This window comes from Dama dama, chromosome 18 (assembly GCF_033118175.1).
Source record: "Dama dama isolate Ldn47 chromosome 18, ASM3311817v1, whole genome shotgun sequence".
NCBI classification, from domain to species: domain Eukaryota; kingdom Metazoa; phylum Chordata; class Mammalia; order Artiodactyla; family Cervidae; genus Dama; species Dama dama.
In genome coordinates this window covers 12,661,014-12,949,371 of record NC_083698.1, presented here as the reverse complement: position 1 = coordinate 12,949,371, position 288,358 = coordinate 12,661,014, and the positions used below count along the sequence as shown (strand labels likewise).

General features: G+C 42.3%; 1 protein-coding gene, 1 non-coding gene and 1 pseudogene across 4 annotated transcripts; 1 reads left to right on the top strand and 2 right to left on the bottom strand.

The window, feature by feature from the left end:
* The first annotated feature begins 58,815 nt into the window (after positions 1–58,815).
* On the top strand, positions 58,816–286,121 carry SLC25A13 (solute carrier family 25 member 13). 3 transcript variants are annotated; one of them, XM_061164932.1, is made up of 18 exons: positions 58,816–58,965; positions 89,298–89,351; positions 106,743–106,885; positions 142,171–142,286; positions 176,888–177,027; positions 193,350–193,496; positions 195,864–196,002; positions 197,009–197,102; positions 197,309–197,393; positions 200,751–200,835; positions 201,317–201,475; positions 216,598–216,650; positions 217,986–218,066; positions 245,413–245,553; positions 267,543–267,681; positions 284,361–284,519; positions 284,622–284,712; positions 284,976–286,121. In XM_061164932.1, exons 1-18 carry the CDS (start codon positions 58,951–58,953, stop codon positions 285,160–285,162), a joined length of 2,028 nt encoding a protein of 675 aa, XP_061020915.1. In that variant the 5' UTR covers positions 58,816–58,950; the 3' UTR covers positions 285,163–286,121. The 3 variants fall into 3 exon arrangements, with proteins under 3 accessions (XP_061020915.1, XP_061020914.1, XP_061020917.1); XM_061164931.1 differs by having other exon boundaries at positions 200,748–200,835; XM_061164934.1 differs by lacking the exons at positions 58,816–58,965; positions 89,298–89,351; positions 142,171–142,286 and having other exon boundaries at positions 106,747–106,885; positions 200,748–200,835.
* Positions 83,011–83,145, bottom strand: LOC133073182 (small nucleolar RNA SNORA70). The gene has a single exon (XR_009696889.1). It is a non-coding gene; the product is annotated as a small nucleolar RNA SNORA70 (small nucleolar RNA).
* Positions 105,125–105,938, bottom strand: LOC133072745 (RNA transcription, translation and transport factor protein-like; annotated as a pseudogene).
* Positions 286,122–288,358: the final 2,237 nt, after the last annotated feature.

Here is a 288,358-nt window from a genome sequence, read left to right as displayed (position 1 = left end):
CAAGAGTCACATTCTTTTTGGTTGCTCCAGAGGGCTTAGCTTAACTAAGTTAAGATTAGTTTAGCTTAACTGGGACCTTGAAAGAAGAGAGAATAAAGCAGAGTTGGGCTGTAGATAAGAAATAATCTTTTACCAAATACAATGGTCAACAAATGAAACAGTGAGTGCCACAAAGTAATATTGTAGCGTGGAAGCATATACAGCACCATATGTAAAACAGATAGCCAGTGGGCGTTCACTGTATGCCTCGGGGAGCTCAAATTGGGGCTTTGTGACAACCTAGAGGGGTGGGATGGGGTGAGAGGTGAGGGAGAGGACCAAGAAGGAGGGGACATATGTATACCTATGGCTGATGCATGTTGATGTATGGCAGAAACCAACACACTATTGTGAAGCAATTATCCTTCAATTAAAATAAATAAATTTTTAAAAAGAAAAGCAGATTACTTTTAGAGAAAAATATCACATGAAGTAATTCATTGAATTTTAAAAAGGATTCTATATTTTGAAGTCTCTTCCCTCTCTAAAACTGCCTGATTGTAATATAATTATATTTTATAATTATAATTATTGTCTGAAAGTAAAAACAAATAGTAGTAAACCACTATCAATCCACTAACCATCAAGCAGATCAATATGATACATGAAATATTAATTCAGTTGAGTTCCACAAGTTGATTGCTGCTTTTGTACTAAGCACTTTGTAGGAACTAATTTTTTTTAGTTGAATAAGACTTAGTGGTTTACCACAAGAAGCTTATAATCTTTTGGTGAAGAATGACCTAACAGATAACTTCAGTATGTTTCTTAGGCACTCGCATTAGTTTCCAATTGCTACTGTAACACGTTACCAAAACTTAGTAGCTTACAACATAAGTTTTATTATCTTACAGTTCTGGGAGTTAGCAGTCTGAAATGGGTGTCACAAAGTTAAAATCAAAGTGTTATCAGTTCCTTCAGGAGGCCTAAGGGAGACTCTGCTTCCTTGCCTTCCATAGGCCACCCATTTCCCTTGGCCTGTCACCCCATTCCTCCAATTTCAAAGCCAGAAATGTCAGGGATAGTCATTCTTACATTGCCATCTATCGGATTCTCTGTTTTCTGCCTACTTATTTATTTATTTCTGTCTGTGCTGGGTCCCCATTGCTACACACAGGCTTTCTCTAGCTGTGGCGAGCAGGGCCTGCTGTCCAGCTGGGGCGTGCAGGCTTCTGGTTGCAGAGCGTGGGCTCTAGGCACACGGGCTTGCGTAGCTGCAGTGCTTAGTCTCAGCAGCTGTGATGCGTGGCATGTGGGATCTTCCCCAGCCAGGGATCAAACGTGTGTCCCCTGCCTCGGCAGGCAGATTCTTTTCTTTCTATTTTTTTTTTCGAGGTCTGATTAAGAACTTTTATTTTCCTAGAGTTTATTAGGTAGATTACAATGCAGGTAGTAACCTGCTGAGAACTAATTTGAAAAACTGTGCAGCTCTTGTCATGAGACACTTGTGTTTCAGGTGTGAAAAGACTAGCTGGTTTATCCATCCTGATTAGTGAGAACTTGAAGAAAGGTTAAGAATGGACAAATCAGCTCAGTTTCTCATAGATCAGTACACTCATCAGAGAATGTAAAACCTTGTAAGGTCACCATGACTCTGAGGATATGAGATTGTGGCTGTACACTTGTTACATTAAAAGGCTAAAAGAAGCAGAAATAACATCAATAACAACGGCAGTAATAGTAACTATTACATACTGAGTGCTGTGAGTGAGTCTTTTTAATGTATTTATTTTAATTGGAAGATAATTACTTTTCAATGCTGTGATGGTTTTTGCCATATATCTACATGAATCGGCCACAGGTATACATGTGTCCCCCCATTCTAAACTCCCTCCCATGTCCCTCCCCACCCCATCCCTCTGAGTTGTCTCAGAACACCGGCTTTGGGTGCCCTGCTTCATGCACTGAATTCACCCTGGTCATCTGTTTCACGTATGATAATGTACATGTTTCAATGCTATTCTCTCAAATCATCCCACCCTTACCTTCTCCCACTGAGTCCAAAAGTCTCTTCTTTATATCTGTGTCTGCGTTGCTGTGCTGCATGTAGGATTGTCATTACCATCTTTCTAAATTCCACATGTATGTGTTAATATACAGTATTTGTCTTCCTCTTTCTGGCTTACTTCACTTTGTGTAATAAGCTCCAGTTTCATCCACCTCATTAAAACTGATTCAAATGCGTTCCTTTTTATAATTGAGTAATATTCCATGGTACATAAATATGTACCACAACTTTCTTATCTGTTCACCTGCTGATGGACATCGATGTTCTTTCCATGTCCTAGCTATGGTAAACAGCGGTCAGGCGGATTCTTGACCACTAGATCACCGGGGGAGAAGGAAATGGCAGCCCACTCCAGTATTCTTGCCTGAAGAATCCTGTGGACAGAGGAGCCTCGGGGGCTGCCGTCTGTGGAGTCTCAGAGTCGGACACAACTGAAGTGACTTAGCAGCAAGAGCAGATCACCAGGGAAGCCCTGTCTCCTTCTTTTACACTTAAGGACCCTTGTGATTATATTGGGCCCACCCAGATACTGCAGGTTAACCCCCTCCCCCCCCGCCCCCCGCCATCACACGGTCAACTGAATAGCCATGTAGCATTTAGTTCAGTATTGTCAGACACACTAGTTTTTCAAGGGAAGCTGCAGATCTGGATAGTTATATATAAAACACCAGAAAATTTAATATATATATTTAATAATATATTAATATTTAATAATATAATATATTATATATTATTAATATATTAACAATTATATTGTTAATATTTTAATTGTTTATTATTTTGTTATTTATTAATAATTAATATTAATTGATTATTAACATATTTATATAATATATTATATATTAATATAATGATATTTAATAATAATTTAATATAATATATAATTATATACAAATATATAATATATAAAAATAAAATATATCCAAGGACCAGATATGAACCAAAGGCTACTAGTTTGTAACTTTTGGTCTAAGATAAAGAAAGCACTTGACTGATTAATTAGCAGATCTTAACCTGGAGTCCAGGATAGAATTCAAGAGGCTATGAGCCTGAATGTGAAAAAAAACATATCTCCATTTTTATTTACATAGCACAAATTACATACCTTTTATATATCTATTTAAATCTCTTTATGTTAAATAATAGAAAATAAATTATATGCTCTATTTCTTACCCAGAAATCTAGCATCTCCTTATTTATGAATATCAGCAGCAAACCACAGTAGTGTAGAAAGACCTGTAACTATCACCCATGGAAATTACAAATACTTTCATATCACATTACAGTGTTGCAGCATTTCAAAATATCTTCTATGCTCACCACTACTTTGAAATTATGGCAATTTGTAGATCCATCCTAGATCTAGTTGTTTAATGTGTTAAAAAGAAGCACATACAATAGTTAACTTTTATTTAAATATTTTGATAACTGTGTTTCATATTTGGTTACCTTTACAATGGTGTTTTGTTTTATGAGTTTAGAAAGGTTATTCTTCATATGCTTCACCAGACTCAGCAAAGGAGTCCATGGTACATGCAACACACACACACACCTTGAACCAAATGAGGAAAATGAAGGGGAAAGACGAGGGAAATGTGACTCAAAGTCAGCACTCACAGCTCTGCACCTTGGTTCACTCTGATGACGTGTTAGCATGAGCCCTTGTCAGGTGGCACATGTCAGTCCCTGCACTGAAGCAATGACCGTGACTCTTCCAGGCCTGTCAGTTAAGTGTAACTTCAGCTACCAGAGTGACTGAGTCTTGGTGGAAACTGAAGGCTGCTGTTGTTAATCTCTGTTATTAAAGTGGGCTACCATAGGAAGCACATCTTGTTCAGTACGTAGGTCACACAGGAGCCTCAGCTGTGTAGTTAGATGTGAAGATTTTTTGTTTAGGGCTTGCTGGACCCAGGCTTTGCTTGCATCCCTTTTAACCAAAGCCTCTCTCTGCTGGTGGGTGATGGCTGGTTGCTTTTGCAGGTCTCAGAAAAGTGTTTGGCCTTCTCAAAGCTGGGCTGTCTGCTGTGCTTGCTGGGTTTTGCAAATCTGAGCTTAGCTGTGGGTTTATTTAGTTCCAGGAGACTGGCGTTGGCTTTTCACATTCCTAGGTCTCGTGTGTCTAAAGACCTTCAGTTTGGCTTTACAAATGATCCTATGGTGTAACACTAGCTCTTGAATGGTAACATAAGTTTGGTAATAATAATAAAACAGAAATAGGGAACTATCAGAGACTATTAGTACTGGCATATGAATTAAACCATATTGCAACAAATCTGTTTCAAGGGTAATAATCTTCGTTTGGACAGAATTGAATTCAAGACCTCAGCCTTGCTGGCATTTCCCACATCCACTTCCTCTCAATTTGAAGCTTTCCAGATCACTTAAATGGTGTGTACTCTCCACTAGTCTCCAGATAGTCCTCTAAAGGGAAGTCATTCCTACCAAGCTCCGTTTGAAAATGTCCTGACATTTTTTGAGTTCCAGGTAGCTGAATGCTTCCAAAGTTATAAACAATAGGTTCCTGATAGCTATCTATGGTTCCTAAAGACAGAGATATTTGTTTCTTTTGCTCATTGTGGTATCTCTAGCCTGGCACATTGATAGGCATTCAAAAAATATTAGTTTAGTAAATAAATGAATCAATGCAACACAAATACACATAATTACAATACTTTAAAGTTTATTGAACAGATTAGGACACCAGGTTAAAACATTCATAAACTCCTATACCCTATATAAGTAAGTAAACTGAATTCACTAGTGCCATAAACCATGGTTGACCTCACGCCCTCTCTTTATGTTATGTCCAACGAGAAATGCAGGAAACACATTTATACTAGCTTTTGATTATATAAGAGTCTTTTGGTTATATAGCGTGTCCCTAAGCAAAATTGTGTAGCTGGTATGCTGTCATTTCATTCTCCTTTTATCTATGCTACTCTAGTTTGAGAAGCCCCCAGTCCCCAGGTGTTCAGGGCCTGCCAAAATCTGTGCAGCTAACCTGGCAAAACTGTGGGAGAATATTGGCTCTTCAAGATCATTTAATGTTATACCACATTGGCAGCAACCTATTAATACTTTATCTGCGCATAATTTCAATTGGGTAACACACGCCAAGGCTTATTTTACCTCTGCTCTACCCTGGTCCACTGGGAGACTCGGACAAATCGCTCCCCTCCTCTCTCTCTGTCTTAGATTCTTTGTCTATAAATTGAAAAGAGAGGAGGGGAGTTCCCCAGATAACTATTGTTCTACTCTGAGGCAATAATTCTGGAGTTATCTGTACTATGCTTCAGATGGAATAAATCATGTTAAAAGAGAATTTTTTTCTCACCTTCACTTGGCATCGCACCCTTAATGACAATAGAGTAGCCAAAAAACACGAGAGATGTACATTATATATATAGTTGTTTAGTCACTGTCATGTCCGACTCTTTGCAACTCCATGGTCTCCCTCCAGGCTCCTCTGTCCATGGGATTTCATATATACATATACATAAAATTATTTTTTGATTATATTATATATTGTGGGGCTTCCCAGGTGGCACTAGTGGTAAAGAACCCACCTGCCAATGCAGGTAAAACATAAGAGACTCAGGTTTGATCCCTGGCTCGGGAAGATCCCCTGGAAGAAGGCACAGCAACCCACTCCAGTGTTCTTGCCTGGAGAATCCCATGGACAGAAGAGTCTGGAGAGTCGCAGTCCATAGCATCGCGCAGAGACATGACTGAAGCGACTCGGCACACAGGCATATTATATGTTATACTTAACTAATATATCTTTACATGATAAGAGGTAGTCTCTTAAGACAATAAGAAGGCAGAGTGATTTTTGAACAATGATCAAACTCACATTCTGCAAAGAGAACTGTATAAATTTACTGAACTGAGAAGTATATACTGCACCAGTGTGTTCTCATAACTGTCTTTACTTCCTCCACTTTCAGAATCTTTTGACACTTAAAAGGGTTCTTTGGGGCTTCCCTGATGGCTCAGCTGGTAAAGAATCTGCCTGCAATGTGGGAGACCTGGGTTCAGTCCCCAGGTTGGGAAGATCCCCTGGAGAAGGGAATGGCAACCTACTCCAGTATTCTGGCCTGGAAAATTCCATGGACTGTATAGTCCATGGGATCGCGAAGAGACAGACACGACTGAATGACTTTCAATTACTTTCTACTTGAGATTTTTTCAATATGCAAATGCATGGACATGACCATATTTCCAACTTAATAACATTAAATATGCCTGTCATATTTTATGCCTGACAAACTCAGAGTGCTATTATCCAATCACTTTGTGTTCTGCATAGTGTAGGCATATATACACATTTACATTGGTGAGAGTAAGGATAAATTGCTGCATTAAAGAGACATCCCCCGCCAAAAAAAGAAAAAGAATTAGTGGCTTAAAGAAACAAATCGCCTTCTTGATCATGTACCAGTCTGAAGTCAGTGTTGCTAGTTGGTGATTCCGCTGCATGGTGCTCATTCAGAAACCCAGGCTAAGGGTGCCTCAGCTATCTTCAATATCCGCCTCTAAGTAACAACCTAAATTTCATTCATGAGCTTAAAAATAGACCACAAACTGGTAATTTTATCACTTTGCAGTTTAAAATGTGACCCATAAATATACTTATCTCCTTAGCCTAAAATTTACCTCTTAAAAAAATAAATGGCATAGTGACTAACGTAAAACTTCATGTGTAGTAGGTGAACCATTGCGAAAACATAGAGAATTTTTATTTTTGTTAGCTCCATTGATAACCAAATAAATGAATCTGGAGGTTTATTTATTATATATATGATTCTTCTGTTCAATTTTAAAAAGTCACAGATTGATAAAATCTGTGTTTTAACATCTTTTTTTTTTGCAGTTATGTTAATATGCCAATATCAGGCTGTCCTTTTTGTAGAGGGAACTAAAGTTCAAAATATAAACAAAGGAATGAGTTCCTTTGTGTCCCATTTTTGTTGGCACTGAATTTTTCTTCTGAACAAAAGTAAAGCCCGTTTTTTCCCTCATAAGTAGTGACTTTAAATTGACCAAAAAGGAAAAACAAAAAGACTACAATGTGTTGGCAAATGCCAGGAGACAGTGGTGACCATTTGTCTTTTTACAGTGCATGGTAAATGACATTTAACCAAAAAAAAAGTTTGAAAGAATACTAAGACTAAAATACTTCTAAAGTCTCTGGCTCCTTTTTAAAGAATCACTTGAAGGATGGTGAGCATTCTATTCATAAATAGACAGTCACGATAAATTGGGATAAATAGAAAGTCAAGAAAATAAATCATGATATTTACCGAAACCCAGAAAAAAAAATTTTTTTTTCCAGAAAAATTTTAAAATGTATTCTATTCACACTGATAGAACACACATTCATTTACTGCCTTGGAGAGCCGAGGTCTTTCACTGGATAAAACTGTAACATGGTTTCTCCACTGGGCTGGATCTCCTGGGCAGGTGGACCCACAGCAGCTGAGCAAACACTTTGGCTCTCTGCAGCTCGGGACCACTGTGAGGGCTGCTGGAGGAGCAGAAGGCAGCCACCCCTCAGGATGTGAGCAAGTGGATTCTGAGAACGAGGTGGTCTCGGGACATCAGTAGCCCATTATGGACTGAATGCCGAGATGTTGAGACTCCCAGATCAGCAAGGTCCCGTTCTCACAGACCCCTGAGGTCAGACTCAGCCTGGGGACCCCTGCCCGCCTCTGTCAGACAGCCAACCAGGCTTGGTGCTGAGACCCGGCGAACAGTTCCTCGACCCTCCCACGGCTGCCCCACACTAGTTTTGGCCCAAATTGTTTCCTGCCACGTTTCCTTTCTCCACTGCCATGTAGAAAAGTGTGATGAGGCATGAAAAACAGGATTGTGAGCCAAATAACACACTCTCTTTGAAACAATTGGTCCGGTATCCTTAAATAAAAAAGAATTTTGCTTCTAACTTCAAATGCCAGTCTCCAAGCTTGAAAGAAACCCAAAAGGCCATAGGATGGGGTTCTATAGACTATAGTGAAGTAGAGAACAGAAAAGGGAGATATCATAAGAGCCTGGGGAAAATGTAGATAATTTGAAAGTATGGCTCCAATAGTGGGCTTTAGGGCATTCGCTGTAGCCAAGGTATTTCCATGTCACAAAAGCGTGAGACAAGATTAATTATAATCCCTGCTTCTATCAAGTTCATGAAAATTAATTATACCAGAGTGTAGATTTTGGTTAGTATTATTAAAGACAGTGATGATGCAGCCTGAAATCTTATATTTTATTCAATATGAACAGAAATAGTCACAAACTAAGGTTATCAAATACATGAAAGTATAATTAGTGCAAAATATTCTTGTCAGGTGATTTACTGGGAAAGCAGTCAGTCTCTTCTGTAGTCTGTGCCCGCATGTGCACAAGGAAGGACTGAAAAGAGAAAAATGACTATAGAAAAACAACTAAGGAAAATGTAGGGCAGAATTGGAAGTCAAAACAAACTTCCGTCTAAAATGATGTGATTAGGTAGCCAAAGACTGGCCCTCACACATCAAAGGAAGGCAAGATCAGGGGTGTTTCCCAAGCTCCTTGTTGAATAAGGGAATCATTTCATGTATGAATTACAACAATGCACGTGATACCAGGCCCCAGTCCTCCTTACTAGTCATAACAAAAATTACCTGAAACATATACAGTGTGAAGGAAAGAATTCTGGTTTTGAATACTGAGAATTTAAGAAGAGAGAAGTTATTTCTTCTAAAGGCTGAAAATGTACCCAGTTTATGTATATATGTTTGCATATATTCTGTGATTTTATAAGTAAATTTTTTTATACTTTCCCTGAGAGTCTGAAATAATTTGATCTTCTTGCAATTTTTTTAAGAAACTAGACTATAAACATTCACATTATTAACTATACGTTTAGTGGCCACAAAAGAACAAGGAAAAAAAAAATTCAACTGGGGAATTTCTGCCAATAAAAGATCAGATTGAATTTCATGACGCTTGGAAAAGCAGAGCAGGCTGTATTCTGTGTAGATTAATGCTCTTTGGAAAGTTATAGGCTACATTTTAAATCCGCTTGATAATAATGGTAAGTCACTTTAAATATTGTCATTATATGCTTTTAATTAAGTTAGATGTGTGTATGTCCATGCTCAGACACTCAAGTCATGTCCGACTCTTTGCAGCCCTATGGACTGCAGCCCACCAGACTGCTCTGTCCATGGGATTCTCTAGGCAGGAATACTGGAGTGGGGTGCCATTTCCTTCTCCAGAGGATCTTTCCAAACCAGGGATCAGACCTGCATCTCCTGCATTGCCAGGTGAATTCTTTACCACTGAACCATCTGGGTAGCCAATTAAGTTAAATATAATTGTTTAAATCAATTACTTAACTTCCCTTCTTTTAAAATAGAAAAATGTAGCAGTTACCACCTAACAAAATGATCAAATGTAGCACCCCTAGTAATGAAACGAATTACTTGATTCCATCTTGATGGAATGCTATAATACAACCTTTATAGTATTCTCACCATAATGTTTAATCTGAACATGCTCACAAGGAAACAATGAAATCTAGATTATAGAATATTCTCTAACATAGCGGTCCCCAACCTTTTTGGCACCAGGGACTGGTTTCATGGGAGACAATTTTTTCATGGACCGAGGGGCCAGAGAGGATGGTTTCAGGATGATTCAAGGGCATTACATTTATTGTGAATTTTATTTCTATTATTGTTACATCAGCTCCACCACAGATCATCGGGCATTAGATCCTGGAAGCTGGGGATCCCTGCTCTAAAAGAACTGGGTCTGACCCTTAGAAAATGGAATGCTACAAAAGACAAGCAGGAGATGGTATTATTCTAGATTAAAGGAAACTAAAGTGATAAGGTCATCATATGTAAAGCATAATCATTGATCGGGTCCTGGGTCAAAAATAACTGTAACAAAGGTTATTTTGTAAACAATTGAAGAAATTTGAATATAGACTCTATGTTAGGTATTACTGGATCATTATTAAATATCTTGGGTGGCTTTGTAGAAGACTATCTTCATTTATAAGAAATACATGTTGAAGTATTTGGGGTAAAGGGTCATATCTGAAAGTTGCTTTCAAGTGTACATACAGATGTGTGGGTGTATGTGTGTGTGTAGAGAGAGAGAAAAAGAGAAAAGCTAATGTTGCAAAATATTAAGAGCTAGTGAATCCAGGTGAAAAACATATTGTACTATTATTTCAGGTTTTAGTGGATTTGAAATTGTTTATAAAGACACTGGGTTACTGAATAGTAGATAAAGGCTTAGAAAGCTTTCAGGTAATAAATGAAGAAGGAATGATAGAATTAGACTGGCCCCATTTTGTAATCTTTAATATACTCATAGATCTAAGCACTGAGCATCAATGGTCATAGAAGGAAAAACAATCAGGTACTATATGCCTTTTATAAGAACACACCACTATTATAAAGTGACTTTGACAAAAAATATCAAGCCTGAAACTGTCCAATCCTCTAGGTCAGCTTGTTTCAAACATCACCAGAATCAAAATCACCTGGAAGGCTTGTTAACCACGGATGGTGGGACTGATTTCCAGGGTTTCTCATTCTGTGAGCCTGGGGTAAAGTTCAATAATTTGCATTTCTGAAAGCTCCCCAGGTAAACCTGAGGCTGCGGTCCAAGCCCACCCTTTGAAAAGAACCTCTCTAGATCAACATACTAATTTACAGGAGCAACAAATTATAGAGGAACATGTCAAATAATACCATGGAGATGTTATCAACAATCCCAGACTGTGGGTAGGTAAAGGAAAAAACACTCCTAAATACATAAATCTCAATTTAAATAAAGATGAAGGGGAACATACAGGTTGAAAGATATACCAATCAATTGCGATATGTAAATTTTTACTTAGATACTTATTTAACTGCATTTTAAAGTATTTATTAATTTATATGATATTTAGAAATTTGACTATTGACTGAATGAATTATGGTTAATTTTTTAGGTGTGTTACTGGTATATTTTAAAGGAGTTCTTATTTCTCAGATGTACATATTAAAATATTTACAAATGGAAAGGGGGAAAGAGTTTAAAAACATAAATAAAGGCAACAGATCTATAATTTTCAGTAACTTCACTGATTTTTTTATTCTTCAGCAAGAATATTTTTATCCTGCTTGTTTCATCTTTAATATTCCTATTTAACTTTTTTCCATCTTCCTTTTCCCTGCTGATAACTCAGAATTCTGAGATAACCATCACAATTATTTTCACAGCTAAATCCTCTTTGCCTTAGTGGCAGCATGCATCATTTCTGAATCTAGGGTACATAGGTACTGTTTTCCTTAAAATTTTGGCATTCTTAAATGTCAAAAATATTAAAACAAGCATACCCATAATCAGTATGTTATATTTTAATTACAAGCAAAAATATTATGATGTTAAGTTTAGTTTTATTGTGAAAATACGAAATATAAAGAGTGTGTGATGAACATATTTCTTGAAAATAACAAGTGAAAAATTGTGCATTGACCACGCAGCATAGGAAATAGGATATTACCGGTACCCCTCAAAGATACCTGTGTGTCCCCAACTAAATCACCTCCCCTGAAAGTTACCATTTTGTTGAACTTTGTGCTAAATTTTCCTTTGCTGTATTACATAATTTTGCCACCTAACACTAAAGTTTTGTCTGTTTTGATATTTACATGAGCAGAATCATACCTTATTCATTCTCCTGTGTATTTGTTGTTATTTACAACATTATGTTTTTGAGACTCAGCCACAAAGGTATGTACAGCAGTAGTCCATTCGTTGTCCTGCTGGCTAGTATTTATTTGTACAGATACTCCAAGATTTTTTTATTCCTGCTTGTGTTGGTGGATATATTATCTTTCTCTTTCCAATTTACACTTCCTTATTTGATTGTACTGTTACCTCCATTACAAGGTTTACCCTGAAATGATGAGACAGAGCTGACTTTTTTTGTTTTTTTAAACCTTTGGTCGCTGCCTGCCGGCTTTCTCTAGTTGTGGCAAAGGAGGGCTAATTCTTTGCAGCAGGGCGCAGGCTTCTCTCATTCCCGAATGCAGGCTCTAGGCAAGTGAGCTTCAGGAGTTGCAGCAAGTGGGCTCAGGAGTTGTGGCGAACAGGCTTAGCTGCTCTGAGGTGTGTGGAACCTTCCCAGACGAGGCACTGAACCTGCAGTCCCTGCATTGGCAAAGCGGATTCTTAACCACTGTACCACCGGGGAAGTCCTGAGATGACTTTTTAAAGTCGGTTCTTCCTGACTGGAGTAGCATGGCTACAGTGTTTCCCCCTTAATTGTGATGCTGGCTCTGGGGCTCAAATATATATTTATATCATGTTAAGGAAATATTAATCTACTCTTATTTAATTGAATGTTTTTGTCAAAACTCATTGCTGGATTCTGTCAGTTGCCTGTTGAACATTCATGGAGATGATCATGTGATATTTCTAATTAGTTCTTTCAATTTAATAAATTTTAAAATATAAATATAATTGAGTCATGAAATAAACTCCTCTTGTTAATGATATTTTAATTTTAAATTTTGCTGCTAGAGTTTATTTTAGAGTTTAGCCATTCCAGTATTCTTGCCTGGAAAATCCTCAGGAGTCTGGTGGGTTACAGGCCATAGGGTTGCAAAGAGTTAGACACTATTTATGAACCAAACAATATTTATAAATGAGATTGGTCAATAGGCCTTTTAAAGTATAATCTGCCAGATTTTGAAATCAGTATATCACTTCGTAAAAATAGTTTGGAATAGTGTTTTTTTTTTTTTTTTCTTTTAAATGTTGTGGCTATCCAAATAGCACTAGTATTGTATTCCCTTTAAAGTTTTGGTAAAACTTTCCATAGACTCAAACAGCCCTGGAGTTTTACTGATTTTATTTCTTCTAAGGACATCATTTTGTTTAGGTTTTCCTATATCTTCTGATCAGTTTTGCTATTAGATTTTCTTAAATGAGAGGTATTCTACTCATCCAAATTTGCAAATGTATTTTCACAAAGCTGAGTGTTATCTTATTTTCCTTTTAATTTCTTCTGTTTCTGCCATGATTTCTCTATTACACTTTTTAATCTGTTTCTGTTCTTTTTTTTTTAATTAACTTACCTATTGTTTTACCTATTTTATTATTATTTAATAACTTTTTATATTTCTTTATTAGTACTATATTTTATGTGTTCTAAATCAGTATTGTATTACCTCATTTCATTTCTGTGCTTCATTTGTTTTCTTTTTCAGTCATGTGGTAAAACTTTATTAGTTATTTACTCTTTGAATTCTTCTAATAAAGTTATTTAAAGCTATTGAATTTCCTCTTAAGGTTGCTTTCGTTCTGTTCTTCACATCTGGATATCTAGTATTTTTGTTATTCTTTGGTAGAAATTCTAGGATTTTAGTTTAGATTTGTTGATGAGAAGTTGTTTAAAAGAGAACTTTTTAGATTCTAGGCAGAAGGGATTTTTTTTTCATAAACTTGTTTGTAATTTATAATTTTATGTCATTGTATCATATGCTGCTACTGCTGCTAAGTCGCTTCAGTCGTGTCCGACTCTGTGCGACCCCATAGACAACAGCCCACCAGGCTCCCCTGTCCCTGGGATTCTCCAGGCAAGAACACTGGAATGGGTTGCCATTTCCTTCTCCAATGCACGCAAGTGAAAAGTGAAAGTGAAGTCGCTCAGTCGTGTCCGAATCTTAGTGACCCCATGGACTGCAGCCCACCAGGCCCCTCTGTCCATGGGATTTTCCAGGCAAGAGTACTGGGGTGGGTTGCCATTGCCTTCTCCGATGTTGCCTATATTGTATCTGCATTTTGGAGTTTATTGAGCTTTTGTTTTAAATTTCCTAACAAGTAGTTAATTTCTGGTGTATATTCAGAAAGCAGCTGAAATTATTTTATATTTTTAGGATGCAGTTTTTGTTATATGTGTGTGTGTGTGTATCAGATTCACCCTATTAACTATCTCTATAGTTCTTAATATACTTACATATTTATTTTTTCCCATTTTGCCAGTCACTGTTTCTCCCCTTCCAAGCACAGTAGAAATGTTCCACCTACCCCTTTTAGGTTATGTTATTGTTTTGGATAATGAAACCTTTAAATGCTGTTGCACTATTTACCATATTCCTATTTGCTCACCACAGCACCCAGAAGGGAACATTCCAAATATGGGAAACTTGATTAACTTGCATCCTGGATGAAAAAGAGATTGAGGTCACTCCCTCTCAGACTCATGATGGACATACAATGTGAGCAAGAATTAATCTTTTTTAGTTTAAGCTACTGAAATTTGGGGATTGTTATTATTTACAACATAAGCATAACCCAGTTTTTCTGAATATAGAAGTAAGGGGTGCAGCAGATTTTAGCAGTAGATTGATTCCACAGCTCAATTATGTCATTAAAGACTCAGATTTTTCCATTTTTCACTCTTTGGAATCCATTGATACCAAAAGAGGTAGCAGTTTTAGGATTTATATTCAGATGTGAAATAGTAAGAGCAAGACGGAAAAGCATCTTTTCTCTACCCTTCTTTTAGGGGCAGGGGAACTTCCAGGAGAAGACCTTTATACCTCATTGACTAGAACTGTGTCACAAGCCCATTTTGAACCAATCACTGGCAATAGAGGTAGAATTTTCATGATTAATGTAGAGGAATGATCCGAGATGAAATAGATTGTGGCGTATCAACCACAGTGACTTCTGCTAATAGCAAATAAACTCTGTTAGCATGTAAACATATTGTAGGAACTATTATTTTTCAATATCTTAATACTTATAAGAAATATACTATAGAATTAGCTTGACAAATAGAAGATCTAATTTGTTTTTACATTCTGGAGTCATTGATTTCCCCCAGATCCTGAATTTTAAAATTTTAAGTTTCTTCGGTGATAGTTTTTATATTTTGACTTGAATTCAGATTTATTGAGATATAATCAACATACTATACGGTATAAATTTAAAGTATACAGCATAATGATTTGGCTCATATACATTGTGAAATGATGACCACAGTAAGTTTAGTGAACATCCATCACCTTATATAGATACAAAATTAGAGAAATAAAAACATTTTTTCCTGTGTTAGGATTTACTCTCTGAACAGTTTTCACATGTAACATACAGCAGTGTTGATTATTTTTATTTTGTTGTACGTCACATCCCTAGTACTGATTTATCTTATAACTGGAAGTTTGTACCATTTGACCACAACCCAATTAACCCTCCTCTCACCCTGCCACCTCTAGTAACCACTATGAATTGCTTTGCTTGTTTTGAGATATAACTGAGCTAAAATACAGTATTAGTTTCTAGCATATGGCATAGTGATGATATGTCTGTACATTTCAAAATGATCACCATGGTAAATCTAGCTATAATATGTCATCATATATCGTTACTGACCGTATTCCCTGCACTGTACATTTCATACCTCTGACTTGTTCAATTTACATTGGGAGTTTTGTACCTCTTAATCTTCCTCTCCTATTTCTCTTATCCCCCCACCCTTTCCTCTGGCAACCACCTGTTTGTTTTCTGTTATTTATAGCTCTGTTTCTGTTTTGTTATATTTGCTCATTTGTTTTGTTTTTTAGATTCTGCGTGTAAGTGAAATCATACAGTTTTTGTCTTTCTCTGTGAAATCTTACAGTATTTGTCTTTCTCTGTCTGCCTTATTTTATTTAGCAGAATACACTGTAGGTCTATCCATGAGGTCACAAAAGGCAAGATTCCATTCTTTTCATGGCTGAGTAATATTCCATTGTGTATGTATTCTAAGTCATCTCTATCCATTCATCTATTGGCGGGCACTTAGGTTGTGTCCACATTTTGACTATCATAAATAATGCTGCTAAAAGCATTGAGGTGCATGTGTCTTTCCTATATAGTGTTTTCATTTCATATCTTTCCTATATAGTGTAACTGCTGGATCATATGGTAGTTCTGGGTCTTCCCAGGTGACGCTAATGGCAAAGAGCCTGCCTACCAGTGAGGGGACATAAGAGGCATGGGTTCAATCCCTGGGTCAGGAAGATCCCCTGAAGGAGGGCTTGGCAACCCATTCCAGTATTCTTGCCTGGAGAATCCCATTGGCAGAGGAGCCTGGTGCGCTAAAGTCCATAGGAGAGCAAAGAGTTGGACACGCTGAGCCAGTAACCTAGCTCACATGCACACATGATGGTTCTATTTTTAATTTTTTGAGGAATTTCCATACTGTTTTCCTTAGTGTCTGCAACAATTTATGTTCCTACCAACAGAGTATGAGAATACCCTTTCCTCCACATCCTTGCCAAAATTTATTTGTTGTCTTTTGGATAATAGAAATTCTGACAGATATGAGGTGATATCTCATTGTGGTTTTATGTGTATTTCTCTGATGACTAATGATGTTGAACAAACTCTCATATGCCTACTGACCATCTGTATGTCTTCTTTGGAAAAATATATATTCAGGTCTTCTGCCCATTTTTTGTTTGGGTTGTTTGGGTTTTTTGATGTTAAGTTATAAAAGTTATTTGTGTATTTTCAGATATTAACCCCTTATTAGAGGGGCTTCCCTGATAGTTCAGTTGGTAAAGAATCCACCTGCAATGCAAGAGACCCTAGTTCAATTCCTGGGTCAGGAAGATCCCCTGGAGAAGGGCTACGCTACCCACTCCAGTATTCTTGGATTTCCCCCTTGTGGCTCAGCTGGTAAAGAATCTGCCTGCAATGTGGAAGACCTGGGTTTGATCCCTGGATTGGGAAGATCCCCTGGAAAAGGGAAAAGCTCCCCACTCCAGTATTCTGGCCTGGAGAATTCCATGGACTGTATAGCCCATGGGGTCGCAAAAAGTCAGACACAACTGAGTGACTTTCACTCTCACTTTCATTGCATACATCATTTTGCATTTCTGTACACTAACAAGGAGCTATCAGAAAGAGAGAGAGAGAGAGAAAAAAAGGAAACAATTCCATCGACAAACTCATCAAAAAGAATAAAACACCCAGGAGTAAATCTAACTAAGGAGTAAAAGACATGTGTTTGGAAAACTGTAAGACACTGGTGTAGGAAACTGAAGATGACACCAGCAGATGGAAAGGTATACCCTGTTCATAGATTAGAAGAACTAACATTGTTAAAATGATTCTACTACCCAAGGCAATCTACAGATACAGTGCAATCCCTATCAAAATACCAATGGCATTCTTCACTGAAGTGGAACAAATAATTCTAAAATTTGTATAGAAGCAAAAAATACCTTGAATAGCCAAAACAATCCTGAAAAAGAAGAAAAGAGCTGGAAGTATCAGGCTCTCCAATTTCAAACTATATTACAAAGCTGCAGCTATCAAAACAGTACTGCTATTGTTGTTCAGTCACCAAGTCATGTCCGACTCTTTGCAACCCAAGACTGCAACATGCCAGGCTCCTCTGTCTTTCACCATCTCCTGGAGTTTGCTCAAACTCATGTCCATTGAGTCAGTGATGCTATCTAACCATTTCATCCTCTGCTGCCCCCTTCTCCTTTTGTCTTCAATCTTTCCCAGCATCAGGGTCTTTTCCAGTGAGTCAGATCTTCACATTGGATAGTCAAAGTAATGGAGCTTCAGTTTCAGCATCAGTCCTTCCAATGAGTATTCAGGATTGATTTCCTTTAGGATTGACTGATTTGATCTCCTTGCTGTCCAAGGGACTCTCAAGAGTCTTCTCCAGCACCACAATTCTGACCTTTGTCATTAAAATGATGTCTCTACTTTTTAATATGCTGTCTAGGTTTGTCATAACTTTTCTTCCAAGGAGCAAGCGTCTTTTAATTTCACGGCAGCAGTGAACATCCACAGTGATTTTGGAGCCTGAGAAAATAAAATCAAAACAGTATAGTACTGACATAAAAACAGACACATAGATCCATAGAAGAGAATAGAGAGCCCAGAAATTAACCCTTACTTACATGAGCAATTAATCTATGACAAAGAAGGCAAGAATATACAATGGAGAAAAGACAGATTCTTCAATAAATGGTGTTGGGAAAATTGGACAGCCACATGCAAAAGAATGAAACTGGACAACTTTCTCATACCATGCACAAAAAAAAATTCAAAATGACTTGAAAAATTTGAAATGTTAAGACCTGAAGCCATAAAACCCCTAGAAGAAGACATAAGCAGTAATCTCTTTGACATCAGCCTTAGTAATATTTTTTTGGATCTGTCTCTGCAGACAAGGGAACAAAAGCAAAACTAAAACAAATGGGATTACATCAAACTCAAAAGCATTTGTGGGGCTTCCCTGGTGGCTCAGTGGTAAACAGTCCTCCTGCCAATGCAGGAGCCACAGGTTCGATCCCTGATTGAGGAAGATCTCACATGCTGTGGAGGGACAAAGTCCATGTGTCACGATTAATGAAGCTCCTGTGTCTGGAGTCCACGCTCCGCAACAAGAGAAGCCACCACAATTAGAAGCCTGCCTACCGCAACTAGAGAGGAGCCCTCACAGCAACCAAGACCCAGCACAGCTGAAAATAAACAAAAGCAAAATTATTTTTAAAAAGCATTTACATAGCAAAGGGAACTAGCAACCAAAAGGGCATCAACTGAACGGGACAAAATACATTCTTAGGCCATTTTTTTAAAATAAAAATGTCCACTTACATGTTCTCAGTAGAAACAGAGAAATGGTAAAAAAAAATATATATATATATATGTAAAATTTTAACCCAGAGCAAGCAGTGATATGACTGTAATTGTATATTGCCTAAGAAAGGCAACAAATCTCACTTTAAGCAAGTTTCTCATGGTTTTTGACAACTCAGCTAATTTTGGTCCTTTTATTTTACTTGGCTAACATATTTATTCTTATCCAGACATTCAGCAATTACCATGTATGTTATCTCCTTGTTAGATATTGCTCCTGCTAAATTTATTTATTTGTAACAATAGTAGATGATGTAATGATACTGAATATTTTCGTAACTTAATGATTCCAGATTTCAGTTTGCTTAAACATTGTTAGTTAAAAATTATTTAAATTTTAAGCAAATCAGTTAAAAATATGTGTTCTGTTATCTAAAGTATAGTGCGGTGTTAAAGCCACAATATCTGGTCTTCTGACTAAGGCTCAAGAAATACTTGATAATATGACGTAATGAGAAAAAATCAGTTTTTAAAATTAAGCACTTCTTTCCTATGAATGAAAACACTTTATTATCAATATATGGGTCACTCAGTCTGTCTGCCCTTTGCGAGCCCGTGGATCGTAGCCCACCAGGCCCCTCTGCCCATGGGACCCTCCAGGCAAGAGTCCTGGAGGGGGTAGCCACTCCCTCCTCCAGGGGACCTCCCGGCCCAGGGACCGAGCCCCCGTCTCCCACACCGCAGGCCCTGAGCCACCAAGAAGACGCTTTGCTGCAGCACACAAGTTTCTCAATTACGCGGCTTTGAGTGCCTGTAGTAGGTGGGGGTGACCTATGTTTCTAACTGCATCGTTAAGTACTGATGCTTTCTTCTAACTATCTTTGACAGACATTTTAAAACTACCTCATATGCTTTTCTGCCTTGATAAGCAGAATAATCCAGACTTTTCTGGATGCTTCAGGTTCACCATTATCACTTATTCTCCTGTACTCTAGATGTGGATTTTTGGCTGTGTCTACTGGAACATGTTCCCTTAAATAACTTGTGGATTAATTAAATTTTCCTCTTTTTTTTCTTTTATTTTTCAAATTAAAAGCAATGCTACTGGCGTATAGTTGATTTACAATGTTGTATTAGTTTCAGGTTACAGTAAAGTGAATCAGTTATACACATACATACGTGTGTGTGTGTGCTCATTCGCTCATTCATGTCTGACTCTGTGACCCCATGGACTGTAACCCGCCAGTTTCCTCTGCCAGGCAAGATACTGGAGTGGGTTGCCATGCCCTCCTCCAGGGGATCTTCCCGACCCAGGGATTTAACCTGCATCTCTTACGTCTCCTGCACTCGTAGGCGAGTTCTTTACATAAGTCTTTTTAATATCTGCATGGTATACTTTTATATTAATGGATCTTCATCTAACCTGTCCCCTCTCCTCCATTTATATGCATTGCAGTTATACTGTCTTCTGTTTGTGTAAACAGTGTTGTAATGAGCATTTTTTCTTTGCACTTTTATGTAAATGTATCTATAGGAGGAATTTCTAGAAGGAAGCTCCGTATTTTTTCCAATTTATATGCTGACAATATATGAGTCAGACTTAGCACTTGTAAGATATTATCCAGAGGATATATCTGCAGATGGATAACTCTGAAAACATTTAATTGATTAGCAGGAGGAGTTAAATGTTGAATGAACTCTGTCCTTGTGTGAAAATACATCTCTGTTTCACTATTCTTATTGATGAGTTGATGTTACCATAGAGTGATTTATGAACGATTTCCAAAGTAATTTCCTTAATTTGGTGGGTTACAGATATTTCACAGACTTTCAAATAAGAGAATAATGGCCACTGAAAATAACAGAATAAATACCACCAGCAGGAATTTGTGAGAAAAAAAGAGTAGTTTGAAAAAATGATGTTTTCTAAATGTTCTTCATATTCCGTCCAAGGCTCATCTGTCTTTCACAGTACCTTATTGTTTTAAAAAATGTTTTGTGCTTTTTGTGTGTGTGATATGCTGAAGGTTACTGGCATATGCCTTATTTTTGCAAATCAAATGTTTCTTTAAAATTCAACAAATTTTCAATGAGAGTTAATTAGGCTGAGAAATGGTTCAGAACTCATTTTAAAACATGCATGATAATTAGGGAACATCAAAGAGTATTGTTACATTCTAAACAGTAAACAACCTACTGTTAATGATTTAACAAATTCCAAACGCTAACCCACAGAACAGAGAACAGAAGCTTTGTTTTTTAAAGGCAAGTCTAGATTAAGCTAATGATTTACTCAATCCCGCTTCTCAAAAACGAGTTTTCACTGAAGACTGCATGTATCATTGTGCATGTATCATTGCAAGGGTCAAAGTTCATGAAACCTTGGAGCTGAGAGAGACCTTAGGTACCTCTCTATCTACCAGCAGATCTGCCAGCAATGAGGAAACTGACCTGACCCGTGTCATGTTTGGTTGCCAACAGGCTGAACTAGAACATAGCTTTTCTCACTCTCAACCTAGGTTACCGTCTGCTATATTTTGCTGTGTCTGTATTAAGATATGTAAAAGTACTCACAACACTAGCTAACAAGTTTACTGTGGTGTATTATTTTTTCTTATTTGATATTTAAAAAAATCTTTCATGTTGAGAATCACTGTGATAAATAACAGGGATTTACCAGTGAATGAGAAGGAAAGTTTCTCTCTTTCAGGAGTCCATGTTCTGGTGGGAAAAGCACACACCCTTGATTAGAAAAGCATCAGAACAAGAATGAGAAATCCAGCTAGGACTGATTAGCTTTCTATGCTGGGCTTGTTAGGAGTGGTAGAATGTCTGTCTCATTATATCATTTTTGCCCCAAGATCTGTGTGCATGTGTGCTCAGTTGCTCTGTGGTGTCTGACTCTTTGCGACCGCAAGGACTGTACCCTGCCAGTCTGTCCTGGAATTCTGTCCATGGAATTTTCCAGGCAGAAAAACTGGAGCAAGTTGCTGTTTCCTTCTCTGGCAGATCTTTCTGACCCAGGAGTTGAACCCAGGGCTCTTGCGCCTCCTGCGTTGACAGGCGTATTCTTTACCACTGAGCCACCTGGGAAGCCCTGATATCTATCACATTTTAATTACAATTATAATCCCTTATATTATTATAATATTTCAGGTTTAAAAACATGTCTCCATCACTGTATCTGACCCTACAGTAAAATGTGATACAGACATCATCTCCATTTTCTAATTAAAAAACCCAAAGCTAAGAGTGGGTGACTTACCCAAAGCCTCACAGCCAGGAAGTTGTAGAACTGGTTTTAGAACCCCCGGCTTCTGGCTTTTAGTCCAATGAGTTGGTCATAATATTAATCAACTTGAATTTCCAAAATTACAAACATTTAGTTTTCTGGGAATTCTGAGGTTACTTTAGAAGGGAGATCCTTCAGTGGAAGTTTGGGTAACCTAAATATCCAAATTATAGCATGCTTTCTTGGAAAAGGAAAATAGTAGCGCCCAAAAATTCCATGGAAGTGCTTGTGGCTGTTAGTGAACTGTGAGGATGGTGTTTTGCTAGAAGCATGAAACCACAGTCAGCGTTGAGTTCCTTGGTTTGTTTGTTCCATTTCTTGTCATGGGGATAAGGAAACTTGAAAATAAAATATCACTGAAATTAAATGTGTCTGGAAAGAAGTTTAACAAAATGTTACCAGTCTTGGGTGGTTGGGTTACAAGTTAACTTCATTTTCTTTTTCTGCATTTTCCACGTTTCCTACAATAATTGTTATTTTTATGATCAGAAGCTATATAATTCATCCACAGCTCTATATGGTTCCTGACCTATTTGAAAAGAGAAAGAAATTTAAACTTTCTTAAGCTGAATACTTGGATAGACAGATACTTGGAAGTTTTCCCAACAAATGAACACTCTTTAAAAAACGTCAGTCTGTGAGTAAGCTAAAGAATTCATCCAGGCGTTCATTCCATCTTCTAACAGTTATTAATTGAGCATCTACATGTGCCAAGCATACTTAGGCACTGGGAATATGGCACTGAAGGGCGTCCCAGGTGGTGCTGATGGTAAAGAACCCTCTGCCAATGCAGGAGACAGATTCCATCCCCGGGTCGGGAAGGTCCCCTGGAGGAGGGCATGGCAACCCACTCCAGTATTCTTGTCTGGAGAATCCCACAGTCAGAGGAGCCTGGCAGGCTACGGTCCATACAGTCAAAAAGAGATATGACTAAAGCCACTTAGCACACATGCATGTACGCAGTATAGCAATGAACAAAACAAATAAAAAGTCTTGCCTTAAAGGACCTTCCATTTTAGAGGAAGAGACAGACCAAAAGAGAAAAAAGATGAGTTTAATAGAATATGTTAAATAGTGCTTAATTTTAATTAATTAAGCAGGAAAGGAGAATGAAGTGCCTGGGGTAAAGGCATTTTGGATAAGGGTATTCATGGAAGGTGTCGCTGAGAAGATGAACTGAAAGACATGAGGTGGTGGGTCATCAGGTCTCTGGAGGAGAGAAAACCAGGTTGAGAGAGCAGCTAATACAAAGGCATGCACAGGACTGTGCTTGGCGTGTTCTAGAAGCAGCAAGGTAGCCAGAGCGTCCAGAAAGACCGCGAGTGTCAGGAAGAAGAGTAGGAGGCGCCGTCAGCAGGAGAGGAAGGCCATCTGACCTATGCTTTAGGATCACTTTGCTGTGGTAGGGACAGATTGAAGGCAGGCAAAAACAGAAACAGGGGGGAAAGGAAAACAGACTGGGAGACTGCTGCAAGACCTCCACCGTGGTGTTGGTGGGTTGAACCAGTATGGTAGGAATGAAGGTAGTGAGAAGTAGAAGATTTCTGGGTGTGTTTTGAAGGTGGGGCCAACGGGATCTGTTTATGGATTGAAAGAGAGTTGTAAGACAAAGAGTCAACAATGACTCAAAAGTTTCCAACTGAGCAAATAGAAAATCAGAGTTGTCATTTTCTAAAATAAGGAAGACTATGGGAAAAGGAGATTTGAGCTGGACAGAATTGGGAGCTCATTTTTCACCATCCTAAGTCTGAGTTGCCTATCCTTTGGCTTCCCAGGTGGCTCACGGGTAAAGAGTCTGCCAGCCAATGAAAGAGATGCCTATCCTCTATCAAAGTAGAAATGTTGATTTGACACTTGAATAGATCCGCCGGGAGTTCAAGGGAGTAATTCGAGCAAGAGATAAAAAGTTGAGGAGTTGGGAGCCCGGAGATGACAGATAAATCCAAGAGGTCAGGTAGGAGCAGCAAACAGCAAGTGACACGAGATAACAGCAGAGACCCGAGAATGGCCTTGGGTCCCTTCTGTATCCAGAGAGCAGGGAAATGGGGAAAACCAAGGACCAGCACACTCCTGGGAGCCAAGTGAGGAAAATATTTCAAGAGAGACGACATGATCAGTTGGTGGGAAGTCAAATGGAGCTGAGAAAGATTGTGCTTGATGTCCGTTATTTCTCAGGGGGAAAAAAAAAATGGATAGTGTCTATTCCGGGGATTAACAGCCCAAACAGCTATGCTGGAAGAAAAGTGTTTTAAAGACCATGGTATCCTTTCTTGGTCTTATGACTAAGATCAAGTATAGAGGCCATGGAAAAATGAAAGATGGAAACACAAATTTGAGAACCAACTGCACTACTTATTGGCCATGTGGTCTGGGAAATTCACCTAAACACTTCAATCCTAGGTTCCTGCAACTATAATATAATAGCAATACTAGCTATCTCATTCTGTTGCTGTGATACGTAATGGAGATCAACTCCTATCATTGTTCCTAACAAACAGTAGACACTCAATAAACACTAGTGTCCTCTTTGTTATTAAATGGCATAGTTGTTGAGGTCAGTGCAATGGATAGGAACATGAGCAGACCCTAATAATATATTTTGGGCTCTATGGAATTTGTCCTTGGTGATCCAGCTCCTCTTTCTAATTATTCAGGATCCAAATATGAGACCCTTGCTATACTTTTAACTTGGCTTCTAAAACTAAAAAATCCCAAACTGAGGGATATTCATAAAACAATTACCTAATAGTCTCCAAGTTCTTCATTTCATGAATGCAAAGAAAGGCTTAGGAGCTGTTCCAGATTAAGGAAGAATAAACTGACATGACAAGTAAATACAATATGTGACCCTGGACTGGATCCTGGACTGTTATTAGAGAAAAGGGGGGCTGCTCTGAAGGACATAATAAGGGCAAAATTGGAATAGAGACTATATATTTGAGTATGTACTGTTAATATGTTAATAACGTTAAATGCCCTGAATTTGATAAGTCTTTTACGGATGATACTATCTTTAGTTTAGGAAATGGCACTAAGGTATATTAGAGTAACAATCACGAAAAACAATTATATATAGAATAAACAAAGAGAAAATGAAAACAAAAGCGACAAAATGTTCAAAGTTGACTTCCCTGGTGGTCCAGTGGATAAGAATCCACCTGTCGATGCAGGGGACATGGTTCGATCCCTGGTCCGGGAAGATCCCACATGCTATGGGGCAACTAAGCCCCTGCACCACAGCTAGTGAGCCTGGACCCTGAGCCTGTGCTCTACAACAAGAGAAGTCAGCCAAACAGGACGCCTGAACACAGCGACTAGATAAAGCTTATGCGGCAAAAACCCACCACAGCCAAAAAAAGTTTTTTTAATGTTAAAGGTTGGTTAATCTGGATAAGGGATATAAAAAGTATTTCTGTATTATTTTCAAAACATTTTTGTAAGTTTGCAATGTTTTCAAAACGGAAAGTTAAAAAACATTCCTTGGAAGATGCTATTAATCATTGCTTACAAAAAGCTTCTTTCTCAGATCAGATTTGGGATAGTTTTTCTTTCACATACATTCTATATATTCTTTTATACGTATGGCAAATTTTACAACAACAAAAAATACTCAGAAATACATAAATATCTGTATTTATACGGGAATGTTGTTAGGTGACACAAAAAAATTGCAGGCCCTTGAATCTCAAACCCCTATGGCTAAAGAAACAACACAAAGAAACAGACAAAAAAGTTATGCTTAGTTAATGTCTGAAAAAATACCAAAGAAATTTGAACAATGATTACCTCTGAGGAGTCTTATTGAAAACGCCTAGTCAAACTTTTTTAAAACTAATGATTGCTTTTCTAGCTTAAAATTTGCTTAAAGGGGGATAATGATTGATACTGTTAAAATTTTAGAGCCAAATACCACTGTTAGTATTTGTGACCCAATAAGGAGGGAGATGGAGAAGGAAATGGCAACGCACTCCAGTATTCTTGCCTGAAAAATCCCATGGACAGAGGAGGCTAACAGGACACAATCCATGTGGTCACAAAGAGTCAGACATGATTGAGCAACTGAGAATGCACTCAAGGAGGGAGTATGGGCTTCCCAGGTGGCTCAGTGGTAAAGAATTCATCTGCCAACGCAGGGGATGTGGGTTCAATCCATGGGTTGGATAGATCCCCTGAAGAAGGCAATGGCAACTTATTCTGGTACTCTTGCCTGGGAAATCCCATGGACAGAGAATCCTGGCGGGCTACAGTCCAAGGGGCCACAGAGAGTTAGACACAACTGAGTGACTTAGCACACGAGGAGGGAGTGGTTTTGAAACAGAAGCAGAGCATTTCTCCTGCTGCAAATAAAAAAATACGAAAACACTAGAATCTGTCACTATTTGCCTTTTGTCTAGGATCTGACTATGGCAGGAAGCAGAATTATTACTAAGCATTGACAAAGGAGGGGCTTCCCTGGTAGCTCAGCTGGTAAAGAATCCGCCTGCAATGCAAGAGACCTGGGTTCAATCCCTGGGTTGGGAAGATCCGCTGGAGAAGGGCATGGCAACTCACTCCAGTATTCTTGCCTGGAGAATCCCCATGGACAGAGGAGCCTTGCAGGCTACAGTTCACGGGGTCACAAAGAATTGGACATGACTGAGCAACTAAAGCACACATTGACAAAGCAACTGTTATTTAAGACTTCAGATGTTTGGGTAAATTATTCTTCCAACAAAGGTTCATATAGTCAAAGCTATGGTTTTTCCAGTAGTCATGTACAGATATGAGCTGGATCATAAAGAAAGCTGAATTTCAAAGAACTGATGCTTTCAAATTGTGGTTCTGGAGAAGACTCTTGAGAGTCCCTTGCACAGCAAGGAGATCAAACCAGTCAATCTTAAGGGAAGTCAACCCTGAATATTCATTGGAAGGACTGATGCTTAAGATGATGCTCCAATACTTTGGCCACCTGGTGTGAAAAGACAACTCCTTGGGAAAGACCCTGATGCTCAGAAAGATTGAAGGCAAAAGGAGAAGGGGAAGACAGAGGATGAGATGTTTGGATGGCATCACCAACTCAATGGACATGAGTTTCAGCAAACTCTGGGAGACAGTGAAGGACAGGAAAGCCTGGCATGCTGCAGTCCATGGGGTCACAAAGAGTCAGACATGATTTAATGACTGAACAACAACAATCTTGTAACCACAGATTTCTGGCTTCTGAAAATCCAGGGCTCCCATGTGATTTCTACTAACTTCCAACCTTCAGATCCTGTTTTGTCTCTGCTTCTTCATCAAGAGCCACCTTGTTGTTGCCTAGAGCTGCTCTGCTGCCTTTTACAAGAAATCCCAGCATAGTCATGGTTTAGAATTGAGTAACTTGAGTTAAGGCTTGAAGAGTGGGGAGAGCACCTTCCTCAGCATTGCAAGATCTTCCACCATCTTCCTCTTTCACATTTCACTGACTTCCAAAAATGTGAGCCCCCAGTCTGTGACCCTGCAGCTGTGTGCCTACCCTCAGAAGTGCAGTCAAATTCTAGACTGCAATTGTGTCTGTCTAGTGGACCAGTCAGGCCCAGCCAACCCCCCAGCCTCAACTCTCCTTGGAATTCTGGTGAACACAGTGCTTGTCAATGAAAGTTTATGATTATGGTTTGTAAATGAGATATTCAATAAGGCACTTTATGGCAGGAAGTGGAACTGACTGATGGAAGCCAACAGGTCCTTCATTTATCTAAACACTCTTCCTGCAATGCTCTGTTATCCCCACTGCCCTTACCTCTTGCTTCTTTAGGAAACAAATCTGGGCTTACTTCCTGGTGGAAGTTTTTTGTAACTGTCTCCGCCTTCTTCAGGCACTTCATCTTTAGACACACATATTAGTTGTAATCATGCAATTAAGTGAGATTGTCCAAATGGTCCGTGAAATGCAAAACAACAACAACAACAATAATAAAAAATAAATAACTTCATGGGTAGAGCTGCTGGCTATAGAACTGAACTGCCAGAATTCAATCCTGGATCCCTTACTGAGTAGTTTCATCATTCAGACATTTGCTTGAAGAGGTGAAAGAATTGTACACATTCCTTTAAAGACTGTGGGGAGGATGTCCTGGGTGGCACCATGGATAAGAGTCTGCCTGCCAATGCAGGAGACATGGGTTCAGTCGCTGGTCTGGGAAGATTCCACGTGCCTAGGGGCAACTAAGCCCATATGCCCCAACTGCTGAGCCTGTGCTCCACGAGAGAAGCCACTGCAATAAGCCCACACATGGCAACTAGAGAATAGCCCCCACTCTCCGCAACTAGAGAAAAAGCCTGTGCAAAGCAACGAAGACCCAGTGCAGTCAAAAATAAAATAAAATTTACAAATAATAATAAAATATATACATATAAAGATTATGGGGGATTCACTTTATTACTATGAGAATTAGGAAATGTAGGGTGTTGGCAGACGTTTATAAGGATATGTGTTGACAAAGTTTAACAAGCCTTCCAATGAATCGCTGGCTTTGTTTCTCATCCTTAAGTATTCCATACTTATTCTTCATTCTTTTCACAGTTACAGTCATTGACCAAACTTGTCTCTCACCAAACTAGGAAAAAGGTCACGAAAGGTCTTTAAAGATGTCTTGGTAGGAGTCTTGTAGCTAATTGAAGCATCACATGACACCCTTTATATGTGGAATTTAAAAAGAGATTATATAAATGAGTTTACAAAGCAGAGAGAAACTCACAGACTTAGAAAATGCGCTTATGGTTGCTGGGGGGAGCGACAGGGAGTGTGGGAAGGCCGTGTAGACACTGTTACGTTCAAAACGGGTAACCAGCAAGGACCTCTTGCACAGCGCATGGGCCTCTACCTGGGGGGCAGGGGGGTCGGGGAGAACGGATGCGTGTATATGTGTGGCTGAGTCCCTTCACTCTTCACCTGAAACTACCACAACGTTGTTAATCAGCTATACCCCCAATACAAAATAGAAAGTTTTAAAGTTTGAAAAAACAAATCCAGACTAGAAGAGTAATATTTGCCTCCAAGTTTATGTCTGTCCTATCTGTCTGAACTATGAAGCTCCTCACCAAGGGTGGCAGGCAGAACAGAGGCTTCTCAAACACGTCCTTGTCCAAATCCCTGAAACCACCGTACACGACGGAAGGGATTTTGCTGATGTGATTAAGTTAAGGAGATGGCAAGATGAGCCTGGATTATACAGGTGTTTGCAATGTAATCAGAAAGTCTTAAGTGGAGGCAGGAGACCGGTGATCAGGGAAGAGATTTAAGCTGCTGTGCTGCTGGTTTTAAAGATAGAAAAAGGGACTGTGGGCCAAGGAACGCAGGCAGCCTCTAGATGCTGGAAAAAGCAAAGAAACAGATTCTCTGCTGGAGTCTCCAGAAGGAACACAGTCTTGCCAAGACCTTGATTTTGGCCCAGCGAGATCCAGTTTGGATTCTTCTGAACTCCAGACCTGAGTGATGAATCTTGGTTGTTTTATGATACTAAGCGTGTGATAATTTGTTAGAGCAGCAGTAAGAAACTCATACACCAAGTCACTGACAGTATTTCCTTTTCCGAGGTTATTTCCTTCTAGTACTTCTCTCTAGCTGAAACTTTGTTGTTCAGTTGACTTGCTTGTTATTCCTTTCTAGACCACTCCACTCCTTCAGGAATATTAACTTTTCAAGGTAAGGAGGGGTAGCCCTCAGATTGAGTCCATTGCCTGTCCCACTGAGTCAATGAATTACTAATAATGTTGAAATTGCTCGACATTACTCACTAACACCAGAGAGCAGGAATGTGGTATTCATTCTTAGGAATCTATCATGTTCAGGGACACAGGAAGCAATGGGATGGAGAGAGATATAAACAGCTCCTGATAGGAGATCACAATTCAGTCACATCGAATAACAAGGTAATAGTGATGTAAGATTGCTTTGAACAATTAAGATACCAATAGAATAGAAATGTTTTGGAAGCCTGTGGTGAAGAGCAGTGGCTTTAGACTCAATGTTTTTAGTTGAGCATCCTGTCACTTCTTTCCCCAGGGTGACCTGGGGTACTTAATTTCTCCAACTTGATATGTTCATTAATAAAACGTGGATGATGAGATCCATACCAGGGGTTGTTTGATAATTAAATGAGAACATGTATATAAGAGCCTTTAGTATAATGCCTGGCATAAAATAATAACTCAATGAATCAATAACTTAAAATTTTAGTTCATTCTTCAATATTCAGAAGCAATTTTTATGGAGCTAGATGGTTTCTCAACCTTTCCTCATCAGGATCCTCTAGAGCTGAGCTATCTTGTTTTGAAGAGCCCTCCTTCCTTCCCACATCTCCCCACTCCCAAATCTGTAATTTCTGCTCAGTGCCGAAATTAATTTGCCAAACCAGATTCTGTGATAGGGTTTCCCTTTGCCTATTTTCTTTCAAGAGATGAACTCCAGTCAGAAAAAAAGGGTTTTAGAGGTTAGTTAGGAGACTCTCTAACTAAAAACACAGATGTTTTTAGTTTGGGAAGTGTACCATAAAAAGGCAGAAATATATGGACACAGTATTTCTTTGTTTGTGTTAAGATGGATGAGCTACCTTTGTTAGGGCGATTTTGTTTACCTATGTTCTTTTTATAAATGCTGTATATCAGTATAAAATCCCTTACTGTTTATTTTCTACTGGACCTTTCTTCCTCTCTCTTTCTTTTTAAACTGTTTATTTATTTGACTGTGCTGGGTCTTAGTTATGGCACACTAGACCTTCAATCTTCATTGCAGCATGCGGGATCTTTGGTTGTGGCATGCAGACTCTTAGCTGTGGCATGTGGGATCTAGTTCCTTGACCAGGGATAGAACCTGGGCCCCCTGCATAGGGAGAGCAGTCTTAGCCACTTCAGGGAAGTTCCTGAACCTTTCTCAATGTAACTTTCACTGTTTTCTTTGCAACACCTTACTGCCAAGCTGATTAGAAATGCAGCAATTCTACCTCTCAAAAGTTAAACTGTGCAGTTAAACACATGCAAGATTTTTTCTCTAACACATAAAAATGCTTCATCTTATTTCTCTTCCACGTAACCCAATACACAAAAGTACCCCTCACATTCTGAATTCTTACCAGCTATATGCAGAGTACATCATGAGAAACGCTGGGCTGGAAGAAGCACAAGCTGGAATCAAGATTGCCGGGAGAAATATCAATAACCTCAGATATGCAGATGACACCACCCTTATGGCAGAAAGTGAAGAAGAACTAAAAAGCCTCTTGATCAAAGTGAAAGAGGAAAGTGAAAAAGTTGGCTTAAAGCTTAACATTCAGAAAACTAAGATCATGGCATCCAGTCCCATCACTTCATGGGAAATAGATGGGGAAACAGTGGAAACAGTGTCAAACTTTATTTTTGGGGGCTCCAAAATCACTGCAGATGGTGAGTGCAGCCATGAAATTAAAAGACACTTACTCCTTGGAAGGAAAGTTATGACCAACCTAGACAGCATATTAAAAAGCAGAGACATTACTTTGCCAACAAAGGTCCATCTAGTCAAGGCTATGGTTTTTCCAGTGGTCATGTATGGATGTGAGAGCTAGACTGTGAAGAAAGCTGAGTGCCGAAGAATTGATGCTTTTGAACTGTGGTGTTGGAGAAGACTCTTGAGAGTCCCTTGGACTGCAAGGAGATCCAACCAGTCTATCCTAAAGGAGGTCAGTCCTGGGTGTTCACTGGAAGGACTGATGCTGAAGCTGAAACTCCAATACTTTGGCCACCTCATGAAAAGGGTTGACTCATTGGGAAAGACCCTGATGCTGGGAGGGATTGGGGGCAGGAGGAGAAGGGGATGACAGAGGATGAGATGGCTGGATGGCATCACCAACTCGATGGACATGAGTTTGAGTAAACTCCGGGAGTTGGTGATGGACAGGGAGGCCCGGCGTGCTGCGATTCATGGGGTTGCAAAGAGCTGGACACGACTGAGTGACTGAACTGAACTGAACTGAAGTGAAAGGAGTAACTAGGAATGATCAACAGACAAGTAGACCTATGGAACAGAATCAAGAACCGAGAAATAAACCCAAGCATATATGGCCAACTAATAGTTGGCAGGGGAGCCAAGAACACTGAATGGGGAAAAGACATTCTCTTCAACTGATGCTTGGAAAATTGGATATTCACATGCAAAAGAATGAAACTTAACCCTTATCTTACACCACTCATGAAGATTAGTTCAAATGGATTAAAGACATAAATGTAAGACATGAAGCCATGAGACTCCTAGAAGAAAACAGGAAAAAAAACTCCTTGACATGGGAATTGGTAATGATTTTTTTTGGAAATCACACCTAAAGCACAAGCAACAAAATAAAAAATAAGCAGATATGACTACATCAAACTAAAAGGCTTCTGCACAGCAGAAGAAGCCATCGACAAATAGGAAAAAAAAAATCCATGAAATGGGAAAAATATTTGCCAATATTCAAAATATGTAAAGAACTCATACATCTCAATGGCAAAAAAAAAAAAAAAAATCAATAATACAATTTAAAATTGGGCAAAGGACTTGAATAGACGTTTCTGCAAAAGAGATATAAAAATGACCAACAAAAACATGAAAAGATGCTCAACATCACTTGTAATTAGGGAAATGCAAATTAAAACTACACTGAGATATTACCTTAAGCCTGTCAGAATAGCTGTCATCAAACGAAAAGGGGGAAAAAAGATAACACATGCTGGTGTGGATGTGGAGAAAAGGGAATCCTTGTGCACCTTGGTGGGATTGTACACTGGCATAGTCACTATGGAAAACAGTACAGAGTTTCCTCAAAAAATTAAATATAGATCTACCCCATGATCCAGCAATTCCAGCTCTGGAAACATAGTTATAGGAAATGAAAACACTAACATGAAAAGATATCTGTACCTTCGTACTCATAGCAGCATTATTTACAATAGCTAGGACATGGAAGCAACCTTAGTGTTCATCATCAGATGAATGAATAAAAAAATTGTGGTATATAAATATATAATAGATACAATGGAATATTATTCAACCATAAAAAGTGAGGAAATCCTACCATTTGTGACAACATAGATGGAATTCCAACTGAGCTATTTCAAATCTTAAAAGATGATGCTGTTAAAGTGCTACACTCATAATACCAGCAAATTTGGAAAACTCAGCTGTGGCCACAGGACTGGAAATGGTTAGTCTTCATTCCAGTCTCAAAGAAAGGCAATGGCAGGAATGTTCAGATTACTGTACAATTCCACTCATTTCCTATGCCAGCAAGATTATGCTAAAAATCCTTCAAACTAGAACTTCAGCAGGATGTGAACCAAGGACTTCCAGATGTACCAGGTGGATTTAGAAAAGGCAGAGAAACTAGAGATCAAATTGCCAACACATGCTGGATCATAGAAAAAGCAAGGGAATTCCAGAAAAACATCTACTTCTGCTTCATTGACTATGCTAAAGCCTTTGTGTGAATCGCAGGAAACTGTGGAAAATTTTTAATGAGATGGGAATACCAGACCACATTACCTGCCTCCTGAGAAACCTGTATGCAGGACAAGAAACAACAATTAGAACCAGACATGGAACAACAGACTGGTTCAAAATTGGGAAAGAAGTACGTCAAGGCTATATATTGTCACCCTGCTTATTTAACTTATATTCAGAGTACATCCGGAGAAGGCAATGGAACCCCACTCCAGTACTCTTGCCTGGAGAATCCCGGGGACGGGGGAGCCTGGCGGGCTCTATGGGGTCACACAGAGTCGGACACGACTGAAGTGACTTAGCAGCAGTAGCAGCAGCAGAGTACATCATGTGAAATGCCAGGCTGGATGAAGCACAAGCTGGAATCAAGATTACCAGGAGAAACATCAATAACCTTAGATATGCAGATGATACCACTTTAATGGCAGAAAGTGAAGAGGAGCTAGAGAGCCTCTTGATGAAGGTGAAAGAGGACAGTGAAAAAGCTGGCTTAAAGCTCAACCTTCAAAAAATTAAGATCATAGTATCCAGTTCTATCACTATATGGCAAATAGATGGGGAAAATGTGGAAATAGTGTCAGATTTTATTTTCTTGGGCTCTTCAATCAATGCAGATGGTGACTGCAGCCACAAATTACAAGATACTTGCTTCTTGGAAGAATAGCTATGACAAACCTAGACAGTGTATTAAAAAGCAGAGGAGACATCATTTTGCTGATAAAGGTCTGTACAGTCAAAGCTATGGTTTTTCCAGTAGTCACGTATGGATGTGAGAGTTGGGCCATGAAGAAAGCTGAGCACCAAAGAATTGATGCTTTTGAACTGTGGTGCTGGAGGAGACTCTTGAGAGTCCCTTGGACTGCAAGGAGATCAAACCAGTCCATCCTAAAGGAAATGAGTCCTGAATATTCATTGGAAGGACTGATGCTCAAGCTGAAGCTCCAATACTTTGGTCACCTGATGTGAAGAGCTGACTCATTGGAAAAGACACTGATGCTGGGAAAGATTGAGGGCAAGAGGAAAATGAGGTGACAAAGGATGAAACAGTTAGATGGCATCACTGACTCAATGGACATGAATTTGAGCAAACTCTGGGAGACAATGAAGGACAGGGAAGCCTGACATGCTGCAGGTCATGGGGTTGCAAAGAGCTGGACACGGCTTAGCAACTGAACAATAACAAAGATGGACCCTAAGGTCGTAATGATAAGTGAAATAAGTCAAACAGAGAAAGATAAGCACATTATGATCTCACTTATATGTGGAATCTAAATAAAACAACCCACAACAAATGAACAAACAAAAACCCACACCAAACTAAGGAAAAAGAAATCAGATTTGTGGTTACCGGGGGTGAGGGTCAGGGAGGGAGGACGGGAAGAAGGTGTCAAAAGGTACAAACTTCCAATTGTAAGATGAGTAAGTAACCCACTCCAGTATTCTTGCCTGGAGAATCCCAAGGACAGAGGAGCCTGGCAGGCTATACAGTCCATGGGGTTGCAGAGTCAGACAGGACTGAGCGAGTAAGCCCAGCACAGGGATATGATGTCTGAAAGTGATGGCTGTAGTTAATACTGCTGCGTGATCATAGGAAAGTTGTTGAGAGTAGATTTTAAGAGTTCTCATCACAAGATGAAAATTTTTTTCTTTTCTTTTTATTGTATGCATGAGATGATGGTGGTTAACCAAATCTGCTGTAATCATTTTACAGTATATGTAAATCAACCATGCTGTACACCTTAAATTTATACAGTGACGTACATCAGTTACTTCTTAATAACACTGGGGAAGAAAGAATGATCGAATACCTTGCTTCTTATATGATTTAAATAATGTTATTACATGTGGGAGCAGATGTGTCTTCTTTTCTTTGTTTCGCAAATATGAAGAAATCTGGTCACAGTCCCAGTCCTTAAAGCCAGAGCTGTGCAATGGGAGTTATCATCTGTAATCTCCTCATATGCTGGAGCCTTTCAGAAAATCCAACCTTCCCACTGAGTGAAAGGTCTCAGTAAATACGGCATCTCCCCACCGTTTATTTTGGCAGCTACCCAGGATTCTATAATAGGGTCATTTTCCTTTTGGAGAGGTGGGAAATTTGAGGAGAGTAGTCTGTAGACTCATGCATGGAAGGATAGACCCCGTGAAGAGCTCTTATAATTTATGATGGGCAGTGGCCTGGGGCGACTGTTAACTGCAGCGCAGCCTCCCCTGGAGAACACAGCTCTGGTTGGCCTTTCTGGCTCGCCGGCTGAGACCCACGTGGAACCTCAGTAGGCATAGTAGGTGGTATGTAATTCCTGGGCTCCCAGAAGGCAATAGAAACCAACTTCAAACACTGGCAAAAGAATTCAGGCTGTTTAACAGTGGGGATCTTCCAGTGGAGGCAAGTGAATAAATGTCAGTCTCTCTCCTTTAGAAATATAAACCACCGTATATGTTTTGCCAAGTGTATACGTGTGTGTGAAGACTGGACTCTGTTCCTATCTCAGGCTATTAAATTCAATTCAGTTCATCGTAACTATGTATTTAATGCTTTTTGTGTGTATATCTCTGCATTATTCTGTGGGAAACAGACATGAGTAATGAAGACAGAAGAAAAGGAAAGTCATATTTATAGACTCCATTCTATGTGCACGCATGCTTAGTTGCTCAGTCGTGTCCAATTCTTTGCAACATCATGGACTGTAGCCCACCAGGCTCCTCTCTCTGTCCATGGGATTTTTTTCAGGCAAGAACTCTGGAATGGGTTTCCATTTCCTTCTCCAGGGTATTTTCCCTACCCAAGGATCAAACCTGCCTCTCCTATGTCTCCTACATTGCAGACAGATTTTTCATCCTTTGAGTCACTGGGGAAGCCCATTCTATGTGTCTGCTTTAAATTTCTTTTAATTGTTACAGTGAGAGTCTGGGTAGTTTAGATTAAAGGTGCAGACTTGTGTGATGGAGGGTCAAAATAGAAGGAGTTAAATAAAGTAGAAATTTCTTTTCTTTTTTTTTTTCACACCAGAGTCCATACCAGGACTGGTATGACAGTTCTGTTCTGGAGATCCAGACACTTTGGATCTTGTTGCTCAGCCATCCTTAGGGTGTTATTCTCATCTACACAGTCCAAAATGGCTCTGCACCCCATCTACATTCCCTCCCCTTTGCATACATTAGTTCTGCTCACAGCCTGTTTGCCGAAGATTAGCCTCCTGGCCAAATCCACCTGTGTAATATAGGTTTTATTATGGGCAGTCTCAGGCCAGGCTAAAAAGCAGAAATTCATATACATGAGAGAAAAGGCAAAAGATATATTGTGGAACATGGCTAGTTAACAATGATTCCCACTTTACAGTTATGAAGTTGAGGTTCATATGAGTCAAACAACCTACCTAAGATCCGCCCCCACCAACTTCTCTATATATCCCCTCTCTGTGAGGTTGCACCATGGTTGCTTTAGGCTTTTGATTAAACTATTTCTGCCAGAACAGAGCCCTGGAATGCCAGAGTGATGCATGTCCACAATAAGTTTTATATCTTTTATGTAAAGGGAAATAAGGCCATGATGAAAATCACTTAAGGTAGAGATTTAAAGTGCTCAAGAGGTATCATTTAACAAGGGCAAATAAGGTTGAAGTAAGTAGAACTTTTTCTGAACTATATGAAGAAGTCCAGACCAACGAGCTGGGGAAGCAAGATGGGCAAGGCCTGCCTGGGAGAAGTCAAGGCAGGGCCTCCCTCTCTCTGGCCTTATACCCTCATGGTGACAGTGTGACCGTCATGAATGCTCAACTCTGCATTGTAACATGCAAGCAGCCATAAATTAGACAACACAAAAGCGAATGGGTGTGGCTGTGCTCCCATAAAACATTACTTATGAACACTGTATTTTGCCTTTCATATGATTTTCATGTCACAAAGTATTATACACCTTTTGATTTTTAAAGAGCCACTGAATATATAAAAATTATTTTAAGCTTGCGTCCATTTAAAAACAGATAATGGGTACATCCCTATCATGGACTGTAACTCAACAATAAAAAGAAATGAACTCTTGGTGCATGCCACAACTTGGATAGATCTCAAGGGAATTATGCTGAGTGAAACAGTCAGTCTTGAAGGTCACAGACTATGTAATTCCATTTATATAACTTTCTTAAAATGACAAAGTTAAAGAGATAGAGATACATTAGTGGTTAGGGGTTAGGAATTATTGGAGATGGGGCATGGTTGTGACTACAAAGAGGTGTCATGAGGAAGATTTCTCTGATAATGAAATAATTCTCTGTCTTTATTGAAGTGACAACTCCATGAATCTAGGTAGGCATGTGATATAATGGTGGAGACACACACACACAGTGCCAATATGAATTTCCTGACTTTGCTATTATTTTATAATTATGTAAAATGTAACCATTGGGGGAAACTGAGTGAAGGGTACTTGACATCTATATGTACTATCTTTGCAATTTCACAGTTATAATGAATCGTATTGCAAAATAAAAACTTAAATATAAAATTTCAAAACAAGCAGGGGTTGGATTTGGCTTATAGGCTATAGTTTGTACACTGGACTAGAAAGAAACATTTGAAGAATGTAACAGGAAAAACTAATATGCATAGACATAGAATATATATCAATGAGGAAATCACAAACAACCCTTTAAAAAAAAAACAAAGGATATAATGTGCTTAGTTGCTCAGTCATGTCTGACTTTTTGCTACCCCATGGTCTGTAGCCCACCAGGCTCCTCTGTCCATGGGGATTCTCCAGGCAAGAATACTGGATTGGGTTGCCATGCCCTCCTCCAGGGGATCTTCCCGTGGGGATCTTCCCTCAGGGATCATACCTGCATCTCTTACGTCTCCTGCATTGGCAGGCAGACTCTTTACCACTAGTGCCACGCAGGAAGCCCCAGTTTCAGGTTTAATGAGGATATAAAAATGGCTATAAGAGTCTAGTAATAAAAAAAAAAAGACAACATTCTGTTACAGTATCAAAAGCAAATAAGATTAATACTATCAAGTGCTAGCAACTTTGTGGAGAAGTCGATAATGTCATACACTGTTGGTAGGCAAGTAAATTGGTAAACTAACTTTGAAAGACAATTTGGTAGTTCCTATGAAAAATTTAAATAGGCATCCCTTTGGCCCACCAATTGCACATCTCCAAATTAGTTCTGTGAATATACTTACACGAGATCACAAAGACATGAGTATAAGGATGTTCAATATAATTTAGTTGGTTTTTTTAAAGGAAGCTTTACTGAGAGGAAAGCAATAGAATGGGAAATACTAGAGATCTCTTCAGGAATGGAGGTGTCAAGAGAACACTTCATGCAAAGATGAGCACAATAAAGGACAGAAATATCAAGGACCTAATAAAAGCAGAAGAGATTAAGAAGAGGTGTCAAGAATACACAGAAGAACTATTTTAAAAAAGGTCTTAATGACCCAGATAACCATGATGATGTGTTCACACACCTAGAGCCAGATATCCTGGAGTGTAAAGTCAAGTGGGCTGTAAGAAGCATCACTACGAACAAAGCTAGTGGAGGTGATGGAATTCCAGCTGAGCTGTTTCAAGTCCTAAAAGCTGATGCTGTTAAAATACTGCACTCAATACATCAGCAAATTTGGAAAACTCAGCAATGGCCACAGGACTGGAAAAGGTCAGTTTTCATTCCAATCCCAAAGAAGAGCAATGCCAAAGAATGTTCAAACTACCATATAATTGTGCTCATTTCACATGCTAACAAGGTAATGCTCAAAATCCTTCAAGCTAGGCTTCAGCAGCACTTGAATCGAGAACTTCCAGATGTAAAAGCTGGATTTAGAAAAGACAAAAGGAACCAGAGATCAAACTGTCAATATCCTTTGGACTATAGAAAAAGCAAGGGAATTTCAGAAAAACATCTATTTCTGCTTCAATGACTATGCTAAAGCCTTTGACTGTGTGGGATCACAACAAACTGTGGAAAATTCTTAAAGAGATGGGAATACCAGACCACCTGACCTGCCTCCTGCAAAGCCTGTATGGAGGTCAAGAAGCAACAGTTAGAACAGACATGGAACAACAGACTGGTTCAAAATTGGGAAAGGAGTATGTCAAGGCTGTATATTGTCACCCTGCTTATTTAACTTATATGCAGAGTGGCGTCATGCAAAAATGCCAAGCTGGATGAATCACAAGCTGGAATCAAGATTGGTGGGAGAAACATCAACAACCTCAGATACACAGATGATACCCACTCTAATGGCAGAAAGTGAAGAGGAACTAAAGAGCTCTTGATGAGAGTAAAAGAGGAGAGTGAAAAAGCTGGCCTAAAACTCAACATTTAAAAAATTAAGCTCATGGTATCTGGTGCTATCACTTCACAGCAAATAGGGGAAAAGTGGAAACAGTGACAGATTTTATTTTCTTGGGTTCCAGAATCACTGCAGATTCTGTGACTGCAGCCACAAAACTAAAAGACACTTCCTTCTTGGAAGAAAACCTATGACAAACCTAGACAGAGTATTAAAAATCAGAGACATCACTTTGCCAACAAAGGTCCATATGGTAAAAGTTGTGGTTTTTCCAGTAATTATGTACAGATGTGAGAGTTGGACCATAAAGAAGGCTGAGCATCAAAGAACTGATGCTTTCAAATTGTAATGCTGGAGAAGACTCTTGAGATTCCCTTGGACTACAAACCAGTCAATCTTAAAGGAAATCAAACATGAATATTCATTGGAAGGACTGATGCTGAAGCAGAAGCTCCAATACTTTCACCACCTGATGCAAACAGTCAACTCACTGGAAAAGATTCTGACGCTGGGAAAGATTGAGGGCAGGAGGAGAAGGGGATGACAGAGGATCAGATGGTTGGATGGCATTACCTACACAATAGACATGAGTTTGAGCAAACTTCAGGAGATAGTGAAGGACAGGAAAGCCTGGCATGCTTCAATCCAGGGGTCGCTAAGAGTTGAATACAACTTAATGACTGAACAACAATATCAACACTGAGCTATAATTAAATACCATAAAATTATCTCATTTAAAATATTCAAGTCAGTGATTTTTAGTAATTAGTCATAAAACCATTACTAAAATCCAATTTTAGAACATTCCCATTACCCCCTGAAAGACGCCTCCCACCCATTTGTAGTTGCTTCCTGTTTCTACCCTAGCCCAAAGTAACCACTAATGTTTCTTAGTCCTATATATCTGTCTTTCCTGGATATTTCATATAAATAACAAATTTTAGTTTTAATTGGAACATGCTCAATTCTCAGCAGCATAACATTTCTTTCACTAATACCAGTTATGGACATGATTTTAAATTGTGCTTAAATTTAGCAAGACATTAAGAATACAGCTTCAACAAGGAGGAGATTGAAGGATATTAAGTGCCATGTAAGAGAGATTGGTATGAACACATTTGCATGTATACTGTCTTCCTTTAGAATTTGATCAGTAAAATCAGTGACACTTTGTCATAGAGAAATCTCATGCAGCTATGATACTATTCCCCATTCAGAGGGGATGAAAAATTGATCTGTATATTTTCAATGCGGGAGGCATTGGTACTTTGACAGAGTTCTGTTAGAGTGACAGTGTTCTTATTATGCCAAATGTCTAATGTACACCTAAGATTGTGTTATACATGGAAAGCTGTTATGCACTGATTACCAACTGCTGTTTATAAGCTTTGAACGCATTTTCCTAACGCTGAAAAAGATGGGGAAAGTCACAAATAGGGAGAAAATGGAAAAGAAAGCGATCCTTAAACAATGGGGCTTCATATAGCTCCATGTGGCTGCATCAAGACTCATGATGTCTGAGAGTCTCTGACAAGTTTTAAGAGTGTGATAAATGTCTAGGTGTAATAGCAATAAAGCAAATAGTAGCCTCCAGATTAACATGTACATGGGTGTCAAGGATATGGTAACACTTGATATCATGAGGCCTCCTGGCAACTGCTGAGCCCACTACACCCCAGCCGTAAATCATCAGTCAACCTAATCAATCAGAGATCAATTTTTCCTGTGGGAAAACTGCTTATTTCCGTGCTCAGGGTTACTTTCTATGTTTGTTATGATCCAATTATATTTTCAAATGTTTGAGAGGTTCAATGGAGAGGGAAAATAAAGGACTTGGTTACTTTGGGCAGGGTTGTGTTCTGCTTAGTCACTCAGGCATGTCCAACTCCCTGGGACCACATGGACTGTAGCCTGCCAGGCTCCTCTGTCCATGGGATTTGCTAGGCAAGAATACCAGAGTGGGTTGCCATGCCCTTCTCTTGAGCAGGCTAGATGTTACCAATGTGCAAATTGAGCCATCATGTTAGAAAATCAGGAAGCATAGGGTATTCCCAAATGGGACTAGATCTGGAAACTCGACTGTGTCCTTTCCGTGTGGCATTAGAAGGCAATCATTTTAGGAGAAAAGTGAAAGAGTTGTAAGAAGAAAGAAGCATCTTCCCCGCAGTGTGACGACCAGAAGAACCACGACATGAGAGTGGGGGAAGAGTTTAAGAAACTGCAATTAGCTCAGCTTGACTAAAGCAGATGTTGCAGGGAGGAAATGGCAAAAAAATGAGGTGGAAGTGGCAGATAGGGCCAGTAAGCAATTTGAGGACATTGGGGAACTATCAGAAGATTCTGACTAAAGGAGTGGACTGATGAGGTTTGGATTCTTAAAGTTCACTATGGAGACAGGGCAGTGGACAGTGTGGAGGTGAGTGAAGCTGGAGGCAAGGAGCCCAGGGGAGAAATTATGTAGAAATTCCTTAGGAGGGGTGATCATGCTTGCGCTGCCACAGTGGTGCTATTGAGAGAAGAGATACTGACATGATGAATCTACAGCACTTGAACCGACAAGGGCTGAACAGATGCAGAGAGTCAGAGAAGGAGAGGAGTCATGGATGACGCCCATTTTTCTGTTTTGGGCAATAAGGTAGCTGATGGTGCCGTTCATTCAGGCAGAGGTCAGTAGGGGAGGATCAGGTTGGTGTGGTATCCAATTTGGACATATTACAGTATCAACGACCCCTAGGCAAATGCATAAATGTTATGAGTTTGAGGCTTAAGAAGAGAGATAAAGAGGTAAAGATAGAGATAAATGTGATGAGACAAGGCTATAGAGAAACAAAGACCTACAGAGGGTAAAAATGTCACAAAGATATTATTATTGGACCTGGACCACAGTCCAGGGTGTCTGACTCCCAGTTTAGTGGTCTTAGGGGCTTCCCAGATGGCGTTGGTGGTAAAAAACCTGCCTCAGATGTAAATTCAATCCTTGCATCGGGACGATCCCGGGGAGGAGGGCAGGGCAACCCACTCCAGCGTTCTTGCCTGGAGAATCCCATAGACAGAGGAGTCTGGTGGGCTGTGGTCCATGGGGTTGCAAAGAGTTGGGCAGGACTGAAGAGACTTAGCATCCATGCTCATAGTGGTCTTGCCGAAGAACCAACATGGCAGTCGAGAGCCCCAATTCAGGAAGCAGAGAGAGAGCAGTTTCAGTCTCTCTTTTATATGCAACCTGGCTGCATATAAACCATATGATATTAAGTGGCCTAGTATCTTATTTTCTTAAGTTATGATAAAGTAAAAGTGAAAGTGAAAAGTGAAAGTCACTCAGTATGTCCGACTCTTTATGACCCCATGAATTGTAGCCCACCAGGCTTCTCCATCCATGGAATTCTCCAGGCCAGGATAGTTGAGTGGGTAGCTGTTCCCTTTTCCAGGAGGTCTTCCCAATCGAGGGATGGAACCCAGGTCTCCAGGATGGCAGGTGGATTCTTCACCATCTGAGCCAGCAGGGAAGCCCAGGTTGTGATAAGGAGGTAATAATAATACCAGCCACAAGTGTGCTGGAGATGAAAGGAGAAGCACTAAAGCATCTCAGTCTTATAGCAGAGAATCAGCTGATAATGTTACTATCATGTTCCATAAATAGAAGGAAGAAGTTAGTACAAAAACAATAGGGTCCATATTTGAAGGGCAGCGTGCCAACCGCATGGCAGTACTACTTGATATATTTGGGGGAAGAACGAGCCCATCCAGAAAGAAGGTGATAAATATGCTAAATTCATACAATATGTGCTCAGCGATAAATATTCTAAGCATGCACTTCAGTAATTCTCTCATCAGAGCAGCTTTGTTCCCCCCCACCATCAGCAGATACTGATAATTAATCAACTGAAATGAATCTTTACAGAATAAACAAATCTGTTATACATGAACGATGATTATGTCTCTCTCAGTTGTGATGGCTTTTCATAACTTATTCATGCTAATGTTACGAAGAGTTTTCCCTTAGGGAACAAAAATCTTCTTTTGGGGGAGGCCTCTTTTTAGACTGTTTCTGGTGATCAGGGACATTTCAGCCGTATTCAAACGGAAGTAGCTAACTGTAAGGAGTCTATGGGAGTTCTGGGGTGTTAGCCCACTCTTCTCTCCAGGAGGGAGAGAGCGGGCCCCTTAACCTGTTTCACAGACACTTGTAGTCCTGATGGCAGAGCTGGGATGCTCTGTCCTGACTGCATTCATGGAAGTGGACTGACAGCTAGTGTATCCAGATGCAAACAGATGACTCTGATGAGAAATCTCCGCGCAGGCTGCAAAGGAATTGACTTCTGTGGCTAAGGAACATGGAAAGAAAGTGGACAGTGCCAGACAAAAAGAGACCTTGGCTTGGTTCTGCAGAAAATAACAGCCCCATGAATAAAATGTACATGTACACTCTATGAATAGACTCCAACTCCGTCTTCATGATTATGTTAAAGAAAATTCTCCATGCGTCTCTTGCATTTTTGCACATCTTAAGAGGCTCTGATGGCCTTGCTCCAAACGATTTTATCAGGACAGTGTATAACAAAGGGTCTTAGAAGCTTTTGGACACAGAACAGCACACTTAGAGTCCCTTATGAGAGAGTTGGTTTCCCTAAGTAGGGCTCCTCTTCTGTGATGCAGCCCTCTGCCTCTGCAGGCGTTGTGTGGCCTCTTTGTGTTGCCCTGTGGGAGTCTGGGCTTAGGGGAAACCAAAGCTGACATTCTGGCTGTTGCTTCTCTGGGAGTACTAAACTGTTCTTTGTCTCTAATCCAGGAGTCTCGCGTCTTCTGCGAGCATCCATGAAACTTGTCAGCTTGCAAGTAGACTAGCATCTTAGGCCCTTTATAGTGCTTAACACTAGGTTTCAACATGTCTAATACTTAATATGAGTCATTTTCAGTTTTAATGTACCTTAAAATTTTGCCTTTGTGATTCCATTCCTTCTAAAATGAGATTTAGCAAACAGAGAACTGATCTGCAGTCAGTAGAAAGGAAAGATATTTCTGAAAGAGATGTGGAAAGCCAAATAATAGTCAAAGTGTGTTCTAAATCATTCACAGTATAGAAAATTAGAAATACTTGCCTATATTGTCTTTGACCAAAAAAAAACAAAAACCAAAAAATACCAATGAATGAAAAAAGTAATGTTTTTCTAAAGAGTCAGCCATAAAATTTCAGAGTAGGAAAAGAACTTAAAGAGCTTGATTCACTGATTCTCTCCATTAAAAAGAGAAATAAAGACTAACTCTCATTTTCTTCATTTGCATTCTCCATAATGGCTTTTACAAATGCCTTCAATTTTCCTTAGAAACGTAGAACAAATTTGATGTACACAGGTATTCATCACGTTTTACTTATGATAGGTAAAAGGGATAAATGAGTTAAAGCACCCACCCATTAGAGAATGGTGGAGATATGGGTAAATTCTTATGATGTGATATCAGGAAACCATTAATAATTATGTTTTTCAAGATTATTTAATAACATGGTTAAGTTTTTATGGCATATTGTTTCTTTTTTTTCTTAATTGGAGGGTAATTGGTTTACAGTGTTGGGCTGGTGTCTGTGCAGCACCTTGAGTCAGCTCTCAGTATAGATATATCCCCCGTCTGAGGCTCCCCCTCACCGAGTCCTCCCCTCTAGGCCCTCACAGAGCACTGGGCTGGGCCCCCTCTGCTATCCAGCTCCTTCCCACGAGCCATCTATTTTACACATGGGAGTGTATACATGTATGACATGTTGCTAAGTAAGACCGTAAGATATACAAATTGTGTTATCCCAGTAATGGAACACATCATTATAACACACACTCAGGCATGCAAAAAAAAAAAAAAATAACTGGAAGAAAATTACTTTCAAATATTAAAACTTTCAAAATTACTTTCAAATAGTTAAAACTGGGTTAGGGGAATATGGATGATATTTTTTTCTCTGTTGTCTTCTATGTTGTCAAAAACCCCTTATAGTCTAATCAAATGTTTTTAAAAATTTCCCTGAGACAGTAAAATCAAAATCTTATTCCTAGATAACTAACTTACACTGAAGTTAAGTCTTTGTGTAATCCACCACCGAGCTCAAGCCCGCCTTTCTCCTTCCCATTTGTAACGCTCCTCACAGTGTGAAGTGCCTTGTCCAGCGCAGTTTTGAGGGGTGCAGTCCAGTGGGGTTAACACCAACTAGCTGATTTCTTGGCCTCCCACTTCACCCTGCCCCTCTCACCCAATTCAGCAGACCCCATCTTCATATCAAGCCACATGTGTGGAAAACCCCTAGAATTTCTACCCCCAGGAACTCCAGCCTGGACCCTGGCATTGCCAGATTTTTCTAAGCTTGCTGCCTAATGGTGCGAATCAGTGTAAACTGGAGCTATACTAGGAAAATGTCTCTGTGGCTCACTCCCATCTCCTCCATCAATCTTTGCTGCTTCAACTCCTCCACCTTCTGTCTCTCTCCACACACACACATAAGTCTAGCTCTAGAAAAGCACTATTCAAGAGCAATATAATACAAACCCCTAATTAAAATTTTTCTACTAGCCACATTAAAAATATTAAAAGAAACATATGAAATGAATTTTAAGAATATATTTTATGTAACCCAACTTGTCTAAATCATTGCCATTTCAACATGTCACAAATTTAAAAATTATTTATTGAGACATTTTGCATATACTTTTCCATACTAAAATCTCTGTGATCCAACGTGCTCTTTATCTTTTCAGCACATCTCAGTTCACACCAGCCACCTCTCAAGTGCCCGCTAGCCATGCAGAGCTTGTGGTTTTAGCATTAGACAGCAAAGGTCTGGAGAGATCTCTTCCCTCTATAACTTCTGTCCCATGTCCCTTAGCCTGGGACTTCCAAAAATGTAAATGCCTGGTGGTGACTTTGGGGACTGACTCCTCTAGGACAACTATCTACATTTCACCAGGGGCTTTAGAGGAACTTCCCTGTCACAGATGGTGGCACACATCCCAGAGGACATTGGGGCCTTTGGCGGTTCTGCCAGCCAGAGTAGGTAGTCATTCATCTGACTGATGAATCTTGCCAGGGTGGGGAATGACTCAAGTGGAGGTCTATTCCCGTACTAAAGGACACTCGCAACGTCAATACAGAGGTCATCACTATCCTTAATCAATACCACCCCTCCGATCATCACCAGAGTGAATAGCTTCCTCTTCTTCTGCCTTAGTCTGAGATTGACTACCTGCTGGCTGGCTGTCTGTCTAAATGAGTCAGGACAAGAATGTTAGTCCTTGACTGAGCCTCTTCAAAAATCAAGTGTGCCCATTTCATTGGTGAAGCAACTGGAGAGGACAAGTGACTTGCTCACAGTGACATGGCTGCTAAGTGGCAGACTTGGGTTGGGATCATGATCCAGACCTCCTGACTCTCATTCCATTATGTCAGGCCTCAGATCACTGATTTGGCGATGTTGATGGAGCTCACGTGTCAGGTCATTCACTAGTAGAAAGTTGCAGGATATGCCTTGGAACTACAGGCTGTTCACCTGCCCCAGCTCAGTCCAGCCTCCCTTTCCTAAGTCATCTCTTCATACCACAGGTAAGAGAACAAACAGAAATATTTATACTCATTGTGCTGTGTGCTAAATCACTCAGTCGTGTCCAACTCTTTGGGGTCCCATGGACTGTAGCCTGCCAGGCGCCTTTGTCCATGGGAATTCTGCAGGAGAGAATACTGGAGTGGGTTGCCATGCCCTCCCCCAGGGGATCTTCCCAACCCAGGGATCGAACCCACACCTCTTACATCTCCTACATTGGCAGGCAGCTCCTTTACTACCAGTCCTATCTGTGTAGCTTAATTACTCACTGTGACAGGTGCCAAAAGGGCCAGAAACAGGATGCAGAGACTGAGAACCACAGGGAGGTTCCCGCTTCAGATGGGAGGTCAGGGTAGGACCCCAGGGACCTGAGGGAGGAGAAAGAGGATCTGGGCAAAAGGGCTAGCAGAGCTCCAGGCAGAGGGAACAGCCAGTGCAGAGGCCCCAGGGCAAGACTCGCTTAGCTTGCAGAGGGAGCGACGGTAGCCAGAAAGGGATGGGAGGACCTAAGAGGCGGCAGGGGCCATGTTATTCGGAGTCTTACAGAGAAAACCTAGACATTCGGTTAGAGTTTGATTCTTCTGCCTCTTTTGATATATGATGAGCTTCATTTTAATTTTAAATGTTGATGTTTAAAGATCTTCTTCACTGCATTACAACCTTAAGAGAATTAGGTCTGCCACTTGCAAGAGTCCTTAGGCGTTGAATGTGAGGGCCTCTCTTTCGAGCAGTTTATCTCTCTCTAATGAATTCAGGCAGTTGTGGCAGGAGGGAAGATGATAAAGTGCCACAGAGGCTGACGGTCCCGAGGCTGGACTTGTGTGTCCAACTGACAAACAAGTTCAGACATGAAAGAGCTGGTCCAGTCTCTTCAAATTGGAAACAAACACTAATCGATTGTTCTTAAATACTCAACGTGCTTTCATGGTCTCTGCCTCACTAGAGTTTCAGCCTCCAGCTCTGAGAGTCGATTTTCCAATCTTTGTAAATTGATTGACCTTCCTCACTTCCCACACCTCTACACTTCCCTGCCTTTGGGAGATTCTGAGACAATAAGCCTAGGTGTAAATCATCTTCATTTGGGTGATAGGATGCTCTTAGGAGGAGAAACTCAAGAATAGAATCATAGACTGCCACAGCTAGAAGCAATCTCACAGGACAGCTGCTGACTCTCTCATTCTATTATTATTATTTGTAACATATTCTTATTTGCCATTTCTATACATTCAATTAAATATCTTGGCAAACTTGCAAAATGTTTTTTTTTTTTTCTCTTTTACAGATCAGGAGACAAAGGCTCAGAGAGGTTGATAACTGATCAAGGGTTATAGAGCCTTAAATGGCAGAGCTGGGATTCAAATAGTCTCTTTGATTTCCCTGGTGGCTCAGTTTGTAAAGAATCTGCCTACAATGCAGGAGACCTGAGTTCGATCCTGGTTCGGAAAGATTCCCTGGAGAAGGGAATGGTAACCCGCTCCAGTATTCCTGCCTGGGGAATTCCATGAACAGAGGAGCCCAGTGGGCTATAGTCCATTGGGTTGCAAAGAGTCAAAGATGATTGAGTGATTAACACTCACTCACTCATGCTAGCTGAAGCTAGTTAGACAGACAGATGGGTTGATGAGGAAATAATAATAAAAGCCAGTGGTAGAATATATTGGGTTGGCCAAAAGGTTCATTTGGGTTTTTTCCTAACGTCCAAATGAACTTTTGGACCAACCCAATACATGCTTCAACTTTTCTCCATTTGTGATTCGCTGTTAGGAAGAATGTGAGAGAGAAATAACATCTGTATAGAGTTTTGTTGTTATTGCTCTTGCTATGTTGTTGTTGTTTTTATAAAAACATAGGTCTCATTAAACCAGTTTTGGTAAGATTGTCTTACTGAGCATCAGATTTCTTTCAAAAATTGTAGAATTCTTGATAGTTTGGGGACTTCTTGCAAAAGAAACTGCTGCACTAGAAGCAATGCCACAGGTGGCCAGGCCCGGAGAGCTCACTGTATGAATCTCTAGCTGCTGCTCCTCCCTGCTGGTCAGACACTAGGGGGCTGGTGCATCTACCTCTTCTAATATGTCCAACAGAGTTTTGAGGGCCTCATTGGTGGCTCAGGTGGTAAAAGAATCTGCCTGCAATGCAGGAGACCTGGGTTCGATTCCTGGATCAGGAAGATCCCCTGCAGAAGGGAATGGCAACCCACTCCAGTATTCTTGCCTGGAGAATCCCCATGGACAGAGGAGCCTGGCGGGCTACAGTCCATGGGGTTGCAAGGAGCTAGACATGACGACTTTCGCTTTTTTCACTTTCCTGAGTACAGTGAAGGGCCAGGGCAGCCTAAGCTTGATTTGCCACTACTTTGAGTGGTTTGTTGAGCCCAGAGGACCTCAGGCAGATTCATGAACACAGGCTTGGACTTGAAGCAAGACCCTGAGGTTTTCTTGCCTCTGGGCCGTTGAAACTGGGCTCAGTCTCTTTAAGGTATTTTGATGTAATTCCCGCCAGCAGTCAGTTTTGCTTTACTGGGATTGCAAGGACTATGGTGACAGGTACCAAATATTCTACTCTAAGATCTCTTGTTTCTATAGATTTACTTTACCAGTGAGAGAATTTTCAGAACACGGTGTGGTAGGCAGAATAATAGCTCCCCAAAGATGTTCACAAATCTGTACTCAGAACCCGTGAATATGTTACATTCCATGGCAAAAGAGACTTAAGGTAGCAGGTGGAATTAAAGCTGCTAATTACTATGGGCTAAGTTGTCTCTCCCACAAAAGTCATATGTTGAAATACCAATCCTCAGTGCCTCTGAATGTGGCTGAATTTGGGAACATGGTATTTAAATTGGTGATTAACTTGAGAGAGGTAATTATGGTGGGCCCTAATCCAATATGACTGGTGCCTTTTAAGAAGAGAAGATTATGGGGAGGGAGGTGGCAGGGAAGTTCAAGAGGGAGGGGACATATGTATGCCTATGGTTGATTCATGTTGATGTATGGCAGAAATCATCACAATACTGTAAAGCAATTATCCTTCAATTAAAAATAAATAAATAAAACACATAAATGGATACATTAGAAAAAAAAAAACAGAGATTAGGACACGGATATGCTCACAGGGAAGGCCATGTGAACACACAGGCAGAAGATGGCCATCTACGACTAAGGAGAGAGGCCTCAGAAGAAATGAACCCTGCTGATTCCTTGATCTCAGACTTTCAGCCTCTGGAACTGTGAGAAAATAAGACATTGTTGTTTAAGCCACCCAATCGGTGGAACTTTTCTATGGCATCCTTAACAAACGAATCAATTGACCATGATTGTCCATCAGGATACTCTTGCCTGGAAAATCCCATGGACAGGGGAGCCTGGTAGGCTGCAGTCCATGGGGTCACTAGGAGTCGGACTCGACTAAGCAACTTCACTTTCACTTTTCACTTTCATGCATTGGGGAAGGAAATGGCAACCCACTCCAATGTTCTTGCCTGGAGAATCCCAGGGACGGGCGAGCCTGATGGGCTGCGTCTATGGAGTCGCACAGAGTCGGACACGACTGAAGTGACTTAGCAGCAGCAGCAGCAGCCCATCAGGATAATCACTGGGAGTTTATGCCGGATTATCCAGGTGAACCTGGTGTAATTATGTGTGCTAAGGTGCTCAGTCATGTCCAACTCTTTGCAACCCCAGGGACTGCAGCCCACCAGGCTCCTCTGTCCATGGGATTCTCCAGGCAAGAACCCTGGAGTAGGTTGCCATGCGCTTCTCCAAGGGATCTTCCCAACCCAGGGACAGAACCCACATCTCTTACATCTCCTGCATTGGCAGGCAGGTTCTTTACCACTATCGCTACCTGGGAGGCCCAGTGTAATCATAAGGGTCCTTAAGTGTAAAAGAGCAAAGAAGAGGAGATCAGAGTGATGTTGTAGGAGAAGAACTGGACTTGCTGTTGCTGGCTTTGAAGATGGAGAAGAAGGGTCATGAACTCGACTTCTAGAAGCTGTAACAGCAAGGATTCTCTCTGAGCCTCCAGAAAGCAACCCAGCCCTGCTGGTTCCTTGATTTTACCCATTTTTAGACTTCTGAACTGTAGAACTGCAAAATAATAAATTTATGTTGTTGTGGGCTTAAAAATTTTTTTTTATTGAGTTTTGTTTATTTACTCGTTGGAAAAGACCCTGATGCTTGGGACGATTGAAGGCAGGAGCAGAAGGGGATGACAGATGATGATATGGTTGGATGGCATCACCGAGTCAATGGACATGAGTTTGAGCAAACTCCGGGAGATGGTGAGGGACAGGGAAGCCTGGCGTGCTGCAGTCCATGGGGTCCCAAAGAGTCGGACATAACTTAGGACTGAACAACACAGCAACATCTGGGTGGGGGCTTTGGTTCCTGCAGAAGAACTCAAAGATATTATTATGTATATTCTTTTAGGAGGAACCAGGATTGTGCTCCAAGGCTGTACTATTGTTTCTTGGCTGTTCCTCCATTCTTTCTTCATTCCCTTCCTTCCCTGATTAGCAACTGTTTGACTCTGCTCTTTGGAACTCAGGGAAGATTGAAGAGGCTGAATGAAGCCTATTTCTTGTTTTTTTTTTTTTTTTTCCATTTATTTTTATTAGTTGGAGGCTAATTACTTTACAATATTGTAGTGGTTTTTGCCATACATTGATATGAATCAGCCATGGATTTACACGTATTCCCCATCCCGATCCCCCCTCCCACCTCCCTCTCCACCCGATCCCTCTGGTCTTCCCAGTGCACCAGCCCCGAGCACTTGTCTCATGCATCCAACCTGGGCTGGTGATCTGTTTCACCCTTGATAATATACATGTTTCGATGCTGTTCTCTCGAAACATCCCACCCTCGCCTTCTCCCACAAAGTCCAAAAGTCTGTTCTGTACATCTGTGTCTCTTTTTCTGTTTTGCATATAGGGCTATCGTTATCATCTTTCTAAATTCCATATATATGCGTTAGTAGACTGTATCGGTCTTTATCTTTCTGGCTTACTTCACTCTGTATAATGGGCTCCAGTTTCATCCATCTCAAATGGGCCAAAGAACTAAAGAGACATTTCTCCAAAGAAGACATACAGATGGCTAACAAACACATGAAAAGATGCTCACTCATTATCAGAGAAAAGCCTGTTTCTTATAAATGAGAATTGGGGGACACAGAAAGGCTTTGTGCCCATGAGAGCCCCACAGGTGTTGCAGCAAGGGGGTACCCTTTCCAGCGCCTGAAAGGGGGCTCTTGTCCAACACTCAGAAGTGAATTGTCTGAGGGCCCCCATGTGCTGCCAAAACAAGAAACTTTACTGGGAAGGGGCAACCACGTGGAGAGCAGGAGGGTAAGGGAACCCTAGGACTCACATAGGAAATTCAGAATATGCCCTACAATTGTGAACGAAACCAAATCATCAAAATGCCTTAATTTAAACTCCTACTCATTGCCTCTGTGGGATAACCTTCTTCAATTTTTATTGGTCTTGGTGCCCCAGGCATATGAGTTTCTATTTCCAATGCATGCATTAAACAAATATTTGAGTGCCTTGTATAATGCAAACAGTGTTATAATATCCTGGATATGAACTAATAGAGATGCAATCCCTGTTTTCATCCCAATATGGGGAGGCAGACAGTAAACTACGGCCAGGTGATAAGGGATAGATAGGATGAAATGCTAAACAGCAGGAGAGTGGAGGTGGGAGGCATCTCTGATATGGTGATATTCAACAAAGACTTGAATGACAGATCTGTGAGCTCTCTGAAGACCCAGGACTGTGTCTTTTTTCACTTTTGTTTCTGTGCCAGGGTCAAGTCCTTATAATGTAGGGCAGGGAAACTGTTTAACACTAGATTATAAGACTGTGCTGGCAGAGGCAGCGATGGTCACCGTGCAGCCCAGGGAGGTATGAATGATGTATATTATCCCATGGATGCTGGTGAGTGACAGCCATGTGCTCAGTCTTACTGAAGAGTTCACTGTGCTCTTGGGACATGGAGCAGTCATTTTACTCTCCGAGCTGAGAGCTTTTGAGGGTACTATGTGTCATCTGTCACCCCAATCTCAGTTTAAGATATTTCACCAATAAATCTTCAAGGCTAGGGAGTTGACTTGAAATTGGTCATGTGTATTCATCCCCAAATTTGTAGTGGCTGCATCAGATTTTAGAGGCTTTCTTTGCCTCTCACAAAGTTCTGTGTACCTTGAGTACTTGTGAATCTAATTATTTATCACTAAATCAGGGTATCTGGCTATCTGACTGGGACACTATGATGAATTATCTTGTAAAGTTAATACCTGTTATTCCCTTTCCCCAGCAGACCCTTGGTAGTTGCTAGTATGGCCCCTTATTCCCCTCTGGGGTAAACTTCAATGCTTACAACTTTCTATTTGGTGAAACTGAGGGTGCCCCTGTGCTCTGCTGAGGCGGGGGCAGGTGTCCCCGGGCTTGTACACTTGCTCTGCTCTCAGAACCTAGTTGTTCAAGGCCTTGTTCTGAGCATAGGATCTCAAAACTCCGGGATTTGTTTGCAAGCACTCTTACTCAAGGTGTCTTCTATCTCCTCATCCTTACTCTCTTCCTCCCTCCCCTACCTCTAACTCTAAAAATGTTGACACAGCTTTTCTCCTTTGGATCTACTAAGGAGCTAGATCATGTTCATTTCTGACCTACCTTCTGCCCATGCTCAGGAAAGGCTTAGCATGCTTGATTTGACACTCGGCAGGATCCCAAAGACAGATGACTGTAACAGAGGGACTCTGTGTCCTTGAGCTGGTGAGACTCAGCTGCAACCGCAGAACTTGGGAGCTCTTCATTTACCTATTTCATGGTGCTCCTTTCACTGTCACCCCTGTTCTTTACCATCCCTAGCATTACCTTTGCAACATGCCATCCACGCAAAAGATCATTATTATAATTCTCAGCTATATGCCCAAACTTGTTGGTAGATGAGGTGCTTTGCAAGCATTCTCACAGGATGCCCTTTCCTGCAGTCTGATCTAGGAACATGCTCATAGGGGGAGTGGAACCTTTTGTTGGCTTGTTTGCTTTTAGTGGAGCTGGGGAAAACCAGATGGTTTAAAGGGCATGGTCAAGGGGCCTGTGCAAAGCACCGCCACTCTGAGGAAGGTGAAAGCTCAGAACAGGACACACCACTCACTCTTCTGAACCCCAGGGCATGAGCTCATGTTGTCAACCCTCGAGTTTCACCATGGTTTGGGTTGGCTGCTTTCCCAACAGGCCATGTTGGCATCTGGTACAACACGTAGGTGGCTTTGGGCTCTGTATCCGTTTCCTTGAGCTCCCATAATAAAGTTCCACAAACTCAGGGGGCTTCAAACAACATAATTGTATTCTTTCTTGGTTTTGGAGGCTAGAGATCCCAAATTAAGGTGTTGGCAGGGCCATGTGCCCTCTTGAGACTCTGGTTAGCATCTCTTCTAGCCTCTTCTTAGCTTCTGGTGGTGGCTGTTGCCCGTTGGTGTCCCCTGGCTTGCAGCTGCATCACTCTAGTCACCGCCTTTATGTCATGTGGCTCCACCTGGGGTGTGTCTGTGGGTTAAGGGCCCACCGTACCCCAGTATGACCTCATCTTTACTAATTACATCTTCAGTTTCAAAAATAAGTCATTTTCTGAGGTCATGGTGATTAGGACTGGAGGGAGACACACCCATAACAGAGCCCCTTCAGTCAAGATTCAGTGCTAGCTACTTTTAAGTGGTAGGGAAGAGGGTGGTCTGGGGAGAGGGACAAGAATGGCCCGAATCACTTATCAGGAGATAAGTGTCACTTATCACTTGTCAGGACAAGACAAGAAAGCAGGTGCCTGGTCAATCCACACTTCATCCTCTCAGATGATGTTTCCCATTGTTGACAGGTCATGTGGAGGACAGGGAGCCTCCTTCAATATTTCAGGGCTTGTGATAGTTTAATTGTTCAAAAGTCTCATATTTTGAGGAGTTCTAGGAGGGAGAAATCTTAATTGACTGAGTCTGACTCCAACTGTAAATGGAAATACACTTTTATTCGTATGTGGTTATTTTTGCATCCAGAGTGTGGTAGGTTTGGTAGGCAGAGGAACGGTTTCCCCCAGATGTCACAGCCTAATCTCTGGAGCCTATGAATGTTACCTTATATGGCAGAGACTCTTTTTGCAGATGCTACTGTGTTAAAGATACGGAGGTAGATTATCCTGGCTTATCTGGGTGGATCCCAAATGCCATCATCAGCGTCCTTCCCTGGTGGCTCAGACGGGTAAAGCATCTGCCTGCAATGTGGGAGACCTGGGTTTGAGCCCTGGGCTGGGAAGATCCCCTGGAGGAGGGCATGGCAACCCACTCCAGTATTCTTGCCTGGAGAATCCCAAGGATGGAGGAGCCCGGCGGGCTACAGTCCATGGGGGCATCAAAGAGTCGGAGGCCGCTGAGCGGCTGAGTCCAGCAAGCACAGTGTCCTTATGAGAGGGAGGCAGAGGGAGATTACAGCAGAGGAGGAAAGCTGAGGGAAGCGGGGCTCAGAGGGAGTGAAGAAGGAATTCATTGGGCCTGGACTCCATCTCAGGCCTGTCCGTGCTGGTCATGCGCGGCCACCTCTCCAGTGGACTCTGATAAGGCCGCCCTCTGGGCAGGGGAATCTTGAAGAGGCCTATGGGAATGACAATGGAAGGATAAGACCCCCCTCTGGGCAGGGAAGACACTAATCACCCCTGCCTCCGGACAGTATCAGTATCTATCGGAATGTAACCATAGGGTTATTGATTAACTGGTTGGAATGTAACCTTGGGCTTATTGATTACATATAATACGTGAATGATGGGGTTATTGTGATTGTATTTACCCTTCCTTTGTAAGCCTCAAGGGATTTGGGTTGGTGGGTTTGGGCACGTACACATGGGGTATAAAAGATTTTCACAAATGCTGGTCGGGGCCCTTGGCTAAGAGGAGACTGCCTTGGGCCCGCCGGTGTAATAAACTGCATTCCACTATCTGCATTGTCCTTCTGAGTAAGTTTGCTTCCCGGAAAGCGTGGCTATAACAGGAGAAGATGTTGGTAAGCTGGCTTTGAAGACAGACGAAGGGACCATGGGCTCCCTGGAAAAGGCAAAGAAACAGATACTCCCTTAAACCTTCTGGAGGGAACACAGCCCCTCCACCTTGGTTTAGCCCCTGAAGACTCATTCTGGAATTCTGACCTCCGTAATGGGAAGAGAGTAAACTTGTTACTGTAAACCACCCAGTATGTGTTTGCTTTGTTAAAGCGGACATAAAAAAAATTACACAGGTTATGAGTCCTTGTATTTAAATTTAAAAAAATGACTCTCTACATGAACACATAAAGACATCGTCTTGAAGAAAATAACAGTAATATGGTAACACTGGCTAACACTGATACAAGAAATACGAGTGACTTTGTCATTACTATGATTTTCTGAATTTTCCAAGATCTCCAGAAAACACACATTTAAATTTTTTAAAAGTTCACTGTATTATAAACGGAGAGCTTCAGTGATGCCCCTTAAAACAGCATACAGTATACGATGTGACCTTGGTTACATGATGTTGTATTTTCTCTGCACATTTTAAAAACTCTTTACAGCAGCCAGGACCACCCCTGTGCGTGAGCTGTAGACTCATCCCCTACTATCCTTTTCTCTATCATTTCTCCTGGTTTTGCTTTTGTCTCTATTCTTTAACTCCTTGCCTGGGCTTTCTCTGTTGCCTACTGAACACATTCGAGTTGTTCCAGTCTTTGTTAAACCTCTTGAGAATCTCTTAATCAATCACTCCCTTTTGAAACGTTTCTTTGTCTTTTACAAAGTATAATTTGTGTATTTCACATACACTGTCCTTACAGACAACAGGCATATACTTCAAAACACTCCTGTATGACTGATGTATTACCTGTTATCTCTGGTGTCTTTCCAACATCTACACCAAGGCCCAATGTGCAAGACAGGGTGACTTCCTTTCTCTCTCCTACCCCCGTGTATTATCAGTCACCACACTAATTTCACCTCCTATTCCTTCCTCTAGCCCTATCCCATCCCTGGTTTCAAGTCCTCAGTCCGTCTTATCTGAATATCCCAACAGTGTGACCTTACCCCATCCTCCACGCCTCAAGCAGGACCCATCTATACTGTAATCCTGGCCATGCCACCGCCCTTGAAGCCCTTCAGTTAAGGTGCACACCCTTCACCATGGCACCCAGCACCCCCATGAATGGTCCCAACCCAGACTGTTCTTCCACCAGTTCCACAGCTCCTTACCCTTCATGACCCATCACTTTCATAACTTGTTCTGTTTCCTCAGTCATCTCTGGGCCTCTCTCTCCTCCTTATTTTCTCTGGCTGGAAAACCATCCCCCTCCACTTGACTGGGCTAATTCACAGCAACTTTGGTGCATTCATCTAGGCATCCTCTCCTCTAAGAGGTCTCCCCAGTACTCAGAGGTCCCGTAGTCATTGGGTAAAGGTTGCTGCCTTGACAGGTTATATGGACATTAACTGTTTATGTGCCAGCTTTCCCACTAGCCCTTAAGCTCTTTAAGGGTTGGGACCATCTCTCAAGTCATTTTGGTGTTCCTAGCACCTAACACAGTGCCTGGCAAGTAGCAGGCACTCAAATCAGTGTTAATTAATGAAAATGACTGGTAAAAAAACACTTTTGTTGCTAGGTTATATCCATAGTCTACAAAACATTTAAAGCCCTTTTCACTGACCTCCATTGCCTTAACTATAAATTTTGGTAGCAGAAGTAACTGAATGAAACTTTTATAAAGAGAAAGACCTCTGGGGGTTACACATTCTATTTTTACATTAAAATTTAACCTGTTTCTTTCAGTAGGGCCTATTTTGGCGGGGGGCGGGGGGGGGGGAGTCTTTGATCTCTGCCACCCTACTATCTACGGGGGAAATGATGTGGCCCTAGCACGTATAAGTTCTGTACTTATACATACAGCTGTTTGGTAGATCAACTTAGCTAGATTTAACCTAAAACTAGGCTTGCCAGAGACGTTACTTTTCTATTTCCCATCGACTAGTCAATGCTTCGGGATCTGGGATCTCTTAAATGACGCCCCCCGCCTCCCACCCCAGAGCGGAGCCCCTCTGAAAGGGAACCTACAGGGAACACTTGGATAAACCTGGGACCTAGGGTCGTTCTCAACTTCCCCAGCTGCGTGCCCCGCCTGTGGGTCTGAAGGCCCTGGAGCAGCCCCGGGAGCAGCCGAAGCCAACAGCTTCCCTCGCGAGGCCACCTGCTCCCAAAAGACGGTCGTGAACCCCGCCACCGCCTGCCGCCCCCGCTGCAGAGGTCAGCTGGACAGCGCAGCCGGGGTCACGTGCGCGGGGCCAGTCCACCGCCCCCAGACCCGGGCCCGCCCCGCAGCAGGGCAGAGGCCGTCCGGATCACGCGCGCCCCGGCGGCCCCGGCCAGGCCCAGCCAATGGGCTGGCGGCGCCCGCATGACCCGCGCCGGCAGGAGGGCGTGGGGAGGCAGGCCGGGCGCGCACGCTGCCGGGCTGTACCGCCGCCCTCGCCGCCGTCGGGACGGGAAGTGAGCTGCCCAGGTCCGCAGCGCCGGCGAGCAGTGAGAGCGTCCTGCAGCCCGCAGCTGCCGGCACCCAGGGCGAAGCATGGCGGCCGCCAAGGTAAGCGTCGGCCGGGGGCCGCGAGGGGCCCTGGTTCACGTGCTCGGTTGGTGCAACAGAGAAAGGAAACAGAAAGAGGCGCGCGGCGGCTGTTCCACCTTGCAGCAGCGGGAGGAGGGAGGTAGCCGTCCCTCCTGGGCCACACAAGCGGCGATTGCGGGGCCCAGGGCCCGGGGGCCCGACCTTGCAGCGGAAACTTTGCCGGCTGGACCCTCCCACTTGGCCGGGACTGGGAGTGGGTGCCCGGCGGGCGCGCGGCGGGCTGAGCCAAGGCCGGTGAAGAGGAGCGGGCGCGATGGCGTCCTGGGGTGGGAGAGGGCTCTGGGTCAGCAGGTCCCCTCGGCCACCCCAGCGCGCTCCTGCTCGTGACCCCGGTTGCTGTTGACCGGAGCTGCTTCCCGGGGCCACCGCCGGCGCCAAAGCCTGATCCTATTAGGTTTCAAAGGCTCCGCCCTCCCGCGGGTGGGGAAGTCACCTTGACTTCCGTTCTGGAGACTGTTGGAGCTGGCCAGCGCGCGTGTGCGTAAAAACTCCAGAGTACCTCCCCGCCCCACGCCCCCACTTCTCATCCTTCTCTCTGCTCTGAGCATCTGACAACACTTAACACACCGGCCTCTGAGCGTTTGAGAGGCTTCTTTATAGAAATGACAAAACAGATTGTCCTGGGAGCCTGTAACTCCTGTGAAGTTCTACTTAAAAGGAGTTCTGCGTAATGGGACTCATTCACTAGCCCAGAGGAAAGGCAGCTCCGACAGCTTGACCTTTCCTCTTTCACCGTTTCTTGAAACCTGGGCACCATTTCAGTCTCTTTGGACTCCATTTCAACTTTTTTTGGCAGAATACCATATTTAGTCCCAATCACTTGACTCATTGGAATTTATTGCTTTTAATTTTAAGTTCATGAAGGCAGCCCTTTAATCAAGCCTATACAACTTCCTAGCTCATTTTAAGTGTCGTGAACTTAAATATACCCAACATTTCAGACATTTGTCCTTAATCAAAACTCTGTGATAACCCTCAAGAGGAAAACATGGCCAACACATCATATTCCTATTTATTCGTGCAAACTAATCACATTTGCAATGGAAATTGTAAGCAGACAAATATATTTAAATGCTGTTCCATGACTTAAGTTTCTCCAGGCCTCCCAAAATCTGCAGGTTTTTCGGTGTTTCTAGAGTATGTGGCCTATGTGGCCCTTTTCTTTTCTGTAATTACTCCAGGTTCCATCCTAAGAAGGGCACTGTGAGTATACATGAGCAGACACATGTTCATATACAACTGTTTTAGGCAGATTCTCTGAGAATCACTGGAATTCATTTTTGGAGCCTACATTTACCCCTTTCCAACCTAACAACTTGTGACCTTTTCTTTGCATTAAATTTACATGCAATCAGAGTACAAGGGAACAATTATGTTCCCTTCAGGTGACTTCTTTCAGGAGAGTGGGTGGGAGTAGATACCCAAACTTTACTATTTTTACATCTGTAGATGAATTAAATAATTTTACTTAATTTGGAGATAGAGTGAGGAACTTAAATGGAGGAGTAGGCATGTAAGTGGAGTATAATACTGATTAACTAGTATGAAATTAAATAAATGACCTGGAAACAGGCTTAACTTTTGGGTTGTATTTTTATTAAACTGTCACATCATATCAATAAGGGCAGTTGAATTTTAGCCAAGTAGTGCGAGTCAGGGAAATGAGACATTTCATTTTTACTCTTTGGGAACTTGTGTTTTTATTTATTTATTCATCTAAACTTGCCTCTTTCCAGGATTTCTTATGGCTGACATCATATATACATATATTTATAAACCAACAAGACATGTCAAAATCAAGTCAGAGTAGATGAGAAAAACAGAAAGAAGGCAAAGTAAGATGAAGCAAGGACTAAGGTTAAGGGACAGTAAGGATGTAGGTACTTGCTAGAGGCGACTGAACCTTCTAGCAGCCAAAACAAAGAGGAAGTGAGGTCAGTTATTTGGGAGAGAGGTCCTCTTTTTCTGCTCTCTGAGGCAGTTTCTCCCCATCTCTTTTTATAAGCAGTGTGCAAACTGTGTTCATAACTACCTCATAACCACAGATGCAAGTGTGTGGATCCCATAAGGCCATTTCTTATAGTGTCTCTCATTCTAGCGCAAGGGCGGTGCAGTAAATGTAGTCTTTGTGTTGTGTGTGTGAGTCGCTCAGTCGTTTCTGACTCTGCAACGCCATGGACTGTAGCCTGCCAGGCTCCTCTGTCATGGGATTCTCCAGGCAAGAATACTGGAGTGGGTTGCCATTCCCTTCTCCAGGAGATCTTCCCAACCCAGGCATCGAACCTGGGTCTCGTGCATTGCAGGCAGACTCTTTACCATCTGAGCCACTAGGGAGGCCTAAATGAAGTCTTCAAAGGCCTCCAGATGAGCTGTGCTGGTCCACGATAGTCCAGGAATGCCCCTTACTTATTACCTTTGGACGCTCCCTGATTTTGTTCACTACTAGGCAGTGCTGTGAAGCCTGAGTTAAAGGCCATGCTCTTTGCTTTCTTGTGGAACACAGATACTCCATATTGAGCACAAATCCATAGACTCAGCAATCTTATCTAGGGATAGGGTTGACATCCCCTCTTAAAACTTGAGGAGCCTGACTAGGGAGAGAATCTCATCTCAATGGAGTGTCTAAGAAATTGGGCCCAGAATCTGAAACTCAATACTTGTAGGTGAATTCCAGCACTACTACGGTGGTGAATCATTTGAATATTTAAGCAAATTTGATATTTTCTGGGTGAATTTAGCCACACCTAGCAATTTGTTGATCTCCTTACCACTTACTTATTCTTAATTTTTTTGGTTATTGGCCCAAGTAAGAATAGTGCCATAACAAGAGTTAATAGGAGCATCATAGAAGGAGCCTGTTTCCCTCCAGGGTAGGGGGTGGAGAGGGGAGGTCTTCTCCAAGGTAGTGGTGGTTCAGAAGGAGTGGTTGGAGGAAGAGGGAAGATCACATCAGGGACGGGAAACAGCAGCTGAAAGAGAAGTGAGCGCACCTGCTGCATTTAGGGGATAACAGGTAATAAAATAAATAGAGTAGCTGACACCGTTTACTAGATGTGAGATTCAGTTCTTTAAAAAAAAAAAAATTCATTATTTATTTTTGTCTGTACAGGGTCTTTGTTGCTGCACTTGGGCTTTCTCTAGTTGCCGTGAACGGGGGCTCCTCTTCGAGGTGCATGGGCTTCTCACTGCACTGGCTTCTCTTGTTGCAGGGCATGGGCGCTAGGGCATGTTGGTTTTAGTTGTGGCGCGAGGGCTTAGTTGCTGTGAGATGTGTAAGATTTCTGCACCAGGGATGGTACCAGTGTCTCCTGCATTGGCAGGTTGGATTCTTAACCACAAGAGAAGCCCAAGATTCAGTATTAAGTGAGGTAATAATGAAAAGCATTATTAAGAAAAAAGTAAAAAAAAAAAAAAAAAAGTAGAAAAGCATTATTAAATGAGTCAATAAGACAATAACAAGCATTAACAAGACTGTTACTAATAAGCATTAATGGGCTTCTCTGGTAGCTCAGCTGGTAGAGAATCCGCCTGCAATGCAGGAGACCCCTGTTCAATTCCTTGGGAGGATCCCCTGGAGAAGAGATAGGCTACCAACTCCAATATTCTTGGGCTTCCCTGGTGTCTCAACTGGTAAAGAATCCGCCTGCAGTGCGGGAGAGCTGGGTTCAATCCCTGGGTTGGGAAGATCCCCTGGAGGAGGGCATGGCAACCCACTCCAGTATTCTTGCCTGGAGAATCCCTTGGACAGAGGAGCCAGGAGGGCTATAGTCCACGAGGTTGCAATGAGTCAGACACGACTGAGTGACTAAGCACAAGACCTATTATATAAGCATTAATAAAATGGTTAAAGACCTTTAATATTCTTATATGAGTTATAAACTATCATTTCTGGTTTATAGACGAACACTCTGGACACCAAGGGGTGATATAAGTGGCCTAAGACCTGAGAATTAAAAAGGAGCTGGGGTTCAGATCAGCCAGCCTGACTCCAGAGTCTGTGCTCTTAGCCTGTCCACCAGATTGTCTGCCTGGTAGTTTAGCATACTGGAGAGTAGAGTTTATGGGCAGCGGAGATGACTTGGGAGGGGAAATTAGATGCCTCTTTTTTCTTCAGACTTTTGTTTTGGTCTTGTAACTGTAAACCAGACTTTTAGTTTTGAGAACCACTTCCACAGTGCTTACTGTGTGCCAGGCACTTTCCCAAGCACTTTACAAATAATAATTCCATTATTCTTCATAATACCAAGCAGTAGCTGTGGTCTGCTTTTGTCCTCATTTTACAGGTGAGAAAACTGAGTTGCAGAGAGGTTAAGTAGTTTCCTCATGGTTGTAGAGAGAATAAGCACTGCAGCTTGGATTTGAAACCTTGCATTCTGTGCTCAGAGCCTCTGCCTCACCTTCTTAGGCCTTAAAAAGAGTTCCATTTGCATATGAGAATTCACATACTAACAATTATGGACTTATGTGTCTTCCCAATCCAGTGGTTTGTATCTATAGAATGCATTGGCACTCCGTATATGCTTGATGGGTTTCCCAGGTGGTGCTAGTGGTAAAGAACCCGCCTGCCAAGGCAGGAGACAAAAAAGATGGGGGTTCGATACCTGTGTTGGGAAGATCCCCGAGAGGAGGGCATGGAAACCCACTCCAGCATTCTTGCCTGGAGAATCCCATGGACAGAGGAGCCTGGCGGGCTACAGTCCAGTTGCAAAGAGTCGGACATGACTGAAATGAGTTAGCATGCATGCACACACATATGCTTGATTTTTAAGTGGCTTTTGAACAAGATTGCACAGGTCGGAAACTGTCATGTGCCTTTTTTAAAAACAGCTTTGCTGAGACATAGGTCATAGGCCGTACAATCACCCGTTTAAAGTGTACGTGTCAGTGGTGTTTTGCGTGTTCACGGAGTTGTGCGGCTATCACCTCTTCATTGACCAGGTAGAAATTTTAATCCATTGTTCACTAGTTAGGACTTGGGCTATATATTTGGCCTCCGTGTTTTTCATGCTTCTCATCAATAGTAACACCTTCTTCCAAGACTGGTTATTGAGGATAAACTGTGATTGAGTTTATTAAGGATATTCTTCAGGTTGAAGGTTTTCTTTTCCTTATGGTAAAAACTGCTCGGTATTTGGTGGTATGATACTGTTATGATAAAACAGACCAGTTTTTGTGCTGGGCAGGAAGGAAAGAATGTGTGAGTTGTTTTTATGCTGCCATGATGCTGGTAAGTTTCTGTCTGTGCTTCCACCGATGTTTGGATTTAGGGTTTTTTAAATTGATGGCGCTGGATTGGCCTTGGGTTTACATAACACAGCGTTCCTTACCCCTCCCTTCATTAATCCTGTTCCCTTTTGTAGAGAGAATAAGCACTGCAGCTTGGATTTGAAACCTTGCATTCTGTGTTCAGAGTCTCTGCCTCACCTTCTTAGGCCTTAAAAAGAGTTCCATTTGCATCTGAGAATTCACATACTAACAATTATGGACTTATGTATCTTCCCAATCCAGTGGTTTGTATCTATAGAATGCGTTCTCTCTACCAGATGAAGAAATGGAGTCCTAGGAAGGGCTGTGATTGGTCCTGTAATTGAAACTCCTTTGCTTTTTGCACTGTTGTAGACCGGGGTCCCAGTACATTGTCCCAGTACATTGTCGTCCTCTGTATGGGGATAACAGTGCTGGTCCCTGGGTCTCACCTAGAGGTTCTGATTCAGTTGGACTTAGGTGTGGCCTGAACCCCAAGGTTTTTGAATGCTCTCCAAGTGAATCAGATGTGCTTCTGAGGTTGCCAGCCACAGCTCTAGGCTGTTTTTCCTGCTCTTTGCTTCAGTCGATCCTCTGGTGGTTCCTTGGAATAAGGAAGGAATGCAGTGAGAAATGTAAATCCCTAATCCCTAGTATGTCATTTCAGAGGAGGGATATACGGGGATCCCTACAAGTTCTTTCTTGACAAGCTCTTTGCAGTCCTGCCCCATTTCACCTTCGTGCTTAGGCATCAAGTTTATATAGTTTGTAATTATCCTAGAATATAGGTTTTATCACCAAACTGGTGGAAAGCTTTTGTCTCTGCTGAAGTCTTGGTGGCTTGCTTTATCAGTGTAGCTGCTTGTAGGGGAAATGTCATAGAGGACTGTAAGGCTGGTCTTGCAGCCTTTTCTGTGGCTGACCTAGTTGGGTGCCCACGTGTTGTCCGTGTTGGGTCACAGGGCTTTACAAGTGTTGTTTAGCATATAGAGAGGGTGAGGAGAGGGGTGGGAAGTGTTGAAAGCCAGTGTGCAGGGTAAGAAAATCCAGCCGGTCTTCTTGGATATCGAGTTCTTTTGTTATGTTGCTGGAGGAACTCTTGACTCCTCCTGCCTCTTTGACCTTTTGTCCTGGGAGCAGCCTCTGCTTTTGTTGAGTTACATGGAAGCATTCCTTCCTGGGTTTCCCACTGTCCGTGAGGCTTATGTCTGCGGAGCATGGTCCAGTCCTACTCCCCCTGCTTGGCATTTGCTGCCTCATAAGCGCCTATCCTTCCCGCCGTGTTTTCTTGGATGCCTTTGGATGGGTCTCGGAACAGAGGCATGTGCGAACCTGCTGGTGTTCTTGCTTCTTGGGAGTAAGGAGGACATGCCCTCATCACAGTGATGTAATTCCCTTGGCACAGTACTGAATAGCAACTGAGCAAACCCTGTTTTTCATGCCCATTTTACCAGACCCTCTTGTTGGGTCAAGTCGACCCCATCAATGGTGGCTCTGGTCTCCTAGCTCAGAATTATCCCCAGTGACTAACTTGTAGAGTGGTGGTCTAGTTTGTTGTTTGGAAACGTTTAAAAGATAAGAGTACTCATGCTTACCATTTCCTTTGGAAGTTTGCTGTGTGGTTGCATGAGTGAAAATAGGCCTGGATGGTTCCCTTTGACTTTAGGTGCTGACAACATAGCAAAGTTGGCAGTGTTGAAATTCTTAGCAATTCAACCTAAATAAACCACTCTATTTAATGACTGCTATTAGGCTAGTAGCTTTGTCTTGATTTCCACATGTACTCACAGTTTCCACATGTTTTCCCTGAAACCTGTTGACTTGATATGAAAGTCAGATATTTCAAGATCCACTTACTGTTTTATGGTAAAATATCTTTTGCATAAGATGGTACAATTTGTAAGAAAATTGTCTAAGTAAGTCTAGGGGAAGAGAAAGTTTCCCTCCATTCTGTTAGGGTTCCTGGCTGGAACTAAAAATCAAAGTGACAAGGACAGATGAACCAAAAACAAAGCATACACATTTTGTTGAATTTTTGTGTGTACCTGAGAACCTGCACAAGAAGTGAAAGTGACCAGAGTAGGAAGCTTTAAAATCTTTTGGACAGGGAAAAATAAATTTGTAAAGAGGTGACAAGACAAAGGGGTTTGTGCTCGGGGTAGGAAATGGTGAAGAAGTAACTGGGAAGATAAGGGCGAGTTTAACAAGGGTTGTCTGTGTGCATTTCTCAGCCCTAACTTGCCCATCTTTGGTGAGGAGATTGTCTTCCCTCCTCCTGGCACGGGGATGGTCCTCTCTGCAGGGGAGTTTATGACCTGTTTCAGGAAAGAAGGTGGGGTTGGGAGGACGGTCAGAGCGACCTTCCCCTTTCTGCTGTTTTCTGAAACTCCTTCAGCTTGAGATACTGAATGCACCACATTTTGAGGACGCATATCCTGAACCTTGTCATAAGTCTGATTTGAACGGGGTTTTTAGACCTAAGTGCACATTTAGTAGTTTTTCTTGAGTCTGACATGATTTGTATCTGTCCGACCCCGGGCACGGTTGTAGTCTGAGATGCGGAGAAGCCCCAGCTGCTCAGTCAGCACCACTTTCTCATGTGGGAAAAGCATCAAGAACTTTTTTTAATCAGTAGCTCTGGTTGAGTGAGAGAGCTTTGGACTGGAAGGCAGGAAAACCTAGGTTACAAGTCCAGTGCTTCGACTGATGGTGAGAACATAAAGCCTGACTTCTCTGGGGTTCAGGGTCCCCCCTGTGGAAAACAGGGCCTGTGATGAGCAAATGAAATATAATGTGGGAAAGCATTTGAGGACTATGAGCTGCTGTAGAACTGCGAAGTAATATCTGCTGGAGACTGTGGGACATTTCCACCTAACTGAAAACTGGGGACGTATTCACAGATATTACTTGGGTCTTCCAAAGAATCCCCCTGCCAATGCAAGAGACCTGGGTTCAATCCCTGGGTTGGGAAGATACCCTGGAGAAGGAAATGGCAACCCTTTATAGTGTTCTTGCCTGGGAAATCCCATGGACAGAAGAGCCTGGTGGATTACAGCCCATGGGGTTGGAAAGAGTCAGACACAACTGACTGAGCACATGAACAGGTATATTTGACCTACTTGCACAGAAGATGGTGTGCTTCCTTAAGCTCATGGTTTACTAAGTAGTCATCTAGTAGTGGCTAGGCAGTCTGTCTGCTTCAATAACCAAATTCTCTTTAGTGGTCTTCCTGGAGCCTGGCAATTGGAAGTTTATGGTCCAAGGATGAGGAGCATTGGTTTTACGCAGGAGCGTGTTAGAATTGCAGCATCTACACACTCATCCCAGGGACAAAGACTCTGTGGCTTCAGGATCTGCATTTTAAATAGCTCCCAGGTCTGGAACTCTTGTCACTGTGTGATTAAACAGATTAAACTGAACTAAACAGATTAAACTGAACTAAGGGTACAGTGTCTTTCCATTTGGTTGTAAATCAATGCAATTTTTGCAGAATTAAATCCATAGTGATAAAACCCAGTATAAAATTTTGGGTTCTTTGGGCTAATTTTGATTCCACTGGTGCCAGTGTATTATTTTAGAACACGTCTCTGATTTATTATTTAAAGGTTATCAGCCAATCAGTCAGTAAAAGCCGCTCAGTGGTGTCCGACTCTTTGCAACCCCATGGACTGTAGGATTTCCCAGGCAAGCATACTGAAGTGGGTTGCCATTTCCTCCTCCAGGAGATCTTCCCAACCCAGGGATTGAAACCAGGTCTTCTACATTGAATTCTTGACCATCTGAGCCACCAGGGAAGCCTATTTAAGGGTTATAACCTTCTCCATTTCTTTGCTGCCTACTTGTACTTAAAGTCCTTGAAAAGAAATTTATGCCCATTCTATTTTTGACATTCTCTTCTAAGAGTCACCAGTGATCTCTGTTCTGAAACTGTTGGCATGTTCTCCTTTATTTGTGACCTCACAGGATCGTGACCTGCTCTTTCCTTCCTGGGACGCCTTCTGTCAGCTTTCATGACGTGCCCTCTCCTGGTTGGCCCCTTAGGTCCCTTCTCCTTGGCCAGCTTCTTTTTGTCCTTCTGCTCCCCTTGACTCCCCCACTCTGAAATGCTGGTGTCCCCCAGGCCTCCACCTGACAACTGATGTTCCACGGCAGCTCTCTCAAGCACCAGCCTTGCGTTTTTGGCTTTTTGTTGGAAATCTCAACTTGTCTGTCTCAGAGATATTCCAGACTCTGTTTATTAGAATTGAATTCATCTTCTTGATCACTCCTCACCTGTAGCTGCAGTTCAGCTTTCCTACTAGTTCAAGTTTCTGGTTGGTTCACTCAGTACCTTTGTGGGCAGCTGGGAGAGACTCCACTGGTGGGAACCTGGACACGGGCAAAGAGATGGGTCAGTTAGACCTTTCTGGGTCCCTGGAGCAGGTGTGTCTCATCTCCTCCATTTTTTAGCTTCAGATCCTCATTCCTTTTTAGCTCCAGCACTGCCTTAGCTCTAAGCTGATTTTGCCTTTGGTCTCTTCCCTGCATTTTCTCTCCACTCTGGAGTGCCTGAAACTGTCAAGGAAGTTTCTAAAATTGGCTCATGTATCCATGTTGAGAGCAGTCCTGTGTTCATGGGTACAGTGCTTGACAGTTTTTTTAAAATGCATTCAAGTGTGTTATTGATTGCAGCTATATGCCATCTCCTATACTGATTGCTGGGTTTCGCTAAACGAGTAAGCTATTGGACTTGTTTTCAGGACCTCACAGTCTACAGAGATTAAAATGACCAAATAATGTGAAGACCTAAGCTTCATTATTTGATCTTTATCATCTACAAGATGATAGGGAATAGGGAAGGTGTTACCTCATCTGAGAAAGGTTAGGTTCAGAAGGGTCGTGCAAATAGCAGTGACAACAGCAGCTGACCAAAGCCAAACACTGTTGTAGGCACTTCGTGTGTGAAGTCATGTAGTCTGCAGAGCAGTCCCCGGCATGGGAGTGCCATTATTGTCTCCATTGCCCCGTGGGGCAGCTCATCTGTGCAGAACGGTGAAGTCTCGAGGCACAGAGAGGTTCAGTGAGTTGCCCCAGGTCACACAGCTTTCAAGCTCAGAGCTGTGGCTTGCACACAGGCAGCCTGGCCTCTCAAGGCACATAGCGACTGCACTGCCTGGCCCTCTTGAGTTTACCTGGCTGCACAGGGTGGCTTCATTATGTCCTGAGAATAGAAACGCAGTCTCGTTAGCCAGATTCTGCCTCCTGGGTCTTGGCCCTTGTCTGACTTTTCCAGTGTTAGCTCATGCTCATTCCCTTCTCATACCCTTCACAGCGGTTTGTATTATAAATGGGACATGTCCAACCCCTGTTCAGATTCCCTGCCATAAAGCTGTGGCAACAGTGTAGCAGGAAAAAAAAGGGGGCGGGGGAGCCTGTTTGTTGGTTTAATTTAGAGCTCAGTCAGAAGCAGGAATGTTCCTTGTCCTCCTTCTACATTGGTGGGCAGATTTTGTTTTTTTTGTTTTTTTTTAGTTCTTTCCTTCAGTTTTAGGGAAAAGCGGTCTTAATTGTGTTTTCTCTTTCCTTGAAGTGTCTGTAAGGATGTTAAAACCCATGCTCTAGTTTTCACAGTTGGTTTGTCCCGACCAAGATTCAGACACAGCCTGCACATGGCATTTGGTTGATATGTCTTTTAACTCTTGTGAGTCTATAGGTTTGGCTCCCCATCTTTTTGTGTGCCTGCTTGCAGTTTATTTGATGAGTGACTTGGGTCATCTTTCCTATAGTTTCCCACAGTTTGGACTTTGCTGACCGAACCCTGCCCCGCCCTCCCCGCCCCAGTGTTCCTTTGTCCCCAGTGTTCCTGACAATTGATAGTTAGATGTGGACGCTTGATTGAATTTAAGGTTTTATTTATTTTTATTTTTTGCTTTTGGCTAGAATACTTCCTAGGTGGTTGCTGGCTGTCTCTCTCAGGTTACTGGACCCTTGGTATTGGATACACACATCAGGAGGCACATAATTCCTGGTTATTCCTCCGTTGTTATGTTTGGTGAGTGGGTTTGGATACTGCCTTCCTGATCCACCAGCATTTTGCATAATGGTTTCTTTTAGTTGGCTAGGTTTTAATATTCACACTTATTCTTTCTGGTGCATTGTGTTTTTTCATCTTCTAAACACACACACGTGTGCCTGTGTGTTTGTGTACACGTATATATATGTACACATCATGTATAGTACAATGAGTGTGTCTCACAGCTAAAACAAATGGTGGCTACTAAAATCAATTGGATATTAATTAAGGGGTATGGAGTTTGTGTTCGGGATGATGAAATGGATATGCTGACGATTGTACATTGTGAATGTACTCATTGCCACTGAATTGTACACCTAAAATGTTAATTTTTATGGATGTTTTATAACTATAAAAACAAATCAGTTGAAAATGGATTGTAGCATACTGACTTTTTAAAAAGGCCCATCATTCCATGACAATTATTCTTCCTCAAGAAGAGTCAAAGTGAGATGGAGGTGGGGAGGTGAAGTTCTTATTTTCTGAACAATGCCAACTAATAAAGTAGAAGTTATGATAGAACTAGAAAAAAAAATTGTTTGGCAACCTGCAGGTAATAATTGATTCAGGCAAGTGTCCTCAGTGGATGCTAAAATCTTCAGTAAAAGATTGTTGGAATCCTCTGTATCTCAGAGTGAAAGAGTTAGTCACTCAGTTGTGTCTGACCCCATGAACTGTGTAGCCCGCCAGGCTCCTCGGTCCATGGAATTCTCCAGGCCAGAATACTGGAGTGGTAGTCATTCCCTTTTCCAGGGGATCTTTCCAACCCAGGGATGGACCCTGGGTCTCCTGCATTATAGGCAGATTCTTTACCATCTGAACCACTAGGGAAGAGTATTTCCTTATAAATTACTTACCAACTACAAAGGGGAAAAGATACCTTTACAACAGAGGACTTGGCCTCCATCTGTGATCCAATTTAACATTACTGGGAAGAGGGAGAAGCTAGCGTGGAGCTACCCGCTGGTGTGATGTGATGGAAAATACACAACGTGACCTTTAGAGATTTCCTGCCAAAGTGTGGTGTGTGAATCTAATCATGAGGAAACAATTATACATACCCAGAAAGTAGGACATTTCGTAAGACCTCTGGTCTGACTTTAAAAATGCCAGTCTTATGAATGAAAAGGCTCGAATAAAGGAGGCTCCCAAACAGACATAACAACCAAATGCAGTGTTTGAAACTGGATCCAAAACAAATAAAAGAATGGCCCTGTTGGAGCCATTTGAATAAGGAGTTTACATTCAGTGATACTGTATTAGTTGGCTGGGGCTGCCATAACAAAGTACCGCAGGCTGAGTGGCCTAAACAACAGAAGTTTATTTTCCCACAAACCTACAGGCTGGGAGTCCAAGACCAAGGTGTAGGCAGGGCTGGTTTCTTCTGAGGCCCCCCTCCTTGGCTCATGGATGGCCTTTGTCTCCTTGTGTCTTGACGTGGTCTTTCCTCTGTGTCTGTGTCCTCATTTCTTCTTCTTGTAAGGACACCAGTCTTAATGGATTAAGGCCTACTTTAATGACCTCAGGTTACCTTAATTACTACTTTGAGTATCCTATCTCCAAATACAGGTATATTCTGAGGTCCTGGGGGTTAAGGCTTCAACATATGAATTTGGCGGTGGGGGGGCAGGGGGAACACAGTTCAGCCATAACAGATGATATTAAATTTTTAAATTGCCTTGGGAGAGAGAGTGATAATGATGTTCTGAAGGAAAATGGTCCTAGTTTTGTTTCTTATACTTTATGTTTTCCACTAGATTTTAAGCCGAGAGCTGGACCCTCACAGTACATGTTCCATAACATTCAGACACCGTTTGTTGAATTGCTCATCTACTTGGGGGTGCCACCCATGGCAAAATGAAAGGGGGCAGGAGATTCTTCTGTTGCATGTGTGTGGTTTGTCAGAAACTTTCCCTAATAAACCATTTTTCTCAAGCCATCCGTCACTGAACAAACAAACAAAAAATACTAACTTGGAATACTTGAGGATTGTGTGTGAGTCACCTCCAAGAGCGCACATGATGGGGAATGATAGCTGCTTAGTAAACCCCGGCAGGGATCTGGCCATTCAAGGTGGATGAATCTCCATGACTACAAAGTAGCTGCTTCGGAAGGAGGCTCCTGGAGAAATGTGCTTTCTTGTGACTAAGAAGGTCTGGCTGGATTAAAGGGAGACAGTTTCAGCAGGTCCAAACCAGATGTCCATTGCTGCTGTTTCAGACCAGCTGCTCCCAGTAGCATATTGGGTCCTGCAAGTGGTTTGACCAGGAAGGCTGGTGATGTGTCAGCTCTCTTATCTGACTCTGCCAGGCCCCCTGGCAAGGACTTTCATTCCTTGTGAATCTTCACACACTAATTTTTTTATGGTTGGCTCTGGGTCTTTGTTACTGCATGCGAGCTTTCTTTAGCTGAAGTGAGTGGGCCTCTCATTGACTTCTCTTGTTGTGGAGCATGGACTCTTGGGCGCATGGGCATCAGTAGTTGTGGCACACCTGCTTAGCTGCTCTATGGCTTGTGGGATCTTCCTGGACCAGGGATCAAACCCATGTCTCCTGCATTGGCAGGCTGAATCCCAACCACTGGACCACCAAGGAGATCCCACGCGCTTATGTTATTGCAGGTTGATTTGACTCTGCATTTCAGGATTCCACTTTCTTTCCATTGTGAACTGAGACAGGAATCCAGATCCAGAAATAAAAGGTAGTTAGCTCAGCCCCTGGTTTTCTAATGGTGGTTCTTGGAGCTTTCTGTTAGTCTATGTTTGGTGTCCACCTGCAGTTTAAGAAGATCCTGGTCTTGACCTTTGCCCACTTTTCCATTGGGTTATTTGCCTTCTCATATTGACTTGGTCCAAGAGCGCTTTTAAATTAAGAACTTTGGCCTTTTGTCCTATTACACATTATTTATATATTTATTTTTGCAATTGTTTGATGTTTAACTGGCTCATACACATTTTCAACTTTTACAACCTTGTATGTTACATGTTTGGGCTTCCCTGATGGCTCTGATGGTAAAGAATCTGCCTGCAATGCACGAGACCCAGGTTCGATCCTTGGGTTGGGAAGATCCCCTGGAGAAGGGAATGGCCAGCCACTCCAGAATTCTTGCCTGGAGAATTCCACGGACAGAGGAGCCATTAATCTTTTCCTGTATGGCTCTTGCATTCTGGGTCGTCTGTCATGTTTAAACACAGCTTTCCCTTTTAGTATTACACAAGAAACCACTCGTGTTTGATATCAGATGGAAGGTAGGGAGCCGGTATAATTTCTGTTGCTGTTCCATCCCACAAGGTCATGAACTCCCATTAGCGCCACATCATCAGCCAGTGTGACCTGCTGCCAGGTCAGCCCAGACACTCTGCTGGCTCAGACTCTGATTCGTTCCAAAAGCCAAGAGAGCCTTGCATTAGGGCTCAGCTGTCCACCGATGCCTCCGTCAGCGGGGCCGCTGTGAATACAGAAAGGTTGCACATAGCTGGGAAGCAGGGAACTGCTGGATTCTGTCCCAGGTTATGCTACTTTCATTCAGTCCTGATTCTCATTCTCTCTTGGTAACAGATGAGAAAAACAGTATGTCACATTGCTGGTTAGCAAGAGAATCAAAATTTAAACATTCATTTGCAAAGTCCATAAAATAGGGGCAAATAGCATTCTATGTGGGAAATCTGGTTAGAAAATCTTCCAGGAGGAACTGGCATTTGACTTAAAACTTAAAAAAAAAAAAAAATACCCTTTTTAAAAGCATGTCTCCTAATGGAAAATTTCCATAGGAAATTAGAACAGCGTAACAAACTCTTATGTCCCTTTCTAGCCACTTTCAGAAGTTATCAATTTATGGATGATGTTGTTAATTTATACCACACCCTCTCTTGTCTTCCCATCCTCCTGATTTTTTCAAAGCGAACCCCTGACATCATACCTGTAAATATTATGCTTTATCTCCAAAACAGATTTTTCTAAAGCACAACTGAAATATCATTGTCATGTCAAAAAAAAAAAAAAAAAAAAACAGTGCCTCTTCAGTATGATCAAATATCTATTCTGTATACATTTTACACATTTCCACTATCATCTTGGAGAAGGAAATGGCAACCCACTCCAGTATTCTGGCCTGGAGAATCCCATGGACAGGGGAGCCTGGCGGGCTACAGTCCATGGGATCACAAGGAGTCAGACACGACTGAGTGACTAAACCATCACTATCATCTCACAATTTTTAAAATTGTTTTACGAATGGTCATCTAAATGAGGCCCAGGATTGCAGTTGGTTGATGTGACCTAATTTTGTTTACCCTCCAGGTTCTCTGCTTAATCTCGTGTTCTCTCTTCCTTTTGAAAGTCTTTTTATTTTTTTTTATTTTTTAAAATTAAATAAACAGGTAGTTTATTAAAGTGCTTTTCTTTTTTTTTTTAATTATTATTTTTTTCCAGTGGGTTTTGTCATACATTGATATGAATCAGCCATGGATTTACATGTATTCCCAATCCCGATCCCCCCTCCCACCTCCCTCTCCACCCGATTCCTCCGGGTCTTCCCAGTGCACCAGGCCCGAGCACTTGTCTCGTGCATCCCTCCTGGGCTGGTGATCTGTTTCACCATAGATAGTATACATGCTGTTCTTTTGAAATATCCCACCCTCACATTCTCCCACAAAGTTCAGAAGTCTGTTCTGTATTTCTGTGTCTCTTTTTCTGTTCTGCATATAGGGTTATCGTTATCACCTTTCTAAATTCCATATACATGTGTCAGTATGCTGTAATGTTCTTTATCTTTCTGGCTTACTTCACTCTGTATAATGGGCTCCAGCTTCATCCATCTCATTAGGACTGGTTCAAATGAATTCTTTTTAATGGCTGAGTAATATTCCATGGTGTATATGTACCACAGCTTCCTTATCCATTCATCTGCTGATGGGCATCTAGGTTGCTTCCATGTCCTGGCTATTATAAACAGTGCTGCGATGAACATTGGGGTGCACGTGTCTCTTTCAGATCTGGTTTCCTCAGTGTGTATGCCCAGAAATGGGATTGCTGGGTCATATGGCAGTTCTATGTCCAGTTTTTTAAGGAATCTCCACACTGTTTTCCATAGCGGCTGTACTTGAAAGTCTTTTTAATGTAAAGATTGAAATTGTGAACTCAGTTCAAATTGTGGCTCTGGGCAAGTACCTCTGTGTACCTCAGTTTCCTCATCTATAAACGGACCAAGGTTGTTTTTCCTTCCTGGGTTATTGCAGGGGGCAGTTAATGCACTCATGTTTCTAAAGCTTAGAGCTGGACCTGGACATAGAAAGCTTTGCAGAAGTGTGAACTTCCAAGGGGGTTTGGAACCAGAGCACGTGCCCAGGGTCATGTTGGAAGTCGTGGGGCAGGGTGGAGGAGGACTTGCTTCAGTGAAATTGTGCACAGTCTTTGGGACGAGTATCCCAGCTATGCAGAGGGCTCCTGTTGGTTTTCTTTTAACTTCTTGCTGGATTCTTGACTATTCTTCAATTATATGATGCTGATATGCAGCAGAAATTTGAACAGGTAAGGTATTATTTAGTGAAAGCAACTTTCTATTGTCCTGTGATTTGCTGCTTTCTCTTCCTCTGCATTTATTAAGTTAGCTATTCTCTCCCAGAAGCCATTTTAACTTTCTGTGGCATTATCTGGGCTCCTGCAACCTGTGATCTCCTAAGTAGAACCTTTCAGCACTTTATAAATATGTCATATACTTTTTATATTCCTTTGTTCCCCATCAGAACATACATCCCAGTCTTCAGAACAGCACAATCAGTTTTATTCAGTTAAGGAGCAGTAGTCATTTGACACTTGCTAATATGTAACACATTATATTGGGAGTGGTAATTACAACTGCAGCTGGTTCCTAATTATACTGTAACCTTGATGCCTTAAAAAAAAATTGAGACTGAGTTCAGCATATAATACTGAGAATAACATTCTGCATTAGGTAAATCTGCCATCCACCTAACCATGGGTGTTTATGTATCATAATGCCAAATCAAAAAGACTTTATTTTAAATTGCTTTCAGCTACCGTGTTGTCCAGTAGCACCATTCATAAGGATAGCTTAAAGTCCCCCTCTTTGATTGCCAAATTCTTGGCACATCCTCCAGATATTAATAGTATAGTTAGTGTGAAAACGACCTGGGCTCTAGCGTCATTATTGCTCTGTGATTTGCTACCACTCATTTAAGACCAGGTGTCTTAAATGCCGCAGCTTTGTCATCTGGAGTCTGGGGATGTTTGTTTGTTTGTTTGAACTTTTTATTCTGTACTGAGGTATAGCTGACTAACAATGCTGTGATAGATTCAGGTGGAGAGCAGAGGGACTCAGCCACACGTACACATGTGTCCTTTCTCCCCCAAGCTCCCGTCCCATCCAGGCTGCCGCATGACATTGAACAGAGTTCCCTGCGCTGCACAATAGATCCTTGTTGGTGATCCATTTGAAATATACAAGTGTGTACATGTCCATCCCAAACCCCCTGACTGCCCCTTCCCCCAGACAACTGTCAGTTTGTTTTCTAAGTCTGTGAGCGAAGTCTGGGGCTATTAGTGGTTCTTCACTTTAGATAGTTTTGGTGATCTTTAAGTGAGATCAGGCATAAAGATCAGGCGTAAAGCCTTTAGGACATGCCTAGCCTAGAGTTAAGGGCCCAGTAAAAGTTAGCTGGTCAGTGTTAATGGCTGTAATCCAGTGATAAACAACCCAGTCCGAGACTTTACCTCTACCACCCCTGACCCCAGCAGAGTGATGGTCTTAGTTCTGCCGTCACTCTTAATTTGTGGTGGCAGGTATCATCACATGCTTTGTACCAGCCACTTGCTGATAAGTTTGTCGTCGCCCCCCTCCCCCCACTCCTGGAGGGGTGGGGTCTCCGGTTATTTGGCGTTGTCCCCTTCATTCCTGGCGCTGGGCCTGGTCCATGGTGGTCTTCCCAGAGGTGGCTGGGTTTTCTTGCATGAGCAAGTGAAGCAGCACCGTCTCAGGCAGTGCTTCTCCCGGGGGTGGAGTAGTTTTGCTCCCAGGGGAAAACCTGGTACCGTCTGGAGACTGTTGGTTGTCACGTCTGGGAGAAGGGGTTGCTACTGGCATCTGATGATTAGAGGCCAGGGATGTTGCTCAGCATCCTACGATGCACCAGACCCTCCTCCAAAGTGAAGAATGATCCAACCCAAAATGTCAGCAGGGCCAAGGTTGAGAAACCCTGGTTTAACCCTTGACTGCCTTAGGTTGTGGACCCGTGGGAAAGGCATGGGGCTTGGGGCCCATCAACTGTTTGTTTGCAGTTTTCTTAACTGTAAAATAAAAGAATCCAACCTACTTCAAGGAGACTTTGAAAAGAAAGGGGGATTATACAGATGTGTGCCTAGCGACTCTGCCTGATTCGTTTCACTTTGATAGGTCCTGGCCACCCGTGATCTTTTTAAAAAATAGACATTAGTATTATTACTGTTATTCTTGTTTTGGAGCGGTTTTAGGTTCATAGCAAAGTTTGAAGAAAGGTTCAGAGATTTTCTGTATACCTCCTGCCCCCACGCATGCATAATCTCTCCTCTATTAGCATCATCCCCCATCAGAGTGGTACATTTGTTACAGATGGTGAACCTACACTGACACATCCTTTTCCCTCGAAGTCTGTGGTGTACATTACAGTTGACTCTTGATGTTGAACAGTCCTTGAACAAATTTTGTAGTGATATGTATCCTTCATTAGCATCACACAGAGTCTTTTCATTGCTCTGAAAATCTGTGCTGTGCCTATTTTCCCTCCCTGTTTCTCAGCCCCTGGTGAGTAAACTGCTGATCTTTTTACCATCTCCATAGTTCGAGAATGTCGTATAGTTGGAATCATACATACGTAGCCTTTTAGGATTGGCTTCTTTCCCTTAGTAATGTGCATTTAAGTTTTGTGCACGTTCTGATAGCTCATTTTAAAGCGCTTAATAATATTCCATTGTCTGGATTATCCATTCACTGACCGAAAGACATCTTGGTTGCTTCCAACTTTTGACAGTTACAAATAGGGCTGCTCTAAACATCCATCCATTCAGGTATTTGTCTGGATATAGTTTTCAACACCTTTGGGTGAATACTAAGCAGCATGAACACTGGCTCATATGTTAAGAGTATGTTAGTTTTGTAAGAAACCTCCAATCTGGCTTCCAGAGTCGCTGTACCATTTTGCATTCTTGTTAGCAAACAGTGAGAGTTCCTTTTGCTGCACATCTTCACCAGTATTTGGTGTTGTCAAATATCCCGGATTTTGGCCATTCTAGTAGGTATACCAGAGAAGGCAATGGCACCCCACTCCAGTACTCTTGCCTGGAAAACCCCATGGATGGAGGAGCCTGATGGGCTGCAGTCCATGGGGTAGCTAAGAGTCGGACACGACTGAGCGACTTCACTTTCACTTTTCACTTTCATACATTGGAGAAGGAAATGGCAACCCACTCCAGTGTTCTTGCCTGGAGAATCCCAGGGACAGGGGAGCCTGGTGGGCTGCCGTCTATGGGGTCGCACAGAGTCGGACACGACTGAAGCGACTCAGCAGCAGCAGCAGTAGGTATACAGTGGTGTCTTCTTGTTTTAATTTGTATTTTCCTGATGACAGAAGATGTGGAGCATCTTTTCATATGCTTATTTGCTGTCTATATATCTTCTTTGGTAAGGTGTCTGTTAAGGTCTTTGACCCATATTTTGACCTTAATTGAGTTTGTTTTCTTGTTGTTGAGTTTTGAGAGTTCTTTGTGTATTTTGGGTAACAGTTCTTTATTAACTATTCTTGTGCAAATACTTTATCCCAGTGTTTGCTTATCTTTACATTCTCTTGACAGTGTCTTTCACAGAGCAGAAACATCTCTTTTAATGAAGTCCAGTTTATGGATAATGCCTTTGGTGTTATATCCAAAAAATCATCCTCAAATGCCAAGACCATCTAAGTTTTCTCCTATGTTATCTTCTAAGAATTTTACATTTAGGTCTGTGATCCATTTTGAGTTAATTTTTGTTAAGTGTGTAAGGTCCGTGTCTAGAATCATATTTTGCATGTGGATGTTGTTTTCGTTCAGTTGCTAAGTTGTGTCTGACTCTTTGCGACCCCATGAGCTGCAGCACGCCAGGCTCTCCTGTCCTCTACTATCTCCTGGAGTTTGCTCAAACTCATGTCTTTTGAGTCAGAGATGCTATCTAACCATCTAATCCTCAGCTGCCCTCTTCTTCTTTTGCTTTCTGTCTTTCTCAGCATCAGGGTCTTTTCCAATGAGTCAGCTCTTCGCATCAGGTGGCCAAAGTATTGGTGTTTCAGCTTCAGCATCAGTCCTTCCAAAGAATATTTAGGACTGATTTCCTTTAAGGTTGACTCAGGAGTCTTCTCCAGCATCAGTTCTTTGACACTCAGCCTTCTTTATGGCCAAACTCTCACATCCATACATGACTATTGGAAAAACCATATTTTTTGACTGTATGGACCTTTGTCAGCAAAGGGATGTCTCTGCTGTCTAGGCTTGTCATAGCTTTTCTTCTAAGGAGCAAATGTCTTATAATTTCATGAACGCATGTGGATGTACAGCACCATTTGTTAAAGAGACTATCTTTGATCCTTTGTAAAGATTAGTTGACTTTATTTGTGAAGGTCTACTTCTAGGTGGGCTTCTCTTGTGGCTCAGCTGCTAAAGAATCTTCCTGCAGTGTGGGAGACCTGGGTTTGATCTCTGGGTTGGAAGATCCCCTAGAGAAGGGATAGGCTACCCACTCCAGTATTCTGGCCTGGAGAATTCTATGGACTATATATAGTCCGTGGGGTCGAAAAGAGTCGGACACAACTGAGCGAGTTTCACTTTCACTTTTCTTTTTTACTTCTAGGCTTTCTGTCATGTTAGATTTAGAATTTTTGTGTCTTTTGGGAAAATTGACCCCGTTGTCATTATATATTGTCTCTCTTTATCCCTGTTAACTTTACTTGCTTTAAAGCGGGCTCTGCCTGAAAGTAATACAGCTACTCTGCTCTCTTTTGATTCGTGTGTTCATGGTATGTCTTTCTCTGTTCATTTACTGTTAATTTGTGTGTGTCTTTTTTGTTGTTGTAGATGGCATATAGCTGGGTCTTATTTTTTAATGCATTCTAACAGTCTCTGTCTTTCAATTAATTGGCCCACTGATGTTTAAAGTGATTTTGGTTGTCTTCCTTGGTGTCCTCTAATCTTTGTGTATCTGTGGTTTGGTGTTTGACTTTGATTGAGTGGAAATTCTGCATCATTGTTACTTCAAATATTCCTTCTGGTCCTCTCTTTTCCTCTGGTATTCCCATCACATGTATATGACACTTTTTTGTAGTTGTCCCACAGTCTTGGATATTTAGTTCTGTTTTTGTTTGTTTTCAGTCTTTTTTTCCCTTTGCTTTCCAGTTTCGGAGATTTCTATTGAAATATTATCGGAATATTCTTTCTTTCTTAGAATTCCCACTTTTCTGCTTGCATCACTGTTCTGTTCTTGCATGCCGTCTACCTTATCCATCAGAACCGTTAGCATGTTACTCATAGTTGTTTTAAATTCCTAGTCTGATCATCTCAGCATTCCTGCCGTATTTGCGTCTGGTTTTAATGCTCACTCTGTCTCTTCAGATGGTGCTGTTTTACCTTTTGGTATTTTTTGTGATTTTTTTTCTTGATATTCAGACATGATGTAGTGGATAAAAGGAATGGCTGTAACTGGTCCTTTGGTACTGTGAGGCTAGGGTGCAGAGGGAGAAGAAATGTCCTGTAGTCCTGTGACCAGGTCCCAGTTCAGTAGGGAGCCCACGTCCCTGGACACTGTACTTCACAAGTGATTCTCAGCTTCTCTTCCCCTCAGGTGGGAGAGGATGGCTGAAGGTGGCTGGTGTTGGGTATTGCCTTTCCTCTGGTTTACTGGCTCTGGTAATACTCCAGTGGGTTAGGTGCCTATGAAATAATTTCTTCTGAAGCAGAGCTTGTTGAAAAGAACAGGGTGCCCTTGTGCATTTCAGCTTGGTTCCTTCTCTTTTCCTCCTACTGAAAGTGCTGGGTAGTCTTTCTCTGATAGTCACTGAAAGCCAGCTTGAGTTCCAGGAGGTAAAACTCACAGAAGTGTGGCGAATCCACGATGTCTAGATCCATCTAGAGTTTTGTAAGGTCTTTTCTTGTCCACACTGAGCCTCCAGCGGCTGTCCATCTGCAGCTCAGAGTTACCTACTCTTGACATTGGTTCCTGCAGAGGTTTTAGCTGATGGGTTTCAGCTCTGGTAAGTTGTGATTTTCTGGTTCTGCCTTTCTGTCTCGATTTTGGGGGGCAGTGGTTTGCTGGGTGACCTTAACTCTGATACATCTAGGGAGGGTAGTTGATTTTTCAGCATTTAGACTTTTTACTTATTTTTATGACAGACTGACTATTTCTAAGCCTCTTGCATGCTGGACTGGAAACCAGAAATCTCCCCATCATCTTTTGACTACCTTTTCTATATTGGAGAAAATCCCCACATTACAAGGTCTGCCTGCCAGAACATGAGTCAGAACTCAGTTCCCATCTTTCCCTGCAGCCAGGGCACAAACACGTGATCTGGCTTTGCTGAGTGGATTCTCAGTGTGAGTTTGATTTGGAAGAGGGCAGGTAGCTCAAGGGGTAAAGAATCTGCCTGTCAGTGCAGGAGACATGGGTTTGATTCCTGGGTCAGGAACACCCTTTGGAGGAGGAAATGGCTACCCATTCAGTATTCTTGCCTGGAATATCCCATGGATAGAGGGGCCTAGAAAGCTATAGTCCATGGGGTCACAGAGAATCTGACATGGCTGAACACACACAAACCCACACAGAGCAGCTTGTGTGTGAAGCTGCCATTTCAGCTGACCTAACAGGCAGCCTAGGCAACCTGCTTTTGTTGTGGGTTCTGAGGAGGGTTTCTCATCTCAGATCCTGGGATAGTTTTAAGCATCATTGGTGGCCCTCTTAGCCTCAAGCTGATTGATTCTCCAGGCTTCCTAACAAGACTGTGATCATCCAATAGAATTTTAATTTTCTCCTTAGCCTTTCACCTTTTGTTGCTTATTTCTGAGTTGAATACACGTTGGACCTACTTCCCCATCTTCTGTTCTTATATGGGATTAGAAACAGATAGCTGTGTTTTTGACTTATATTTCTTAATAGTAGCTGTTAATCACTACCAGCCTTATGTATCACTCTAATTCACAGAGCACCTTTTCTTCATCCTAGTTAATCCTTAAGATAACTTCATGAAATAGACAAGTAAATGTTGTCATTTTGCCCTGTTATTGTTTTGACAGGGAAGTAGGATTTATTGGTAGGCATGAGTAAGGAGGGAACTGGCCAACACTCTCATGAGCGCAGGGCCCACCGTTTGTTCAGAGGGCCGTGGTTAGGGTTGTATCTGACCCCACAGCCGTCTAGGATGAGCCTCTTTTCTGCCCCCACGTTTTCAAATTCATCCGCATTAAATTTAGTAAATCCCCACTTCTTGGAGACGTGGATCTTCTGGTGGCCAGGGAACTTGAACTTGGTCCTGCAGACGGCCCCAGTCACAGGCTCCTTGTTCTGCACCTTGGTGCAGATGGACATTAAGACTTGGCCCGTGTGGACCCTGGCCACTGGGCTTTCCAAAGAAACCAGGCATACATGTCTGGAGCCTGCACTGGGGACAGCATGCCAATCCTGGAATGTGCACTGGGAAGGGTTGTCTCCAAGGTCCCTTAGGGCAGCCTCTGCAGGCAACAGGCTGTGTACACTGCTGTGGAGGCTGCTATTTGCAGCCATTGTACACTGGGCCCCTCTGGGGAAAAGAACATAGTTGACTTAATCGACTGCAAAGCATTTTGCCCTTTTTATAGATGAGGAAACTAAAACTTGGAGATGCTAACTGACTTGTCCAAGATCACCAAGTTAGCAACATACTGAAACCCCAAACCTGGTGATGTTTGCTTTTGACATGATGAGCAAGCAATGCTTTCTCCATAAGGAGCTGAAAATATAGAGAGACAAATGTCTACTTCAGAGAAGACTTATACTGTCTCTTGTCAAATTTTTAGTCTTGGGAACATTTACTGGAATGTTAGCTTTAGCTTAATAATAATAAAATCTAAAATTAGAGTGTTTAAAGTTATTTTGGCATAACGGCACCCACAGCTAAAACACTGCCATTCATTTCTTAATTGCTGTACTCTGCTGCTTCATACAGAAATTTCATGGTGATGGCTTTATCATTGTCTAATGTTTGTCTACAACCCATTTCATAAACTACTGACTCCTTCTGATAAAATATTTCCACATCCCTGAAATAACCCACTTGCATAGTTACCTAGTGGGTTAACATTTGTGGTGTCTGCTGCTTTATAAGTCAGCTGTTGAGTGACTTGAACATTTGAGGGTCGACTACACAGAAAGGTTGTGGTTTGAATACTGCTTAACATGATATCTTGTTTGTATATTAGTTCTGGTAACTTTTTATAGTTACTGCTCTTCATTTATTAGACCATGGGGAACCGTGGGATGAGGAATGAGTGATTCAGTGAAGTCAATGAAAACTTATTTTTCTTAAACATGATGAGACACTTCATTTTTATCCCTCCTGAGTGAATGGTAACTGTGGTTTTGGGGAATTTCAAACTTTCTTTTACAGCTACTGATTGTATCAGTTAAGGTTCACTTACAGAGAACAGAATCCACTCTAGCTGGTTTAAGCAGAGGGAAATTTATTACAGGGTGTTAAATGGCTTATGGAATTTGTTGGAAAAGTGAAGAAACAAACTTCAGGTTGAGCTCTTAGGAGTGACTTGCAGAGCCTCACTGCGGAGCAGGCCACCAGGGGAGCAATTGCCTTTTGTGCAGTCATGAAACTGCCCACCAAACTGGGAGTGTTTCAGAACCATGCTGCCGCTGACATGGCAGGGGGAAAACGAGAACTTCCTGATGGAAGATCAGCCAGTTCCAAGGATGATGCTTGCTGGCAGAAGGAGCAAAGGCATGGCCCCTACCTTCCAAATCTTCGCTTTCCAAAACTTGGCCTCCCACATCTCACTTAGCTTCCTCTGACTGACAGCACCTAGGTCACTTAGCTGCAAGGGATTCTGGGAAATGTAGTTTAACCTTCCAGTCTCTGTAGTGTAGGAAGATACAGTGGGAAGAAAGTGCAGTCCCAGCTTCTGAGTTATTAGGTCACACACAGTGGTGCTTTCCATGGGACTCAGGACCACCCACTCTGAAGGTTTCTCCCACCTCTCCGTTTTCTGCTTGTCAGCGCATGCAAACAAGCATGCATGTGCTTACACACAGAGAGAGAGTAGCTTTTGATGAGCTGCCTCTCTGGTTTTCTCTTCATATCTAAAGTAAACAATTACTTCATGACAGTAGAATTTTCAGTGTAAGTCTGAGCTTGTCTTGCCTGTCAGACCTTTCAGGTTTGGGAGGGTGGTGGAAGAACTGTTGCTGAGTGAGGTAGCAAGCTGAACGAGGTCTGGCGTCCTAGGTTCTAACCCAGTGGTTCTCAGCCTGGTCCGTCATCATCTTGTGGTGAAGCTTTAAAGGTACCCATTCCAGAGATTCTAATCCAGCTGGACTTTGCCATCTAATTTGATCAGCCTGGGGATTGATAAAACCCCAAAGCCCTGAGGCAATGCAAACATGCCGGCCGGGCAGTGGATCTCAAGCCCAGTCAGACAGGATTTTACATTAACCACAGATGTGGTTCTTACACTTTACAAGCATCAAGGTCACCTGGAGGACTTGTTAAACCATAGATTGCTTGATCCCGCCCTCAGAGTTTCTGATTTGGTAGATTTGGGGCGGAGTGTGAGAATTTGCACTTCCATTAGCCTAACAGGAGCTACCTGTTTTCCTTGTAAAGATTTGATTTCTACTCACCTGAAAGTTTTTCTTTAAGAATTTGTTCAGAGCGCCTACTTAGTTTCTGACCTTTACTGGAGCAGGGGACGTGGAGGAGTAAGGTGTCTGCTAGGAGACTGTGGTCTTACGTGGCTCGACCTTCCCAGTGTAAGAAGAGAACTTTTCTGCATGTTTTCTTCTTCAAATTAATATCCCTGATTTTTTTGTAGGTTATGTTTGTTCCCTCTCAACACCCCTGGTTAGACCTAGCAACTATTTTAAGTGCACAGTTCCGTACCTCTGCAGTTTGTTAAAGCAATGAGCCCTCAACTGAGTCTTGATTCCAGAGTAAGAAAGCCAGTTTAAATAATATTCCTACACATAGAAAAATCTTTTCCGGTGTCTTCCTCTGTTTGGCTGCTGTAACTCATATTAAAATGAAAGTGAATTTATTTGTCCTCAAAAATATCTTTCTGGGTTTCCTTGCCATGCGTCTTACTGCCGGCTTTTTAAAACCAGTGCTTCAAGTTATATTATTGTTGGCTGTTTTTTTTTCTTTCTTCTGTATTTGGAATGTACCTAGCCAGTATATGTTTTGCAAATGCTATTGATAACCTATTTAAACTGTTATTTATAATGTTTGTCTTCTCAAAAATGTTACATATTAAGTGATCCTCAAATTTTGCCCTGTGGAACATACTTTGGGGGGGATTGACCTGAAATTTCTATACTGTCATTAAACAAAGATAAAGGTCTCCCAGTTTACGGAAAAAGATAATGCGTAGTTTCCATTTTTAACAGCCTCCCCCCCCCACCTGCTTTCTTCCTTAACCTCCACTTGTTTGAATGTTATGTGCTTGTGTATAAATTTCTTTATTAAGTAGCAAATGGTGATATTTCATAGTCGTCTGCCAAGAATCCTTTTTCTTCTGGGTGATTTACTCCCTAACAATGTTTGAAAATTACTTTATTTAAAACTTTTGATATAAAAATGTTGTTTTAATGGTGGCATCTGTTCTCACAAACACAAATTCAGACAGTAATGGTAAAGCAAACCAGGCAACTAGGTAGTAAGAATAACAGCTGTAAATGCTGCTGCTGCTGCTAAGTCGCTTCCGTCGTGTCCGACTCTGTGCGACCCCTCTGATGGCAGCCCACCAGGCTCCTCTGTCCCTGGGATTCTCCAGGCAAGAACACTGGAGGGGGGTGCCATTTCCTTCTCCCAATAACTGTAAATATTTACATGCTATTAGTATTTGAGATGGAGAAGGCAGTGGCACCCCACTCCAGTACTCTTGCCTGGAAAATCCCACGGATGGAGGAGCCTGGTGGGCTGCAGTCCATGGGGTCGCTAAGAGTCAGACACGACTGAGCGACCTCACTTTCACTTTTCACTTTCACACATTGGAGAAGGAAATGGCAACCCACTCCAGTGTTCTTGCCTGGAGAATCCCAGAGACGGGGGAGCCTGGTGGGCTGCCGTCTATGGGGTCACACAGAGTCGGACACGACTGAAGTGACTTAGCAGCAGCAGCAGTATTTGAGAAATATATACTTGTATATAAAACAGTGAAAATTAGCCTTTGGAGAAAAAGCTGCAGTTTGAGAAACTTCTAAAGCCTGATGAACTAAGGCTTGTCAGGTGATGCCACGTGAGCTTGCCTGAACAGGTGTTCTGAGTTGGCTTAAAACGGGAGGGTCACATAGCTAGTGAGTTGAGAGCTCAGGTTCCCCCCCGCCCCCCACAATCCAGGGCAGTCTGATACTGGAGCATGTTCTTAATCGTAGCACTGGATGGACACTACAAACTGGTGGTACTAGGAGAAACTGGGAGAGTCTTGATTTTTAGGCAAGTGCTGTTTTATATTAGGGGTGACATAAGCTATGGTCAATTTAAAGCTGCCTGTGATGTGACTCAGTGAGCCAGCACAGTAAGGGGGTGAAAGATTTGGAACTTGACCTCTGCTCAGAAAACACTTAGAAATGTCAGCAAAAGTGTTGCTAAATCTGACTTTCAGGGAAATAAGTGACCCTTTCTGAGTCTTGGTTTCCCTTTCTGTCAAATGAGTGCAATAATATGCTCTGAGTCTCAGGTCTGCCACAGGGATCCAATGGCGTCAGAGTCCTGCTCTGAAAACTTCTAAGTGTTCTGTACACATTAGGTGACATGGCTTAGAAGCGCTGGGCCGCCATATGGATGGGTTTCTCCCGTGCCCTCCACCCTGGGAGAGTTACAGACTGAAAGCTTTCTTTCTCTCACAGAGGGGTAGTCCTGGCGGTGAGCGATGACTGTGCGTTCTGGGATCAGTAAGGAGAAGAATGCTGTGGGCGTTCAGGGCGGGGGAAGTTCACTCTGAAATAGCATTGCCCAGGGAAGGCTTTATGAAGTGTGTGTGGCAGAGTGAATTAATTTGATTTTAAAGGATGTGTTATTCAGATGGAGTAAGAATAGTTCACTTTGTGGAAACTTACCTTTGCTTTTAAAAGGAAACCCAATTAAGTGCTGAGGGTCACCATATGCCTTTTAAAAAAAAATGTTACTTATGGTCTTGAGATGTAGAACTTGGAGGGAATGTCTTCTCTCTCTCGAAGAGGATGGAAACTTCTCATGCTGTCCCATCTCCAATAGTGTTCATCCTCCCCACCTTTCTCAGAGTATAGACCCGAACGGAGGAGATCTTGTGAGACTCTCAACAGCACTATCATCAGTCTTAGGTTGGTTTTGCAGTCGATTTTTATATTTTTTTTCTCTTTAATTGAATAGCAGAGAACAGTCAGTGATTGAGGATTTTAAAAAGATTACAAATTCTTATGGATAAAAATAGCATTGGTGGTTACAAGTACTCAGCAGAAGTTAGGAGTTATCAGTCTTGGTTTGGGAAACAAGGTGACTAGCTAACTGGTTTCAGGAAAACTACCTCTCCTATTCCAATGATTAGTTAATAAAATTATTCCTGACAGTGGCGGGCCAAGGAGCTCAGGCAGTTACATATTTCAAGACAGAGAACCCATTGTCCAAAGATCTCAGGAGAGCCTTTGCAGACACCCCGAAGGGATTTAGAACAATTTGCATAAATCTCCCCATGGATGGCGACATGGCTCCAGTATTGGGGTGGTTCCAGGAACCCCTCCTTGGCTGTATCATGGAGTGATGCTGTGCTTGGGGAGAGTTCAGTCTCATGACGGTTTCTGCCAGCAGGACTGGGTGATGGGATGCTGAATAAGCCCACTGTTTGGTTCCACATAAGGACTCTTTTGTGTTGGCCTGGGGCAGCCATGTTCAAGTTTGTCTTCTCTTTCCCCAGTGATGTTTTTGGACTTTGTGGGCTGGAGAATTAAGCACAACACCTATTCTGAGCTAATCTGTCAAACTTTGCTCTTGAAAGGTAACCATAGCCCCTTGTATTCCAGAACGTGGTAAATAATAATCATACATTTGGAGACTTATGATTTCTTTTTTTTTTCTCGTTGAAATACAGTTGATTTATAATATTAGTTTCAGGTGTACAACATTGTTCAATATTTTTATGGATTATATTCCTTTTAAAGTTATTAGAAAACAATGGTTGTATGCTGTACAATTGGAGACTTCTGGATTTTTTTGATAAAGTTGGGGAGAGGAGGATACTGCTGGACAGGACCAGATTGCTGGGTGTTCATGCCTGTCCATTGTGGAACCATGGGAATTAATTGCCTTCTGTCTGTGAATATTATTTGCCTTACTCACTAACTTCTCTAAAAACTACATTTTCTTGCATACTTAACAAGTTGTACTTTAATATTTAATATTCCCCTGTGAAAGGGTTTGGGTCACTCTGGGTTGCAGTTTAAAATGCCAGGTGGTTGCAAGTCTGTTTTAACTTTTTTTTTCCTTATTCATTTTGGGAAAAAAAGATATATATTAAACACTGCATATTAGGAGCTTTTGTTTCTTGTATGGAATGTTATCATTCTAGAAGCCTCATAAGAAGTCTAATTTAAAATCCAGAGAGTAGTTTGAGCACTGGGTAAATTTAGTGCTTTAAGTGCAGAAATGAAATTCACTGATTTCTAACCTGGAGTTTATTTTTTTCTCTCAGTCTGCGAGCTTGATTTCTCAGCTTTGTTCTAATAATATAAACATTTTTATGTTTATTTATAGGTGGCTTTAACCAAGAGAGCGGATCCAGCTGAACTTAAGACAATATTTTTGAAGGTTGGTATAAAGGAGTCTGTTTGTTTCTCATTTGTGTTCTACAATTTTTAAAGATGATTTTCAAGCAGCTCTCTTTTTCATTCATTTTTAAAAACATCCCCAGAAGTACCTTTACTTAAGACTTGTAAAAGAGATCCTTTACAATTTTGCATCTGTCTTTTAAAATGTATCACATACTTGTAGGCAACTGGCTGTGATGGCTGCATGGTTTGTATTTCACTTTCTCTGGTCTCACATGATGTTCAGTACCGAAAAGGGGTTGTTGGGGAGTTTAGTCTCACAACCCATTTACCTTTCCAAGATTGTCCTGTGCAGCAGATGATACTAAAGCTTTCCGTCCTAAAAGGTTTAAAGCTCTTTGTAAACACCTTTCGTCATCCGTCATTCATCCAGAATGGACTACCCTGGTCTCTCCTGAGCAGAACATTGCTGTTGTTATTACCATCATGATACCATTTAACTTCAGCTGTGCTGCCCTTGAGGCAGCCTCAGTACAAGTAACAGTAGGTACTACATTACACTGTACAAATTTATTTCCTTCGTTTCTTATACTTTCACCTACTTTGTGATATTGGGCACTGAGTGACTAATACTCTAATAATAAAGTCTGCCTCAGGTCCCAAACACTGAATCATTTTTAAGGTTATTTAACTGGCAATAAAAGTACTCAAAAGAAGAAAGGCCATTTTTGTAAAGATAATTTTAAAAAGTACATATGTAGACCTTTTCTAAACATGGTGAGAAGGTAGGTGTGCTGTATTTAAAGAACCCAAGGCTTCAAGTGAGAAACTTGTTCTGCTGCTGTGTATATATGGCTTAGGAGGTTATTAATTCTCCTAGCATCACTTTCCTTATCAAAATGTGTTACTGTTAAAAATTGAGGAATCGGGGAATTTGAATACTGATAGGATTATTTGATATAAAGTAATTATTAATTGATTTTTAGGCTGGGTAATAATATTCTGAATATGGAAACTATAAAGAGTTTTTTAGAGATGTACACTGCAGTATTTATAGGTGAGATTATGATATCTGAGATTTGGTTTTAAATAACCCAGTTTTGGTGGTGTAGGAAAAATAGGCATTATGATAATTTTTGCAATTGGAAAATGGAGTATTGAGTTTACTGTTTACTCTGTGTATATTTGAACATGTACATAATGTTATAAAAAGTTGTAAAGATTCCGTTAAAAAAACTTACTTGAAAGTGCTGTGTATTAGACATGCACCTGATATGCAGTAGATATTGATTCAGTAAATGCTTGAAATTAAGTCATTCATAGAGACAGACTCCAAGAGAAAATGGGTAAAAAATACGAGAAAAAAAAGAATCAATTTGTAAAGTAGACTGGGTTATACATTGGGAGGCAGAGTTCTTCATAAGCTTGTGTTTTGCCCAGAAAAGATAAATACGGTCTCTCAGGTGGAAAAGGATTCCGGGTAGTGAAAGTCCAGCGAACAGAAACGCACGTTTCTCAGCTGATGTCTGCTGCTGTGCACGCCGGGCCCCCGGGACGGGGCTGAGGTGTATATGGGGGAGCCACAGACGTTTTTAGGCTGTGTATTTATGAGGTTTTTGTTGTAAAACTCTAATGATGTAATTCTGGAAGACCACTTGCAGAAGAGCCTGCGAGTGGGCTGCTAAAGAGCCTGGAGAGATGGACGAAGCTCATAAAATTGAGCCGGCAGAGTCACGATCATCCTCGGAATTCAGAATCTGTGACTTCTCTTTTCTAAGCCACCGGTAGCTGTGGGCATCGGGAAATGGGAACACCTTAGAGGGTCTCAGTAGATGGTGCATCTTGGATCCTTGTTGGTCTTCTTGATGTGATTCCGTGGAAAGGCTCCAGGTAGAAGCTGTGAACGCAGTTTGAGGCCATGTGGAAGCTGATGAGGCTGGGTTAAGACCCTGCTAATGGAAGGACGTATCTTTTCTGGTGGCTGCATCACAGTCGCAGGGGAGTTTTACTGGAGACAAGTGGGCTTGGCCAGGGAAACCCAGGGGAGGGTAGGAGTCCCTGCAGAGTTCTGGAGAGCCACCTGTGGGGCTTCTGTGTCAGTGGGCCCGAAGGCTGGGGTGGAATCTTTGGGACCAGAAAGGAAGTGCTGTCCTCCCTTGGTGAGGCTGGGACTGCGTGGCATCTGAGTGAGAATTCCAGATGACTTAGTCCAATGGGATGATGTGGGGGGAACTGTCCCTGAAGAAAAGAAGTGATCAGCAGTTTCTAGAAGGGATTGTGGATCTGGCAGAGGTTCGGGTGATCTCATCAGGCTTGGGTAGTGTGGTACCAACGCAAATCCACCTTGGCTCAGCAAGCTGAGGATCTCTTGTTTACTCTCTACCGCAGACGGTGCTGTGGGGGAAGAATAGGGAGCGAGGCGCCTTTGGGGGCTGTGCTAGGCACGTCTCCAGCGAGCCTGGGCTTTCTATTTTTTTTTTTTTTCTTGAGTAAATTGTGATTCATTTATTTATTTATTTTTTAAATTTATATTTTGTATTAGTGTATAGTTGTTTGAGGGACTTCCCTGGTGGCTCAGCTGTAAAAAAAAAAAAAAAAAAAAAAAGTCTGCTTGCAATGCAGGAGATGCAGGTTCAATCCCTGGGTGAGGAAGATCCCCTGGAAGAGGGCATGGCTACCCACTCCAGTATTCTTGCCTGGAGAATCCCTTGGACAGAGGATTTGGAAAGCTACAGTCCATGGGATCTCAAAGAGTCGGACTTAGCGTGCATAGTTGATTGACCATGAATCACTGAATCACTTTGCTGTCCACCAGGACTTGTTCTAAGAGTGGATCGGCAGCGAGCACTCTGTAAACCTATTTGCTGACTTTTTTCTGACATTTTTCCTGACTTTTCTTCCTTATAAATATCCCAAGCTCTCTGCAACACTAGTTAGGTGATTGTCCTGTAGCTTAGGGGAGGTGGAGGGAAGCTTCATTGTTTGAGACCAGATGTGCTGGTAATGGGGGAGTTGATAGCTATGGCGAGCAGAGAGACCTAGTGGAACCGAAACAAAGAAGGAAACATGGGTCCTGGAGGACGAAAATGAGCCCTGTTCTGGCTTATTCTATGTTTTTTTTTTTTTTTTTAAAGAGTTAAAATCAGTTCTTTTTCTGAAGTTGCTTACTGTCAGATGTTGGGGTTATAAAGATGAATTAATCATGGCTCCTGCCCTTAACTATCTCACTGTGTGTGTTAAAGTGTTTTAAAAAAAAATCCACAATATGGTTGATATATGTTATATAGTACATAATATGGTTGATATGCATTGTACAGCATTAATTAGCAAGCAGATAACGTGGGGCTAATTACATCTTCCTAGAGTGGGTCATTACAGTTGCTGGGCAGTGGTGGTATTTCAGCTGCTGTTTATCAAATGGAGAATGTGGAGGATTGTGGAGCAAAGAAAGAAGAAGGAAATAATAGTGTAAGCAAAAGCAAAGAACTCCAGGCATGGAGGTGGCCTGACACATAGAAGCTTGGGAAATGGTGCTAGAATGGCAGGCAGAGTGGAACTTGGCATAAAACATCTCCAGCCTAAGGCGTTTGAATTTTTTTATGCAGGCTGTTTTAGTGACATGTGGCAGTTAATGTTTTGTCTGGGTGTAGAAGTTGAAGCCTAGGTGTAGTCAGCTTTGTTTCCTACCTAAGTGTTGGGAACCTAAGTTTTTTTCTCTGCCTGACGCTTCCCGTGCTGCTTCATGTTAATAAATAGGTGTGTGTTTGAGTGCTTACAGTTTAAATGAAATGCCATGAAACTTTGCAGTGAGTGAGATGTGTAAAAAGGTATAAGCAGCATCCATGTCTTATTTAGAGATGTTCAGATTTTATACAGGAGACCAAATTTATAGGCATGCAGAAAGTTAAAAAAAAAAAAAGTAAGTCAGCACAGTCAAGGGTCACTTGTGTGGTTTAAGCAGACGCCACAGGAAATGGGAGGAGGGAGCAGTCCCTGTGGTGCGGAGAGGTGAGAGAAGGCTCCTTGGAGTGGGAACGTGAGGAGCCCGCGGATGCCTGGGAGCTGGGGGCGGGGGGAGGCACCCAGGGGGCAGCGGAGGCTTCTGGGGACCAGGACCACATCGGAGGGAAGGCCTCGAGGGGGTCTGGGAGCAAACCTCCTCCAGATAGAAGGATTTTTGCTCTTTCTTCAAATGTTTACTTAATTCAGCTCTGCACGAAGGAGTCTGCCAAATTTTACAGGGTGTGGGTGACAAAATTAGAAAGATAATTGGGAGTTTGGCATTTTTGCTAAACAATAGGAAGCCATTGAAGGTTTTCTGAGTTATCCAGTGACTTGGAGGATGGGTCCGAGATTGGATTGGTGCAGCAAGGCCATGGGTTAGGCAGCTGTGGGTGTAATCCCGGTGTGCTACCCTAATAACTTGATTAGGGTTGTGGTAGCAGGAGGAATGGAGAATGGGCAAGTTAACACATTTTGAAGGACTGTTGGATTGAAAATGCCTGATCTGGTGTCATGGATGATTGTGGTGGTGGTGTTCAGGCGCTCAGTCCTGTCTGACTCTGTGACGCCGTGGACTGCAGCAGGCCAGGCTTCCCTGTCCTTCACCATCTCCTGGAGCTTGCTCAAACTCATGTCCATTGAGTCGGTGATGTCATCCAACCACCTCATCCTCTGTTGTCCCCTTCTCTTTCTGCCTTCAACATTTCCCAGCATCAGCGTCTTTTCTAATGAAGTTGGCTCTTCACATCAGGTGGCCAAAGTATTGGAGCTTCAGCATCAGTCCTTCTAATGAATATGCAGGATGGATTGATTGCTCGTGAACAGGGGGTAAATATAACCACTGGATATATAGCCTGGGGGCAGGGAAGTACCAGTATTAAGATGCAGAAATTGAGGAGACAACCATTAGCTCAAGTGAGAGTGAAGGAGGTGATAGTTACTGTTTAGAAGTGTAGAGCTGGACTCAACCAAATGCCTTACTGTAGTGTAAGATGTGGAGGATGGGAAGACCAGACAAGGGAAGCAGGTCATATTACAACTTGGGATAGTAATATGTAGTGAATTGCACTTGGAATTTTATAATTCATCAACAAAAGCATAATATATATTTTTAGAAGACTTTGTAGGGAAAATTGGAAAAATAATTTCCTCTTTGAAAACTTTTTTTCTTATGACAGAACAGTTCATATTTTTTGAAAATTAAAAAAAAAAGATGTGTATAAGGAACTGAAACATGTGATCCCTATATATTTAAATCTATCTGTATATATACATATATCGATTTAAGTCTATTTATATATGCATATGTCTGTTTTCCTGTTTCTCTGCCTCTGTGTATAATTTTTTTCCTTAACAGGAGTAAAAATACTATTTGGTATTCATTTTTTCCCTCACCTGATACATTATGAATACCTTTTCCTATAACTGAAAGCATTTCTGCTGTTTCTATTGCTATGATATTCTTATCTATGGCTGTTTTACCATAATTTATCTAGCCACTCTCTGTTATCAGATGTTTAGTCATCTTCTCTGCTTTGCTATCATAACAACACTGTAATGAATAGCCCTGAAACTACATTTTTGCATATAGCTAGCATTTTCTTAGATACATTTATAGAAGTGGAATTGTTGAAGAATGGATTTACAACATTTTAAGGCTTTTGATTCTTGGCAGACTGCCTCTCAAGAAGGTTGCATCAAATACACATTTTTGGTGGGAGTATGGGAGTTTACATTTTTCCTCATTGTGACGTCAACTCAGATAATTAAAAAAAACTGAGCAACAACAATAAAAAGCCTTTCTGACAACTCGTTAAAAATTGTATCTTGTTTTAAATTTGTGGTTTTTATCATCAGCAACATATTTGTTGAATATTCATGATACCTAATGACTTAAACCTTTTCATTAAAATTTACAAATATACAGAATATAGAGTAGTAAATACCCACATAACCACCACCTAATTTAAATAAGTTTTTGTCACATTAGTTTCACATATAATATTTACTGATGTCTTTCGGTGTAAGTTAGCTATCTCTGTGATTCACCCTAAATAGTGTATCAGTTCGGTTCTGTTGCTCAGTCATGTCCGACTCTCTGCGACCCCATGAATCACAGCACGCCAGGCCTCCCTGTCCATCACCAACTCCCAGAGTTTACTCAAACCCATGTCCATCAAGTCGGTGATGCCATCCAGCCATCTCATCCTTTGTCGTCCCCTTCTCCTCCTTCCCCCAATCCTTCCCAGCATCAGGGTCTTTTCCAGTAAGTCAACTCTTCGCATGAGGTGGCCAAAGTGTTGGAGTTTCAGCTTCAACATCAGTCCTTCCAATGAACACCCAGGACTGATCTCCTTTAGGATGGACTGGTTGGATCTCCTTGCAGTCCAAGGGACTCTCAAGAGTCTTCTCCAACATCACAGTTCAAAAGCATCAATTCTTCAGCACTCAGCTTTCTTCACAGTCCAACACTCACATCCATACATGACCACTGGAAAAACCACAGCCTTGACTAGACGGACCTTTGTTGGCAAAGTAATGTCTCCGCTTTTAAATATGCTGTCTAGGTTGGTCATAATTTTCCTTCCAAGGAGTAAGTGTCTTTTAATTTCATGGCTGCAGTCACCATCTGCAGTGATTTTGGAGCCCAAAAAATGAAGTCTGACACTGTTTCCACTGTTTCCCCATATATTTCCCATGAAGTGATGGACCAGATGCCATGATCTTAGTTTTCTGAATGTTGAGCTTTAAGCCAACTTTTTCACTCTCCTCTTTCACTTTCATCAAGAGGCTTTTTAGTTCCTCTTCACTCTCTGCCATAAGGGTGGTGTCATCTGCATATCTGAGGTTATTGATATTTCTCCCAGCAATCTTGATTCCAGCTTGTGCTTCTTCCAGCCCAGCGTTTCTCATGATGTACTCTGCATATAAGTTAAATAAGCAGGGTGACAATATACAGCCTTGACGTACTCCTTTTCCTATTTGTAACCAGTCTGTTGTTCCATGTCCAGTTCTAACTGTTGCTTCCTGACCTGCATACAGGTTTCTCAAGAGGTAGGTCAGGTGGTCTGGTATTCCCATCTCTTTCAGAATTTTCCACAGTTTATTGTGATCCACACAGTCAAAGGCTTTGGCATAGTCAATAAAGCAGAAATAGAGGTTTTTCTGGAACTCTCTTGCTTTTTCGATGATCCAGCGGATGTTGGCAATTTGATCTCTGGTTCCTCTGCCTTTTCTAAAACCAGCTTGAACATCTGGAAGTTCACAGTTCCACGTATTGCTGAAGCCTGGCTTGGAGAATTTTGAGCATTACTTTACTAGCGTGTAAGATGAGTGCAATTGTGTGGTAGTTTGAGCATTCTTTGGGATTGCCTTTCTTTGGGATTGGAATGAAAAGTGACATTTTCCAGTCCTATGGCCACTGCTGAGTTTTCCAAATTTCTGACATATTGAGTGTAGCACTTTCACAGCATCATCTTTCAGGCTTTGAAATAGCTCAACTGGAATTCCATCACCACTAGCTTTGTTGGTAGTGATGCTTCCTAAGGCCCACTTGACTTCACATTCCAGGATGTCTGGCTCTAGGTGAGTGATCAAACCATCATGATTATCTGGGTAATGAAGATCTTTTTTGTACAGTTCTTCTGTGTATTCTTGCCGTGTATTCTTGCCATGTCGTCTTAATATCTTCTGCTTCTGTCAGGTCCATACCATTTCTGTCCTTTATAGAGCCCATCTTTGCATGAAACGTTCCCTTGGTATCTCTAATTTTCTTGAAGAGATCTCTAGTCTTTCCCTTTCTGTTGTTTTCCTCTGTTTCTTTGCATTGATCATACCTCCTAATAATTTTAAGATTCCCTATTGAGAAATGGCCATAATATATGTTAGTAAATATTATATATGGCCATAATGTATATCACTGTGCACTTAAAGGAAATTAATAGTAGTTCCTTAATAACATAAAGTATTTGATCCATTTTCAAATTCTCAAGTATAATACTTTATTCTACCCGTGTAACAGGGAAGCAGGGCAAGAATGGTCAAACACAGTGATCAGTTGTGGAACTGATTTCTCAGTGGCTAGAACACACTCAAGGAGAATTTGCCCTTCAGCCTCCAAACATGAATGGTTTGTGGCAAAAATGAGTGACTGCTGATTATGGTTCTGGCGTGTTCACAGTTGATAGACTATTTTGTTCCACCAGTTGGTGGGCAGGCCAGTTAGGCCCCCTGGCTTCTGAGGGTACAGGGTAGTGACATTGCTTTCCTTTGCCACCATATTCATTGGTTGTGGAGGTATGTCTTCCTGGTGACATTTGGTTTGTTAGTCAGGCTTCTTGAGAGAAACAGAACCAGTATGAGAGAGCTCCATCTCTAGGTACTTATCTAGTGAGGTTTATTATGAGGAATTGGCTCACACCATCCATTTTGGAGGCTGAGAAGTCCTAGGATGGTACTGTCTGCCGGCTGGAGACCCAGGAAAAGCTGTGTTGTAATTCAGTCCAAGTCCAAAGTCCTGAGAACAGGGCAGCTGATGATGTAAATCTCCATCTGAGGGTCGGAGAAGGAAGAGAGGACACAGCTTATGCAATGGGGCGGGGAAAAAAGGGATGAATTCTTTCCTCCATCTCTTATTCCATTCTCAATGGATTGGGTGAAGCCCACCCATATTGGGGAGGGAAATCCAGTTTACTGAGTCCATAGATTTAAATGCAGTCTCATCCAGAAACGCCCTCACAGACACACCCAGAAACAGTGTTTTATCTGCGCACCTGTTGGCCAGTCAAGTTGATGCATAAAATTAACCAGTTAGTATTTTACTAGGTTATGCAAGGAGTCCTAAAAGCCTTCCCATTTCATAAGTATATGTGTTTAATCATATTAAACTTCCAAAAATAGTAAAGGAGAGAAGCTTCAGGTCATTTATCAAATCTATTACTGAAGAAGGATTAAATAACATTTTAAAGGTGTAGCTGCAAGGTATAGTCCACTCCCTTGACAGGGACCCTCTGTCCATCAGTCTAAGGAAGAACCTTTGACATCTTTAATCAAAGTAGACTACCCAAGCCTTGGTGATGTGCTGTTTTTTAAAACTGAGGAAAACTGTGTTTCTTGTGTCCATATTAACGTGTCCTTGTATTGAAGAGATGTTTTATCACCTCTGAAAAAACAAGTCAGATGAAATACCTGAGATTTTTTATTTGTAAACTATATTGAGGAATAAATCAAGTGCATCAGTCAGAAATGTACAACCCCATGCATGTTCATAAAGCAAATTCATCCACGTAGCCAGCATCCTAGAAGCCCTCCAATGCCGTTTCTAGTCCATACCCACCCCTCCCAGGGGAACTAGTCATCTGACTTCTGTCACCATGTGTTAGCTTTGCCTGGTTTTCTACTTTATATAAAATGAATAATACAATATGTTTTCCTTTTTTTTTTTCTTTAACAATATGCATTGTGTCTAGCTTCTTTCACTGTTGCTTTATTGGTACGATTGTCACGTGTAGTCGGCGTTAGTTTATTCCACTCTGTGACTATGCCACAATTTGTTGAAACATTCTGCTGTGGACATTTGAGTTATTTTCCATTTTTTTTTGCTATCCAAAATAATGCTGCTGTGGGGTGGGGTCAGCTTAGGGCTGTGGCACAGCCTGCTCTGGCCCCAGTCCCGCCCAGCCTCTATCACACGTGGGGGAAAAGGTGAAACCCTCCCAGAAATGCAGCCCCAGACCAAAGTCGGGAGTGCTGTCATACCCAAGAGAAACCCAGCTCCCACCTCGAGGAGGGCAGCGATGGCCCCTGAGCAGAGGAGAAGCCCCCGCGTGCACCTGGTTGGGCCCCAGCCCCACCTCCTCCCAGGGCAGCAGCTGCCAGCACACCCGGGGAAAGACAAAGCTCATGCTCACTTTAGACCCATTTCTCCTACCAGGGCCGCCGGGAATGCTCCACGGACAGACCTTCAAGGGCAGGAGAGGTAGATTTTATCCTAGTTTCATAAAGACAGAGGGTGTTAAAATGAGAAGACAGGAATATGTTTCAAATGAAAGAACAAGGAAAAAAAAAAAACCCTGGGAAAAAACCCTAATGAAACACAGATAAGTAATTTACCTGATAAAAGAGTTCAAAGCATTAGTAATAAGAATCCTAATTGAACTGGGGAAAGAATAGATGAACACAAGGAGAATTTTTGTAAAGAGCTAGATAATATTAGAAAAGTGCATGGAAGAATACAATAACTGAGATGAAAAAAATACACTGGAGGATATTAACAAGAGATTAGGTGATATAGAATACATAAGTGATCTGGAAGATAAGAGGAATGCAAATTGCCCAGTAAGAACTACCCCCCCCCCCCAAAAAAAAAAAAATTCTAAAAATTGAGGATAGTGTAAGGGACTTATGGGACAACATCACAGGCACTAACATTTGCATTATAGTGGTCCCAGAAAAGAAAGATAGCGTTAGTGGTGAAGAACCCATCTGCCAGTGCAGGGTACGTAAGAGATGTGGGTTCAGTCCCTGGGTCAGGAGGATCCCCTGGAGGAGGGATGGCAACCGACTCCAGTATTCTTGCCTGGAGAATCCCGTGGACAGAGGAGCCTGGTAGGCTACAGTCCATGGGGTCAGAAAGAGTCAGACACGACTGAGCGACTAAGCACAGCACAGAAAGTGAAAAGAGTAGAAAATGTATTTGATGAAATTATGGCTGGAAACTTCCCAGACCTGGAGGAGGAGGAAACAGATATCCAGGTACAGGAGGCACAGAGGGTTCCAAACAAGATGAACCCAAAGAGACCCACGTCAAAATACATCATAATTAAAATAGAAAAAAAATAATTTTAAATGCAGCAAGAAAAAAACAAAGTCACATACAAGGGAACCCCCATAAAGTTTATCAGTTGGTTTTTCTGCAGAAACTTTGCAGGCTAGGAGAGAATGGCGCGATACTTTTAAAGTGCTCAAAGGGAGAAGCCTTACCACCCAGGATACTCTATCTAGCAAGATTGTCATTCAGAATTGAAGGACAAGCAAAGAGGTCAGACAGGCAGAAACTGAGTTGATCAATACTAAACTGACCTTACAAGAAGTGTTAAAGGGTCATCTGCAAGTGAAAAAGTAAAAGTTCCAACGAGAAATAATAAATTATGGAAAGGGAAAAGTCTCACTGGTGTAAAATTGCTGAGTTTGTCCTTACATGTATGTTCAGTAACAGTAGACATTGCCAAGCAGTTTTCTGAAGCAGTTTGCCAGTTGCATTTGCTCTATATTTTGCCAACATTGATTTTTTTCTTTTTAATTATCTTGATCTTGTATATGAGTAGTGGTATTATTGCACTGTAGTTTTATTTTGCCTTTTCAGTGGAAACTTTTTTTTTTTAGTGGTTGGGAGCTTGATAATGATTCTAAAGATCATTAGGGGAAAACTAAGAGAGTGATTAGAAGAAGACTTGTAAGAAAAAAATAATGAAATGCTTTATTATTTGGTTTATTCATTCATTCATTTACTTTTGGCTGCACTGGGTCTCTCTTGCTTTGCCAGAGCTTTCTCCAGTTGAGGCGAGCAGGGACTCCTCTTCATCGCGGCCCTCAGGCTTCTCACTGCAGTGGCTTCCCTTGTTGTGGAGCATGGACTTCAGTAGTTGCAGCACGGGGCCTCATGAGTTGCGGCTCTCGGGCCCTGAAGCACTGGTTCAGTAGTTGTGGCACATGGCTTAGATGTTCCAGGGCATGTGGGATCTTCCAGATCAGGAGTCAAACCCTGTATCGGCAGGCAGATTTTGAGCCACCAGGGAAGTCCAGTAATGTAGTGTTTTTTTTTTACTCCACATTCATTTGTCAGATGTTTATTGAACATGTTGCCTATCTGCCAGGTAATAGTCTAGAGCTCAAGGATACACAACAGTGAGAAAGGGGGGAAAAAATTCTGTCCTGGCAGAGCTTTCCCTCTACTTATAGCAATTAAGGTGCTTGTAATCTTGCAAGAGTAGATGGGTCAATTGCCAAGGTTAGTCCTGAAACATTGTCTGCTGTGGTGATGACGGGAGCTGTCTGCTCTTCTGGCATTCCTCCTATGGAGTTGGGTCTGAGGACATCTTTACCTTAGGAAGGCATTGCGCCCGATCAGAACTGTGTAGGAGATAGATTTCCTTGCCAAGCCTTTCCCTTGTGACCATATGATAATTTTTGAAAGTATTTGTGTATTTGCGTGCATGGGGGCTTAGTTGCCCAGCACCGAATCTTGGTTGCATCATGTGGGATGTCGTTTGCTGTGGTGCACGAGCTCTCTAGTTGTGACATGTGGGACCTTAGTTCCCCTACCAGGGATCGAACCTGCATCTCTTGCATTGCAAGGTGGATTCTTAACCACCGGACCCCCAGGGAAGTCCCAACCATATGATAATTTAGCCTGTGGTAGACATGGCATCCTAAAGGTGAGGGAAGGGAGAATGATTTGATGTGTAGGCTCCTAGGACAACCAAGAGTTGTGTAGTCACTCAGTCATGTCTGGCTCTTCATGGCCCCGTGGACTGTAGCCTTCCAGGCTCCTCTGTCCATGGGATTCTCCAGGCAAGAGTACTGGAGTGGGTTACCATGCCCTTCTCCAGGGGATCTTCCCTTCTGAAAGACAACCAAGAGAGTAAGTGGAAGAGACTCAAGTTGGAGGATCCTTACCTCAAACCACATCGAAAACAAAGTACCAATAATGTATTGAAACTTAAAGGGAAAAGATAAACCTATTCAAAACAGGCTAAGAGAAAACGTGGGTGAATATGTAGTCTTGTGATGAAGAATTATAATAGTTTCTAAACTTAGAGGTAATGGAAGAAACTGTAAAACAGATAAAAATCGACACTCAATTGTATAAAAATATAGAACTATTTGCAGCCAGTATGAGAGACAAAGGGGGAGAGGGCATGCTCTCATGCTACTGGTTGGGAGTGTAACTGGTATAGTCCTTTCTGGAGAGCAGTGTGATAATAAGTATCAAGAGCCTTAAAGATCCTCTCCTGTGACTCAACAGTTTCTCCTCTGGGAGTCTAGTCTTTGAAAATTGCCAGGAATTTGGACAGATGTTATATGCAAAGCTGGTTACTTTAGCTTTAAAAAAAATAAGAAAAACTGGAGATAATCCAGTAATAATAATGTCTATTGGTGAGAGAAGTGTTAAATTGTGTTTTTAAATAAATGAATTATTCACTACTATAAGCAAACATAGGTATAATTCTAAATCATAGGATTGCTGTAATTAACAGTGACATTTCCTTTATATTTCAGTCCTGTTTTGCCTCAGGAAAATAAATTATAATTCTTCCATGTTTGCCAAAAGCCAAATTCAGTACTAACTAAAGAATAGTATGATTATTGGGCCATCTTTGAGCTTTTCTTTTGTACTGTGCAAAAGATTGTTAAATAAAAACCAATAATCTAGCACATTTATAAGATGCCCATTGTGTGTATGGCATTGTGCCTAGTTTATTTCATGACTGTTCATTTATTTCTAGCATCATCTTAAGAGCAGGTAGTGTTCTTATCCCCATTTTACAGGTGAGGAGCCGGAGGCCCAGAAAGCTTTAGTTACTTACCTGAGGTCCTTTAGAGGCAGAAGCAGAGCTGCTTGCATCCCAGACCTGGGAGACTCCGAAGCCTGTACCTGAGTATCTGCTCAAGAGCCGGTCCTGCTTTGGAATGACTAAAATGTAGAAAGAACAAGTGCCTTTTTTTTTTTTTTTAAGATTTATTTATTGATGTATGGATGTGCAGGGTCTTCATCGCAGTGAGCAGAAGCTGCTCTCTGGCTGCGGTGCACGGGCTTCTCATTTGATGGCTTCTGTTGTCGGAGCGCAGGCTGCCGCTGTGTGGGCTTCAGTAACGGACGCTTCTGGGCCCAGTGGTTGGGCCTTGGGGGCTCCGCAGCGCTGGCTCCGTAGTTGTGGCGCATGGGCTTAGTTGCCCGCATCGTGGGGGCTCTTCCTGGAGCAGGGATCGAACCCACGTCCCCTGCATTGGCAGGCAGATTCTTTTTTTTAATATATTTATTTTTAATTGGAAGATAAGCACTTCTCAATATTTTACCGGTTTCTACCATACTTCTGCATGAATCAGCCATAGGTATACGTATGTCCCTCCCTCTTGAACCCCCCTCCCTTTCCTCCCTTTCGGTAGTCACAGAGCGCCGGATTTGAGCTCCCTGCACACAGCACATTCCCACTGGCCAGCTAAGTTTACACGTGGTAATGTATACGTGGCGATTCTACTCTCTGTTCATTCCACCCTGTCCCCTTCTTTGTCCACAAGTCTGTTCTCCTACTGTTCACGGCGTCCTCTCTGTCTGCATCTCCAGGAAGCCCACAAGTGACGTGCAAAAGCAGCTTTAATGGGGTTTGACTGTCACTGCACCCCGTTCACTGTGCTGTCCCATCACGGGGGTTTCTGTCACCCAGCCAGCCCTGTTCTTCTTGTAGCTTGAGGTCCTCATCTCCCCACCACAAATCACTGTTTGATCCCAAAGATCAAGAGGCCCTCTCCTGCTCTGTGAGTATATGTGTGACCCCCAAGCTGTTCCTCAGCATTTCTCACAGCCCCCCACCTCTACAGAGCAGTAATGTGCAGGTTCCGTGTTTGTGAACTGGGGGAAGGCTGTGAAAAAGCATCGCACACCACCTTTTTCTTACTCACTGTTTTTGTTCTGGAATGGAGAGGACCCTAACCATAGCAGCATTTCTTTTTTTTTTTTTCCCCTGAAACTCTCTCATTGTTTATTCACCAATCAATATCTCTTTAGGACTTACTGCGTTAGGCATTTTGAGGAGATGGAACTGAAATAAATACACGTTTTCCTCTTTCATGATACCCTTTGTCCCCATTTTCAGTGGAAAGGAACTTATAGCTCTTCCTTTATTCTCTGTAAGGACTTAACACAGAAGGATGATCCAAACATACATAGTAAAAGTATAAAGGACACAAATTGTTTTTTTTGTAATTTTGTTCTTTAGTTGCTCAGTCATGTCCGACTCTTTGTGACCCCATGGACTGCAGCACGCCTGGCTTCCCTGTCCTTCCCGGAACTTGCTCAAACCCATGCCCATTGAGTCGGTGATGCCATCCAACCATCTCATCCTCTGTCGTCCCCTTCTGCGCCTGCCCTCAAATCTTTCCCAGCATCAGGGTCTTTTCTAATGAGTCAGCTCTTTGCATCAGGTGGCCAAAGTACTGGAGTTTCAGCTTCAGCATCAGTCCTTCCAATGAACACCCAGGACTGATCTCCTTTAGGATGGACTGGTTGGATCTCCTTGCAGTCCAAGGAACTCTCAAGAGCCTTCTCCAAAACCACAGTTCAAAAGCATCAATTCTTTGGCACTTAGCCTTCTTAATGGTTATGGTCTTTTTTAAAACAGGGGCCAAATTTTTTCTTTGGCTCAAGTAAAAAAATAAAAAAAAGATGTAATCTTTAGGAGCTCTGGAGCAAAAGCAGAATGAAGACCTTGAAGTCAGATGTACTTGGATTTCAATATTGTTTCTACCCCTGCCTATGTAGGTGAATTAGTTTACCATTCAGGATTTAGCCACTGCATCTCTAAAATGTGCATGGGAACACCTACTTTATTGCATAATACTAATAGGATATTCATGTAAAAACCTAACACAGTGCCCCACACTTTCTATACAGACATAGCAGCATTTCTTACCAGCTTCCATGAAGTTTTTTTTTTTTTTTTTTTTTCACCTTCCCAACTTTATTAAAGAAAAAGCAATGATGGTAAATCTCTAGAACATAGTCAATTTTCTGGGATTCTTCCCTCGAAAACATGACATTTCCATGCACATGCCAAAGCTTACATGGTTCCCAATTGTGCTAAGTAGGTGAGAAGCTGAAATCCTAAAATGTTCATCTTCCAACTTTTCCCAGTCTGTGGTCTGTCTTTGGGTCAGCAATAATCGCCTGAACAGCTACTATGCCTTCATTAATTTTTGTCTGTAGCTCTCTGAGCTCTTCTATATGTAGCAATCGCAGAATTTGAGCAACTTCATTAAGAACTGCATCCCCGTGTCAAAACCAAGAATATGCTTGTCTAAGGCAACCTGCAAGCCCTCTTTCGTTTGATTTGCTTTAGCAGCTGCATCTTGTGTCAGGCGCTCCTGGACCAAAATGTGAATTGCCTTAAGCATTACCAGGTAATCATCATGACGCTGAATCTGAAGAAGGTTAGCCAAAGCCATTACACCAGCCTTAAAATCAGGATTATTTACATCCAAATTGATCAAAGGCTCTGCATTTTTATCTGCATTGTCAGCGTTTTTTGTATTATCAGTTATCAAGTCCTTGTTGTATTTTTCAGCATTATCTCCGTACTCAAGTCTAACAGCTAAGCCAAGAAGCCAGTTGATTGCTTCCTGTCGATCTTGAATCTTGAAAGGACAGTTAACATCTCTGAGATACTTTTCAAAGAACTTGGGCCAGTCACTGCTGTGGATGTTTCTTAAATTACCTGTCTTCAATTTTATAGTGTCTGATTTTCTGGTCTTCAAGCCAAACAATGAAGTTTCTAAATTCCGTTTCATCTTTGCAGTTGAAGCCGGCAGGGTTGTGGTAGTCAAGGGCCGTCAACTTGCGTCAGAACATGGTCCCGGCTGCTTGCTCCGGTCCCCTGGGATGCAGCCGGGAGAGAATGAAGTCTTACACAAGCCTTGCTGTTAACAGTTTGCTTTCCAGTTTCTCCTCTTTGTCATTCTTTTTTCTTTTTCTTTTCCCATCATTGATGCTTTCGAAACAGGAAAAGGGGCAAAAGAATGAGGTTGTTTTCATTCATGATTTCATAATATTTTTTTTAAAAGAAAACTATGTCTTTGCTAAAGAACAATATATAATTTGTCTTTCCAAATTTCTGTCAACATGGGTTTCTCACCCTCAGCACAATTGACATTTGGTCTGGATGACTCTGTAATTGGGTAGGGGGTAGGGGGTGGGGGGTGGGCATCCTGTGTATTGGGGATATTTAGAGGCATCCCTGGCCTGTCCCAAGTAGATACCAGTTTCTATTTCTGCCCTTATACCCCAATCAGAATTGTCCTCAGGCACTGCTGGATGTCCCCTGTGGGGAAAAATGGAAACAGACGGCTCAGAGCTGGAAAAGTCCATCTGAGAAAGCAGGCGTTATAACATGCGGAGCTGGCCTACTGGGGACGCTGGTGTCTGTAAGCTGGACAGTCAGGCAAGCTTCTCTCAGTTGATGACCTCTGATAAAAAGATAAAACTTGGCAAACTAATGTCTTTTTGCTTTTTACTTGAAGTGATGGGAAGTAATTGTCCTTGTAATAGTATATAGTCATATCAGATATTTTATCCATTGAATATTTTCAGCTTTTTTCACATATTGATCTGATTATATACATTTGAGAATAAAATGTATTTTCTTTTTTTAAACAGTATGCAAGCATTGAAAAGAATGGTGAATTTTTCATGTCTCCCAGTGACTTCGTCACCCGATACTTGAACATTTTTGGAGAAAGCCAGCCTAATCCAAAGACTGTGGAACTTTTAAGTGGTGTGGTGGATCAGACTAAAGATGGGTATGTTTGTTTTTGATTATCTCATTTAGTTTTTGTTTTGTTTGAAACAGCTTTCTGTTTCTTTAATGATTAGGAAGCCAATGTGCTACATTTTTTCTCCCTTTTACAATTAATACATTATTTTAGAAATGATGCCCTTAATATTTCCTTCAGTGTTCTTATCCCAGTTGGGGATTCTATATCTGAATTTCTTGACATAGTTTAAACAACTATTTGTAATTTCACAGCTATTGGAGTTGAGTGATGTGAAGATGTGCTTGAATGTGTGTAGTATATTTTAAGTTTTAAGGCAACTGTAAAAATTATAAATGTAAAACGCAGGTCTGTGAACATAACTTTTCTATAATCTTTCTGCTCAAGGAACTTTTAAATGTCCCATATGTTTAAATGCTATAAATCTGATAGACAGAAGAATGATTCGAAATCCCCAAGAAAGGCATTCTGCCCAAGTGGGAAGAGAAACATGGAACCACCTGAAACTAAATAGGACACTTTGCAAGATGCCTTTGGTGTTCTTTTTTCTTTTACCAATATTTTCTGTTTACATTTTAGAAAGTGAGTTATTCATAAGTTGTGTAAGAATGAAGTTGATTTTTACCGTAAGTGTAGAATTTGGGGCTCCAAAATATTGGTAATATGAGTACCAATATTCCCTAATAACCAAATATTATCTGCCTTTCTGGGGTATTCTTTTGTTCTGAACTTTCTCTTTTGGTCCCATGTCTGTTTTTCCTATATGCATGGGTTTGAGATAAAACCAAAGAAAACTCCCTTGATGTACTGTGAGTGCTCTCAGTTTTACCAGTACTTCTCTTTACTTGCTTATACATCTATTGTTCCATCCTACATGAAGGTAACTCCCTCTAAAGTGAAAGTGTTGCAGATGAGAAGCAAGTGGGGAGGAAATTGGCAATTATACTTCCTGTCATATGCTGGCAGATTGCTAGATTATACCTTCTCTGTTTCAGGGGTGGCTACTTGTGTTTTCTACAATTTGTGTAATCCCTCCCAAGGTGGGATTCTTTGCTTTGGAGGAAAATATCCTTTAGGAGCAGACATTTCTTCCCTCATAGGGCCTGTCTGTGGAGGTGCAGGGGGAGAGGTGGAGGTATATTTCACACTAGTTCATTCAGGCTAAACAACTGCACAGAACATTGCTTTATTCTAGCAAACACTTTGGAGGGGCGGTGCAGATTGGATTGCTTCCACATCCTCTGTGCTTATAAGGTGCAGAAGAAGTGTGACCAAGCTCACATGCAGTACGAATTAGCTAACTCAATGTTTAAGATCAATTTTTTTTTTTCTTACTTGATAGTTAAAAAAAATTTTTTAAGCTATAGAAAATGTAAAGAATTCAGTGGATGTCTAATAGATACCCTTCATCTGGATTGATTGTTAACACTTTTAAAACCTGTGTGCCTTTTTAAAATTTGTTTTAACACACATATACTTTTTACACATCACACACATAATTTCCTCTTTTGGCTAGACCAGTTAACTATAAATTGCAGACATCAAGATACTTCAATATTTATCTTTGAATAAGAGCATGCTTCTTAACCATTATCATACTTAGGAAGATTAACAATCATGTGACATATCTAATATCCAGTAGATTAGCAATCATGTGAAATATCTAATATCCAGTCTATTTCAAATATGCCAGATCTCTCCACTCACCTCTCCCCCACCTCAAATGCTTTATTGCCTTTTGTTTTTCAAATCCACCATCTAATCAGGTTTCCTGTATTACATTTAGTTGCTATATATCTTCTAATCTAGAACAGACTCTTGCCTTTTTTTTTTAACCACTGATCAAGTTTAGTGATTTTTTTACTTCAAAAAAATCAAACCACCGTAAAAAAAAAAAAAAAAAAGAGGCAAATAAAACTGATTTTCCAATCATTTGAAAAGCATAGTGCTTATTTGTCCAAAACAGACTCAAACTTAAATGCTGCCATTATCATCTCTAAACTTCTGCAATAAAATTAGCATTTATACATACATATATATATATGGGCTTTGTTTATAGAACTGTATCTTGCAGTCAACAGGAGAAAGACCACATCCTTGTTTTATTATTCTCTCATGACATTGACTTCGAACCCAGGCCCAGTTATTTTGTTGAAAGCCCCTCATTCTGGACTTGTCTGGTTGTCTCCTCATGACTTGGATTCAGATCAGTTTTGGGGTGCAGGTTGGGAGAGATCCTGCTGTCCTGTCCCAGCACTGATGATACCCAGTTTGATCACTTGGTTCAGATGGTGTCCGCCGGATATTTCCATTCTACAGAACCACTTTTGTTTTGTAATTAGGAAATAGGCACTTTCAGAACATGGGAATATCCTGTTTCACAGCAGCCTTTCAGCCAGTAGTTTCGGCATCCATGGTGATCCTCTTCTGGATTAGTTATTACATCCATAGTGATCCTTTTCTGGATTAGGCATTATATCCATAGTGATGCTTTTCTGGACCAGGCGTTACATCCATGGCAACCCTTTTGTGGACCAGGCATTACATCCATGGTGACCCTTTTCCGGATGAGGTATTACATTGGTGTTTGAAAAAACAGTGATTTTTTCTGACTCTTTCTCATTTATTATCTAGAATTCTTTGGTAAAGAAAAGCTTTCTTTCCTCCACTCCCTTTTCTTTCTCTGTTAATTTTTGTATCAGTGTAAACTCATGGATTTATTTACATTGAACTCAGTGTGTTAGAATCTTTTACTAAATTCTCTGAATTGTTCAGATTGTCCCAGGGTGGTCAGTAGGAGTCCCTTCAAGCTGGCTTTTTGTACCCTCAGCCTGTGAGTGTTCTTGCTTTTGGTAAATAAGGTGTACCCGGCTGGCTTTGGATTTGTCCTGCCCTTGTCCAGGAGATCTTTTCTCAAAGGCCCAGGTCCTCTTGGTTGGGACTGGTGCTTGGGAACATGAAGCTGGGCAGTAACTCATTGCTACTGGATTGTTCCTGCCTCTCTGACGTTTCAGTGGAAAGAGCTGGGAGATGTACTTAAAAAACAAAAAAAATCAAAAGTTCATAATGATAGTTCCTATTTAAATTTAACCTTACAGGAATTTCCTTTCTTTTCTGTTTGTATCTTTTTAAGTGAAGATTTTGATTCCTAGTTACACGAATATGTTTACAGTCATTACTTTTATGTGATTGTAGTATTTTCTAATGTACTTGGCTTCCTTTTCATCCCACCCCTATTAACACACTGGCTTTTCCTATTCCTTATACTCTTCAAAAAATATAACCTCGAATTCATTAGACGCCAACAATGTAACATGCATTTTACGTATATAATGTAACATAACGTATATTTTCTCATGCACTTATAGCAAATTCTTGGCTTTCCTTCCCTAGTTTCCCAGATGAGAACTAAGGGATCAAGTAATTTGCTGCGTAAAGGTACCCAGGCCTGTCAGGCTCTAGTCCTGGGCCTTTCCACTGCTCAGAGCTGCCTTCTCTCATCATCTCACAATTCTCTTTAACTTGACATTTTCTTTCTGATTTTGTTTTATCTTAAATGTTAGCATTTTACTGTGACAAGGAAAGTCTTCAATAGTCTCAATCCTTTACCCTATGACTAATTTTTTTCTTTTCTTCTCCTTTCTTTCTTTTCAGTGTTAATAGTGAATAGTTCAGTTTCAATAGGGAAAACAACCACCCATGACCATCTCAGCCTGCCACGGTATTTTGAATTTTTCAGTATATTCTATGACATACTGCATTAATATTTTTCAAAATTTGAATTCATTTTTGTTTTAATTCTTTTATAATCTTTCTGCCTTTATCAGTGTTCATATTTCGATATGCTGTTCATATGAACAGTGTTAGATAGCTTCATCATTTTTTATTAGATTAATAGACCATACTTTATGAAATCATGCCCTTACAGAGTTATTTCAGTTTCTACTTTTCTATAATAGATACTCTGGAGTGAATATATTCATGTATGTGGCATTTCCCCCTTCTGTTTAATTTGTTGCTGTTCAGTCACCAAGTCATGTTGGACCCTTTGCTGCTTCATGAACTACAACATGCCAGGCTTCCCTGTCCTTCATTATCTCCTGGAGTTTGCTCAAACTCATGTCCATTGAGTCAGGGATGCCATCCTACCATCTCATCCTCCATCACCCCCTTTTCCTCTTGCCCCCGATCTTTCACAGCATCAGGGTCTTTTCCAATGAGCAGTCTCTTCAGATTAGGTGGCCAAAGTATTGGAGCTTCAGCTTCAGCACCAGTCCTTCCAATGACGATTCATGGTTGATGTCCTTTAGGATTAACTGGTGATCTTGCTATCCAAGGCACTCTCCAACACCGTAGTTCAGAAGTATCAATTCTTCGGTGCTCAGCCTTCTTTATAGTCCAACTCTCACATCCGTACATGACTACTGGAAAAACCATAGCTTTGACTATACAGACCTTTGTGGGCAAAGTGATATCTCTGCTTTTTAATACACCATCTAGGTTTGTCATAGCTTTTCTTCCAAGGGGCAGGTGTCTTTTAATTTCGTGGCTGCAGTCACCATCTGCGTTGATTATGAAGTCCAAGAAAATGGAATCTGACACTGTTTCCATGTTTCCCCATCTGTTTGCCATGAAGTGATGGTACCAGACGCCGTGATCTTCGTTTGTTGAATGTTGAGTTTTAAGCCAGCTTTTTCACTCTCCTCTTTCACCTTTATCAAGAGGCTCTTTTAGTTCCTCTTTGCTTTCTGCCATTAATGTGGTATCTGTTTAATTACTTCCTTAGATCTAATAGAGACATTCCTGGGTCTAAGGGTAGGAATATTTTGTAGCTCACTGTGATATGTGTTGTTACAGTTCTTTCCACAAGGACTGAGCTGAACAAGCCCTTGTGTGGTGTTAAGCTGATTGAATCAGTGTTCAAGACCCATTCACATGTGCCTGTACCATCTTCCCTAACCCCAACCCCAGCACACAGCTAGCGCCACAGTATTTACTTCACAAACAGATCTAATCATAGATCTCTTCTCAGTGTAAAATGGTGAATGCCTGCAGTCCCCCTTCCTTTCCCTTTCTTTAGAAGCATAGCATTTGTCAGGTTCACAAGTCACACATCATCCTCGTAAATCAAGTACTATTCCGTGAAAAACTTACATGACAGAAGCTACACGGTGGCCCACAAAAGCAAAGCGCACACCCCGAACAGCAAGGAAGTGCTGAAGGGGGTGCCATTCATCTAGCCAGACGCTTCTGGGGTCTAATCACCGAGCTTGGCTGACCTGAGGGATTTTTAGTGCATAACTTTATTAACATTTAAAAAGCTACTTATAGATGGACAACTTTAGAATTTAAAAATAATGACAGCTGTTGTGGTCCAGATGTCATGATAACATAAAATGCTCCATTTTAGTTAATTATTGGTCCTCTAGCTGTGGTTTTTTAAGTCCAAGCACCAGGCCCTGCATATTTTACCACCTCCAGTGTCTAGTCCAATATCTGGCCTCCATTTCACATTGATTTGTTGACTCGACTTAGGTAAATCTACTAACATTTTTGCCCCCTCTTGTTACAAAAGACCAGGAGTGTTGGGAAATGGAAGATCTAGTTCAAATCCTAGGTTGCTCATTGTTGGAAGCTGACATACGGCCCCCTGAAGATATCAAGATAGCAATCCCTGAGTTTGGAAATGTGACCTTTTGGGAAAAGTGTCTTTGCAGATGTGGCTAAATTGGGGCTGTTGAGGAGCTGACCCTGGCTCACCTGTGCTTTAAATGCCATCATAAGCATCCACATGAGAGGCAGAGAGAGAGATGACGCAACACTCGCAGGGGCAGGTGGCATTGTGACCACTGAGGCTGAGATCGGAGCGATCGGGTCAGAGCCAGGGGACACCTGGGGCCACCGGAAGATGGTTCTTCCCCGTAGAATCTCCCTTTGAATGGAGAATGGCTTTGCTGACACCTTGACTTCAGATATCTGGTCTCCAGGACTGTGATAGAGATGAATTCCTGCTGTGCCAAGCCACCCCTTTGTGGTCATTGATGTAGCAGCCCTGGGAAATGAGTCCCCTTACAGAGCTATTTTCTTTGGGGAATTAGAAGGCCTATTGTTGTTATTCAGTCGCTAGGTTGTGTCCGACTCTTTGCAACCTGATGAACTGCAGCATGCCAGGCTTCTCTGTCCTTCATTATCTCTGTGAGTTCGCTCAGACTCATGTTCATTGAGACTGTGATGCCATCCAACCATCTCATCCTCTATTGCCCCCTTTTCCCCTTGCTCAGTCTTTCCCAGCATCAGGGTCTTTTCCAATGAGTCGGCTCTCCGCATCAGGTGGCTTGGAGCTTGGAGCTCCGCATCAAGTATTGGAGCTTCAATATCAGTCCTTCCAATGAATATTCAGGATCTCCTTTAGGATTGACTGGTTGGATCTCCTTGCAGTCCAAGAGACTCTCGAGTCTTCTCCAGCACCACAGTTCGAAAGCTTCAGTTCTTTGGCACTCAGCCTTCTTTATGGTCCAACTCTCACATCCATACATGACTACTAGAAAAACCATAGCTTTGACTAGACAGATCTTTGTCAGGAAGGTAATGTCTCTGCTTTTTAACACACTGTCTAGGTTCTTCATAGCTTTTCTTCCAAGGAGCAGGTGTCTTTTAAACTCATGGCTGTAATCACCATCTGCAGTGATTTTGGAGCCCAAGAAAATAAAGTCTGTCACTGTTGCCATTGTTTCCCCATCTATTTGCCATAAAGTGATGGGACCAGGTGCCATGATCTTCGTTTTTTATATGTTGAGTTTTAAGCCAATATTTTCACTCTTTCCTTTCACTTTCATCAAGAGGCTCTTTGGTTCCTCTTTGTTTTCTGCCATTAGAGTGACATCATCTCCATGTCTGAGGTTTTTGATATTTCTCCCAGCAATCTTGATTCCAGCTTGTGAGTCATCCAGCCTGGCATTTTGCATGATGTACTCTGCATGTAAATTAAATAAGCAGAGTGACAATATACAGCTTTGATATACTCCTTTCTCAATTACAAGGTCTGTAGTTGTAAAGAATTTTCAGGGAACAGAGACTAATCAGCCTAATATAGGAGGAAAGGTTTTTTTTTTGTAATTATTTATTTTTGGCTGTGCTGGGCCTTTTTTGCTGTGTGGGCTTTTCTCTAGTTGCAGAGAGTGATGATAACTACTCTCTAGATACAGTGCATGGGCTTTTAGTTGCAGTGGCTTCTCTTGTTGCGGAGCACAGGCTGGGTAGGTTCATGGGCTTCGGTAGTCGCAGCTCCCAGGCTCTAGAACTCAGACTGGGTAGTTGTGGCATGTGGACCTAGTTGCTCTGCGGCATGCTGGAATCTTCCTGGCGCAGGGATCAAACCCACGTCTCCTGCATTGGCAGGTGGGTTCTTTACCACTGAGCCACCAGGGAAGTGCTGACGGCGTTTTTTCAGTAGTAGCTTTTTGAAGGACCAGACATTTTCCAGGCGGGGCAGAGACCGCTGTTGTGGACTGTTTCCTGGAAGGCTTGGCCCCTTGCTGCAGGCTTCGGCTGCATTTGGGGCTGGGGGTACTTTAGCATGGAAGTTAAGCACTGTGCACTGCCTGGACGTAGAGGCCTTCTGGCAAAGGGACCTTATTCTTCCGGAGCCCTCTTGACACTAATTTAGTGATTCCTGAGGCTTCACCAGCCTCCCACACTGTGTGCCTGTTGTGGAGGGCTGTCCACTCAGTCATTCAGTAGCTATTTGGGACCCTCATCTCTGTGCCTGGCGCTGTTGTGTGTGTGCGGGATGCTGTGGTGAGTCGGGGGGAAGGAGTGCTTGCCTGTTGGGTGCTTCTTATTCAGTGGAACAGACAGCTGTTCATCAGAGAAGCACAAATAAATGTGAAGTGATGTTGTGATGGGTGTTATGTAGGAGAGACGTGGCGTGGGAGACAGCATGGAGGCTTCCTGCCGATGGGGAGATCAGGAAAGATTCTGAAGCCATGGGAATTGGAAAGGGTACTGGGCTGGGTGCGGGGGACAGCAGACAATCTTGTAGACAGAGGGAGCAGTGGCTTCAAAGTCACGTTCTGACATGCTGAGGCTGGCAGGCCCAGAGCAGGGCAAGTGTGGGGTATGGTGGGGGAGAGGTGGGCTACGCTAGACTGTGTGGGAACTTGTACTTGATATTAAGGTTGGGGGTCTTTGTTACAGGACCAATGGCGATTCATCAAAGGGTTCTGTGAGTTGAGGGGTTGGCATGACCTGCCTGTTAAACACGATCCTCCCTATTAATCTTCTTTGATTTCACCAGTCCTCACTTTCCCTTTAAACCTTTAGATTTCTCTGCATTCCATTGTTTTAATAGATTTAATGATGAGTTTAATCAGTTTGTGCGGTTCCTTGAGGGTGCACAAGCCTGGAAGTTCTTTGTCAAATGAGCCTCTAGTCTCTAGGGTTTTCGGAGCCTCTGAGGAGGGAGAGAAGGGGAGGGGGTTGGGTCTGTCAGCTCCTCCCACTTAGGCCCTCTTATCTTGACTCGACAGTGAGAATTTTCTCCTTGTTGTTGTGTTTGGATAATTTTCGGTGTATTTTTTCGGTCTGGTTGTCCTTGTTATGTTTTTGTTTGAAATGGGAATGAAGCTTTTACCTGCAGTCTTAGTACATTGTTTGCCTAGCTAGCTCCTACGAGCAAGGGGAAAAATAAATTGTGTTTATGTCCCTTTGAGCTTGGCAAACATGTTTCGAGTTGTGGTTTATGAACTGAAGTCTCATTAGAGAGGCCTGGGGCTTAAATGCTGTTGGAATGGTACCTGGTGTCACTTGGGATGATGAAGCATCACCCAAAGAAGCTGGAGGTGTGGGCTGCCTGGCCTCTTGGCTCAGGATGCTGTCGGCCTTACAGGTCTGACCCCGTCACTGTGCGGGGCGGGGGGGGGGGCTGGATACTGGACAGCACTGGTGTCTAACTGGTTTGCTAGGATCAAGCGTGAATTTACTGTGTAGTTTTCTGTTTCAGGTGGGGAGACTCTTTGTTCTCCATGAGAGAACAAAAGTTGGCTCTTTCTTTTGAAAACAGGAATGTCAGAAATCCTGATTTCTTTTTTCCCCCTCCTCGGACATTTTAATTATGAAAAATTTGAATCATACAGAAAAGTGAAATCCTGATTTCCTCATGACAAGCTGACGCGTCCAGCGTAACACCTTGTTATTCCCCCCCCGTTCTGTTGAAACAAAATGATAATATACTCGGCATCCACAAATAAGTCTTTTTTTCTTCAGAGTACAGTCAGTCAGTCCTGGGACAATTCCCATTTTGAGGCATGAGGAATAAGAGTGCCAAAGAAGAAAAGATAAAAAAGGAAATCTTGTGTTTTAAACCCTGTGGCTATATAAGTAAAGTGTGTTTTCTCTGTTTCCCATGTTTGCTGTCTATCCTGAGAAGGGGAAAAAAAGGCCTTTTAAATACTTCACAAGGTGAAGGAGGATATAATAATGTTGTTGATGATAAAATCATTTTTATATACCTGTTTTCACTTTGTGAGGCTGTTGCGATGAAATCCAGGCCCTGGCCACATGCTGAGAGTTAATGAGGTTGACAATTGGCAATGCTTAAAGAGTATTAGGGTAATGTATTTAAACATACAGCAGTTCACAGCCTGAAATGTTCATCGCCTGTCAAATAGAATCCACAATCAATAAAAGGAGGTCTTTCCATTTGCTAATGAGGAAAGTTGTCTGCACTACTCAGGTGGACACAGATTTTAGATAAATACCTGGAATTCATAAGCTGTAGAATTAAGCAAAGGCATCTCTTTAATTAAAAAAAAAAAAAAAAGAACGGTAATAATCAACAGCAGTCACCTGAGAAGCTTAAATTTTCTTCTTAGTCATCAGACTCCCAAATTAATCCACCAAAACAAAAAGCCTCATTAGCAGCTCTCGTTGAATCAGTGTTATTTTTTCTTTCTCTCAAGGTGTCTGATTAACCCCCTTTCTTTTTGCATTACTCACTTTGTGTTAATATTTGATGTCTGAAGTCATGGGGGGAGGTGCGTGCAATGTGGTGGCTAGACGCTGTCTGCGCAGAGTAAATTAGAAGGAATTCTTAAAAAGGTTTGTATTATGTCGCAGGTATATTAGCAAACCTTTAGGAGTGTCAGGTGCCTGGGTTGTTTTTCTTCTTAATTCCAGAAAGGATTGATTAAAGACGAGGTGCTGATTTCACTCCTCATTCATATGTAGGGTTAGCCCTCCTCCTCTTCCTCCTACTTACCAAGCCTGGCCCTCTTCTGCAGAGTTTTGCTGTCAAAGGAAGATGAGAAATGGGGCTATAGCTGGAGGGGGAAGGTGGGTGAAAGAGAGGGTCTTTTTAAAGTGGGTAGAGAATAGCATAATGCACGCTGATGGAAATGACTACTGTGAGTGGAATATTGACAATGTCAGAGAGAAAAGGGGGCGATTCTGGTACATTCTGAGAGAGCAGAGGCCTCTTTTGATAACATGGAAAGTTCATTTAGGATAGCTGTTCTCAGAGTGTGGTCAGTAGACCCCGGGGCGGGGGGGGTCTCTGAGGCCTTTATAAGGAGTCCATGAAGTCTGAACTGTTGACATAAAAGTGCTAAGACATCACCTGCCTTTTTTGTTGTGTTGTATTTTAACTGATGGTTTCTAAAGCCAGTTTATAGAACTGCTGGTTAGCACCAACTCAGCAGCCACCAGACCCAGCAGTATGAATGGTCATTGTATTGTTCAACACCAATCGTTCACAATAAGGTAGTGGCGATGATGCCAGTTTTGCTTCAGAGTGTCTTTGAAGAAGTCAAGTTACTGACTTTCTATGAAATCTCATCTTTGAATACATATCATTTACAAATTTGAGTAACTGAGGGGGAAGCGTGCGTAAAGACCGCTGGTCACTGGCCTGTGATGGTTGTCAGAGGAGAAGCAACTCAGGTGCTTGCTGAGCTAGTCATTTTTTTTCAAAGGAAAGCTTTTTGAGAGAAAATTTTCACCTGACAGGCTTCTGATACTTAAAGCCTTTTCTGATGTAGCTAGTGGTGATAGTAATAATGTGGTTTTTTAACATAGTGTAATGAAATGTGTCAACATTTGGAAGATCTGCCTGGCTTAGGGAAACATCTTTTCCTGTTAACCAGTACCTGGTTTTAGAAAATCCTGAGTCAAACTTCTCTTCAAAGTGCAGACAGACCCGTGGGTTTTAATGTAACAGAGTGGGAACAGGTCACTGATAACAGTTTCAAATTCCATATTGCAACTAATCTTTAAGAAACCACCCCTTGTTGGGATTTGGTCTATCACAGAATATCCACAAGTCTTGTTAACACAGGGAGCCCAGTCTGCTGCTCTGTGGTGACCTGGAGTGGGGATGAGGGGAAAGGAGGGAGGTTCAAGAAGGAGGGGGATGCATGTGTAATTATGGTTGATTTGACTTGTACGGCAGGAACCAACACAACACTGTAAAAAAATTTTAAATAATTTTTTTAAAAAGGCTGTTAAAATGCTCCTTCCTTTTCTAACTATGAATCTGTATAAAGCTGAAATCCTTTATATCCTTCAACCCAAACAACATATTACAGCATTTTGAATGCAGCTGTCTTCCATGAAATCTGATGTTTAAGAGATTTGCAAAGACCTAATACTACTTTTTTCTCAGTACGTTTTTTGTTTTATTTATTTTTCATATCAATCTGTTATTTCTCTTACCATGTAATAGGTTTATTCACCCTGCAATGAATTAATATTTTTAAAATGTATCAGTTTTAATTTCTCACACAGGAAATACGATAGGTACGCGATATGATAGGCACAGATAAACAAAAGCTCTTTGGAATCCTGAGTAATTCATAAGCACGTGAAGGGCTCCTGAGACTTGAAAGTGTGAAAAGTGCTGAGCTAGAAAAGTGGAAGGTAAGGTACCACAGTGGGGCAGATGTGTTGTGTCGATGTGGTGGGATTTCGGGGAAGTTTCCTTCTGATCTCCTTGGTTTTTCTCTGGGAGGTAGATAAGAGGAAGGATGCAGGTGAAGTATTGACAGTTTGAGGAGAGAGGAGAATATATTAATAGTAACTATTTATTCAGAACTGAATGTGTAAGCAAATGCAGCACGGCTGCTGCATTGGACTCACTTGAGGATCCACCCGTGGGCTTGCAGTCTTAACATTCACGGTGAGACCAGCTGGTGTGGCTGTTTGTTCTCTGGCTCCTGAGTTCAGCTGCACGGTGGCAGGCAGGGAGCCAGAGGTGTTGGTTGTAACCAAGGTTGCAGGCTTGGCCATTGAATAACTCAGTAGGCGATACTGCAGGGAGGTGAGGGGCATGCAGGGAAGTAATTATAATGATCGACCTTGGATTTAATCTGGATAAAGGGGCACAGGACACGGAATAGGAAGCAGTGAGAAAAGGGGGTAGGTTTAATGAATTGCTGACTTCAGTGTGGTTGACAGTTGTTGAAGTGGGGGTATAGGAGGGGTGAGCAGGAAACCGGGAAGATAGTGGCTGAAATGTGAGATGCCTGAAATTGAGAACGAGGAGGTGTTGCAGTTACGGGTCCTGGCAGAAGTCTGGAGTCTGACCATGGGACTGAGCGACTGAGAATAAGTGAAGAAAAGATCATCGGAAGAGGCAGGTTCAACTAATTGGGAGGCTTGGGTGTTTGAAATTATTGAGAATATTGAGAATTAAGGTGGGAGTAGGTTGCCAAGCCTATCAGGGAGGCAGGAGTTAAAACATGGTGGGGAGGGGGTGTGAGTCTGGGGTTACTAGGTGATGGAGACAAGGAGAGGTGCTGTGCCCTCGTCAGATGGTGTGCTTAAAATGGGGGCTAGGAAGGAAGGGCTGGGGGGATGGTGGGAGAGAGACGCGCACCTCCCCTGCTTACAAACCCGGTGAACCCGGGACTGCAGAGGGACGCGCCTCACTGCTTCAGAGGCGTGGACCTCGGGGAGGAACCAGGTGTTGGTGACAGTGAGTGGGTGAAGGGATACTTACCAGGTTCCTCAGAAAGAGATTCCCTTTCCAACTGAGGCTGAGCTCGTGCTCATCACAGGCTGTGAATTCTAGAGGGCACAGTTGGGGCGTTTCTGGGAGATGGGGAGGTGACAGAAGAGGGGATTCGGTGTGGGTGATGGGAGCCTGGGGCTGCTGGCGGAGGTCCATGGGCACAGCATAAAGGGTACAGTGAGATTTGCTGGTGGACTGCAGACTGCCTGCTGGGAGATAGGGGTCTTTGCAGAGAGGCAAGGAGACCTGGGGAAGGGCAGTCTTGTTACTTGCAGAACTTTGGTGGGGGGGCACGCCATGTGTTCGTGGGACCTTTCCCAACCAGGGATCGAACCCATGCCACCTGCATACCGGACACAGAGTCTTAACCACTGGACAACTGGGAAGTCCCTTGCAGAACTTTTAAAGCAAAAATATTTTGTGGGATTGGAGCTTTCTGCTGATGTTTTTATCATAGATGGTTAGATTAAAGGATGAAAGAAGCAAAGGTTCCAGATCGGGTGCTAATAATTTCCACCCTTTTTCTCGTTCAATCCTTACAACAAGTCCTTAAAATAGATACTTAATGCTCATTCGCACAAACTTAGGTGCAGAATCATAAAGTTTAAACCGTTTTTTTTTTTTTTTTTAATTTTGGTTTTTCATTGGGCTTACTTTTTAAATTTTTATTTATTTTTGGTTGTGCCAGGGCTTTTGTTGCTTGTGTGGCTACTCTCTAGCTCTGATGCATGGGCTTCTGTTGCACTGGCTTCTCGTGGTGTGGAGCGTGGGCTCTGGGGCACGCAAGCTTATCGTTGCGGCGCACAGGCTTGGTAGTTGAGACCTGAGGGCCCTAGAGGACAGGCTCAATAGTTGTGGCACACAGACTTGGTTGCCCTGAGGCATGTGAACTCTTCCCAGACCGCGGGATCGAACCCTTGCCCCCTGCATTGGCAGATGGGTTCTTTATCACTGAGCCACCAGGGAAGTCCAGTATAATTTTCTTGAAGTAATATATCTAGTGGCGGAATTAGAATTTGGACCCAGTTCTTTTTGGTTTGTGCCCAGTCTACGCTGCTATGGAGCTTTGTGTTTAGAGAAGAATATTAAAAATGGAGCCTTGAGTGAAAACTTTGCATACATCTTTGTTTAGAAGATTTGATGCCCTTTGCAGTACCCTTAGTCCCTAAGACTGATTATTTGACCAACTTAAGGTGGACCTGAAACCTTCATGAGAATTATCCCAACTATCTCATCCACACCCACAAACTTGGGGAAAATTGTCCTCACATTCCTCACTTTTTTTTTTTTTTTACGGCTAGGAATAGTTTTTGGAATACTCTTCCCCTTTTATTCCTCATAGACTCAACCTTCAGGTAAGATTGCACCCAATATTTTCAGGATGCTTGCCTTTTCTGGGCCAGCTGAAAATACCAACCCTTCTTCCATGTTCTTCCCAGCATGTCAGGGTGCTCAGAAAACGTTTGAAGAGCAAATGCTGTCCCTTCCCTCCCCGTTTCCTGGTTTGGTTGTCTGGCATTGCTTTATGTGCCCCATCGGTGTTTAAAACTCAGATCAAAGATTTTAAAGGAAAGGATCAAATGTAAGCTCTGCTTCATGGCCACTTGCACATTTATTTCTGTGATTAAGTGTCATTGGTACAGGATATGGCAGTTGCTTAAATTGAAAGTCTTGTGCTAAGTTGTGAGGAATTTCTGAAGTCAAATGTGAGGGGATCGTGCCGTTAACATTCCCATTGGTGGTGGCATAATTGTCATGAGTCACTTCCTAATGAACCAAGTGAGAGTCTCAGAATCAATGAAGGTTTGGGAGGGTAATGCTGCCTCAGCAATCTGATTTAAAGATTTGGGGATCTTCAGTCTGGAAAAGCAAGAGATGAAAGAAGATAACTGTAACTTTCACAGAAGTTACAGAGAAGCTTTATTTATTATAGAGTCTCTGTTGTTGTTTAGTTGCTAGTATGTTAGTTGCTTAGTCATGTCCGATTCTTTGCGACCCCACAGATTGTAGCCCACCGGGCAAGAATACTGGAGCGGGTTGCCATTTCCTTCTCCAGGGGAATCTTCCTAACCCAGGGGTCGAACTCAGGTCTCCTTCATTGCAGTCAGATACTTTACCAGCTGAGCCACCAGGGGGGTCTGTTTAGTTGCTAAGTTTGTGTCCAGCTCTTAGGACCCCATGGACTGTAGCCCGCCAGGCTCCTCTGTTCATGGGATCTCCCAGGCGAGAGTACTGGAGTGGGTTGCCATTTCCTTCTCCAGGGCAGCTCCCCACCCAGGGATCAAACCCCTCTCCTGCATCGGTAGGCTGGTTCTTTACCACTGAGCCACCTAAGAAGCCCCTGTAATAAACGGTATATAGAGTGGCCTTATGTTCTATCCCTGAGAGAACCTTGATACTTTAAACATCTGTGTCAATTTCAGATTTATTAATTTATTTAATGAATATTTATTGACACCAGCTATGTGTTAGGCTTCCCTGGTGTTTCAGATGGTAAAGAATCTGCCTGCAAGGCGGGAGACCTGGGTTCGATACCTGAGTTGGGAAGATTCCCCTGGAGGTGGGCATGGCAACCCACTCCAGTATTCTTGCCTGGAGAATCCCCAAGGACAGAGGAGACTGGCAGGCTACAGTCAAGGGGTCGCAAAGAGTCAGACACGATTGAGTGACTAAACAGCACAGCACATGTGCTAGGCACTGTTTTACACCAAACAGATAAATGTTGTGCAAGTAGACGGTGTAAACCAGTAGATACATGGGATTGAGAGGCAGGTGGCTGTACCTATTAAAGCAAGGGAAGGAGATGGTGCGTGACCATGGGCTCTGGGGTGCTACAGTTGATAGGGTGGTCAGGGAACACCTCTTTGAAAAGTGACGTGTAGGCAGAGACCTCAGTGAGAGTGAGCCATGTGTGAATCTATGAGTTGAGCTTTCCAGGTAAGGGAATAAAAGATGCAGAGAGCCTGAGATAAAGGTGTGCTTGACATCTTTGAGATGAAGCAAGGAAACCAGTTTGATTAGGGGCTGGTGATAAGCAGAAGTGTGGAGGAAGTCAGAAAGGTATCTGGGAGCCAGATTATAAAGATATTATAGTATTTTATTTCAGATATAGGTAGAAGTCATGAGTTTTGAGCACTAGACTGACATCATGAGAATCACAGATTGAAAGGCTCTCTCTAGCTGATTTACAGAGAGTGGAATAAAGTAGGCAGAGTGAAGGAAAGAAAAAAGATGGCAGGACTTGGAGGGCTAGTTGTGGAGATGATAAAAGTGATTGGATTTGGGATTTTCTTGATAGATTGGATATAGATATGAGAGAGAGCCATCTAAGGGACTCCAGGGTTTCTGAGGGAGGAATAGGTTTGGAAACATGGGTGTAATAGCATTCTGATGCCTATTAAACATGTAGTTGGAGAGAGAGGCAGATACTGTAAGGATTGGATTAATTTCAGGAGAAAGGTCTGGGTTAGAAATAGGAGTCAACCAAATTGCTTTCTTGATCTGAGCCAATTTTCAGCATAAGGAGTTGATGTAATAACTTCTGAAGGTTCAATGGGTTGGGTGTTGTTTCGTGGGAATGGGGGCATTTTTTTTTTTTTTTTAAATAATGAGTATTATGGACTCAGGTTGTTTATGTATTTGGCATGCTTTTTTAGAAATTGAGGTGTAGTTAATTTACAATGCTGTGTTAGTCTGAAGTGCACAGCAAAGTAGTTCAATTATACATACATACATAACATATGTATTTCAGATTCTTTTCCATTATAGTTATTATAAGATATTGAATAGTTTCCTGTGGTATACTCTAGGAATTTACTGTTTATGTTTAGTAGTGTGTATATGTTAATCATAAATTCCTGATTTATCTCTTCCTCCCCTGCCCCCTATTATTCCCATCAGTAACTGTAAGTTTGCTTTTTGTGTCTGTGAGTCTATTTTTGTTTTGTAAATAAGTTCATTTGTATCATTTTTTAAGATTCTGCAAATAAGTTATAGCTTTTCTTCAGAGGAGCGAGCATCTTTTAATTTCATGGCTGCAGTCACCATCTGCAGTGATTTTTTCTTTTGGAGCCCAAGAAAATAAAGTCTGTCACCGTTTACTTTTTTTCCCATCTGTTTGTTTTTTTTTTTTTTGGATTTCATATAATTTATTTATTTATTTATTTTTTTCAAGATGGTTTATTATTTTTATTTTTATTTTTTTTCCAGTGGGTTTTGTCATACATTGATATGAATCAGCCATGGATTTACATGTATTCCCAATCCCGATCCCCCCTCCCACCTCCCTCTCCACCCGATTCCTCTGGGTCTTCCCAGTGCACCAGGCCGGAGCACTTGTCTCGTGCATCCCACCTGGGCTGGTGATCTGTTTCACCATAGATAGGATACATGCTGTTCTTTTGAAATATCCCACCCTCACCTTCTCCCACAGAGTTCAAAAGTCTGTTCTGTATTTCTGTGTCTCTTTTTCTGTTTTGCATATAGGGTTATCGTTATCACCTTTCTAAATTCCATATACATGTGTCAGTATGCTGTAATGTTCTTTATCTTTCTGGCTTACTTCACTCTGTATAATGGGCTCCAGCTTCATCCATCTCATTAGGACTGGTTCAAATGAATTCTTTTTAACGGCTGAGTAATATTCCATGGTGTATATGTACCACAGCTTCCTTATCCATTCATCTGCTCATGGGCATCTAGGTTGCTTCCATGTCCTGGCTATTATAAACAGTGCTGCGATGAACATTGGGGTGGTGCACGTGTCTCTTTCAGATCTGGTTTCCTCAGTGTGTATGCCCAGAAGTGGGATTGCTGGGTCATATGGCAGTTCTATTTCCAGTTTTTTTCCCCATCTGTTTGCCATGAGGTGATGGGATATACTGTCTATATGCACCACATCTTCTTTATCTGTCCCTCTGTTGATGGGCATTTTGGGTGCTTCCATGACTTGGCTATTGTAAATAGCACTGCTGTGAATGTTGAGGTACATGTATCTTTTCAAATTAGAGCTTTCTCTGGATTTATGCCCAGGAATGAGATTGCTGGATCATATGATAACTCTATTTTCAGTTTTTTAAGGAGCCTCCATATCCTGCCAACAGTGTAGGAGGGTTCCCTTTCCTCCCCACCCTCTCTAGCATTTATTACTTGTAAATTTTTTAATGATGGCCATTCTGGCCAGTGTGAGGTGATACCTCATTATAGTTTTGATTTGCACTTTTAAAAATAATTAGTGATATTGAGTATCTTTTCATGTGCCTGTTGGCCATCTGTATGTTTTGTATGGAAAAATGTCTATTTAGGTCTTCTGCTTATTTTTTAATTAAAAAAATTAAACTATATGAGCTGTTTGTACATTTTGGAAATTAATCCCTTGTTGGTGGCATTGTTTGCAAATATTTTATCCCAGACCATAGGTTGTCAAGGACTTCCAAAATTACGTTGAATATAAGTGGTGAGAGTGGACATCCTTGAGTTGTTCCTGATCTTAGAGGAAATGCTTTTAGTTTTTCAATGCTGAGTATAATGTTAGCTGTAGGTTGATCACATATGTCTTTTATTGTGTTGAAGTATAGCCCCTCTCTGCCTACTTTATGAAGAGTTTTTATCATAAATGAATGTTGAATTTTATCAAAAATTTTTCCCCCATCAATTGAGATGATCGTGTGGTTTTTATTCTTCAGTTAGTGTGATATATCACATGATTGATATGTGGATATTGAAAAATCCTTATGTTCCTGAGATAAATCCCACTTGATCATGGTGTATGATACTTTTAATGTATTGTTGGAGTTGGTTTGCTAGGATTTTGTTGAGAATTTTTTCATCTATGTTCATCAGTGTCATTGACCTCTAATTTTCCTTTTTTGTGATGTCTTTGTCTGGTTTTGGTATCGGGGTGATGGTGGTCTCATAGAATGAGTCAGAAGCAGGATTCTCAGGCTGTCTTTCTGGTTCCGTACTGGGATTCAACGCACTAAGCTCCCTGGTTGTCATTTTCTCCTAGGAACTCTAATGACATCTTTTGCAGTCTGAATCTGTCTGTAACAGATACTGACACTTTTAGCTAATCTTTATTCTTATCATGTCTTCATTTTTGTGGGCTTAGTTCAGTCAGTAAAGAATCTGCCTGCAATGCAGGAGACTTGGGTTCGATTCCTGGGTTAGGAAGATCCCCTGGAGAAGGAAATGGGAACCCACTCCAGTATTCTTGCCTGGAGAATTCTATGGACAGAGGAGCCTGGTGGGCTGCAGTCCATGGGGTCGCAAGTGAAAGTCACGACTGAGTGACTTTCACTTTCACTTCACTTTTATCCTCTCCTTGAGGCTGGTACCACAGTAGTCTGGGGTCAGTCTTTGTTTTTGTAAAATTACTGTGAGTGGTTCTTTGTATTGAGAAGACCATCCATGTGATAGGTTATTGATCCTTTTTCGATTCCTTCCCATCCCTTTAAGCACCCTGTGCAGGCTGAGGAGTTGGCTAGCTGGGCACCATATGCCACTGCCTGTCTCTGCCCCTCTCTCCTCTGCTTATCAGGTGGTGAGCTACAGCCTTCTGTGGCAGAGTTGAACAAATGCAGCCACGTCGCTTCTAATAGATTTTAGTTCATATCATTTCTCCAATTATTAATTTTGAATATAATTTTTAAAATTCACTAACGGTATTCCATTTCCATCTACGGAAAGCCTCCCTTGAAGGTATCTGAGATTTGCTGAACATGTAAAGCTTCTTTCTATGGCTTTATAATTTCCTGAGTACTGCTTTCTTACAGAGGTTTTTTTTTTTTGTATTGGGGTATAATCTTACAGAGGTTTTTTTTTGGTTTTTGTTTTTTTTTTTGTATTGGGTTATGATCCATTAACAAACAATATTGTGGTAATTTCAGAAGGTTTTCTTTTTTAATTTTAGTCAGGATATGAAAGTCAATTTAAGGAAAAGGCATTAAAACACTGATGTTGTTGTTCCACAATTAGCTATAGTTGTACCTAGAAAAAGCAAGAATCTCAAAAGTCTTGTAGCTCAATTTGCTTTTGCAAAAGTATAAAAGCACTCCCAACAGTTTCTAATTTTGCTTTTTTTTTTTTTTTTACAATTGCTATTCTGTGTTCTAATTGCCTGCTTAAAAAAAAACCTTGATATTATTTAATATCTTTAGAAACAGGACTTGCTAATGAATGCAGAGACTGTGTGGGATAGGATGGGGAGATATATTCAACAGAAAAATTTTTCTTTTCTTACCATTTTTTTGAGAATTTATGTAGGTTCTTCCAGAGAGTAAAATAAACTATAAAGCTAAGTAGAGCAGGCTCATGTAGTTATAATAAATGCTCTTGGTTATTTTAATAAGACTCTATGTTCATGGGTAGCATGTGTTAATAGGTGAATTTATTGTGTTTTGTTAGTGATTATTTGTTTAGCAAAACACAATTAAATATGAAAAACTTACATTTTTCTTTATCAGATCTTGTGCTGGCTCTTAAGCAAATTATGTTCATGTGGTAAAATTTAAATTAATCTGTATGGAAGATAGAGGTGGAAAAAAGAATTTTGTTTATTGTAGATTTGGGGTGAAATCCAGAAATATTACCTAATCAGAATAATGTAAGCAGAAATCACTCTTTGTTTCAATTCTCATTAATAGTATTTCTTTTTAGGCTACTTTTCTCTGCAATAGTAGTTTATACAATCTAGTTTTAATTTTAAAGTTTTATTTTCAATCCTGGAGTATCTTAGATAATCATTCATGACACCAATTATAGAGGCTTCAAAGATGTGCCTGAATCTATACTGATCTCAGTAATATCTTGAACATGTTTTGCTTAAAGATTTATTGTCCTCTCAATTTGTTTCTCATGATTTACCTCACTTCGGAGTGTTGAAGCCAAAACAGAATATACATTTAATGTCAAATAATTTTCTCCTCGCCAGGCACGTCTCCGTGGCTGGGCTGAACATGGTGATTGAGGTTTTCCTTAGTTACGTGAGCATTTGTGTACCAGTGGGAGGTGGAAGAGGGGCACCTGAGGCTAAGCTATTCCATTCTGTGTGGCCATTTCTTCCTTATTTTGAAACAGACGTGGAAAAGAGAAAAAAGATCCCAGTTCGTCATCAGAGTTATTTCCGGTGTCTCAGTCCTCACCAGCAAGAACCTATTTGTTCTCGGCAGCTCTGTCTCTTTACTCTTAGGGTGACCGAGGACAGTGCTGGGGTTGCCTTTGGAACCTTGATCAGCACCCCTACCCCCACTTCCAGCACTTTGGAGAACCCGTTTTTCTCGGTGGCGCTAGTGGTAAAGAACCCACCTGCCAACGCAGGAAACGTAAGAGATGAGGGTTTGATCCCTGGGAAGACCCCATGGAGGAAGCAGTGGCAACCCACTCCAGTATTCTTGCCTGGAGAATCCCTTGGACAGAAGAGCCTGGGGGGCCACAGTCCGCAGGGTTGCAAAGAGGTCAGATACGAGTGAAGCAGCTAGCACACGCAGGTTTTTCTCCTTTACTGGGAAATGTGAGAAAGCATGTTGGAGACAGTCATTTGATGGTTCATTTTCTTTTTGTGTGTGTCCTTTAAAATAAACGTTGAAGATTTGGAGAACCTTTGTGACACAGGTGATAATGGACAAGTTGTAGTTGTTTACAGGCTGAGAGATCAGGCTTACATGGAGTTATGACGTATCTCAGAAAAATCATAATTCCGTGGTTTAGGAGCGGCAATCTGCTTGGGAATGTGGGTGGGGAGGGGGAAGGCTTCAAGTGTTGGGACTTTGTGGAGCAAGAACATAGTTTTGTTTTTTTTTTTCTTAGGGATGCTCATTTGGGGTGGCAGGGGATGGAGGGCTGATGGAGATTATTGAGGACAGCTGCTGTTCTTGATGCAGCCATTGCTCTGAAAATACCCTGTATAAACTGCACATTACCATTTCTGAGCTAGAGAACACTTCATTAAACTTTTAAATTTAAAATGTTTTAGATAATGCATAATTTATCCCATACTTTCTGTTTCTTACTGTATGCTTTGATTTTTAAGGACCTTATTCTTAATTTTGTTAACCGAACTCAAGTGCTTTCTCTTGCCTCGTTAGAAAAGAGAGTAAAAGTCTTTGATGGTCTGAGATGCGATTGATGGAGTTATTTTACAACTTTGAGTAAATTTAAAGTAAAATTTAAAACCCTAATCCTTCTTTGCTTACATTGAAATATTATGACCCTGTTGATGAGAAGTATTGCCTGTGAAACTTGGTCCGAGTTCTCTTATTAATATAAGAGAAATTTCTGCAAATTCAATTTGGAATCAACACGTGGGCACTTTTAAAATTTCTTTTTCATGGTCTTAAATACAGAAAATCATAATCTATTTTAAGCTTCTTATAAATGATGGAGCACTTGTTTACATGGGTAAAATGACTCTATCTAAGTAGTGTATTGAAGTTCATGTTAATGTTTGCTATTTAATGACACCTAATGATATTCAATGAATGGTTATGCTAAACCGAAGAGAAAATGTGTTACCCAGGCAACTGCCTCAGGCAGACTAGAGATTCAGGCATATGGCTCTATAGTACACATTATTTCAGCATCTTTAAGCATAAAGAACCACACATGTAATTGACTGTGAAAAATTACTGCTCAGTTACTGTATTGTACGGTCATAATAGAAGTAAATGAATACGTCATTGTTATTGGAACAAGTCTGTTGGGAACCACTTGTAGACTCTACTATTTAAGAAGCAAAAATACAATAAGAAGAAAATAGCTGGTTTAATTAACATGTAAAATTAGGTTAATTTGAATTCAGCTGGCACAGCAGATATTAATGTTGGCTTTTTTGTGTGTGCATGTGATATTCTGGCTCAAGCTTATGTACTTCTGTTTTGTCTTGCCCACACCATGAATAATTTTATTTAAAAAAATATGATAGAGGCCATTTCAGCCACTGAATTTTTTGCTGTGCTCAGGGCTTATGTTCTGATCACAACAAAAAAGCTTATTGTGTGTATCCATAATGTGAAATTCATAACTGAAAGAAAAATGTTACAATATTTCCTAGTAACTGATAAGGTTTTTCAAAGGGGAATCAGTAAAACTTGATTTCACACTTTTTTTTAAAAAATGTAGTTTTCTGCTGTTTGGTCACAGCGTGTCTGGCTGGGCACTTGCATTGGCAGATGCCAGCCAGCGGCACGTTCGCTCTGGTCACTTTTTGTGTATCAGTGCTTACTTAGATGCTCTTATTTGGTTCCAAATACCATTTTAATCGTCACCTCGCTCCAGAGATCAGAAAAACTCATTGAGAGAGGCGTTGTGTTGCAGTCACAGAATGATTTGCCTCAGTCAGCTTTTGGCACTTTAAAATGTTATCTGAACAAAAGACACCCGCAGGTAACATGTTGTTTCGTCACTAAGCCGTGTCTGACCCCTGTGAGCCCACGGGGAGCATGCCCTACACGCGTGCTCAGTCAGGTCTGACTCGGACACCACAGGCTGTAACTTCCCAGGCTGCTCTGTCCATGCCGTTCTCGGGCAGGAGCATTGGAGTGGGTTGCTGTGCCCTCCTTGAGGGAATGTTCCCAACCCAGGGATTGAACCCCAGTCTCTTTACGTCTCCCGCATTGGCAGGCGGGCTCTTCACCACTAGCGCCACCCAGGTAGCATGGATGTCTGCTAAAAGCATGCACGAGAAGCTTGTTCCCTGATCTGTCTGCTGTGCTGTAGGTGCTCACGGATTCTCTGGAGCGCAAGTTGCTTTTGTGCTTTTCGGCTCTCAACTGTACTAATCAAACTGAAGACGGAAGTCGGATATTCCAAAGGGTCTGGGGGCGTGTAGTCTACTGGAAGCATTTAAAGTACTGATTTCCACGGTGATCTGACAGCTGACCAGCTGCTTTATGCAGTGATAGAGGTCACTTTGCTAGTTAACAATGTATATGCCTGATGACTTTTCAGTTACTGATTTATCAGGCTTATCTGCATTTTATCTCCCCATTATCCTTCTTTATTTGCTATTTAATTAATTTATTTATTTATGGCCATGCTGCGTAGCATGTGGGATCTTAGTTCCCCAACCAGGGACTGAACCTTTGCCCCCTGCACTAGAAGCATGTAGTCTTAACCATTGGACTGCTAGGAAGTCCCTTTTTTAAAATTTTATTTTTAGGCGTTAACCATTTAAATAGCATTGAAAGCCTTCTTGTCCAGCCTTAAAAGAATTAGGGAAGATCTCAGAAACCTAGATTTTTAAAAAAATCTACTTTGGTGGTGGTGTTCAGTTGCTCTGTTGTGTCTGATGCTTTGTGACCCCATGGGCTGCAGCACACGTCCCCACCCTTCATTGTCTCCCAGAGTTTGCTCAAGCTTATGTCCATTGAGTCGATGATGCCATCCAACCATCTCATCCTCTGTTGCTCCCTTCTCGTCCTACACTCAGTGTTTCCCAGCATTGGTCTTTTCCAGTGAGGACTCTTCACATCAGATGCCATAGTATTGGAGCTTCAGCATCAGTCCTTCCTGTAAATATTCAGGGTTGATCTTCTTTCACCTTCATCAAGAGGCTTTTTAATTTCTCTTCACTTTCTGCCTTATATCTGAGGTTATTGATATTTCTCATGGCAATCTTGATTCCAGCTTATGATTCATCCAGCCTGACATTTTGCATGATGTACTCTACATGTAAATTAAATAAGCAGGGTGACAGTATACAGCTTTGACATACTCCTTTCCCAGTTTTGAACTAGTCCAATGTTCCATGTCTGGTTCTAATTATTACCTCTTGACCTGCATACGTGTTTTGAAGAAGGCAGGTAAAGTGGTTTGGTATTCCCTTCTCTTACTCAGATGGATTTTTTAGTATAGTTACAGCAACTACTTTTCCCTTCTTTCACCAATGGTCTTTCTGTCTTTCAACTTTTTTCCTCATTATAGGCAATCCCGTTTAAAATGAATTATTTATAGTGGTTTTTTTTTTTTTGTAACTTTGTACACTTTCTCTTTTATTTTCTTTTTCATCAATCTTTTAATAATTTAAATTTTTTTTAGTTATTTAAAAATAGTGGCTATGTTCCTTGTGTCACACAGTATACCTGTGTAGCTTAGTTTTTACATGATAATCTGTACCTCTTAATCCTCTCCTCCTATATTTCACCTCACCCCTTCTTTCTCCTAACACTGCTAACCACTGGTTTGTTTTGTGTCTGTGGGTCTGCTTCTTTTTTGTTATATTCATTAGTTTGTTGTATTCTTTAGGTCCACATATAAGTTATATCATACAATATTTGTGTTTCTCTATCTGACTTATTTCACTTAGAATAATATTCTCTCAAGTGCATCCATGTTGCTGCGGATGGCAAGCATTTTTATTCTTTTTTTATGGCTGAGTAGTTCATGCTTTGTGTATCAGTCACCTCTTCTTTATCCATTCATCTGTTCGTGTACGCTTAGGTTGCTTCCTTATCTTAGCTGTTGTAAACAGTGCTGCTGTGAACATTGGTAACTTTTTGAATTAGTGTTCTCGTTTTCTTGAGATATATACTCAGGAGTGAAATTGCTGGGTCATAATGGTTGTTCTATTTTTAATTTTTTGAGAAACCTCTGTACTGTTTTCCACAGTGGCTCCACCAATTTCTGTTCTCACAAACAGAGTATGCTTTTTATTTAAAGGAATAAAAGTCTTTGGCCAGAACTCAAAATGCCCTGTGATAAAATAAAGATGATTTGTGGTATACTGTATTGAAATCTCTCAATATAAGTAACTATTCAGAATAGATACAATGTAATATAATATAGCTTTTTAGGTTTTCTTTTTAAAATAATGATTTATTTATAAAAAACAGAATAGAATCTTATGGAGAGAGAGAATATGATTTGTCTCAGTTTAACAAAGTTTGCGGTGGTTCTTTTTCTTGACGTGGTATCACTCTTATAGGGATTGTCCATGATTAGAACATTTTTATAACTCAAAGGTTGAAAGATGGGAGGTGGCCAGACAGTTCTCTTGAGGTGCTTGGGCAGTATTATTTAACAAGGAAGGAAAGAAGCCATGGGGAGTAGAGGGTGTGTAGGTCATATAGGATGTGTAGGTTACATTTTTTTTCAGTATGTAACTGAGTGAACGGTTAGCAAAAGTAGAGTGGAACAGGGATTAATCATACTTGTTAAACATGTTTGATCGCTCTGATAAGGAAGAAAATGTTGGAGATACAAGAACACCCTCTCTTAAACCCAATACTTGGCACAGTCAGACTTGGGCAGCTCACATGCTGTTTGAAATGAACTGCAAGGCAGTGGCCAGACAGGTAGATCTGGAAGTATGGGCATATCACTTACCGAGTTAAGCTCACAGTTACGAGAGCCTATGTATTTATCTTCTTTTGGCAATATGGGGACTATGATATATGCAGAGTGATATTTATAGGCTAAATTCATGATAACAATACAGTAAAATTGCTAATAAAATCTTTAATAGGTTTTTGAAGCCAGACAGTAGCCTGCTTGTTTGAACAATATTCAATCCACCAGATTTCATTGCAGCCAATGAATTTAAATAGCCCCCTTGGCAAACGCTGCCGTGAGACTTCAACCTGAATGCATGGTGGAGCTGGGGACCCCAGTTGGCCTGAGAACAGATGCCCTCCTAGGGATGCCAAACTGGCGTTGGAGCCGGGTTCGCTGCCGATGGCTCCCTGTGCCTGAAGATGGAAGAAGATGGGATTGTAGGGCACCTGTGAAAGATGAGGAAAGGAGGTCTGTTCCAACCTGCCCAGCAGAACCATGCTGCGAGTTAGGCAAAGGGAAAACTAGAACTCCACTTTCTTTCTACCTTGTTACTGATTTAAAAAAATTTTTTTTAACTAGAGTATAATTTACAATGTTGTTTTACAACGTTATGTTGGTTTCTGCCCTACCACAAGATGCATCAGCTGTGAGTATGGTTCAGCCCCTCCGTCGGGAACCGCCTTCCCTCACCACCCCGCTCCATCCCACCCTCTGGGTCACCATGGAACACCAGGCTGAGCCCCCGTGCCCTGCAGCAGCGTCCCGCCAGCTGTCTGATTTACACACAGTAGCGTGTATGCGTCAATGCTGCTGTCTCAGTTCGGCCCACCCTCTTCTTCCTCCATCCCCCTGCGCCGTGTCCACAATCTGTTCTCTGCCTCTGTCCTCTGCGTCTCTTTTCCTGCCCTGCAAATAGGTTCATCAGTACCATTTTTCTAGATTCCCATGTATTACTGGTCTTTAGAATATAAAATGAGGTCATAACTCATCGTCCCTTTCTAGAGATTGTTAACAGTTGCCTTAAATTTATATGCTTAGGGCTATTGAAGCGTAGTTTGTGTACTTACTAACCATCTACTGGCGATTGAATAAAATCTTTGTGACCTCCATCATCTGCTCAAGTAGCAGATCTCATATCCTCAGTAACTTCAGGAGTCTGTGCTGCTCTAGTGGTTTCAGGCCACCGGGCGTCCACAGGGCACACCTGACTTGCTCCAGGGCTTTCACAGCTGTGTGCTTTGACTTCAGGGACAAGCCCGCCAGCTCTGTCTAGAGCACGTGTCCCGGATTTGACCACTTCTGTTCCTCACTCTCCTGCTATGGCCCTGGTCCCACCCACTTGAAACTGGACTCACTGCTTCACCTGCAGTCCTCGAGCCAAGGTGTCCTGAGTGTTCTTTCCAGGAGCTCACATTCACTCCCCCTGAAAAAGGCGCCCCAACATGACTGGAGGTCCTCGGCAGAGGGGAGTGATGTACCTGGAATGAAATCTAGGTGTGTGGACGAGATCCAATCTGTGTGCCCTGCACCCTCCTTCATCCCTATCTCTCTGCCTGCACACCACCCCCCCACCCCCACCCCTGGCGCTGGGAATTTGCCAAGATTGGCGGTAGGGCCAGACTTCACAGTGAGGCTTCTTCCACCAAAATACCCTTGCTGCAGTTCTTCCCCGGCTCCCTCCTCTTCATCACTCAGATCTTACTGCCGCCTCCCCAAGAGGCATTTGCTCACCACCTAGCCGCATTGTTCTCAAGCTCAGCTGCATGGGACGTTTAAAAAACAAACGCGTGTACACACTGCTGTATTTAAAATGGATAACTAGTGAAGACCTATGGTATACAGCACATGGAACTCTGTTCAGTGTTACGGGGCAGCCTGGATGGGAGGGGAGAGAATGGATACGTGTGTCTGTATGGCTGAGTCCCTTGCTGTTCTCCTGAAACCGTCACCACGTTGTTAATTGGCTATACCCCAATACAAAATAAAAAGTTTATAGGAAAACAAATAAAAAGATGACTGATCTGATCCCTCCTCATGTCCATTAAATAGGCTCGCCAGGACTAAGAAGCACTACTTTAATGCATTTTTCAGTTTTGTCTTACACACAACTGCTATCTGATCTAGAACCATCTCATCTTTATCTGTGTGTGTTTGTGCTCACTGCCTCCCTTCTCCAGTGGAGTGAAATTCCTTGAGGGCGTGGATTCTGTCCACCGTATTCGTTTTCATGGTATCCCCAGTGCCAAGAGCATTGCCTGGCATATAATAAGTGTAGGGTACAAATATTTTGGTGGCCTGAACAGTGTATATTTGCCAGGCATTCAGGAGGGAGATAAAAGATTGGAAAACCCCCAAAGCTATTAAAGATGTTCAAGTCATGGAGGCCGAAACTCTTCTGATAAACTGGCGATCACAGGAGAGCCTGGTTCTGTTTTTGTTTTTTTTTTCTTTTGACATTCACAGACACGTGAACCTGGGTGGTCCAGTGGTTGGAACCCAGTTTTTGGCATTAGATTTTACTTTTATCTCTGCCATTAATCCTGTGCAATTGTTTAGCTTCTGTTGTAACTACACAGAAGAGGGTCATAAGGAGAAGTTATTTTTGTGAAGCACTCTTGTGGTTAGGAACCTGAAGTAAAAGTGGTAATTGGATTTTGATATGGTGCATTGTCTACGACCAAACTTCCTGAAGTCTAAAGAGATCAGATCCTTATGTGTAGTTGCTTAAACTTTCATAGCCGCAGAGTTGGCCTGGAGATCGGAGAGATGAAAGGGACCACATGGGGTGCAAGCTCCTGCCAGCTAAGAATAAGCAGCAGCAGGCAGGAAGAGAACTGGAGGTTTTCCACCGTGGATGGCCAGTGGTGGTGTGAGCCTCTCCACAGTCATTTGCTGCTTTTTTCAGTTCTCCCCCCGTGCCCCATCTTATTCAGTCCTTCTGCCAGTACCCAAGTTTAGGTCCTCACTGTTTTGTTTCATAGAATTTTTTTTTCTTTTTCTTACTACACAAATAATTCAGTATGTGTGTATTGAAAAGATTAGAAAATATAGGCAAGCAAAAAGAAAACTTTGAATTTCTAATAATTTAATTTTAATTTCTAATATTTTAATATTTTAATTTAACTGTTAGAGGTATCTCTAACAGTTTTGTGTTCATTCTTGAAACTCTTTTTGTGTATCACTTTTTGTCCATTTTTAACAAAATGGGCTTGTTGTCTATATATAATTTGTGTAACCGATTTTCTATGTAATGACGAATTTGTTTATTGGAGTTTGTAGTGGTTGGACAGTTTTCTGTGTATGAATGGTCCTTTAATCAGTCATGCATTGTCGCATATTGAGGTGGTCTTCCCTCTCTTCACTGTTAACAGTACTGCTTGAACATTCCTGTAGGTTTAAGTTTGCACATGTCCATTGATTATTTTTTAGGGTAAAATCTGAGAAGTGGGATTGTGGTGTCAAAGAGTGTGGGCGTTGTTCAGACTCTTGCTGTGGCTAATGCGAATTCGCTGTATGATGCAGGGAGCTCAGCCTGGTGCTCTATGACGACCTAGAGGAGTGGGAGGGAGCTTTAGGAGGGAGGGGACGTAGGTACACTTAGAGCTGGTTCACGGAGATGTGCCCCAGAAAGCAACCCAACACTGGAAAGCAGTTACCCTCCGATTAAAAAAAAGGCCGGACTTGCTGTGCTGTTGGATTGCCCTCGGCAGAGCCAAGTGCCGTGTGCTTTGATCCTCGTGTCATCAGGAGCCGTTCTTTCTCCTTCCGGTCTTCAGGAGTTCTCCCTGGATTCAGCCAGCGGTCTCTGAGTAGCCAGGCTCTTCTCCCTCCAATTCACTTTGCACTCTTCTGCCAGATGGAATGGTCTGAAGCCCAAACCCATCACATCACTACACGCCCAGACTTGATCTGCTGTTACAAGCACCATGCCCGCCTTTGCACTTGCCGTTACTCTAACTTGCTTGCACTTCTTGTGGCTCTTCATCTGCAGTCTTCGTTCCTTGGTTCCTGACTCACCATCTGCCCCTCCCCTCCCCAACCTCAGACCTCCAGGTGCTTGGGGCAGAAATTGTACTTTCCCTCCGTGTGTTCATGGCACGGGCCTGCGCTCAGCACATAGACCCGCCAGCAGAGCCCCACTGGAGTCCGTGGTCTCTCCATCCCCTGCCTGCCCTCTCGACGTGATCATCTGCTCTCTCTCAGAAGACCAATATTACATGGCTGTGTGGTCACAGCTTGCCTCTGATGCCGTGTGTTCCTAATTTTACTTTCTCCATCTTCTCCTTTCTCTCAGTGTAACAGCACTCTTTCTGTCCTCTGAATTCATATAGCAGTTTCTCTCTACTTCTTTTATGTTGCTTATGACTTTTTCCGTAATATCATAATTTTCAGTATTTACAGTATTCTCTATTGTAAGTCTCTCCAGGCTGAGAGCGAGCCCTTGCAAGATGAGAAGGGCAGGAGAGGAGGCCTACAGTATGCTACTATAAAGAAGCCGTGCTCTGGGGGAAGGGGAGGGTGGGGCCAGCTGAGAGAGTAGCATTGACATGTATATTACTGGGTATAAAATAGACAGCTAGTGGGGAGCTGCAGTAAACACAGAGAGCCCAGCTTGGCACCATGTGAAGACCTAGAGGGGTGGGATGTCAGAACACACACACACATACACACACACACACACTTTAACACTTACGGCTGATTCCCATCGTCGTATGGCAGAAACCACCACCACATCATAAAGCAACTATCCCCCAATTAAAAATAAATAATAATAAAAAGAAGCACTACCATCACTTTGGTACACGTATCCTCTGCTGTCCTCCTCTGTCTGCAGTAGATGTGCAGTCTTGCATCATCCCAAGCGTAATGTCCGGAGGCGCTCCCCTTTTAATCCCCTCCTTCTCGGCTTGGTGTGTGAAAGCAGTGTGTAGTGCTTCAGCTGTTTTACCCAGACTTTAAAGGACTTGCAGGTGCTGTTATAAATGGCTTTCTGAAGAACAATAGCTCTGGTGGTTTGGAGGACAAAAATGATTTGCTTTAAAAAAAAAAAAAAAAAAACTCTCTGCTCATGTCAGAACCAGGAAATAGTGCAGTTGGAAACCTGCTCTCCCTGACTCTTGAGTGGTATAGGTGAAAATGTGACTTCTGTGTTTGCGTCCGTGTCAGCTGACCCGCACCCCACTGTCAGTCAGCTGCTGAAGGTGGGCATCAGTGTCCCAGTGGGACTCTCCCTTAGAGACCAGTCACAGAGCTTGTCAGAGCTGTGTGATTTGTCAGACAGGGCATCTACCACTGTCCAGGGCTTCCCTGGTGGCTCAGTGGCAAAGAAGCCAATCACAGGACAGAAGATGCAGGAGATGCTCGTTCGATCCCTGAGTCAGGAAGATCCCCTGGAGAAGGGCATGGCAACCCACCCCAGTATTCTTGCCTGGGAACCTCACGGACAGGGGGGCCTGGCAGGCTGCGGTTCACAGGGTCTCAAAGAGGCAGACACGGCTGAGGTCTCACACACCCCTGTCGCAGTTTGGGAAGTTGAGGCTAGAAAAGGAAGTGAGTGAGCTCACCAGCCAGTCTGAAATTGATTACGCTTGGATCCTCTGTTGTAATTTATGTTAATACCATTAAATCTGTGAGAGTGGAGTACAGTTTATACACAAAAATATATACATACACACAGTTTTAGATATCACGCTGTAAATAAATATAGTCCTCTATAATTATTCTGATGGCCTTCTAGTCAGATTACCTTGAAAATCCAAAACGATGCTGATGAACAGTAAAGCATTATTATTTCATGGTTCATCTGTATACCTCCTACGTAGATGCATCAGCATGATACTTGTATCTAACAGGATTAGCAAATTACATACCTTTTTGGTATCTGTAACATGCCTAAAATACCATTTTGCATTCTTTGGCCAGTTATGAAACCACTCTGATGTTGTCAGAGGAGGCTTTGTTCACCCCTATAGATGGTCTTCAGGTTTCCCATTCCATTCTAAGAGAGACGAGATTCTCTTTTTCTGGTTATTTAAGTCTTCCTTTATTCACATTAAAGAGATGTCCCATTTCTACTCACACTTTGTGATTTGTCTTAATTCACTACCCTCTGTGCAGGGGTGATTTTAGCCAACATGAATTTTTTTTTTTGCCTTGACAAACTGCCAGCAAGGTTAAGCTGGGGAGAGTGTGGCTGTGGGATTGTCGGTGCTGCTCGGAGGGGGTCCCAGGGTGGGATGAGAAGCAAGCAGCCAATCACAAGCACGTTTCCTCTGTGCTTCTGTGGTCTGGAGCTGGGCGTGCGTGCCTCTCTAGTGAATGCTTGTGGGCAGCTTTATTTACAGTGCATGCGTGCTAAGTCATTCCTGCAGCAGTTGTATTTACCTTCCTTTCCTCTTTCTCCTGTCCTAGTGTTCCAGCTCTGGTTTAGACCCTTGCTCTCTCTAGCTGTTAGGCTCTCTTCCCCCCATCTCATCTTTCCCCCCCATGTTTCATCTTTCCTCTGTTAAATTCATCTTGTACCCCAGTTCCTTTTCTAAAATGAATATCTGACCCTGATATTTTTTTAACCCCCAAACCTCCAGTGATTTCTTACTGCCTGCAAAAAAAAAAAACAAACCAGGATTCTCCAGCTGGTCTTTCTAGGCCTTCACAGGTGGCTGTCATGACAGATCAACCACCCTTTGACTCCGCAGGATCACTAGATGCAGGATGGGTAGTGCCTCTGCCCTCCTCCAAGCACAGCACACTCCGTTGATCATCACTTCCGTCTGGAGTTCTTTCCTCCGTGTGGATCGTCCTCCCCCTCCCCTTCTCTCGCCTCTCCATCCTCCCGCACCATTTGGAATGTGGTCACAGTCAAATGGGAACCAGGATACTTTGTTTTCAGGCCAAAATGTCAGAAGCCAATTGTTTCACCTCACACAAGCCATAACATCTTCTGGTTTTCTCAGAAATAAAAGGAGGAGGTGGAAGTTGATGATCCCTAAGATCTTTTCAGCTTGAAAATGTGCTCTTTAAAAGCCACAGCTTTGTGGAACCTTCCTACATTCTTACAGGCAGCCTAAATCACTGTGCCCCCGAATGCTTTATCTCTTCTTCATTTTACTTGACACGCAGCTTGTGTCCTGGGGAGACAGATGCATGTGGCCACCTCCCACCCCCAGCAGCTGTCAGCTACTCCAGGCCAGCAAGGACCTTCCACCCCATGTTTGCATTTCCCCGCCACCCCCATGCCCACCCACACCTGGTCCCGCTCACAGCCGGATCCTCAGTGCGGCAGACTGTACCGTTGAGGAGAAAATGTTCTGGGCGAGTGTTCTTCCATAGCACCTGCTGTTCCTGAATGTTCCCCTGCGTTGGGAAGGGTGTGTTTTTGGTGTGAGCAACATAGAGATGGGGTAATGAACACACCAGAGTTTTCCTCTCTTGGTGGCATTATCATTATAATCAGGTGACATTCTGGGAAATAGCAAAGTTAGCTTTGTAGCTCGTGCTCTGTATAATAATGTGTTTTCTCTGTTAAATGTTTAGAAGTAAGTGTTCAGTGAAGCAGAGGAAACCGCTCCTGTTCTCTTTCTCTATCTCCTCGAGACTTGGACTATCCCAATGTATCACTGAAATATTTGGATGTTTGTAATACAAAACAGGGCTTCCCATGTGGCTCAGTGGTGAAGAATCCGCTCTCCAAAGCAGGAGCTGCAGGTTTGATCCGTGGAATGGGAAGATCCCCTGGAGGAGGGCATGGCAACCCACTCCAGTACTCTTTCCTGGAGAATCCCATGGACAGAGGAGCCTGGCGGGCTACAGTCCATGGGGTCGCAAACAGCTGGACACGACTCAGTGACTAAACAACAGTACAAAACAGTGGCAAAGACCTTTCCTGAGACAGCCTCTGTGGGTTTGTTTACTCGTTGGAAGTCAAAGCCTCTGTGGCCTGTTTTGTTCTTCCTGATGGATAGATTTGATCAGATCACGACTTTGTTCAGAAACTTACCTCTCTCAACTTCAAGTCTCATTCCACAGTGTTTTCTGATGCACTTTCCTGTCCAGAGAACATTAGCTCCTCACTGTTTCCCTTACAAACTCCCGTACTTTTTTGCACCTGCCTTTCTGCAGCCATTTCCCTGAGGTGACCCCCCCACCCCCTGCCACTTCTACTGCACACCAGAACTTCACTAATTTTTGAGACCCGCTCCACAAAGCTTTCTTTGATTTCTGACCAAAATTCCGTTACTGTCATACTGGTGCCTGTCATATGACTCATCTGCCCTGCATAGTAGCCTAGATTAGGATTAATCTGTTTTACCAGACTACAGGTGCCTTGGTGTCACTTTTCATGTCTGAACATGAAAGCATCAGTCGCTTAGTTGTGTCCGAATCTTTGTGACCCCACGGACTGTAGCCCACCAGGCTCCTCTGTCCTTGGGATTCTCCAGGCAAGATACTGAAGTGGGTAGCCATTCCCTTTTCCAGGGGATCTTCCTGACTCCTGCATTGCAGTCAGATTCTTTATCGTCTGAGCCACTGGGGAAGCCCCATTTCAAGTCTAATTTATCTGGATTTTGTCCCTCACCCCAGTGTCATCCTTTAGTTTAATCTGCATGAGGTTAGCAGATGCCAGGAATGAGTGAATCTTTGTGAACCATGTTACATGGTGTAGAAAAGGTACGAATGAGTGACAGAGCTGGCTGTTTTGTTATCGTATTAATCTAAAGTGTCTAAGCTCTAATTTTAGAATCTTAACAACATGCCTGAAACAAAGGTAGTGTATGTTGGGTAAAACAGTTACATTTGAAATTATAATGCATTTAATGTGTCACCCTATCCTCAAATCTGTCGTGTCTTTTAGATTCTGTGTTGTTATTTCAGTCCACTATGTGTAAAAGGGAATGCTAAGTGTTTATATACATGTTGTTAGGTTTGAATTGTGGTGTTTGACAGTGATGTTTTATTTTTTCCCTTACTGTATATTTGTGTATGCTTTTATCTTTCACAAGCTACTGATTCTATGCTTTGTGCTTGTCTTATGTTGCAGATTAATATCCTTTCAAGAATTTGTGGCCTTTGAATCTGTCCTGTGTGCCCCGGATGCTCTGTTTATGGTGGCCTTCCAGCTGTTTGACAAAGCTGGCAAAGGAGAAGTTACTTTCGGTAAGCAGTGTGTGTGCACACCTAAGGACATGCAGACTTGTGCGACTAGTTGGAGTTTTCCCCCAAGAATGAAGTAGATGGAAATGCTTTTTAAGAAGCTAGGCTGTCCCTTTGAACAAGATATCCCAGTGTTTTCAGGCTCTAATGCTTCAAAAAATGTCTTCCTTCGTGAAAAGTTGAGTTTCTGGCTTATTATTATTATTTTTCAATTGTCTTTGGCTGTGCTGGGTCCTGGTTGCTGTGCCGCAAGCTCCCGCTCGTGGTGGCCAGCAGGGGCTACTCTCTAGTTGCTGAGAGTGGGCGTCTCGCTGCAGTGGCTTCTCTTGGCATGGAGTGCGGGCTCTAGCGCACAGGCTCAGCAGCTGTGGTGCCCAGGCTTCGTTGCTCTGCAGCATGTGGGGTCTCCCTGGAGCAGGGATCGAACCTGTGTGCCCTACATTGGCAGGCGGATTCTTAACCACTGGACCACCAGAGGAGTCCGGGCTCGGTAATTTTGACACGGTGTTTTAAGGTGAGGAAGGATGGAGCATAACTTGGTTACAGGGTTATAGAAGGGGAGAGGCAGACAGGATTTGACTGTCCAGCGCATTCCCTTCACAGTCAGTAGGGCCTCTCCAGATAGAAGGAAGACATTAATACAATGCCTAGGAACAGAGGGGGCTCCGTTCCCCAGTACCTTGTCTCCTTACCCTGGGCTCATGGAGTGGCTGAAATCCAGAGGTAGCATGTGAGATGGCAGTTCGGAATGGTATGTGGCAAACCTTGTTTTTCTAAATAACATGGTTCCCTCTGGCTGGACTGGGAGTGTCTGTTATCCCACCGCCACCTTCTTCTGGAAGGCGGGACCATCTTCACGGAGGTCAGCTGCTAAGCTGCAGACACCCCTGAAGTCTTTCAAGTATTAGAAGGAAGGGAAAGCCAGGACGTGGTGGGCAGTGGCAAGTTTTTTTTTTTTTTTTTAACACACTGGTTACTGAAGCTACATGAGGCAGAAGGTACCCCATTTCTCTTGGACTGTGCAGTATCTAGTGTATGTTGTCTGCCTGTGTGAACTTGGTGTAAACAGTTTTGCCATAAAGAATTTCAGAGCTCCTTTGCACAAATTGTGCATTCAGGGGAAATGGCTAATGCACCCATTTTAAACGTCTCTATTGTTTCTCATTGATTCTTGGGCTTGTCTTCCTTGTAAGGAATGTATAGATTGGGGAATACAGATGGTGTAATAGAGCACCATCTATTCTGGATGGTTCTAGAATTGGAGAGACTTAGCTCCTTCCAAAGGAACTATGGTCTTTCCAGTAGTCATGTGTGGAAATGGGAGTTGGACCAGAAGGAAGGCTGAGCACTGAAGAATTTTGAACTGTGGTGCTGAAGAAGACTCTTGAGAGTCTCTTGGACTACAAGGAGATCAAACGAGTCAATCCTAAAGGGAATCAAACCTGAGTACTCATCGGAGCAATTGATGCTGAAGCTGAAACTCCAGTACTTTGGCCACCTGATGTGAAGAACTGACTCATTGGAAAAGACCCTGATGCTGGGAACGAGTGAAGGCAGGAGGAGAAGAGGGCAGCAGAGGATGAGATGGTTGGATGGCATCACCAAGTCAATGGACATGAACTTGGATGAACCCGGGGAGATGGCGAGGAACAGGGAGGCCTGGTGTGCTGCAGATCACGGGGTCGCAGAGTCGGAGACGACTTGGCGACTGAACAAGAGCGACACTCCTTCCAGCTCTGCCACTTTTGTCTTGAGCCAAGCTAGTGATCCTTTCAGGTCTTGGTTTTCCTTTTGAGAAATGAAGGTAATAATTACATGAAGTCTAGGTAAAGCGCTGTGATAGATTTATCCTGTTAGCCCTTCCCCTCTCCACCCATTCCTCTGTGTACATTTAACCTGGCAGTTATTTGAGGCTAGGCCAGCCGGGATAGAGGTGAAAGACACATAGACTTACCTGATTTTGTTTCATATCATCTAGCAACTCAGATGCTTTCCATTAGCACTTCATGAAGATTATTTAATATTTAAAAATCCCAGGAATAATTTTAGGTTTTTCCCTTTCTGTCACCTAATTCCTCTTAGCATCACTGTAACCACAGCTTTTCAATGGAACCCCAATCAAAATGTCCCTGTTAAAATCCACAAATAATAAATGAGTGGCTAGCTCATGGTGGTGTTGATTTATCCAGTGAAAGTCAGTTTGGTGAGGATGTTATGATTGCATTTGCTTGGGATGAACAGGGAGAGCCTGTAAGCTTCAGTGAGTTCAGCATAGGTGCACGCTCTCTCTCTCTATTGCTTTCCTCCTTTCTGCTGCAGGTCTGGAGTAGGCGCTGGGAGAGAGCTGGGTTGGAGATGGAGGGCTGAGGAACAGACTTCAGACCATTTCCTTGACCCTAGTCAGTTTTCCCTTTGTGGGTGTGGAGTGGTGGGGGCTGCTGTTGGCACCAGCATGCTGCTGGCCTGGTGGAGGAAAGAAACAAAAGACTTTTGCCAGTGCTGGAAGGGGTGCTAGTGTGATTAGAAGAAAAGACCAGGTAAACAGCAGGAGGGAGGTACGTGGGAGCCGTCTTTGCTCTGTAGAAAGAACAGTGGCTTGAAAACTCTGTTTCTGCTTCTTACTGGCTGGCTGTTGATGGGGAAGTCATTTCTGCTTTCTGAGTCTTATTTTCCTTATCTGTTAAATGAGGGTAATAACCTGCCTTCCAGGACTATGTAAGGGTTAAAAGATCTACTGCACATAAACAGGCTATGTGGAAAACAAAAGCCTTTACAAAAATGATATTACTAAAAGGAACAAGGTGGCAGAAGGGTAGGTGGACGTGGAGTACATCTCTCTCCATGGATACATCAGGAATACACCTTCAGACACAGACGCGCATGCAGAACACCAGCTGAGCGCAGACAGGAGGACCTGACCAGTGGAAAAGAATATATAGACCCACACAAAACTTGGCAGGACAAAGGAACTAGGGGGAAGACCAGGAGTGTTAGTAGGACTGGGCCTGCCCTCAGGGGTGGGGGAACTGAAGCAGGGGTCTGATCCCCACACTGGGGCAACTGTCTGAGTCAGAGGAGAGGGAAACAGCTGATCTGTGGCGGCCTAAACGGAATGAGAGTCAGACAGTCCTTGCCGCAGCCATGCATACCCCGGACAGGACACGGGTCCCCTGGAAGGGGCAGCAGCTGGGAGCTGGAGTTTAGGGATTGTGGAGCAAACCCAGGGCAAAGGCTGCTGTTGACTGAGGAGAGATGGATTGAGGGGATGTGAGGGAGGAGATTGTGGTGGGAAGTGCCTGTGGAGGAAGGCGGGCAGCCCTGGAAGTAAGGCGATAACTGCTGAGTCACCCATGGTGGGTGGGGCCATCACCATAGCCTCTCTCACCCCACATGCCTGCTTTGGCAGCTGAGCAATAGACAGGCTGGCCCATCAAATGCCTGCGCTGAACTAGTGAGTAGGACCCCACCCAGGGTGCCCCTTTAAGTGCCTGACCTGCTGATCTACAGAGAAGGACCCCAGGCAAGGGAGCCCTCCAAGTGCCTGAGGGGGCGGAGCTATGCAGAAAGACTGGCCGAAAAGGCCTTCTGATCGCCAGCTAGGAGAGGCTCGAAAAAAGACTCCGAGAGGACCATAACTCCTGCAGAGGAGGCAGTCTGTGTCCCCGCACACTTGGCGCTGCCAGGGTCCCTGCGAGCCAAGCAGCTTTGCCACCTTCACGCCCAACTCTTACGGCGGCAGAGCTGCCAAGGCAAAAAAAAGTCTTGTGTCTGTGTGCGCAGGTTTGCTTTGGTTGTGTCCACCTCTTTGTGACCCTGCAGACTGTGGCCTGCCAGGTTTCTATGTCAGAGGGGTTCTCCAGGCAAGAACACTGGAGCCTATTGGCCAAGACTGGTTGCCATGCCCTTCTAGAGCACTATTTCCTGCTGCCCCAGCCGCCAGCTCCCCTGAGTACCCGGTGCTGCCAGAGCCCCTGTGACCCCAGCAGCTGCACCACCTCCACACCTGGCCCTCACAGGGGCAAACCCACGTCCTCCAGGGCAGCCTCAGGAGCAAACCCCAGTGGACGGCCCACAGGCAGAGGTGGAAATGAAGCCACAGTTGAAACCCAGGGGCAGTGTGGCTAAGGAAGAAGACCTGAACCTTCCCACCAGCTGTACAAGCAGCAGATTAAATCCACACGATAAACTGGGCAGACTCTGTCTATGGAATATATGAAAGATCACTGAGAGCTCCCACAAAAGAAAACACACTCGTTCTGATAGCTGTGGACTTGGAGGCGAGGACACACAGGAGCAGGACCAGATTAGAATCCGAGCTGCCCCCACAGCAGGTCCAGAGATCAGCCCAGAGTTGGAGGGCATCCTCGGGAGGTGAGGTGGACTGTGACTCACTGCGAGGGAAAGGACTGGGATGGCAGTGACTCAAGACAAACTTTTGTTATTTTTATGTTTTGACTTGTTCTGTAGATTCTTATGGATTTTTTTTCTTTCTTTCTTTTTTTTTTTTTTTGTCCTTTTTATCCCCCCTCTCTACAATCGACAATTGTAGTTGTCAATTTTATTGGCACTATGAAATCTAATTAAGCTTTTGAGCTTTTTTTTTTTCCTCAGTCACATTTTTTATTGTTGGTATAAATCTCTGCCTCTGTGTTGGGCTTTTGCAGTTCTGTGGAGTTCTCTCTTTTTTTTTTTCCTTCTTGTTTCTCTTTTGCTAAATTTTTTAAACCTATTATTATTTTTTCTACATTTATTCCTTTGCTTGCTTTTCCTACTGTTCTTTTCCCCTTGCAGTTAATCTTTAATGTATATAAATCTTCTTTAGCTACCTCTATTTAACTTTGCATATCTATTCTTTCTTTCTTTTCTTTCTTTCCTTTCCTCTCAATATACTTGTTAGTTTTATTTAAATTGCTTTATTCCCCAATTGGCACCTTGGCTTAGTTTTGTTTTCCAGTTTGTGGTTTAGTTAGTTTTGTTCTTAACTGGTAAATAAAGTTTTTGATTTCCTTTCTTCTCTGGGTCAATCTACTGTACTTTATTTTAGTTGGGCTGTTTTGACTTTGCTTATGGGTGTATATTCCATTATTTTAATTGTTATTTGCCTGATTTTATAACTGTCATTTGTCTGGGGATCGTCTTTGGTTTCTCATTTTTGGGTATTTATTTTAATCTCATTAATGCCATAACAAACCACTTGTGGAATCTTCATTCCTGATGAGAGATCAAGCCCTGAGCCTTTGGAGTGGGGGCACTGACTTTAAGACCCTAGACTACCAGAGAACTAACCCTCAGTTCAGTTCAGTTCAGTCGCTCAGTTCATGTCCGACTCTTTGAGACCCCATGAATCGCAGCACGCCGGGCCTCCCTGTCCATCACCAACTCCCGGAGTTTACTCAAACTCATGTCCATCGAGTCGGTGATGCCATCCAGCCATCTCATCCTCTGTCGTCCCCTCCTCCTCCTGCCCCCAATCCCTCCCAACATCAGGGTCTTTTCCAATGAGTCAACTCTCTGCATGAGGTGGCCAAAGTATTGGAGTTTCAGCTTCAGCATGAGTCCTTCCAATGAACACCCAGGACTGATCTCCTTTAGGATGGACTGGTTGGATCTCCTTGCAGTCCAAGGGACTCTCAAGAGTCTTCTCCAACACCACAGTTCAAAAGCATCAATTCTTCAGCACTCAGCTTTCTTCACAGTACAACTCTCACATCTGTACATGACCACTGGAAAATTCTCCAAGCCAGGCTTCAGCAATGCGTGAACCATGAACTTCCAGATGTTCAAGCTGGTTTTAGAAAAGGCAGAAGAACCAGAGATCAAATTGCCAACATCCACTGGATCATCGAAAAAGCAAGAGAGTTACAGGAAAACATCTATTTCTGCTTTATTGATTATGCCAAAGCCTTTGACTGTGTGGATCACAATAAATTGTGGAAAATTCTGAAGTAACCCTAGGAAGTATCAAATAGTGAGAACTCACACAAAGGAAACCACTTGAATGCAAGACCCGGCATCACCCAACCACCAATAGCACCCCGTGCAGGACGCCTCATCTAAACAACAAACAAGATACAAAACGAATCGCCAGCAGACAGGATTACCACCACACTCAGCCTTGCCCATCAGAGGAAGAACAAACCAAAAAAAGCTCAGCACAAATCTCATCAGTACAAAGCTTACACAAACCATGGGACCAACATTAGGATGGCAGAAACCAAAAGGAAGAAAGAATTCAACCTTGAAGCCTGAGAAAAGGAGACCTCAAACACAATAAGCTTAAAAAAAAAAAAAAGAAAAGAAAAGGCAGAGAAATACTACACAAATGAAGTAATGAATGAGAAACGGAAGTCCAAATAAATGAAGAAGAAATAGGCAAACTACCTGAAAAAGAATTCAGAATAATGAGAGTAAAGATGATCAAAAACCTTGAAAGCAAAATGGAGGAAATGTAAGAACCAATTAAGAAAGACCTAGAAGAATTAAAGAATAAACATACAGAGTCAAACAACACAGTTACTGAAATTAAGAAGACTCTGGAAGGAATCAATAGCAGAATATCAGAAGGAGAAGAACGAATCAGTGAGCTGGAAGATAAAATGATGGAAATATCTTCTGAAGTGCAGAATAAAAAGAATGAAAAGAACTGAGGATAGTCTCAGAGACCCCTGGGACAATATCAAATGCACCAACCAATTTGAATTATAGGGATCCCAGAAGAAGAAAAGGAAAATAAAGGGTATGAGAAAATTTTTGAAGAGATTATAGGTGAACATTTCCCCAACATGGAAAAGGAAATAATCAAGTCCAGGAGGCCCAAAGAGTCCCATATAGGATAAACCCAAGGAGAAACACAAGACACATACTTAAGACTGTTAACAAAGACTAAACACAGAGAAAGAATATTAAAAGTAGTGAGGGAAAAGCAACAAGTAACAAAGAAGGGAAATCTCATAAGCTGATCTTTCAGCAGAAACCCTGCAGGCCAGAAGGGAATGGCAGGATATATTTAAAGTACTGAAAGGGAAAAATCTACAACCAAGATTACTGTACCTGGCACGGATCTCATTCAAAATTGATGGAGAAAGAAAGAGCTTTTCAGACAAGCAAAAGTTAACAGAATTCAATACCACTAAACCAGCTTTACAATAAATGTTAAATGGACTTATATAGTCAAGAAATACAAGAGAAGAATAAGGATCTACAAAATCAACCCCTAACAATTAAGAAAATGACAATAGGAACATATATATCACCAATTATTTTAACTGTGAATGGATTTAAATGCTCCAACCAAAAGACACAGATTGGCTGAATGGATACAAAAACAAGACCCATGTATATGGTGTCTACAGGAAACGACTTCAGACTTCAAGACACATATAGACCAAAAGTGAGAGGATGGAAAAATATATTCCATGCAAATGGGAAGCAAAAGAAAGCTGGAGTATCTGTCCTCACATAAGACAAAGTAGACCTTAAAATAAGGAATTTTTTAAGAGATAAGGAAGAACAGTACATAATGATCAAGGGATCAATCCAAGAGGAAGACATAACAATTGTAAATACCTATGCACCCAACTTAGGAGCACCTCATTACATAAGACAAAAACAGGCATAAAAGGAGAAACTGACAATAACACAATAATAGTAGGAGACTTTAACACGCCACTCGCACCAATGGACAGATCATCAAAACACAAGTCTCAAATGATACATTAGATGAGATGGATCTCACTGATATCTTCAGGACATTCCATCCAAATGCAGAAGAATACACCTTCTTCTCAAGGGCACATGGAACATTCTCCAGGATAGACCACATCTTGGATCAGAAATCAAACCTCAGTAAATTTAAGAAAATTGAAATCATATGAAGCATTTTCTCCAACCACAATGCTATGAGACTATATATCAATTACAGGAAAAAAACTGTAAGAAACACAAATACATGAAGATTAAACAATACATCTCTAAATAACCAACAGGTTACTGAAGAAATCAAAAGGGAAATCAAAAAATTTCTAGAAACAAATGACAATGAAAACATGACAACTCCAGACCTATGGGATGCAACAAAAGCAATTCTAAGAGGGAAGTTTATAACAATACAGTTCTGCCTCAGGAAATAAGAAAAATATCGAATAGACAACCTAACTTTACACCTAAAACAACTGGAAAAAGAAGAACAAAACCCCCCCACAATTAGTAGAAGGATTGAAATCATAAAGATCTGAGCAGAAATAAATGAAAAAGAAATGAAAGAAACAATAGTAAAAATTAATAAAACTGAAAGCTGGTTCTTTTAGTCAAGATAAAGAAAACTGACAAACCTTTGGCCAGACGCATCAAGAAAAAAAGAGAGAAGCATCAAATCAACAAAATTAGAAATGAAAGAGGAGAGGTTACAACAGACAATGTGGAAATGCAAAGGATTATAAGCGACTGTTATGAACAACTATATGGCAATAAAATGGATAACCTGGAAGAAATGGACAGATTCTTAGAAATTATGAATGACCCAATTATAAGCACTGAAATTGAAGCTGTGATCAAAAACCTCCTTCCCCCCCCAAAAACAGCTCAGGACCAGATGGCTTCACAGGAGAATTCTATCAAACATTTGGAGAAGAACTAATGCCTATCCTTCTAAAACTCTTTTTTAAAAAATTTCAGAGGAAGGATCACTTCCAAACTCATTCTACGAGACCACCATCACCCTGATACCAAAATCAGACAAAGACAACACACAAAAAAGAAAACTACAGGCCAGTATCACTGATAAACATAGATGCAAAAATCCTTAACAAAATTTTAGCAAACAGAATTCAGCAACACATCCAAAAGCTCATACACCATGATCAAGTTGGGTTTTTTTCCAGGGATGCAAGGATTCTTCAATATATGCAAATCAATGTGATACACCATATTAACAAATTGAAAAATAAAAACCATATGTAATCTCAATAGATGCAGAAAAAAGCCTTTGACAAAATTCAGCACCCATTTACAATTAAAACTTTAAAAAAATGGGCCTAACTCACCATGGTACAGGCCATATATGATAAGCCTACAGTAAACATTATTCTCAGTATTGAAAAACTGAAAGCATTCCCCCTAAGATCAGGAACAAGACAAGTTTGTCCACTTTGACTGCTATTACTCAACATAGTTCTGGAAGTCCTAGCTACAGCAATCAGAGAAGAAAAAGAAATAAATCCAGATTAGAAAAGAAGAAGAAAAGCTCTCCCTGTTTGCAGATGACATGATATTGTAAATAGAAAACCCTAAAGATAGTATCAGAAAATTACTAGAGCTAATCAGTGAATTTAGCAGTTGTTGGATACAAAATCAATACACAGAAATCACTTTCATTTCTATATACTAACAATGAAAAATCAGAGATATTAAGGAATCAATCCCATTCACCATTGCAACAAAAAGAATTAAATATCTAGGAATAAACTTACCTAAGGAGATGAAAGAACTGTACACAGAAAATTATAAGACACTAATGAAAGAAATCAAAGGTGACATAAAAAGATAGATATTCCATGTTCCTGGGTAGAAAGAATCAATATTGTGAAAATGACTATACTACCAAATGCAATCTATAGATTCAGTGAAATCCCTATCAAATTACCAATGACATTTTTCACAGAACTAGATAAAAAAATTTCACAATTCATGTGGAAATGCAATAAAACCCTAGTAGCCAAAGCAGTCCTGAGAAAGAAGAATGGAGCTGGAGAAATCAACCTTCCTGACTTCAGATTATACCACAAAGCTACAGTCATCAAGACAGTATGTTACTGGCATAAAAACAGAAATACAAACCAATGGAACAAGATAGAAACGCCAGGAATAAACCTGTGCACCTATGGGTACCTTATTTTGACAAAGGAGGCAAGACTATACAATGGGGCAAAGACATCCTCTTCAATAAATGGTGCTGGGAAAACTGGACAGCTACATGTAAAATAATGAAATTAGAACACTTCCTAACACCATACACAAAGAAACTCAAAATGGATTAAAGACCTACATGTAATACCAGAAATGGTAAAACTCGTAGAGGAAAACATAGGCAGGATACTTGATGACATAAATCAAAGCAAGATCCTCTATGACCCACCTCCTAGAGTAACAGAAGTAAAAACAAAAGTAAACAAGTGGGACCTGATTAAACTTAAAAGCTTTTGCACAGCAAAGGAAACTATAAGCCAGGTGAAAAGAAAACCCTCAGAATGGGAGAAAATAATAGCAAATGAAACAACTGACAAAGGATTAATTTCCAAAATATACAAGCAGCTCATACAACTCAATACCGGGGGGTCGGTGGGGGGGAAACCCAATTGAAAAGTGGGGAAAAGACCTAAACAGAAATTTCCCTAAAGAAGACATACAGATGGCTAACAAATACATGAAAAATACTCAACATTGCTCATTATTAGAGAAATGCAAATCAAAACTGCAGTGAGGTATCACCTCACACTGGTCAGAATGGCCATCATCAGAAAGTCTACAGACAATAAATGCTAAGGAGGATGTGGAGAAAAGGCAATGCTCTTGCACTGTTGGTGGGGATGTAAATTGATTCAGCCACTATGGAAGATGGTATGGAGAGTCCTTAAAAAACTAGGAATAAAACCACCATAGGACCCAGCAATCCCACTCCTAGGCATATACCCTGAGGAAACCAAAATTGAAAAAGACACATGTATCCCATTGTTCACTGCAGCACTATTGACAATAGCTAGAACGTGGAACCAACCTAAATGTCCATCAACAGATGAATGGATACAGAAGTTGTGATATATATACACAATGGAATATTACTAAGCCATAAAAAGGAATGCATTTGAGTCAGTTCTAATGAGGTGGATGAACCTAGAACCTATTATACCAAGTGAAGTAAGTCAGAAGGAGAAAGATAAATACTGTATTCTAACACATATGTGGAATCTAGAAAAATGGTACTGAAGAATTTACTTACAGGGCAACAGTAGAGAAACAGAATAGACTTATGGACATGGGGAGAGGGGAGGAGAGGGTGAAATGTATGGAAAGAGTAACATGGAAACTTACATTCCCATCTGTAAAATAGATAGCCAATGGGAATTTGCTGTATGGCTCAGGAAACTCAAACAGGGGCTCTGTGTCAACAGACAGGTAGGATGGGGAGGGAGATGGGAGGGATGTTCAAAAGGGAGGGGATATATGTATACCTATGGCTGATTCATGTTGAGGTTTGACAGAAAACAACAACATTCTGTAAAGCAATTATTCTTCAATAAAAAATTTTTTTAAAATGGTATTACTAGTAGAAGTAATGTGAGAGAACAAGGAGGATTTTCTTTTTTTTTTTTCCCCTTTTTTTGTTTGAGAAACCCCTTTATTTTATTTTATTTTTATTACTTTACAATATTATAAAGTAATCTTCCATCTTTAATGGAGGCTATTATATATGGAGGCTAATTACTTTACAATATTATAGTGGGTTTTGTCATACATTGACATGAATCAGCCATGGAGTTACATGTATTCCCCATCCCGATCCCTCTCCCACCTCCCTCTCCACCCAATCCCTCTGGGTCTTCCCAGTGCACCAGGCCCGAGCACTTGTCTCATGCATCCAACCTGGGCTGGTGATCTGTTTCACTGTAGATAATATACATGTTTCAATGCTGTTCTCTCGAAACATCCCACCCTCGCCTTCTCCCACAGGGTCCAAAGGTCTGTTCTGTACATCTGTGTCTCTTTTTCTGTTTTGTATATAGGGTTATCATTACCATTATCTTTCTAAATTCCATATATATGTGTTAGTATGCTGTAATGTTCTTTATCTTTCTGGCTTACTTCACTCTGTATAATGGGCTCCAGTTTCATCCATCTCATTAGAACTGATTCAAATGAGTTCTTTTTAATGGCCGAGTAATATTCCGTGGTGTATATGTACCACAGCTTCCTTATCCATTCCTCTGCTGATGGGCATCTAGGTTGCTTCCACGTCCTGGCTATTATAAACAGTGCTGCGATGAACATTGGGGTGCACGTGTCTCTTTCAGATCTGGTTTCCTTGGTGTGTATGCCCAGAAGTGGGATTGCTGGGTCATATGGCAGTTCTAATTCCAGTTTTTTAAGAAATCTCCACACTGTTCTCCATAGTGGCTGTACTAGTTTGCATTCCCACCAACAGTGTAAGAGGGTTCCCTTTTCTCCACACCCTCTCCAGAATTTATTGCTTGTAGACTTTTGGATAGCAGCCATCCTGACTCGCGTGTAATGAGATACCATTGGTATCTCATTGTGGTTTTGATTTGCATTTCTCTGATAATGAGTGATGTTGAGCATCTTTTCATATGTGAGAAACCCCTTTATTTTAACTTGGGCTTCTTTGCTGGCTTAGACAGTAAAGATCTGCCTGCAGTGCAGGAGACCTGGGTTTGAACTTGCAGTTTAACCACTGACCAGGTAGCCAGTAATTTGCTTACTGTCATGTGTTGGGCAGATGTCTATTTCTGAAGACTTAATAAAAGAGTACATAAGAAATCAAGGCTTCTAGGCAGCTAACGGGCTTCCCAGGTGGAGCTAGAGGTAATAAGCCCACCAGCCAATGCCAGAGACACACGAGATGCAGGTTTGATTTCTGGGTGGAGAAGATTCCCTGGAGGAGAGATGGTAACCCACTCCAGTATTCTTAACTCGGAAATCCCATGGACAGAGGAGCCTGGCCGACTGCAGTCCATAGGGTTGCAGAGAGTTGGACAGGACTGAAGCAGCTCAGCCTGCTTGCACACAGGCAGCTAAAATTCTGCTTCTGTCCTCAGTTGCATGTGACTATTGTGGCAGAGTGTGTAGCTTATCTTCTGGAAGCCTGCCTCCTGCAGGTAATTTGTTCCAGAATCCACCGGCCTCACAGGACACCAGCAGCATGTGTCCTCTGTCTGTTGATGATGAGCCGATGGGGTCTTCACCCTGTGGGTGTCATAAAATGTAGCCTGGGCTTTTCTGAGCTGTTAACACCTATTTAGGATTAAATTGAAAGAGCCATGCATAGTACAAAGAAGATACTCCAATGACCATCAAATTGCAAAATAATAGCTGACAGCATTTTTCATTGAGTCAGGTAGAGTCCTTCAGTGGAGGTGAGTGCTCTGTACAACAGGCTTTTGCCAGGTAAACACAATCATATAAGAGGTGTGGCAACCTTAGGAGTGTTTTCTTAGCCTGTACCTTTAGAAGAAGCCAACAGATAGTAGGTTTTTCAGGAAACTCAGTGGGGTTAAAGAAATTTTTTAAAAGTGGAGTTGGGCAGAAAAGTGGACAGTACCCAGTCAGTTTCAGTCTCAGAACCCACAGTGTTATAAGAGAATTTGGATCTGTGCCCTGGCGCTCTGTCCATGAGGTTGTTTGAGAGACACACTCTTTCCTTGGGTTACTTCCTCAGCTCTCTGCAAATCCTTCTTTCAAGAGTGACCCTTTTGTACGTCAGAAGGTTTGCCAGCTGAGTATGCATCTTTGGGAGGGGTAACCGTGGACTGGCAAGAGAGGAAGGGATCTTAGTTTACCTCCCAGATGGGGACAGTCGGCTCTAGTCAGAAGGTGAGCATTGTTCTTACACTCAGCACGGGTCGTCTGTGGCCTCCCCAGGGCCTATGGGGAAGGCGGTGAGTGGCTTCAGACCCACCATGTGTCCTGGCCCTGTATTTCATCCAGAGGAGGGCAGTTGCATTCTTTATCTGTTTACATACTAGGTTTCCACGTAGGAGCTCATTTGGAGCAGGGCTTCCAGGGCTAAGCTCGGTAAGCAGCAGTGCTTGTCAACAAGCCGGCCGTGTCCACGCTCCCCACTAATGCTGACTGTGATGCACACTCAACAGAAACCTCACGGAGCGTTCCAGTGTCACATTTCAGTGAGGCCTGGCCCAGTGTTTGCCCAGACCTTGTTTATGTTTACCGTATTTTCATGTCTAGATCACTCCCTGTGTTTGCTACAGTGGAAAGATCTTGATTAGGCCTATTTTGTTCCTTTGATATCTACGTCATTATGTTCTCCCATTTCCTTTGAGGGAAAACATGTCTCCAACATTCTTGTTCTCACCATGTTTTCTTATTTTGATACCTGATACTTGTAAGTGTATTTTATGTCAACAGGTATGTTAACGTATCAGTGTAAGTAGAAGATTCTGCTTAACAATTTGCTGTTCTGTGTGATTGGAGGAAAAAAAGATTCTGTTCTAAATATTTGCATTTTTATCCTATTTTATGTGATAGTGATGATTTACTCTTGATTTTTAAGTATACTTTATTGAAGTATATACATGCAGAAGGATTCAGGTCATAAGTGTGCATTTTGATGACTTTGCACAGTAATTGTAACTTGTTTTTACCACCATACAGATCAGAAGCACCCAAAAGATCATCCCCCGGTTAGTACCCACCACCCCACTCTGGTCCCAGTGATGACAACTGACATTTATTTGCTTGCTTTTAAACGTAATAAAAATGAGCGATATAGAATGTACTCTTTCAGTCACTTCTTTTGTTAAATGTTATTTGTGAGGTTCATCCATGTTTTTGCTATATGTATTTTTACTTTGTTCTTTTTCTTTGATGTGTAATATTTCATAATATGACTATACCCTAATATTGTTAATCATTCTAGTGTTGATAGACATTTGCACGTTTCCAGTTTTGATTGCTGCAAATGTGCTCTGAACATTCTGGTTTTTTAAGCTTTTTATTTTATATTGGAGTGTATCTGATTAACGATGTTGTGATAGTTTTAGGTGGATAGCAAAGGGATTCAACCATACATATACATGTATCCATTCTCCTCCAAACTCTGCTCCCAGCCAGGCTGCCACATAGCACTGAGCAGAGTTCCCTGTGCTGCATATAGTAGGACCTTGCTGGTTATCCATTTTAAATATAGCAGTGTGTATATCTTCTCCCATTCTTCCCCCTGGCAACCATAAGTTCTGAATTTTGTTTTATATATTTGTGTGTGTGCATGGTGTGTGTGTAGGTATTGTAGGAGCAGAATTGCTGAGTCATAGAAAATGTATGTATTTAGCTTCAATAGATATTGCCAAACAGTTTTCCAAAGTGGTTGTACCAGTTTGCAATCATACCATCAGTGTGTGAGAGTTCTAGTTAGTCTGCTTCTCTGCAGACACTTGCTGTTATCAGTCACTTTCATTTTAGTGTTCAACCCGTGGCTTTAGTTTGCATTTTTCTGATTACTTATGGATTGCACAACTGTAGAAAAGTTTTTACTGACCATTTGAGTGTCCTCTTAGTATGTTTCTGTTTTCTAGGTAAAAGGCCTTTGTGAGTGTTTTTACTTTGGGACTTGTGCTTTTTTTCAATTCAAGGAATCCTGAGGAACTTAAGTTCTTAATTTTAATTTGTAAATGCTACAAATCACCAGTATTTTTTTCTTTTTTTTTTTTAATATCAGTAGTGCTTTTCTTAGACTTAAGAAATCACTGCTTACCCCACGGTCACGAGGATATTCCTGTATACTCCCCCCCCCCCCCTTTTTTTTTTATGTTTTGGCTCTACCTCACAGGATGTGGACTCTTAGATCCCCCACCAAGGATTGAACCTTCTCCCCCTGCAGTGGAAACACAGAGTCTTAACCACTGGATCACCAGGGAAGTCCTGTCTTCTGTATTTTTTTTTATTATATTTTGTTTTAATTTTTTTTGGTATTTATTTTTGTTTTTAGTTTTATTTATTATATTTTTATTTTTGGTTGCATTCGGTCTTCATTGCAGCAGCGGACTTTCTCTAACTGTGAGGGAAGAAGAGGGGCTACTCTCCAGTTGCAGTGTTCGGGTTCTAGGCACATGGGCTTCAGCAGTGTGGTGCATGGGCTCAGTTGCCACATGGCATGTGGGATCTTCCAGACCCAGGGACCAAACCCCCGTCCCCTGCATTGGCAGGCAGATTCTTGTTCAGTGTACCATCATGGAGGTCCTCCTATACTATCTTAACAGAAGTTTTGTTTTCCTTTCAGATTTAGATGTTAATCTTTTTAGGATTTACTGGCTTTTGGTTGTTTATTTTTGGGTATAGTAGGGTGTTGAGATCCCCGCCCCACTGTGGGCGTCTGGCTCACCCAGCACCACTTAGGGAGAGGATCACTCTTCTATCGCTCCACAGTGACACTGCTGTCCTGCATCAGATGTGGGTCTGTTTCTGAACTCTGTCCTCTCATAATTACCTGTTCTGCACCAGAGCTCTACTGCCTTAATTGCTAGATCAGAGACAGCAGCCTTTTTCTCTAAAGGGCCAGACAGTAAATATTTGGGGCTCTGAGGGTCATAGGATCATTCTCACAGCTACTTGGTTCTGCTGTTCCTATGGATGCATGTGGCTGTGTTCCAACAAACTCAGTTTGCAAAGACAGCTGGTGGCCAGTGGATCATAATTTGCTGACCCTTCCATCAGTGTATTAACAGGAACATACTCCAGTTGATGGTGTTAAGACTAGGGATTAAGACACTTGGTAGAATGGTTTGGTTGTGGTGACATTTGGGTGTCTGCCCTGAGCTGTGAAACAAAGAAGGGTCTCTTCTTTGTGCGTAATATGGTTTGATTGGCTTGAGAAAGTGACTTTTGAACACAAATTTGAAAGAGGTAAGGCAATTCATCATATGGAATAGGGGTGAAGGGAGGGGAGGAAGAATGACCTTTGCCCTGGTTGGAAGGCTGGTATGTTCTTGCACATTTAGGGAATAGCAAGGAGGACCCGTGTGAACTAAGGCAGGGGGTTCCTGGTGGAAGAGGAGCTCAGAGATGGATCTGATCAAGGAGGACCCTGTAGGCCAAGGTTAGGACTTGACTTTGATGGTGTCTGAACTGGGAAACCATTGCAGGTTGCTGGATTTATTTATGTATTGTTTAGCAGAGGAGTGTCATGGCCTGGTTTATATTTTAACAGTGTGACTCTGGCCATAATGTTGAGAATAGATCATAGAAGGGTGACAGTAGGAAGAGAGAATGGTTAGGAAGCTGTTCAGTTCAGTTCTGTCGCTCAGTCATGTACGACTCTGCCACCCCATGAACCGCAGCACGTCAGGCCTCCCTGTCCATCACCAACTCCCGGAGTCCACCCAAACCCATGTCCATTGTATCAGTGATGCCACCCAACCATCTCATCCTCTGTCATCCCCTTCTCCTCCTGCCCTCAATCTTTCCCAGCATGAAGGTCTTTTCAAATGAGTCAGCTCTTCGCCTCAGGTGGCCAAAGTATTGGAGTTTCAGCTTCAGCATCAGTCCTTCCAATGAACACCCAGGACTGATCTCCTTTAGGATGGACTTGCTGGATCTCCTTGCAGTCCAAGGGACTCTCGAGTCTTCTCCAACACCACAGTTCCAAAGCATCAATTCTTTGGCGCTTAGCTTTCTTTATAGTCCAACTCTCACATCTGTATGTGACTAGTGGAAAAACCATAGCCTTGATTAGATGGACTTTTGTTGGCAAAGTAATGTCTCTGCTTTTTAATATGCTGTCTAGGTTGGTCATAACTTTCCTTCCAAAGACCAAACATCTTTTAATTTCATGGCTGCAATAACCATCCGCAGTGATTTTGGAGCCCAGAAAAATGAAGTCGGCCACTGTTTCCACTCTTTCCCCATCTATTTGCCATGAAGTGATGGGACCAGATGCCATGATCTTAATTTTCTGAATGTTGAGCTTTAAGCCAACTTTTTCACTCTCCTCTTTCACTTTCATCAAGTTAGAAGTATCCAAACGAGGGGCCATGGTGGCTTGGACATGAGTGGGGTTAGGGATGTTTTGAAGAGAGAATCAACAAAGGGTCTGTGACAGGTTGGATGTGCGCTGTGAAAGAGATACAGGAAGCAAGAATAATTCCAGAGTCTTTGGCCAGATTAACTGGAAGAGTGGAGTATCAGCTGATAACTTGGAGGACTGCAGGCTTAGGGTCCTGGGGACAGAACAGGAGCCCACTGGTGAATGTGTTAGTTTAATGCATATGCCTGTGTATGTGTGAGTTGCTCAGTCATGTCTGACTCTTTGTGACCCCATGGACTGTAGCCTACCAAGTTCCTCTGTCCATGGAATTCTCCAGGCAAGAACGCTGGAGTGGGTTGCCATTCTCTTCTCCAAGGAATCTTCCTGACCCAAGGATCAAACCCAGGTCTCCTGCATTGCAGGCAGATTCTTTAGCATCTGAACCACCTGGGAAGCCCATTTTGATGCCTACTGGATATCAGAGTGAGGAGGTCAAATAGGCACTTAGGTATGAGTGTGGAATTTGGGAGATAGAAATTTAGTAGTTATCGACAAATAGGTAGTGTGTGAAGCCATTTAACTGAACAAGTGATATAAAAGATTAAGACAGGGGTGTCTATTGAATGCTTACTATGTTTTGGGCCTGGAGGTACAGCAATGACAAGACTGAAAAATCCTTCCATTCAGGCAGCTTACGTTTTAGGGGGAGAGACACAGGAAACAAATAGACTATAAAGTATGATGTCAACTTCTATCCATAAGGTGAAGCAGGCTCAGTGGGGAGGAGGGATGAAAGCTGGCCAGCCAGAGCTGGAAGAGTCTGTGTCCCAAAGTGACGTGATATGAATTATGTGGCTCAGATAGTAAAGAATCTGCCTGCAATGCAGAAGACCTGGGTTTGATCCCCGGCTGGGGAAGATTCCCCTGGAGAAGGAAATGGCAACCCTCTCCAGTATTCTTGCCTGGAGAATTCCATGGACAGAGAAGCCTGGTGGGCTACAGTCCATGGGGTCGCAAAGAGTCGGGCACACCTGAGCGACTTGGCTCACATTTCGGAAAGAGGTAGAGCTGTGGGGTCTGGAGGTTCTGGTCACTTGGGAGGTGCTGTGACAGTCCAGACAGGGGTGATGGAAGCCTGGACCGGGTACCAGTGGGGCCATTCCCGAGAATGAATCCTGTATGACTTGGCTTCTGATTGGCTCTGGGTAAAAGGGGATCAGAGGAAAGGAAGAGGGGGGACCTGGGAGTAGCTGCTGAACTTGTTCCCCTGCGATGACTTGTGGTTTCACATAATCTCTTGAGAGAAGGGAAAGTGAAAGTCACTCAGTCGGGTCTGACTCTGCGACCCCATGGACTATACAGTCCATGGAATTCACCAGGCCAGAAAACTAGAGTGGGTAGCCTTTCCCTTCTCCAGGGGATCTTCCCAACCCAGGGATCAAACCCAGGTCTCCCACATTGCAGATGGATTCTTTACCAACTGAGCCACAAGGAAAGCCCTGGTGAGAGAAGGGAAGTAACTGTCATTGTGATGTTGAAGTTTATTGACCACTTACTTCATACCAGCCCTGAGCTAAGTGCTTTACATGTAATTGACCATGTGTAACCCTCACAACCTTGGAGGCCCGTACGATTATAATTCTCATTATTCTGATGAGGAAATGGCTTTGGGGTGGTTGAGTAACTAGGCTGTGATCCTGGAGTTGCCTGTGGTGGAGCGCGGGGTAGCAGCCAGCCTCATTCATTGTGCCACACCGCCTCCCGCTGGCGGTGGCCAGGTTCTGTGAGGACCGCCTGCCTTTGTGATCCAGGTAGGCACCTGTTCACCCTTCACTCCTTCAGTCTCTATCAGACATTAGAGGGATTTAATGCAGTTTTTTTTTTTTTTTTGCAAAGAAGTAAAGAACAACAAGTAAATGCATTAAGTAAAGGTTTACCAGACTGGAAAGTAATTATAAGAAGGTTCCTGGATTAGAGTTCTCAGTACACGTAGAATTTCTTGGTTACAGACGTCCAAGTATTTTGTTGAAAGGCACTTGTGATGGGCTCTACCTTCCCAGGTGGCTTTATCTTTTGATGTGAGCAGATTTTGAGTGGAGGGGGAGTCATGGAGTTGTGGGAAGGGGAAGGGAGGTGGCCTTTGTGCAGATTGAGGATAGTAGAGGTAGGCCCTTGATTGAAATGTGGGTGCTGGGAGCCGGGGCGCCATGTGACGGCGCATCCACCATAGGCCTCTGAGCAGGAGGTTTTCTTTTGTTTGTTTGTTTAGGAGAGGCAGTTGGGCATCCTCCAGTGTTGCTGAGAGGACAGGGACAGAATCCGAGTGATGCTTGGAAAAGGTGGGCTTTGTTGTGCTGACTGGAGTGGGCAGAGCCAGAGGCAGGGTATGCCTGGGATCCTGGATTCCTGAAACAGAGAAGTGGATGACCGCTCCCATTTTGTGAGTGGAAGAACTGAAAGTCAGGGTTTGAAAGGGCTTACCCACCCTCTGAGCAAGTTGGTATAGGGTGGTTTTCCAAAGCTTTCGTTTCCCCAGGTTTCTTATTTGTTGATGCTGGGAAAGCAAAACATTTTCATTATGAATTTTAACAAAGAGGTGTGTGTGTGTTTAGTGAAGCTCTTAATCCGATATATTTAGGATACCTACCAGTGATCACTTTTCTCATGATGCTAATTTAACATTAACTACCCTATTGATCAGTGTTTCTTAGTTGTATCTGCAGTAGGCAAGAGTAATAGCCTAACTCAGTAGTAGTGGAGGACCTGAATCTTAACTCTGGCTAGCGTAAGTCCCAATCAACCTTCTGAAAATTCAGAGTATGTTGTATACCAGAGTACTTCCTTTAAGTTGAAATGTAACAATTTTATTTGCTTAATGCCATCACATCTTTCTTTTCCTTTGACTTTTTTTTTTCATTACTTGTAAACAAAATTTCATGAAATGTTTTATATGCAGTTTTAAAGTTCCCATTCTTAGTATATGAGCATAAGCACTCAGTTTCATTGTTGTGTTGGCGGTGTGTCTGTCCACAGCTCTTAATTGACCTTTAACAACAGGGATTCTCAACTCTGTAGTTTTAGATGCGCGTTAGAGTCCTTGAATGGCCACAGTTGTTAGTTAATGTTTTGTCAGAATGAGCGTTTGCTTTGAGCAAATCTCAAAGCAGTCAGTGATCTGCCAAACGACTGGAACTATTTACTTTTGTAAAGAGGGACAGTTGAATGAGTAGACATATGTTAGTTAAGATGTTTCCAGCATCGCTGTTTAAAAACTTCAGTTATAAAATTGCCTTTGCCCTGAGCCACACTGGGAGACTTGGCTGCCTTGCTGTTTCAGCTCTGTCAGTTAGCCTGGAATCCAAAAGAAACTAGACCAGTATTGATCTTTTATTGTAAACCGCAGTGGCCTCTTGTCCTTTAATCTTACCTATTGAGTGATAGTCTTAAGTTTGGTTACTTTAAAGTGGTATCTCCTGTTTATGTTACTGTTGTGTGAGACAGGATCCTCCGATTAGACAAATTTTTATTTTATGAAGACTCTGAGAAGTCCTGCAGAGAAAAATAAAGCAACTTTGTCCAACTATTTGAACAGAACCTACCTCCTTTGTGTGTGAGACGTAAACAGAATCCACAGAACTAACGAAGCGACCTCTAACATCCTTCTCTAGTTAATTCTCTGACGTGTATGTTGGTATTTGGAGGGGCCCTTCCTGGGTTCACAGTTGGATTTGTGTAGGAACACCTGCTGTGATGAAGCTGAATTGGAATGTTCTGGGGAAATGGACAGGTTAGATGACATGAGGAATTATGTGGAAACAACCTGCTTCAGTCATTCTGATTCCAGTTGCAGAAAATGATGAGAGCAAAAAGCTCGCAAATAAGTTTTGAAGATAGACACTCAAATTTAATAACAGATGTGAAAAGCTAGTGGAATGCAGGTATTGGACTAGAAGAGGACTTTTGCCATAATTTTTTTGAAGCCCACTGGAAAGAAGGTTCATTCATTATTACCTTTGTAAAGATACTCAGAATGATGACTGAGAGGGAAAATGGTTGAATCATAAGGGCCATTTTTTGAGCAAAGTTCACTGTTAATGTTAATTCTGATTTTGATATTTCACAAAAACATGTTATTTTGGTGAGAGGACATTATTACCCTGTAGTAGATTTTATTTCATATTTTAGGGAGGTCCCAAGTATATTTTCTTATGCACATTCCTATAGAGAATGGAAATATTGAGTAAGAGCTGTGTGAATTTTAAGACTAAATAACCTCAACATTGCTGAGAACTGGTGTGCCTGGGGACGGAGTGGCTTGTCTGAGATCCTAGAGACCATGCAGAAGCTGTTCCAGTTCACTGGGTCAAAAGTCCACTATTTGCGAAAAGCTAAATACGGATTTGCACGATTGACCATAATGGCTTCAATTTTGGAAGACAGTGGTATCAGAGAACACTTCCAGTTGGTGGGATAATTTGAGATTCGTCTATGCTCAGACGGCTAAAATATCGTGCTACTTTTGGTACTTCATCACCCCATTTTATAAATAGGGAGTTGGGGGCAGGGAGGCCTGTTGAGAAGGTGAAGGAATGTCAATTGGAGAGTAAATCACAGTAACCACGTGAAGCCACCCAGTTAACTACTGCCTGAAGGTTAACTGTTCTTTAGAAGACGGTCAGTGCAGAGAGGCCGGACTGGGGGTTTCTGGTGTGTGTGTGTGCATGCACACGTGTGTGTGCAAGATGAAGGAAGAGGAGAACTGGTGAACAGGAAAAAAGGTGTGGAAAACAGAAAGCTAGCGGTAAATCCTGAAACTTAGAGTACTGGGGGAGATTTGACTCTTTTAAACTGTACTGCTCACTTAAAAATGGTAAAATTATACCATTATTCTTTCAGTATAAAGAGGAGATAAAAATACAGTTTTTCTAAATTGGAAAATTTGCTGTAATCTTGCTGCTAATGACTGATTTCTTCCAACACTTGCAAGGCAGTTTTTGCTCCGATAGGTTGATAAAGGAAACAAAATCAAGAACATATTGGAAGTTCTCAGAGAAAATTACAGTTTAGGTATATGTTGGGGGTGGATAGTTAGACATTTTAATTGAAATAAAACAGTTTTATACTAATAAGGGATCACTGTGGGTGTACATTTGTAGTACATCTGCTCTTGAGCATTTAAGTAGGGTTAAATGTATGTTAATGCTTTTGCAAGAAAATTATTTTTTATAACATCCGTCTAAGGAAACTGGCTTAGGAAATTGGTGTTTTAAACAATAAAGATATTATACTTGCATTTAAGGCAAGAATTAGGATTGTTTGTACTGCTTTAAAAATTTCAAAGAGTTGAGAGTTTTTTGGTGTGTTCCTCTCCAGTGGTAAGGAAGGTTAACAAGAATTAACACAGCAGATGAATCAAGAAGAATTAATACAAGCTTACACATCTGGAGAGTGACCGCAGTCTACTGTGTATACCTCCACACACCATTTTTAATGGCCTACTTTTGATTTTATGGAAGACTGCTAATGATTTATTCTCTCCAATTGAAAATAACTTTTTCTTTCAGATAGGTTGGAAATATCTCAGTTGGCCTCTCTCACTGTTTGATTTAGATAGTGGGTATGGTGGAAGATTAGTGTCAAATGCTACATAGTTGCCAGCTCAGAACATTTTTCATTGTGAACCAGCACTCACTATGATGGCTTAAATAGTGTATTAATCTTGAGGATTAATAGAGCCATCACGTTTTAGAATAGGAAGGATTCTTATCAATAAGGCAGAGCACAGGCTCCCATTGTAGTAGTGGGGGTGTTCATCACAACTGTGGACTCTCTGGCACCATCGCAAATCTGCTGAATCAAAGTTTGTGGGTGTGGGGCTTGGGAATGTGTTTTGAACAAGCTCTCCCAGGGAACATGGTTCACCTTGAAGTCGAACAATGGCTGGAGTCGTTTATGGCTTTATTTTGTGGACATGGAGACAGGCACAGAGAGGGGAAGCTGACTGTTTTCATAGGAACTGCAACTTCGTCTTCTGACACTGACCGATGGATGATATTATTTTCTAGAATGCCCCGTGACCTCATATCAGGGTAGTCCCACCTATCTCTCTGCACAGAATTGCAAGTTGTTGTTGTTGTTTTAGTCGGTGTGGGGGGTTCTGAGCCCTTCATTTATTTATTTTTATTATTTTTTTGGCCACACCCCAAGGCGTGTGGGATCCTGGTTCCCCAAACACATATCTAACCTGTGCTCTCTTCATTGGAAGCTCAGAGTCTTAACCACTGGACCAACCGGGATGTCTTGCAAGAGGCTTAACTGAACCCTAATTTCTACATGCATCAACACCGTATGTGGCTTCAAAACTATATTCAGCTCAGCTCGACTGTGTGTGTGTACATGAGTCTGTGTGTGTACGCTTATTTTTTAAAAGATACTTATTACCACTGTACCTGCATGTTCAGAATAATAATAATAATACAAAGCTTATAGGGGCTTATAGAAAACTCAATTTAATGAGAAGAGTCGAGCGTGTGACGTGCTTATTCTGTACTCACTGTTTTAATGGCACCCATTTTCCCCCAGAAATTCCTTGAGCGAGTCTGAATTGTAGCCAGAACACTTCTTTCCTCTTCAGACCCTTAACTGTGATTAATAGGAAAAGGCACTTGTCAAAAGGGTTGGAAATGGCAAACCTTGATACTGGTCTGTGTGGCAGTAGAGATAGGTCTGCATCCACTTTACTCCATTATGTTATTTAACTTCCGAATTCAACAATTTGTCTTTTGCTCTCTACTTAAAGAAGATGATGGCCATATAAGCTGCTGTTAACCGTATCAGCAGGGTGGAATATTAAATCCCTTCAAGCGAAACCACAACTTTCTTTGAGGATTTAGCCACACAGTAGAAAAAGCACCCCAGTGAAGCTGTTGAGAAATAAAAGGCACTGTTCACAGCTCTCTTTGCCTCAGAGAGATGGATTACTTTTGGGTTTAACTGAAACATCCTTTTTGTGTTTATTGTATTAATGAAATTTTTAGGGTCCATGAGAGTGAGAGAGATTATGGTTCAGTGTTTGGAATAATGTAGCTTGATGAACCTTTTTTATTTTAATGGGAAACTCGTTTTCCTTGATTTGCAGCTTCAAAAAGTGAATCTTTTGGAAATGACAGTGCACTAATTTAGTTATACTGTATGGAAACAAAAATGTAGAAAGTTAGAATTTGCATAAGTGAAGACCTCGATGATTTCAGATTATAGTGTGGTGGTGGTGAAGGAATAAGAGGCCATAGAATTTGTAAAAACAAATTCAGTCTAACCACTTAATGGCATGTGCAAGTAATTTGCCAATTAAATATTTCTAGTATCTGAAAGATCTTCAAAGTAAAGAGTGGAGGTTCTTAATCTTTCTTAATTTCATACTTTCAGAAACATAATGGAAAATTACTTAGTTTTTGATCACTTTTCATTCAAAATTTTAATACGTGAGCTAAAAGAAAGATGAATTTAAGTGTTTGAGGAAAATTATTGCTTTTTCAGAAATATATAAACTATGATATTTCCAATCACACTATGCCTGATTTTTTTTTGTATAATTTGTAAATATTTGGTGCCCAGATAACAATCTTCATTATAATTAAGACTTTAGATTTTGAAACTTTACCATTTTAATGGTTACCTACTATGTATAGAATATTGTACTGGGCACACTTAGCTACAAAGCAACCCTTGAGGTATTTTATTTTGTTTATACATTGAGAGAATGGAGTTAGAGAAAGTAATTTGCCTAATATCACTCATTAGTGAGAAGCAGATTTGAGGGCTCCAGGTTTTTAAAAACGGCTTTTTTTTTTTTTTGCGATATAATGCACCCATTTAAAGTGTATTATTCTGTGTTTTTTAGTCTATACACATATTTGTGCAACCATAAGTTTTAGAATATCTTCATCACCCCAACAAGAAACACTGCTCCTTAGCAATCCTTATACCCCGTCCTGGACATTGCATATAAATAGAGTCATACATGTGGTCTTTTATGACTGGTTTTTATGTTTTCAGGGTCATCATGTTGTAGCTTGGAATAGAACTGTTTTCCTTTTTATTTATCACGCTGTTGCTGGATATACCACATTTTCTTCCTCCATCTTTCAGTTAGGAATATTCTGGTTGTTTCCACTTTCTGACAATTGTGAATAGTGCTGTTTTGGACACTGTGTACACATTTTTATGTGCACATGTGGTTTCACTACTCTTGGGTATATACCTAGGGGTGCGGTTGCTGGGTCACTTAGTAGTTAGTTACTCAGTCGTGTCTGACTCTTTGTGACCCCATGGACTGTAGCCCACCAGGCTCCTCTGTCCATGGGATTTCCCAGGCCAGAATACTGGAGTGGGCAGCCCTTTCCTTTTCCAGGGGATCTTCCCAGTCCAGGGATTGAACCTGGGTCCCCTGTGTTGCGGGCAGATTCTTTTACCCTCTGAGCCATCAGGGAGGCTCTGGGTCGCTTGGTTATTGTGTTTAACTTTCTGAAGGACTGCCAAACTCTTCCCTGAAGTGACTGTGCCATTTTGCATCCCCACTAGCAATGTGTGTTGATTTCAGGTTTCTTTACGTCTTCACCGACACTTGCTACTTGTGGGGGTGAAGTGGTATCTGCTTGTGATGGTGGTTTGGTGGTTTAGTCACTAAGTTATGTCCGACTCTTGTGACCCCATGGACTGTAGCCTGCCAGGCTCCTCTGCCCATGGGATTCTCCAGGCAAGGATACTGGAGTGGGTTGCTGTTCCCTTCTCCAATCTCATTGTGATGTCCCATTTTATTTGCATTTCCTTAATGGCTAATGATGTTGAACATCTTGTCACGTGCTTATTTGTGCTTATATGTGCTTACATGGCCATTTGTCTTTGGAAAAATGTCTACTCAAATCCTCTGCCCCCTTTAAAAATTGGATGAATCATTTTTTTATTATTTGAGTTGCAAGAGTTCTTTATGTTATTCCAGAATTCTTTATCAGATACATGATTTGCAAAATTTCTCTCCCATTCTGTATTCTGTTTTTTCACTTTGTTGATGGTATCCTTTGAAGTAGAAAAGTTTTAAATTTTGAAGAAGTCCAGTTTATATATTATTGTCTTTTGTTGCTTGTGTTTTTAATATTATATCTAAGAAACTGTTTTCTAATGCTGAGTCACAAAGATTTATGCCTATGTTTTCCTTTAAGAGCTTCACAGTTTTATGTTTAGGTCTTTGGGCTTCCCATGTGGTGCTAGTGGTAAAGAACCTGACTGCCGATGTAGGAGACATAAGAGATGCTGGTTCGATCCCTGGGTTGGGAAGATCCCCTGGAGAAGGGAATGGCAACCCACTCCATTATTCTTGCTTGGAGAATTCCATGGACAGAGGAGTCTGACTGGCTATACTCCATAGGGTTGCAGAGAGTCGGACATTACTGAAGTGACTTAGCATGCATGCATTTAGGTCTTTGCTCCATTTTTGAGTTAGTTTTTATATATGATCTGAGGTAGGTTCTTTTGCATGTGGATATCCAGTTGTCTTGGCAGCTTTTGTTGAAAAGACAAATCTTCCCCTATTGAATTGTCACCCTTGTTGGAAATTAATTAATTGACTATAAATGTAAGGGTTTATTTCTTGACTCTCAATTGTATTCCATTTGTCTTATGTTCTAAGTCGCTTCAGTTGTGTCCAGCTCTTCACGACCCCATAGGCCCACCAGGTTCCTCTGTCCATGGGATTCTCCAGATGAGAACACTGGAGTGAGTTGCCAGTTCCTTCTCCAGTTTGTCTTATATGTTTATCTTTATGCCAGTACCACATAGTCTTGATTACAGTAGTTTTGAGGTAAATTTGAAATATAACTTTGTTCTTCTTTCTTGAGATTGTTTTGGTTATTCTGGGCCCCTTAAATTTCTATGTGAATTTTAGGATTTGCTTGTCAGTTTCTAGAAAGACAGTAGCTGGGATTTTGATAAGGATTCCACTTAATCTGTCACTTTGGAGAGTGCTATCATCTGAAGAGTATTAAGTCCTCCTATCTATGAATATAGACTGTCTTTCCATTTATTTAGGTCTTTCATTTCTTTCACCTGTGTTTTATAGCTTTTAGAGTAGAGGTTTTGCATGTCTTTTGTTAATTTTTTTCCTAAGTATTTTATTCCTTTTAAGGCTATTGTAAATTGAATTGTTTTCCTAATTTCTTTTTGGGGTTGCTTACTTCCAATGCATAGAAGTACATTTAATTTTTGTACATTGATCTTGTATCCTTCAACATTGCTGGGCTTATTAGTTCAAATAGTTTTTTAGTGGATTCCTTAGGACCTTGAACATAAGGTCATGTCATCTATGACCCAGCTTTTAAAAATAACAGTTTTTTTTTTTTTTTTCACTACAAATCATACTGTGTATCCTGGGAAACTTACTGAGGGGAATCAGTTGAGTTTTTGAGATTATATTTAGGAAAGAAGCGATTATCACTTTGTAATTGTCTTTTTATGATCTTAAAAAAGATTGCAGCAGACTTTTAGGCTAGAAACATTTGTGTTGGAAGCAAATTCCCCCAAAATAAACTCAAAGACTCTTTGAGCTTATTTGGTAAAGTCTTGCTTTAAATAATATCATCATTATTTGGTGATATTATGGGAACTCTAGACCTTCCAAACATAGTTTGTTTGGCTCATATTGCAATAACAATGATTATACTTTAAGAGATAAGGATTCTAATTTGTTTATACTTTCAGAAGGAGTGACTGAGCTGAGATAACTATGACTTTAAATATCCAAAATATATATCTAGTATTTAGATATTTATATTTCAATTCTAATTCACTTCAGTTCTAATTTCATTTATATTTCACTTCTAATTCAGTTTTGCTTCTTTGCCTATATGGCCTCAACCTGGGGGATAAGATTTTTAAGACCTTGTACTTTGGGGAGAGACCATCTAATTTTGTTAAGTTAGTAATGAATCTGCCAAGTGATGCTTATTTGAAAGCCGTTAGCTGGTGTGTTATGAATTACTGTCATCTGTATGTATGTATTTATGTATTTATTTCACTGAACCAAATAAGAAACCAAAAAGCATAAAACATTTTCCCGTTTCCTTTCCAGGACTACACGTTAGGATGTTAGGTTTAGAAAGCTCAAATGGTAAAGGTTTAGTGATAGGAATGGTCCTAAGATGGCCTGCTAGAGTCTTTCATGGTAAAGCTCATGGAATTTTCCGTGAAAGCAAGAGTACAGAGCAGAATTTGAAAATCATTTTGGTTTTTAGTTTCTCATTTTCCAGCTATGTGATGGAAAGGGTACCATTACCTCTCAATGCTGCATCAAGGCATGGGGAGATTTTAATTAAATGTTAAATGAAAAAGTGATTTGGGTCTCCTAAAAGGAGAAAAGAATATTAACCAGGGATGATATTACAATGTCTTCCAAAGTGAGAAAGGAATTTCAGAACTCAATGTGACTCTTGGGCTTATCAGTATTCCTATTCACAAATGTGCAGGAAAATGTCAAGGCCAAGAAAACCAATACCCCAGAGTGACTTATTGGGACAGGGTGAAGAGTTCAAATACTTAGGTATCTGTAAAATATTTTCAGAGAAAAAGTGTGCGTTTTCCCAACTGACAAGATTTAATACTTTAATTTCTAAAGAGTTGATTAGCCTTGAAAATGACTACAGAAACCTTGCTACTTTTCCTTTGTCAACAGTCCTTCTTCCCTCTTGCACGTATCATTTGGTTTGTTTAACTAGAATTTGGTAATCTTATGATTTTTTAGTATACCAACCTCTGTTAGGTAAGTTTGGAGAGTGAAAAGGAAATTTTGTAGAGATTGTACCAAATAATAAAAAACTCCAGGTCTTTTTTTCTTTTTTTCCTGCAGAATTCCTTGACCAACTGTTCTTCCCATAGCAACCTTTTCTTCACCACAAATGTTGCGTTAGCTTCTTAGGATTCGAAAAATAACACCTGCTGCTGGCAAGTGATGCCAGCATCTGTTAAGTGCCTCGACCAGGATCTGTCCTGTCTGAGGGACAGCAGGTGGCTTTGATCCCCAGTGTTCCGATTGGACCCTTAATTCACCTCAGAAGAAAGGAACCCTTCATGCTGTTGCTTTTTACTGAAACACTCCCTCACAGTTTCATCTGAATGAATCCTCCACAACTTTCAGGACCCAGGTCGAGTTTTATCTTCTCCAGGAAGCCTTTTCTCTCCCACTTTGTAAATGCATCCATCCTTAAACCTGTGTTTCCTTTCTGCGAGGAGCCCTGGCCCTTCGGCCCTTGATCCAGCATGGTGTTTGGATGTGTTGTTTAGTTATTTCTCGTGGATTGGACTTGGAGTCAGCACTGTCTTCTCCAGCTCTTCTGCTTCCCGCAGGAAGTACAGTGCTCCCTCCTGGGCGGGCGGGCTGACGGCTGGCATTCTTAAAGTGGCCAGCATGTTAGAACAGATGAGAACTGAAGGTGGACTCCATTCTCAGGGCGTGTAGTCGGGACACTGTCCAGCTTCAGGCAACCCCGACCACACAGGCCAGGATGTGAATGTTGTTCACCGGGTTGTACGACCTGCCTGTCCTCTGGATCTCCAAGTGGTCAGTGTGTATGCTTACTGCCTTATATTAGCTCTTCTAGAAAATCTTGCTTCCTTCCTTCCTTTCATATCTTTGGTCTGTTTCAACCCGGTGTTTTAAACCCTTCTATAACCCATTAGGACAATGTTTTTCAAAATGAGGTTCTGGACCCTTAAATTAGAAAAACATGGTGATGGTTTAGTCACTAAGTTGTGTCTGACTCTGCAACCCCAGGGACTATAGCCCGCCAGGCTTCTCTGTCCATGGAATTTCCCAGGCAAGAATACTGGGTTGCCATTTCCTTCTCCAGGGGACCTTCCTGACCCAGGTATCAAACCCAGGGTCTGTATTATAGGCAGGTTCTTTACTGCTGAGCTACTAGGGAAGTCCTAGAAAAATGTAGGATGTTAATTATAATGCAGCTTCTTTAGTGCACTTGTATCAGCCTAGACAAGGGGCTGAAGACTTCTATAAGCAAGACTGACAATTCTCATGTGTGTGTGGAGGGGGGGTCAATCCCTAAGTCATGTCCAACTTATTACGACCCCATAGACTACAGCCCACCAGGCTGTTCTGTCCATAGGCTTATCCAGGCAAGAATACTGGAGTGGATTGCCATTTCCTTCTGTAGCAGATTTTCCTAGACCAGGGATTGAACCCACATCTCCTGCATTGGCAGGCAGATTCTTTACCACTGAGCCACCAGGGAAGCCCAGTTAATGATCCTTATGCACTTCACTAAAATCTTAGGAAATGATTGATGAAGTGACTTCAGTAGGGTGGAAACTGAAGTGCCTCAAAAGGTTAATACTGTCCTCAACCTGTTACACTGTTGTAAACCTTTTCTTCTTCAGTTAAATTCAGCCACAACTTAGTGAGTATTTATTTGCTCTATGCCTACCATTGTGCAGGCATGGGGTAGAACCAGATGGGAAAAGTATAGCCTTTGTTAATAATCTATGTAGAAAGGTGCTAATAATCTATGTAGAAAGAAAAGATATATGACAAAGGTATATTCACACAGACCTAACTGCATACTTATGCATACTCTATAGACCTATCTTTTTGAAAACACATCAGTAGTTCAGATATGTAGGATAGACATTTTGTAGAGATAACATGTCTCAGAGATCACATGTAGCTCTAAACTTCAGAGGGATGAGATTTCAATTCTTCAGGCAGACATTTTTCATAAGCGAGACAGACTCCGATGGAATAGTGGAGAAAGCTCTGTACTTGGGGTTCAAAGTTCACAGTTTAGAATTCAAGTCAGAACTCTAGTAAGCAGTAAATGATAGTTACTTATAGGAAAAACAAGATTGTTGATTAGAGTGAGATGCATTTTATTTATTTATTTTATTTTTTAATTGATGGATAATTTGCTTTACAGAATTTTGTTTTCTGTCAAACATCAACATGAATCAGCTGTAGGTGTACATGTGTATGGAGAGAGGAACATGGAAACTTACATTACCATATGTAAAATAGACAGCCAATGGGAATTTGCTGTAAGTCTCAGGGAACTCAAATAGGGGCTCTGGATCAGCCTAGAGGGGTGGGATGGGGAGGGAGATGGGAGGGAGGTTCAAAAGGGAGGAGACATAGGAGATGCATTTTAAATTCATTTACTAGGCTTTGAGTAACCTAAATTTATTATATTTTATACTTCCTATAGCATATGGAAAATTCTGAAAAAGATGGGAACACCAGACCACCTGATCTGCCTCTTGAGAAACCTGTATGCGGGTCAGGAAGCAACAGTTAGAACAGGACACGGAACAACAGACTGGTTCCAAATAGGAAAAGGAGTATATTGTCACCCTGCTTATTTAACTTCTATGCAGAGTACATCATGAGAAACGCTGGGCTGGAAGAAGCACAAGCTGGAATCAATGCCGGGAGAAATATCAATAACCTCAGATATGCAGATGACACCATCCTTATGGCAGAAAGTGAAGAGGAACTAAAAAGCCTCTTGATGAAAGTGAAAGAGGAGAGTGAAAAAGTTGGCTTAAAGCTCAACATTCAGAAAACTAAGATCATGGCATCTGGTCCCATCACTTCAAGGGAAATAGATGGGGAAACAGTGTCAGACTTTATTTTTGGGGGCTCCAAAATCACTGCAGATGGTAATTAGAGCCATGAAATTAAAAGACGCTTACTCCTTGGAAGGAAAGTTATGACCAACCTAGACAGCATATTAAAAAGCAGAGATATTACTTTGCCAACAAAGGTCCATCTAGTCAAGGCTGTGGTTTTCCAGTAGTCATGTATGGATGTGAGGGTTGGACTGTGAAGAAAGCTGAGCACCTTAGCATTTAATTTGCATATGTTTAACCTGAAACACGTTTTTGCTACATTTAACTGATTTGACTATCCAGCTGATAACACCCTTTTTAGAACATGCCGGCTTTTGTAAATGTCTCTCATCTTGCTGGTGCTGGCAGGAGATATGGAGGGTAATTTTCCTCGTCACTGCCGGGGAAGTTCCTGTTGTTCACTTGATGGACAGGGAAGCCTGGTGTGCTGCGGTCCATGGGGTCGCAAAGAGTCGGACACGATTGAGCAACTGAACTGACTGAATGGAGGGTCTTCCTCGACAAGGGATCATACCCATGTCTCTGCATTTGCAGGCAGATTCTTTACTACTGAGCCACCGGTGGCTCAATTCTTAAATCTCAATTCTAGTTTCACTTCATTTTCTTATGTCTTGGCTCTCTTTCTTTTCCTCTGTCTTTTTTTTTTTTTTTCCTTCCTAAAGTAGAGAAACGGAATAAATGCAGATAAATTGAGGGTTACACTTAAAAAGTTTTTATTTTATTGTCCTCATCAGGGCCAGCCTGAGGTTTTCTGCCATCTTTTATAAAATTTATGCCCGGCATAATTCTGATTTTTACTGCCGCCTCCATGCAAATACACACCCAATCTTATGCTGAGGGCAGCACTACTGTTTCTTCATGGCAAGACTTAAACACTCTCTGGAAATTTTAAAAGCATGGAATAAAAACTTGTGGGTGTAAGGGGGGTTGGAAGTAGGAAATTTGGGGGAATCAGTGGAAATACATGCCAAAGTTTTTGGCACCCTTTAGAGAACTAAAGAATTTACTTCGTTTTTTTTCTTTTTTAAAATAGTTGCAAAGGGGAAAAAAAACAAGGTCGCAGGCACAGTTTGCCAATAAAAGTGAGCAGGTTTGGTAGATATATTTAAAGATGTGAAGGCCAGGGCAAATCCAGTTATGTTGTTTGTGTCCCTGTACCCTCCAAGCATACACTCTTGTTGGAAGGCGGGGAGGCTCGTAAATAAAGACAGGAAGCTTTAGAAAAGTAGGGTTTTTGGGTATCATTTTTCTGTTCTCTGCCAGTCCTCTCACAGTTTTGTCTTTAAGTTTTTTTTTATAAGTGTTCGTTGCTCACTTTTGTCTAACTTTTTGCTACCCCATGGATTGTAGCCCGCCAGGCTCTTCTGTCCCTGGAATTCTCCAGGCAAAAATATTGGAGTAGGTTGCCATTTCCTTCTCCCAACCCAGGGATTGAACCTGGGTCTCCTGCATTGCAGGCAGATTTTTTACAGTCTGAGCTACTGGGAAAACCCCATAGTAGAGGCTAAGAAGAAGGGGGAGAATCAGTATGTGTCAAGCCAGAGAGTTCAGGATAAAGGTAAAGGATTGGACTGTTGGCTCTTTTTTCCCATTGCCTTTAACTGTGGCCTGGTGAGCAGTTTGAAAACTGCTTTAAGTCTTAGTGGAACGTTTGAAAACTCTTTAAGTCTTAGTGCTGTTGAATATATGCTTGAAGGTTTATATCTGATTTCCAAGTCCTCAAAAACATTTTAACAGCTTGATAAGGAGGGCTATATTTAAGAGTTGTACCATGTTCTCAGTGTTTCTTTGTGAATATGTGTGCTTCCTGCCATGGAAGACTGATTTATATTTTCTGTGCCTAGAAAATAATATTTGTTGAAACAAAACAGATGATGATACAAGATTTAGCTTATTAATGCTGGCCTGCTGCTGCCTTTAGGCCTTTTTGTGCTTGTGTGAGTCTTGATTTTTTCTGTTTTATTGGATGGGATTGTTTACTTCTACTTTGTTAGACTCCTACATCTATTTCTGCCATGACTTTAAAATCTGTGTTTTTAAAGCGGAGTTACTTTTTATATGAAGAACGTAGCAATATGCATTTGATAACAGGTTTTAGAAGGAAGTACCTGATTTGCTTTGTTTTAATCAACCTTTCTTTTTCTCTCTTCAGAGGATGTTAAGCAAGTTTTTGGACAGACTACAATTCATCAACATATTCCATTTAACTGGGATTCAGAATTTGTGCAACTACACTTTGGAAAAGAAAGAAAAAGACACCTGACCTATGCAGAGTTCACTCAGTTTTTACTGGTGAGTCTAGCTCTTGCAAAAATTTAGAAAGAGTGAATGAATAAATAAAACTAGGATCCCAATCCAAATTTGCTAACCCTGGCCAAACCATCCTATTTGGAAGTATTTCTTCGTTAGTATGTAGAAACTATAGGGTTAAACAGGCTCTGACGCACTGTGTAGAACCATTTCATGCTTAAATGGAATATACTCTGAGGACCCAGGGAATTAAGTGATGTGCTGAAAGGTTATATAAATCAGGAGGGGCGAATTAGAACCTGAACTCTGGGCTTATGGCTGGTTCCACTACTGTGTCCATGCTAAGTCACTCAGTTGTGTCTCTTTGTGACCCCATGGACTATAGCCTGCCAGGCTCCTCTGTCCGTGGAATTCTCCAGGCAAGAATACTGGAGTGGGTTGCTATTTCCTTCTCCAGGGGATCTTCCCCACCGAGGGATTGAACCCGCGTCTGTTACCTCTGTGTTGGCAGGCGAGTTTGACTTCTTGGCTTATGACTGGTTCCACTACTACTTACTAATAATTTTGTTATCCCTTGAGAAATGGACAGATGTCATCATCAGCATCAACTGTAGAATTATTTGCCTTTTATGGATGAGACATCGGATCTAAAACTTGACTGCATATTGGGATCACCTGGGGGGTGTTAAGAGCTATTACTGTTTTGGTCCCCCACCTCCAGAGGTTAGATTCTGTGTGTGAGGTGTGTGTGTGTGTCTGGTGAAGAGCAGAGAGGGCCTGCTTGGCCCTTGGAGTCTTCGGAGGCACTTCTGTTGTGCAGCCAAGTGTGAGAAGTGCTGATCCAGGGCACATGCTATCCATAGCTGGGCTTCAGCTCTGCGGGAGTTGTCTGCATCTCTGGTACGCCCCTCAGTCCAATCCCTCCTGCCTTGCTCTCTTCACTTCTCCCTTTGGGATAATTTCACTGGGCCACTGATGATGCTAACAGAAGACTCATAACAAAATATGATCACCATTTAGTTTTCCTCCCAAAGCGTAAGATGGTGTTAATTCTGATATTGTTTAGTCACTAGAGATCAATATCTGTATAATATATAGGTCTATGTGATGAACCAGTCTTTAAGATTTTTATGTTTGTTTTGTTTCGCTAATAATTTTATTTGTATATTATTAAATATTGACGTAACGTTTAAAAGACTTGTTTAAAAGAATTGGTTTGCTGTGTTTTAATTCTGGGTCCTCAGGAAAAATTTGCCAAGAAGATCATCTTTTTCTTTTTTTAATTGAAGTGTAGTTAATGTACAGTGTTAGGTTAGTTTTAGGTGTACTGTATAGTGGTTTGACATTTTCATACCTTATGAAATGGCCACCATGATACATCTAGTAACATGTAGTTACATGTAGTAACAGAGTTATTACAGTGTTGACCGTAACCCTCATGTTGCATGTGACATTGTCATGGCTTCTCGGTTTTTATAAGTGGAGGTTTACAGCTCTCTTACTTTCCACCACCTATTTCATCCCACTCACCCCCATCCACCTCCTCAGGCCACCTTCTCTTCTTTGTTATTAGTAACATCGGCAGTGGGGCTGGCAGTGGGTTTCTTGATACCTGGTTCCTTTGAGCCTGAGACCTTGCAGGAATCACCAGGCGTGGTTGGTGGAGGCCCCAGGGACCACGTATGCAGTGCCGTGTAACCGTTCAATCAGCATTCAGCCTCCATTCGTAGGCACCAGCACTTGTAACTGGCTGACTTTCATAGGTGCTTTCTCTTTCTGACTTTTACATGCATCGTTATGATGTATAGAATTTGTTACACTTTTTAGTTTGCTTTTATTTTCCCGGCCTCTGAAAATGTAAAACAAGATTTAGTAAACACAGCTTTGTATTTTTTTTAAAAAACATGTTAGTATCTATGAATTCCTGTTTGCAAACATGTTCTGTGTAAACATAAGCCTGCTTACGTAACTCAGGTGGAGATGGCCTGTGAGTTGTTAGGTTTGGGCTGTTGTTTACACAAGACATCATGCGCAGTAGGAGGTGGTATTCATTTTGATGAGGAATAATTGCGATAATGCTATTGAGACAAATGCTTCCAATTGACTTTATGGAATACAGCCTAATTAACTTTTAGGCTTAATGGGATGTTAGCAATAGTAAGGATGATCACCTTTCCCTTTAAGCAAGTATCAGTTATGTGGACTCATGAGTCAGCTATAAGCCACCCAGATTCTTCTGGGCCTTCCTCGAGATATGGACAAGCCAGAGGCAAAGATGAGATGATCAGGGGTTACTGACTACGTTTCCAGCTGCAGCTCACAGGCATTCACTCGTGTCTGACTCCGTTCTCTCTGTAATGGTGAATGCACTCATCCTCCGTGTCCTTCCTGGCATGATTTTGATTTCGTAGTGAGATTACAAGTGCTAAACTTTTGCTAGGTTAAGATGGTTTAGGTAGATAATTTGGGCCTTGCTTTTGTATTCCACTCTAGGCCCAGATTTCAAAGAATGAATGTGTGTGTCATGATAGACTTCATATAAATGCCAGTGCATTACCAGCTTTGATGCCTGCCGTTGTGTCTCTCTCCCACTGCCCCCACTCAGATGCTTCCTTTGAAGTCTTTTCTGAATGACCTCAACTTTAAATACTTTGTTCTTTTGGACTCTTTTCTGGCTTAAGGGAACTTCTTAAAGATGTAAGTGACCTTTAGGACTCTTGCTGTTAAGCTTGGTGCCTGCCTTTCTGCTCTGGGGCAGGTTATAGAAACACAGGCACCAGCTCCCTGGCTGGTGCCCGGGTCTTGAAAGAACTGCACCATGCATGCCCCTGCTTGTCACCTGAGGAGGAAGAGGAGCAACTGTGGGGTCAGCTGAGAGGTGCTTGTGGCTTCAAGGAGCCTGGAGGTCCTAGACAGTAGCTTGGATTGGTTTCAGCTAACTCAGCCTCGCGCTCTGATGTGTTACCTGTGCTCATATATGTGCTCGTGTTTGTGCCCAATGGACAGTGCTGTTCTTTGCAAGGTCAGTTATTTTCCCCCTTCATTTAAAAGATATTTTACCATGCAGAAGCAGGTGTGAGTTTGTTACTGAGGACCCCATGCGCTCGCATGCTCACCCGGGTGTTGTCTGAGGTGGTGCTGGTCACGGGCATGGATTGAATGCCGAGCTGGCATGTTGTTTTCCGTCATAAAGGGGTGAATCAGTTTGAGAAACTGTGAACTAAATTTGCCTTGTTTGTTCAGTTCCGTTGCTCAGTCGTGTCCAACTCTTTGCGACCCCATGGACTGCAGCACGCTAGGCTTCCCTGTCCATCACCAGCTCCCGGAGCCTGCTCAAACTCATGTGCATTGAATCAGTGATGCCATCCAACCATCTCATCCTCTGTCATCCCCTTCTCCCCCTGCCTTCAATCTTTTTTTGTATCATTTAGATACAAAGTACATAGCCTCATTTGTACTTTGTATCTAAGGATAGCATTGAAACAAGGAGCAGAGATGCAAAGCCTCCTCCCTAGTTTTGTTCCTCAAGACAGGGAAGGATTTCAGAAGGGCGTGGGGCTACAGACCTGTTACCCCGTCCTTGAGACTGTTGCCTCCACTGCTGCTGGTTTTGTGTGCCTGGTTCTATCATCTCTAGTTAACTGCATGAGTGATGGTGTGTGCGTGTGAATGTGAATATGGTTTTATTTATTTTTGGCTGCGCTGGGTCTTCGTTGCTGTGTGGGCTTTCTCTAGTTGCAGTGAGCAGGGACGTCTATCTAGTTGCAGAGTGCCGGCTTCTCATTGCTGTGGCTACTCTTTTTATGGAGCACCGGCTCAAGGTGTACAGGCTTCAGCAGACGCGGCACATGGGCTTAGTTGCTCCGTGGCATGTGGGATCTTCCTAGCCCAGGGATTGAACCTGTGTCCCCTGCATGATAAAGTGGATTCCTAACCACTGGAACACCAGGGAAGCCTGTGAATATAGTTTTACATATGGGTATGTATGTGTGGATTTTAGAATAGTCTATATGCATTTCCAACATCTCTTTCCTCTCAGCTCTTAGAGCAAAGATGTAATTTTATGATTATGAGTTGAAAAAAATGGATTTTTAATATACTGAAAGCAGTATATTTAGAAAACAGTTTAGAGGAATTTTTGTATCCTGTACCTGATGGAACTCCTGTTCATAAATGATTAGCATAGAATTCTCTAACTTGTTTGGAAGTATTTCTGTGATTGTTACTTGCATGGAGCAATCCATCCAATTCAGGAAATATTTGCTGGGGATGCAGGATTTGTCAAGAGGCTTTGTGCAGAAGACTCAGAGGCGCAGAGGGAATGACAACTTTTGAGACACAGTCTACAAGTCTGGGTGTCATTCCTGTGTTTTTCTGCCGGACAGCTCAAAAGACACAATTGCAAACAGATATACAATGTATACCCTATGAAGATGCTCTTTTATAACAAAAATCTTTGAAAGTTTGTAGCATAGACCCTTAAGGCAGGTGTCACTTCGAAACCAACAGTTTCAGAGTCTGGTTACAACAGCCTTCCAAAGTATATAATTAAAGGTCCGGATACCAGTATAAGGTAGTTAACAGCCTCGTTTTACAGATGAGGAGACTAAGGCCTTTACTTTAGAGTCTCCTAGCAGTATCTCACGTGTGATTGGGCATCTTTCCATGTGCCTGTTGCCACTTGTATATTTCCTTTGGAGATATATCTGCCGAAATCCATCACCGCCTTTCTTACTGCATGGGAGCTGTAGGCAACTGTGAGCGCAGGGTGCAAGGAAGGCCCTTAAGCTTCTCTGCCCAACAATCCTGTAGAGTCGGCAGTGAGAGTCACTCAAAAAAAAAGAATAATAGTAACAATCTTTGTAATTTATGAAATGCTTTAAAAAATATTCTATTTCTGATAATAGCATCCCCAATACCCTGAGAGGTAGCGATCATTATGCCCTGTTATATGCAAAAGAATAAACAGACTCTAGGGTAAAATTTTGCATTTTCAGGTAGTTTTATTGGGAAATGCTCATGGCTTTCATTTGGGTTCCCAGAGGAATATTCCCGAAGAGTGCAGAACAACTGTTCTGGAGCTTAACTTCTCCCATAAGATCACAGGCATGTGAGGAATTAAACAATATGGTGCCGTTACCACTTAGACTCCTCCGTACTGTCTCCAGGGCTGTGGCTATGAAGTTAGTTTCTGTTCCTGGAGCGACCGTGTGTCTTAATGGGGTTGTCCAGTCGTGCATTACTGGACATTTAGGATTCCTGATCCCTGCCCATTAATTGCCAGATATGATGATAAAGCCATAGCAGGGTGTGTGTTACTCTTGTTTCCAGTTACTTTTTTCTTTTCTTGGCCTCACCACACAGCTTGTGGGATCTTAGTTCCCTGACCAGGGATTGAACCTGGGCCCTGGCCGTGAAAGCACAAAGTCTTACCCAGTGGACCGCCATGGAATTCCCCTCCAATTACTTTTTGATAGTGTTTTATAATCATGTGTATATATTTAATATCAATAACCTCAGATATGCAGATGACACCACCCTTATGGCAGAAAGTGAAGAACAAAAGAGCCTCTTGATGAAAGTGAAACAGGAGAGTGAAAAAGTTGGCTTAAGGCTCAACATTCAGAAAACTAAGATCATGGCATGCATTCCCATCACTTCATGGCAAATGGATGGGGAAACAGTGGCTGACTTTATTTTTGGGGGCTCCAAAATCACTGCAGATGGTGATTGCAGCAATGAAATTAAAAGATTCTTACTTCTTGGGAGGAAAGTTATGACCAACCTAGACAGCATGTTAAAAAGCAGAGACATTACTTTGTCAACAAAGGTCCGTCGAGTCAAGGCTATGGTTTCTCCAGTGGTCATGTATGGACATGAGAGTTGAACTATAAAAAAAGCTGAGTGCCGAAGAATTGATGCTTTTGAGCTGTGGTGTTGGAGAAGACTCTTGAGAGTCCCTTGGACTGCCAGGAGATCCAACCAGTCCATCCTAAAGGATATCAGTCCTGAGTGCTCACTGGAAGGACTGATGTTGAATCTGAAACTCCAGTACTTTGGCCACCTGATGCGAAGAGTTGATTCATTTGAAAAGCCCCTGATGCTGGGAAAGATTGAGGGCAGGAGGAGAAGGGGACAACAGAGGGTGAGATGGCTGGATGGCATCACCAACTCGATGGACATGAGTTTGAGTAAACTCCAGGAGTTGGTGATGGACAGGGAGGCCTGGCGTGCTGTAGTTCATGGGGTTGCAGAGAGTCGGACATGACTGAGCAACTGAACTGAATTACAATTTAAAAATCATCTGCACATAGGAGTTTCTAGCAGCTCCTGTCTCCGAGTACCTTGGGTTGCTCCCCATTGTGAAATACTTGTTCACTAGAAAGCTGTTGCTTGTCAACCACTTCTGTAGTGTTTTCCAGCTTGGCGAGTGCTTTGGCTTTTGTTGGTCTTTACCGTCACTTTAGGTGTTGAGCAGTGGCTACTGTTTCTGCATGAAAGATGAGCACATAGAAGCAGGGAGGAGTTTCCTGAGTTTGTTCAAGATGAGAAAGGTGGAACACAAGTTGGTTTTAATTTTCCTAAATCTCTAGCAGTGTCTTCAAATTTTGTATAAATTTTCTTCTGAAGTGATTATCTTAAAAGGCTGCACCCTGGGCCTCTCTGTCCCCACAAGAGTTTGATTCAGTAGGTCTGTATAGGGCCTAAGAAGTTGCCTTTCAGACAAGCATCCTGAATTGTGATGTCCCAGATGGTCCGAGGGCTACACACTGAGAATCATTGATCTAGATGACAAAACCCTGACCGTTTAAAAGTGCAGAATCTGGTGTTCAGGTCTCACCCTAAGGTTGATGGGGAGCTCAGAGAGGCAGACATGATGAGGCTGGTGTTTCAGAAGGATCATTCTGGCTGTTGTGTGGAAGATCAAGGGGAGGGTCCTATGATGGAGAGAGGGAGACCAGCTGGCTACTTTCCAGTATAACAGTTGGTAACAGTGATGAGCCGAAGAAGATGGGTTTCAAGAAAAATTATAGGGATGGACCTGACCAGGTTTGGTGATTTGTTAGGATGGGGACAGGTAGGCATATGTGTAACTCATAGTTCTCTCCTGTAATTTAGACTTTGGGCAAGTGGAAGGATGGTGGTGATTTACTGAGGTTGGGGGCAAAGGGGGAAGGGATGGAGGGCATGTGGATGAAGGGCTGTTAGGAGCGCTTTGCACATAATCACCAGTGACTTGTGTGCGGTTGAGTTGTTTCCACCTCATCCTCAGTTCGTTGGAGTTAGGATCTCATAAGAACCCTACTGATGGCCCCACAGACCTGGGCATTTCCAAGAAAATTCTCTTTCTTTCATTTCACAGAGACAAGGCATTTCTTTGTTTCTAGAGGCCTTCCTCCTCTTGCTGTAGGAAGAGGACTCATTCAGAAATTAGCAGTGCTTTAAATTGGTAGAGAGACCAGATATTAGTGTCAGGATTCCATTCGTTAGCCAAGAAATGGGATAGCTGACTTGGGGGAGAGTGGGGCTAATAATTCTTTCTAATGTTGTCTCATCAAATAGAGTTTAGGAATGAAGTTCCCTGACCCAGCAGAAAGCCTTCATCATGAGGGTATGCGTGTTTCACCATAACTTTATTCAGGTCCTCCTTTTGTCAGAAGAATGACACCAGGAGAGGTGAATTATAGTTGGTGGAGCTAGGATTAGAAACTCAGATTCAGAGCTGTGTCCCAGATCAGCCATTCATATTCCTAAAAGCTATTATCTTCAGATCACGTGAGCCCCAAGATAACTTTGTTAGATGCCAAAGCATATTCATGCAAATAACACAACTGAACAATTTTGGTTCTTTGTTAAAGCAAATTGACCAGTATTTTGGCTTATGGGTCAACATGGCATACAGATCAACCCAAATCTTTTGTGTAAAATGGGCATTTTGGTCCTAGAGAGCAAAGTTCTGGAAGTCGGCAGCTCCCAAGTCCTTCTTGAGGCCAGAGTTTCACTGCTCCTAGTCAGATGTTTTTCATCATAGGCTTGCGACTGTGTATGTCAGTGTATACTAGTTTAAGGCAAAACTTTCAACACAATAGGCTATCTTGTTAAAAAAGAAATTGTTCCCCCTGCTGCTACTCTAACATCACCACCAAACAAAAGAAACATAACCTTCAACCATGGCAACATCAAATTCTCAAGCTTTGGAACTGAAAGAGCATTTCAGGTGTTAACAAAAAATAATCCTTTTTAAGTAGGACTTGCTGAAGCCACGATTGTTTCAACCCATTAGTGGACCACTAACCAAGTCGTTGCTTAGGACTGAGTAACCCAAGCCATTTGTTCCTCCTTGGCTCCCCCAGCTTGCCATCTGTATTAATTAAAATATCTAGACCATGGATCTTTAGTAGCCAGAGACCATGATTATATTTGCATTTTTAACACGCATGTGCTCTTTATGTTGATTTTAAGTTGGACCAGATGGGATCTGCCACATGGCTTTGGTGCTGCTTCATAAATACAGCACCCCTTGATGATCCAAGATGAAATAATGAGTAAAGGTGTAGCTAACGTCATTTTGCTCTCAGCTTTTCTAAAAGATGAGATCGTGTTTTGTGTCCAAATAGCAACCACCGCTGGTTTGGCAGTGGGTGACGAGAGATGTGGGAAGAGCCTGATCACTTGGAGATTTAGATGCAGGACTCCTTTCATTCACTCTGCACTTTCTGCTCTCTGGGCAGAGGAGATCGGAGTTCACTGTGCTGTTGTGTCTGTGGTGTTTGTCAGCTTGCTGTTCTGTGGGGTGGCCTGTTGTGCAGGCGTTTACAGTAAGGCCCTGGTGAAAATGAACACCCCACACGGCTGTTACCCACTGCTGAGTTTAACGTCGAATCAGAAGCGCCAGGACATTGAGGTGGGAGATGGAAAAGCTCTGTGTTTGGTCATTGCCAAGGTGTTGTGTGGGCGGTGCCACATGCCAAATAATTACTGCTTCTTAAGACCCTGTTTTTACTTTTATTTTTTTTTAAGGCACTTTTAAAATTAGAGGCCCCACCCAGTGAAATGGAGATAAAATTTCACCCCAAACTCTGGAAGTCTGACTGCATAGGGTGAATGTGGGCAGCACAGAAAAATGTTGCGAGTGGGAACAACTACTTTCTCTACCTGTTCCGTTGCCAGGTTCTCTTTTTTATTCAGTTTAAAAATATACGGATTTTTATTTTAACTAGAATTTTTTTCCTCTGAGTTAGCACAGGATTATGAAAATGATACTTACATATTAAATGCTACAGGTCCTGATACTTGATGTAATATAAAATTTACTTGAAATAGAGCAAAATATGATACCATATTTTGTAAGCAAACCTTCTTTACACCTTTTTATTCCTCATTTTCATAAATAATCACCTGCATTTTCCTCAGAATTCTTACACCACCACTTTCAAAAGGAGTTTTTTTTTTATCTTAGCAGTATAAATTTGATACAAATCCTTGTTGATACTCCCTGTTTTTATTAAAGTTTTAGATATTTATTTTTAATTTCAAAACTGTACAAAACACAAAAATGCAAAGGGGTCTTTTTTTTGCGCCCCCCCCCCCCCCCTTTGGTTCCTGACACATTGTTCAGGTTGAAGCACAAACTTATGTGTCTGAACAGAAGTAAAGAGAATTTCTGCATTCAAAATACACCCGATTGGAGACTGGAGGTTATTACGGAAATGACAGGCCTGAACTACTAGAAGCATGAAAGTTAAATTAAAAGTGCTGTAACCCCTGTATGTGTGTATTTCTGTACAGCTAGCTGTTTTGAGGATTTGTTTCATTTTTCCCCCTTCCTATAGCATTCTGAATGGTTGTGTTGAAGTTGTTGGAAGCTGCTCGAGTAGAAGGCGAGTCCATTAATCATTATGCCCCCGAAGAGAGGGAACAGAAAATAGCTCACTGGCAAATGTGAAGAAAAATGGAGACTCCTCTCATGTGCTGGAGTAGGACTGCCTCGGAGGCAGCGGTCCAGCTATGCGCTGCTGCGGCCTTCTGGCCCTAGATGAAGGAGCCCCCTTTCTCTGCACAGCCCCTCCTGGCTCCATCGGCGGCATTTAGGAAGCACCCCGAGGCCTGTTACTGAGAAGAGCCCTCTCTCCCCACAGAGCTGTCTTCACCTAAGCTCTCTGGGTTTTCCACAGGGTCTCAGGCCCTCAGATTTATCGTCGGCACTCATGTAGGTATCGTTTCTATTTCTGTCATCTGCCCACTCTTTCTGTGTATCCTAGGATGATCTCATCCATTGGTACAACTTTTTTTTTTTCTTTTCCTTCTGGTTTTTGGTAGGCCTTCTCCTAAAAGGAGCAGGAAGTCCGCGAAGGTTAAGAATATGGCTCTGGAGCCAGACCACTCAGCTGCACATCCAGTTTCACCCTTGGTGTCACGTGACCCCCAGCGGCCCTTTCCTTTGTTTTTCCAGCTGCAAAATGGAGATGATGGGCAGCCCCACCTTAAAGGATTATTGTGATGATGAAGTAGGAAAATGCAACTGTCCCTGAAGTATAACCTACGCTCAATAACAGTAAACATGGTCTCTTGGGGCATTTTTCCTCTAAAATTCTGTTGTCTGCACTTCCCAGATTTGTACTTCCACACGTGCCTCTGACATTTTTTGGTTTCTGCTTAACTTTTGTTTATAACTTAAGCTCATCTCACTCCAGGTTTCTCCCTCATAGTCAACGACCTCATCTCTTTCCCCTGAAGCATTTTCTTTTGTGGCAGATTCTTCCATTCTCCAAGGTGAGGATTCTTTTAGAAACTCGTGTTCCATTTTTACATATGAATCACCACCCAAACTTTTCTTAAAATCTCTTTTCCAGTTATCTGTCCACATCACTTATGATCCCCTTACTTAAGGTTTTGCCCAAGGCAGCGTAAGTTAGTGGTTAAAAATCTCAGTTTTGGAATCTGATAATACCTTGGTACAGAACGCGAAGCCTGGGTTCCTCCTCACGGTGTGCCTTTGGACTAGTAACTTAACCTCCACGAGCTTCAGGTACCTCTGGGAGACGAAGATGTTATTACTTTACAGGATTATTGTGAAACTTGAATGAAATACTGTCTCTGAAGTTCTTGGCAGAGCCCCCAGCCTGGAGGAAGTGTTCAGGCCTTCAGCTGTTTCTGTCACCCTCTGCCCTAACTGGTTTTCATCTCTCTGTCCCTCTTGATAGTTCAGAGTAATTTAGCAGAACCGCTGTTCCTTACTAGGGATTTTTTTTTTTTTTTTAAGACTCTGAAGTACTTATATTGGAAGGGATTGGAGAGGTTTTCAAACCCTTCACTTTGACCAGAATTAATGCTCCTTTTTATGAAGTGCCTATTGCACATGACGTCTAGTTTTTACCATCCTGAGCGGCACAGTGTTGCTGGGGCCCTAAGATACAAACACGGCTCCCTAGGCCCTGCCAACTTGGAGTGTCATGACTGAGACTTGAGCTCTGCCCCTTCCGGTCCCAGACTTAAGATTTTTATCATCATAACATCTTGCTTCCACAACCTCCTGTATTAAATAAAGCTAAATTAAAATAAATTCCTTGACGTGTGTTTCTCAGCCAGTAGTTGAACAGATATTTCCAGTGACTGGGAACCTGCTGTTTTGCGGGGTAGCCCATTTCATTGCTGAATAGTTGTGCAGGTTAAATACCTCTATGCTTTGTGCCAGAACCTGATCCCTCTATTTTTTCTCCACTGATTCTCTTTCTTTTTTTCTTTTATAAAAAACAGAGAGGCAGTCTAACTTCTTTTTACCTCGTAGTCCTTTAAACCATTAAATATTTGAATGTAACTATTGTTTCTCACATTGTTCTCCCCTCTTCCGCACACAGGACGAGTTGATCCATTCTGGCCCATTTCATTTGGAAATGACCAGTAGCTACCCGTGCACACCATGCATCCCAAAAGCTTTCCATCCCAGCCTTACCCTTCTGGATTCAGATATGTCCAGCCCTCACTGAACAGGACTAGGTTTTCCTTAATCAGCTGTAGAGGTGCCAGAGGAGAATTTAAGAAGTTCCTCTGCCACGAGTAGCAAGCCTGGCTTTGTTTCAAAGGTCATCCATTCTTGAATTCAGTATTTGTAGAGGCCCTGTGTTATAGCTCCCCCAGGCCTCCTTATTGATCTTTCTCCTCCTCAGCCTTCTGTTTGTGTGCAAGGCCGGGAGAAGGCCTTGTAGATGTGGTTTCTCTCTTCCGGGTTCTTCTCCGCTGTTGTTAGGAAGACAGTTGTGGCAATCACGAGCACATCAAAGACTTTTGCCTTAATGAAAAATTTTTGGAAATTCTCTTGTTTTCTCATGAAAGATGGCAACAGAAAAATCTAGAGCCTTAGAATAATTTAAAAGCAAATTGAAAGCTCATCCTCTCATAATTATGAAGATTCCTAAGTGTCAAAGAGCATTTTGTAATCAAGATCCTGAGAGCAGCACCATCCAGGCTCCCATGCAGTCTAGTGTGGTATGAGGAGCAAGGCCAGGGCAGTGGGACCGCCTGGGCTTGAAGTCCAGCTTTGCTGCTTCCTGTCAATGAGAGCTCCGTTTCCTCATCTGCTGCAGTAAGGTTAATAGTGGTTCCTAAATCGTAGGGTTGCTGTGAATGTTAAATGAGTCATTACTACAGAGTACTTTAGAACAATCTGGCAGGTAATGCATGCTCACGAAATGCTGTTACTGCCGCTGTTTTATTGTTTGAGGTAATAGTTTTCATTTCCTTACCTAGAACAAGAAACAGTCATGACATAAACAGATGTTCTTCAGAAGGCAGCCCCCATCTTCAGTAAGCTCCTTTTAAGTTTAGGGAAACACATAGCTAAACGTTTTTACTATTTCCTACTATTAATAGAGAACTGCATGATCTGCCTTCACGTTTTTCATGGAATTTATAGTGTTCCCATTCTCTTAAGAACTGTTGGAAATGCATTCTCAAGTTCTTCGTTAGGGTTAAAAGTGCTTTCTTCTCCAGGGATTGCGGGGTCCCTGCTGCTTACAGTTAATCGAGCACCAAAATGCATAGTGATGGTGTTCGTCTGCATCACCAGTGCACCCCCGTCCTGTGATGGGAGCATCAGCCCCCACATGGGTGTTTGTTTCCCGGTTCAGCATTCCGGACAGGTTGGTCTCAATGTGGTGGCTTCCTGCTCTCAGAGAAGGGGGTGTGGCCAGGGAAAGTGGTACTGTTTTGGGTATAATGGTCTGAAGATCCCCAAGACTCTCTTAGTTATAAACTAGGGGAAGTGGTAAATAAGTGGAAACACGTTCTGGTATTGTCGAGAGTAATCTTGGCTTACGATAGTTTTAGCAGTGGGTCTGGCAATTCAAAGACTCTGTTCATTTACTTTCAATTGAGTACATACTGTGGTCATTTTTCACGACAGGGTGTTTAACAGTTGGTTTCATCCTTCCTCATAAATTGGAGACACTTGTACAGAGGACCCCTTTTTGTTCAATACATTGTAATTTCTTCACTCAATTGGTTTTATACAATTTCATATCTCTGATGATATGTCTGTGGTTTATTGAGTGCCTACTATATCTAAAGCATTCTGCCCACGCCACAAGGAGGATGAGCAGTACACAGCAAGGTGGGGGAAAGACAGGAATGCAAGCACCTGATTATAATGTAGGATGGAATAAGACAAGTCTTATAGTTGAGGGCCATGCGGGAGACCACGTGATCATTTCAGTTATTTTCAGTTGGGAGGCCTGGTTATATTTACCTAGGTGGTGGCATTTGAGCTACCAAGTAGGTGGATTTCAGGAGCTAGAGAAGAAGGCTACGGTCCGTGCCAGGTGGGGGAAAGAGTGTGGACAAAGGCCTGGGCATGTGGAAGGTCTGGCTGGGCTGGGCGTGGGTACTGGAGACCAGGCTGAGAGTAACGCCTTGGAGCATCTCAAGAGTCTTGCTTTGGAGACAGATCTTTATGATGAAAGGTTTCGGGCAAGGGTGGTGGGAGTCAGGTTTGAGATGCTTGAAGACAGCTGTTGATGTGTGCAAGGGGCATGCAGAGATGAGAGAGAGCGCCCGGCTGAAAAGCTGGTCTCACAGTGGCCATTCAGCCATGTTCTGAGGAGGACTTGAACGCGTGGTGTCAGGAGTGAAAAGGTAAAGATGCATTCGAGTGACCTTTCAAAGGTCTAGGTGACTTAATTTAGTAACTGGTTTACTCTGAGGGAAAGAAGCTTGAAGAATTGAAAATGACAGGTTTCCATGGTAGATGACCAGGAAAACAAGATGCTAGTAATGAAGTTTGGAATACAGGAGAGAGACCAGACTTGAGGGTTGGGTGGGAGACAACCCAACAGCGTGTTGAGTGACATGGAATTTTATGGCCTTTACAAGATACCCCATGGGTAGATTTTCTAAGCTATCAGGAATTCTGGTGCAGAAGATAGGAGTGAGAGACCTGGATCTGGGAATCAAGACCCATGAGAGTTCTTTTAAGAAGACCTAGGGAGTGGAGTTCTTTGCAGAGCAGAGTTGATTCAGGACCCGAGGACAGAGGGCTGATTGGTGCCTCCCATTTAAGGAGTGAGTGGAAGAGGCACGAGAAAGGTTAGGTCCCAGGCGAGAGTTCCCGCAGGGACGGGCCTGGCCAACACTGGCAGATGGTATAACTGAAGAGAGGCTTTTCAATAGAATTAGAACTCTGATTCTTATTATTGTTTTGTCTTTAAGAAGGTTTTATTGTAGTCACTTTCAAACTGCACAAAAGTAAAGGTGAGGGTATAATGACCTACCATGTTCACACTCCAGCTTCTATCATTTTCAATATTTATTAATTCCTCAGTATCATCTAATAAAGCTTATTAAACTTCAAGCAATTTAAGGTCCTCAAAACCCTCATCCATGATGCCTTTTCATTTCGTCGAGATGAGATCTCACTCCAAGGGCCCATTTGGGAAATGGGCAGAGTGTTGTGAGGAAGAGTCTCTGCAGAAGGAATGCGCCTCCTACATGGCACACGCTGGGTTCTGATGGGAGGCTGTGTTTTATTGTGAGTATACACTTACCTCCAGGAATATCGAAAGAAATCTTAAGATCGGGCTCTCTATCCATAGATCATACGAATTAAAACATACATCCAGCAGCACTGACACAGTTTAGCCATCTCTGACCCACGTACCATCCAATTCCCAATTTTAGAGCATTGGTCCTCAACTGTGACATAAGGCCCTCTCTGAAGACATTCTTGATTGCCGTGGCCTTGGAAAGGGGCTGCAGTATCTGATGGAAAGAGAGTGGGAATGCACAGAAGAGCCCACGTAACAAAGGCTTCGCCCACCCCCAGACGCCAATAATGTAGAGGAGTAGCGTCTTCTGGAGCAGAACCACCCTTTTCAATCTGTTGTTACATCACGTGTTTGTGAACCAAGTTACCATTAAGAATTTTTCTCTCTTCTGTGGGGAGAGGTTAATGGCCTTTTAACTGGCTTTCCTTTGATTATTTGCATCACCTAAGCAGGGTTTGGCCAATCATTGAGCGTGTGCTGTTCTAAGCTTAGTTGCTCAGCTGTGTTGGACTGTTTGCAACCCCGTGGACTGTAGCTCTCCAGGCTCCTCTGTCCATGGGGATTCTCCAGGCAAGTATACTACAGTGGGTTGGCCATGGCCTCCTCCAAGGGATCTTTCCAACCCAGGAATCGAACCCAGGTCTCACACATTGCAGGCAGATTCTTTACCATCTGAGCCACCAGGGAAGCCCTCTTTGAGCCTACCAAGCCTCACTCTAGTTTTTATTTTCCTCGTGTCTTTGGACTTGAACAGAAGTGATTTGGTTTCTTTGGGTAAGAGATTTAAAGGGGGGGGAATGTACTTTCTCAAGACATATTCACCAGTCTAAGCAAAGTTTCCTCTTTGGAAGGAGATAATAACTTGGGGATGCTACTAAACAAGTGTAGGGCTCAGTAATTCAAGATAAAATGTCTGTTTCTTCACCCTGACTTGAAATTGAACAGTCATTTATAGTAACTGAGAAATACAACTAATTCACCTTTTTTTCCCCGCCCCCCAAACTTTAAGCTTTTTATTTTTTATTGGGTTATAGCTAATTAATAATGTTGTGGTGTGTGCGTTAGTTGCTCTGTTCCCTCCGACTCTTTGCAACCTCATGGACTGTGTGTAGCCCATCCATAGAATTCCCCAGGCAAGAATACTGGAGTGGGTTGCCATTTCCTCCTCCAGGGGATCTTCCCGACCCAGGGATCGAGCCCTGGTCTTCTGCATTGCAGGCAGATGCTTTACTGTCTGAGCCACCAGGAAAGCCAATGTTGTGATAGTTTCAGATGAACAGCAAAGGGATTCGGCCATACATATGCACTTACCTTCTTTATTTGTAGGAAATACAGCTGGAACATGCAAAGCAAGCCTTTGTTCAGAGGGACAATGCCAGGACTGGAAAAGTCACAGCCATTGACTTCCGCGATATCATGGTCACCATTCGCCCTCACGTCTTGACGCCTTTTGTAGAAGAATGTCTAGTAGCAGTAAGTAGGGGGTGTTGTTTTTGTTTGTTTGTTTGTTTAGTTTTTAATGGAGTAAACTTTAATTTACAGTGTTGTCCTCATTTCAGGTATACAGCTGAGGTAATCAGCTATACATATTTGTATATCAGTTCTTTTTAAGAGTCTATTCCCATAGAGGTCATTATAGAATATTGAGTAGCATTCCCTATGCTGTGCAGTAAGTCTTTATTATCTATTTTATGTATAGTAGTGTGTCTATATCAATGCCAGTCTCCCAATTTGTGTCTCCCCCTAAGTTGTAACTTGCCCTAATGAAATAATTTATTCTATCTGGCTTAAGCTCAGTGGATAAGGAATTGTAAGAAGTTTTTTTTCTGTTTAAGCACTGACATTTTCTTCTTTGCTCAGTGGTATTGCATCCATTACCAAAGTTACAGAAAGTGCTTTGTCAGTGTTAATGGGTATCTTAATTTGTTACCTGGATAGTATGGAATATCTTAAAGTAATGTATTAACTAGGCTTTTTTTAAAAAAAAGGAAAAACAGCTATATAATTGCATTTTAGTTTGCTTTATATTTTGAGATATGTCAAACGCTTGTCTTCACTTTTACAAGTTCTCCAAGGAAAAGTACTTAAAAACAAAAAAGTGCACACATATATTTGAGGAGTCGGCAGAATAGCACTTCTAACTTTGGATTCAGTCACTCATGCAACCTGTGTGTTGAGGCAACAGTGGACCGTGTGGTGGGCAGGTCTCTGCTGTGTCCAGCCCCTCTTCTCCCTCACAGGCCCTGAGGGTACCCTGGAGCATTCCATGGTGGTGGTTCCCAAGCCTTGGTCACGGAGCTTAAGACTCATCAGGGATTGTTATTAAAAATGCATATTCTGAGGTCTTTTCTAGGCCTGCTGATCCACCATCCACAGTGGTGATCTAATTTCTTTTACATTTTTAAACTTCATTTATTTGCTCATTGTTGACTGCGCTGGGTCTTCGTTGCCATGCCTGAATTCTCTCTACTTGCTGCAAGCGGGGCTCCTCCCTGATTGCGGCGCAGACTGCTCGTTGCGGTGGCTTCTTGTGTGGAGCACAGGCTGTGGGCACTTGAGCTCAGTAGTTGGGGCACACGGGCTTAGCTGCCCCATGGCACGTGGGATCATCTTCCTGGACCAGAGACTGAACCTGTGGCGCCTGCATTGGCAGGCAGATTCTTAACCACCGGACCCCAGGGAAGTCCTAGTATCTAATTTCCAAAGCTTCTTGGATAATTGTGATGATCCCCTATATTTGGGACCTGTATGCAGTGGTAACTCTTGTTGTGTTAATCCCAGGGAGAGGACTTTTTGAGTGTGTCACCGTCATCTGAGTTTCCCGTAATGCTTACCTTAAGTGAGGACTCAGAGTAGTTCCTCATTTTTCCTCTTTATTTTCACTGGTCCCTCTTTTTGAAGATAATGGTGTTCTAATAAGGCTCTCCCACTCTGGCACTGCAGCAGCTCCTTTTCTTGGTCCTTCCCTTCCCTAGCCCAGTCTAAACTCTCATGTCAGCTATTTCGAACATTTATGAAGTGAAGATTTATGTGGTTGTTACCTTATAAAGAAGTGCTTTCCTAATAAAAATATTTTGCCTTGTTAGGGAAGGATAGAATTTGAAACCCCAAACTGAAGTTCCATTTATAATGGACATGCTGTCTGTTTCCCTTATCCCTGAGAAGAAATATGGTTTCTTACAAATGCTGATTATCAAGAGTTCTGGCCAGTCTTAACCCCCATCAAAGCATATGACATCTCAGAATTTTATCATAATGTACTTGTTTATTGGAAATCCTACCAATACAAAGTATGTACTTAAATGATTGTTTATTACTACTTATAAGTAACATGACAAATCATGATATTAATGTTAGATTAACCACTTCTCATAGCATGTTGTGTTGGTATAATAGTTTTGCATGTATAAGTATACGCATGTGGGCATGTGTATAATACAGTTTTGCATGTCTAAGCTTTTAAGAATTGCTCATTAGATGAAATAAACAAACTTATAAAACATTTCCAATGGAAATTTGAACTCTGTAAATTACTACTGGTCCTGTTGTTATAATCCTACATGTGTATTTATTTAGTTTCTAGGACCTGTGTGTGGAGAGTACAAGTTCTGGTCATGATTAGTTGCAGTTACTTCTAAAAATCATTTATAGCTTTTTTTTTTTTTTTTTTCCTTTTCTTTTAATGTGAAAGAAAAATACTTCTGGCCACTTTTTGCTATACATGCTTTTTTGATTACTTCCAAAACTAGCATTTGATATACGTACTTCTGAATCTTCTTCATTCTATAAATCCTTTGTTTATTTTTCTTCTCCCCCCCTCTTATTTTCAACTTATTTGAGGCTGCTGGAGGTACCACGTCCCATCAAGTTAGTTTCTCCTATTTTAATGGATTTAACTCGCTCCTGAACAACATGGAACTCATTAGAAAGATCTACAGCACTCTGGCTGGCAACAGGAAAGATGTAGAGGTGACTAAGGGTGAGTGCGACTAAATCTGAATTCTTGCCTGCAAGTATCTGGGTGAAGTATTATTAGAGGGAAGAAGACAACCAAAAGTTTATGTTACAGAGTTTTCTATCCATAGTTTTCTATCTCATTGACACATATTAACCATTTGGTACTTGTGTGTTCTCCACCCTTTGAAACAAATGAAACAATCTTCAGCACATTTTAAATAAACCCAAGGCCTTCTTTGAATGAGGGACCCATGTGAAGTTCCTTGCATGTGTGCTGAGCCTCTCCAGTCCTGTCCCACTCTGTAATGCTATGGGCCGTAGCCCGCGAGGCTCCTCTGTCCATGGGATTCTCCAGGCAGGAGTACTGGAGTGGGTTGCCATTTCCTCCTCCAGGGGATCCTTCCTACCCAGGGGTCGAACCCATGTCTCTTAACATCTGCCTGCATTGGTAAGCGGGTTCTTTATCACTAGTGCCATCTGGGAAGCCCCCAGAGTTCCTTAAATATTTTCAAATCTTACTAAAACCTAAACTAAACTGACATCCTCTAAAATGACCTTTGAAAGTACACAAGGAATTCTTAAACTATACTGCTGACAGTGTGTGTTGATCAATAATCTTTGATCAAGATATCAGCATTTTAATGGAATTTTTTTTTTTTAAACAAGAATTCCCTTTGGAATTCCACAGCTTCATTAATATTATCTCCTGGGACCTCTGTGTATGGAGTTTCATATCTCCTTCCTGGTTTTCCCTGACTTACAATTTGAATGGCTTCCTATGTCATTTATTCAAAGCCTTCAGGTGACACCAACCTTTTAAAGTCACTATTAGAGCAAGCATTCTGCACACTCTTTCCAGATGAATGAAAGAACTGCAAAAATTCTTACCCTATTTGGATTGACTTGAATTCTGTGACTGTTAATAATAAAGTTTGGTGATGTTCGCTCATTCCAGTGCCTTGAGTTAATGCTGCATTTAGTGGCTATTCCTTCTTGAATCTTTCCCTTTTAACTCTTTTTCCATACAGAGGAGTTTGTTCTGGCAGCTCAGAAATTTGGTCAGGTTACACCCATGGAAGTTGACATCTTGTTTCAGTTAGCAGATTTATATGAGCCACGGGGGTAAGTTGGCCTTTTTTTCTTTTAATTAGCTTAATAAAGGGAGGTTAGGAGGTGGGAGTAGGAGGAGGGCAGCAAACCTGGAGAAAAAGAAACCAAATTAAAGATGACTCTGAAATGTGGGAAAGGAGAAAAGGAACGTTTTAAAATTCCATACCTTAAATTTTAATTTGTATTTTGTTGTTGCTTACGTTTGCCTTTCTTTCTAGACGCATGACCTTGGCCGATATTGAACGGATTGCTCCTCTGGAGGAGGGGACTCTGCCCTTCAACTTGGCTGAAGCCCAGAGGCAGGTGGGCAGAAGGATCACACATGCTTCCTGGCGTTTCCTTGATAAGGTCCCACAACCCCTTTTCACTTGCAGTTGCCTTTTTTGGCACTGGTTTCTGACCTAGTGTTTCTCTGTTTTGCACCAAAAAAAAAAAAACCAGACCATTTCAAAAGGCTAGAAAGGGTACTTACTTCGAAACGTCCTGAGTAACAGATAACTGGCATTTGCTCTCTTCTGCGGAAGATGGGCTGATTTCTTAGCTGCATGGGAAGCCTCACCCTCCCCAAAGAGGAGGAAGAAAAGTTCCCTCGGCCTCAGGCTGGCAGAGCCGGGGCCGCAGCCCCCTCTGGGTGTCACGTCCCAGCATCCTGTCGAGAGGTGAGGACCGGCTCTGCCTCGCAGAGAGGCGCTCCGTCAGGGAGGACTGACTGCCATGCCTGCCGTTTTTCTGAATATCAAAATGAGATAATTTTGTTTAGTCTGGAGTCATAGTTTGAAGGCTTTTAGACCTATTTTCTTGGTGAAAGGATTCATAAGTTATGTGGAAACAATTTGAGGAATGCTAAATTTTATTTTATGGTTAACAGAAACCAATCTCTTGAAGTTGTGGGAGTCAGAAACCTAAGACAGGGGACCTCCTCGCACTTAACTCTTGCTCGCCTTTCTATAGATCGGAATTAGAGAAGAAAAGCCTTCAGAGTGTCTGTTGTGCTTCTGCGATGTTTGTAAAATAAATCCCCTCACAGAGGCGCGTCGTCGTTTCAGAAAAATACCTCCTTTAAGGCAAAGCCATCTCCGAATCCTGAGAGACTTAACAGTTTTTGGCTGGGAGCTCCGAGTCTGTACAGAGACGCCAGTGTGACCACAATGGGTTGATGCGGGCTGCATTTTCAGGACGGGCAGGCCCGGAGCCAGGACGCCCTCCTTTCAGCTCTTTCCCACCCGAGGGCAGCGGCGGGTTGTGTGTGCAGCGTGGTGGGCGTGCGCGCAGCAAACCCTCGCTCTGCACCCCTGGAAAACCAGCTGGCCGCTATTAAAAGAGGAAGCCGATTTCCCCGCGTGCAACAGAGGGGAGTGTGGAGTCACATGGAGAGGGGGACACAGCCCCGCTCTCCCCTCCCTTTGATTTTTAAACACCACTTACCCGATGATTATCTCTTTGCCCCTGTGCTGCTAGCTCCTGTAGAAATTGGGGGATTAGGGAAAAGCAGAGAATTTTAAAAAAAGATTCCTCCTGTTCTCCTGTGACAGTGATATCCCACAATTTCTCCTCTATGCCCTCTGCAGCTTCAGCAAGTTTCTGATGGTGGGTGCTTATTGATCCTGTCCCTGAAAGGGTTGGATGGGATTGATGAGGTTTACAGCAGGAAATGATTGGCTGCTGCTTGGAGGTTCAGAGCAATTAACTGGGGCCTTGCCTGGAATATTCTTTACTTATGTGAACCCTGGTGGGCCTGACAACGTTGGCAGACTCAAGCAACAGAGGTCACCTGCCTGCCAGGCTAGGGGGCTAACTCTTCTCAAGAGAGAAGAGTGTGGGAAGAGGAATCTTACTAGTATTCGTTTTGTGAGGATGCCACGTTTCTAGCTTCAGAGAAGTTATCTGAAAGTCTGGGATTTTGTCTTTAGATGAATTAGTGATAGTGGTAGGTACCTCCCCATCAACCCATTATTTTCAAGGTATTTTCACTCATTGTTTTGATGCCAGAAACTTTTTTCGTATTGCCAGTTTATATATGTGTACGTAAAACAGGGCCTTTCTTACGGATGCATCTGTCAAAATGAAGTTGCTATGCATAATAGATATAGATGGAACCCCCCCCCCCCCCATTTGTATGGGGATACCCTTGGAAGCACCCCATGGAATTTGCAGAAGAAATGTTTTGCTTTCTTAAAAATGCATATTTCTGCATAAAGCTATTTTCAGTTCACTTTGAAGGAGATTCCAAATTATCTCATTGTATTAGAGTTATGCTACACTGACAGCAACTAAAATTCAGTGGGTTGATAGTTGGGGTGGGTAATTATTTTCATTGTTCACCAATCTTAATTATCATGGCTTATGAAAAAACAAATTTTATTGAATGTATTTATTCACTCAACAGGTATTTATTAAGCACTAACTATATGCCACCCTCATGTGACAGCTCTGTGTGACATAAAATTACTGTTTTATTTATGTAGACAGAGGAGTGAAATACTCTGAAATGTTCTGGCATCAAAAATACCATAGTAGGTCAAAAGAACAACAATGGTAATAATAGAATGAGTAGCCTGAAGTATAAATTTAGAAAAGATGGACAAAAAAGAGAAAATATCAAATCACCTGTAGTATAACCACTTAGTTGTAGCTGCTATAAACAGTTGAGTATCTCTGGGTGATGTGATAGCCAAAACACTAGTGTTATATTTATATGCATATACATACCAAAATAATTTTAGTAAGAAACACAGCATATTCACACACAGTCTTTAATACTGGTTTTAAAACATAATCATGAAACATTTCAAACAGTTTAAAAGGTAAAGAGAAACATATAATAAATACCTGTCTACACACCATATTGTTTTTAGCCTATTTTTTTCTTTATAATACTGTATGCACACTTTTTCTGAACATCAAATTTTTCACAATATTGTTTTTTAATGGCATGCAATTTTTGTTTTAGAGCTATAGCATTATATTTAACCAGTCCTCCGTTATTGGACCTTTGGGTATTCTTGGAGGTTTTGCTCTTAAAATGGTACTGCCTTTTTTTTTTTTTTTTAACAGTACTGCTTTTTATTATTATTGTAGCTTGATCCTTGTTTATATAGATGATTATTTTCTAGCCTAACTTTTTAGAAGTAGAACTGCAGGGTCATTTTAAGCATTTGTACATTTTAAGCGTTGAGTGTGTGTTGCTAAATTCCCCTGCAGTTTATACTTGATTCAATGGCAGATTTGAGAAGCCCTGTTTTTTGTCATCTTCTGCCAGATTGGGCATGACCGTTAAAAACAGACAAAACTCCCCAAACCTACCAGTTTGACAATTTGTTGAAGAATGATGTTTCATTAATGTTTTCAAATTATATCTCTCGGCTCACTAATGAGAACTGAACATTTGAAGATGAGTTCATATTCATAACATTTGGGGGACACAGTAATGTCTTTCATTATATTTAAACTTGACTTTAAAAACTGACGGCAATAATTGCTTTTTATTAATAAGAATTTACAAAAATCTAACCATACTTTCTTCCTCTTTGACATTTTAGCTGTATCATGAGTTTAAGAATGCAGTTGTAATTTAAAAATAAAATAACGTGCTCATTTTTGTTTTGATTTCCTTTCCGTCTCCTGTCTTCCCACTCTGCAACTCCTGTGTACGCAAAGAAGAAGGCATCCGTAGATTCATCTCGACCAGTTCTCCTGCAAATTGCAGAGTCAGCCTACAGGTTTGGTCTCGGTTCTATTGCTGGAGGTGAGTCATGGATGAGTGCAAATTGTTCATTGTTATTATTCCTCTTTTTCCTCTGATTTTTTCCACTTTGAAATATCGTAGGACAAAACCTTCTCTGGTCTTTTCCCAAGCTAGTTACCAAATCTCTGTCTATGTGATGGGATAACAGCAAAAGGAAACTTTTCTTCATACCTGCATTTGATCAGGAACTTAGAAGTAACTTTTTTTCTCACATCTATCTGCAGATGGGTTTCTAGATATTGGTTAATAATGAGGCTAGGTTGTAGTGATCTGCTTTTTAAAATTTGAACTCAGTGATATCCTTTTATCAGGAGACCCTTGAGTGAAAGCCACTGTTGTTTATTAAGGGTGTAGAAAGTTCATTTTAAAATTTGCATGTGCACAATTTCTTTATTTCATCAATCGTATCTTTGACTTTAACCACCTCCCCCTTTCCTGTGACCTTGATTTCTTCTGAATTATTGGTATTATTTGATTGTAGCCGTCGGAGCCACTGCGGTGTACCCTATTGATCTGGTAAAAACTCGAATGCAGAACCAACGATCGACCGGCTCTTTCGTAGGAGAACTTATGTATAAAAACAGCTTTGACTGTTTCAAGAAAGTACTGCGCTATGAAGGCTTCTTTGGACTGTATAGAGGTCAGTGCCATGTGCTAAATTCATGAAAGGCGAAATAGTAGTCGGAGGTTTGGTTTTTCCATCTGAATGCCTGAAATGTATTAGAGAGACTGTGTTAAAATGGAAATACAGCAGATTCTCAATTATCCATGCTGATGGGTGTAGGCTGGAGGCTCTAGGGCATGGCGAATCAAAACAGCCCATAATCTGAAAACCATTTATATTGCTCTGCAGTATGTTTTGTTTCTTAAAAATAATTATTTTTATAAACATGTCCAGTAAGTTTTTAAAAGACTCGTATTGTTTGTGTTCTTGAAATAACTCTACTCACCAGTTAACAGGGAAAAGCAGCTGGGGGGTAGGGCAGAGCTTACTTGGGATAATGATTCTCCTTGAATATTCCACAAAATCGTCCATCAAGCTTCTAACCAGGGGTTCAGTGCAGCCCTCCTTCCTTCACTGTCTTTTTTTTTTTTTTTTAATTTTGAAGTTAAAATTTTTTCATTATAGAGTGTAGGCTCTCTAGTTGTAGCATTCAGGCTTAGTTGCCCTGAAGCATGTGGGATCTTAGTTCCCTGACCAGGGATTGAACCCTCATCCCCTCCATTGGAAGGTGGGTTCTTAACCACTGGACTTTCAGTGTGTGTGCGTGCTCAATCACTTCGGTCATGTCTCCTACTCTTTTTGACCCCGTGCACTGTAGCCTACCAGGCTCCTGTGTCCACGGGGTTCTCCAAACTAGAATATTGGGATGGGTTGTCATGTCCTTCTCCACGGGAATGTCCCAACTCAGGGATCGAACCTGCGTCTTTTTTGTCTCCTGCTTCAGCAGGCAGGTTCTTTACCACTAGTGCCACCTGGGAAGCACCGCCTCCCCACCTCAAATATTTATTTATTCACTTGGCTGCACCAGGTCTTAATTGTGGCATGTGGGGTCTAGTTCCCTGACCAGGAATCCAACCAGGACCCCCTTCGCTGGGACCCCAGAGTCTTAGCCACTGGACCACCATTCACTGTCTTTTTCTGAGTTAAAATTACCCCTTTCCCTTCCTCAGACTCTGTACCCAGTGGAGTGGATTCACGTACCACTCTAGCTGGGTGGTACTCCTCTATCCAGCTCTTCCTTTCATCATCTAAGGCTCATTTAAGCAACAAGAAAAGTAACAAGAAGTATGTCATCCCAAAGGGTCCCACAGACTCTGACTGCTTGGCCACTGGCCCAAAAGTCATGACTTAACGTCCCAGCCCCTCCCTCTGTGACTGCTTTGCGTAAAGAGAAAAGAAGTAAAGGTATTTGCCTCCGCTAAAATCCTGTATTGTGAGACAGTTCCAGCTGAGCCACATTGCCGTTTGGCAGAAGCCAGGTGGTGGGAGGGGGTCCCTCCCTTACCCAACCAGTACTTGCTCTTGAAGAAGAAAATGGTATTTAATACTTTTATAGACAGACCCGGAAACTGGCAGATATGGAAGCCTATGCCGCTAGGCCTCTCCTGCCATCTGCTGACTTCAGTCTTCTTCTTAAGCACCCAAGTTAAAAAAAAAAAAAAGTCAACAACAAAGACCCCTCTTAAAATCTCTCACCTTAGAAATGAGGGGCTTTCAAACTCCAGAGAAGCTCCGATTTGCAGGTTCTTTGGTGCAGGTAGATAACCTCCATCAAAGGCCTTTTGATCTTTCTCTGCCCTCTTTCCCTCACCCCCTGCCTCTTCTCACAATTGGGAAGGTCTTTGACCCCAGGTGATTGATGATGACCCCTGCAGGGTCACCGCCTTCCATCTGAAATACTTCTCCTTCGTAGTGACAACAAGCCTTGCAAATGAAAAGTCCCCCCAAGTAGTACAAGGTTAATGTCACAGTTCCTGCTTTGCAGTGATTCAAGCAAAGGTGACCACCTTACCTGTTTGTGTGGGTTGTTTTCTGCAGGGACAGTTTTGAACCTCAAGCTGGACAACACTAGTTTGTGGGCTTCCCTTGATATTGGGTTAAATGTCAAGGGTGCCTTAGAATTGTGAGAAAATAATTTCTGTACTGTTATTGCCCTTACTGTGTTGACCTGGTTTGTTTGAATTTTGAGTCCCTTCTCTTTCCTCTTTGACCACACCTGGTAGCTCTTGATTCTTGGTAGCACCTGGAATTCCTTCCTTGACCTGTCCTTTTGACCCCATGGACAAAACATCTTGAAGTGTACCTGAGTTCTGAGCTGCTCTGGGCCATCCCATAAACCTCATGCTGTTTCAGTTATATCAGAGAGACTGGAGGAACTGGTTTTAACTCCTCAGGGAAGGGGGGTGTGTCCGCCTACTAGACAGACATGGAGACTCCCTTTGAACACCAAAGAGGCGACTCCTCATCGTTTTCCCGGTTTAGAAAGAGCCATTTATCTAACCTGTGTGGGGTGCCTGATCCCTAAGGGGTTCTCTTGTCAGAAGTGATGAGTAGAGTGTGAATATAAGATGAGGAGTGCTGGGAGTCACCTAACGTTCATTTCTCCCTGACTTCTTATCTCTTCTGGTTGATAATTTTAGAACAAAAGATGTACTGTAAAACTTTTTTAGTTTCTGTTTTGTAATTTGGATCTTGAGAGCAAAGAGGTGATTGGCAGTGTACCTTTTTGAAAAAGTGTTTATAATCTTCATAAATGAATTATTCCTATTCTTGATTGGCTGGGGACTAATTCCCTTCTGTGCCTTGCACATGATCATTGATTAATAATTATATGTAACTGCATATTTGTAAATGCTTATCATTGGATAAGAGAGGGATCAGATGAAAATGGGAAGCTGTCATTACCAGCAACAAAATGATAATAGAAACAGAAAAACCCCAACTATTCCTGAGAATCAGTATTTTAACTTTCGTTTACAAAATCAAGCTATAAAACACCCACATGTGATTCCTTGACTATAAATTTCTTATTCAATGTAATTTTATTGTTTAAAATTTTAATATTCCAGGGGAAAACAGTTAAATTTTAATTTTGAGAATTGAGAAATGCTGCTGTGCATACCCTACCTAGCAATATTGGAAAAGATGGCAGAGTACCTCTCTAATTTATAAACATGTTTCAAAATATTAAGCCTATTTTTTTCCTATTATGGAATTTTGCTTAACATGTAATTTTTCTGCATCAGGACATATATAATTGCTAATATTTCCTGAGGAGTATAATTTGGGGATATTGCATAAGTAAGTTCTCTCCCCTATTTTAAAATTATCTTTGTGTATATTTGGAGGAAAAGTATATAGCATCTCTTTCTTTTTCCTTCTTACAGTGAGAACACAGGATTATAAAGGGAGCTGTTTTGTATTTAGAAGTAGTTCTCATGGAACTCCACGAGTGATTGTTAGTTTTAAAGAACACTTTCAGCACGAGTTGTTTTCCTCTGTCCTTTCTCTGGCAGTTTCCAGCAACGCTCACGGTCCTGGAAGTTATCCGATCATAATCAGGGAGGCTACTGATAACACAGCTCTGGGGACTGTCCGTGTTGTCTTCCTTTGATGCTGAGTCCAAGGGCTTCTAGTGCTGTGAGTTGGTGAGGTCCTCTCCCCATATTTCTGTGCAGCTCCCGGCTTCTTTGTCCATTAGAGCCTCTTAACTTTGGGGGTAAGTTTGGTGGTTAGAAAAGATTCCCTTAGAAATCCTATGAGACTGACCCTGCAACCATTCTCTGTAATACAGACTACTTTACTTTTCTTTACAGGAAAATTAATTGATTTTTCTAGGTCTGTATTTTTTGAAATTCAGGCCCCCTAGGCGAAGTTTATCTGTATCACGGGAAATAACACCCAAGATAATCCAAATCTCCCTGAAGTCACTTGTAAAAGTCTTCCTCCATTTCCTCCCCAGTCTCCAGATTGATTTAATGCACCGAGGTGTTTAAAATCCTTAATGAATTACCTGACAGCTCATTTGATTTGAATGAACTGCATGACCAGATGAATCAGTTATTGGCCGGCTGTAGACTTGGCTTATTAAAGAGAAACAATTGATTGGGTAATCATCCGTAGTTAAATGCTCTTAACGTTCCAGGGATAACTGATTTCTGCCTTAAAATTTTCGCTACACTCTCCTCCCTCAGATGCTTCAAGTAATGAGATGAGTACCCTTAGAAATTGAAAAATGTTCTGGGGAGGGAAGACCATGAGGAAAAGGATGGATTCAGGAAAAATACTTCTAAGGTTTTAGTTTTTACTTCTGCTTTTGGGGGGGAAAAGAGGAAAATCTGCCAGAAAAGGAAATTAGATAATTTTATGATTTAAACTTAATTTGAAGTGCTATTTAGTCTTTGAGGCAATTAGCAAGGGGGGGGGGGGATGTTTTTTAATCAGTCCATGGACCAGGCTTGCAGAGTTTTAAATGTATCTATTTCAGGTTGTCTGTGTGCTGCAAAAGCAGTCATCTTCCATCCTGGAATGTTCTCAAGGTGACATCTAGAGGATGTTGTGGTGATATCTCAGGAAGTTTTTGATATGTTTGCATTCTAGAAGGAGGTGGTGTTGGACAGCTAGTTTAAGCTAGGTCTCCTGGGTGTGGCTCGTGGTTCTGTAGAGGGAGGCTCCAAGTTATGTGGATCCACAATGAGATCCCTTCTATAATCCTTGTGGATAAAAATAAGTCCAAAAATCCTATCACCAAAATAAAGCAATTGGAGGTCCTACAAGAAGGCAGACATTTGGCACAAACCACAGCAAATCTGTGCCCTGCCCTGAGCCATAGTGTCCGTCCGTGTCCACCAACGCTTCTCATGAGTGCAAAATGGTTTGTTTCGCTCCTCATTTTCTTGGCCAGTTTCAGCACATTTTCGTTTAGGGTGATAAGTTGTGACTAGATCAAAAAGCAGATATATGGTTGTAGGAAATCAAACAAAAATGAACAGAAAACTTGGACAGTTCCTGAGCTGGGTAATCAAATCTCCAGAAATCTACTGTGAGCACAGAGCTTTAAAAGGGGAGACGGAGGTGATGGCAACTCGCAACTGGGGTGGATGGGAGTATCGTCAGAGGCTGAAGAGGGCCTGATGGAGAACAGTGAGGAGCTTAGAAAATTGGGAAAGAGGAGACTAGGCAGAGCCTGGAGAAGAGAAGATTAATTAGCAAACAAATCAGTTCCAGGCCTCAAGGATGATCATTTATAACTAGCTACTGCCTTTGCTAGGGCTTCCCTGGTGGCTCAGATGGTGAAGAATCTGCCTGCAATGCAGGAAACCCAGGTTCGATCCTTGGGTTGGACAGATCTCCTGGAGAAGGGAATGGCAACTGACTCTAGTATTCTTGCCTGAAGAATTTCATGGACAGAAGGGCCTGGCAGGCTACAGTCCATGGGGTCGATAAGAGTCAGACACAACTGAGCGACTCGCACTTTCACTTTTCATTGCCATTGCTGAGGCTGAAACAAGGGCAATAGACAAAATCTCAGCACCCAGGAAGTTTAGGTAGAAGAAAAGTTAACCAGGACCCTGAAAGTTGCCATATACCAGAGTGAAAAACTCGAGGAGGAAAGGTACGGTTCTTCTTCCCAATGATCTTCTAGGAAGTTCCCAAGGAGGACTCACAGGAACCAGGTTAGACCTATCCTTTAACACTCAGTCTCCCGAAGCCATCCTGAGCCATAGCTAAAATAGCAGATGATTCTTGACATTGTGAACAAAAGCATCTAACCAAGCATCTAACCAAGATAAACAAGCATTTAAATCTTAATATCTGCCATGCCCCCTGCTCCACCATACACTTACCTTGGGGTGACACCCTGAGAGCCGGTGGAAAACTGGATTACAAGAAGGACCATGAAAGGGGATAGTGTAGTTGGTGGGGGTGGGGGGGGTGCCTCATGCCTGGGGGCTGTATGAATCAAAAACAGACAGACACAGGGGAAGGGAGGAGGGAAGAAAGCTTGAACAAGTGAAGAGAGAAGGCCATGGAAATAGGAGCAGGAATAAAAGCCGTGAGGCAGGGTGCACAGGGCGCTGATCGCTCCAGAATAAAGGTTAATCTGATGTTGAAAGCAAGGCAGGCTCTCTGGGAAGATGGGAGCAAGTAGAGGGGCCTCGTGGAGAGGTCAGGAGGCTAAGAATTTAACCTCGGAGGGGTCGCCTCGGGGTTGAAACTAGATAACAGAAGGGCACTGGCTGTGGCTCCGGCCACAGCAATAGGAGTATTTTGTGCATTAGCATCGTCTACCAGCCCTGCAGCCTGTCTCTGCCCTGCCTGCCTTCCTCCCCACCTTACGTGCGCTAAGCTACCTCTCTCCAGGTTGGGCCAGTCACTTTGGAACTTGTTTTTTGTCCAAGCTGATACAGAAGTGATGTGATGAGATTTCTCCCTTATCATGGCCCTGCATCATCTCTGCTCCTCCGTGTCTTGTCCACAGTGGTCTGTTGGGATGGTTATAGTGGTCCTTGGACTGCCAGTCCAGCCCCCGACCCACTGCTTTCTCTGAGCCTCGTTCCCCAGCCGGGCCCCGAGTCCTGCTTGTTCACCAGCTTGTAACCTGCAGTCCGCCTCTGCCGGCAAGTGACTTCTCCCGTTTGAGAGGCAGACGTGGGTCCCCCCTCCCTCCCTGCTGCATAGCCACCCTTCTTGTGCGGGGGAAAGGGCCCAGCCATGCAGCCTGCCAGCCCAGTGTGAGCTGGCGCTCAGAGAAACGTTGCACAACATTCTGGGCTGGAAGAAATGTCTTTGTAGACCAGAGAAGGAAGTTGGAGCAGTATGTCCACTAGGGTGAACAGGGGAACAGCTGAGCATTGGAGGGCAGAGAGCCTTGTTTAAGGGAGGCGGAGTGGGGCCACATTCAGCTCAGCCGCTGCACAGGCACCACGTTGTGAGGGACTGGGGAGAAGCTGCACGGCCTTTTAGAGCCAGTTTCCCTGAAGGAGGGGGAGGATGGTGACAATGATGAGCATGAAGGATAACAACAGAAAAACCCCACATCTACAGTGCTTACTATGTGCTTGATACACTTGCGAGGGTTGTGTGTGTGTGTAGTTTCATCTTCAGGACTGCCCTGTGCGCATGGCACTGTGCTTATGCCCATTCTACAGATGTGGAAACTGAGGTTCAGGGAGGTGGGGGTACCTTAATCACAACTGCGCAGCTCCTTAAGAACAAGAGTCAGAATTCAAACCCAGCGGCCTGGCTCCAGACTCCATGCTATTGATCACCTGGCTCTTCTGCCCCTTGGGAGAAATTACGTGGTAAAGAGTTGCTTATCATTGGAGGTTGAGAGCTGTTTAAGTTCTTAGGTAAGACATTCTGTTTTGGCTAAAATCGTAGCTGAAGATGTGGCGTTCTGTCTGTCCTGCTTCCTCACCTTTGCTTAAAGTAAGTGGGGCTGCTGGACCCTGTCAGCGCTCCTAAGCTTGGGGCATAGCCGTGGGGAAGAGCATTATACTCCTCTCAGACTCCCCTCATTCCCGTGCTCCCATGCTTTCCTCACTCTTGACTGTGAGCACCATTCGGGATGAATTGCCTCTTAGAAGCCAGAGGAGAATCAAGACTGTGCCATGAACAGACAGGTAGAGAGAAACATGACCTTTTCGGAATACACAGTCTAGGCTGTGAGCAGTGTCTGCGTCTTTATATACAGTCACTCTTGTCATTATCATAGTAAACCAGTGAGCCGTAATTAGCATCCTTGGTTTACTAATGAGGAACTTAAGAGTTCAAAGGATAGCGTCCCCAGGATCACTCAGCATGAAAGCAGGGCAGACCTAGGATTCCTTGGTCCTGGTTGGTCAACCTCCAAGGCCCCAGTACTCCAAGCCATTGGGAACAAATAGCATTAATCATGCCACTGTTATTAATGAGTCTCTCTCATCATCCCTTCTCACCCTGAGATTCTGGAATTACACATCTCTAAAAAGTTTTTCAGTAAAAGCTACAACTCAGTAGCCCTCTGGTCAGCATACTGTTCTCAGAAACCTCCTTTTGGGGGTTCTGCGTAAAGCCTGCAGTTGAGGTTCGTGGTGCGGGCTTAGCTCCCACATCTTTTGCTCGGTTCCTTCTCATCGAGTTGCATGAAGGATGGGGATCCGAGGGGATAGTGTGATTTATATCTCAACCCCATGAAATCTGAGGACAGAATACTATATTAATATTGTACCCTGTAAATCTTTTCTCGCATTAGCAGCCTTCTGGTGGAGTTTGCCAAGGAAGCATTGCCACATGTGCTGATGGAGCTGAACTAAAATGAGAAGATTAGAAAACTAACCACACTAATAAATTTCACTTGAGGCAGTTGGAAAACAGACTGCTGTTTTGACAAGTCAGAAACAACACACACATGCATTCTCTGTTTCTAATGGTTAAAATGAATTTCCAGAATCCAACAGAAACATCTTGTATTAGAAGCCTAATTTTTCTGCTGAGTTATCCAGATGTCAAACATACATGTGCTTTAAAACTTCAGTGTGATTGTGTTGAGCTGCCTTCATCAGACTGGCTGTTTTAGGCATTACTGAGGCACATCACCCTTCCTCTTTCTGAGGTCAGGGAATCAGGAAGTTATTGAAATCCCCAGCTCTCTGGCTTCCCTTGTCCTGCAGGTCAGGTCCCCTCCCAGGGGGCGTTTGGCCACGACTGATGGCGTCAAGGCCCACATCTCTGCTGGCTCTCAGATTGCTATCCATAGCCACCCTTGATTCCCAAAGTCACCACCACAAGAATGATACTGATCCAGTGCCTCCCTGAGTGCCAGCATCTGGCCTAGGTCTTAGGAATGGATTTGTACTTTGGTTTTATTCTTACTGGATTAAGTTACTTGTTTTACACAGTGAAACTCAGGGCCTGATATTAAATTACCTTAACCTCCCAATTATTCTTCCTGCCTTGGGTCTCTGCCTTTACCATCTGTCCTTCACCTGCCTCCAAAACTTTTTTTCTTTTCAAAGTTTCCTTTTTAAGAGCCACCCAGACTTTCCCCCAAGCCCCCTAGTGTGGCCTGGGGAGAAGCAACACAGTGTGCCTGCTCAGGAGCACCCCCTAGAGCCAGACTGCCCGGGTTGAACCCCACGGCCCCACATACCAGCCAAGTGACCCTGGACCAGCTTCTGGAAGTCTGCCTCAGTTTCCTCATCTGCTGATGGGATGAAAATGACACGCGCTGAGTTTTGCTACTGACTTGTGGCGTGGGTTTCATATTGGGGCTTTCCTTGTGGCTCAGATGGTAAGGAATCTGCCTGGAGGTAAGGATGGTAAGGAGACCTGGGTTCAGTGCCTGAGTGGGGAAGATCCCCTGGAAAAGGGCCTGTAACCCACTCCAGTATTCCTGCCTGGAGAATCCCATGAACAGAGGAGTCTAGTGGGTTACAGTCCACGGGGTCGCAAAGAGTTGGACACGACTGAGCGACTAACACTTTCCATGCTGTGGGTTTCATACTGGGGGGCTTTCCTGGTGGTTCAGACAGTAAGGCATCTGCCTGCGATGCAGTAGACCCGAGTTGAATCCCTGGGTCAGAAAGATCCCCTGGAGAAGAGACTGGCAGCCCACTCCAGTATTCCTGCCTGGAGAATTCCATGGACAGAGGAGCCTGGAGGGCTACAGTGCACGGGGTCGCAAAGAGTCGGACACGACTGAGCGACTGACAGTTTCACTTTCTGTGGTGTGGGTTTCACATGTTGATTCCCATAAAGCACATAGAGTAGTGTGTGGCGTGTACTAATTGCCCCCGATACCGGCTCTTGTCATCATCTCTGCGGTTGTTGATTTGTAGAATTACCTCTCCTACTGTTTGAGTGTTTACGAGGTCTGTGGTCTCGCCCCAACCCTGCCTGTGCCATGAACTTGAGATTTGGGTGCCTTTTCACACTGTTCTCTCTGCCTAGGCCACCTTGCTGTCCATCCTACTCATGTCCCTCTCCTCCAGTGAACCTCTGCTTATCCTTAAAGAATCAAGCCCAGTGTCTCCTCCCCTCTGATGCCCTGCTCCGTCCTGCAGGCAGAATAGCTGGTTCTCTTCACTGTCGTCCAGAGCGCATTGGTGCCCCAGGGCTGTGATACCCAACACTCCATTTTTAGGTGCTGTGTCTCCTCCTTTGGCATACACAGACACCTAGGTCTCCCTCTTTTTCTAAACTGACACTGGCTCCAGGGGACGCCACAGATCTTACTATTTCAGCCTAGTTTCTTCCAGTACCAGGCACAGAGAACATTTGGTAAATGTTTGCTGAACAAATAAATATTTGCCGCCCTATATTTAGTCTTAAATGCAGGGTTTTCTCTATTGTTTTGTTTTGGTCTCTGCTGTTCACAGTGCATTACTAAATTTATAGTGAGAAAGACAAATCTCGATCGCTTAAAAGGCTGGCTGAAGTGATTGTATCTAACGCTATAGTCATTTGGCTCTGTGAGCTGTTTTTTATTAGTCATTTAAAAAGACTGTCACTGGGTAGTGATAGAGACAAGAGATCATCATGTAAATCACAGTGCTATCAACCCATCTATGGTTTTGGTCTGCAATTTAATGATGAGAAAAATACATCCAGCAAGTAAATGTTTAACTAAACATTTCCGTACTTGACCTGAATTTAGAGAGTAGAATGGAAATTGTGAATGTTAAGATGAAGTTTAAATAGCTTATCCCTGAATTTTACTGGTAGAAATGAATGTTGTGTTTTCATAAAGTAATAATAGCACTTTTTTTCCTCATAGATATTATCTCATGGTGTAAGTAGAGGATTAATAAGTGAGTATAGTTCAGGAGGAGGAAATGCTTACTTTGAATAAGAGTGCTTGCTTTGCCCAGATGGTTCCAAATTCACATTTTCTGTGCTGTTTCGGTTCATTTAGGTTAAAAAGAGCATGGCCGTACTCAAGCTAGCAAGAGCGTGGGGGAACTTTCCGTACGAGTTCACAGGAGAGAGAAGGAAAACCGAGAGCTCATAGGGATCCCAGCGCAGGAGTTTCACTGGAATCTGGCCCCAGCGGGACCAGAGGCTGATTAAGGCCGACTCTCCCGTCTGGGCACCTTTCACAGCCTGTGTGTTCTCTCTGGTGTCCTTGTTCTATTTCTGGCACACTTTCTCCTCTCTGCTGGTCCCCTTCCTTTCCTATCATAGTCTCTGCTTCCTTCTGGCCTTCACACACACGTGGCTTCGACTGGCTGCTTTTCCCACGCCACATGGCACCTTCTCAGCTTGTGCCTCTGTGTTAACCGGCTCCTCACCTCTGAGGAACTAAAAAGCCTCTTGATGCGGGTGAAAGAGGAGAGTGAAAAGGCTGACTTAAAACTCAGCATTCAAAAAATTGAGGATCATGGCATCTGGTCCCGTCACTTCATGGCAAATAGAAGGGGGAAAAGTGGAAACAGTGACAGATTTTATTTTCTTGAGCTCCAAAATCACTGTGGATGGTGACTGCAGCCATGAAATTAAAGACTCGTGCTCCTTGGAAGAAAAGCTGTGACAAACCTCGACAGAGTATTAAAAAGCAGAGACACCGCTTTGCTGGCAAAGGTCCATATAGTCAGAGCAGTGCTTTCTCCAGTAGTCATGTATGGATGTGAGAGTTGGACCATAAAGAAAGCTGAGCGCCAAAGAATTGATGCTATTAAATTGTCGTGCTGGAGAAGATGCTTTTAAGAGTTCCTTGAACTGCAGGGAGATAAAACCAGTCAATCCTATAGAAAATCAACCCTGAATATTCATTATAAGGACTGATGCTGAAACTCCAACACTTTAGCCACCTGATGGGAAGAACCAACTCACTGGAAAAGACCCTGATGCTGGGAAAGATTGAGGGCAAGAGGAGAAGGGGGCAACAGAGGATGAGATGGTTGGATGGCATCCTCGACTCAGATGTACATGAGTTTGAGCAAATTCCAGGAAATAGTGAAAGACAGGGAAGGCTGGCACATTGCAGTCCGTGGGGTCATAGAGTCAGACACAACTTAGCAACTCAGCAACTGCCACCTCTGATGACTCTGTCATGCTCCTGGGAGAAGGATCCTGGACTCCGTAGCTCCACTTGTGCCAGTCCAGGTTGCTGAACTCATCAGTTATTCGCCTTTAGGTGCCTTGCCCTTGTCCAATCAGCTGTAGCCCTGGAGGCTCAAACATGGCTGCCTAGAGAAGATGTTGCAAACCCAAATAATGATAGGATCCAGGCAGGTTAGTTATGTAAGTGAACAAATGACGCTGGATATGGAAGGGCAGATACACGTTTGCATATTAGGCATGCTGCTGCTGCTGCTAGGTCACTTCAGTCATGTCTGACTCTGTGTGACCCCATAGAAGGCAGCCCATCAGGCTCCGCCATCCCTGGGATTCTCCAGGCAAGAACACTGGAGTGGGTTGCCATTTCCTTCTCCACATATTAGGCATAGGACAGAGTTAGTCAATTCAGTTGCTCAGTCATGTCCGACTCTTTGTGACCCCATGGACTATAGCACAGCAGGCTTCCCTGTCCATCACCAACTCCTGGAGCTTGCTCAGACTCATGTCCATTGAGTCTGTGATGCCATCCAGCAGAGTTGGGTGTTGTCTAAAGGCATAGGCTCTTGAGGGAGAGGGCTTAGACTTTAATCCCAGTCTCACTGTCTATCATCTGCACAACTTAGAACAAATGACTCAATCTCTATGTGCCTCAGTTTCCTCTCTGCAGGGAGTAAGGATTAAATGAGTTAGTAAAGTGCTTAAAATGGCCCCTGACAGAGTAAGCAGTATGTTAGCTGTGTTTTTAGAGAATATTTTGATTGGCATCAGCATCCTTGTCGTTTATTTTTACAATGAAATGAACTTTCTTCAGTTTTTCCTAAAACATGAAGCTGTCTTGGTTTCATTAGTTCTTTACTTTCTCCCCTTTTTGCAGAGCCTCAAGCACAGAGAGATGTCTCCTCTAGTGTGAGGATATCAACAGAGCATGAAAAATGATGGGCAGTGCTTGCCCTTATTGCCATGCTGGCATTAGGGCATGGTAGGGAACTTGCTGAATTGATGCTTGGGTCCTGTCTAAAGGGTGGAGCCTCTCCCAATGGGAGATAGATTGCTATAATGTCAGAAGGAAGCCCAGAGTTGTCAGGTCATTAATCGGTCAGTCCCTCAGTCCAGTCATCCACCGAGACATCTACCTATTTATCTTTAAAATAAGCTCAAATTAGGTTTCAAACCTGTGCTACTCAGCAAAACACATCTGCAGACTGTATGCACACAGTCCTGGCGCTAGAGACTTTGGCTGTAGACTGTTCCTTTAAGACGATGGTGTGGCCAGAGCTGGTCTCTCGGAAGAGGCTGGAAGCAGAGCTTTTTATATAGCAAATTAGGAAAGTGAACTTACTGGTGAAGGATGACACCATGAAGCCCCTCCCAAGGACAGTAGCATGACCCAGGAACAATATATTCTGACCCTTGGGTTTTCAAGGAAAAGTATCTGTCTTTGATTTTATTTTCTTAGAACAGATGAAAAGATAATTTTAGCTCAGATAGGTAGGTCCAGTTCAGTTCAGTTGAGTCACTAAAGTCGTGTCCAACTCTTTGCGACCCCATGAACCACAGCACACCAGGCCTCCCTGTCCATCACCCAGAGTTTATCCAAACTCATGTCCATTGAGTTGGTGATGCCATCCTACCATCTCATCCTCTGTCGTCCCCTTTTCCTCCTGCCTTCAATCCCTCCCAGCATCAGGGTCTTTTCAAGCGAGTCAGCTTTTTGCGTCAGATGGCCAAAGTATTGGAGTTTCAGCTTCAGCATCAGTCCTTCCAGTGAACACCCAGGACTGATCTCCTTTAGGATGGACCGGTTGGATCTCCTTGCAGTCCAAGGGACTCTCAAGAGTGTTCTCCAACACCGCAGTTCAAAAGCATCAATTCTTCGGCGCGCAGCTTTCTTCACGGTCCAACTCTCATTCACATCCATACATGACCCCTGGAAGCCATACTGTCATAACTGCCTTTCCTAGAAGTGGCCCTTTCCTGTCAAAGACCACACCTCCTCCTCCTGCGCCGATTCTTATCATTGCTTAGTCACTCAGGCGTGTCTGACTCTGATCCCATGGACTGAAACACTCCAGTCTACTCTGTCCATGAGATTTCCCGGGCAGGAGTACTGGAGCGAGTTGCCAGTCCCTTGTCCAGGGGATGTCCCTGCCCCAGGGGTTGACCCTGCATCTCCTATGTTGGCCGGCAGCTTCTTTACCAGCGAACCACCTGGGAAGCCTTGTGCTCTGATTGATTCCCACTCCCGCTGATGTGTTCAGACCCGAGCTCTTCCCTCTCCACCCCCATCCTGCTACTCTCTATAGCCATCTTCATTTCCATCGGGTAGATTTTTTAGTACTAAAAAAACCAAGCACTAGCCGTCAGACTGTTGTCTCTCACAGTTCTCCTCTCTCCACACGCACACACTCACACCCACACACATCAATGCACATCAATATGCCTTGTTTCCACAGGAGTCAGAGCAGTCATTTGACAGTATGCGTTAGCTCATCACTCTCCTCCAGATGGAAAACCTTCTCTCCTAACTTACAGTTTTTCAGACTCGGGTCCTGGTTTGGGTGCGGCTCTTGCATCTGGCCCCAGCTGTGTCTCCCTGTGCCCGCCTCTTCCAAGGTGGCACTGATGTGCTCCTTCATGTCTGCGCACAACGGACTTGTTCCCACCCTGCTGTCTGTGCCCCGTCTGTTCCCCGCCCCCCCGGAATGCCTGCTTCCCTCACCGTCACTTTTGCAGGAAGGCCTCTCCCCTCCTTCCATCTGAGGCTGGTCAGAACAGGAACCTTGTCTGTCTGGTGCTCATCACCAAGTCCTAGTTGCTGAGCATATAAATGGCTGAACTGTGGGCAGTGAGGGAGCAGGGTGGGGAGATGAGAAAAGCATTTAAAAAAAAAAGAATATATTCACTAAAGTCTACTTATTTAAGAGGCAGGAGGGAAAAGAGCAAATTTGTGAATAATGAGATTTCCTGATTCACTAACACTGTTGACTTACCCAACGTGCAAACGATCTAAAATGTGAGAGGGAGTTTGTGCAGACCTGGCTCTCACACATTAGTACCTAAACATTCCATTTCGAGTATTCTCATCAAAGGTAAGAACGGAAAGTTGCAGCCCAGATTGCCCCGGTTTTTACATGGTGATCCCCTCTTTAGAGCTGTTGATATGTTTAGTCACTGTTAATTTATTTAAAATGCTTCTACTTTTTGTTGTTTTTCAGGTCTGTTGCCACAGTTATTGGGAGTCGCCCCAGAGAAGGCCATAAAACTTACAGTAAGTCTTTTGATTTGATGCTTCTGATGAAGGTAGTTTGCACATATTCAGGAATCTAGCAGAGATTCTTACGTGAAATAGCAGGTCTGTTTCCTCAGAGGCGCTAACTGATTTGAATGTAGGGCACTCCCCACACAGAGCTTTTTATTATTCCCCGAGGTAACACTGAGCATCCGAAAATGTGATAATGTATTTGAGCAAGATTTTTGGTGGTTGTCACCATTATCATCATCATAGCAGGGGCAGCGGCAGCAACTGCGTCTCCTTCAGTGCTGACTGTACCGGCTGCTTCCACGTTTTACCTGGGGCTGCTTTCATCTTCAGAGCACTGTGGACAGTTTTCAGATATGGAGAGTGAGGCCCACGGGGGTGAAGTATCTGCCTGCATTTGCACAGTTCATCTGTGGGAAAGCTAGAATCCAAAAGCAGCTTTTCTCTGACTCCAAAACATATCACTCAAGTACACAAGTACTCAAGTAGAGAATTTGTTCGAGGTGTATTGCGTAACATTTGCCAGAGCAACAGGTTGAGGAGTCTGAGTTCTGATTGAAGTTGGTGCTCCATCAGATTGGTTCTCCAGTGCCTGACTCTTATCTGACAGGTGGTAAGTAGTTAGTACGGATTTCTGGAACGGGTCAGTGATCACATTTTCATCACTAAGGTCATAAAGCCCCGGAGAGTTAAACCTTCCCTCTGGATTGGGCTGTGTAGTGTTAGTGCTGAAACTGTCCTTTTATCATCTTCTGATGTGAGACTGGAACAGTTAATCTTCTGATTGATCCTTAAAATTGCTTGTAGTATACACCATTTTGAGAATATTGTACTTAATTAATTAATGCACTTGATGTTCTTTGAGAATCCTTGAGAAATTTCTTAGATGCTGAATTTCTACCACGCTGAAAGATCTGCTCAGCTAAATGTGTTTCAGTGATGAAGCTGTTTGAGATTAAATCCTGTTAGAAGACTTGAAAGTGATTTTTAATCAAATCTTCTAAAGTTTTTAAGTTATAAAATGTATGTTTTAATTGTGTCTCTATTGTTAATATGTCTCTCTTTCTAGGCTACGGTAATTGCAGACATATATGAATTAGGCTTGTTAAACCACCTCTCTTAATTTCTTTCTCCTCCAAACATCAGGAATGCATATCTATATATTCTAACTTTCAAAAACGACATATATGAGATCAAGAGCAAAGTCTTAAGATTGTTCTTTTATTCAGTTTATGATTCCTCGAAAACACTGAAAGAAAAATAACATTTATGTACAGCTGTATATGTGTGTTTGATGACTGTCTCTATATTTTTTATCAGCTTCTCTAAATATTTTTCTTCAAGGTGAATGATTTTGTGAGGGATAAATTTATGCACAAAGATGGCTCAGTCCCACTGGCAGCAGAAATTCTTGCCGGAGGCTGTGTAAGTACCTTTTGCGGATCTCAACACTGAAAAGACCTGTTTCATATACACAGCCCTTCCATGCTACCCAAGTGTGGACTAAGGCTTCTGTTCCCCACAGATCCTGCTCAAGGGCACTGTCTACTAGGGCACCCTGGCGTTTCCTAGACAGGCGGCCGTTCCTGAGGTGGAAGGGGTAAACGTCTCTGGTCTTACTGCCTGTTGAGTCGTGCCTGTTAAATCCGCCATTGCTTGCAGCTGGTTCTGCGATAGAAGTCGTCTGTGGCAGAAGTGTTTGGCCTTTGAGCACATCTTTGCTGATCTTTCCTGGAGTTTTATTTTTCGCGCAGTCTTTCCTCATGCCACCCTCTGCTGGGTCAGGCACTGGAATTTGTAGTTTGAAGCCAGCAGCCATAGCCCTCTGCTTTGCTTTACTTCACACACGCCAGCAGGTCTTCAAGGCTCCCCGTGCTTCCGGGGGAAGGAGGTGGGGGGTGATGGGCAGAGTGCGCTCTGCATTGTCAGAAACGCTTGGAATGAGTATTTCTTTATGTGGACGAACGACCTGCATCTTGTTCCCGAGCTCGGCAAAACATCGAGTCTTGTTTTAGTTCACGTACGGGTTTGTTCATGTGAATGTAAATACCTTAAGTAAGTTAAACTCTTCTACAAAGACGGGTGCTATTTAAAGATAAGGTTGGTTAAGTAAATGGTCTTTGATCACTGGGGCAATAAATATGGGTATATTTTCCATCTAAACCTGTGTTTCTTGTACAAAAGATGAGATCACTTTTTTTTTTTTTAATTCGCTTGTTCTGTGCAGGAATTGGTGATCATAAAATGATCTTTTCTTGAGAAGTCATTGAGTTTAGAAGTTGGGAAAACACCCAAGAATATTAAACCTTTGTCTAGAGAGGGCTTATTGTCCTAACATTGAATAGGGTTCCCTGAGTGTAGCAGGAGCAACAGAGTCCTAGCCTCTGGTGATTCTGAAGAGGTGGACGGAATTTGGCTCTGGCCTGACTCTTTCTGTTTGATCACTGACCTGTCAGAGACGGCCAGGTAAGATCCCCTTGTCCTGTAACTTTAGGAGCATTGAGGATGGAAAAAGGCAGCCTTTAATGTCCTAAGTGAAAAGGACACACAATAATAATCAAAAAGAATATGAGGAGTTGCAGAAATGGCTTTTGCCAGTAAGTATTCCTTTAAAACAATGATAGCTTCCAGTTGAATAACTAGATTTTCTAATTTTCAATAGGCATGACCATGGGCTATATTTAGTCTATCCTCCAGGCTGTTACCAGGGGCCCAAGAGAACAGGCCATTTCAGTAGGTCAGGTAGGTTTGTTATTTTTTTTAAGTCAGGTTTTAAGCTTGCTGAAAAGACATGATTATATATCTCTGTAAGAATTTAAAGTGGAAAACTAACTATGTGATACTACTCAAGATTTTTGGCAATAATCTTGAGCTTTATTTTCTTTTTATGAAAGCATTTTGCCCACACACAGGCCTGGGTGCCAAGGAGATTGGTCGTGGCACGTATCGCCTGCCGTAGGTGGTCTTGTTTTTTGTCTGTGGTCGCCCATTTCAAATACAAAGCACCGATTGGCATCAGACGTGGTGCCTAGTTATTGTAAAGTGGTACAGCCCCTTTTCAAACCTGATCTAAACACAGGCTTAAAGTTGGAGCCACTGGGGCTTTACAGCTACTTAAAATATCTGCGAAATGAGGTTTGCCATTCTTCATCTCAAAGGTTGGGGAGACAGTGGTCCTCCGTGTTTCAAGTCTCCTGTTTTGATTCCTCCTGCCCCTCCTTACCCCATGCCATTGCTTTAAGAAGTAAGAGTTTATTTTTCAGGTAAGCAATCCTGTAGGTGGCAAACAGTCTAGGTCCTTTAGATCTCTGAGTAGTGGGTGGCTGGTTCCATTCAGCGTGTGTTTTGGAAGTAGTACCCACATCTTTCTCTGCAGGCTCTGGTGACTGTGTCCCCATGCTCAGAGCCCGTCACATGCCCCCTTAGAGGGTCCTTGTGAGAGTGCTTCTGCCTTGCTGGCCAGCCTGGACAACAAAGAGTTTAAAAGATGGTGTCGCATGGGCAGTTCCCCTTAGTTCACCCAAGCATTGCCCAGCCCCGGGAGCTCACCTGGCTTTATTATTACAGAGGATTAGCATACATGGCTGGCTTTTGCATTTATAACCCCAAATTCTGGTTTCTTTGAAGATGGTTTTTTGTGTGTGTGTTTGGTTTATAATCTGTTTTCTACAAAAACACAGGTAAGATGCAAGGAGGTCCTTGTCTCCTAACCTTAACTGTCTCCTAGCTAAACTAAGACCTGTTTTATAAGATATGTATTAGGAAGACAACAAAAATTATAGTAAATTTGAAGGAAAAGGTTGGAGGAGAAAGAATAAAATTGATCTCATTCGTTAATTTTTAAGATAATTAAATCTGTGACTGAGAGATTAAAAAAAAAAACTCTTCTGTTTCATTGATGTACATAAAATGATGAATCTAGCCTTAAATTCACTTACCACACTAGTTGTGCTGTGTGCTGTGCTCAGGCATGTCCTACTCTTGGTGACTGTTTGGACTGTAACCCACCAGGCCCCTCTTTCCATAGGATTTCCCAGGCAAGAATACTGGAGTGGGTTGCCATTTCCTACTCCAGGAGATCTTCCTGACCCAGGGATCAAACTCCAGTCTCCTGCACTAGAGGTGGATTCTTTAATGTTGTGTCCCCTCACCCCCGCACTAGTTTAGAGCACTGTTAAAAGTTTGACTTCAGTTTTCTGAGTATTTTTGTAGATTGACACTTACCAGTAGTGATATAATCAGTACACTAGATGCTGAGACTGGGGTTTACAAACTCTTAGTGTGAAAGGGGCCTTTTGGTTTATGCTTGCTGTGTTTACGCTGGTTTTCTGCTTTCTAAGTTAGTCTAAGAGTTGTAGGAGTTTTAACAGAGACCTGGAGCCTCAAGTGTTCCTACATAAGGTATATATACTGTCTGTTTCTTCCAGCCTTTCTTTCCTTCCTGGGTTGGGAGCTCAGTCCAGGAGGGAGACCGCTCTGGGGTGGTCATGGTCAGCAAAGGTGGAGGCTCTCAGGATATGGGGCAGAGGACAGAGGACCTGTTGCCACTACCCATCTCCATTTAGGTTCCCAGTGACTTTAAACCTGACATGTCATCTCTGAGTATGTTGTTGTGATTGCAGTGTTGCTGCTACTTTAGGAAAAAATAACATATATGGTGCCATGTGGTCTGTAGGTTATAGTCCTCAATTCAAGCAAATCCTGTGCCTATTCTAGTGGAATAGAGACTTGAAATCTAGAAGGCACTGGGGTCTTTGGTTTTTGATCTTCTGTTCTTAAGGTTGTCTGAAAAGGAGACACAAATGGTTCCATCATGGCACCATTAGATTAGCCGTCTAATCTATTTGGCATGAAAATCCACATTGAAATGAAAAGAAATTATATTCACTGGGAAAAAATGTCAAAAAAAGATAAACCTCCATTCTATAAAGCTTGTATTTAGTAAAAATTATCTGCTTACCAATAAAAATTAATAGTATTCTGCAGTAATTTTTGGAAGGACAAGCAGATATGCTTCTTGAACAATAGTCCTGTGATAATGGGCTTCCCTGGTGCCTCAGTGGTAAAGAATCTGCCTGCCAATGCAGGAGATGCAGGCAACGCCAGTCTAACCCCTGAGTTGGGAAGATCCCCTGAAGGAAGAAATGACAACGTGCTCCAGTATTCTTGCCTGGAAAATCCCGTAGACAGAGGAGTCTGGCAGGCTACAGTCCATGGGGTCACAAAGAGTTAAATGCTACCGAGCACAGTGGGTCCACAGTATTTTTCTTTCTTTTTTAAATTTTATTTTATATTGAAGTGCAGTTGATTAACAGTGTTATGTTAGTTTTAGGTGTATAGCAAAGTAATTCAGTTATATATATATACATGTATGTATCCTTTTTATAATTCTTTTCCAATTTAGGTTATTAGAGACTATTGAGCAGAATTCCCTGTTCTATACAGTAGGTCCTGTTGGTTATCTATTTTAAAAATAGCAGTGTGTTCATGTTGATCTCAAATTCATACTCTATCCCCTGCTGCGCCGTTAACTCTAAGTTAACTCTAAGTCCATGAGTCTGTTTCTGTTTTCGTGCATACATGCTCAATCGCTTGGTCGAGTCTGCTCTCCACAACCCCACGGACTGTAGCCCGCCAGGCTCCTCTGTCCATGGAACCCTCCAAGCAAGAATACTGGAGTGGGTTGCCATTTCCTCCTCCATTTTCTGATTTGTAAATAAGTTTATTTGTATCCATTTTTTTTAAACAATTCTGTTATGTAAGCGGTATCATATGGTATTTGTCTTTATGTGACTTAACTTCACTTAGAATGATAATCTCTAGGTCCGTCTTGTTGCTGCAAATGGCATTGTTTCACTCTTTTTTATGGCTGAGTAGTATTCCATTGTACACATGTACCACATCTTCTGTCGATAGACATTTAGGTTGCTTCCATGTCTTGACTATTGTGAATAGTGCTTCAGTGAATATCGTGGTGCATGTATCCTTTTGAACCATGTTTTCCTCTGGATATATGCATAGAGTGGGATTGTTGGGTCATATGTTAGGTCTATTTTTAGTTTTTTAAGGAACTTCCATACTGTTCTCCATAGCGACTGTACCAATTTGCATTCCTACCAACCGTGTAGGAGGGTTCCCTTTTCTCCATGTCCTCTCCAACGTTTATTGTTTGTAGATTTTTTTTTTTTTGGTGATGGCCATTCTGACTAATATGAGGTGGTATCTCGTAGTTTTGATTTGTATTTCTCTTATAATTAGCAATGTTGAGCATCTGTTCATGTGCCTGTTGATCATCTGTATGTCTTCTTTGGAGAAATATCTATTTACATCTTCTGCCCATCTTTTGATTGGATTGTTTGGCCTTTTTTGATATTGAGACACATGAGCAGTTTGTAAATTTTGGAGATTAATCCCCCATTGGTCACATCATTTGCAAATATTTTCAGCTATTTTGTGGCTTGTCTTTTGTTTATGGATTCCTTTGCTATGCAAAATCTTCTGAGTTTAATTAAATCTCATTTGGGGTTTTTTGTTTTGTTTTGTTTTTATTTCCATTACTCTAGAGGTAATGGAAAGATAGTAATGGAAATTGCAAAAAAGATACTGCAGTTTATGTCAAAAAATGTTCTGCCCCTATGTTTTCCTCTAAGAATTTTATAGTATCTGATCTTACATTTAGGTCTTTAATCCATATTGAGTTTATTTTTGTGTATGTTGTTAAAGAATGTTTTGTTTCATTTTTTACATGTTAACTGTCCAGTTTTTTCCCAGCACCATTTCTTAAAGAGATTGTCTTTTCTTCACTGTAGAATCTTGCCTCCTTTGTCATAAATTAATTGACCGTAGGTACGTGGGTTTATTTCTGAGCTTTCTGTCCTGTTCCATTGATCTGTTTTTGTGCCAGCACCATACATTTTTGATGACTGTCGCTTTGTAGTATAGTCTGAGTTCCGGGAGTCTGATTCCTCCAGCTCCATTCTTCTTAAGTCTTGAGATGGCTTTGTCTCTTTGGGGTCTTTTGTGTCTTCATACAGACTTTAAGGTGTTTTGTTCTAGTTCTTTGAAAATTGCCGTTGGTAATTTTTCCATCAAGATATATACAGGTACATTTTTGTGTGTTTATGTGTGAATCTATCTAATGCTTATGGGAGTGTTTATTCATTTTAAGAGAAAAAAATAATTAATGTGTTCACATCATTGGTTCTGAAAGGGATTGGTGAGAATATGCTCATGGAAAAGCATGACATGAAGAGCAATCTTAACACATGGTTGACTGGGGGATTTTTGCAGAAATTAATGCTTATGGCCAGTTGATTTGTTATGTAAGTGAATATTGAAATAGCTCCTGTCAATACCGTTCAAGTAACAAAAGATGTATTAATATGTCTCTGTTCAGTAAGTTAATTGCTCACCCCCAGAAGTAAGTATTACCCTAATGTTGTTGCCTATATTCCCATTACTGTGGTAGTTTCCACATACATGATATTTTTATGCCTGTGTGTACAGCTGTGTATCAAAATACCATTTTTGAGGGATGTTTTTATAACTTTTTTTTGCTTTACATTCAATTACAATTAGTTTTTATGATTTAGAAAAATAAAAAGACACAGACACCTGTGTGCCTACCGCTTAAGATGTCACACTTGACAAATGCAGCCAGAAGCCCACATGTACCTGTCCCAATAGCTCCCCCCCCAATCTCCCAAGAGATAGACCTATCCTGAAGTTGGTGTTTTTCATTCCCACGCCTGCTTTTTATACTTGTGGTAACATCTGAGCGTATCCTGAAGCAAGATAAATGTTTGCTTTTGGATGCTTTGTCCTGACCCAATAGAACAAGAACACAGACCCAGAGGTTCCTGTACTGGTGCCTTTGCGTATTTTCTTACTAGTGCAGCTGTGTGCCTTGCTTGGAAGAAAAGAATAGCAAATGGGAATATTATTTTCAAATGCTGTAGTGTGGCTGGCATACAGCAAGTCTGTCTTAGAGATGTGTGGATTTATAGGATTTTGCATAAATATAGTTGGAACTGTATATTTATTTCTTGTTTTTTTTAATTTTTACAGTGTTGTGTTGGTTTCTGTCATACGACAGGAACCAGTCATAATTGTACATATATCCCTTCCCTCTTGAGCTTCCCTCCCTTCACCCATTGCATCCCTCTAGGTCAACACACAGTGCCAGACTGGGCTCCCTATGCTGCATAGTGATTTCTCACCAGCTCTCCATCTTACATGTGATAGTGTATATGTGTTGATTGTACTTTCTCCATTCATCCCACTCACTCCCTCTCCTACTGTGTCCACAGGTCCATCTGTTCTCTACTTCTGTGTCTCCATTCCTTCCCTCAAAACAGTTCATCAGTACCATTTTCTAGATTCCATATATATGTGTTAATATACTATGTTTATTTTTCTCTTTCTGACTTAACCTTGCTCTGTATAGTACGTGATAAGTTCATCCACTGGAGTGGTATATTTATTTAACCAAGTATTAATGCAACTTGGAATTACTTCCCGAAGTCATTTCTTCAAGCCTACCATTTAAACTCATGCCAAATACTGTGTAAATTTAAAATTGTAACCCACCCCGCCCCACCGCTGCCAGTACACCAGCTCCCTACCTGCCTTACTGTCCCCGCTCCTGCCCTTCTTCCTAATGGGAACGATGTCAGTGTTTCTCCATCACTGTGGAGGAAGGATGTTCTGGCTCTCTATTGTTGTGTAACAAGTCATCCTGAAGCAGTAGTGGCTTCAAACAGCAGTTTACGACTGTTTCTCCTGGTTCTGTGGGCTGACTGGGTGCACTGGGGCAGTTCTTCCCTGTGATGTCCGTGTGGTGATGGGCAGACAGCAGCTGGCTGGCATCGTCTGAAGGCTGTACTGAATGCCGTGTGGCCCGTGCTGACGCTTACTCTGGCCTGGGAGCGTCTGGGGCTCTCGTCCAGACCACCTACTAGGTTCCTCGCTGTAGCCTGAGCTTTTCAAACCTTGGCAGCTTGATTCTAAGAGAATGCTTCCCCAAAACAAGCATTCTAAGAGTACTGGGTGGAAACTGCAAAACTTCTTATGGCCTAGCTTTCAATAGCATTTCTGCTTCATTCTGTTGGTCAGAAAAGCACTATGCCAGTTCAGATTCAGGAGGAGAGAAGTTAGACTCGGTCTCTGAATGAATGAGAATGAATCTTTAAACTGTCACTGGAGGGTTCAGTTAGCAGTGTCAGGATAGGAGCGTCGTCATTGCCCTGCACTTTATGAAGGTTTCATAGTTAATCACATGTCTTCTCCAAGGAACAGTTGGTGATTCTAGAACCCATTCCTGTTCCATAGCACTCTTGGCTGCAGGGAGCAGAAGCTTCCTGGAAAAGGAGTAACTCAGTGAAAGTTTGCATTAAGGGTATAGATGAAATCAGGGGCTCTTGAGATTTAAGTGGGCTGCTTTCTCTGTTTTCTTTGTGGCTTCTTGGTCTCTCTCACTGTGACTTTGCATCTCTGCGTAGTTTTCAAAGACTTTTCTTTTCCTTATTGGGATATAATTCCTTTACAATGCTGTGTTAGTATCTACTGTACAGTGAAGTGAACCAGCTACAAGGCTTTGCCTTTTTTTAGAGCGGTTTTAGATTCACAACATTGAGAGATAGATACAAAGAGTCCCCATGTACATCCTGCCCCCATACCTGCATAGCCTCCCTGTGATCAGCATCCCCACCAGAGTGGTGCGTCTGTTACAACTGATGAAACTCCATCGACACTTTAGTCCTTCAAAACCCATAGTTTACCTTTGGGTTCATTCGTGGTGTCATGCATTCTGTGGGTTTGGACAAATGTATAATGACATATATCCATCACTATAATATCATGCAGAGCATTTTCACTGCCCCGAAAATCTGTGCTCCATCCATCCATCCATGTTTTCCTCCCTGCCCCACCCCTAGTTGCCATTGATGTTTTTGGTGTCTCCATAGTTTTACCTATTTCAGAATGTCTTATGGTTGGAACCAGGTAGTTTGTAGTCTCTCCAGATTGACTCTTTTCACTTAGTAATGTGCATTTAAGGTTCCTCCATGTCTTTTCACAGGGCTTCCCTCATGGCCCAGTGGTAAAGAATCCACCTGCCAAACAGAAGATCTGCATTCGATCCCTGGGTCATGAAGATCCCCTGGAGAAGGAAATGGCAACCCACTCCAGTATTCTTGCCTGGGAAACCCCATGGACAGAGGAGCCTGGTGGGCTACAGTCCATGGGGTCACAGAAGAGTCAGGCATGACTTGGCAACTGAACAACGACAGTATTCCTTTGAGTGTACCATAGTTTATCTGTTCTCCTACTGAGGGACATCTTGGTTTCTTACCAGTTTTGGCAGTTGTAGATAAAACTGCTATAAACATCCTTGTGCCAGGGTTTTGTTGAAAACATAAATTTTCAGCTCCTTTGGGTAAATACCAAAGAGTGCAATTGTTGAATCTTTACTATGAGACTATGTTTAGTTTTTTAAGAAGCCTCCTAACGGTTTTGCAAAGTGGCTGTGCCATTTTGCATCCTGCCAGCAAGGACACTCTACACCCTTGTCAGTGTTTGGTGCTGTAAGTGTTCTGTGCATCTTTTTACTTTGATAATCCCATGTCTTCTCTTCCTCATGGTGTTCACTTCAGGAATTCCTTTTATGTTTTTGCTGGCCATCTGGTCTCTCACTTTACAGTTTGACCTTCAACTTATTATCATCCTCAGCTCTAGCTAATTGCTTAATTTTGTTTTGCTTTTCATTTAATTTTTTGAGAGGAAATATGACTGGCAAGCCTCAACTTGTGTGCTTGGTCGTAGAGCACTAGTGTGTGTGTGTGTGTGTGTGTGTGTGTGTGTGTATGCGTGTATGCGAGTCACTCAGTCGTATCCGACTGATTGCAATCCCGTGGATTGTAGCCTGCCAGACTTCTCTGTCCTTGGGATTCTCCAGGCAGGAATACTGGAGTGGGTTGCCATTCCCTTCTCCAGGGGATCCTCCCAACCCAGGGATTGAACCTGAGTCTCCTGTATTGCCGGAAGATTCTTTATCATATGAGCCTCCAGGGAAGCCCATGACATACCAGATAGTCATACCTTTGCTTGACAAATCTGTTTGTTTCAACTGTTTGTAAATGTGTTCAAACCCTTGTTGCACCATTTTGGTTTTTAGTTTGAGTTCTGGAAGTAGCCTATGAATAACAGTGTAGGTACTTCTGTCATAAAATATACCCAAAGCCTTATTCCTTATGACTGAGCTTGAAATCACTTTCAGTCAGTCATTTCAAACCAGGGAGAAAATTCCCTCATGTAATGAACACATGTCCTGGCAATCAGAGCTGGTCGTCAGAGTGTCTCAATTGGATTTAAGTCTTCTGTGATCATTCTCTTCCCATGGCTTTCTGTGGAGATGTGGCCTCATGGCTTAGTATTCTTAAGGCAGAATTCTAATTCCTCTGTGCCGGTGCACACATTCTACTTAGAAATACAGAATGATGCAGCACTCGGTCATTAAGGTGAATTTCTATGAGATTGCGGCTGTGGCACATGTCAAGTAGTCAAGATTTATTATGTGTTATAATGATGCTTTGGAAATAAGGGTATCATTTTTAATACCTACATTATAATTTATTTGTAGTTTAATGAAAATCTAATGGCTAGTTACATTTTGATATTGTTTTTATTTGGAGTATCTCTAGGAGACTTTTTGCATACCCCTGAAAATACAAAACCATGTTGTAAGGTCCCTCCTCCCCCCATGGTAATTTATAATAATAGTTTGATAGGTGACTTCCAACAAGATTATAGTGAATTAAATTATCCTTGTTTCATAAACTTTAGATTATTTTAAATAATTTTCATATTTTTACAAACAAAAAATTGTACCAAACATACATATTTTAGTCAAGATCATATCATAAATGTTTTCTGTCTTTCAACATGTGATTGTGATTTTTAATTCAAAAAATAACCGTATTAAAGCTAGAGTAGAAAACAATGCAAAAGAAACTGTCCATAATTCTTCAGTTCTCATACTGTAAATTTTCTTAGTCTGTATTTATGCTTTGTCCCTGACTTCCCCAACTCTACTGACTTCAAGGCTCAGAGGTTGTATCAGGTATTATTAATATGTATGACCTGTTGTCTTTGTCAAATGTGGCCCTGCTTTGCTATTTGAGCTCTTCCTTGATAACTTTGTGCTGACAGCTAGTTGAATCCCGGGGGCCTTGGGTAGATGTTGACAGGACTGAGACATCTATAAATGCACAGGATGGGGCTCTTGTCTCACTCTTCTGCCTCTGTAGAACCTTGTGTCTGACATATGGGAAAGGCTTAAAAATATTTATGAAGTGAATAAATAAATGCTTGACTAGCAGGTGTTGGTGATGAGGGCAGTAAATGTAGGATAGTCATTTGATACACTGTGTTGCCACTAACTTAATTATAGATGGGCAGTGAAGACACAGTACCTCCAAGGATTGGAGCAGGGTGAAGGAATTGGTGGACCTTAGGAATACCTCTAACACGCCTACACACGTACACCCCAGGGTGTTTCTCAAATAGTATTTTCATGGGTCACTTAGTAAAGGGACCAAGCTTTATAAGCTCATATTGGCTTATTTGAATTCATTTCTAAAAATGGCAAATAAACTAACCAGCAAATATATACAGAATCTTAAGAACAGGATGAAGATATACAACTTGGGGCACTTGGTATAACTTAACTCATTGTTGCTTATGTTCTTAGTAGAAAAGATTTTATTGGATGGTTAACATGTGAAATTATGTCAGAATCATGAAGGAATCGTAGAAAAGAATGGCTTTAATAAAAAAAAAAAAAAAAAAGACTGACAACGCTCAAATACCACAACACACCTACTAGAGGAGGCAAAATCAAGAACGCTGACAGTACCTGGGCTGGTGAGGATGTGGAGCAACAGAAACTCTCGTTTGTTCCTGGTGATGGTGCACAGTCGTGCAGCCACTTTGGAGGTTTCTCACAAAGCTAAACCTCCTCTCACAGTGAGATCCAATAACTATATTCTTTGGTATTTACTCAAAGGGGTTGAAAACTTATGTTTTCAGCAAAAGCCTTGAAACAGCTACATACTGTATGGTTCCAACTATAGGACATCCTGTAAAAGGCAAAACCATGCAGACAGCAAAAGGATCAGTGGTTGCCAGGAGTTGGGAGGAGGAAAAAAGGAGGAAGGGAGGAAGCAGAACACAGATTTTTAGGGCAATGAATATACTTTGTTTGATTTTATAACGCTGCTGATATGTCAGTAACCATTTTCCCAAACCTATAGACTATACACCTCCATGAGTGAACCTTAATTAAGCTCTGGATTTGGGAGGATTATGAAATTTTGCTCCTTCACAGTTAGCCCAGTAAGTCTTCTGGGGGGTAGGATTAAGGCACTGAGCTGCAGTGAGAATTCTCTGGCCTGCCTGGTGCTATGGAAAACTCTTTCTCCAGACTTTTACTTGAACTTGGAGCAAAAATAAAGGCTATCTGATGGCAGTCAGAGTTCAGAACGCTGGCCTAATTGGCTGAGGGCTGCCTTTGTGTGTGTGTATGTTAGTCACTCAGTCGTGTCCAACTCTTTGCAACCCCAGGGACTGTACCCCAGCAGGCTTCTCTCTCCATGAATTCTCTAGGTAAAGAATACTGGAGTGGTAGCCATTCCCTTCTCCAGGGGATCTTCCTGACTCAGGGATCGAACCCCGGTCTCCTGCATTGCAGACAAATCTGAACCACCAGGGAAGCCAAGGGCTGCCTTTGGTGGCTCAGAGACGTCGTCTGACCTGGAGCAAGTCCATCTCGTGATAGACCCTATGCCAGCCAGCTGTTGCTCTTCTGTTCTCCCTTCCCCTTCCTTGCAAAAATCTCAGTTTTTGTTTGACTCAACACAGTTCAAACCCTGGGTCATCCTTCTGGTTTTCTAATAAATAGGGGAGGGAGTTATAATATGAAAATATGAAGAAAGGTTGGGTCCTATCTTTCATACAGTTAAGATACTTTAGACATTGAAGATCTGTAAATCATTAAGGAATTCTGGTAGTTGTAGTCAAAATAGACATAATATAACAGGCAGAGCCCAAATCTGAATGTATTTGACAGGTCTATGACTTAATTACTTTTTAATAACAGTCAAACCAATTCCACTTCGGTTTGTTGGCCAGGCTTCTATAGGCATATTAAAACCTTATGAAGTTGAAAACTTGAAACTTAGTATTTGTAAACCACATTAACAGTGTAGTTTTTTTCTGCCTTGCCATGTAGTTAAGAAATTAAGAATAGAGGATTTCAATTTGGTATCTGTCTCAAAAACAGGTGAGTGGTAAGAATCTGTTCTCTTTTCAGAATTCTTAGCAGTCAAGTCACAGATCTTTCCCTTAAGAGCTTAATTTACACATCAAATCAAAGGAGAAAATTCCATATTGCTTTGTGTTAAGAGGCGTGCATTTAGTAAGTTTAACTAAGTATATTAGTTTTCTAGGCTTGCATAGCAAAATGCCACAGGCTTAACAATAGAAGCGTGGCTTAAACAACAGAAGACGCTTTTCTCACACTTGTAGAAGCAGGAAGTCCAAGATCTAGGTGTCTGCAAGTTTGGTTTTCTTCTTAAGCTTCTTTCCTTTGCTTGTAGGTGGCTATCTTCCCCCTGCATCCTCACATGGTCACCCCTCAATCTGTGTATTGTCTTTATCCTAATCGCTTAAGGACTCTGGTCATATTGAATTAGGGCACACCCATAAGACTTCACAAACTGTTGGTCAGGACTGAAGCGACTTAGCACGCACGCACGCATATAACTTCATGGGCTTCCCACGTGGCACTAGTGGTAAAGAACCTGCCTGCCAATGCAGGAGACATGAGAGATGCAAGTTCGAATCCCTGGGTTGGAAAGATCCCCTGGAAGAGGAAATGGCTACCCACTCCAGTATTCTTGTCTGGAGAATCCCATGAACAGAGGAGCCTGGCAGGCTACAGTCCATAGGATTGCAAAGAGTTGGACGCAACTTTAGCACACGTGCATATGACCTCATGTTCCCTTCATTACCTCTTAAAAGGCTCTGTCTCCAAGTGCAGTCACGTAAGAAGTATAGGCTCAGGTCTTCAGTATACGAATTTTGGAGGGACAGGATTCAGCCCCTAACCCCAGGAGTTAAGATAAGGGTTCTTTTCTCAGCTGCAGCACAGGTTCAGGTTCTTGATCACAGCAGGGTGCTGACCCCTCGTGAGTGCTCGGACCAGGGGGTCCGGCACTTTCCCCTCACAGCTGGATGGAGTGAGCGGCCCCTCAGCCTCATGCCCTCATATCTTTGCCAGCTGCTCTTTAAGATTGCCGAGCACCTGCCCGTCTTCAATATTTGTGAACAGCAGCCGAGTGCCGTTGGGCACTGCGTTTGAATTTAATTCACCCACTGTTATTTGCTGAATGTCTGCTTCTTTACGTGTGTTCTTCCTACACCATGATTATACCTGCACGACATACGAGTGACATGCAAGTTATTTTCATGTCTCCATTTAACATTGAGGTAGAGAGTAAATGGAAAATGTGTCGAAGCTTAGATTTCCTAAGAAATCTTTGTTTCCCAATTTATTCAAGTAACACATTGTGTTATCACTTGAATATTTATCATCTAAAGTAAATCATTAGACATTTACTAGGTAGACCTTTATTGTAGTTGCAGTTTTATAGTTTTATTTGTATCTAAATAATCAAAATAATGTACATAGGTTTTAGTTTAAAAAAAATACCTCATACTCCATAACTTCATATTAATCTATTTTTGACACATGTAAGCACACATTTTTGAATGTCACTGTGCAATTAGATATTCTTAGCACATGTCACTTGTGAAAAGCACTTTAAATCTAAGTACATTCAATTGAGCATAATTAAAATATCAAGATACATATTCTTCATATACATTTTGCCACTTAATTTTTTAAGTAGCTCTAAGTATCTACCATGTGAATTCAAATTAAAGGGAGGTGATTAAATTACAGTTATATTTAATGCTTTTAGTTTAAAATATAGCAGAAATTACACTATGTTAAAAAAAAATACACTGCTATGTTTTCTGTGGACAGCAGATTGATGACAGAATCAATTTTTTTTTTTTTTTTTTTTTTTTTACATGCAATACTGTTACTATTCTCTGAGTATTCACAAGACTATTGCCTAGAATGGTGGGGATTCATAAGGGCTTTATTGTCTTGTGAGTTCTTTTGACGCCTCCCAAGTCCCAGGAAAGAATGTTCAAGGAATGCATCTTGGTTAGTAAAGAAGCATTAAGAGAAAGGCTTGTTTAGTTTGTAACAGGTGAGAGAAAATGAGTTATGGGATTCCTGAACATCTTTTAGATTATCTAAAAGGTTATCTTTTAAATAATGTGTTTAGGCTGCTGCTATTTCCTGTGATTGTAATCATGAGCAGAAAGCCTCAAGTCATGTTTAATTCCCCTGTTGCTGCTGCTGCTAAGTCGTTTCAGTCATGTCCAACTCTGCGACCCCATAGACTGCAGTCCACCAAGCTCCCCCGTCCCTGGGATTCTCCAGGCAAGAACACTGGAGTGGGTTGCCATTTCCTCCTCCAATGCATGAAAGTGAAAAGTGAAAGTGAAGTTGCTCAGTTGTGGTCGACTCTTTGCGACCCCGTGGACTACAGCCTACCAGGCTCCTCCGTCCATGGGATTTTCCAGGCAAGAGTGCTGGAGTGGGGTGCATCGTCTTCTCCATAATTCCTCTGTAACTTTTTTTTGTTTGTTCCCACCACGCAGTTTGAGAGATCTTAGTTCCCCATCCTGGGATTGAACCTGGATGGAGCCTGGCAGTGAAAGCGCCAAGTCCTAACCACTGGACTATCAGGAAATTCTCTATTCCCATATAACTTTAAAACCTACTTGATCATAATCATTGGCCCTAAAATAAGTTACATTTCAGTGAAGAGCACTGTTCTTGGAGTAGAGAATTTGGGAAGTACATTAAGATTCTAGATACTGTTGCCTTGCTAAATATTTGATTTCTTGAAATTCTGTTTCTAAGAAAGAAGTATTTCTTCCCTGAATAAAGTTAACTATGCAGATCAGAAGTGTTAATAATGAAGTAAATCCTATAGTATGGCAGAAGGAATTTGGGTGGCGAAAGTGGGAGAAAGAGAAGAAAAAATCACGCTGACAGAAGCACTTGGCACTGAGCAAGAGCTGTGAGAGAAGCCACATTTTAGGTTCTTTGCAGACTATCTAGCCCATTTCAGAGAGGGGGGTATTAGAAGGAAAAAACCTATATTTTACTTCAAGCCTTGAGGACCGTATCATGGGAAAAATTAGAGTGTTTGGAAAGAATGATGCTTTGTGTTGACAGAACACCATTCACTTGAGAAGCATGGTGCGCGGGCTTCATGCTGACATAGTTGTAGCTTCCATAGCCCCACGCCCCTTTCTGGTTGCTCTCAGCCCTCCTGGAAGCAGAAATGAGTTTATGAAGATCACAGACTTCAGAGGGACTCTCGCAGCTACAAGTGTCATATGGAGATGTGCGCTTTTATTTGTGTCGGTGGCAGGATCAGGCATCTAGCATCCACTTGTGCTCTTCCCTTTTGCTTCAGTCATTTCCAACTCTTTGTGTTGACCCCATGGACTGCAGCTCCCCAGGCTCCTCTGTCTATGGGATTCTCCGGGCAAGAGCACTGGAGTGGGTTGCCATTTCCTTCTCCAGGGGATCTTGATCCAGGAATCTAACCTGTGTCTCTGAGGTCTTCTGCATTGGCAGGTTTATTCTTTATCACTAGTGCTGCCATAAACCCTAGCATCCTCTTGGGATGGCTTTAAAAGCCAAATATTAGAACTTGACCTTGAACATTAAGGGTGATTGTGTTGCCTTTCCCTTCTAGCAGTCGTATCGCCTGATCAGAAGGAGTATACGGTGCGTCGTTTTCGGCAGGGGAAGCTCTTCTGTACTGTGCTCAATCTAGTCTCTTTCTCAGCCCCTTCTGTATACATTTCCACAGTGGCTTACCAGCTGTTGAGAGCAGCCCACACCTAAAAGAACAGAGACCAGCCCACAAATAGTGTTACAATCTGTGCTGGCTATCTACCGAGCCATTGTCATGTTTACCAGGACGTGATGATTAACAGTTTTTCAGTTGGAAAAAAAAAAAAAAACAAAACTTCAAAATGGAAAAGTGCCCAGAATGTATTGAATGTTAGCTTGAATTTCATTAAATATAATTGAATGGATTTGTATTAAATAAAAGCCATCAGGTTATGCCGAGCTCTACGGCATCACCTCTCACTCAGTTAGAGGAGTTCTTTCCATCCTTTTTTTACTCCCCCTTTGTTTGACCTGATGAGGCCACTTCCTATGAATCCTGCGTATGACCATGCTTTCCTATGAAAGAAGGTTTAACTTGCAAGTTCCTAGGAAAGAAAAATTTGAAAACTCAATTGTACTGGCTTTAAAAGGGCTTGTTTAACCTAAATTCACCTAAACAGAGTTCCGTCGTGTATTTATTAATGGTACCCAGTACCACTGATGGAGCACTGTGGTGTGCTGGTGCTTGGCACTGGTTTTGGTACCAAAAACCAGTCTGGTAGCAAATTGGTGCTTCCGGTACTTGTTCCCATGTTGTCCTCTCATCACCCTCTAAAGAACACCCCAAATATGGGCTCCATGAGGGTGAGGATCTTTGTCAGTTTCGTTTATTCCTATACACCTGATTCTACAGTTGGCACGTTGGAAGCATGAAGAGCATTCATGTCACTGTGTCCATTTTACGGGGAAGTAAGCTTTGAGTGTGTAAGAAGTTTGTCAGAGCCTCAGCTGTCGATCATGGGGCCACACTGACTCCCAGCAGCGCCCCCCCACTTCCTGAGCAGCTGCCCTGTGTCGGGCACTGTGCTGGCTGTTGGTACATACTACTTTATTTAGTCCTTACAATGAGTCTATGAGATGGTTACAACTCTTTGTTGTTGTTCAGTAGCTAAATCATGTCTGACTCTTTGTGACCCAGTGGACTGCAACATACCAGGTTTTCTGTCCTGCACTCTCTCTCGGAGTTTGCTCAAACTCACGTCCATCGAGTCGGTGTTGCCATCCAGCCATCTCATCCTCTGTCATCCCCTTCTCCTCCTGCCCCCAATCCCTCCCAGCACCAGGGTCTTTTCCAGTGAGTTAGCTGTTCACGTCAGGTGTCCAAAGTATTAGAGCTTCAGCTTCGGCATCAGTCCTTCCAGTGAATATTCAGAGTTGATTTCCTTTAGGAATCAACTGCAAGGTTGGATCTCCTTGCAGTCCAAGGGACTCTCAAGAGTCTTCTCCAGCACTACAGTTCGAAGGCATCAATTCTTAGTGCTCAGCCTTCTTAGTACAACTCTCACATCCATACATGACTGCTGGAAAAACCATAGCTTTGACTAGATGGACCTTTGTCGGCAAAGTGATGTCTTGGCTTTTTACTTGTTTATTTTTTTGCCTCTACTTTTTAATGCACTGTCTAGGTGTGTCATTACTTTTCTCCCAAGGAGCACACATCTTTTAAATCTCATGGCTGCAGTCACCACCCACAGTGATTTTGGAGCCCTGCAAAATAAAATCTTTCACTGTCTCCACTTTCCCTATCTGTTTGCCATGGAGTGGTGGGGCTGGATGCCATGATCAAAACAGCCCTATGTAGTGTTTAAACTGGCTGCCTGCTGCGTCTTCCCGTCTTCGGGTGGAGGGCTTGAAGGCACAAGCAGTGGCCTTGAGCTCATCCTTAGATGTCACTAACAGCCTCGTCCTCTCATCTATGTTGCAGGTCAGACTGACTTCGCCATAATTTCACTGGAGAGCCAGAGCGTAACTCTGCTGCTGCTTCTTAGGGCTCTTACGTTGCTTTCATTTATGCTTTAGAACTTGAGTTGTGGCTCCTTATGCCAAATCCTGATCCATTTGATTCTATTTTCTGTATCTTTGAAGGCTATGTAGTAAAACTAAGACTAATAATTGTCAGTTTCTGCTGTGAATCGAAATTATCCCACAACTCTGTGTGTGTCATTAAAGCAAATCTGCAAGCTTTACAAAACTCCCTTCCACTCCCCCTCCTCGCCTCAGAACTTGTGCTGTTCTGCTTAAGTGTAACATAATTATCTGTTTATCTTTTCACTCTCCCTAGATCTTTTTCTCCTTAAGACCCTAAATAAATTTTCATTCCACCTTGCTTGCTTCCATAAATGACTAGCATTCTCTCTTTCTGCCCTTCCCTTGAGAAATGGAGATGACAGGAGCTCTAATTTCTCGGCCTCCCTCTGCAGTCACAGGTCGCTGCATGCACTGGACTTCACCTCCCTGTCTCAGCAGCCTTGGCTGGCTGCCTTCTCCCTTCGGGAAGCCCCTTTCTTGACGTCTGTGCCTGGGTCACTGTGCACTGTGGTATACAGCTGGAGGGTCTCATCATTTCTTAGCTCTTTGTTGTTGCTTAGTCACTTAATTGTGTCTGACTCCTTGCGACTCCATCGACAGTCACCCCCCAGGCTCCTAAGACCATGGGATTCTCCAGGCCAGGACACTGGAGTGGGTTGCCGTTTCCTCCTTCAGGGGATCTTCCCGACCCAGGGTTCAAACCCGTGTCTCCTGCATCAGCAGGCAGATTGTTTACCTCTGAACCACCAAGGAAGCCCTCTATCCTGGGTGTTTCGTCTTCCTTTCACCCCATATAAACCCTCGCCTTCAGGAGGCGCATACGTAGGATGATGCCCTCATCCGTGTCTCAGTCCTTAATTCCCAACTTGCCCTTTTACTGTCTTCTGGATGTGTCATTTCTCTAGGTCTCTTTGTTCCTCCATTTTACACATATGCAAAAACTCAGATCCTTTCTCTGATCCTACCCACTTTCAGCCCCACATTCAGCTCCAAGCCCTGCTGATCTCTACTGCATCACCCCACCGCCTTTCTCAGGGCTTCCCTGATAGCTTGGCGGTAAAGAACCTGCCTGTGAATGCAGAAGACATGAGATGTGAGTCTGATCCCTGAGTCGGGAAGATCCCCTGGAGGAGGGTTCCCTTGGAGGCAACCCACTCCAGTATTCTTGCCTGGAGAAGTCCATGGACAGAGGAGCCTGGTGGGCTACAGTCCACGGGGTGGAAAAAGTCAGACACAGCTTAGTGATTGAGCACACACACCACCCCCCCTCCTAATTACCAGTGTAATTGTTTTAATTCTGGCTTTTCTTCTCTCTCACCTAGTCCACTAAATGCTTGATTTTTATCCCTGCCTCAGGGGTTCTCCCTTCTAGTAAACTCTCCCCTCATAGCTCAGTTGGTTAGAATCCGCTTGCAATGCAGGAGACCCTGGTTTGATCCTTGGGTCGGGAAGATCCCCTGGAGAAGGGATAGGCTACCCACTCCAGTATTCTTGGGCTTCCCTTGTGGCCCAGGTGGTAAAGAATCTGCCTGCAGTGCAAGAGACCTGGGTTTGATCCCTGGGTTGTGAAGATCCCCTGGAGAAGGGAAAGGCTACCTACTCCAGTATTCGGGCCTGGAGAATTCCATGGACTGTATAGTTCACGGGGTCACAGAGTCGGACACGACTGAGCGACTTTCACTTTCACTTTGCTGCCAGTCACCAGAGACCTAGATACTAGTCCCAACACTGGCCGGTTCCTAAACTTCACTTACCAGCTTCCCTCCCACCACACGCTCACACCCAGGCACCTCCCCAGGGGGCAGCTCCACTCACCGAGCTTAGCAGTGCAGGCCTTCCACGCACTGGCCCCACTAGCCTTAATTTCCACCGTACTGTCTCATACCCCTTCCAACCATCTGAAGTGATGATTCTTCCATGCTCCCATGATAAGCAGTGGAAATCAGTGCTCAGGTTCTGGCATCCAGCAGGTCTGGTTTTGAATCCAGGCTTTCCCTTCTTAGCTGTGTGACCTCTGGCAAGGTATATAACCTTTCAATCTCACTTGCTCACTTATAAAATGGAAATAGTATTATCACCTATCTGATGATGTTTTGAGGACCCAAAGAGAAAGTCTAACAGAGCTTTTAGCAAGCCCTCAGTGGATGTTCCGAGATGGTCATGTTGATTTCATCGTAATTATCCTTATTAGACTCTCTTTGGACAATTGTGCTGCTGGTTTTATTTCCCTTCTGAGTGTGGCGCAAGCTCTTGTCAGGGGGACTGTGTCTTTCTCTGCCTGGATTTCCTAAATCCTAACTGCGGTTCAGTGACCAGTTTACATGTTACCTTCTTTTTTCTTTTTTTCACCAATTCTGTTTTTTATTTTTTTATTTTAGTTGTGGCAAAAACACATGACATATAACTACCATCTTAACCATTCTTTTTTCTTGATTTATTTATTAATTTTGATGGCACTGGGTTTTCGCTGCTGTGTGAGGGCTTTCTCGTTGCAGTGAGTGTGGGCTACTCTGTTGCACTGCACAGGTCTCTCATTGTGGCGGCTTCTCTCCTTGCAGAGCCCAGCTCTTGGTGTGTGGGCTCAGTAGTTGGGGCACGTGGTCTTCGGTTGCCTGTTGCGTATAGGATCCTCTCGGACCAGGGATCGGGCCCATGTCCCTAGCATTGGCAATTCCTATCCATTGTACCACTAGGGAAGTCCTTAACCATTCTTAATTGTACAATTTAGTAGCGTTAACTGTATTCGCATAGCTGTGCAACAAATCTCTAGAAGTTTTTCATCTTAAAAAACTGAAACTCTGCTCTTGGAACAATTTCTCATTTCTTCCTTCTGCCAATCCCTAGAAACCATAGCTTTCTATGAATTTGTCCTTGAGGTTCATCCATGTTGTAGCATGTGACAGGATTTCTTCCCTAAATAACAGTCCAGTGTATGTATTTCCCACCTTTTCTTTGTATATTCATTGGCTGATGGACATTTTGGCATAAAATATTTTAAATATTCACCTTTAAAAAAAGGAACTTAGAGATATAATCAAGTTAAAGTGGAAACTTTGTTTACATCTTGATTCAAACAAACCAATAAACACATTTTGGAGCCAATTTGTATTTTTTAACTTTGGACTAGGTATGAGATGATACCAAAGAAATATTGCCAATTTTATTATGAGTGAAAGTAATACTGTGATTTTGTTAGAAAATGCCCGCACATTTAGGGAGCCATACTGAATCATGTAGAGGTAAAAATTAGGTTATATGATATCTGTTGTAAAATGCATCAAGCAGTAAAAAGGAAAAGGTGTTTAAAAAAAAATAAGACAAGTTATACAAAGCCACAGTAATCAAACAGCATGATACTGGCATAAAAACAGGCATATTAAGCTAATGGAATAGAATAGAGAACTGAGAAACACATCCTTGTGCATATGGTCAAATGATCTTCAACAGAAGTGGCAAGACCACACCGTGGGAGAAAGAATGGTTTTTTCCAGCAAATGGTGTTGAGAAAACTGAATATGCATGCATGCTAAGTCACTTCAGTCATATCCAACTCTTTGTGACCCTATGGACGTGGCCTGCCAGACTCCTCTATCCATGGGATTCTCTGGGCAAGAATACTAGAATGGGTCCCCGTGCCCTCCTCCAGGCGATCTTCCCAACTCAGGGATGGAACCCACGTCTTTTATGTCTCTTGCATTTGCAGGCAGGTTCTTTCCCACCTGGGAAGCTCTTGGGAAAAACAGATATCCACATGGAAAAAAATTAATTTGGACCCTTACCTTACATTAAATGTAAGACCTGAAACCATAAAACTACTAGAAGAAAACAGGGGAAAAACTTCATGATGTTGGATTTGGCAGTGATTTCTTGGTGTGACACCAGGGGCACAGGAGCAAGATTAGACAAATGAAACTTTATCAACTTGAAAAACATCTGTGCACCTATTATCTCCTTATGTGCTTTACCACCTCCCCAGATTATCCAGGCTCGCGGAAATCTTTCCCTCCTTTGAGTTACATACCATACGTTTATCTTATGTGCCATGTTTTGTATTCATAAGGGATATATTTCTTGGACTCAGTAGAAAAGCCTTCCTCTGCCTGTTGGTTGTGTAGCTCTCAAGTGTCAGTTGCTGTATTAGTTTGTTAGCGCTGCCATAACAGAATGCCACGGGTGGGGTGACAAGGTAGATTTATTTTCTCGCATTTCTGAAGGCTGGAAGTCCAAGATCAAGGTGTCAGCAGGGTAGGTTTCTTCTGAGGCTCCTCTTGGCTTGAAGACGGTTGCCTTCTTGCTCTGCTCCTCACAGTCCTTTCTCTGTATATACCTGAGTCTGTATCTAAGGACACCAGTCACATTGGATTAGGGCCTACCCACAGGATTTCAGTTTACCTTAATTAGTTCTTATCAAGTCCTATGTTTGATTTTAGTCACATTCTAAGATACTAAGGGCTAAGACTTTAATATATGAATTCTGGTGGAACACTGTTCAGCCCATAATAGCTGCTTCCATCTTTCTATGCCTCAGTTTCCTCTTATGTAAAATCTGGAGGAAAAAAATAACCTATTTCTTGAGTGAACAGAAAGCATATAGAATATTGATACATGCAAAACAACACCCTAATAGCCTGTGATGAATGCTTAATGAATGTTTATTACCTCCAGTCCCCTTTAAAACTCCTTGAGAACAGGAATGCTTTCTCACTCATCTTGTGTCCTTACTGTTGCTAGGACAAACTTGGAACCTGATGGCTTAAAAATATTTGGCGAATTGGGACTTCTTGGTGGTCCAGTGGCTAAGACTATGGGCTCCCAATGCAGGAAGTCCAGGTTTGATTCCTGGTCAGAGAACTAGATCCCGCATGCCTCAGCTAAGACCCAGCACAGCCAAATATATATATATATATTTTTTTTTTTTAATTTGTTGAATAAATGCATGAATGAATGATCAAGCCTCAGAAGTGAATCTGCAATAGGTATGTGAGTTTCTGTTTAGGTGGATCCAGATACTGGATATTAACTAAGATTTCAATCATAAAGACTATGCTGAGAAGCCTAAAAACAAGTCAGTATCCCCATTGTAAATAGTTTATGCCACGTGGAGCTGGTTCTAATGTGGAAAACTGTCACCTGGCCTGCTTGCCACAGAGTCCAGAAAGTCACAGGGAAGTGCTTTGTGACAAATTTGTACACATACAAAAAACAATATCTTCATAGCCAGAGGCTTCAAGTGATGAGGGACACGGAGACATCACGTGCACAATAGGTGTTCCTGTCCGCTGTCTGCAGATTCAGCTGTCTTTGATCTCTGCAGAGGCGGGATGTGGGGAAGGCGCTGTGAATGGACAATAGGCCAGGAGGCTGAAGAGGGACCGTAGCGTACCATTCAGTGATCGGGTCGTGGTGGTGCCCGGACCCTGTGCATCTGATGATAAGTATCTTCCCTTGGTGCCTCGGAGTCTCATTTCCTTCCAGTTTGACTCCAAAGGACCGATTCATCTTCAGCCCCACTGCAGCGTGCCACTTTGAGTCTATAGGTTCTTTCTTTCTGAAGCCCCAGAGGTAATGAGCACATCATCATTTTTCCCTAGTATCACTGCACTCTTTTCTCCCCACTGCCCCTATTTTCTGCAGCTCTCTGGAGGGAACTTTTGCATCATCCTTAGTGATAGACTTCACTATGCTGCCCTAAAAGATTGATATCTGTCAGTTGGCTTGGAGTCAAGGGAATTGAGTATTCTTTCTTATTTTATTGTATATAATATTGACTTTTGTGGTTGTTATTTATAAGATAATGAATGGGCTTCCCTGGTGGCTCAGTGGTAAAGAATCTGCCTGCCATGCAGGAGATGTGGGCTCGATCCCTGGGTCAGGAAGATCCTGTGGAGAAGGAAATGACAGCCCACTTCAGTATTCTTGGCAGACAGAGGAGCCTGGCGGGCTACCGTCCATGGGGTTGCTAAAGAGTCAGACACAACTTAGCAACTAGACAGCAACAACAAAGGTAATGAATAAGATAGCAATTCTATACCTAAACATCATAACCTTCAATAACGTTATTACTACTTGGATATGTATAAAAGGTTTGTTAAAAGTTTAGATATAAAACATGTAAATGTTACTCTCTGTAAGTATGTAGAAAACTGGAATTAGAAATCAAAGCCTTAAGCCCTTTAAGCAGCCTCTCAGAGTTGAAAGGCAGCCTAGAGATGATGTAGTGAAGTAAAATGATTCTCAACTCTCACTGCACATTTTAATCATATAGGGAGGGGCAGATGCAGAAATTCTCATTTAATTTGCCAACAGTAAGATCTAGGAGTCACTGCTTTTGAAAAGCTCTTCACGCAGCCATCACATGCCACCAGGGAGGACAGTCATCAGTCTGAGAGCTCGAGGGCAGGAAACCAGTGTGTTTAGAATCACAGCACGGTGCCGGCTGCTCTGCATCCACCATCTCTTTGGTCCTCGTGACAAGTGACATGGTCCGATTAGTAGTGACTGAGGCTCCGTCGTCACACGTGATGCTCAGCTGCCCCTTAACCGCTCTTGGCAGCACGTGGTGAGTGTGCATTGGACTTCTGTTCTTCTAGAAGATCCATGTACATGTGCGCTGACTGCTCTCTATTCTACCCTTGGTGAACATGGGCTTCCCTACTTTTGAGCTTTTAAAAGTCAACCTCAGGCTAATTCCAGCTCAGCAAATCCTTCCCAGCAGTGCTGCCGCATGGAACAGTTTTAAATTTTTATTTATTTTTGCAACATGAAAACTCAAGTCCAGAAGCACAAACACAGTCCTTTACTGTGCCCTCAGCCCTGGTACCAGGCCAGGTCCCTTTTATCTCTTCGTTTTGCCTTCCCTTAGGCAACTCCCTCCCTGTCACTTGGAAAGATGCAGGTGCAAACTCACAAAATAGTCCAGGGCTGTAGACAGGCAGGGGTCGGTCTTCTGGCCCACCTGCAGGTCGCAGGCGTGTGAGCAAGGTGTGGCTGTTCTGAGCCCCAGAGCAGGGGAAGTAGCATGGCTTCGTGTGGACGGAAGACCCCAGGAGGCCTCCTTCCCCCTGGAGAGGGGCCTTCTGTGTGTCTTTTCATGAATCCAAACCAGATTTTTTCTACAACTTCCTTAGTCACCCAGGAGAGATGAAGATGATGGGTGAAACATGATATAAGCAAGTACAGACAGGGAGTCGGTGACTGTCTAGACAGAGGTGAAGACTGCCTTCTCCGTAGTTTATATGGGTGGAGAGAGGAACATTCCAGACTGTTTTTAAGAATGTGTGTCTTGACTAAGTTTGGTAAAAATGGAAAAATGATTTGATTTAGACAGTTAAAGGATGAACATTTTACTTTGTTTCTTTTTTTTTCGGTTAACATTACCTCTCAGATAAGTTGTGCTGCAGTATTTATTTTTCTTTATGGAAGCATGACATGGTCTACGTGGAAGAAACAAAAAATATAGCAGAAAAGAAAAGAAACCGTCTGTTACCAGTGTACTGTATCTCTGCTATGTGATGGTCAGGGATAATAGGGAGAGAGACATGCATGTGTTTACACATCTGAGAGTTTTTGATTCTAATGCATATTGAATACCTCCCACCTTATTTTTATTGGCAGCATAATATCTCATTGCAGGCACATACTCAAGTGCATTTAATCTATCCCTTCCCACTGCATACTTATGTTGCTTTTGATTTTTATTTCCAGGTATTAAACAATACTTCAGAGGCCATTCCTATAACTGGTTTTGACTAACACAAGCCATTTTCTGAGGGCTCAGAGAGTCTAGCAAGAAGTAGTTTGGTATGAAATTGACCCAAACTGTGCCTGTTACCACAATAGCATCTGCTAAGCTGTCAATGTCAGCACCATGTCTGTGGTCTGGTTTGGTGATGTGGCTAGGTAATGAAGATTCTGAACTACATTCGTGTGTCAACCTTAGTTTGGAAGATATAAAAATGTAATATGTTTGAGACAAGGAATAACAAGTTGAAGTATAGTAAGAATGTAATTGCTTATAATAAATGTAGGCTTATAGCTTCAAAATAGCTTAGAATTTCCCTTAGAGTGTGCACTTTAGAGATTTCCACAGATGATCTTGGAGGTGTGGCATCCAGCCATTTGCCAGAATGAACACATGTTGTTCATATTTTGGCTGTAATTGATTTAATGCATATTTTTTTACTACTTTGACATTTATCTTGTTTGAAAAGAACAATTCTATACACAGGTTAATACATAAATAAAATATAATAATGCGTAAGTCCATAAAATGGTGTTTGATGAGGGATCTGATTTTTTAAGAGAAGTAAAAAAAAAATAGCTTTCATCTAAGTTTGCATGTTCTCTGGCAATTATTGAAATAGTGACAGAATTGTGAAGTGTTAATAAAAAAGAAAAAAGTCATGGGAAAGCCCGTGTTCTTGCCCCCTTCCCGTGCTGTGGAAGGCACAGTCGGGTCTCTCTAATTGGACACCACTTGACTTTCATCTCGTGGCTGCCTTTGTGTGCTTGGCTTTGAATCTTGTGGTGGCAGTTGATTGTGCTTCAAGGAATGTTTGTCATTGTAGTGTGAGGACTTGGGGGAGGCCAACAGGAGTCTGTCTGTGTTGGACCAGGTCTCTGGTGTCTGCTCTCGTCCAGCCTCCACGTGAAGGAAACAGAGCCTGACCCAAGTCCTCCCAGGCAGTCACTGTGTTTTGATTCAAACTCATAATCGCTGTTTTAACTGTCGGGGGCAAGAACTGAAACTCCAGTCTACTGAGCATAGAATATTCTGAGCTCCTTTTAGGAGAATCACTCATCTCTTCCTGAACCACCGTGCTTTATACTAAATCTTTTCTTTTCCTCCTTTTTTAGGCAGGGGGCTCCCAGGTGATTTTCACCAACCCTTTGGAAATTGTCAAGATCCGTTTGCAAGTGGCTGGAGAGATCACCACGGGGCCCCGAGTCAGCGCTCTGTCCGTCGTCAGGGACTTGGGCTTCTTCGGGATCTACAAGGTAAATCCTGTTAGTCGTTTATTTGAGTCCACGCTCATCTCCTACACTAGTAAGTGTTTATTGGTGCGAAATTGGAGAAGATCTTCTGCCAGAGCTCATAGGGCATCTTCATGCCAGTTAGAAAGAGGTGCCCCTTCCTGCCATCTGCCAAGTAGCTGTCCTCAGAAGACATAAATCAAGGATGAATATGATGTTGTGACCCCTGCACACAGTTTGCCACGGCGCTGGCTAGAGTTTTGTTTGGATCTGTTACTGATGTAAAAATCTGGTTCTCAGCGCTGTTGCCCTTGAATGGCACCTGCCAGGCTCACAGGGTGCCATCTTTCAAGGGAGATGGGCTGAGTTCAGTTTACCCACTCCTGTGAAGCCCATACCAGATCAGGAATTTATGTTCTGATCCCATCATTCCAAACCTGTCCACATGTGTGCCTTGTCATAATTGTCTTGCATGTCAGCCATTTATCATTTAGGAAATAGTTTTTGAGAACCATTGCAAAACAAGAGCTTTAAACGATTCTTGAAATTTGTTATTTACGCTTTTCTACCAAAAAAGTTGTAATGAACGGCTGCTGCTGCTACTGCTGCTAAGTTGCTTCAGTTGTGTCCGACCCTGTGCGACCCCGTAGACGGCAGCCCACCAGGCTCCCCCATCCCTGGGATTCTCCAGGCAAGAACACTGGAGTGGGTTGCCATTTCCTTCTCCAATGCATGAAAGTGAAAAGTGAAAGTGAAGTCGCTCAGTCGCGTCCGACTCTTCGCGACCCCATGGACTGCAGCCCACCAAGCTCCTCCGTCCATGGGATTTTCCAGGCAAGAGTACTGGAGTGGGGTGCCATTGCCACTAGAACTAGCTTTATATTATGCCCTGCTCTAAGGCTTCATCAAACATAAGGTGTTCACTGTTTTTCAATGAGAAGATTTAAAAAATAAAGTTTCATGGCCAATTTGAATAAGTAAACCTTCAGGGATATAAGAAGGTAAGTCAAATGTCTACTTAACATATCTTTCATTTATTTACACATAGATATAGAAAATCACATTGTATAGAATTAATGTTACTTTTTTCTATGTAAACATATCTAGAAATATTTAATTCTTCATATGAGTTTTGAATCAGTTTCGTGATCACCACTTAATCCACATTTTAAATCAGCAGTTCACATGGTTTTGCAAAGCCTGACATCTTCATTTTCATTCCATGGTGGCAAGAGGAAGGCCTTTTGGACGTTGTGTAATACTGACCCTGGAAACCTTGTCCCACAAACACATAAGATTAGAGTTGTTCCTTTTTTTTCTATTTCCAACTTATCCTGAATGGATATAAATGGTCCATGTGTAACATACTGCTTTTGCAAGTGAACTTTAAATACCTAGTTTTGCCATTCAGCACAGCATTTATAGAAGTATTCCCTAAGAATATTTTTTTATCCTTTTCTTTTTAGCTCAGATTTTTAGGTGACCTTGGTAAACAATCAGTGTAATAACTGAGGTTGTTTCAAGCAAGTCTGCCTTCCTCAGCTGGAACTCTGTACTTCTCAAGGTCAAGTAGTGGGCAGAGTACTCCAAGATCTGAGACGTTGTGAGGATCAAATATTATGTGGTGCCCTCTTAGTGTTTTGGGGAGAACCTCGCCCTTTATTTAGAGATCTTGTAGCGTTTAGGAATACACATGCTGATTTTTTTAAAGTAATTTTATTTATTTATGCATTTTTGGCTGTGCTGGGCCTTCACCGCTGTGCGGGCTTCTCCCTGGTGGTAGCGAGCAGGGGCTACCTTCTCCTGTGGTTCAGGCCTCTCATTGCCGTGGCTTCTCCTGATGTGGGGCACCGGCTCTGGGGCACCTGGGCTTCAGCAGTAGCAGCAGGTGGGTTCAGCACTCGTGGCTCTTGGGCTTAGTTGCTCTGCGGCATGTGGCATCTTCCTGGATCAGGGATCAAAACCCGCGTCTCAAAACCCTTCATTGGCAGGTGGGCTCTTCACCACTGAGCCACCAGGGAAGTCCTGTGCTGGTATTTTTTTATTTTAAAGTAGCACTTAAAATGCTCAGTGTGATTGTGCAGTGGAACACGATGTGATGGCTGTTTCACTCACCAAATTGTGATCCAGCTATAAGAAATAAACAGTATTGTCCTGAGGCATAGCATTCACCATCAGTTTGAAGAAAAGTCCTCTTCTGTTCCGAATTTTTAGGCTCTTGCAGACTTTCACATGATATAGCAGCATGTCATTTTGACAAGACGCCAAGCAGTCTTTCAGTGGCTTGTCTGGTAAAAAGCACTTAGGTGCTATGGCAGTGACTGCTATCGAAATGTCTAGATGGATAAAATGGTAAAAACTTGTTTGCTGACACAGAAACGGAGACTGTTAACCTACCTGCAAATGATACAAGACTGAGACTCAGTCCTTTTCATCTTCATAGTATTTCATAATCTTAATCCCCTGTAACACCCCCTGGAAGGAGTCGGCCTCCTACTTCTGTAGTTAGGAGAACAGAGGTGCCAAGGGTGGCATCTGAGCTGAAATTGAGGCTCAGAAGTTTCTTGTTTCCACTTTTGTGCTAAAATGGCTTTCTTGACATGAGCAGGATCGCTCAAGTTTGAGCAAGAGACCTCTCCCATATAAAGTTAGCTTAATTACTAGCCTGGTGGCTTCATCTAGTTCAGAGGCATTCCACAGGCCTGGCTGCTGCCTCTCAAAACACTGCTTTCGGTGTATTGGTAATTACCAAGTGAAGTCACTAACAATTTGAGCTCTGAGCTTCTGGAAACGTGATTGCCTTGCGAGAGAGTGACCTGGCAGGCAGGCCCGTCCGTTCTGCGGGCCCCGGGTGTCCCCAGCAGATCAGCAGGTGCCCCTCTCTGCTCAGTCTCATGGGCTGTGCGGCCTCCCCAGCTCTTCCTCATTTGTTTTCTCCCACTTTCCAGCCTCAGGTTTTTCCTGTGAGTTTCCTTTTCTTTGCCCCAGTCCTCCGTGGTCAGAAATCTCTTTATTGATTCCAGATCCTGCCTTTGAGGGCTATTGCCTGGAGACGCCCCATGGACAGAGGAGTCTTTGGGGCTACAGTCCGTGGGGTCACCAAGAGTTGGACACGACTGAGGAAAGGGACTACTCTGATGGCCCACTGGCTAAAGCGCCATGCTCCTAGTGGTGGGGGCCCAGGTTTGATCCCTGGTCAGGGAACTAGATCCCACATGCAGCAGCAAAGATCAAAGATCCTGCATACCTCAATTAAGACCCCGTGCACCCAAATAAATAAAATAAAATAATTTTTTTTAGGGCTTCCCTAGTAGCTCAGCTGGTAAAAAAAATCCACCCGGAATGCAGGAATCCCCAGTTCTATTCCTGGGTCTGGAAGATGCTCTGGAAGAGCTACCCACTCCAGTATTCTGGCCTGGAGAATTCCACAGACTGAGGAGCCTAGCAGTCTACAGTCCAAGGGGCCACAGAGTCAGACACGCCTGAGCGACTTTCCCAGCTTCAGATGCTGTGTACTGTACCAAGTAATTGTTTCAGCATACCTCTTTTCAGCGCTCAAGTTTTCTGTTTTTAGTCTTGGTGCCATAGAAAATTGTCAGTGACCTGGGGTGACTAATACTGTTAAATCTGGTTGTGTCCCTCTGGGTAGGTCTTGAAAAAGAGGACCTCTATCCTAGTTTTAGGTGGGACAGATAATCTTCATTTTCCTCCCATTAAACCTTTTGTTTGCTGTTGTTAACATGACAATGTGGGACCTAGGAGGGTTGAGGGTAGGCTCTGTCTGTGTGTTTAGACCTGCAGCGTTTAACCTCACTTAATTGGACTTAACCGGGCTTTCTGTTTTTCTCCTGAATTGACTTTCAAAATACCCAGCTATTCTAACTGTGACTTCCCAGTAAAAGGTAATTAGAATAGTTGCTTTAGATGTACATTTGCAACTGAAAAAAAATGTGGATGTGGTAAACATTTCACATTCCTAAAGCTAGAAATAGTTTAGATAGAGCAGAGTCTGTAAACAAAGCACCCCCCCCCCCCCATTTTGGTAACATTTAAGAGACATTGTTACAGATCAGAGTCCACAGGTGATTGAAGTAAAGGCAGGATAATTAATTGTCCTTGAAAGAGCTATTTGAATATAATGTAATTTTTAAAAATCTGCAACATATACTACTTTTCTTAAGAAACCATGAGTTGGTATTTCCCTTTCATTAGGTAACTAAAGTATAAGTAAAATAAATTCTATATACAGAAGTGATACGTATCTACTTTTGATTATTGCTTTTCCTTAGGTGCCAACTAAGCTTTATTTAGGGCATAGATTGCACCTTCTTAATGAAATAGGATTTATTTAATGTTAAATGGCAGCACAGCTAAGATAGACTAAAAGATGCTTCCTTATGAAGCAATGGAATAATTCATGGCTCTTTTTGAGAACAAAAAGTGGTCAGTGAAGCAGAGATGGTAAAGATCCGTCAAGCTTTGTTGAAAATTGTTTTCAGACTGTGTAATTGCAAATTAAACACTTCCATCTGGCATGGAAAGTCACCTAGGAATATGAGCCCTGTCTGCTGTTTTCTAATCAAAGGCCTCTGTCCCCACTGCATCTGACAGTGAATCGTCCCTTCATTACCTGTGGGGAAAGATGCTCAAGTCCCTTATATAAAATGGTGTCGAATAATGAATACAGTTGGCTCTCTGTATCCACAGGCCTCACATTCAGCTGTATATTCCATCCAACTTCCTGGATGTTCTGTATGTGTTCTTATTCGAAGGGTATATATAAAGGAGTCATTGGAGCTACTGTTCATAAAATCAGAAAGCAAGTAATGAAATATGTTCTTGATTCAGTTAAGTCGCTCAGTCCTGTCCGACTCTGTGACCACATGAACTGCTGCATGCCAGGCTTCCCTGTCCACCACCAACTCCCGGAGCTTGTGCAAACTCGTATCCATCCAGTCAGTGATGCCATCCAACCATCTCATCCTCTGTCATCCCCTTCCCCTCCTGCCTTCAGTCTTTCCCCGCATCAGGTTCTTTTCTAACAAGTCAGTTCTTTGCATCACGTAGCCTAAGTAGTAGAGCTTCAGCATCAGTCCTTCCAGTGAATATTCAGGAGTGATTTCCTTTAGGATTGACTGGTTGGATCTCCTTGCAGTCCAAGGGATTCGCAAGAGTCTTCTCCAACACCACAGTTCAAAAGCATCAATTCTTAAGTGCTCAGCTTTACGCTCCAACTCTCACATCCGTATATGACTACTGGAAAAACCATAGCTTTGACTATACGGACCTTGGTCAGCAAAGTAATGTCTGTGCTTTTTAATATGCTGTCTAGGTTGGTCATAGCTTTCCTTCCAAGGAGCAAGTGTCTTTTAATTTCATGGCTGCAGTCACCATCTGCAGTGATTTTAGAGCCCAAGAAAATAAAGTCTGTCACTGTTTCTGTTATTTCCCATTTGTATGCCATGAAGTGACGGGACCGGGTGCCATGATCTTCATTTTTTGAATGTTGAGTTTTAAGCCAGCTTATCACTCTCCTCTTTCACTTTTATCAAGAGGCTCTTTAGTTCCTCTTCACTTTCTATCATAAGAGTGGTGTCATCTCCATATTTGAGGTTATTAATATTTCTCCCTGCAATCTTGATTCCAGCTTGTGCTTCATCTAGCCCAACATTTCGCATGATGTACTTTGCATATAAGTTAAATAAGCAGGGTGACAATATATAGCCTTGACATATTCCTTTCCCAATTTTGAGCCAGTCCATTGTTCCATGTCCAGTTCTAGCTGTTGCTTCTTGACCCGCATACAGGTTCCTCAGGAGGCAGGTAAGGTGGTCTGGTATTCCCATCTCTTTCAGAATTTTCCACAGTTTATTGTGATCCACACAGTCAAAGGCTTTGGTGTAGGTCGATAAAGCAGAAATAGATGTTTTTCTGGAACTCTCTTGCTTTTTCAATGATCTAATGGATGTTGGCAATTTGTTCTCTGGTTCCTCTGCCTTTTCTAAATCCAGCTTGAACATCTGGAAGTTCACAGTTCATGTACTGTTGAAGCCCAGCCTGGAGAATTTTGAGCATTACTTTGCTAGCATGTGAGATGAGTGCAATTGTGCAGTAGTTTGAACATTCTTTGGCCTTGCCTTTCTTTAGGATTGGAATGAAAACTGACCTTTTCCAGTGCTGTGGCCACTGCTGAGTTTTCCAAATTTGCTGGCACATTGAGTGCAGCACTTTCACAGCATCGTCTTTCAGGATTTCAAATAGCCATCACTCCCACTAATTTTGTTCGTAGTGATGCTTCCTAAGGCCCACTTGACTTCACATTCCAGGATGTGTGGCTCTAAGTGAGTGATCACACCATCGTGATTATCTGGGTCATGAAGATCTTTCTTGTACAGTTCTTCTGTGTATTCTTGCCACCTCTTCTTAATATCTTCTGCTTCTGTTAGGTCCATACCATTTCTGTCCTTTATTGGGCCCCTTTTTGTATGAAATGTCCCTTGGTATCTCTAATTTTCTTGAAGAGACCTCTAGACTTGATTATTCTGCTAGTTATCTCAAAGGGATATTGTTTGGTCTTTTAAAGTAAAATACAAGTTTGTTTCAAAACAAAATCAAATAATTCATGAATGTCTATGGGAAAGTAAAATTGTCTCTTTACTCCTTACCGTTCTATTTTCTCTTTAAAAGATTACCACTGCATATATTGTTATAAATCATTTAAATTTTTATTTGTTTCTCTCCTCCCTCTCTCTCTTCTATCACAAATTGTACACACACACAGACACATCAATATTATATCTGTGTTTTTTTAACAAAAACAAAATCCTTCTGAGCACACAGTGTATCTTAATGTTCTTTTCTCATTTAATAACTGTATACATTTTTTTTTTTTAAAGCAGTTTCTTACTGATGAGTACTTGTTTCTAGTTTGGAGACGTTACAAGCAATGACAGAGTGAACCTCCCTGCAGATATTGTGATATACTTTTGTGAATGCACACAATGAATCCCTAGCAATGAAATCGTTAGGTTAAGGGGCATGTGCAGTTGTTACCATTAGTAGATTTTGTCAAATTCCATCAGTTGATCACTTTTATCTTAGCAATATACAAATATGTCAGAGTAATTTCTCTAGATCGCAGTTTATAAAAATACCTGCTTTTATGAGTTCTTAGCCCCACATAAGGAAAACAAGTGTTTAGTCCTGACTTGGAGGACATCGTGCCATGCTAGTTTTCTAATATCAGGGGATGTTTATATGGCTTTACAACCACCAAAGCAGTAATTCATCCAATTTTCTCTTTCACCTGAAGCTCTGTGAAAGCCTCCTTGTGGGTTTCTCTGTTTTGACTCTTGACTCCCTCAAGTCCATAGTCCCCACAGCAGCCAGAGTGATCTAAATTTAAAATATAAGTCAGATTAACTCATTCTGACTGTGTGCCTGGCACTGGTCTAGTGGTTCAGAATGTCACTATGAGAAGCCAAGTCCCTGTTCACACTTATGTGGATAAAAGAAGTCAGCCATTCAGAAGACTATATGACATCAAGTGAGGCTGAGAACCTTGAGGAAAAAGGCAGGTTGAAGGGATGGAGAAGGGCCAACTCCAGATGAAAGTGGGGGTGGGGGTGGGGAGTGGGCTTGCTTTTAATAGGGCTTCCCTAGTGGTTCAGATGGTAAAGAATCTGCCTGCAATGCAAGAGACCCAGGTTCAGTCCCTGGGTCGGGAAGATCAGCTGGAGAAGGAAATGGCTACCCACTCCAGTATTCTTGCCTGGAGAATTCCATGGACAGAGGAGCCTGGTGGATTCTAGTCCATGGGATTGCATTGCAGTTCAGTTCAGTCGCTCAGTCGTTTCCGACTCTTTGCAATGAACCACAGCACACCCTGTCCATCACCAACTCCCGGAGTCTACCCAAACTCATGCCCATTGAGTTGGTGATGCCATCCAACCGTCTCATCCTCTGTCGTCCCCTTCTCCTCCTGCCCTGAATCTTTCCCAGCATTAGGGTCTTTTCAAATGAGTCAGCTCTTTGCATCAGGTAGCCAAAGGATTGGAGTTTCAGCTTCAGCATCAGTCCTTCCAATGAATATTCAGGACTGATTTCCTTTAGGATGGACTGGGTGGATCTGCTTGCAGTCCAAGGGACTCTCAAGAGTCTTCTCCAACACCACAGTTCAAAAGCATCAATTCTTTGGCGCTCAGCTTTCTTTATAGTACAGCTCTCACATCCATACATGACTCAGACATAATAGAGTGGTCAGAAAGGCATCTCTGAGGTGGTGATATTTGAGAAGAAACCAGAGGCAAGAGGAGGCTAGCGTGCCCGACAGAAACGGTGTTTCTGGTGAAAACCTGTCTAACAACATCTGTGCTACTGCATGTAGACCGCAGCCCTGGCCCCTCCCCTGCTGGCCCTTCCGCTCCACCTTGCACCCTACCCCACCCCTGCGACCCCCATCCTGCTCCTCACTCCCCCACCCCCACCTGCTCTGCTCACTACACTGGCCGCCTTTCCTCTTCAGATCCTTCAGGCTCATCCCCTCCTCTTCAGTTGCCTAAAGGCTCTTCCCCTAACATAGCTCCGCAGAGGCCTGCTTGGAGGGACACCACGTCCCTGGCTGTCACATCCCCTCGTCCAGGTCTCTGAGTGGCCCGTCACCGCCCGACACTCCCCTCTTGTCTCTCCTCCTCCAAAGTGAACCGTGATATCAGAGACCTCGCTTGTTCACTGCTGCGTCCTTGTGACAGCTTCTGGCGCACGAGTAGACATTTGATTGATATTTGTTGAGCAAATGAATGGTAAGCAAAAGCCAGGTGTTGCCAAGTTATATAGCAAGGATACGAAAGCACAGAAAGAGGATAAGTTGGCAACTAATGACCAAAGAAAACTAGGATACTGAGGAAGTTGAATGTGAAGGAAATAGTTAATTAGGTGAGGGGTCGCTTTCCCGGGCTCTGAGGCCTCCATTTATTTATCCGCACGCTTTGCCCTGGGCACTGGGAATATGAGAGTGAATTCTAATGCACATTAAAAAAAAATCATTGATTTATTTATTTTTGGTTATGCTTGCGTCTTCGTTGCTGCGTGGGCCTTTCTCTAGCTGCGGCACGTGGGGCCCACCTTCTAGATGCAGTATGCAGGCTTCTCTTTGCAGTGGCTTCTCTGCATTGTTGCAGGCAGGGGCTCTAGGGCACGCAGGCTTCCGTAGTTACGACCCACAGGCCCAGTAGTGGTGGGGCACGGGCTTAGTGGCTCTGTGGCATGTGGGGTCTTCCCGGACCAGGGATCAAACCCAAGGCTCCAGCACTGGCAAGTGGATTCTTTACCATTAATCTACCAGGGCATCCCTAATGCATGGTTTCGCAAGTAGTTTACCATCTCGTGGGAGTAGTTGGACAAATAAAGAGATCGTTGGACCACAACATGTGCAGTTGAGAAGGGCTGTCGGAAGGTCGGCCATGCAGTGTTCTAACAGAGATGGAGCTGACACATAGCAAGAGAGCCAGGAAGGCTTTCAAAGGGGAGATGGCATTGAAAGATGAGGCGTAATAGGCAGGGAGAAGGCAGAGACAAACGGCATGATCGGGTTTGTGCTTGAGGAGGGGTCATTCAGCATCAGTGTGGAGAGTGCTGTGTTCAAGAGCAAGAGGAAGGCTGGGAGGCCAGTGTGGAAGATACAGGCTGGGGGTGGCGGGGAGGAGGGATAACCATGACCTAAACTAGGGTGTGATGGTGTGTGTGTGTGGGGGGGGGGGGTGTTTTTTGGTGGGGGGTATATTTAAAGGGTATGTGAGAGTTAGACTTACCAAGTCTTGGAAAGTAATAAAACGAGAAAAGTATAGGAAGGTTAGAAGCCAGATTTCTGGCTTGAGCACCTGGATGGATGATGATACTGTAAATTTTGTCATTTCATAATACTTGATAAGCTGCAAGAGATCTTAAAAAACCTTCTGTCTGGTGTTACCTTTATAACTGAGGAATCAAAGCACAGAAATCTCAGGAGAATCGGCTAGGTGATTGGCAGGTGGAGGTACAGCTAGGACCAAGACTTCTGACTCCCTGTCAGGTGTTCTTCCTACTCCACCCTGCTGAATGTAGGGCTGGAGCCTTGTCAGAGGACAGGGGCTTGAGATGTTCTTTAGGGATCATGTGCATGCATGAGGCTATGAGAGTGGGTAAGACCCCCAAACCGATGGGACACCAATGATGGAACTCAACAAGTGCCCTCATTTGGGCGCAGGAATAAGTAAGTGTGGGGGAGAGGGGAGTAGAAACAGCTGTCCAGTGGAGAACGGGAAGGAACAGGTGGGAGCCCCAGGAGTGATGAGATGGATGTGGAGGAGAAAGAGGAGAGTGCTCTTCAAGTCCTGCAGAGACTGGGGAACTGAAGTCCAAGAAAAGGCCTGTGAACTGAAAGATGGAAGTCACCGGTTATCTTTCAGAAATCAATTTAAGGAGAATGGCAGAGGTAGAAACCTGGAGGAGAAAATATTCACAGATACAAACCAGTCAGCCTAAGGGTTGTACTGTGAAAGAAACAAAAGGGAAAGCATATAGCAACTGAGAGAAAAAATGGAGCCGAGCAGTAACGTTAGCAGGGAGAAGAGGTTGGGAGATTTACTGTTTGTTTTCATTTTGTTGGGAGAACCTTGCCTGTCTGTAGACAGAAGAGTCACTGACGATGGAAGGATTTGAAAAATCTGAAAATATAACAGGGTCAAATATGGTGCTGGGACTTTTAGGAGGGGCAGAGGCAGGGTCCACCCTTAGGTGGGTATGTATGTGAGTGAGTGTGTTAATGTGTGCACGCAAGCTCTTTAGGGCCAATGCTCACTCTGAGCGAGGCTTCATGCTTAATACAATTTACACCATTTAATCCCTATTACAACCTCTGATGGGCTTCCCTGACGGCTCATGCAGTAAAGGATCCACCTGCAATGCAGGAGACCCGGACTTGATCCCTGGATCGGGAACATCCTCTGGACAAGGAATTGGCAACCCACTCCAGTATTCTTGCCTGGAGAATTCCATGGACACAGGATCCCAGCGGGCTATAGTCTAGGGGGTCACAGAGAGTTGGACATGACTGAGCAACTAACAATTACATACAGCCTATGATGTAGATAGTTGTTTTGTTTTTAAGCAGTTCCAAGTTACAGTTGAGGAAAGGAACGCGTGATGGGTTTAGGTAATTTTTCTAAGGTCGTATACCTTGTAAGGAAGTGGGAGGCTGGGTTTCAAACTCAATGCAATCTCTCTGTGGAACGTAAGGTATCACATAGACGTATCAAGCCAGGTAAGAGAGAGCCTGTGCCTGGTAGATAATTCAAGGAAGTCTAAAGACAAAGTTCTGTGCTATGCACAGATATGGAGCCATTCACAGGTCTGGTGTCATTGATGACACTAACTTGCTAAGGAAATGGAAATGAAAACAACTGAGAGGTCACTGAATGCCATGAATTGTGTAATAATTTAGGCTAGGGTAGTTAAAGGATCATTGTTTTCCTAACTGCCTTTAATAGTAAATACTTTTTTAAAACGTTAGATAGAATGACTCAATTTTGCTTTGTTTTGTTGTGTAGAATAAGCACATTATCTTTGATCTTATATCAACTCTTTGAATTCAGTTCAGTTCAGTCGCTCAGTCATGTCCAACTCTGCGACCCCATGAACACCAGGCCTCCCTGTCCATCATCAACTCCCGGAGTCCACCCAAACCCATGTTCATTGAGTCGGTGATGCTATCCAACCATCTCATCCTCTGTCGTCCCCTTCTCCTGCCCTCAATCCTTTGCAGCATCAGGGTCTTTCCCAATGAGTCAGCTCTTCACATGAGGTGGCCAAAGTATTGGAGTTTCAGCTTCAGCTTCAGTCCTTCCAATGAACACCCAGGACTGATCTCCTTTACCATGGACTGGTTCGATCTCCTTGCAGTCCAAGGGACTCTCAGGAGTCTTCTCCAACACCACAGTTCAAAAGCCTCAATTCTTCGGCACTCAGCTTTCTTTATAGTCCAACTCTCACACCCATACATGACCACTGGAAAAACCATAGCCTTGACTAGACAGACCTTTGTTGACAAAGTAATGTCTTTGCTTTTTAATATGCTGTCTAGGTTGGTCATAAATTTCCTTCCAAGGAGTAAGCATCTTTTAATTTCATAGCTGCAATCACCATCTGCAGTGATTTTGGAGCCCAGAAAAATACAGTCAGCCACTGTTTCCACTGTTTCTCCATCTATTTGCTCAACTCTTTAAATTATAGAAATTAAAATTATCCATTGTGAGGCAATTCTGTTCCCTTAACTCTTGCACTGACCAGCATAGCAGTGCACACTCTGCCTGCCTTGCGGAGAGAGACGTAATCTGACAGCGAGCCAAGTGGCTATCCAAATGATAGTACTGAAAAGTAACTCTGTGCCTTCCTGATAACTTTGTCACTAATATCTGCCATAAAATGAACATTTGAGACATTTTGTCTTATTAAAAGGCAAAATTTTAGAAATTAAGGGGTATCAAGTACCTCAAGAGGCCAGGTTTTATAATCTAATGTGGTGTGAACTTGTGTCTAATATTCAAAATGATGTAATGCTGTCCATATTGTGCTTAGAAGTTTGCATTAAAAGAAAATAAACTGGAAGAAAAGACTTTAAAAATCTCTCTATTCCTACATTTCAGATGCATTATCTGTGAAAACGGGATAATAATAGTACCTATACTTGGAACACCAAATAAAATGAGACACTGTGAAAAATATTTTTTTATTAAATGATGCCTAAAGGAACTGAATGTGCTGAACAGGGCTAGAAAAGATCCTTTAAAATACTAGAAAATGGTTAGATTTTTATCTTTCTTCCATTCATTCACCAAATATTTGTTGAGGGCTGACATTCTATGAGGTGTGCTGAGTTATGTAGATGAGTGTGGCCTCATTGCCTTCAGAGTGATGAGTGTTAAGGGAGGTCAGAGAATAATTCTAGTGCTGTAAAGTTCATTCAAAAGTTAATGTTAATAGGTAGTATAGTTTTTAAAAGAAGAAAGTTCATATATAAAAAGGTATGTAATAATAGAACATTAATCTCCTAGCCTCGTGCTTTGGGTAACCTATCTTTCAAGAGGCAAACATTTTTGTCAAGTTAGTATTTTTATTTTGTTGTTTCTTTGTTTTTGTTTTTTGCTAAGTGCCTGCAGGATTAGTTTAAACAAAACACTTTTTTATTTTAGCTTAACTTTTGGAATATAATTTGCTGTCCTTTATATTTAGAAGTACTAAAAATGATGCTACCAATCCACTGTTCATGGAGGGCTCTGAATATATTTTCCAGAAGTGATAGGTATATTTCTTATAATTTGTTCTTTCATTTCTCTGGTTTCTAATATTGACCATGGTCTGTATTTAAAGGATGGCTAACTTGAGAGATGTGCACTGAATATAAAATAAAGGAGATATGTCTTATGACAGCCAGAGTCCTATGTGGGGTATGATCAATGTAGCAAACAACTTTACGTGGTAGAATTAGGTCTTTTGCCAAATAAAGGATTTGCTCTTCACCTGGTAAATGTAGAACTCTCCTGTGATTCATGTAGAAATCATAAAGGAGTCATACTCCAGATGCCGGTTTTTTAAAGAATATGTCAAGTATTCCTATTTTCATCTTTGACAGGACAGTGTGCTTTTCATTGATAATAGTGATTATCTTTATGTCATCACTTTTTTAATTAAAGATGCTTGTGCCAGGTACTTTATATTAATCATTGCATTTAAATTAAATCTTATGTCAGTACAAATGTTCCTCACTGGTTTTTGAGAGGAACTGGAGGTGCAGAGATTTTAAGAACTTTGCCCCGTATAACAGTAGTTAAGTGGCAGAATAATCATCTGAGGCCAGGTTTCTGACTCTGCAGTCTGTATTCTTGCTCTTGCAGTATCCTGGCCATTGATGTGGAGTGGCAGAATTCAGATATAGATCCACATTTAAGATGATATATTTTGACTATTTCTTTGAATGCAGTCTACCCTTTTTCTTCCTCTTTGAGAAGACTTGCACGTAGATGTGTGTGTGTGTGTGTGTGTGTGTATAACTGAATCACTTTGCTATACACCTAAAATTAATACAGTATTGTAAATCAAATATAGTTGAGTAAAAACACAACCTTTTTTTTTTTTTTAATGCTCTCTTATACTATCTAGACAGCAAGGAAAATTGCTTTGTTTCTGAGTGGAGGGGGAGAGAAGGGGGAGGGGAAACCCCCTCCCTAAGCATCAGGAATGCCAAGCTTGTCTCACATGAGTTTCCAGACTGAATTTATGTTTCTTGAGTGATATGAAAGCTCTCAAGATATGGGAATTTATTTTTAAATAATCTTGAATTGGTAGTGCCTCTAGCTACCTGAGAGAAGAACACAAGTTTTCTCAAGAGGAACCCACCTTCAGCCCAAACGTTAAAGAATTTTCATAGATAATATTCCAAGGAAAATGAGCAGCTCTTAAACGTCTCAAATCAGACAAGGAAACAAGGCACTTTAAGAAGAGGTGGCAAAAGCAACCTGACAGCATTTTAAACCTTCAAAGATTTAAAATTTCAAAATTATTGTAACTATAAAGTGAAAGTCTTTTTTTAATGTAGAAGTGAAAATATTTATGATGATTGAAATTTAAAATTCAGCATTTCAAAATTCTGCCTTTAACAGCCAATTAAACACAGCTGAAGAGAGAATTAGTGAACTAGAAGACAAGAGAATTACCCGGAATAGAGAGAGAGAGTGGTACACAGGGAATTGTGAGCTGGTTTAATGGGTATAAACAAAAACCAGGAGGAAATGATGGCTGAAAATTCTCTAGAACTATTGAAAGCTATTAATCTAGAGATTCAATAAGCATAGCAAATCCCAATCTGGATAAATTAATCCAGACTAGACATATCAGAATGAAACTGCTAAACACTGAAGCTGAAGAGAAGCTTCAAAGACGCTGAAGGGTGGCTAGAAAGCAAAACAGATTGTCTTTAAAGGGGAACAGTTGAACTGTTGGCTAACTTAGAAACAGAGGAAGCTGGAGGTCATTTGAATAATATCGTCAGTGTGTACAGAAAACAAAAAAAACAAAACCTTTCAACCTAGAAGTCTATGGCCTATGAAAATGTCTTCCAGGAACAGGGTAAAATAAAGATATTTTTTAGACTAGGAAAACTCTGAAAACACATCATTGGTAGAACCTTCCCAAAAGAAATTCTAGAATGTACTTCAGGTAAGACGAAAATGATTCCAGATGATAGTTTGCAGATGGAACAAGGGATGAAGAGCAAAAAAAGTGGTAAATATTTACTCTAAATAACTTTGCCTGAATTTAAATGTAATATCTATATATAATGGTAATTATAATGCTTAATGTAATTTGAGCTAGAAATAAATACATGACAATAAGATGGAGGAGTTGCTTTTATTTAAATAGTCTAATGTGCAAGTATTGTATAAGAGGAAGGTGAAGATTACAGACAGAGTATTTATATTAAAATTTTCAGGGTCTAAACCTTGGGACTAGAAACAAACTATGCAACTTGTAAATGAGTCACATGGAGAAGTTGGGGGCAAAGAAGGTAAGAAAAGAAAGAAAAATTTAAAACATGGGACATAGTTTACAGATTAGCTTTGTGAAGAAGACAAGACTTCTTTGAGACTAAAATTCCATGTAGTAAAGCTCTCCATCCCATCTGAATGATGAGCATCATTGATGGCCAAGCAACATACAATGGCAGAAGACTAGAGAATTAGACCTGGTACAGGTGTGGCATTTCCTACCAAAATCCCTCGAGATGTCAAGGTGCTTTTGTTAGGATTGCAATGAAATTAAAGAGACACCAGTATCCTAAAAGTCCCTGGACTAAAGAAAGCCAAGAATAAGCATTGAGATTTTATATACAGTTGAAGTAATTTCAGTGTCACTTACGTGGAGTCTCCAATTGTTGACCGGTTGATTTGGCTTTCACACCAGTGACACAACATAAAGGCGGGGGGTGGGGGGGAGGGGGGAGGCGCCAGTGGTATTTCTCGGAAAGGTGCCGCCAGGTTGTATATCCAAGGGTTAACTCGCTTGGGAGAAACCAAGAGGAATGCTCAAGGATCAAGACATGACGTGCCGCCCATTGTTTGTAGCTCCAGGATCAAGATATACAATTATACGTGCCAAATAAATTCTAAACCTGCACGGTAGGAAAAGAGAGGTGGCTCTGCCTACAGGTGCCAGAAGCATTAAATAACCTTCCCAGACAAGGTGCACCACTGTTGTTCTGAAGGCTGCAGGGTCCCCCCAGTCTGGCATTTTCCCTCGTGTTAGACAATGTGCATTCACTGCAGGAGTCTCTGTTAAGCCTCCGTCTCCCAGACCTGCTGGCTCCTGGTGCCGGGCCCTGACACAGAGGTGCCTTTGTGAGTGTAATTACCTTCCCCTGTATTAGAAGTAGTCTGTTTGGAGCTCTATTTGTAGGTGCAGCTAGAATAGGCGGGAATTAGCATGTGAAAAGACCTGCCCTGGCCCTGACTTCTTTATCAGCCACCATCCTTCAGGATTTCCCGCCAATGCCCCCCCACCCCCACCCCCTTGTTGGGCAGGTGTGATACCATCCAAGATGAAGAGCTTTCAAAGAACGAGAAAGACACTGGAGATAGCAATATGTGTGTATGTGTAAAATACAAATGCTGTTGTGTTACATCTTCGGACAATTTCATGCCAGACAGAGCTGGCAGAGTAAACTTGGGTGGATGATTCCAGCAAGTTAAGAATTGATTAAAGCTCCCTTGGGCTTTCACCATAATGTCCACATCAGGGGAGAAAAATGAGACGCCAAACAAATAATTCCTTTACCCTGGCTGTGTTGTGGCCAGCGTCTCTAAACCATCTAATTGTCCTGTCCATCATGGACTATTAACATGGAGGTAAGTGAAGTTCCTAGACCTTAAATAGAATGGTGATCGAGAGACTTTGGATGGATATGGGATTGGAATGGAGCCAGAGTTGATAATTAAACTAGATCTGAGTTTTGATTCTAGTTCATTCACATATAGGTCTCCCCTAAGATGCCTTTTATTGTTCCTGTGTGTTATTAGTGGGTCTTTTATTAACAAGAAAAAAAACCAAATACATAATTTCCCCTTTTTGGTGAAAGAGTGCTTTAATGGAGAATAAGAAAATTAGATGATTGCATTTTTCATATATTAATTTCCCCCAAGTGATTTTACTGTGTGTATAAAGGAAATTCGGGGCCAGCCAGGGAATGTCTGAGGGCAGGGCTGCCTAGAGCAGGGAAACGTGTGGATTTTTCTAATGGAGAGGAACATTTAAAGATTTATTTTGGGTGGTACACCCGTTGTCATTTATTAATTTTTTAATGGCCAAAGTACTTAATTTTGTGTTGCTGACGCAGGTTTTTGGGCAGCATGGAATGTTTCCCTTTATTATTAAATATAAGGTTGCCTGTTCAGAATGGGTGGCCACTTAGTAAAAATTGTACGTGGGGCCAGTAGCATTCAAGTCAAACAAGTTTATGTTTTGATGTAGGACAGGAGAATGGGTGTTCACCACAACGTGAAGGATTTATCAAGGAATCTGGGAAACATTCTCACTGTTGGAACTTGAAAAGCCTCCCTCACGTCCGGCCTCTTTCTTCATGGTGTGGGAGCAACAGGTCAGGTGTTGCCTGAGGCAGCCTTACAAATCGGCACCTGCCTTTGTGCCTAGACCTGAAGGAAGTGGTGGGGAAAGGAGACCAGGGAAATTTAATAAGTCTGTGCCTTTTTCCTCAACCCCTTTCAGAGTTAGCTTTCCTTGGGCATTGGGCTTTGACGCCGGACGTGTGAGAGAGGCAAGGGGCACCGCGTGGCTAGGGAGGAGCCATGGGCTGCCAAAGATGCCCAAGCAGGTGCCGGGAGAGGCAGGGACCACAGACCTCCTCATCCCCACCGGCCCTCACACTTGCACTGGACTTGATACTTTACCTGGGACTTTAGTAATTATTTCCTCATGGATTCCCAAACCCCTGTGCCCCTGTCTGCCCCAAAGAAGGCAACCTTCGGCCGGCCTTTTTGGTGGAAGAGGAAGATTTCACCTTTAACTTTCCTTGGTGCTCCTTGATCGCCTAGCCATACAGCCCCAGGAGATGGTACATCTGTTAGGCCCCAGGGCCCCTTCACAACTCACTCAGTGGAAAGGAGAGTTTTTTAAATGTTTTCACTTGTGGACAAAGACATCCCTGCCTCTATGGAGCAGAGATGGTGGCTGTTCCACAAAATATCTTTCTTCTTCCACTCTTCTCTTTTCTTTCTTTCTTTTTTTCCCCCAGATAATCAGAAACCTAAAACCTCTTAACAGGGTCTCACCTTGGCTCCAGCACGTGTAACTTATCTGACAACATGGTCTGATCCCTGGTAGAAAAAAATATAACAAATTCCTGACTGTTTTTTCCTTTCGTGTTTCACAGTATCGCTCCACCTTTTCCTTCGATGGGTTTTGTTTGTTCCTCGTGTTTTGATCAAGTCATTTTTCTTCTTAGTCATCTGGAACTGTTTTCAAGCATCTCGTAAAGCACACTACACCTCTTGTCAGGCTCTTGTTCTCACAGTGATACGTGGCTTATTGCCATGATTTCAGGAAAGCAGAGTTCCTTCTCAGGGAAACCCAGCTGCTTCTTCACTTTGCCTTACTCTTCTGTGTCAGAGTAAGGGATGTTTCTAATTTCAGATCACATATCAGTGTATCCCAAGCCTCTCATTTCTCTCTTTAGTTGTGGTGTGTTCTATGGGAGTTGGCAAAGCCAAATCCGTGTCACCAGGAATGTGTCTTGGGCCCTAACTAACAGCCAAAGTGTTTGTTGTTTTCTAAATTAAATCAGATGTAGTTTCTGGCTCCCGGTTGTTTACACTCTGAAGTAGGCAACAGTGATCTAGGCAGATATAAGAGCACGAAGAGATCTCAGAATAGCATTGAGGAGGTGGAGACAGTGTGATGTGTGCATGCTCAATCATGTCCGACTCTGCGACCCCATGGACAGGCTCCTCTGTCCATGGGATTCTCTAGGCAAGAATACTGGAGTAGGTTGCCGTTTTCTCCTCCAGGGAATCTTCCTGACCCAGGGATTGAACCCGCATCCCTTAAGTCTCCTGCATTGGCAGATGGGTTCTTTACCACATTGCCCCCAGGGAAGGCCAGACAGTGTGGAGCCGTGTGGAATCCACTCCTTGTCTGTTTTCTACTTACTTTGAAAGAGTGGTGTTTGGGTTTAAATGAATGATGAGGAAGTATGTAAGAGCTCGATGTGCCTAGCTTAACAGTCATCAAAGAAGATGCAGAGTGATAGGTGTGCCTTGATTGATCAGGTGAATGAGGCATTGAGTACCTTTCACTGAGGGGAATCGGGCTTCCCAGGAGAGGAACATGGGAGAGGGAAGCCATTGCAAAGTTTTAACAAAGGTGAGAACACTGGGTCTCACCCACAGGACAGCCAAGAGCATGATAACAGTGGAGTTTTGGAAACAGCATATAGAAAAGAAATGCAGACATTTCGGCTAAGGGTATGTTAGACCATATCACCCCCTCACTCTCCCATGAAAAAGAAAACCAAAAAACCAGATAGTGTGAGTTGAAGGAGAAGAAAAGGCATAAATGAACCACAGAAACATGATCCCAAATGTGGAATGGTGGTTAATATTACTTTTGAAGGTGGTGCTTCAAAACATATATGGTAGCTGCAGTGTTTATCTCTTGTTGTTGAAAATTAAGGGCAATTTAAATTGTCAGTATTCTCCTGTATTGTCTATGATCAGCACTTAATATTTTATAATCAGAGAGGAAAATACGTTAAAGGGAAAATGTTACAAGTAATATTACCAGAGCATATAGACTAAAGTTCTATAGATGCAAAGATTCGGGAGATGAGGTCAATGGTTAAAAACTAATAGATTAGTAAAAAGCAAGTTTTGTGTGAGGAGGAGTGATATCGCTCTAAACAATTGCTCCAAAGTGACTTCTTTAGGAAGTCAGTAAAATGGCAGTGTTTTGTTTTGCTTTCTTTTACTATACTGAGGGAGTCAAACATGAAGTTTTTAACTGATCTTAATTTGAGATGGTCACTTGGTATCTAATTTGAATGTTTCCTGGACAGACTCTGCTTGTGGGCAAATAGGGAAGAGAACTTACAGACAGGTTTGGAGGCAAAATAGGGAAGAGGACGTGAAAATAGACAAACAAACGAGTAACAGTATTACCCCGACACAGGAACTCCCCGGATTATAACCTTTAAAAAAACAAATCGTTAGGGAAGGATTGAATGCTGCATGGATACTGGTGTTATAGTGCACTTTTTTCTCTTGGAAAAAACTGGGCGAGATGGCAAAAACTCGAGCATCCTGCATTTTGGACCGGTCTCTGGTACTGCCTCCAAGGGAGTCCCTTGAGCAAGTCAACAGCAAGGCCCTTAATAAGGGTGTGATTGATAGGTTAACTGTCCTGGGCATCATTTTGCACATGTATAAAACGAGGAATTTGGCTGTGCTAAATTCTGTGGTTCTTCTTCTCAGTCACTCATTTAACAGGTTGGGGGTTAACAGAGGTGTGGGCTGATTGGCCGTATGTGATAGAGACATGTCCTTTATTTATTTATTTAGAATATCTGTACTCACAGTGGACAGAGGCAGCTTATTAACACATCGATGGGTGAGCTGGTTGAAGAACAGCCAACATGACAGAAGCCAGATTCCAAGCATTTGTTCCAGTTGGAAGGATGGGCCAAACTAGGATGAAGTTTAATAGGATTAAACATAAAGCCCTGCTTATGTTACTTGTTTAGGGCAATCAATTAAGTTACAGTAGACCTACGTTAATAGCAGTCCCTGTGAAAAAGACTAAGGGTTTTATTACCCACAAGCTCAGTGTGAATCAGGAGTGTAATTCGGGTGTCAGAGAAGGAAAGGCTACGATAACACATGTGTAGTGTTAAGGAGCTTTGACAGATTGAAGCCTGGCATCAGGCAAATAGCCGAGATCCAACATCACTAGACCTCAATAAATGTCACTGGGCTTGGCTAGATCTGTGGAATCGAATGGATTCATTCCTGTCTTTGAAGAATCTCTCAATTTGGTGAAAATTTTTAGGTATTAGAAATCTGTGAAAGAAATGGTGTTGAAAAGGGGGGCTTCCTTCCCATTTAGCCTACCTAAAACCCACTATATGTCTTGCGGTTTTTGGTAGAATTTTATATCATATTTCTGGGCATGCATCAATTTTCAAGGCCTCCCCCTGGCATTATTTTGGCACCAGAAATGATTTGGTGAAGACCTTGCCTTAGCTGCTAATTGTTCTACACAGAGCTCTTAAATGTACAGGAATTATTATAAACACTTTAAGGTTTTAGTATAGGCATTTATCAACATTTCATAGACCCTGGAGAGTAGGGTAAGTACATGAATAAATTGGGGGATCCATGAACCCCTTGAAAAGGTATATAATTTTATACATATGTGTAATTTTTTCTGGGAAAAAATCCAACACTTTCATGAGAGTCTCAAAAACAATACAAAAAACAACCCCCTTCCCCTGCCACCTCTATAATTTGCCCCCTTCCAGGTGTGTAACGAAGAGGCATCTTGATTGTTGCTGCCTGCCTTCTGAGAACAAATCCTCCTTGAAATGTGAGTGACCTGCCATCAGTTAGGGATTTAAAAGGATGTTGCAGGCAGGGTTCCAAAACGGTTTTCACCAAAATCTTACCATTAGAATGAGGAAGAACTCTCCCCTCTTGCTCATACCATGCAATAAAATGCTTTATTTTAAACTACAAAATTCCGACTTATTACTTGCAGAATCCGGGTTATATATACTTTTTTCCATTCCCCTTTCAGCTTGTAAGTACACATTTGGTCTTCTCCAGGAATATTTTGTTCTGAGGGAAGTTCCAAAGAAGCTTGATCTTCTCAATGGGATATGTGTTTCATGTGGTTTCTCTTCCTTTTCAAACGCACAGGGTGCCAAAGCTTGCTTTCTGCGGGACATTCCTTTCTCGGCCATCTACTTCCCGTGCTACGCTCATGTGAAGGCAGCCCTTGCAAGTGAAGATGGGCAGATTAGCCCTGGAAGTCTGCTGTTAGCTGGCGCCATAGCTGGTGAGTGTCCTTGGAGCTCTGCCCCCACCCAGGCCCCTGGGCCGGGGTCTTTGCTTATGCTTATTGATGTGAGATGGCCAGAGATTGCTTTGAAGCGCTCCTGAAAAGAAAGGGAAAGAAATGAATCTTACTTCAGGCAGATCTGGCTATTAGACAAACTTAATTTGTTAACTACCTCCCTGCCAACCACCACCACCCAAAAAAACAAACAAACAAAAAGGGCTCGTTAAAAATCGGTGCATTTTGTAATGTTGTCAGATTCCAATTCAAGCTCATATCCTTTCTTAGTTTCACTTACTGCCGTAAGAACAAGAACTATTCAGGCAAACTTTTTTTTTAGATGTTAATACTTGTGCCTTAAAGGTGTCTAACCGAAATAATACATAAAAGCTCGTCCAGAAAATTTAAGCAATAGTTACTCTCATCGAGAGAAAAGAAATGTAGCGGAACTGGAAGCAGCGTGGGTCTGATTCCAGCTAGCTGTGTAAGCTATAAGATGGGAGTGTGTGCGTGTGCTGGATCTCAGCGAGAAGTGACTGTCTTCCCTAGTGCTACAGGGCTAGTGTGAAAGGAAGAAAACCGATGCGGAAGTTGGCTTTTCCATTCCCAGTGTAAATCCCTTGAGGAAATTTGGCTATAGCCCCATCAGGAATGACTGCGCTCTTTGAGGCTGCTCCTTGTTTAGAGACCCTAAGAGTAGAACAATCTGGATTAACTCCCCAGGTGGTGACAAACATTTAATGAGTTAACAGACCCTAAGGCAGTCAGGGGGTGCCTGACTTCAAAGTTTCCACACAAGGGGTGTTCTCCTCAGACATGTGGCTCACCTCTCTTCAGACCTGCCCCCTGCTTTGAGAAACTTTTTGCTGTCTTGTGAGCCCCTATGTCCTGCCTGTAGCCTGAGGAGCCCTGGAGGCAGGAACCTGTGGAATTTTAAATTCTTACTCTTTAAATTCTTACTATTCTGTTATGTGCTGTACTCAGTCATGTCCATCTGGAACCCACGTCTCCTGAACTGCAGGCAAATTCTTTACCATCTGAGCCACAAGCTCATTAAGTGAAGGTGTTAGTTGCTCAGTTGTGTCTGACTCTTCACGACCCCTTGGACTGTAGCCCATCAGGCTCTCTGTCTATAGGATTTCCCAGGCAAGACTACTGGAGTGGGTCACCATTTCCTTCTCCAGGGGATCTTCCTGACCCAGGGATCAAACACAGGTAACCTACAACGCAGGCAGATTCTTTACCTTCTGGGTCACCAGGGAAGCCTTAAATTCTTGGTTAATGGTTTTTCTTCAAAGGTGGTGATGTTGGCATATGAGGCAGGGTTGTCCTTTCCTGGCAGCTCAGGGAGCCTTGATATATGAATCCATAGTGAGATTACTCTACCTACATCAGAAAATCAAGATTTTATAACTAGAGCATAGAATTCCCAGTTTTAATGCCAGTTTGGCCATTGACACACTGTCTCCTTTATATGTCATTTACAGATGTAAAAATGATGTTTTGAGCCCAAAGGTTATAATACCATTTATTTCAAATCACTTACCCAAAATAAGTGAAAAACTTACCAGCTTACCAGTAGGACCTACTGGGGAGAACTAGCATACCACTTAGAATCCACCTGCCAATGCAGGAGACAAGGGTTCAATCCCTGCATTGGGAAGATACCCTGGAGAAGAAAATGGCAACCCACTCCAGTATTCTTGCCTGGGGAATCCCATGGACAGAGGAGCCTGGAGGGCTGCAGTCCATGGGGTCGCCAAAGAGTGGGACACAATTTAGAGACTAAACAACAACAGCAAATCCATTATTCTATGATCCTAAAATAATCATCATTTAACATTTTGCTAATTTCTCCCCCTTGGGTGGTTTTTAACAGGGTTGTGATCACACTGTGGGTATGCTGTTCACTTACTATCATTTCTGAAGCATTGTTCACCGTCACGGCAAAATGAAAAAAGGCAGGTGCTGTAGGTTCAGGCTATCAGTTCAGTTCAGTTCAGTTTCTCAGTCATGTCTGACTCTTTGCGACCCCATGAACCACAGCACGCCAGGTCTCCCCTGTCTATCACCAACTCCCGGAGTCCACCCAAACCCATGCCCATTGAGTTGGTGATGCCATCCAACCATCTTATCTCTGTCGTCCCCTTCTCCTCCTGCTTTCAATCTTTCCCAGCATCACGGTCTTTTCAAATGAGTCAGCTCTTCACATCAGGTGACCAAAGTATTGGACTTTCAGCTTCAATATCAGTCCTTCCAATGAACACCCAGGACTGATCTCCTTGCACTCCAAGGGACTCTCAAGAGTCTTCTCCAACACCACAGTTCAAAAGCATCAATTCTTCTGCACTCAGCTTTCTTTATAGTCCAACTCCACATCCATACATGACCACTGGGAAAACCACAGCCCTAACTAGATGGACCTTTGTTGACAAAGTAATGTCTCTAGGTTGGTCATAACTTTCCTTCCAAGGAGTAAGCGTCTTTTAATTTCATGGTAGCAATCACCAACTGCAGTGATTTTGGAGCCCAGAAAAATAAAGTCAGCCACTGTTTCTGCTGTTTCCCCTTCTTTCTGCCATGAAGTGATGGGACCAGATGCCATTCTTAGTTTTCTGAATGTTGAGCTTTAAGCCAACTTTTTGACTCTCCTCTCTAACTTTCACCAAGAGGCTCTTTAGTTCTTCTTCACTTTCTGCCATAAGGGTGGTGTCATCTGCATATCTGAGGTTATTGATATTTCTCCTGGCAATCTTGATTCCAGCTTGTACTTCCTCCAGCCTAGCATTTCTCATGATGTACTCTGCATATAAGTTAAATAAGCAGGGTGACAATATACAGCCTTGATGTACTCCTTTTCCTATTTGGAACCAGTCTGTTGTTTCATGTCCAGTTCTACCTGTTGCTTCCTGACCTGCATACAGGTTTCTCAAGAGGCAGATCAGGGGGTCTGGTATTCTCATCTCTTTCAGAATTTTCCACAGTTTATTGTGATCCACACAGTCAAAGGCTTTGGCATAGTCAATAAAGCAGAGATAGATGTTTTTATGGAACTCTCTTGCTTTTTCAATGATCCAGTGGATGTTGGCAATTTGATCTGTGGATCTTCTGCCTTTTCTAAAATCAGCTTGAACATCTGGAATTTCACGGTTCACGTATTGCTGAAGCCTGGCTTGGAGGATTTCAAGCATCACTTTACTAGTGTGTGAGATGAGTGCAATTGTGTAGTAGTTTGAACATTCTTTGGCATTACCTTTCTTTGGGATTGGAATGAGAACTGACCTTTTCCAGACTTGTGGCCACTGCCGAGTTTTCCAAATTTGCTGGCATATTGAGTGCAGCACTTTCACAGCATCATCTTTCAGGATTTGAAATAACTCAACTGGAATTCCATCACCTCCACTAGCTTTGTTCATAGTGATGCTTCCTAAGGCCCACTTGACTTCACATTCCAGGATGTCAGGCTCTAGGTGAGTGATCACACCATCGTGATTATCTGGGTCATGAAGATCTTTTTTGTACAGTTCTTTTGTGTATTCTTGCCACCTCTTCTTAATATCTTCTGCTTCTGTTAGGTCCCTACCATTTCTGTCCTTTATTGAGCCCATCTTTGCACACCGTGAAATTAGGCCATGCCGTGTAGTGCCACCCAAGACGGACGGGTCATGGTGGAGAGGTCTGACAGAATGTGGCCCACTGGAGAAGGGAATAGCAAACCACTTCAGTATTCTTGCCTTGAGAACCCCACGAACAGTATGAAAAAGCGAAAAGATAGGACACTCAAAGATGAACTCCCCAGATCGGAAGGTGCCCAGTATGCTATTGGAGATCAGTGGAGAAATAACTCCAGAAAGAATGAAGGGATGGAGCCAAAGCAAAAACAACACCCAATTGTGGATGGGACTGGTGACAGAAGCAAGGTTCGATGCTGTAAAAAACAATATTGCATAGAAACCTGGAAACCTGGTCCATGAATCAAGGCAAATTGAAAGTGGTCAAACAGGAGATGACAAGAGTGAACATTGACATTCTAGGAATCAGCAAACTAAGATGGACTGCAATGGGTGAATTTAACTCAGATGACCATTATATCTACTACCGTGGGCAAGAATCCCTTAGAAGAAATGGAGTAGCTATCATAGTCAACAGCAGAGTCCGAAATGCAGTACTTGGATACAATCTCAAAAATGACAGAATGAGCTCTGTTCGTTTCCAAGGCAAACTATGCAGTGTCACAGTAATCCAAAGCCCCGACCAGTAACGCTGAAGAAGCTGACGTTGAACGGTTCTATGAAGACCTACAAGACCCTCTAGAACTAACACCCAAAAAGGATGTCCTTTTCATTATAGGGGACTGGAATGCAAAAGTAGGAAGTCAAGAAACACCGGGAGTAACAGGCAAATTTGGCCTTGGAGTACAGAATGAAGCATGGCAAAGGCTAATAGAGTTCTGCCAAGGGAACGCACTGGTCATAGCAAACACCCTCTTCCAACAACACAAGAGAAGACTCTACACATGGACATCACCAGATGGTCGACCCCGAAATCAGATTGATTATATTCTTTGCAGCCAAAGATGGAGAAGCTCTATACAGTCAGCAAAAACAAGACTGGGAGCTGACTGTGACTCAGATCATGAACTCCTTATTGCCAGATTCAGACTGAAATTGAAGAAAGTGGAGAAAACCACTAGACCATTCAGGTATGACCTAAATCAAATCCCTTATGACTATACAGTGGAAGTGAGAAATAGATTTAAGGGACTAGATCTGATAGACAGAGTGCCTGATGAAATATGGACGGAGGTTCGTGACACTGTACAGGAGACGAGAATCAAGACAATCCCCAAGAAAAAGAAATGCAAAAAAGCAAAATGGCTGTCTGAGGAGACCTTACAAATAGCTGTGAAAAGAAGGGAAGGGAAAAGCAAAGGAGCAAAGGAAAGATATACCCATTTGAATGCAGAGTTCCAAAGAATAGCCAGGAGAGATAAGAAAGCCTTCCTCAGTGATCAATGCAAAGAAATAGAGGAAAACAATAGAATGGGAAAGACTAGAGATCTCTTCAAGAAAATTAGAGATACCAAGGGGTCAGGCTATCCAGGCTCAAATTCCAGTTTCCCCAGTGAGAGCTATGTGACCTGAATGAGTTACTGTTTCTCTGTTTGTTTCTCCACCTATGGATAGAGCTAAGAATAGTCTTAGTATCATAAGACTATTATGAAGATCAAGTGAATTAATAGATACAAAGATCCAGGAAAGTACCTAGGACATAATAAGTATTTTTAGGGTTTTTTTTTGTTTGTTTTTTTCTAACAAGTATTTTTGAATGTTCAGTACTAGTATTAATATTCTTAAGACTTTGTAAACAAAACTTTTAATTGCTGCATCCTTAAATCATCATCGATCTTAAAATGATAAACTTTTTTCAGAAAAAATTTAAATACATGATATTGTTAAACATCTTTGTGCATAAGACTTTTCTCCCTGTTTTAGATCATTTCTCTGGGAGACATAAATTCTCTGAAATGAGTTTGCTGGTTTTTAAGGCATACTAGTTTATATCCCCATGCTGCTATTATTTTAGCCCTCTAACCATCCCATCATCTTTCAGAGTTGTTCTCCAGATACCGTCTATATTAGTTATTGGTTGCCACATAACATATTATGCCAAAACTTATCAGCTTAAAACAACAAATGTTTATTATCCCAGGATCTGTGGGTCAGGAGCAGCTTCTGTGACTGCCCTCTAGCTCAAGTCTGTTGTGAGGAGTCGGCCAGGGCTCTGGAAAGCCTGGCCAGGGTGGGAGGAAGCATTTTCAGGATGGCTCAATCGCATGGCATTGGCTGGTCCATTGATTCCTTGCCGCAGGGCCTCTCTGTGGCTCCTCGGGTGTCCACATGCCACGGCCGCTGGCTTCCCCCGGAGCAAGATGAGGGAGGGATAGGAGAGAAGAAGAGAAGACAGCGGAAGCTGCAGTGTCTTTATGAACAGTTGCACCCCTTCATTGCCACACTGTCCCGTTGGTCATCCTGATCACCCCTGTAATGTCACAGAGACGAAGGGGGGAAGAGATCAGAACATCAGGAGGGGAGGACCACTGAGGCCCATTGGGAGCGAGCTGCCCTGCGACCACGGAAGGTCTCCTTCCATCCTGCTGTCCACCTCCCCTTCCCTGTAAGACAGGGCGATATATAAGACAGAGGTTGTCATTGGTTTTTTTCTTGAAAGGACAGATCAGCCACAAAGCTTGATGATTTTGAGTATTCCACAAATCTTCATCAACTGTGTAAAGGAGAACTGAGCTACTTCCTTAATTTCATAACAAATATCAGAAGCCATGGCAAATGTCATGACCTGCAGTCACATTAAAATTAGGAAGGTTTTGGTTAATGTTTTTGACCCTTGTTTTGGAGGTGCCAGTCAATATGGTAAACGGGAAAGGGAAGTAACAGTCATAAGTATTAGAAGACATGAGTCTGTCATTATTTGAAAATGATTATTTACCTGAAAATCCAAATTAAAATATCTTAAAATGAATCGGGAGAGGACATGTTGATGGGGGTGCATAGTCATGAAGCCAGGGAGTAGGTAGGTCCCAAGGCCAAAGTGATCTTTGTTGTCATTAAAAGAAAGGAGGAAATCTGATCTCAAAATAAGCTGTAAGGAATAGTAATTGACCACTAACTTATTACTATGAGAAATGTCTCAGTACTGTTTTTATGTGACATAATACACATTTTTATACAAAATGTAATTTTTATATTTTATACTTCAGTTGATCTCTTACACAGGCTGCATATATTTTTGTTGGACAATGCTATGATACAGAAGATCCATCTGGGTTCAGTGAATATGATTTTCCCCTTTTATGTTTTGACAGGAATTTCAGTTATTCAGTATTACCTGACTTTCTCCAAAAAATTTGATTTGATTTAAAGTTAGATTGCTTTAGTAATATGCAACTTTTTAACAGGTGGTTGTTGGTATCTTAAAATGTAGAGAATATTACAATTTTTGGGGTCTATGTATAGCCGTGAAGAGATACCCCACGTCCGAGGTAAGAGAAACCCAAGTAAAATGGTAGGTGTTGCGAGAGGGCATCAGAGGGCAGACACACTAAAACTATAATCACAGAAAACTACCCATTCTGATCACAGGACCACAGCTTTGTCTAACTCAATGAAACTAAGCCATGCCGTGTGGGGCCACCCAAGATGGTCAGGTCATGGTGGAGAGGTCTGACAGAATGTGGTCCACTGGAGACGGGAATGGCAAACCACTTCAGTTATTCTTGCCTTGAGAACCCCATGAACAGTATGAGAAGGCAAAATGAAAGGATACTGAAAGAGGAACTCCCCAGGTCCATAGGTGCCCAATATGCTACTGGAGATCAGTGGAGAAATAACTACAGAAAGAATGAAGGAATGGAGCCAAAGCAAAAACAATACCCAGTTGTGGATGGGACTGGTGATAGAAGAAAGGTCCGATGCTGTAAAGAGCAGTATTGCATAGGAACCTGGAATGTTAGGTCCATGAATCAAGGCAAATTGGAAGAGGTCAAACAGGAGATGGCAAGAGTGAATGTCGACATTCTAGGAATCAGCGAACTAAAATGGACTGGAATGGACGGAGGAACCTGGTGGGCTACAGTTCACGGGGTTGCAAAGAGTCGGACACGACTGAGCAACTTAACTTTCACTTTCACTTTCATATCTGGTTGTAAACTTGGAAGATCTTTAAATACTGGGGACATCTCCATTAATTCACAGGATTGAGTTAAGACTAGCAGATATTTGAATTTATGTTCATTAGCCAAAGTGCTTCATGTGTGAGAAGGTGAGGGTTGAGGCCAGGGACCTGAAATTGAGGAACCAAACTCTAATTCATTCTTAATTAAATGTTGCTTTTTTGATTAAAGAAGGGCATTTCAGAGTGCTTTATGAATAATATCAAGTGAAGGATATCTAATACTTATCAAATATTACAGAGCAGCTCATCCCAGAGGGTCTTAATTTCAGAGTGGTGAGGTAGAGGAACAAGTCAGACTGCAGTGATGGTCTTGTGATCGTTGAATTAATTAGTCTAAGTAGCAATTCAGAGATATCTTTAACAGCTATTCAGAGTATAGATATGGGAGAGTTATGAGTGTGACCGGTCATGATGCTTTCACAAATGTATTAGAAGAATTAAGTTAGGAGAAAAGTACCATTGGCACATAATTATATAAAATATAACAATTTTTAAAGTATGTGGACATAAAGCTTAAGATAATTTAAAAGCAATTCTTAGATCCTTAAAAAAAAAAAAGTAGTAGAGAAGTTGAATCAAGGTAATGAACTGAGCATGTTCATCCATCTTGTCTTGCAAATACCTTAAAATGTTAGAAAATAGTTTGTTTGTTTTTTTTTTCTCTTTTTTTTTTATTAGTTGGAGGCTAATTACTTCACAACATTTCAGTGGGTTTTGTCATACATTGATATGAATCAGCCATGGATTTACACGTATTCCCCATCCCGATCCCCCCTCCCACCTCCCTCTCCACCTGATTCCTCTGGGTCTTCCCAGTGCACCAGGCCCGAGCACTTGTCTCATGCATCCCACCTGGGCTGGTGATCTGTTTCACCATAGATAGTATACATGCTGTTCTTTCGAAACATCCCACCCTCACCTTCTCCCACAGAGTTCAAAAGTCTGTTCTGTACATCTGTGTCTCTTTTTCTGTTTTGCGTATAGGGTTATCGTTACCATCTTTCTAAATTCCATATATATGTGTTAGTATGCTGTAATGTTCTTTATCTTTCTGGCTTACTTCACTCTGTATAATGGGCTCCAGTTTCATCCATCTCATTAGGACTGGTTCAAATGAATTCTTTTTAACGGCTGAGTAATATTCCATGGTGTATATGTACCACAGCTTCCTTATCCATTCATCTGCTGATGGGCTTCCATGTCCTGGCTATTATAAACAGTGCTGCGATGAACATTGGGGTGCATGTGTCTCTTTCAGATCTGGTTAGAAAATAGTTTTTATAAGTCCTTATTAGTACCAGCCTTCAGAAGAGAGGAACCAAACTTGAAATGACAAAAAAATGCCATAGCCCAAAACACAGGCAGAGAAGCTGCTTTTATTAATGTCAGATCAGTTCAGTTCAGTCGCTCAGTAGTGTCCAACTCTTTGTGACCCCCTGGACTGCAGTACGCCAGGCTTCCCTGTCTATCACCAACTCCTGGAGTTTACAAACTCATGTCCATTGAGCCGGTGAAGCCATCCAACCATCTCATCCTCTGTCATTCCCTTCTCCTCCCACCTTCAATCTTTCCAAGCATCAGGGTCTTTTCAAATGTGTCAATTCTTCACATCAGGTGGCCAAAGTATTGGAGTTTCAGCTTCAGCATCAGTCCTTCCAATGAACACCCAGGACTGATCTCCTTTAGGATGGACTGGTTGGATCTCCTTGCAGTCCAAGGGACTCTCAAGAGTCTTCTCCAACACCACAGTTCAAAAGCATCAATTCTTTGGCGCTCAGCTTTCTTTATATTCCAACTCTAACATCCATACATGACAAGTGGAGAAACCATACCTTTGACTAGACAGACCTTTGTTGGCAAAGTAATGTCTCTGCTTTTTAATATGCTGTCTAGGTTGGTCATAACTTTCCTTCCAAGGAGCAAGTGTCTTTTAATTTCATGGCTGCAGTCACCATCTGCAGTGATTTTGGAGTCCCCAAAAATAAAGCCTGTCACTGTTTCCATTGAATTGTTTCCAGCCTGATTTGGAACAGACTGGTTCCAAATAGGAAAAGGAGTACATAAAGGCTGTGTACTGTCACTCTGCTTATTCAACTTACATGCAGAGTACATCGTGAGAAATGCTGGGCTGGATGAAGCACAAGCTGGAATCAAGATCGCCATGAGAAATATCAATAACCTCAGATAAGCAGATGACACCACCTTATGGCAGAAAGTGAAGAAGAACTAAAGAGCCTCTTGATGAAAGTGAAAGAGGAGAGTGAAAAAGTTGGCTTAAAGCTCAGCATTCAAAAAACTAAGATCTTGGCATCTGGTCCCATCACTTCATGGCAAATAGATAGAGAAACAGTGGAAACAGTGACAGACTTTATTTTGGGGGGGCTTCAAAATCACTGTAGATGGTGATTGCAGCCATGAAATTAAAAGACGCTTGCTCCTTGGAAGGAAAGTTATGATCAACCTAGATAGCATATTAAAAAGCAGAGACATTACTTTGCCAACAAAGGTCCATCTAGTCAAGGTTATGGTTTCTCCAGTAGTCATGTATGGATGTTAGAGTTGGACTATAAAGAAAGCTGAGCGCCAAAGAATTGATGCTTTTGAACTGTGGCATTGGAGAAGACTCTTGAGAGTCCCTTGGACTGCAAGAAGATCCAACCAGTCCATCCTAAAGGAGATCAGTCCTGGGTGTTCACTGGAAGGACTGATGCTGAAGCTGAAACTCCAGTACTTTGGCCACTTGATGTGAAGAACTGACTCATTTGAAAAGACCCTAATGCTTGGAAAGATTGAAGGTGGGAGGAGAAGGGAATGACAGAGGATGAGATGTTTGTTTGGATGGCATCACTGGCTCAATGGACATGAGTTTGTAAACTATGGGAGTTGGTGATGGACAGGGAGACCTGGTGTGCTGCGGTCCATGGGGTTGCAAGGAGTCAGAAACAGTGAGTGACCTGAACTGTTTCCCCATCTATTTGCCATGAAGTGATGGGAGCAGATGCCATGATCTTAGTTTTCTGAATGTTGAGCTTATAAGCCAACTTTTTCACTCTCCTCTTTCACTTTCATCAAGAGGGTCTTTACTTCTTCGCTTTCTGCCATAATGCGAAGTGTCATCTGCATATCTGAGGTTATTGATATTTCTACCGGCAGTCTTCATTCCAGCTTGTGCTTCATCCAGCCCAGCATTTCTCATGATGTACTCTGCATATAAATTAAATAAGCAAGGTAAAAATATATAGCCTTGATGTACTCCTTTCCCAATTTGGAACCAGTCTGTTGTTCCAGTTCTAACTGTTGCTTCCTGACCTGCATACAGATTTCTCAGGAGGCAGGTCAGGTGGTCTGGTATTCCCGTCTCTTTCAGAATTTTCCACAGTTTGTTGCGATCCACACAGTCTAAGACTTTGGCATAGTCAATAAAGCAGAAGTAGGTGTTTTTCTGGAACTCTCTTGCTTTTTCAATGATTCAGCGGACGTTGGCAATTTGATCTCTGGTTCCTATGCCTTTTCTAAATTGAGCTTGAACATTTGGAAGTTCACGGTTCATGTACTGTTGAAGTCTGGCTTGGAGAATGTTGAGCATTACTTTGCTAGTGTGTGAGATGAGTGCAATTGTGCAGTAGTTTGAACATTCTTTGGCATTACCTTTCTTTGGGATTGGAATGAGAACTGACCTTTTCCAGTCCTGTGGCCACTGCTGAGTTTTCCAAATTTGCTGGCATATTGAGTGCAGCACTTTCACAGCATCATCTTTCAGGCTTTGAAATAGTTCAACTGGAATTCCATCACCTCCACCAGCTTTGTTCGTAGTGATGCTTCCTAAGGCCCACTTGACTTCACATTCCAGGATGTCTGGCTCTAGGTGAGTGATCACACCATCGTGGTTATCTGGGTCATAAAGATTTTTCTTGTATAGTTCTTTTGTGTATTCTTGCCACCTCTTCTTAATGTCTTCTGTTTCTGTTAGGTCCATACCATTTTTGTCCTTTATTGTCAGATCAGAACCAGATAATTTCAACCTCCAGGTGAACACTGGATAAAATGCCTGGAGTGTGGGAGGGAGGTTGTAGGGTAAATGGTCAACACGAGTTAAGGAACTGCATTTACTGCAGGACGGTAGGCTTGCTCCTCTCTCTTCTCCTTTTTATGTGAAGCTTCAGGAAATATTTGAATCCAGACTAAAAGCCCAGAGCTGTGTTCTAAAGAAAGGAAACACTTGCCTGGAGAGAGCAGTTGTAAAGAACAGAGAGCAGGGCAAGGTTTATGGTGATTCCAGACCTTTACCACAGTCACAGGAAAGGAAAAAAAAAAAGAACTAATGGCAGCTCTTCCCAAGAAGGGTAGGAAATAATTCCTCCTACTTCCAGCGCGAAGCACCCCACATGGCAGGGTTTGGGAGGTCCCTGCCCTGCAGGCCTGTCTTTAACTCCAGTCCAGTTGCCAGGCCTCACCCATTTCCCCAAACCCGTGAACGGACCGCCCTCCATTCAGGAGCCCTGTGGGTGAGGCTGCCCCGGGTGCGGTGGGAGCGTCCACAGCACTCAGCAGCCTGGCCTTTAAACCTGAATGCCAGTAGACAGTCAGGGGTCCTCAGATAAGAAGGAGCACTCAGCTAAGTCAACGGGAGATGACAGAGAAAACAGGCAACTCAGGGAACAGAGGAGAACTTTTAAGAACTATCAGTAAGGTCCTCAGATTCAAAAGAACCAGTCAGGAAGCTTTCTCGAAAGTTAATGAAAAGGTGGCTAGAATTAAAAATCTATAGAAAAACACCAGATTTGACGCATGGGAAATAAAGGCATGGGAGAAAACAAACAAAATCCTCCAGAATATGGATCACAAATGGGGCTTCCCTGGTGGCTCAGTGATGAAGAATCCGCCCACAATGCCAGAGATGCAGGTTCGATCCCTGGGTCAGGAAGATCCCCTGGAGGAGGAAATGTCAACCCACTCCAGTATTTTTGCCTGGGAAATCCCATGGACAGAGGAGCCTGACGGACTACGGTCCATGGGGTCGCAAAGAGTCGGACGCAACTGAGCAACTGTACATGGATCACAAATATAGAGATGAGAAATAACAGAAGATTTAAGAGATATGTAAGATGAACCCAGGAGGTCTAACGTCTGTTTAATAGGACTTACCCAGGGAGAAATATAAGGAAAAGAGGACAGAAAACCAACCAGTAATGGAAGACGGGCTCCTCGTCCGTGGTGCAGGATTCCCTCATGCCCCGAGGAGGGGAGGGCGTGAACCGCAGCCTCCGTCCCTGTAGGCGCACTCGCCTTCAGGAGAGGTGCCAGTCCCAAGGCGGTCCCTCCCAGCCAGGGCTCACGGACCCCCACAGACCCCCACAGACCTCTGGGAGGCAGAATGGGTGTAAGCGAATTTAAGAAAGAGGGGAAAGTGGGGTATACAAAACTGAGCAGATCAAAGCTAAACCCTGGAGTCAGTCTGAATACCTGCTCACTTTGGTTTGCATTTTTTATCCTGGAAGCGTCACTGGGAGGCAGGTAACAGAAAGGAGGACAGCGCTGGGGGTAGTGGTGGGGTGCCACGTCCTCAGCCTGGCAGAGAGGATGTCAGGGCTCATCAGCTGCACCTGTAACTCCCACCTGTGCGGCAAACATATTATTCAGTTGAGCTGAGTCAGGAAAGGGTGAAATCAAAAGGGAAACACCTAGAAGTAGAGAAAATAAAGACCGTAACCCCAACCCAGGATGGCCAGCATCGCCTCCGAGCCACCGCTGAATGCCTTCAGTGCCCCCAATGAAAGCAAACACTTTTAGCTGAGTTGTGAAAGGAAATCTAGTCATCTGAAGTTTGAGAAAACAGTGACATAGAAAGATGGGAAGAGAATGGATGGAAAAATATGTACCCGGCAAATACCAATGATAAGCAAGTGTAGTAATATTAATGTCAAACTGAATGGAATTCAGGGTTTAAAAACAGCATGCAGAAGCCAGAGGCGTATTTCACACTTACGTAAAATTCACCAAGGAGCCTCACTGTAGTATCAACATAATGTTGTCTTATAAAACCTCAAGTTAGAAGTATGACGACAATGTGATGTTTTCTCTTTCTAAATGAAAATCTTTATTAGCAACTGATACATCATGTAGATAATGTACATAAGAGTGCAGAGGGATTTTGGCAAACTCTTAACCTTGATTTCCAAATAAACAGCTGTTAACTTTGTGTCCCATAAATAGAGAAGCACTTTTTTTTTTTTTTTTTTTTACAAATACTAATGGAATATTTGTTAAAATTAAGGATGACTCACCCCAGAGTTGGTTTTTTCTTTTTTGGTCTTATGATATCTGTTTATTGGTCTTTGCTGGGGTCTTTTTTTTTTTTTTTTTTTTTGAGGTACAGGTTGTATATAGTATTATATAAGTTTCATATGTACAGCATAGTGATTCACAATTTTTAAAGGTTATATTCCATTTGTAATTATTGTAAAATATTGACTACATCCCCTGTGTTACACAGTATGTCCTTGTACCAAAGTTGTATTTTGCCAATCATGCTTTCTTTTTGTGGTAAACAAACTTCTACTCTCTAGCTCCTGAGCACCCCCTTAAAGAGTTATAGTTTTTTTGATTGGCTGGAGAACATCCCTGTCATACATAGTAGGTGGTCCGAAGATCTCATCATATGTCTCATCACTGAAGCATCAGGTGGGAAGTAGGTCCGCTCCCTGTTTCCTAGCCTCCTCTTGCTCACCCATCTTTGGGACCAGAGAAAACTTGACCTCTTGATCAGCGTCATCTTATCCTTAAGCAAGCCGGGAGGAACCAGGCAAATTTGCTCCAAGTCTCTTCCATCCCTGATGCCCCAAATCAACACATGTCCGGGAGCCAAGCTCTTCCTGGTAAATGCTGCCTTCCTGGCCTTGCTGTGGAGCAGCCTGATGTTGCTCTCCAGGTGAATTGAGCAAGGCTCCACACCAGATATCCTGCCCCTCCGCAGCCCCAGCAGCCGCCTCCAAGGAGAGGTGGGAGCTGGGGGTGGAGACATGAGAGTCGTGTGCAGGCCGCCCTATTTCCAGCACCCGCCCCCACTCCACACACACACTCACACCCACCCACACACACCCACATACATCCACACCCCCCCACACACATACCCGCCCCACTCCACACCACACACCCACACCCCCCACCCACACACCCACCCACACACACACACCAGTTCTGCCAGACAGCTTATTAAACATCTTACACGTCTCCCTTAGCATTCCCATCCCACTGATCAGTGTCTCTCCCTGCCCTCCCCAGTACCCCTCTCTCTCCATAGCGAGTAGCTGTTTGTGAAAACCACCCTAACTGAAGGAAACTTGTTACCCATTTTATGTCTTGTGCGTCTTTCACTGTCACACTCTGCCACGCCTGCCCACCCTTGTAAAGAGGATTTTATTACATGTCTAAAGCAGACAGCCTTGCTAAACTCCTTCTAAACCAGGAAGTGAAACAAAATTGGTGGTGTGAACACAGTGGGTTTCTAAGCATTTTTCATGTTTCCTTCCATTATGTTGGAGGATAAATTCCTGGCTTAAAGTTAAAATAATTCCTCTAAGCTAATAGGAAATTCAGTATGACTTATCCAGTGAAGCGCTGGATATAAAGCGAGCTTTTTCACATGCAAAGATGCCATGTGTTTCATAAAAACTGTTCAGATGAATGGTTGAGGAGCCTCGGGAAAGATGGAAGAGGAGAAGATACAGCTTAGCGATATAAATGCAAACGTGTACTATGCGGATTCTCCTGGGCGCACACGCACACCCTGTAACTTTAAAGCTGTCTCTTAGAAGGATGAGATGGAGCTCTGAGCCAGACCACGTTGGTTTGGACCGAAATTCTTACAGAATTATTAAGCCTTAAAAAAAGCAAAGGAGATTTATGCATCTGCATTTGACCAATTTGGTTTGGAATAGGTTCATAATGGAAAAGTAATAAAACCATAAGAGACAGTGTCTTCTGAGTACAGTCTCGCTTTTAAAAAATCTAAACATGGGCTGCCCCAGTTTGGATAAAATGACTGTAGAAAAATTTCCCATTGGTAATTTTGGGAGGGTGTTTTTTTTGTTGTTGTTGTTTCTTTTTCATTGATTATCAGCCAGTACAAATTTTAAAATTTCTGGCAGATATTTTTTTCAGGAGATGTCAGTCATAGGAAAGAGAAATCCTAAAGCATTATCTGTGGGTGCCTCCCCCAGGTCACCGCCACCTTCACACAGGTATGCGCGTGCGCGCGCGCGCACATACACACACACACACACACACACACAATGTTTGTTTAGCTATACACACACATACACAAACACACACACACACACACACACACACACACACACACACACACACAATGTTTGTTTAGCTATCAGTAAAGTCTTTTCTGGTGTAACCGGAGATGTTAGGGTTTGGAGGGTGCGAGTGGTTGAATGTGTGTGAGGAGGCACCTCCGGTGACTGCCAGCAGCCGCAGAGAAGCAGGAAGAGGAAACGGATAACAGGCTTCACCTCTGAAAAATCAGACCCAATAACTCTGATTTCAACAGGAAAGCAAAAAAAAAAAAAAAGTTAAAAATACAACAACCGAAAAAAACCCCAAATCCTTCTCCATTTGTTTTCAACCACTTGAAGTTGTGTTGATCTGTAATTCCTTGAGACTGTATAAGAATATAAGCGTAACAAGCGGAGGTTGGTGGTCTGGGGAAGGAGAGGCGAGGCGTCGCCCCACTGGGTGTGTTGGAGCTGCCAGGCCTGCAGACGGGAGTCACCGCCGTGCTTCCCAGAGGCGACAGCGAACAGGCTTTTGACTCGATCCCAGCCTTAACTGTCTTGCCACGCCGGCACTTCTCAGCACAGTTACTTTTACGCAGTGAGAATGCGACCCGACTGCAAAGGTGCTGTCTTTTCTGGCAGGTATGCCGGCAGCCTCACTAGTGACCCCGGCTGATGTTATCAAGACGCGATTACAGGTGGCCGCCCGGGCTGGCCAGACCACTTACAGCGGAGTGATAGACTGCTTCAGGAAGATCCTGCGAGAGGAAGGCCCGAAAGCTCTGTGGAAGGGAGCTGGCGGTATGGCAATAAGTTGCTCTTAATTAAACCTTTGGTGTCAGGTGAATTTTTACAATCTTAACCGTGTCTGTTATTTCCTATTCTCCCCCCCTCCTCTAAAAGCTCGAGTGTTTCGGTCCTCCCCCCAGTTTGGTGTAACTTTGCTGACCTATGAATTGCTCCAGCGATGGTTCTACATTGATTTCGGAGGAGTGTAAGTATCTTGCTAAACTTCAGCTGCTTCTAATACTCGGTTGTCATCCGGAAAGGTATATCCTTTCAGTCTCTGTGATGAAGTAGAAGAGATGTAGGAACATACTGAAATCATGTTATCAGATTCATTTCAAAAGGGAACACACAAGTAACCAGAATTCCACAACTCTCCTCTATGATCCAGATGGTAGCAGTTTTTGAATGTTGTTTCTACCAAGTTAAACAAAAACCCTCAGATTCTCACCCTATTTTCCCTCCTTGTAGGAAACCCATGGGATCGGAGCCAGTTCCTAAATCCAGGATCACCCTGCCTGCCCCCAATCCTGATCACGTTGGGGGCTACAGACTGGCAGTTGCAACATTTGCAGGGATTGAAAACAAGTTTGGACTTTACCTGCCTCTCTTCAAGCCATCAGCATCTACCTCACCAGCCGTGGGTGGAGGCCCGTAGGGGCCTGGCACCGGGCCATTGCTGCGCCTCTGGTGTGACTGGTGGAGAGAACTCCCCATCTCAGTGGGAACACTTCACGCCTTTCACTTCCGTCTCCTATTTAAATTCAAGTCGAGGCTTTTGATAAGGTGAAATCATCCCTTTTTCTGTGTGTTTTCCTACCTAGATCATTGTGAATTTATTCATAATTATTCTTTGGGCCTCTTCTCACAAACCTGTGCTGGTACCTGACATCTGCTGGGACTTGGTCAGCATTAACCTGATCTGGAGGAAGAAGGAGGTCTGAATAGAAATTAGAACCATTCTCCTCAGATTAGGATTACAGCCCAGAAGAAGCTACTGAGAAGCAATCACGGTGCTCCGAGCAGTGTTCCCGTGGCTCTTTAACCTGGTAGGAAGCTGGGTGCATATTTATAAAAAGTGAAATAAACACTGGAAGAAATGAAAACATTATCAGAAATAGCCAGCCTGGCTTCAGATTCTAAACACACACTAATTCTGACTCTGGATTATATTATGAAGCTTTGATGTGAAACATGTTGTTTTGTAATGAAAACCACATTGAAGATGTTTAATAATCATATTCTGTTACTGGTACTCAGGCTACCAGGGAAAGTCTTTGTACTTTAGAGAAAGTACTCTTGGCTCTGCACGCGACGGACGGAGAAACCCCGAGACACAGCCTCTCTCCTGCTTGGGATGACTGCTCGTAGGAGGCACATGTGCTGACCACTGCCTGTTTCAATAAACACTGTAGAAAAACGCATGCCCTCCGTTACTGATACCTGCCCTCGCCCCCTCCCAGTCCTCCGTAATTGGCATCCATTTGCTTTTAAAATCCACTTTATCTTGAATCATGGAGAAATACATTGTAATATGCATTTTTATTTAATTTGTGGTGCCTCGAACAATGGTCAGAAGGCTCGTGTGTTTGTGAAGAAGGAAATAAACTATTTTTAAAGCTACTGAGTGTTTTTTGCTCTTGTTACGTCATGTCGCAAATGACTGCAATAGTTGTCATTGTTGGACTCTCGGTGTTTCATTTTGAGGGTGACTTGTTCAGATCAGCACCGGTTTGTCTTTCTGGTCTCTCACGTTGCTATGTACCCACGTCTTCAGTATGCCAGTGTTCAGTGTAAGAGAGGCTGTTTATGTTGGATCCCAGATGAGTGAGGAACCTAGCAAACTGACCTTTGCTCTAGTCATCCTCCATGCTTTCTATAGTTTCTTATTGTGAGAATTAATGTGAATATCGAGTTTCACTGGAGGTTGGGCATGAAAACTGGTTCAAAATGGCATTGGCATCTTCTAGGCTTCTCTGACTTTTCCTTGTACCAAAACCATGGACCACTGTGTGCACCCTTTGGTCATCCTTGATCAACACTGTAATGACCAGGGGAAAGGTGTTAGTCTTGAACAGAATTTCAGGCTTTTCTAAGGCTGCAGTTGTGCTCCTGAGTGACTTATTCTCAGTTGAGTTTGAACTTCCTATGTCTCCCACATTTGCGTCCAGAAGAGAGCCATTTTTCAGTTTCTGTCTTGCTGTAGGTCAGCAGGTTGACATTCAGAGTTACTGTTCAAAATGGGAAAGTGTAAAAACCATCTGTGAGTCCGCTTTGTTGTTGTTGTTTTGGTTGGGTTTTTTTTTTTCCAGTGAACAAAAGCTTTGTTATTCTCATCAGAAATAGGACAGATGTATGCATGGCTCCCTCATGGTTTTGGTTTGGCAAACACCAGAGAGAATGCCCTCCGTCTGCCTGAGCTTGCCCCCCTCCCCCAGCCCCTTGCTCAATGTGACAAGTAACATTTATATTTTAATCTCCAAGGCCAGTCACAGGACTCCACATATTTCATAGAAATGTAGGTGGTGTTACAGTAACGCAGCACTTAAGCTTTGCTATTTTGAATGTGGAGAAAAGTCCCCTGACTGTAAACCCTGCCCGCCTGCCTTTCTTTTCTTCAGCTGCTTGAAATTTTATGGAAGATCAGATTTTTCCAGGTATAAATACTGACCCAGATCTCAAGACATGGTGCATTGCCCTGCTTGCTGCTTTTTTGTTTTAATATTTGCTTATTTACTTGACTGCTCTGGGGTCTTAGGTGCAGCATGTGGGATCCAGTTCCCTCACCAGGGATCGAACCTGGGCCCCCTGCATTGGGAGCTCAGAGCCTTGGCCACTGAACCACCAGGGAAGTCCTCCTGCTTGCTTCTTTAGGAGCTGTTGCATCTGGTGGGAGAGCGTCTTGGCTTCCCTTAGTCCTACCTGGAGCTGAGGATGATTCTCTTTAGTAAAGGAGAGAGCAGAGAGGTACCAGGAAGCCAAGGAGATAGGCCCACATGGCTGTGTTTCTTTAAAAGCCTTGGCTTATTCTGTTCAGGGGTAGGCTGTGACTGAGACACTTCGAAGGAGGCCCCATTTCCACCTGAGTTGTGCTCAGTGGGTGGTGTGACTGTGACATCCTTGAACAAGACTGCAATCACCGCGCGGTGAAAACCACGTCAAATTTGTTCTGGGTTTTCCTTCTTCCTGAAGTGACAGCACAATCCTCAGCAGTGCTGCGGCCGCCGCTTCTGCAGTGGCTGGCTGCCTCCTCCTCGCCACGGGGCTGAAAGCTGAGTAACTCCCACCCCAGCGGGCCAGCCTCCCCCTGCCCCGCCAGCCCTGGAGTCGCTCCCTCTGCCCCTGTCCACTCCTGATTGCCGGAGGGGGAGCGGGGGAGAGGCCTGACTTTTGTGCAGCAACGTTTTTTCTAGGAGGGGAAAAAATGTGGAGCTGCCCACAGAATGAACACGCTGATTCTTGGGCTCCAGCCGTGGCCGGGTTTCTTGAGGCTGGGTGGCATGCTGTCGCCAAGCTTATGCTTCACCTCATAACCCACAACCGTTCGCTGTGCTCCCTGGGGTTGCCTTAATCCCAAGCAGCCAGCGTTGCACAGGGGAACATAAGAATCCTGGCACAGAAAGGAGTCATTTAAATGCTTATTGCATTTCAAGCTTCAGTTTTTAGTTAGTGAAAACATTTACCGTTGCTGGAAAACAATGTTTAAAATTTTGTTGCTTATATGTTGTTTAATGGTGTGGCCGATGTAAACCTCAGGATGCTTACATTTTGACAGTCTTCTGGAAATGTTTAACAGCACATAACTCAGTGAGCCCGGAATAAAAACTGGGAACAAATTGTGCTTGAAACTTTGT

What these genes read in the sequence shown, in the direction of transcription:
- SLC25A13 (XM_061164931.1), top strand. An exon ending in GTGGATCAGACTAAAGATGG is followed by an intron (nt 106,886 to 142,170) that starts GTATGTTTGTTT and finishes CTTATGTTGCAG; the next exon opens with ATTAATATCCTTTCAAGAAT. An exon ending in AGAAGGCCATAAAACTTACA is followed by an intron (nt 216,651 to 217,985) that starts GTAAGTCTTTTG and finishes TTTTTCTTCAAG; the next exon opens with GTGAATGATTTTGTGAGGGA.